Source organism: Electrona antarctica (assembly GCF_951216825.1).
Source record: "Electrona antarctica genome assembly, chromosome: 2".
NCBI lineage: Eukaryota > Metazoa > Chordata > Actinopteri > Myctophiformes > Myctophidae > Electrona > Electrona antarctica.
In genome coordinates this window covers 28,954,215-29,242,572 of record NC_136807.1, presented here as the reverse complement: position 1 = coordinate 29,242,572, position 288,358 = coordinate 28,954,215, and the positions used below count along the sequence as shown (strand labels likewise).

The 288,358-nt window shown below is 43.5% G+C and overlaps 9 protein-coding genes and 1 long non-coding RNA gene across 27 annotated transcripts in view; 5 read left to right on the top strand and 5 right to left on the bottom strand.

Annotated features, from left to right (window-relative positions):
• Positions 1-10,016: 10,016 nt before the first annotated feature.
• LOC306937221 lies at positions 10,017-71,359 on the bottom strand. Its single transcript, XR_013791587.1, has 3 exons — positions 71,231-71,359; positions 63,637-63,790; positions 10,017-11,279 (listed from the first exon to the last, which is right to left on the bottom strand). It is a non-coding gene; the product is annotated as an uncharacterized lncRNA (long non-coding RNA).
• Positions 30,469-33,504, top strand: LOC306942973 (alanine--tRNA ligase, cytoplasmic-like; the record flags this gene model as incomplete). Its single annotated transcript, XM_079529176.1, has 1 exon — positions 30,469-33,504. The coding sequence occupies one exon, from the start codon at positions 30,469-30,471 to the stop codon at positions 33,502-33,504; it is 3,036 nt and encodes a 1,011-aa protein (XP_079385302.1).
• Positions 71,360-87,794: 16,435 nt separating the features above from the next.
• kcnk15 (potassium channel, subfamily K, member 15) lies at positions 87,795-89,356 on the bottom strand (the record flags this gene model as incomplete). The annotated part of the gene is made up of 2 exons (XM_079520876.1): positions 87,795-88,786; positions 89,071-89,356. The coding sequence occupies 2 exons, from the start codon at positions 89,354-89,356 to the stop codon at positions 87,795-87,797; spliced, it is 1,278 nt and encodes a 425-aa protein (XP_079377002.1).
• Positions 89,357-103,672: 14,316 nt separating this feature from the next.
• On the top strand, positions 103,673-113,747 carry ogfr (opioid growth factor receptor). Its single transcript, XM_079520838.1, has 7 exons — positions 103,673-103,960; positions 107,270-107,335; positions 107,433-107,514; positions 107,611-107,689; positions 110,150-110,216; positions 110,678-110,826; positions 110,930-113,747. Exons 1-7 carry the CDS (start codon positions 103,817-103,819, stop codon positions 112,041-112,043), a joined length of 1,701 nt encoding a protein of 566 aa, XP_079376964.1. The 5' UTR covers positions 103,673-103,816; the 3' UTR covers positions 112,044-113,747.
• A 501-nt stretch (positions 113,748-114,248) lies between these two features.
• On the top strand, positions 114,249-145,909 carry col9a3 (collagen, type IX, alpha 3). Its single transcript, XM_079520828.1, has 32 exons — positions 114,249-114,489; positions 115,516-115,584; positions 118,562-118,597; positions 118,776-118,847; positions 119,910-119,963; positions 123,137-123,172; positions 123,688-123,711; positions 124,154-124,207; positions 125,363-125,416; positions 127,496-127,537; positions 127,649-127,705; positions 128,836-128,889; positions 129,766-129,819; positions 130,040-130,093; positions 131,389-131,442; positions 131,638-131,691; positions 131,810-131,863; positions 131,965-132,018; positions 132,576-132,629; positions 134,205-134,249; positions 134,360-134,413; positions 134,530-134,583; positions 138,783-138,836; positions 138,942-139,013; positions 140,135-140,170; positions 140,623-140,667; positions 140,867-140,899; positions 142,141-142,287; positions 144,343-144,397; positions 144,528-144,710; positions 144,806-144,883; positions 145,543-145,909. The coding sequence occupies exons 1-32, from the start codon at positions 114,424-114,426 to the stop codon at positions 145,725-145,727; spliced, it is 2,037 nt and encodes a 678-aa protein (XP_079376954.1). The 5' UTR covers positions 114,249-114,423; the 3' UTR covers positions 145,728-145,909.
• A 969-nt stretch (positions 145,910-146,878) lies between these two features.
• On the bottom strand, positions 146,879-152,030 carry LOC306937185 (uncharacterized protein). Of its 3 annotated transcripts, none has more exons than XM_079520849.1 (11): positions 151,928-152,030; positions 151,608-151,672; positions 150,502-151,010; positions 150,248-150,404; positions 150,022-150,151; positions 149,788-149,908; positions 149,536-149,692; positions 149,307-149,439; positions 148,991-149,189; positions 147,887-148,028; positions 146,879-147,374 (listed from the first exon to the last, which is right to left on the bottom strand). In XM_079520849.1, exons 2-11 carry the CDS (start codon positions 151,629-151,631, stop codon positions 147,315-147,317), a joined length of 1,632 nt encoding a protein of 543 aa, XP_079376975.1. In that variant the 5' UTR covers positions 151,632-151,672; positions 151,928-152,030; the 3' UTR covers positions 146,879-147,314. The 3 variants fall into 3 exon arrangements, with proteins under 3 accessions (XP_079376975.1, XP_079376976.1, XP_079376977.1); XM_079520850.1 differs by having other exon boundaries at positions 151,608-151,677; positions 151,928-151,974; XM_079520851.1 differs by lacking the exons at positions 149,307-149,439; positions 151,928-152,030 and having other exon boundaries at positions 149,661-149,692; positions 151,608-151,753.
• A 6,308-nt stretch (positions 152,031-158,338) lies between these two features.
• On the bottom strand, positions 158,339-200,727 carry LOC306932785 (uncharacterized protein; the record flags this gene model as incomplete). The annotated part of the gene is made up of 18 exons (XM_079514710.1): positions 200,698-200,727; positions 194,768-194,817; positions 194,598-194,671; positions 192,586-193,786; positions 191,946-192,207; positions 191,487-191,762; positions 190,301-190,475; positions 168,277-169,597; positions 167,528-167,687; positions 166,782-166,898; positions 166,224-166,331; positions 164,905-165,058; positions 164,170-164,800; positions 163,813-163,966; positions 163,593-163,682; positions 163,302-163,497; positions 158,774-162,808; positions 158,339-158,484 (listed from the first exon to the last, which is right to left on the bottom strand). The coding sequence occupies exons 3-18, from the start codon at positions 194,647-194,649 to the stop codon at positions 158,339-158,341; spliced, it is 9,078 nt and encodes a 3,025-aa protein (XP_079370836.1). The 5' UTR covers positions 194,650-194,671; positions 194,768-194,817; positions 200,698-200,727.
• Positions 200,728-201,772: 1,045 nt separating this feature from the next.
• Positions 201,773-228,394, bottom strand: LOC306914188 (MYND-type zinc finger-containing chromatin reader ZMYND8-like). Of its 16 annotated transcripts, none has more exons than XM_079491162.1 (22): positions 228,262-228,394; positions 222,346-222,593; positions 218,999-219,090; positions 216,421-216,491; positions 214,857-215,032; positions 212,445-212,666; positions 211,811-211,924; positions 211,568-211,660; positions 211,233-211,320; positions 210,860-210,915; positions 210,493-210,570; positions 209,966-210,081; positions 208,887-209,365; positions 208,563-208,691; positions 208,299-208,454; positions 207,005-207,520; positions 206,340-206,819; positions 204,943-205,091; positions 204,112-204,192; positions 203,909-203,987; positions 203,477-203,716; positions 201,773-203,029 (listed from the first exon to the last, which is right to left on the bottom strand). In XM_079491162.1, the coding sequence occupies exons 4-22, from the start codon at positions 216,443-216,445 to the stop codon at positions 202,845-202,847; spliced, it is 3,462 nt and encodes a 1,153-aa protein (XP_079347288.1). In that variant the 5' UTR covers positions 216,446-216,491; positions 218,999-219,090; positions 222,346-222,593; positions 228,262-228,394; the 3' UTR covers positions 201,773-202,844. The 16 variants fall into 16 exon arrangements, with proteins under 16 accessions (XP_079347288.1, XP_079347277.1, XP_079347282.1 ...); XM_079491151.1 differs by having other exon boundaries at positions 212,429-212,588; positions 214,863-215,032; XM_079491156.1 differs by lacking the exon at positions 218,999-219,090 and adding an exon at positions 228,078-228,154 and having other exon boundaries at positions 228,262-228,367.
• A 106-nt stretch (positions 228,395-228,500) lies between these two features.
• On the top strand, positions 228,501-241,365 carry LOC306914471 (translocating chain-associated membrane protein 1-like 1). Its single transcript, XM_079491507.1, has 11 exons — positions 228,501-228,632; positions 230,666-230,726; positions 231,053-231,174; positions 232,444-232,560; positions 233,274-233,332; positions 234,148-234,232; positions 235,358-235,428; positions 236,700-236,804; positions 237,616-237,759; positions 237,897-238,057; positions 238,488-241,365. Exons 1-11 carry the CDS (start codon positions 228,513-228,515, stop codon positions 238,559-238,561), a joined length of 1,119 nt encoding a protein of 372 aa, XP_079347633.1. The 5' UTR covers positions 228,501-228,512; the 3' UTR covers positions 238,562-241,365.
• Positions 241,366-258,084: 16,719 nt separating this feature from the next.
• Positions 258,085-288,358, top strand: part of LOC306914537 (nuclear receptor coactivator 3-like) — an 85,093-nt gene continuing 54,819 nt past the window's right edge. The window contains exon 1 of the mRNA XM_079491607.1: positions 258,085-258,121. The gene's annotated coding sequence lies outside the window, so the exon portion shown is untranslated. The remainder of the gene's footprint in view (positions 258,122-288,358) is intronic.

The window sequence follows — 288,358 nt, the reverse complement described above, 5'->3', positions numbered from 1 at the left end:
AAACACCCTAGTTTCATATGTCACATGCTACTTAAAGAATGATGAAATTTGGACTTTTTTGCCTTATATAGGATGTTATGGGTATGGTCACATATTATGCTAATAACTCAACTTTCCCACGGGAGTTGAATTTCAAACTTTTAGTACATGTTATTAGACACCTTTAGAAACACATTGGTGAAGAAATTTCTTGGTAACGATTTAGTTCCCAGATTTTCATAGATTTCTCTTACTAATGGCCAAGAGGCAGAAATAAAATTACATTTCAATACTACATCCTACATGTCACATTATAGAACAAATAAAACATCCATGACACACCTCAAATTACCTATGAAATATATACAACAAATCACCAAAGTGCTAATCTTTTAGTGGCAGGGCAAATACACAATGTACAAAATATAAACAGAAATAATAAATATATAGGCATGTACAAAGGCTAGTACATATCCAAACATGTCCAGGTGTTGGACTGTACAGTAAACATCTAAGTCTTAGATTGAAAGTTCAAAGTTCCTTTGAGAAGTTTCAATCTTAGATCATCTTAGATTCTAAGATGATCCTTTTGAAACTTCTCAAAGGAACTTTCAAAGCCAATTTTAGTCTGGACTGCAGGTCATTCCATGACCAGGGGCCAAAGAAGGCCAGACATTTTTTACCTCCCTCGGATTTGAATACTGGTACTACACACCGTAGCCAAGCATTTGATCTGAGGTTTAGACCATTTTTGACCAAATCGAATTTGGAGGAAATGTAAGACGGCAGATCACCAAGAATGGCTTTATAAATGAAAATATATCTGTTCTAGCCTGCGAGATGTCAATGAGAACCAACCGACTGCAGCATACAACGTGCAGTGATGTGTTCTGAAAGGGTTTGGCCAATGTGGAGGAGCCAGCAATTACCATTGCTACCATTTATAGCAAACCTATAAATGGTATCATCATAATCCAATTGGGACAGAAAGAGACCATGAAGTGGCCAGTTTTTGGGAGCTGAACAAGCAAAACAAAACAAGCCTTCAATCTGTAGAAGAAGCCCAAAGTGAATTTAAGCTTTTTGCACAAGGAATCTATATGAAATTTGAAATGTAGGTGTTTATCCAACCAAAAACCAAGGTCTTTTTAGTGCTCCACCCACTCGATGTGTAGGGCATGCATTTGCAACATGCATTCTCGACTTGCATAATTCACGACTTGGTTCCCAAGTAGCCTAGTACATTTATATCAATTAATTGGCAGAGATGGCATCAGGACTGTTCTGTTATCTCTGGAATCATTGATGTGATCGGAATGATTAGGATTCTGTTTAATCTTTATATTCAGTAGCCTACATTCAATTGTATTTATGTTGTTTTCAGTACCCTGGGACGTTTTAAACAAATCTATTCGTAACAGATTTTTTAATTAAACAGGGGGTTTAATAAGGATGTGCAGGCTGAATAAATATGTAATACGCTTGGGGAATTGTAAAACAATGTAAAACAACAAATTAGTCAAGTGTAAAAGCAAGATGTTGGGTTACTTATGTCAATCGGGCCATTCTCCAGACACCAGTGGATGAACTCTTATTAAAATCCAACTTACCAAAACGATTAGTAGCAGTTATGCAGACTGTACAGCAGAGGTGGGCAACTGGCGGCCCGGGGGGCGGGGGCCACATGCGGCCCCCACCTTCACTTAAGGCCCGCATGTTAATATCAGAATACTGATATTAGTATTGATTTCAGCTGTTACAATTCCAAACCCGCTTTAATTACTTCATGACTAGTACTTAATGACTAGTATTAAAATGTTATATTGTCTTTTTGTGTCCAATGTAGTTATGTTAACAGTTCATAAAGTTAACATAACTATAACTAAATGCATTTGAAATTCAATAAAAAGGTTACTTTTCAGGATTCCAATTCAAAAATAGCAAAAAATGATTCAGGTTTTCAATTCAAATATAGCAAAAATAGCTGATCTACAAGCTCAATCGATGCGTTTTGAGCTTGTAGATCAGCTATTTTTGCTATGACCGTAATATGCACTGTAGCCCTCTGGAGTGAGTGTGGAAATGTATTGGCCCTCGCCATCGTCAAAGTTGCCCACCCCTGCTGTACAGTCTTGATTTCATATGTGTACGAGATTAAAGTAAATAATAACAATTAGAAAAACTGGGATATATAAAAATAATTACACACCACATACACAAAATGCATGGCCTTCCACCCCCATTTCTCTCTCTCTCTCTCTCTCTCTCTCTCTCTGATAAAGTAGGCTCACTCGTCCTGCCCCTATCTCTCACTCACCAGCTCTGACACATTATGCGACAGAGAAGCAGGAATCCATGTGTGGTATCAAACTGAACCCACAACATGACTGCTGTATCCTTTGAAGTGCCAGTAGCCAATCCAAATTCATGCCCATGTCTAGTATCAACTGTATGAACGAGTGTCGGGAAATGCAGACATTCAAACAAGACGTGTGATATACTCTCGGAGGCATCACTCCCACATATTTCAGCACAAAATAGTGCAATAGATATGTCAGCAATAAGGTCAACCACATTAAATTACAACCTTTTTCCTTAGTTTTCCAAGCCATTTTTTTACTATTTTGAAAAACATTTTTAAAATAGCCGATCTACAAGCTCACAACATGTCGATGTAGTTCGGCTAGTTGAACTATTTTCAAATGTTTTCAAGATAGTAAAATATGGCAAATAAGTTTAGGGATAAAGGGTAAGGGCGCGCCCAAGATGGGTCCAAAGAGTCTTTTCCTTTTTGATATCAAAAGAGGAAATTGCCTTTGAGTTTCTCCTGGAGGCTTAACTTGATTTGTTTATCCGTTTCAGGCCTATGACCTCCTATCTGTAGAAAGCAGATCTTGCATCCTTGGGTGGGTCACATCTCCACTGAGAGTACGTGTGAAAGTAAGGGGGACACAAACAAGCATCTCTCAGCGCACAGTTAGAATCAAAGTGAATTCTTCAGTTCACATTAAGACGGGATTCAGTGCGTTATAAGCTGCGGTTATCAATGTAGGTATTTAGCAGACACTCTTTATCCAGAGTGACTCACAGTATAAAACTAGAACTGCACTCGAGTGCCTACTTGCGCAAGTACAGTCGACCGCTACGAACTTTCAAATCTCAGCCTCTCTGTAAAACATTGAAATTAAATACTAAACTGGCTGTCAATGGTGACGTAATTACAATATGTTTCAATATTGGTTGGGTAACAGGTAACGTATGTATGTATACATACATGTATGTAAGTTATAAGTTGAAAGTACTGTACTGTGGTCGGCTGGCTTTTTGAGTGGTGCAACCACTCCAAGGAACAGCAATGTCCCTATGGGACTATGGGACATTGCGCAAAAGTGCCGCTGTTGTGCCAGAAACAGAGAGAGAGAGATAGTGTTGCTCTGTTGCCTGCTAATTACAGAGAGAGAGAGAGAGAGAGAGAGAGAGAGAGAGAGAGAGAGAGAGAGAGAGAGAGTGAGAGACAGGGGGAGAGGGGAGTTGCACCACTCAGTTCACATGGGTGTGATTTTTTTATGTGCGTATGCTTGGTAGGTATATACTATATACTGAGTGATGTTGATGGTGACGTAATTAAGATATGTTTCAATGTCGGGTTATAACACTCAGGGTATCCTACCCCCCTGGAGCCTGGCCTTCATCCAACCCCCCCAGGGCTTCGCCCTCCATCCTTCACCTATCCCCCAGGGGCCTAGTCTTCACCTTCATCCTCCCCCCTCACTCCCTCCAGCTCTCCTCCGTTGCGCCACTTCATCCCACCTCTCATCCTCACTCCCCCCACCCCACCTACTCCTCCTCACTCATTCATCCAGGCCCCTCGGATCCTCCCACTCATCCTCACTCCCCCCACCCCACCTACCCCTCCTCACTCATTCATCTAGGCCCCTCGGATCCTCCCACTCATCCTCACTCAGTCTAATGCCATTCATATGCATCTCATTTCTATCATTCCTTCTCATGTTCCACTTCTTTTCTAAATAAATGCTAAACCATGTTAAACGATGGTCGATTGAATGCGTGGTCTGTACTAGTGAATTAGGATATGTTTCAGTGTCGGGTGAATTAAAGGTAATGTTTGTATGTATACGTACATGTATGTAATCTGAAACCTATCTTTATTACGTCACCATCAAAAGCCAGTTATAACCTGACATTGACACATATCTTAATTTCGTCACCATCAATACCTACCAAGCATACATGTGCATTCGTACCAGCACGACCACAATACTTGCGCGCTCTGCTTGCGCAAGTAACAAGGTAATCACATAAATCAAATGCAGACAGACGGTGTATGTATGGCCTCAGTAATCTAGGATCATAGGTCAACCGAAAACCTAGCATCAGTCTAAACAATATAGTATTAAATTATAGGATGCCAAGGTCAAAAAATTTACCTAGCATCTGTCTAAATAACATGTTATGTAAGTATAAGCATACTATGGCGGTCAAAGTCAAAATCACACCCGTGTGAAGTGAGGGGCGCTCTTATCATCGTACATCATCATGCATGCATCTCATACTGGCCAATCAGAATGCCTGTTTACATCATATTTGGCGGACATTTGACGTAATTTCTCCTTTCACTGTCGATGGCAAATATGAGACGTGTGGGGACAAGATGACGTAAATTTTCCCTTCATTGTCAATGGCATTTAATGTTTGTGTTGCGGACAGACACAAAAGCTGTATATAGGAAGGGCTAGCACCCCTTAAAAATACAGTTGAATGTCATTGCCATCAACAGTCAGCGAACTTTAAATAGTGCAAATGGGCCATCTAGTTTTTACAAGTAATATGTATCCTCAACAGAGCAACTTTCATCAAAGTGTCAATGCTGAGGACTTGGCTGCTGTGCTAAGCAACTAGACAGAAATAGAATTCAGTTTATGAAAACATCTGAGCTTTCAGAAGCCACATTAGACCATATCGCCCTCAGAAACGTCTCTTTTCCCATTCAAACTGTGGAATAAAATTGGAATTTTGTTTCCTTCTGGGCAGCGTAGGAGTGCATCGGTCCTGGTGGGGCCGTTGGTGTTGTTTGGGTCACCTTGGAGGTGACACTGAGGTATTAAGAGATTAGGGATGGCAGCTCCCTGCTCTGGAAGATGGGTCTTCTTGTGTGCTGCCGCATGCTTGGACCTTAATTGGCTGCGGTAACGGACAGCACCCAGCCGTCTGCTGTCCACACAGCAGTCAGGAGTCGAACCCTTTACAGCCACGTCCCGTCACGCGTCCTCTCAACCCGAAGGTCACAGCTGTAGGCCAGCATGAGAGGAAGAGCAGGTCTTCAGCACACTGTGGTGAGGTGTGCTGCCATAGCAACCCCTGGATGAGGGGTTGCTATGGTAGAAGTAGAAAGGTTTTGGGGCAGGATGAAATTTGAAAAGTTTTGGTTCAAGGTGAACAAGTTCACCGGTTGTCCCACCAAGACGTTTTGGACTCCCGTCTGAGGCAGCAGATGTTCTTGGGAAGGGTACGGGGATGGTCAATGAGCCCGCAGGGTTCTGGTGTGGTGACAGAGGCAGGCAAACTTGAGAAAGCCCTGTTGGGCGAAACGTTGTTTGGTTAAAATAAAGAAAAGACGGGGAGCAAACATATTGTGTGCAGACCTTTTTTTCTCTCTCTTCCACAGAGGCAGACAGCCCATCACTGAAACTCACAAATTAAAGCACTGGGGTAATTGTATGGTGCAAAAGGGGCTGATGGGCTGATGCCCCGATGCCTGGGGCCAGGTTAGATGAAGGAGAAGAGGAAAATTAGTACGATGCTGGTAGATTTCAGATGAGATGCTGCTGTCCTTTGTGCTGTGATGTGATAAAGAGAGGAAAATACAGTAAAGAGCTCAACAGACAGACAGAGAAATGAGAAGCAGGGTGTCCTCAGAGATACAGAAACAGAGCGAGAGAGAGGAGGCAATAAACTTTGCCAAAAGGCCTCCACCAAACAAAAATATTGCTGATTAAATTGTGCATCCAATAAATAAAGTAATTAAATGTTCCTCCCAGACAACCTTGTGTCACTGACAAAACAAAGCCAGCAAATCTAGGAACGCAATGATTGAAAATGTTCTTGCCTTAATGAAGTATAGATTTGTTATCTGTTAAGTGCATTTGACATCTTAGTTAACTTAACTTTGATACTGGTAGCCTTGAATTTATCTTCAAGTCCCCACCAAATTTACAATAATGTTTAGGCTATACAAAATTAAAGTGTATATTTATTCTACTCCCTTTTCTTGGTGTCGTAGAATACACATGCTGGTGTTTTAATTTCAATGATAATAAAATAGACTACATGTTCCAAATTCAAGAGCCAAAGAACTTTTAAATGGCATGGTTCAAACGCCAACAAAAATACTTTGTTGAGTCATGTCTTTCTGCACGCACGCACACACGCACACACGCACACACACACACACACACACACACACACACACACACACACACACACACACACACACACACTCACTCACTCACTCTCTCTCTGCGATGGGAGCAAAAATGCAAGAAGTTGCAAGAGAAGTTTTGATAACATCTGCAGGTGCATGTCAGACCATCATGACACCTGTCAGCAGCTCAGGAGATGCATCATGCATTTAGCCATGAAAAATTCACAGGCTGTCTGTTTTTCCTGTGCAGAACAACTATTAGAGGTTGTGCTCTCAGTTCCCCCCCCCCCCCCCCCCCCCCCCCCCCCACACACACACACAACACAGCCACACGTCTTAATTTACTTCAAGGTGACACGATTATCACAACTTGACGTCAATTTACATCTTGTGTGTGTGTGTGTGTGTGTGTGTGTGTGTGTGTGTGTGTGTGTGTTTGGGAACCATTTGTTCGGCTTGGGAACCATTATTGAAGAGCCATGACTCCGACCACAACCCCTCCAGTTCTTTTGTGGTATCACATTAATTCCACAGCCATTGCACGCAGTGCCACGCACCACACACCACCTGTCAACTCTTCTTGTAACGAAGACTCTCATTTCCATTCATATTATCGGATCTGGGAGAGTTGCTCACTGGATATTTAGTCTCCATACATGGGGATATCCGACTAGCACGTATTGGGATATATGACATATCCGACCAACATATTGGGCTATATGACACATGACTAGTATGACAATGCCTATATGGTCCGGGCTGACTTATAATGCTAACATCAGATCGATGTGGTAAAACCAATATACGGATAGATATGATCATCATCGTGACAAAGCCTAGTCGGATATATAACAGTGGTCTGCTCGAGTTTAGGCGTTCAAATGGTAAAAGCATCCTGGTTAAGTTCTAATCGGACACCACTGCAGCGGGTTCTAACCTAGGCAACCAGCATAGTTCCAGCTATTTTATATTTCTCCTATATAGCCAGACTATTCCAAAGGGACAAAGGCAAAGTGAAATATGCAGTCTTGAAAGAGACCATCGTGTAATAGGACTTGAAGCCGTACGATGCCATGATGAGCATGTAGTTGATGTTCAGCTGGTCTAGGTCGTAATTAAAAAAGCTCTAATAAGTGTTCTACTGTATCTATGTACTTCAAAGGGAACAAATAGTTGTCATCCTACTCACTGCAGTCATTTGGAAAACTAATTAAGTCGCGCACACACACACACACACACACACACACACACACACACACACGCACACATGCACGCACGTCACGCACACACACACACACACACACACACACACACACACACACACACACACGCGCACACGCACACAGAGAGAGCACCCTGAAGCTTACAGTGCACTGCAGAGGAGGGGGGGGGGATTACATAAACTGCTTAGGGCTTGTTTGTTACGAGAGTAGAAATTTGGTTAAACTAAATCAGCCCTCTCTCTTAGCCACAGCACATTGATGAAACAAAAGCAGCGGAAATGCGGTTGGTTTTGAATTTCTCAGTGTTCAGTGCATTATCTCCTGCAACAATCTGGATGTCTTAACAACTGTCTAAGGATGCAAGGAGGTGTGGGTATTCACAACTAAATTAGTTGCAACTTGCTCCAGCTATGGTCCCTGAAGATACGGCATCCTTTGCTTACAGCATGTTTTATCTAAATTAATCTGTTCATGAGCCTGCCGTTTGTGTGGATTTAAGCATAAACGATTACACACACGGACAGGTGGCGGCTTAAGTTTTCACTTTCTAACCTTTAATGCAGTTTTCTTCCACAGTCTAATGAGCTAATGTGGTTTATGCATAAGAAATAGCAAGGCTGCTCATATGAGATATGGAAGCTTGATTTATAATCCTCTTTCAGTGTCATGTTATATATAAAGAAAACTATTAGGGTTGCATTTTATATCACTGCTACAGTAGATAGAGCATAATGCACAGTTTTTCTAAAATAATGCGTTTTTCATTAACACCATGATCACCATTTCACATTCAGCCTTGCAGCAGCAGTTGAGGGAACGGCGTTTCACCCCACTCCCCATTTTTGTATTTTATTTCAAGATTATGCATAATTATGACACTCATTAAACCATCTATGCTGAATTGGCGTCAAAGGGGAGGGAATATCCTTGGCAGTAATCCAAGTCATTAGAATCCCTGAGGACGCTTTGTGGAATTGGCTTTTGTATTAACAGCCTCTACTTACAAATACAGCAGAGTGGAAATATTAATGCAATAACTTATAATTATGTGTGAGTCTAACTATTAATTTGAGTCAGAGAAGGAAGCTGTGACCCAGAGAGGTAGCAGTCACAGAGGTAAACAGAACCGTATACCACTCATCACTGTGATGATGTGCATCACAGAGTGAACGGAACAGAGTTGTCGTAACTCCGTCTCACTCTATGGATCTGGGCTGGTCTATAAGCAGCTGTTCTGTGCGTCTTTACACGCGGTGCCATGTTGGTGTGTGCGTTACCGTTGTGCGTGTTTTTTTGGCCGCCGTGCCAATGAATGTGCTCTTTTTGTCTGCGTGTGAATTTGGTTGTGAATGGACTAAAGATAAAGACAGAGTTTAACTATGCGCTTTGGCCTTATTTGATGATTGGCGTGTAAAGCCTTATTTATGCTCGTATGATGATGTGTGAGTTATGGTGCCTGGTTGGAGGAGCAGGCAGTTGTTTTTGGTGTTATGGTTGGTGCAACCGTGCAAATTGTATGCGTGTGTAGGCAATGATGATTTGACAAGCGCTATGATATTAAACTTAAATGGAGCTAGGCCACTAACGTGAACTATACATTCCTATCGTGTATGTTGGTGAAATATTAGTCTCGCGTAGCCAAACTATTACACAATCTCCGAATGCTATATAGAGTCTGGAACTACACCTCCTGAATGCTATATAGAGTCTGGAACTACACCTCCTGAATGCTATATAGAGTCTGGAACTACACCTCCCGAAATCTGAGTAAGGAATATTTCTGTTCACGGAAATATAATTTAAAAATATCTTTAAGCTTATTTTCCATTTCTGCTAAGCAGCAAGCTACATATGCTTAGATGATTTTGATTTATTTAGGATAAATTTGCAAGATTGTAAAGACGAAACGGATGTGAAATAGAGTGGACAAGAGCTGATCCAGTTATGAACGGAACACGGTTTAAGTTGACTTGTCATGTTTAACAGAGAGAAAAGAAAGTCTTACTTACTTACTTAGTTAACTAACTTAATCTGATTCTGACTATTATAACTCCATTGTTTCCAAACATTTCTTATGCATTTGTGCAGTTTCTTTTCTTTTCTTTTTATTTTTAGGGAATCACCCTTATTTCCCCAAGTATAATCAGATGCAAGTGATGTGACATGGAGAGGGTGGAGTCACTGGAGTGATAGACAGATAGAAAAGTCAAAAATATTAATATTTTCCACAGTGACTAAGTTATTAAACACATGTATTTACATAATAGATGATTGATTGATTGATTGATTGATTGATTAATTACTTTATTAGGCAGAAGTACAGTCAAACACTTAAACACTTAAACACCTTCTTATAAAAGGATGCCAAAAAAAACACTTGACTAAGGGAGGAGCGTTAATTTCCTGGAAAAGTTGTATTTCCAGGCCTGTTTTAAAAAGACACCAGTGATTTGCATTTTTTGAGGGAGGGATTCAGGGCATTCCACACTTGGGTGGCAGTGCTGTGGAAGGATAATTTACCCATGTTTGTTTTGTAAGTGGGTGGTACCAGATTGTTCCCTCTAGTATTATGGCTGTGGGTGTTGCTCAGTTCAAACACCTTTACTTTACACAGAATGTTGTTTTAACCAGCGCAAATAGCTGATGTGCAAGCTCACAGCGTGTCACGAGGGAGCTTGTAGATCAGCTACACCTGCTCTCTGACATGACATCTTTAGAGTAAGTATGAGTTCTCTGGTGACTTTTGAGATTACTCTTCTCCCTGAATCTAGCCCCACATTGGTCACAGTAGTAGGGCTTCTCTCCTGTATGAATTATCTGATGACTTTTGAGAGCACTGCTCTGGCTGAACCGTTTCCCACATTGGTCGCATGCATAGGGCTTCTCTCCTGTATGAATTATCTGGTGCAGTTTCAGCGTACTTTTCGAGCTGAACCTAGTCCCACACTGGTCACAGTGGTAAGGCTTCTCTCCTGTATGAGTTCTCTGGTGAAGTTTGAGATGACTGCTCTGGCTGAATCTAGTCCCACACTGGCCACAGTGGTAAGGCTTCTCTCCTGTATGAGTTATCTGGTGAAGTTTGAGATAACTACTGCTGCTGAACCTAGTCCCACATTGGTCACAGTGGTAAGGCTTCTCTCCTGTATGAGTTCTCTGGTGATTTTTGAGATTACCTTTCTGGCTGAACCATTTCCCACACTGGTCACAGTGGTAGGGCTTCTCTCCTGTATGAATTATCTGGTGAATTTTGAGATGATCGCTCCGGCTGAACCTAGTCCCACACTGATCACAGACGTAGGGCTTCTCTCCTGTATGAATTCTCTGGTGACTTTTGAGATGATCGCTCCGGCTGAACCTAGTCCCACACTGATCACAGTGGTAGGGCTTCTCTCCTGTATGAATTCTCTGGTGATGTTTGAGATGACTGCTCATGCTGAACCTAGTCCAACATTGGTCACAGTAGTATGGCTTCTCTCCTGTGTGAATTCTCTGGTGTTTTGTTAGGTCACCTCTCGTGCTGAACCTAGTCCCACACTGATCACAGTGGTAGGGCTTCAAGCCTGTATGAATTATCTGGTGTTGGTTGAGATGACAAACTCTGCTGTAGATATGTTTGAGTTGGTCAGGAAAGACTTCTGCGATGGAGAATGGGGAGAGAGGATGAATTAAATGTTATGTTATGCTAGACATACGCAATAAGGCTGCAACGATGAATCGCAATCAAATCGATTATTCAATTTGTTTTTATTTAGTAATTGATTAATCGAATCGGCACCTAATCACTGGAGTTTTTTGCAATAATCAGGTAGGTTTTTTTCCACTTAACGTCTTAACCATAGTTTTTTCATTGTTAAGTGTAACTAAACTAAAGAGGAGTGAGCCATCTCTCTTCCCTTACAATCTCCACCAACTCTCCACAAACTGCTGCAGCGCTCACAGAGTCACATACCAAAGCCAGATAGGTAATGAGTTCCATGCCACCATTGCTCTGTAATGGACTGTTCTTTGTTTAACATTGGTTCTACTATACATGAAGGGAACAGGAACCCACCCTCTGACTGCTCAGTCACTGTTTCCTCTAGCCAGAAGCTGATAGTGGGGGGGAGCTTTTCACACATGCATGCATTTTTTTTGCTGTCTGTTGCAGTCTTTTACCTGACTGCCAGATTGCAGCAGTATTAAGTTCACAAGTTCCCTCCTCCTACCTGCATCTGGTCTCTCTCAAGCAGAAACGATGAACCCGAAGCAGTGGGACAAAAATCTGATATCTCCATAATAATTTTGAGTTGTAGTCTTGTTAGGTTGTGTTTACATTTGCGCTGTGGCACAGCTTCAATACGTCATCAGTCTCGCCGCTCTTGTGTTGATCCCGCCTCTAGCGGCCGCATATCGCTACGATCAGCACTGGTTCGGAGTACATTGTCTCTGCCCGAGAGAGTGGAAGCAGGAGGAGGAACTCACTACTGCCACCATCTGGCGGAGTCAGGGTAGTCTTTGGTGGTTTTTGCCTTTTTTTGCCTATTTGTGGCCGCCTACTAAAAATCTTACTGTGCTGACCAACCACACAATAATACATATAGCCTCTAGGGGAAACACTGCGAGTAAAATCATTATGTGTATCTGAGAACAATGATAAACGAGAAAAGTCACAATTTTGGGAAAATGTCAAAGTGTAGTTCCCGCAATCACTTATATAGGCCCCCACACTCATTTTGCCAGCCAATTACAATGTCATGTCACCCCTGGTTCTGGGTTGAGTAAAAGGTTACTCTAGAAGAAGAATAAAGTGTTACAATCACTATAGTGATTATTACAAATTATCTCTGGAGTTTTAGTTGTGATGATGTTTTGACAATGAATAATACAACCTGCTTTTTACACTTAACCACTAATGTTCATTGTAATTATACTCGTTGGATAGCACTATACGAGTTGCTTTGTTGTGAGCCACCTGTAACCTGTTCACATTACTGTCTGTTGTGTTGGACCACATCACTGCACAATGAGAGAGAGAGAGAGAGAGAGAGAGAGAGAGACAGAGAGAGCAGTGAAATGCAAGAGCTGATCCAGTAATGAATAGAACACGGTTCAAGTTGACTTGTCATGTTTAACAGAGAGAGAGTGAGAGACTGTGTGTGTGTGTGTGTGTGTGTGTGTGTGTGTGTGTGTGTGTGTGTGTGGAGAAGCTGGAATAAAAGTAGGTGTCACTATAGCTGACACACCCCCAACGCTAAGTCTCGTATTTGCCGAAAATGATAAAAAAAATTATAGGGATGTCCCAATACACTTTCGTTCACGAACCGATCCCAATACCGCAATTTCTGTGTTAGCCGATACCGAATACCGATACGAGAGAATAATATTTATAATAATAATAAAAACGGACTGTACACCAGTCCAGTACGTGGCACAGCGTTAGGCAGCCGACACAACGCTTGGAACTGCATGCGGTCTGAATTTACTGATTGCACATTTTTGTCCATGGATGTCAATGGCCAAAACATGAAATACACACATGAAAATACGGTATAATTCTAGATCCAGAGGAGTACCAATGACAATTATTATTGCCAATTGTGGTTTTGAGTTGGCAAAGTACCTGTACATTCAGGCTTCTATACTGCAATGCGAATCATCCTGATTCACTATAGGGCTGGCCGATATGGACCAAATCAAATATCACTACATTTATTTGACAGAATACCATATTATCATCATCATCAGAATACCATATTGTGGTCAGAAATTGGTGCTTTTACAAATTAGATTATCTAATCTAATCTATAAATGCACCAAGACTCTGTACGTACGTGTGTACGTCTGTAATCCACGTAACTCGGGAACTGTTCGCCCCGCCGACTTCAACACACGACTTGACACACGCGTTCCACACCACCACAGGGAGTGAAGTGCCCGGTGTCAAGTCCGTCGGATACACCGTTGTCCAGAACCAGCATAAAAGCCTCTTCCCGGGCTCTGGACAGGGCCCAAATTAGCCAATTGATCACACCTGATCAGATCAGATCTCCATATATGGAGCTGGCCTGTTCTGACATCACAATGATGGTTCTGACATCTGCATAGACTCCATATTTGATCATGCCTGACAAAGAACTCCATATATGGGCAGAAAAGAGACACAGACGACAGACATAATAACTGGGTGGGGCATCCATTTCCAACATGCATGGTTCCGGGCACCGCTCTGGTTTGACAGATAATCACAAATAATGCCCATATTATAATTAGGTAACTATCACAATATTATGATATCCATATTATTCCCAGATAATATCTAGTCTCATATCACAACATTGGTATAATGTTGATACTGTATATTGCCCAGCCATAATTAACTGCAGAGGTATACACATGTTTAATAGGCCTATACTATAGGTCTATACTTTCTTTTGAATAATCATGTAAAATTGTGTTGCAGATTAATCCAAACGTTATTCCATAGAAATGTAAGTAATGATTAAACTAATTTGTTGAAACAGCAGACCATTGTAAAGTATTATATTCACCGTTCCATAAGACTGCAGAAAGCCCTCTCCTCCAAATAGATTAAGAATCTCATGCTCCTGACCTGAGTGATGCATTACCAACTTTTGAAGTGCCTCTTTAAACTGAGAGAAATTGAATGTTTCCAGTAGCCACATAAGTACCATTTAATGAATTAATCTTTAGAGACAAAAGGCAAAGTCTTGGTTTTGGTGTGTGAGCAGGTGGCTGCAGGCGCGCAAGTACTATTAGCATCTTAATTATCCATCCATGGCTGGTATGTTCTCCCTTCTTGCTAAATTCAATCCATCTCATTCCTAATTAAGAGTGTCCGTCCATGTGTGATATTGTTTCACATTTCACATACTCGCTTCTCTCTCAACGGAAACTAAAGACAACGGAGGGCGAACATGTTTTCCTGCTTTTATGCACAACTGGGTGTTTCTGTTCCAATACATGTGACACAGACATACCTTTGACTTTGTGGCTATTAAAATAATAACGGCAGTGTCTCAGATTTATATTGGTAAGAGTTAGTTAAGACCTATATGTACTTTATTTTTTGTCAAAGATTAGCATAGGAACATAATGTAACCGTTTTCACATATTGCTTTGTTTAAATCAAGTGTATGATGTATGATTTCAATATTCTACTGGTCGTTCCTGTCATGGCCAGAGGACAAAACGTATTCATAATTCATAACTTGTATGTCAATACAAGTGGTTCATTTTCTTGTGCATTTTAAAATATTGTCCTGTAAGTGTGTACATTCTGTTTCAACAATTGTGCACTGTACATTTCTTTGTCATAGACATCAAATTGAATATTCAATGTATGTTGCAGTATGGTAAAATTAAAAGAAAGAAAAAGGAAGCAAGATAGAAATTGAAGAAAACAAAGGGAAGTATTTGTTGAACCAATGTGTGTAGTTGTGGGTAACCAAGACACACATTAGCTAATTAATGAGTTTGCTTTGGCTAGACAACGAAATTGTACAGTGAACAGTACAGACTGTATTTTCACAGATGTTCACGTACGTAGAGAAACAAACACGCACACATACACAAACACAAGCTATATTTTCTTGTTGGCCATGTGTTTTTGAGCATTGGGGAGCTGTGGATTGGCAGCATCTCAAGCTGGCTGTGAGGTTTCTCTAGCTGCCATGCTTTATGGTTAGGCAGCCAGCAAATTGGGGAAGGGTTTATCTAATTAGAAAATACATTCCTTTAGTAAGCAGTCCCTCAGGCACAATCATCGTTCTTTAAGCGACTAGCCTGGGGAGAAACGGATGGGAGTATTCAGATATCATATCTAATGCCATGGAAACCCGTGATGTGAGGTGGATAATGCTCATGGTACAATTACGGAATTGTTTCTATTCTCTTCCCCCTCCTTTCCTTCTAAATACATGTCTCAGTTTTTTTGCATAACTGCATAATACCGTATGAATACATTTTCAAACGTATTAGCACATGGACATTAGCACAAAAAAGTCATGATTCCGGAAACGTAACTGCCGGGTCACAGATGGATGGAAAGAGCGTTGATAAATGTACAGCTATAAATTGGTTTTTTTTAATACTGTACAGTACATGTGCACGTGTTGTGTGTGCATGATGTGCATACAGTATGTCCTCTGCATACGAGTGCCTGTGTACTGATAGCCCACTTTGAAGCTTTTGTTTGCACATCGAACAGAACAGTCTCTCGGCATCTCAGGGTGCTGTGAGACTTCCCATCAGGACAGTTAATGAGGCCTCTGGGAATGGACACACAGGTGTGTCAACACACACACACGCGCGCACACACACACACACACACACACACACACACACACACACACACACACACACACGCAAAAGTTGCAGTAGCAACTGAAGAGAGAACACAAAGGGCTCCATTTTCGTCACCGCTAAACCCCATATCCGTAAACGTATGCCTTTTTTTACTATTTTGAAAAACATTTTTGAATAGTTCAACTAGCCAATCTACATTGACATGTTGTGAGCTTGTGGACTGGCCATTTTAACTATTCAAAAATGTTTTGCAAAATAGTAAAAAAAAGGCAAAGAAGTTTAGGGATAAGGGGTTTAGTGGTGACGAAAATGGAGCCCAAAGTGTGTGCATGTGGATGTGGAGGGTATTATGTTCGGGGTATACTTTTTTTTCATTTTATTTTTTTTCATGATTTTGTAACCCATTTTTCACCCCTGTGTCAATTATCTAATCTGATTCTGGGCTCTACACACCCTCCGCCAACCTGGGGAGAGCAACGGACTTGAACTCATGCTTCCTTCATGCATGAGTGTCCAAGTCGCTCCTTTACACCTGACAGGGGGGAGTTTCCCGGGTTGGATGTAGCGCGTGGAGGGAACACGTTATTCCAACCAGTTCCTTTCCCCTCCATCAGTTCGTGGTGTTCTGAATTTACTAATAAATAACTGCTTAAAATAAAGCTGCTTAAATAAATAAAATACAGCCTTTATTAGGCATTACATCACTTCTATTTAGTTGAAATCAAACTGCCTTTCTGCCAATTACAGGAAATTACAGTGTTAAAAGCATATTAGTGTAATCACATTACACATAAATGCATTATTACCAGGTTTGTTCCTGTTGATATTTGTTGTGATTACTTTCAGGCAAGGTAAGATTTATGGTACCGAAAGAAAAGCCGGTGTGCTTCCTCTGGAAACTGCCCTTGGTTGAGGCAGTGGGTGCTCAGCTTTGAAAATAACTTCACTCATAAACCAACTAAGTGGAAAAAGCGGCACTCAAAAATAAAAGACTGGCTCAGACACATATGACGTAAATTCTCCTTACATTGTCAATGGCAATTGTGACACAAGTTAGGACAAAAATCTGTATATAGGAGGGGTTAGCGCCTCAAAAAATTACACCCATGTGAAGTGAGGGGCGCGCCGCACTCTTATCATCATACATCTGCATCATGACGTAGCATGTCGATTTGCTCAGACACATATGACGAAAATTCTCCATTCATTGTCAATGGCGCCCCTCAAGCAAAAAATAGAAATCGAAATAAATGGTCAAGACGTGTGCAGAACATGTACAGTGCAAAACAAAGGGTAATGTTCATTTTAGTGCTGCTCTGAGTATAACTGATACTGTATATCGAGACATAAGAAAGGACATTTAGAACACAAAAAGAGTGTTATTGTCCTGCAAACAAACTATTAAATGTTTGTAATGGGTGATGTAAATGATGACATACAGTTTGTGGTCAATGTTGACAGGATGACAGAGTTAGCAGGTTAACACTTGAGTGTCTGTGAGGTCTTTCTGGACCCATTTTGAGATTTTGAAGACTTGACAGGGAAACTGAAAAGAATGAAATAAATATTTACATTGAGAAGGCAGCAGATGGGGTTTTTCTTATAGCATCACTGGGTGTGTATGGCAGACATGAGATAGATAGATGAAGTGAAGGTGTGATCATGAGTGACATTCTGTAGCTAGAAACGGTAGATGGTCCCATTATGAAGGGGGTTACAGGGGACGTTCACTCAAAATGCTAAATGATATTGATTTTAGCTTCTGTGTATTTAAATCAAGGTTCAGACATTTCTGGGGTTGAGATGTCTTGTGTCAGTCTTGTGTCGACATCCCAAAGCAATGGAGCTGTCTTGAAGAATTCATCCGTCTCTTTCCAAAACTCACAATCTGGTTAGTGGTGATAGACAGTCCACATGCAGACCTCATTATCAACACTTTTCAGTTAGAATAGAACTATTTCCTACCAAAGTGCAAAGTCTGACTACTGTATCTCCACGTGGAAGTCAACGTCCTGGCACGTTTCATTCTGTGTGCAGTAGTGCTGCCATGAAACATGCCAATTAATCAACTTCTTATTTTGCCAGCTGTTGCATCTTCATCTCACCACTACACAAGGGTTAATTAGTTGGTATGATTTCAACATTTTACTACTTCTTAATGTTGTGGTCAGAGGTCATAAATAATTCATAATTCACAATTTGCATGGCAATAACGTTTTTGTTTCTATTTCCGTTGGCTAGATTGTTTATATGGCCGATTGTCTGGGTGAGGAATCGCAGTCACTTTCCAAGTGGCAGTATTTGTAACAGTCAGTGTGGTTGGGATGGCTGCGATCTTTGATGATTCTGTGAGCTTTGATGATGACACAATGCCCATCTTACAAATATTGGACAGAGAATGATATCCACTGTTAAACTTGGCTGTTCCCACAACCCTGCTTTGCGGTTGCGTTGGCGGTTGAGGTCAGAGGGCAATAATTTCTTCCAAAGAAATGTGTGTATACAGTAATAAAGACCAGGCTACTTTAATGAGAGCAAACTGACTTGAACTTTCCAGTGCATGATGGAACATTATTTAAATATGAGCTGAGAGATATTATGAGATATTCAATTCACATTTTCTCAGGGGGATTATTAAAACCATTTCCTGTCTGTCCACAGCAGAATTAACACGCAAGAGAAATTAATTATGCACCACCGTGATTGAGTTTTTGCTTCTAATTGCTACAATTTCAGGCCTGACAAAGCTCAGATTTGCCAATTTAAGTAGAGGTTAATGGGTTCTTATTATGATGAGATTTCTCATTGCACAGTGGCTGTTGCTGAACAACAAACAGAAGGTGACTGACCACGTCCCTGAAACCAAGACAAGTGATTGACTGATCTGCATTGAGTGGACAATTCAAAGTGATCTGTTCTTCTGGCACCGTAAGGGCTGATTTATACTCCTATTTAGTGCTGAAAACAACTCTGTTCGGCTCAATATGACGTCATTCAGAGGTTCGGGGGGGGGGTCACTTTCTTTTTATTATTATTATTTTTTTTCCCCCTTTTTTAACACCTAATATTTCTCTGCGAGAATGCGATATGCATAATAAGAGTACTATGTTCATGTTGTGTTTACATGTTAAGATGTTATTAATAATCAGGGGGGCACACAACCGATGCGCCAGTGTGCATACGTCGTCAAAATGTTTTCTGCGCGTAGAGCAAAGGCATGCAGCAAAGGTCGTCATGAACGGGACTCGAACACGCGACGCGCTGTCAGGCCAGAGCCTATATGTGGCATGCACCTGGACCACTAGGCCAGCGGGCGCCACGCATCGCGTTCTTAACGAGACGCTTTTGAAATCACACACACACACACACACACACACACACACACACACACACACACACACACACACACACACACACACACACACACACACACACACACACACACACACACACACACACACACACACACACACACACACACACACACACACACACACACACACACACACACACAGGCTGGAGGAGGAGGACCTACCGCCACAGCGGGTACACAGTCATGTACCCGCTGTGCAAGGTTCATTTACTGGCCCCAAACATATTAATGTCAAGGACCTCCAATATTTACAAGTGACTTCAGCGCTAGGGCATCAGCACAATTATTATAAAATTAACAGTATCGGATCAAACACAACTGATACACAACCAGGCCTGGAATTTCATCCTTTTAGGGGCAAGGCCACTTGGCCTTTAGTGTGGTCAACTTTTTGAGGGCACAAGGCCAAGTGCCAGGGCATGAAGGCCATCAATTAAAAAATGATGTTAAGTCCCCGGTCATAATTATTTTAGCTTAAAGGTTAAGAATGATTTTTTTCAAGGCGAACATTGGTTCAGAACAGTGCTTCTTAAATAAATAATCACAGCTTTAAATAACAAAATATAAGTAGCTACTGTTGTAAAATATTGTAAACATGTTTTGGGGTCCCAGTCCAGAGATGAAAATCATAATGAAATGGCCTAGGACCCTGTCAGGCTGTCACCCTAGGCTAATTCATATAAATTTAATTTGGGGGTCCTTGAAATTGAAATGGCTGAGGATCATTGGGTTAAACTGTGAGTTAATTCACAGAAAATACAATGACAGCCTACATAACTTTTGAATAAGGGCTTGGTTTAGAAAAGCCTATATTTTGTGCTAAACTAATATATTGAATAACATGGCATTGTAGAGAGGTTAGTGACAGATAAGATTTCTCCATTGTGGGGCTGCACCGCTGCAGGACTGAGGACTCTGGAGATAAGTCAACTGTCAACACAAAGTGAAAGTGCAGCTTCAGATCAGTTTTTTGTTCTTACCTGGAGACAGTGTGTGCTGTGCACAGGGGAACAATTGTATCCATGGTATTTTTCTGTCGCCATCCATAATGCGACGCAAAAGTACATTTACGTTTGTTTTGGTGGGCTAGATAGATACGGTAGAATGGAGTAGATCATCTCTCCTCCTCCTTGTATGGACAGCCACGCTGTTTCGCATTAGACAAAAATAAATCAGCTGGACCATGTCCGACCAGCGACCAACGTTAATGAATGTGACGTAGGACCGCCACACTGTCGCAACTGTAGAAAACATTATTTTGTTTTGAGTGATAGTTGCAGTTTGACCGGATAGCTAGATTAGCTACACTAGTAGGCAGCGTGTGGGCTAAATGCTCTCTGTTTACTCTGTCAGTGCGTGTATGTGTGGCGCGGAGGAGGAGGCGTGCGGGTGTGTGTGTGTGTGTGTGTGTGTGTGTGTGTGTGTGTGAGAGTGTGTGTGTGTGTGTGTGTGTGTGTGTGCACGCGCGTCATGACGACCAGCGGCAGCGGGGGTAGTTATTAAGGCAAAGTACCGCAAAAGAATAAACCACTTTGCAAATGGCAACACAACTACAACACAGATTTGTTCTGCGGGGAACATTGGTTACCGTAATTACTGGAAAATTGCGCAGAGGAAAAACGGTAAAAAGAACTTCTGTGGGCGCCGGTCGGGGCACCACGGCCACTGTGGCCGTATGGGCATATACTTTTTCGAGGGGCACACGGCCAAAGAGAGGGGCAACGACGGCCATGGCCGCCGTGGCCGCCGTGAAATTCCTGCCCTGGTGTCGACTACATTTTTTCACGGACAAAAACTAACCTTGGGCGTGCATGCAGCGTGCGCACCAGCGTGACATCACAGTGATGTCACTGTGATGACGTGGTGCCTTTAAAGGTTGCACGCGATGTCGCTGTGAGGCAGGTCGCAGCCATGCTGCTGCCATTTTGGAAAGGGCGGTGTGCGACAGCTCAAGGCTGTATTGCTGATTACTTAGCTTAGGACCCCCGCAGTGGTGTCCGGTTAGAACTTAAACCAGGATGCTTTGACTTCTGCCTTCTCCCTGAAGCCGACCCTGTATATATTCTCCGACCAGGCTTGTCACGATGACTAAGCCAGTTAGATCTATCCATATATGGTTCTATCCATATATGGTTCTACCATATCTATCGATATCAGCACTAGGTCGGCTCGGGCCCAAATATAGGGATTGTCATACTAAACATGTCATATATCATATAGCCCAACGTCCTAGTCAGAGTCTTCGTTACAGCCACCCCAGATTTCACGTTGAAATCTATACCGCATCCAGAAGACTCAGACAATTGTCCTTTCTTTCGGCTAGGTTCTAACAGGCCAGGCCTGGTAGTTATCCAGCAAGGGAGGCTCTCAAAGATGTTAATCTCTCTCCATTAGTCTGCTGACGATCTGTGTATGCTCACAATCCAAGCTATTTGGCGATCAATGCTCCCTCAATATTATTGACTTGGTTTGGCTGTACGGCAGGAGATACCTCGGAAGATAGATGTAGCCCCAGTCGCTATGCTATCCCCAGCAGCTACACCGGTGATGTGGGCCCAAGCCATTCAATTTAGTTAGTTGAAGGCAGCAAGACTGATTACTCGAGCCACTGGTCGCAGGTAGGTCCGATCTCCAACCTTCACTTCTACCGTTCGAATCCTATCGTCCGCACCAGAAATAGTCTGGGAAATCCTTCCAATAGGCCAAAGGGCCCGAGGTAGCTGTGGATCCACGATCATCACCGGAACTCCAATCTGAATATTCGTCGTCTCCTTTTGCCACTTCTGCCGTACCTGAAGGTTAGGTAGGTAATACCTCAAGAAATGTTTCCAGAAGTGATCCGCCAGTATTTGACTATGTCTCCATCTTTTCCTTCCCAACATGTCTGACTCATCATATTGAACTTGCGGTAATGACACATCTCGCCTCCCCATGAGGAGGATGTTGGGTGTCACAGGGTCGGGATCAGCTACATCCGATGAGGTATAACCTAAAGGTTTGGAGTTCAGAATCCCTTCCACCTCAACCAGAACTGTACGCAGAACCTCTTCTGACACTGTTTGAGCACCCAATGTTACTTGCAAGGCCTGCTTGAGAGATCGGATTTCCCTCTCCCAACAACCTCCGAAATGAGGTGCGCTGGGCGGATTGAATACAAATTTAATTTGCTGCTTGGCCAACTGTGCCTTAATTTCAGGTTGAAGGGTCATAAATGTTTCCTCCAGCTCACGCACCCCTCCTTTAAAGTTCGTTCCTTGATCGGACAATATTTCGAATGGTTTTCCTCGACGCGCAATGAAACGTCTTAATGCCATCAGATAAGAATCCGTGTCCAGACTGCAGAGAAGATCAATGTGGACTGCACGAGTCGTCATGCCTTTGAAGATGATCCCCCAGCGTCGTTCCCTCCTGCGTCCTACTTTAACGAAGTATGGCCCGAAACAATCTACTCCTGTAGAGTAAAATGCTGGTTTGTGGATACGTAATCTTGCAGGAGGTAAATCAGCCATCCTGGGGATGTTTGGAGTCCCTCGCCAAGTGCGACACCCAGTACAACCTCGCTGATATCGTTTAACGGCCTCTCTTCCTCTCAGTATCCAATACTTTCGTCTGATTTCAGCAAACACTCGCTCTGGTCCTGCATGACGCAGTTTCTCGTCATAGTCCTTGATAATCAACTTGGTAATCGCATGCTTGGGGTCAAGTACGATGGGATGTATCGCGTCTGGGTCCAAAAGTTCACTATGGCGAAGTCGTCCCCCTACCCGAATGAGCTGGGTAGTACTGTCGAACTCCGGACAGAGCGTGATTAGTTTGCTATTCTTAGCTAATGCCTTTCCCGAAACCAGTTGGGTAGTCTCACTGGCGAAACAGTCATCCTGGATCTGCTTAACCAGGGCCAACTCAGCTTTCTGATACTCGTCGGCTGTAGGCTCGGGGGAGGGTGACCCAACTTGTTGCGTCACAGTATCCTTAACAAGATCCGCCAAGGTAGTATAGGATGACTTGGTTTGGCTGTACGGCAGGAGATACCTTGGAAGATACAGCCACCCCGTGCCAAACTTGAAGATCTCTCATGATTCTGATACGCCACTCTTCAGGTTGACCCCTCAATCCGACCTGCTTGACAACTGTGTGTAACAAAATGGTTCGCCCCGAACCATCATCCAGAACTGCATATACTTCCATTACTTTGCCACAATTGCAAATTAGAACTTTGCACACCTTTAACATGACATTTCTCCCTTTAGGCGGTGGATAGCCCACATGCAAGGACTCTCCTGCTATAGTCAAGATTGCTGGCTGCGGTAATTCCTCTTGTAAATCCTGTCCCGTCTCGATCTTAGGTGTCCTAGGGTTCCGCAAAGGTTCATCTGCTCTCCGGTTCAACCGGGTCCGGCTCCTATTAATACTGTGAAGAGCCAGAGGGTGCCTTCCACCACATTTCACTCCTAGTCTGTAGTTTACAGTTTCTTGCCTGCATGACGACGTCCATTGCTGATAACACAGCTTCATCTGTCATATCAAATCTCGTTTCGCCATTAAACTCAGTCGTTTGAACCTGCCGCATACCCCAAGATGGTGTGTGCCGTTATTACAGTACTGACTTACGGCTTCTTGCCGTCTTGCTGGTTACTTGGTGTACGATCGGCAGAATTGGGTGCTACTACCGTACCATGCATGATGACTGTTCGTCTCCGGTTATGCTCATGGTCATTTCTGCAAGAGTGACCGTCCAGCCTCCTTGCTGGACTACTTCGGTCCCTATGAACCTGGACTTCTGGTCTGTCAGCTTGCACTTTCATCTCGATATCCTATCAGTGAACGAAGCCTCGGCCGTCCTCCGACTGCTCCAACATCTATGGGAGGGTTGATATAGCTCCGATGCCCTTGCATCATCATGCTGTCCAGACAATGCTCTCATGATATCCACCAGAAGCTCTAGGTGAAAGCCTTCGTTACACGATGACACATGAAGCTCTAGGTGAAAGCCTTCGTTCATTGCCACCCCCAGATTTCCCATGGAAATCTGTACCATATCAAGAAGGCTTGAACAGTAGACCCCTCAGGCCACCCCAATACGAGCATACTGAGGCTTGAACAGAAAACGTCAGCCATTCAAGCCACCCCATTGAGGGCGTCCAAGCTTCGCGCTTTCTTCCTTTGATGTTACGGTGGGTCATAAAAACCTCAAGATCAAATCACATGCCACCCATGAAGGGCGTTCCCTGTCAATGGTTGCTCTCTCTCCTGTACATCACCAGTGCTCTGCACATCACCAGTGCTCTCTCTTTCCTGCACATCACCAGTGCTCTGCACATCACCAGTGCTCTCTCTTACCTGCACATCACCAGTGCTCTCTCTTTCCTGCACATCACCAGTGCTCTCTGACTCTAAGGGCCGGGGATTCGAGATTCTGGCATCCAGATTCTGGTAACTGGGTGGGTCTCACAGCTTCGAGACGCTGCTGCTCACCTATGGAGCAGCCAGGACCGACAGAGCGTTCATGCTCTGACGGCGACAACTGGGTGGGTCTCACAGCTTCGAGACGCTGCTGCTCACCTAAGGAGCAGCCAGGACCGCCAGAGCGTGGCTCTATTGGCAACAGAGTGGATCTCACAGCTTCGAGACGCTGCTGCTCACCTAAGGAGCAGCCAGGACTGCCAGAGCGTTCATGCTCTGGCGGCAACAGAGTGGATCTCACAACTTCGAGATACTGCTGCTCACCTGCGGAGCAGCCAGGACTGCCAGAGTGTTCAGACTCTGGCAGCAACTGGGTTACCATCTGGTTAGAATCTTGCCACTGAGTCAGGGGTTGGCTACTCAAGGTATATGGGTTGTAAAGCCAGATACCTTGGTTCGTATGTGTCTGGAAGACTTCAGCATCCCGTTACTGGCAGAAGTCAAAGCATCCTGGTTTAAGTTCTAACCGGACACCACTGCGGGGGTCCTAAGCTAAGTAATCAGCAATACAGCCTTGAGCTATTTTATATGGTCCTTCTTGAGTACGGATTAGGGCTTACCGCAGTAACGGGATGCTGAAGTCTTCCAGACACATACGAACCAAGGTATCTGGCTTTACAACCCATATACCTTGAGTAGCCAACCCCTGACTCAGTGGCAAGATTCTAACCAGATGGTAACCCAGTTGCTGCCAGAGTCTGAACACTCTGGCAGTCCTGGCTGCTCCGCAGGTGAGCAGCAGTATCTCGAAGTTGTGAGATCCACTCTGTTGCCGCCAGAGCATGAACGCTCTGGCAGTCCTGGCTGCTCCTTAGGTGAGCAGCAGCGTCTCGAAGCTGTGAGATCCACTCTGTTGCCAATAGAGCCACGCTCTGGCGGTCCTGGCTGCTCCTTAGGTGAGCAGCAGCGTCTCGAAGCTGTGAGACCCACCCAGTTGTCGCCGTCAGAGCATGAACGCTCTGTCGGTCCTGGCTGCTCCATAGGTGAGCAGCAGCGTCTCGAAGCTGTGAGACCCACCCAGTTACCAGAATCTGGATGCCAGAATCTCGAATCCCCGGCCCTTAGAGTCAGAGAGCACTGGTGATGTGCAGGAAAGAGAGAGCACTGGTGATGTGCAGGTAAGAGAGAGCACTGGTGATGTGCAGAGCACTGGTGATGTGCAGGAAAGAGAGAGCACTGGTGATGTGCAGAGCACTGGTGATGTACAGGAGAGAGAGCAACCATTGACAGGGAACGCCCTTCATGGGTGGCATGTGATTTGATCTTGAGGTTTTTATGACCCACCGTAACATCAAAGGAAGAAAGCGCGAAGCTTGGACGCCCTCAATGGGGTGGCTTGAATGGCTGACGTTTTCTGTTCAAGCCTCAGTATGCTCGTATTGGGGTGGCCTGAGGGGTCTACTGTTCAAGCCTTCTTGATATGGTACAGATTTCCATGGGAAATCTGGGGGTGGCAATGAACGAAGGCTTTCACCTAGAGCTTCATGTGTCATCGTGTAACGAAGGCTTTCACCTAGAGCTTCTGGTGGATATCATGAGAGCATTGTCTGGACAGCATGATGATGCAAGGGCATCGGAGCTATATCAACCCTCCCATAGATGTTGGAGCAGTCGGAGGACGGCCGAGGCTTCGTTCACTGATAGGATATCGAGATGAAAGTGCAAGCTGACAGACCAGAAGTCCAGGTTCATAGGGACCGAAGTAGTCCAGCAAGGAGGCTGGACGGTCACTCTTGCAGAAATGACCATGAGCATAACCGGAGACGAACAGTCATCATGCATGGTACGGTAGTAGCACCCAATTCTGCCGATCGTACACCAAGTAACCAGCAAGACGGCAAGAAGCCGTAAGTCAGTACTGTAATAACGGCACACACCATCTTGGGGTATGCGGCAGGTTCAAACGACTGAGTTTAATGGCGAAACGAGATTTGATATGACAGATGAAGCTGTGTTATCAGCAATGGACGTCGTCATGCAGGCAAGAAACTGTAAACTACAGACTAGGAGTGAAATGTGGTGGAAGGCACCCTCTGGCTCTTCACAGTATTAATAGGAGCCGGACCCGGTTGAACCGGAGAGCAGATGAACCTTTGCGGAACCCTAGGACACCTAAGATCGAGGCGGGACAGGATTTACAAGAGGAATTACCGCAGCCAGCAATCTTGACTATAGCAGGAGAGTCCTTGCATGTGGGCTATCCACCGCCTAAAGGGAGAAATGTCATGTTAAAGGTGTGCAAAGTTCTAATTTGCAATTGTGGCAAAGTAATGGAAGTATATGCAGTTCTGGATGATGGTTCGGGGCGAACCATTTTGTTACACACAGTTGTCAAGCAGGTCGGATTGAGGGGTCAACCTGAAGAGTGGCGTATCAGAATCATGAGAGATCTTCAAGTTTGGCACGGGGTGGCTGTATCTTCCAAGGTATCTCCTGCCGTACAGCCAAACCAAGTCATCCTATACTACCTTGGCGGATCTTGTTAAGGATACTGTGACGCAACAAGTTGGGTCACCCTCCCCCGAGCCTACAGCCGACGAGTATCAGAAAGCTGAGTTGGCCCTGGTTAAGCAGATCCAGGATGACTGTTTCGCCAGTGAGACTACCCAACTGGTTTCGGGAAAGGCATTAGCTAAGAATAGCAAACTAATCACGCTCTGTCCGGAGTTCGACAGTACTACCCAGCTCATTCGGGTAGGGGGACGACTTCGCCATAGTGAACTTTTGGACCCAGACGCGATACATCCCATCGTACTTGACCCCAAGCATGCGATTACCAAGTTGATTATCAAGGACTATGACGAGAAACTGCGTCATGCAGGACCAGAGCGAGTGTTTGCTGAAATCAGACGAAAGTATTGGATACTGAGAGGAAGAGAGGCCGTTAAACGATATCAGCGAGGTTGTACTGGGTGTCGCACTTGGCGAGGGACTCCAAACATCCCCAGGATGGCTGATTTACCTCCTGCAAGATTACGTATCCACAAACCAGCATTTTACTCTACAGGAGTAGATTGTTTCGGGCCATACTTCGTTAAAGTAGGACGCAGGAGGGAACGACGCTGGGGGATCATCTTCAAAGGCATGACGACTCGTGCAGTCCACATTGATCTTCTCTGCAGTCTGGACACGGATTCTTATCTGATGGCATTAAGACGTTTCATTGCGCGTCGAGGAAAACCATTCGAAATATTGTCCGATCAAGGAACGAACTTTAAAGGAGGGGTGCGTGAGCTGGAGGAAACATTTATGACCCTTCAACCTGAAATTAAGGCACAGTTGGCCAAGCAGCAAATTAAATTTGTATTCAATCCGCCCAGCGCACCTCATTTCGGAGGTTGTTGGGAGAGGGAAATCCGATCTCTCAAGCAGGCCTTGCAAGTAACATTGGGTGCTCAAACAGTGTCAGAAGAGGTTCTGCGTACAGTTCTGGTTGAGGTGGAAGGGATTCTGAACTCCAAACCTTTAGGTTATACCTCATCGGATGTAGCTGATCCCGACCCTGTGACACCCAACATCCTCCTCATGGGGAGGCGAGATGTGTCATTACCGCAAGTTCAATATGATGAGTCAGACATGTTGGGAAGGAAAAGATGGAGACATAGTCAAATACTGGCGGATCACTTCTGGAAACATTTCTTGAGGTATTACCTACCTAACCTTCAGGTACGGCAGAAGTGGCAAAAGGAGACGACGAATATTCAGATTGGAGTTCCGGTGATGATCGTGGATCCACAGCTACCTCGGGCCCTTTGGCCTATTGGAAGGATTTCCCAGACTATTTCTGGTGCGGACGATAGGATTCGAACGGTAGAAGTGAAGGTTGGAGATCGGACCTACCTGCGACCAGTGGCTCGAGTAATCAGTCTTGCTGCCTTCAACTAACTAAATTGAATGGCTTGGGCCCACATCACCGGTGTAGCTGCTGGGGATAGCATAGCGACTGGGGCTACATCTATCTTCCGAGGTATCTCCTGCCGTACAGCCAAACCAAGTCAATAATATTGAGGGAGCATTGATCGCCAAATAGCTTGGATTGTGAGCATACACAGATCGTCAGCAGACTAATGGAGAGAGATTAACATCTTTGAGAGCCTCCCTTGCTGGATAACTACCAGGCCTGGCCTGTTAGAACCTAGCCGAAAGAAAGGACAATTGTCTGAGTCTTCTGGATGCGGTATAGATTTCAACGTGAAATCTGGGGTGGCTGTAACGAAGACTCTGACTAGGACGTTGGGCTATATGATATATGACATGTTTAGTATGACAATCCCTATATTTGGGCCCGAGCCGACCTAGTGCTGATATCGATAGATATGGTAGAACCATATATGGATAGAACCATATATGGATAGATCTAACTGGCTTAGTCATCGTGACAAGCCTGGTCGGAGAATATATACAGGGTCGGCTTCAGGGAGAAGGCAGAAGTCAAAGCATCCTGGTTTAAGTTCTAACCGGACACCACTGCGGGGGTCCTAAGCTAAGTAATCAGCAATACAGCGGAGGCTGTAACGAAGACTCTCACTTACATTCATCTTAGCTTAACTGGGAGAGTGTTCGTTGGATATACAGTCTCCATATATGGGGATATCCGACTAGGACGCCAGGGCTATATGATATATAGCATGTCTAGTATGACAATCCCTATATTTGGGCCGCCCGAGCCGACCTAGGGCTGATCTCAGATAGATGCGGTAGAACCATATATGGATAGATCTAACTGGCTTAGTCATTATGACAAGCCTGGTCGTCGGAGCATATATAAAGGGTAGGCTTCAGGGAGAAGGCAGAAGTCAAAGCATCCTGGTTTAAGTTCTAACCGGACACCACTGCGGGGGTCCTAAGCTAAGTAATCAGCAATACAGCCTTGAGCTATTTTATATGTGTAACGAAGACTCTCACTTACATTCATCTTAGCTTAACTGGGAGAGTGTTCGTTGGATATACAGTCTCCATATATGGGGATATCCGACTAGGACGCCAGGGCTATATGATATATAGCATGTCTAGTATGACAATCCCTATATTTGGGCCGCCCGAGCCGACCTAGGGCTGATCTCAGATAGATGCGGTAGAACCATATATGGATAGATCTAACTGGCTTAGTCATTATGACAAGCCTGGTCGTCGGAGCATATATAAAGGGTAGGCTTCAGGGAGAAGGCAGAAGTCAAAGCATCCTGGTTTAAGTTCTAACCGGACACCACTGCGGGGGTCCTAAGCTAAGTAATCAGCAATACAGCCTTGAGCTATTTTATATGCTGACACTACGTGACTTCACTCTCACGCAACTGACAACTGACACTACGTGACTTCACTCTCACGCAACTGACAACTGACACTACGTGACTTCACTCTCACGCAACTGACCACTGACACTACGTGACTTCACTCTCACGCAACTGACCACTGACACTACGTGACTTCACTCTCACGCAACTGACAACTGACACTACGTGACTTCACTCTCAACCACATCCACGTTCAGCATTAGCTCGGACGGACAGCCCCCTCATTCCATCACCGCCACTAGTGGTTCGGTAGCAGCCCGGCCTTACGACCCATCGGGGATCTAGAGACACCTGGGAAGTTCTCACCACTGCGGCGGATCCTAAACTCGGACAACCGCTCACCGATCCGAGTAGTGTATTTCACGTGAGACGTATTAGCAGCTACTAACGATGGACGGTGTGCTAAGCGGCGCTGAGGTCCGCCAGAAGTTCATCGACTACTTCCGCGACCGCGACCACGACCACGTCCCCTCGTCCTCGGTGGTCCCGCTGGACGACCCCACGCTGCTGTTCGCCAACGCCGGCATGAACCAGTTCAAGCCCCTCCTCCTGGGCACGGCGGGCCCCTCCCACCCCATGGCGCGGCTGAGCCGCGCCGCCAACTCCCAGAAGTGCATCCGCGCCGGCGGCAAGCACAACGACCTGGACGACGTGGGCAAGGACGTCTACCACCACACCTTCTTCGAGATGCTGGGCTCCTGGTCCTTTGGCGACTACTTCAAGCGCCGCGCCTGCCAGATGGCCCTGGAGCTGCTGACGCGGGAGTTCGGGCTCCCCGCCGAGCGCCTCTACGTCACCTACTTCGGGGGCCACGACGAGCAGGGCCTGGAGCCCGACCTGGAGTGCCGGCAGATCTGGCTGGTGCTGGGCGTGGACGAGGCCCGCGTCCTGCCCGGAAGCATGAGGGACAACTTCTGGGAGATGGGCGACACGGGCCCGTGCGGCCCCTGCAGCGAGATCCACTACGACCGCGTGGGGAACCGGGACGCCTCCGGCCTGGTCAACGCGGACGACCCCGACGTCCTGGAGATCTGGAACCTGGTGTTCGTCCAGTTCGACAGGGAGTCTGCGACGGAGCTCCGGCCGCTTCCCAAGAAGAGCATCGACACGGGCATGGGTCTGGAGCGCCTGGTGTCCATTCTGCAGGGCAAGACGTCCAACTATGACACCGACCTCTTCCGGCCGTACTTCGAGGCCATCCAGGAGTTCTCGGGCGCCAGGCCTTACTCGGGTAAGGTGGGTGCCGAGGATGCGGACGGCATCGACATGGCGTACCGCGTGCTGGCCGACCACGCTCGGACCCTCACCGTGGCCCTCTCGGACGGAGGGCGGCCGCACAACACGGGACGGGGCTACGTGCTGAGGAGGATCCTGCGCCGTGCCGTGCTGTACTCGGCTAAGCTAAAGAGTGCTAAGGTAACGAGTAAAGCACAGGAGGAGGATGAGGAGGAAGAAACCTTCGCCTCTGTGGTGAAGATGTTGGAAGATCGGAGGGGGTCCTTCGCCTCCCTGGTGGACGTGGTGGTGGAATCCCTGGGCGACGCCTTCCCGGAGCTGAGGAAGGACCCGGCCGCCGTGAAGGACATCATCGACGACGAGGAGAAGCAGTTCCTGGAGACGCTCAACCGAGGCTGCGTCATCCTGGACAGGAAGATGGAGAGCCTGGTGGCGGGCGGCACCGGCAACTGGACCATCCCGGGCGAGGCGGCGTGGCTGCTGTACTCCACCTACGGCCTCCCGCTGGACCTGATCGTCCTCATCGGCGAGAAGCGACGCCTGGCCGTGGACATGGACGCCTTCGAGGAGGAGAGGAGAGCGGCGCAGTTGCGGTCCCACGGCGTTAAGGCCGCCGGCGACCGGGAGGAGCACGCCATGCTGGACGTTCACGCCATCGAGGAGCTGCGGAGCGCCGACGTGCCGGCCACCGACGATGGCCCCAAGCACGCGTACGACGCGGACGCCGACGGCAACTACGACTTCGAGCGGCCGTCGGCCTGCGTCGTCCTGGCGCTGCGGCGCGAGCGGGCCTTCTGCGAGCGCGTGGCCACGGGCCAGGAGTGCGGCGTGGTGCTGGACCGCACATGCTTCTATGCCGAGCAGGGAGGGCAGACCTTCGACGAGGGCTACATGTTCAGGGAGGGCGGCAGCGGCGACAACCGGGCCGAGTTCATCGTGAGGAACGTCCAGGCGAGGGGAGGTTACGTGGTCCACGTAGGGACAGTCCACGCCGGCTCGCTGAGCGTCGGGGACCGTGTCGCCCTGCGCCTGGACGAGGCTCGCCGCACACGCGTCATGAGCAACCATACCGCCACGCACGTGCTCAACTTCGCCCTGCGCGACGTCCTGGGCGCCGAGAGCGGGACGGAGCAGCGGGGCTCCCTGGTCGCCCCCGACCTCCTGCGCTTCGACTTCTCCTCCAAGGGGGGCGCGCTGAGCGACGACCAGGTCCGTCGCGTGGAAGAGGTGGCATGCGCCGAGATCCGCGCCGCCCGGCCAGTGTACGCCCTGGACGTGCACCTGGCCGAGGCCAAGGCCGTCCGGGGGCTGCGTGCCGTCTTCGACGAGGCCTACCCCGACCCGGTGCGCGTGGTGTCCGTCGGCGTGCCCGTCCGGGACCTGCTGGCGGACCCCGGCGGCGATGCCGGGTCGCGCGCCTCCGTGGAGCTCTGCGGAGGAACCCACCTGCGCAACTCCAGCCACGCCGGCTCGCTGGTCGTGGTGTCGGAGGAGGCCGTGGCGAAGGGCACGCGGCGCATCGTGGCCGTGACGGGGGCCGAGGCCCTGGAGGCCCGCGGGAGGGCCGACGCCCTGCGCCGCTCCCTGGCGGAGCTGGCCGACAGGGTGAGGGACGTGGTGAGGGATCGGACCGGAGCCGCGCCGCCCGACCTCCGGGACGTCCAGCGAGAGATCGCCAGCATGACGGAGGCCCTCGCCGTTGCGACCATCTCCCGCTGGGAGAAGGACGAGATGAGGGACGCCCTGAGGGCCTCCAAGAGGACGATGGACGACCTGGACCGCGCCAGCAAGGGCCGCGTGCTCTCCCGGGTCCTGGAGCGGACCCGGGAGGCCATCGACCGCAGCCCCAACCAGCCGCTGCTCGTCATGGAGGTGGAGGACGGGGCCTCGGCCAAGGCCCTGAACGAGTCGCTGAAGCTGCTGCGGACGCGCTCGCCGCAGACTGCCGCCTTGCTCCTGGCGGCCGACCGCGAGGCCGGCACGGTGGTCTGCCTGTGCCAGGTGCCGCGGGGCGCGGCCGACCGCGGCCTGAAGGCCAGCGAGTGGGCGCAGGAGGTCTGCCTGCTGCTGGGAGGCAAGTCGGGCGGCATGGACCTGTCGGCCCAGGGCACCGGCAGGAACACGCAGCGCCTGCAGGAGGCGCTGAAGGTGGCCGACGAGTTTGCACGGCTCAAGCTGGGAGAGAGGTAAGGAGAGCCGCTTCTCACCGTTGGGTCCCCGGGGACCGACCACGGGTCCGGTTGGCCTTTTATAGACGATACAGATGGAACCGTTTTCATGGGCTTGTGAGTAAACTATACGGGATATATCTTGCACCACCCCTTAACCCTTATCCTTAAAAGTATTTTGCCATTTTTTACTATTTAAAAAAAACCTTTTTAAAATAGTTCAAATAGCCGATCTACAAGCTCACAACGTGTAGATGTAGGTCGGCTAGTTGAACTATTTTAAAACTAGAACTGCACTCTGTCGAGTGCCTACTTGCTTGTTGCACACAAGTAGGCCATAAATGGCCTACTAGTGCGCAAGCAGAGCGCGCAAGTACTGTCGACCGCTACAAACTGTCAAATCTATGTCTATGTATCGTAGCACCATATGACGTCAGGGTATAACTGGTATAACTAGCTCTCAATGATGACGTAATAAAGATGTGGATTAAAGGACCCAATGCCAGGGTGTAATTGGTTTTCGATGGTGACGTAATGACGATGTGTTTTAGTGTCGGGAGGATTAAAGGTAATGCCCCCCTATGTATACATGTATGTAATCTGACACCACTGCCATATCAAGCACAAGTTTACGTCATACGCTGGCACGGCACGTACACATCAAACGGCGACATACGCATCGAAGCGCTGGACGAAAACTATTTTTTGAATGATTTTCAAAAAAGTTAAAAATGTCAAATAGGTTTAGGGATAAGGGATAAGGGGAGGTTCACGCACTCACATCCAGCTTAAAAAAATCACACCCCTGTGAAGTGAGGGTGCGCTCTTATCAGCATACACCATCACACACCACATCCCGTGCTCAGCCAATCAAAGCATCACAAATGTCATTCTGGCCAATCACTTTTGGCGTCTTTTCACAGACCCCAGAAGCTGGGCGTACGATAGGAGGGGCTAGCACCCCTCAACTAATAATAAATCACACCAGTGTGAAGTGAGGGGCACTCTTATCACCATACATCACCATACATCACCACATTCCGACCAATCACTTTTGGCATCTTCACTTGTCTGTCCTCGCTTTTTATCCTCAATACGTACGTTGCTCAGCCAATCAAATCATCACTATGGGGTGCTCAGCCAATCAAATCATCACTATGGGGTGCTCAGCCAATCAAATAATTGCTATGGGGTGCTCAGCCAATCAAATCATTGCTATGGGATACACACGCACACACAAAGCTGGCCATAGGAGGGGCTATAGCGCCCCTAAAAAGAGGAATGAATAAATTAATTCATAAATACTCGGCTTCCCATCATGCACCTGTGACCCAGCATGCCTTGCACTGCGCCGACGCGTGTGTCACGTGGTCGGCCGTAGCCAATCGGAGTCGACGCGCGTGTCACGTGATCGGTCGTAGCCCGTATAGATATCCTCTTTTTTTGTATCCTACATTTCAAAATATATATTTCATCAAAAAAATAATCATTAATTAAAACAAAAACAATCTAAATAATTTATAATAAATTCATGAAAAATCAAGGACATTACATTTAAAAAATATATTTTCAAAAGTTACAACATCCAAGTAAGGATAAGAAACAGTACTGTAGTATACAGAAGAAACAAGGCAGAAGGAAAAGAGAGAAACGATAATAATGATAACATAATGATAAACAGGGCAAACAAGGATAAACATATATACAGTGGATCAGTGCGTCATAATTAAGCAATATTACACGAGAGGGTGTGGCTTAGTGTGATTATTGCCACGACAGTGATGCGGTCAGGAACGAGACGTAGTCGAGTTCCGCAAGCAAGCATCACTGAAGTTGCCCTGTAACCCTTGTTTGTCCTGTTTATCATTATTTTATCATTATTATCGTTTCTTTCTTTTCCTTCTGCAGCCTTGTTTCTTCTGTATCCTACAGTTATGGAGCATAGCGGCCCATGATGACGTCATGGTTAAACAGTCAAGACAAGAGGAGATCAAGAAATAAAGATAATCACAAACGCTGACACAAACATGTGGGTCTAAAAGTGTAGATACCTGCCAACCAGCGCTGTCCGGGTAAACACAATATTAATGCATCCATTGGTCATAAATATTAATGCATTCATTGGTCATAAATATTAATGCATTCATTGGTCATAAATATTAATGCATTCATTGGTCAGTTCAAGAACGCATGAGATGTGAGAAAAACAGCAAACGATACGCTCATACAGGGGAGAGGAATTATTCAGGATGGTGTCCAGCTTAGTCACCCTGGCCACCTCCACCTCCACTCCCACCAGGCGAGACCCCACAACACGACGAAAATAATAATAATCATGACTCTGATCTCTTAAGACATTTCTGAGCGTATCGTTTGCTGTTTTTCTCACATCTCATGCGTTCTTGAACTGACCAATGAATGCATTAATATTTATGACCAATGGATGCATTAATATTGTGTTTACCCGGACAGCGCTGGTTGGCAGGTATCTACACTTTTAGACCCACATGTTTGTGTCAGCGTTCGTGATTATCTTTATTTCTTGATCTCCTCTTGTCTTGACTGTTTAACCATGACGTCATCATGGGCCGCTATGCTCCATAACAGGCTTGATAAGCCCAAAGCTTATTGATAACGGGTTCTCGATAAGCTTGTTATCTGATTTCTTGGGGTATCGGTTATCGAGCTCCATCCCTAGTGATCTACTGTTTACTGTACGTCGTCTTGGAGTTTCCACGTCAGATTGAAGAGATTTTAATAACAGCTTCCTGTCAGAATGTGTGTGAGAACTAGCTGTGACCACATCCACACACACACACACACACACACACACACACACACACTGATGAACAGATACACACGCAGAGGAAACTTGATACGTCAGCATATTCAGATATAAGAGACGATTCTTCTTGTTGCCAGTCAGTCAGTCAGTCAGTCAGTCAGTCAGTCAGTCAGTCAGTCAGTCAGTCAGTCAGTCCGTCCGTCCGTCCGTCAGTCAGTCAGTCAGTCAGTGGCCAGCCAGCCAGTTTGGTCAGCCAGCCAGTTCGTTCACCAGCTAGCCAGACAGTTAGTGGGCATCCAGCCAGTTACTTTGTATGTCAGTCATAGTCAGCTAGTCAGCTAGTTAGTTAGTTCGTCAGTCAGTCAGTCCAGTCCAGTCCAGTCCAGTCCAGACTCCTGTGAAGTCCAGTCCAGACTCCTGTGAAGTCCAGTCCGGACTCCTGTGAAGTCCAGTCCAGACTCCTGTGAAGTCCAGTCCAGACTCCTGTGAAGTCCAGTCCAATCCAGACTCCTGTGAAGTCCAGTCCAGACTCCTGTGAAGTCCAGTCCAGACTCCTGTGAAGTCCAATCCAGACTCCTGTGAAGTCCAGTCCAGACTCCTGTGAAGTCCAATCCAGACTCCTGTGAAGTCCAGTCCAGACTCCTGTGAAGTCCAGTCCAGACTCCTGTGAAGTCCAGTCCAGACTCCTGTGAATCCGGTCCAGACTCCTGTGAAGTCCAGTCCAGACTCCTGTGAATCCGGTCCAGACTCCTGTGAAGTCCAGTCCAGACTCCTGTGAATCCGGTCCAGACTCCTGTGAATCCGGTCCAGACTCCTGTGAAGTCCAGTCCAGACTCCTGTGAATCCGGTCCAGACTCCTGTGAAGTCCGGTCCAGACTCCTGTGAATCCGGTCCAGACTCTAATGGGACGGACAGAAATGGGTGGAATCCTGATGCTGTTCCTCTTGTTGTGGCGTTCAGGTAGGATTGATGCTGTTCCTCTTGTTGTGGCGTTCAGCTAGGATTGATCCTGATGCTGTTCCTCTTGTTGTGGCGTTCAGGTAGGATTGATCCTGATGCTGTTCCTCTTGTTGTGGCGTTCAGCTAGGATTGATCCTGATGCTGTTCCTCTTGTTGTGGCGTTCAGCTAGGATTGATCCTGATGCTGTTCCTCTTGTTGTGGCGTTCAGCTAGGATTGATCCTGATGCTGTTCCTCTTGTTGTGGCGTTCAGGTAGGATTGAGATGCTGTTCCTCTTGTTGTGGCGTTCAGGTAGGATTGATCCTCTTGTTGTGGCGTTCAGGTAGGATGAGATTTAATGATTGATGGTTTTAAATGGTTGACGATGCTCTTTTTATCACTCTGTGGTTTTGTGTCAAAATGTTTCTTTGACTTTGTTCCATTCTGAGCTGAGCTGTCAGGTTGTCCACAACCTGCTCACAGACCAATAATGAGCTGTCAGGTTGTCCACAACCTGCTCACAGACCAATAATGACCTGGCATTAGACACTATTATGCAATTTGGCCCTTTGGAGTGAGTGTTGAACTATAGTGGCCCTTTGGAGTGAGTGTTGAACTATAGTGGCCCTCTGGAGTGAGTGTGGAACTATAGTGGCCCTCTGGAGTGAGTGTGGTACTATAGTGGCCCTCTGGAGTGAGTGTGGAACTATAGTGGCCCTCTGGAGTGAGTGTGGAACTATAGTGGCCCTCTGGAGTGAGTGTGGTACTATAGTGGCCCTCTGGAGTGAGTGTGGAACTATATAGTGGCCCTCTGGAGTGAGTGTGGAACTATAGTGGCCCTCTGGAGTGAGTGTGGAACTATAGTGGTCATCTGGAGTGAGTGTGGTACTATAGTGGCCCTCTGGAGTGAGTGTGGAACTATATAGTGGCCCTCTGTAGTGAGTGTGGAACTATATAGTGGCCCTCTGGAGTGAGTGTGGAACTATAGTGGCCCTCTGGAGTGAGTGTGGAACTATAGTGGCTCTCTGGAGTGAGTGTGGAACTATAGTGGCCCTCTGGAGTGAGTGTGGAACTATAGCGGCCCTCTGGAATGAGTGTGGAACTATAGCGGCCCTCTGGAGTGAGTGTGGAACTATAGTGGCCCTCTGGAGTGAGTGTGGAACTATAGTGGCCCTCTGGAGTGAGTGTGGAACTATAGTGGTCCTCTGGAGTGAGTGTGTAACTATAGTGCCCCTCTGGAGTGAGTGTGTAACTATAGTGGCCCTCTGGAGTGAGTGTGGAACTATAGTGGCCCTCTGGAGTGAGTGTGGAACTATATAGTGGCCCTCTGGAGTGAGTGTGGAACTATATAGTGGCCCTCTGGAGTGAGTGTGGAACTATAGTGGCCCTCTGGAGTGAGTGTGGAACTATATAGTGGCCCTCTGGAGTGAGTGTGGAACTATAGTGGCCATCTGGAGTGAGTGTGGAACTATAGTGGCCCTCTGGAGTGAGTGTGGCACTATAGTGGCCCTCTGGAGTGAGTGTGGAACTATAGTGGCCTTCTGGAGTGAGTGTGGAACTATAGTGGCCCTCTGGAGTGAGTGTGGAACTATAGTGGCCATCTGGAGTGAGTGTGGAACTATAGTGGCCCTCTGGAGTGAGTGTGGAACTATAGTGGCCCTCTGGAGTGAGTGTGGAACTATAGTGGCCCTCTGGAGTGAGTGTGGAACTATAGCGGCCCTCTGGAGTGAGTGTGGGACTATAGTGGCCCTCTGGAGTGAGTGTGGAACTATAGTGGCCCTCTGGAGTGAGTGTGGGACTATAGTGGCCTTCTGGAGTGAGTGTGGAACTATAGTGGCCCTCTGGAGTGAGTGTGGAACTATAGTGGCCCTCTGGAGTGAGTGTGGAACTATAGTGGCCCTCTGGAGTGAGTGTGGAACTATAGTGGCCCTCTGGAGTGAGTGTGGAACTATAGTGGCCCTCTGGAGTGAGTGTGGGACTATAGTGGCCTTCTGGAGTGAGTGTGGAACTATAGTGGCCCTCTGGAGTGAGTGTGGGACTATAGTGGCCCTCTGGAGTGAGTGTGGAACTATAGTGGCCCTCTGGAGTGAGTGTGGAACTATAGTGGCCCTCTGGAGTGAGTGTGGAACTATAGTGGCCCTCTGGAGTGAGTGTGGAACTATAGTGGCCCTCTGGAGTGAGTGTGTAAATATGGCGGCGGTGGCTCAGGGGTAGAGTGGCTGGATGGCAACCGCAAGGTTGCCAGTCCGAACCCGGGCAAGACAGACCAGTTTGATAACAAATGATAATATTCACAACATTCTCTTAATTTCATTTTATTTAATTTTATTTTTCCAAAAAATATTTGTATTGATAATAAAAAATGTTATATTTGTTTTAAATGGAGGAGGGGCTGTTTTCACTGTGTTGAATTCAGGCATGTTAACTACACAGGGAGAGTTTGAAGGGTTGCTATGGTGATGAGCAGACTATACACACACACACACACACACAGTCACACACAGTCACACACACACACACACACACACACACACACACACACAGACACAGACACAGACACAGACACAGACACAGACACACAGACACACACACACACACACACACACACACACACACACACACACACACACACACACACACACACACACACACACACAGTCTGTTCCAGTCTTGTTAACCCCTTAAAGAAGTAGTTAACCCCAAAAAATAGCCTACTTATTTTCTATCAATTACACAGCAATTCAAAATCACACCCGTGTGAAGTGAGGGGCGCTCTTGTCATCGTACATCAATTGTCAATGGAATTTAATGTTTGTGTTGAGCACACATTGGCGTCATACTTGGCGGTCCATTCATGGACACTTTGTTTTTGTCACATCCTACCAGAGACTGCAGTAGGAGTTAGAATGATCAAATATAGCCGATCTATACAAGCTCAGACATGGTCACGTTGTGACACGCAGTGAGCTTGTAGATCAGATATTTCCGTGTGAGGAGATGCTATAGTGTTCCTTACAACATCCGTTGGACAGGGGAGACTATTTCCATTGATCTATTAATAAATATCTTTTTTATCTTTTATGCCTTCAGTAAGTAAAGCACTTTCTGTATTTGTGTAGGCTATACAATGTGTTACAATGTTTAAAAGTACATTTAGTAACCGATGCATTTGACTCCACTTTGTGTGTGTGTGTGTGTGTGTGTGTGTGTGTGTGTGTGTGTGTGTGTGTGTGTGTGTGATTATGTTCTTAGATTATGTTCTTCGTATGTCTATCAACAATAAGGGTTACCAACCAAACCCTAAAAGTCATCCTGCTAAATACCAAACCGACACTGACTTGACTGATAACGTCACACTTATCAGTCAATCATTGGAACACGCTCAGGCTCTCCTTCAGTCTCTCCAGCAGGCCTCCAACTGTGTTGGTCTTTATCTCAACTGGACCAAAGCTGAATACGTAGAAATATATGCAAATCCAACAATAACCACGTTATCAAAACACTTATCAACACTCCTTTGAAACAGGTTGATGACTACGAGTGTTTGGGTTCATCTTCTACCCAAAAGGACGTGTGCGTGCGATGTCAGCTCATCGCCATAGCAACCATTCTAACGCTTCCTCTGTGGCATTCTATACCGTGCTGAACGCACGCACGCACGCACGCACGCACGCACGCACGCACGCACGCACGCATGCAAGCACGCACGCACGCACGCACGCACACACGCACGCACGCACGCACGCACGCAGGCATTTGCTATCCGTGCACTCTGCCCGGTGGGTTTACACCACATGTTGTCATTAATAATATTATGTGACCAACACTGTGCAGTCAGTGGAGTTTAACGTTTGGTCACATAACGTGACGGGTAACAACACGTGGTGTAACACCACGAGAGGCCCCTTCTCATATTTGGTATTTTTTCTTCTGTCTGTCTGTGACACGCACGCACGCACGCATGCGCGCACGCACGCAGGCACGCACGCACGCACGCACGGCACACACTGGTAGACCTATGCCTTCATCAATTGACTTTAATTAAACTTTAAGCTCAACTGCATTAGATTAACGTTTCTGATCAATATGATCAGTCAAACAATCTAAAAAATGATAGATTTTCACCATGGCTTTATTTGCACATTATATCAAGATAATCACCAAATAATCTACTATCTTTTTGCATATCATTATATGTGGATAACCCAGAGCCTGCAGGAGATGATAATTATCAAATCTAATTTAGTTCAAACAACTCTTTGGAAATATCAGTTGAGTATGATTTGATATTTACTCTGAAAGCCCCCCCCCCCCCTCCCCCCTTCCGTTCCGGACAAAAAACGGGAGAAATAATGTTGCTTGCTTACCTCGCTATGATTACGATAAAGTCGCTGAATAATCCCCCGGTTCATATTGTGAACGAGAGGCGTGTTGGAAGTCAGAAATGAAGAGCTTAGTATATCCATCTGGTCTAAACCACGGAGAGCTCCTTAGATTAGGAGATACGAGCCTTTCTTTGTGAGCGGTAAACAGGGAAGTGAACGCCAACGCGCACGTTGGCAATATATTTTTATCTTGTTTGATATCAATGAAAATGCTGGTCAGTGTCCATTAATAGTTCAATCATTTATACTCAGTGTGATAAGCATTATGACAGTATTATTATAATGTAACACTTTAGCTATTATTTATGTGTTTTAGGTCCTTCTACTCCAGCTGAGTCCGACCCAGATCCACAACCTGCATCACATCCACTGGTGGATCCTCAGACTAGTGGTGAGACTGGTGAGATGTTTAATAATACTAACTTTATCCTCAATGTGTTTTATTACTAACTTTATCCTCATGACATAGTGGTGAGACTAGTGGTGACACTAGTGGTGAGACTGGTGAGATGTTTAATAATACTAACTTTATCCTCAATGTGTTTTATTACTAACTTTATCCTCATAGTGGTGAGACTAGTGGTGACACTAGTGAGAGATGTTTTAATAATACTAACTTCATCCTAAAATGGCCAGTCTACAAGCTCACAATGTGTCAATGTAGGTTGGCTAGTTGAACTATTCAAAAATGTTTTTCAAAATAGTAAAAAAAAGGCAAAGAAGTTTAGGGATAAGGGGTTTAGGGATAAGGGGTTTAGGGATAAGGGGTTTTAGCGGTGACGAAAATGGAGCCCTAAGTCAACACTACCAACACAACCCTAGTAGTCAGAGATTGATGGAACTACTGTATACAGCAGAGTTCCAGGCAGAATACTGAGTGGCTGCCTGGAGGCCAAGCACTAAGACTAAAACACGTTACCACCTTCACCTAACTTTCTTGAGTTTAGCAAGCCCTTGTGAAAACTTAACACCAATGTTCTACATAATGCGATAAACATGTATCATATATTATTGGTTATGAATGGCTTCCAATTTTGTAAGAGGGACCCGATTTACAAAAGACCTGAGTTTGAATCCCGGGTGTTACATCAGCACTGTTGCAATGCCTTCTGTAACTCTTCCCAGAGCTGAGACTGGGCTTGTAGGGCAATCTGTGTGACCTTACAGACAGTGACGCTATAGCTCGGCTTCCCGTTTCTTTTCGGGATGTATGCTGGATGTATGGATCGTCTTCCTAGACCTAGATGATGAAATTTGCACCAATCAAGTGCGGACTGCGGTGGATGGCGTGACATTGTAAGTAATCTTTCTGGTTCAATGTCCCTTCGCTCTGTATAAATCTCCCACATCATCATAGCAGCCCTACTATATACATTAATTTCCTCCAAATGCTTGACAGCAGGCATCAAGCCCACTGCCAGCATCCTTTCAATTGCACATTCACTGCAGAGCCAGGGTTCATCACTCCAATTTACTAGATTTAAGGTCACATGACACCGTTTTCTAGATAAAGGGGGTGGTTCAACTTACCCACTGCATCTCATCTCTCCATCTTTATTTTTATGATTTCCTTTTTTGTGTCATACATTGCAGTGTATGACAGGTGCTATATAAATAAAGATCATTATTATTAATAGAAGAAAATCTCTCTCTCTCTCTCTCTCTCTCTCTCTCTAAAATGGACCCTTATACTCTTGAAAGTGTTAACGCTCTCAAGAGTTAATTGTTAAACATCTGCATTACTTAATTGACAAGAAGTGAAGTCTATACAATTAGAGAATGTAGAAGAATTGTTATTTTGATCAACGCCTGTTGAGTCTTGAGTCAAGTCAAATGGTGGTACAGTACGTGGCTCAAGTGCCGAATAAATAATGGACCTTGATATGAAACGGGTTGAAAAACACTAATTGTTTTAATGCCACGATAACATTTGAGCAAATCATTCCGTGTAGCAATAGCCTACTAATGCTTGTGTCTGAGAATGAGATACATATCTCAATGTATCTAATAAAGACATGTTTCTGTGAAATCCACAAATATCCGCTCCTAAATATCTGTAATCTGATTACAGTCTTTTGTGGATTACCGTTATAATATTTAAATCAGATTCTTGCAATCTCATTGCATGTAATCTGTTAATCCCCCACCATGAAACTGCGTCAGCAAAGATTATAAGTAGTAACACATACAGTATATATCACATACTTATATCATAGAAACCCATAGCCATACACCCAGTCTTATGCATAAATTAGCAATTCTGCCTTTAGGCAGAGGTTTGAAAATGTTTTTCAGATATAATATATAATAAATGTTGGAGGGTGAATAATGTTTCCCATGGCAGATTAAAGTGAGTATCATCACAGTTGTCATATAAAAGGCCTACAGAGATGCTGTCATTAGGCCCACACATACATACCTTCAGCGCCAAATGTGCCATCCACTAAATAATTCAACTTGCCAAACACTATCTTGGCCTGTTTTTTGACAAAGTGTTTGATGAGCAGAAGACTGTGCTTCCGTTGGTATTCATCATCTGTTCTTTTATCACTCCATGTGCTTCCCTGTGTCCGCCTTTAAACACACTTGGCTAAAGGTACATCATCTCTACCTCATACTTTGTAAATCCTTTTTGGCCACAACCGTTTCATCTCAGGGTCATCATCTGTCCGTTATCATCCATCTTTTTGTTGATGTGGATGAAAGCAAACAGAGCGATCCATGAACCCCAGTCAGTGAACAGGGGAAGGAGACGAAGGTAGTCGAAAAGAAAGAAAGAAAAACAGGAGGGGAGGCGAGGGGACAGCAATAAGACTTGGAAATGTCTCTGCTCAGCCACCGTTCAGTTTTCAATCACACACCCTTCACGTCCGTTCAATCTCTGTCTCCTCCAGCCTGTGAAGCTGGAGGCATCGCAGTCATTTCCATCTCTGCCTCTCTCTCGCCTCAAATAAACAAATTCACAGGTAAATGACAAGACTGGAAGCAGAGCAGAACCGTCTGTTCCCCATTAAAGATGTTGAAAATAGACCATCTCTCCATTCTTCTGAATTTCTTTGGTTCAGGTATATCTCCTCTGTAAGTGGATTCAATGCAATCTTGAACACAGCATGTGCACATTTTATCATGCATCTATTTGTGATATCTGCATAGTTTACCGTGAATAATGTCCTAGTCTGGTGAAAGTGGTGATTGTCAATGCCTCATCCTTATACTACAATTAGGATAGTGTGGATTTTGTTCTCAGAAATTGTATACTGTAGTTACATTAATATTCCATTGTTGCCCATATTTTGGCCACAAGTACACCCAGAGCCCTTTTTGTCCCCTCAAGACAGAGATTGCTGAAATAAAACCATATCAAAGCGCAAGTGTCAGAACAGTCACACAGTGTTCCAGACATCGGTTGGACTATGACACCAAAACATTTTAGTGAAAGGAACGATCATTCCAATTACTGTCTCAAGTCTGTGTTCGTTCATGGGGAGCTCAACAGAACCTTCTTCAGGGGAAAGAGAACCGTCATCGTGGGAGATGAGGGAATAACATAGTTTATTACATACCGGTAGTTATTTTCACATATTTTGAACATATTTTATTTTGTTATGTTATTTTTAAGCACCTGTTCTGTCTATTCATTCTAAGTCATTCATTGAAGCAAATGCTTGTTATAACTTTGTTTTGATGATAAATAATATTCTCAAACAACTTCTGCTTTCCAGAAATAAAACTACATAGCTGATGCTGACTACATCTACAGTATATAGATTACAGTAAAAAATGATGGCAGTTGGAAGGAGGCCCGGATAGTGTCTGGAGATATAGGGGGGCTTTCATGTAGGAATGGACCAAACGCCCCAAAGGGCCAAATGAAAATAGCAATCTCTTTAAATACTTTGCCAATAACAACAATGATTCACCAGTAGAATGTTAGTGTAACACAATAGAATTGCTTTGTTTTGCTTTGTTTTGTTTATTTTCTTTGCCTTTTCAACTTCTACCTTGGGGAAGCTAAGACTGAAGAGGTGGGTTTTCAGGGTCTTGGGGAATGATGACAGGGTGGGTGGAGGCATCTTTAAAGTGGTTCAACAGAGATGGGGTGGTGAATAAAAAGGCCCTATAGTTTCCAGCAACGTGAGAGAGCCCCCCTCTCTTTGATCTCCGCCCCCTCGCCATGTTCTGGGGCAAGCTGAACGTCCATAGCTGAACGCTGTGAATTTGCATAATATTCGCTTGATGGAGATGCAATAAAATCACGACCTATACACCCAATTAAAATAGAAACCTCATAGATAATATAAAACTTTGAATTTAAAAAATCGTTTCAGATTAAATGACGAGTGCTGTTGCCTCCATTATATGCGCCGTCAGTGCACATTTGCTTGATAGTCTAAAGTCCTTCGTTATGGCATGGGTTCTCAACCCGTAGGGGGGGTCGCCAAATTATTTTCAAATTATTATTTTTTGCAACTGAATGGCTAGAAAATGGAAATGAAGAGTTTACATAGTACACATATAGTACATGCATACACTTTCCTTAATGATTATATCTGGTTTCAGTATTCATTTATGATATATTTTCTCTAATATTAAGGTTATTTTTGCAGTCAGTTTGTATTGGGGGTGGGGGGGGGGCACTCCTGAGGTCCTGGCCCCCATAACCCAGGTATACTACTCCTGGGGTCCTGGGAGCCCCCCATCACCCAGGTATACTACTCCTGGGGTCCTGGGAGCGCCCCCATCACCCAGGTATACTACTCCTGGGGTCCTGGGAGCCCCCCATCAGCCAGGTATACTACTCCTGGGGTCCTGGGAGCCCCCCATCACCCAGGTATACTACACCTGGGGTCCTGGGAGCCCCCCATCACCCAGGTACAGTATACTACTCCTGGGGTCCTGGGAGCCCCCCCATCACCCAGGTATACTACTCCTGGGGTCCTGGGAGCCCCCCATCACCCAGGTATACTACACCTGGGGTCCTGGGAGCCCCCCATCACCCAGGTACAGTATACTACTCCTGGGGTCCTGGGAGCCCCCCATCACCCAGGTATACTACTCCTGGGGTCCTGGGAGCCCCCCATCAGCCAGGTATACTACTCCTGGGGTCCTGGGAGCCCCCCATCACCCAGGTATACTACTCCTGGGGTCCTGGGAGCCCCCCATCAGCCAGGTACAGTATACTACTTCTGGGGTCCTGGGAGCCCCCCATCAGCCAGGTACAGTATACTACTCCTGGGGTCCTGGGAGCCCCCCATCACCCAGGTATACTACTCCTGGGGTCCTGGGAGCCCCCCATCACCCAGGTATACTACTCCTGGGGTCCTGGGAGCCCCCCATCACCCAGGTACAGTATACTACTCCTGGGGTCCTGGGAGCCCCCCATCAGCCAGGTACAGTATACTACTCCTGGGGTCCTGGGAGCCCCCCATCAGCCAGGTACAGTATACTACTCCTGGGGTCCTGGGAGCCCCCCATCACCCAGGTATACTACTCCTGGGGTCCTGGGAGCCCCCCATCACCCAGGTATACTACACCTGGGGTCCTGGGAGCCCCCCATCACCCAGGTATACTACACCTGGGGTCCTGGGAGCCCCCCATCACCCAGGTATACTACTCCTGGGGTCCTGGGAGCCCCCCATCACCCAGGTATACTACTCCTGGGGTCCTGGGAGCCCCCAATCACCCAGGTACAGTATACTACTCCTGGGGTCCTGGGAGCCCCCCATCACCCAGGTATACTACTCCTGGGGTCCTGGGAGCCCCCCATCACCCACCCAGGTACAGTATACTACTCCTGGGGTCCTGGGAGCCCCCCCATCACCCAGGTATACTACTCCTGTGGTCCTGGGAGCCCCCCATCACCCAGGTATACTACTCCTGGGGTCCTGGGAGCCCCCCATCACCCACCCAGGTACAGTATACTACTCCTGGGGTCCTGGGAGCCCCCCCATCACCCAGGTATACTACTCCTGGGGTCCTGGGAGCCCCCCATCACCCAGGTATACTACTCCTGGGGTCCTGGGAGCCCCCCATCACCCAGGTATACTACTCCTGTGGTTCTGGGGGATTTGAGGAAAGTTGGCATGGACAGACGACCTGAGGCATTGGGAAGGGTGGAGGAGGAAAGTAGGGTTTTATGGTAACAACCAGGACATGTGAAAGATTGGTGTGTAGCTATTTGTATTCACCACCCACACTAAAGGCCTCATCTCCCTCTGAAGCCAGCTGGAGATATACAGGAGAGCCTCAATCATCTCCCTCAGCACCAAGTTAAATCTATGAAAGAAATAGAGTGCCTCTCCAGAGAGCCCAGAAAGCCTTCCTTTCTGAGGTATAACCTACATGCAAGGTGGGTTATGGAGACTTTCATATCAGTCCTCAGGTTATATAAGACACACAAGGTTCCTTATCAAACCATAGACGATAGCTACATGGTTAAGATGGTCAAGGTCGAGGCCCCGAGGGCTTGGATGGCCACAGGTAACGGTCAGTGAAGTTACCTGAAGTTAACCGCTTAAATCTTACCGATGGCTCACTTGTGAGCTTGTAGATCAACTATTTGTGCCGAATGTTATAGAGACGGTATAGGGTTCCTGTTAGTGGTAAAAGACAGTGACATAAAGAATTTGAGAAACCTTAGAGAAACTGTCCTGTGCATAATGACAAGTGTGTAAATCCTCAGAGAACAGTGGAGACAGAGAGGAGGAAGATTACACAACATGATGTGGAATGTTGTGTGGTGGTGTGACTATGTGTGTGTGTGTGTGTGTGTGTGTGTGTATGAGGGAGGGAGGGGGGGGGGGGGGGGGTTGGAAAAACAAGCTTGCCTTAGACAATGTCTTGTGAAAAATATGATCAAAAGCAAACAACAGCAGGCAATCACAGCACAGCTCCTATCCAGTAACCAAGTAGGAATGAAGTCGGCTTTTTAATATCACATACCTAAATTGCACAAAGATATAAAGAATCATCATGTAACATGCTCTGGTTTACACCAAAGCATTCCTCACATCACCGGTTTTCCAATCATTTTTGGTGGGAATGTTATGCATTATGCATACAGAATTGGTTCCGAATTTGCATCATCACAGGAGCATTTCCTACTTAAAACATTATAAGACCTGAGGCCGATTCTACAAATTCCTTCTAAAGCTCTCAAGCTAGTTCTCAAGCTTTTTCTTGCCAAGGACCCCTCAAGTTGATATAGAGAATATATATTTGTAGCCAACATAAATATACATTGTATTTCGGAGTACTTTCGGTAACTTCTGTCTATCAATCTGCGTCGACCCCCCTCCACGCACCCCCCCACTCTCCTCTGCGGCCGGCCGGGTGCCTGCCTACCTCGTATTGGCTATCATCACTCATAAAGAATTCCTGGCTCCGCGCCTGGTTGACGCGGCAAACAATAATTTGTCTGGCATTATTGTCTGGCTTTCCTAATAATCACCCTTCCAATATTGTTAATAGCCATAGAAAGTCTGTGATCTTATACATTTCATGTATTCCAAATACACAGCCATAGATTGGTCCTATCGGTCCTTTGGGAACAGTCGATGTTTGGGAAGCACAAACGTATGGGGCACATAATTGACAGGTGTATTGCGATTGGTGAGGGGTAATTGATCACACTACCTATATTCTGCTAACCGTGCACGGTTAGCAGACTGACTTGTAAGATGTAAGAAAAAATGTATGTAAGATCACAAACATTCTAGGGCTATTAACTTGTAAACTGAGAATATTCATCTTACAGTTAGTTGATTTAAAATGTATTTGTGTGTGCTCATGCTCCGGACAAGTGACTTTTGTGCCCAGACAAGTGAATGGGAAATGAAGTGCCTCAAAAAGTTAATGTCAGGCCCTGCGGTTGACCTAATGTGGTGAAGAGTCTGAGTGATTTCAGAAGAAAATCCCCTGTAGCCTCACCAAAGGTATCATCCAGCCATGTGCGGTTAGACTTATAAGAATGCTGTAGCGAGTGCACACAAACTTTTTAACATTAGTGTGGCGCTTCTCCTCTCCTGTTTTTGCACTAAGCAATGAAAGATTGAGTGTGTGAAAGACAGGGAGAGAAAACATCCATAACAAGTTTCCATGAAGTGCTGTGACATCATCTTCAGGGCTTTAAGACTCCATGGTCTGCAGAGTGTCATAGTGTGTTCATTCAGACGAGACGCTGCATTCCAAATGAGAGATAATCAGAGAGCTGCAGGAAGAGGACAATGCAGAAAGAAAAAAGAAAATGGCAGCCGCTTATGTGATGTCATACTGATAACAGGTCTGGCTTGTGTAATTCACACGTGTATGTCTTCTGTCTCGGTGTGTGTGAGAGAGTGAGTGAGTGAGTGAGTGTGAGAGAGAGAGAGGGGGGGGGGGGGGTCCAGTCCCAGACGGCACGACACATGCACGTTATGAGTATAATTGTATCACCATAGATTTCACTGTGTAGGCTAGTTTATGAATGGAACACATTGATAAAGGTCCCCCCTGCTGCGTTTCCAATTGCTGCGGATGACAGTGTGAAGGCAAACCGCAGTAAATTAAATATGCAAGAAGTCCGAATTCTCCTCCCATTCGCATCGAGTCTACCGAAGTATTAGGTGAGAATGTGACCAGAGATTCACTGGGAAAGAGCTGGCCATGTCTCTAAATAAAACACAACATTGATATAGGAGTGTGAGCCGCGCACGCGCACGCACGCACGCGCGCGCGCGCGCGCGCGCGCGCGCGCACGCACGCACGCACGCACGCACGCACGCACGCACGCACGCACGCACGCACGCACGCACGCACGCACGCACGCACGCACGCACGCACGCACGCACGCACGCACGCACGCACGCACGCACGCACGCACGCACGCACGCACGCACGCACGCACGCACGCACGCACGCACGCACGCACGCACGCACGCACGCACGCACGCACGCACGCACGCACGCACGCACGCACACACACACACACACACACACACACACACACACACACACACACACACACACACACACACACACACACACACACACACACACACACACACACACACACACACACACACACACACACACACACACACACACACACACACACACACACACACACACACACACACACACACACACACACACACACACACACACACACACACACACACACACACACACACACACACACACACACACAACTGCATTGATCATGTCTCAGAAATGCAACTTCAGAACAGACTTTAGAGAAGAGATTTTCATGTATCAGTCCACAGCGACCTTGGCTTCATGTATGGTTATGGTTAACACTCTTCATCTTCACCAAGTAATACACTTCAAAGAGAGGAGAATTGATTACATTAATACAAAAAAGAAGGAAAAAAAACTGATAATCTGCCTGCTTCCATGTGAAAGTGGGCAGTAGTTGCTACAGCACATTGTGCCAAAAATGACTGATATGGTGTGACTGTGTCCCCTGCAGGCAGCAGGCTTTCAATACAGGAGTGAAGAGTGTGATTCAGTCATTAACTTCAGTCTAGCAGTCTTCAGTTAGCAAATCAGGGGGCCTAAAAACGCTAACATTTCTGTAATCGCCAGGTTAATCAAACAAACCCCCGGTTCTGGATTCCTATTCTGGAGTAAACATGCATTCAGCAAAAATAGCAGAACGTCAAGCTCACACAGCACGTCGTGTCACAACGTAACAGCTCACATGTTGCTTTGCACCACGACTCTACTGTACACTACAGGGAGGTTGCAGGGAGCTTGTTTATGTTCACGGAAGGTATTTAGAGTAGAGGTCTTCACAGGTCCAATTTGACCAACCCGTACCCAATTAGACCGAATGGACCCAGCTGTTATTAGAATTCTGAGTTCCGACCCCGAGAGATGTTGGAACTGGAGCTGAGCGGACCTGGCTATTATTAGAAATATGAGTTCCGACGCCGAGCAGTACAGAGAGGTCGCGGATCGTAACCAGAGGTTCTTTCTTGTTGCTACTTCCGTACTAAAGTCACGTAAAAAACGCATGACACACAGGCCTCGCACACATCTCGCCTCCCACTGGCCGGAGGAGACAATAAAAGGGGGGAGGTGGGGTGAGACAGCTGTGACAGGCAATCCCCGGGTCCACTCGGGTATAGTGGAACTGTCATTTCACTGTCGGAGCCCAGAGACATACGGTAGCGGTTCTGAACTGTCACTTCTTGTGGATAGAACTGTGACCGAGCCGGGTCCGGGTTGGAACCTGGGTTTACCCAAAGACCTCTAGTATAGAGTGAAAACAAGGCAGGCAAAGGCAAACTGATTGCATACCAGGCAAGCCTCTAATGCCTCTAGAGTCTACTCTAGACTGATCCCTAGAATAAAATCGCCTACGGGAGAGATCGTGACAGACCCATGCAGAAATTAGCCACATTTTCTCAAATATGCAAAAGTAGAAGAGAGCTCAATCAAATCCCTACAAAGTGGTATGTCTGACATTTTGGCTCCAATTTCAGTATAAGTGTATAACGATGCCTTTTCTAAGGGCAGTTACCCCCATCTTTGTCAGAGGCTTCAATTACGCTTCTACTGAAAAAAGATAAGGACCCACCTAAAAGGGGTCCTCGTGATAGGGAAATACTTGGACCAAATAGTGCGTGCGTGCGTGCGTGCGTGCGTGCGTGCGTGCGTGCGTGCGTGCGTGCGTGCGTGCGTGCGTGCGTGCGTGTTATAATTATTTCAAAAAATCTTTAATGTTCTTGTTAAGCAGAAAACCAGACAGGGTTCAACTAATTTGGTTTCCAGTAGTAGGACTGATTCATGCAACTGTAAAATGGAAACAGAAGTGGAGGCATCATATCAGTCAACAGCATGATGGGAACAGTATATAAAGTTCTCAATTTCAAATTGGAAGTGGAACATTGTCAGTTGTATCGTATAATACAATATATTTCCAACATGTGCATATGCAGTGCAGTCTCACCCTGCAGCAGCAAAGAATATGAAAAACCAGCTTGTCCATTAAAGTATTTTTAGCTGTGTGATGACGGCCTGTAATTTTACACCCAGCAGCGCTTTGAAGCACTCATTCTATGACCCATTAAATAAATGACTGAAAGACCTTTCAAATGGAGCAGTACGAACAGAACGCTCACAATTAATATGGTACAGCACTCGTAAAAACAGCAAAAAAATTAACTCATAGATGGTTAGACTGATAGTCCTCGCTAAAACAAACTTTGGATACATACACTCTAATGCATTCTGTATGGATATTATCCATGTTTCAATAGTATAATGCATGGGCTTCAATATGTACAGAGGCCATTAAGCGGCAGGAAAGGAGGGTTTTTGTTCTCAACTGAAGCCTTTGACAAATCATGAATTCTAAAGCGTTTATTTCAGCTGTTAAAATCCCCACTGTCAAAACAAGTTCTAAAGAATTATTGCAAAAGCGTAGACAACAGAAAGGAACCACAGCCACCAGACCTCCTCCAATCAGCTGATGATGAATTATCTATGCTAATGAGGAAGTTCTCTGGGATCATCACTTCTATTTACATTTCCGCTTCCTCCTTTATATTCCGTCCTCCATTTATATGTTCTTCCTCCCCTTTCTTCCTCATTTTTCCCGTTTTGCATAAAGGACAATGAATGCACGCATTATCCCTCAGTGTGTTTTAATGGAGTTTCATCTCTCCATTCTGGGTCACTTTTATTCAAAACTCAACTACAACTGCACTTTTTATTAAATGGCATCTATTATACACGATAGTTTAAAAAAAGATTTTTTTAAGTGTCCAACAAAAGCCTCTATTCTTCTTCTCTCTTTTCTCCAGGAGGAACGGTGTCCTGGGATTGGCTGCAGAAGACAAAGCATCCGTCCACAGAAAGGTCTGCTCAACGGCAGACACACCGTGAATAGAATGGAAGAAGTCACTGCTCCTATTATACGTTTTATTAAAGTGTGTGTGTGTGTGTGTGTGTGTGTGTGTGTGTGTGTGTGTGTGTGTGTGTGCATGCGTGCGTGCGTGCGTGCATGGCTGCGTGCATGCGTGTAGTGTTTTTTTCCTTGTCCTGAATCAGAATATATATATGTGGGGATTTTAGAACTTATGATGAAATAGTTACTATCTACTGTACTGTACACACAGTAGTCGCCGGGAGCAGACTCAGGGTCATTGGTAGCAACGGGAGCAGACTCAGGGTCATTGGTAGCCGGGAGCAGACTCAGAGTCATTGGTAGCAGGGAGCAGACTCAGGGTCATTGGTAGCCGGGAGCAGACTCGGGGTCATTGGTAGCAACGGGAGCAGACTCAGAGTCATTGGTAGCAACGGGAGCAGACTCAGGGTCATTGGTAGCCGGGAGCAGACTCAGGGTCATTGGTAGCCGGGAGCAGACTCAGGGTCATTGGTAGCCGGGAGCAGACTCAGGGTCATTGGTAGCCGGGAGCAGACTCAGGGTCATTGGTAGCAACGGGAGCAGACTCAGAGTCATTGGTAGCAACGGGAGCAGACTCAGGGTCATTGGTAGCCGGGAGCAGACTCAGAGTCGTTGGTAGCAGGGAGCAGACTCAGAGTCATTGGTAGCAGGGAGCAGACTCAGGGTCATTGGTAGCAGGGAGCAGACTCAGAGTCATTGGTAGCAACGGGAGCAGACTCAGGGTCATTGGTAGCAACGGGAGCAGACTCAGGGTCATTGGTAGCAACGGGAGCAGACTCAGGGTCATTGGTAGCCGGGAGCAGACTCAGAGTCATTGGTAGCAACGGGAGCAGACTCAGGGTCATTGGTAGCAGGGAGCAGACTCAGGGTCATTGGTAGCAACGGGAGCAGACTCAGGGTCATTGGTAGCAACGGGAGCAGACTCAGGGTCATTGGTAGCAATAATGCTGCTCTCTGTGGATTTCATTTTAATCACAGCTGGAAAAGGAAAGTTTATTCACCAATGCGTTCAGGCTGTATGGAAACGTATTGATTGATTGAAATATGTATTAACAGTTTGCAGAATTACAGTACATTTCAAGCACAAACTCAATACAAAGACTGTTAACTGTGAGTGGACGACCCAATTAAGCATTACACCTGTTTACAAGAGGGTCCACCATGTTCAATTCATCAAAGGTAGTATGCACTAATGTAACTGAATGTATTCTAGGGATGCAACGGTTTGGTTAACCCAAGGTTGGGTTCAAACCTCAACAATAAAAAAAGTAAAGAAGTTAGTGCTGTGAGGCGACAGCACTAACGACTGTGCCACCGGACCCCCTGCACTGCTGTTTTAGTTGTTGATATTATTGCACTGGGAAAGAGGTGATTTCTTTAAAAAAAAGTTGCTTTATTGCTTTACACCGACAGGCCAAAATGGAAATAAGCTCAAGCTTTTTTGTGATCATCCTTTTGACCATTTGTGTGCAACTGTCCTTTTGTGCATAGGATCTGTGTCAATACAAAGGTCAATCAATCAATCAATCAATCACTTAAATAGCTCCCTGTTGTTACCGTGGCTCTGCATAAAATATTCACACTATTTTGTTACAGCGCCGATCTGAAACTTCATTGTGTGACTTTTCAAAGCCTTTTCAAATTGAGAGAAAAAACGGCTAAATAATAAGTGATGAAGGCCAAGATGAGATTAATGAGAAATGGAGTTTGCGTCTGCATTTTAAAACCCAAAATGTTTGACTTTGGGTGGCATGATTTACTCTCTGTATTTTTTACGGACTGTAGCTCTCAAAATGTAGTTTGCTAAAACACAATATGCCTGACACTAGATCCGGCTGCTTACTGTAAGTAAGGAGACAAATGTTATTCATATAAAGCTACCATGTCATGATGAAACCAGATTCCTTACAAATACACTGGTTGAGCTGAGTGGACATAATTCATGTATAAGTGACGTGCTCTCAGTCTCACTGCACTTATACAGTATATACCTGTACTATGTAGTATGTTATAGGTACACACAGTGTATATGCTGGTCCTTTGCTATCTCTTGCAGTCATTGCCACCTCCTCTTAAATCATATGTCTGTACCCCTCCCTGTCTGCTGTGTACTTACAGTAGGGTACTTGTATATGAAGGGGTCAGGAGGAGTGTGTGGGGGGTGTTGAATGAATTTCACAGTCTGGAAGAGGGAAGCCGCTGGAGCACATTATATGCCACCACGCTGCTTGCTGTGCCATGCATGTGGAAGTGTGGCATTTGAAAGAAACAAAAATGGAGCTGGAGTGTCACTGTCAAGGAAATTAATACAGAAAAAGACACTTAAAATGGACGAGGGCAACAAACTGTGCCATGCAGCGTACCACACGCCAACAAAGCGTCTGGTGCCTGCTGCTTCAAGGGAGCTACAGTATGGTGCTAAGAGGGATTGGGGAGGTGGGGATGCGACCTGTCAGGGAGTGTGTGTGTGTGTGTGTGTGTGTGTGTGTGTGTGTGTGTGGGGGGGGGGGGGGGGGGGGGGGGTGACTTCACATCACCCTTTCGGCTCCAGCAACTTCTCATTTATATTGTAATGCAAATCCAGGGCTTGGCCCAGATGGTGCTTTTCCAGCATGGTGGGTGCATAGAAATATGATTATTTATCCCTGACACTCCTCAAGTCTTTAACTCTCCAGCCTCCTGTCTACACTGGCACTAGTTTAAGTCTGTACACTGTCATGTGTCTCTCCCTAATGATACAGGAAGCGGGGGGACCCAGAGAATAGATGACAAGACAGTGAGAGAGAAAGAGAAATTAATAATAAAGTTGAGATTAGAAGAGACTCAAGGTAAGGTGTGCAGCGACCTTGCAGCTAACAAACTGAGTCAGATGCTCTGATGCTGAAGTATAATGACTCACGTGCTCTTTATATCACCTCTGCTGCGCAAACTGAACTTAAAAGGCCTCATCTTTATTAATATAAATGTCATCTCACTGCGCACACACACACACACACACACACACACACACACACACACACACACACACACACACACACACACACACACACACACACACACACACACACACACACACACACACACACACACACACACACACACACACACACACACACACACACACACACACACACACACACACACACACACACACACACAGAATAATTTTGCCTTTCAGATGGATGCAATGTGGGACACAAGAATACCTTTTGTCTGCTGCAATCAGCCAGGTTACAGCATGTTAAACATTGTTTGCAGGGTCTGAAATTCATTAATTGTCTGTCTCTTTCTCCAAATATATCCTTTACTCTTTCTTATGGTGGCTCGCTATTGTCTCCATGCTCTATTTTTTAACTCTTGTTTTCTAAGCAGAGGAGACCCTCTGCTTCATATATTTCTAATTAACAACTTCAACAAAAATCATAAAAAAGTAGTCAGCACACTAGACAATGCTCCTTCCCATGGACATTTTATAAAAAAAATAAGATAATGATCAAAGTATCAAACTGCTCACATGACAGAAGTCTTTAGTCACATGCCATTGATATAATTCTGACCCAGTTTGGCAAAAACTTGTATTTTGGCTACTGCTTCACCTTAGTAATATATTTCCGGTTATTTTTCTTTATTTAAGTGACAGCACTAAGTCTCAGATGACTGGACCAGCTGGGAGAGGTCATGCACAGCAGCATCATGTACTGTAGCTGGGAGCTGCATTTCTGTGTGAGAGATGGGAGTTATCCTGAGGTGCTCCAGTAATCAGCTGTGTAATATAAGTCTGTCTGTTGTGTTGACATCATGCCTACTCTTTCATCGTCTACACTGGATCTGCGGTCTGCCGCAACACCATGTATTTATTAGCTCACAGCTCCACACTGCCAGCGCACAGGTATTAGATCACTGTCAAATCCATTGACAGACCAAATCCTCCAAACTATCTAGCTCAATATCATATTGTGACAAGGGCACGTCTTGCCATCTCGAGTCCCTTTGACATATTGTATAGCAGTATGTGTATTTATTTGTAATAATATTTTAAAGAAAAACGATAATTTAAATACATAAAGTACATAAAGTATATCCAACAGAGAACCAAGGTTGAAAGTGGTTAAAATATATTATTAGGGTGTAGAATTTGCCTCTGTATTGGCACAAAATACTATTAATAACTTATTTATATAAAGTAGTCGTATGCATATACACATTTCAAGCCTGTGTGGGCTTTGCCTATAGGTCCCATTCAGATATTAACATGGCCCTGGTTCCGGCTTTGTCAATAACTAAAGGATAAAAAGGGAAATCATTACACTTTTTCTTCTCTTCATATGTGTTGATGTTTTGCACCCGCCAACTTCTCTCCAGTACATCGCTCTCATCTTGAAGTGGGAAATGCATTTGGCATTGAACTCCCCAAAGGGGTCGTCCAACGAGAAAGCATAATTTTTTAAGTTTGCCAGAGTAAATGCATCAAATCACTCTAATGCCCATATTTTTTGTTTTGTCATTTCTATACAGCCGTGTTCCTATTCTATCAAGCTTTTACAGGAGAAACATTGACAGAGCTACAGTCAACGTTTTAGGTTTATAACAGTGTCGTCTGTCTGTATTCCACGTACCATGTTTATATGGATTCATTTTTCTCAAGCATCACAAATAGAACAAATTAAAGGCAATCTAACTTAGAGAAATGTAAATTGTGTAATGGAGCTCTTCCCTGTAATTGCTACTCTCCAGTCAAGCATTGACTAACTGCTACTCTGATAGTTGGCTGCTCCCTGCATAATATTGTATATCTATGACTGACTGTCTAGAAGCCCCGCTAGAAGCCCCTAGTATGTAGCCGTAGAGGCTGTGATGCTCTTTACACACAGCGGAATAAAGTGAAGTGACTGACACTGCCATCATCAGTAAGTAAAATATAAAAACATTATTATTAGCGGAGATGGGGGATGGTATATATTGTAGTCACTGAACGAGGCAGGAAAGGTTCACCCAAATCAGTTGGGTTCATCTGCCTATTATATTATAAGATATCTTGTGTTGACAAATTGTCATTTTGCTTTGGGCATTTGGGTGGGGTAAAGAGGTAAAGTACCTGCCTATCTTAAACAATGAGCATTCGGTAATCATGGTTTCATTGTGCCTTTGTTACAACTACTACAATCACAGAGCATTCCCCGCGTGGCTAGCTCAGTAGGCTATGGAATGTTAAGGGGTTTCATTATCCCTCTATGCACAAATACAAAATGTGTAATGTGAATTGCTGTGTGGACCTTTTTGTTTCTTTCATTTCAAGCATTTAGTTCAAACCCCTTTTAAAGCTTAAATAGAAATCTGCAAAACCGTTACGTATGACAGCTCTCTTGTAGCTGTTATTTTTTAAATGCCTTCTTCAGTCCTCAAGGTTGTGTTGTATACATGACTACAGTATGTGTGTGGGTCGATCTTGAGTGTGTGTGTGTGTGTGTGTGTGTGTGTGTGTGTGTGTGTGTGTGTGTGTGTGTGTGTGTGTGTGTGTGTGTGTGTGTGTGTGTGTGTGTGTGTGTGTGGATTAATGTCATGTTCCGTGTCTGCAGATTAATGTCATGTTCCGTGTGTCTGTGGGTTAATGTTGTGTTGTGTGTTTCTATGGGTTGACGTTGTGGGTGTCGGTTGATGTTGAGATGGTCTGTCTGTCTGTCTGTCTGTCTGTCTGTCTGTCTGTCTGTCTGTCTGTCTGTCTGTCTGTCTGTGTGTGGATGTTGTGATGCGTGTGTGTCTGTGTTGATGTTTTGTTTTGGCCACAGGCCTGGATGGTCCATCTGCGCTCAAAGCAAAGCCTCACTTTGACCACTACAGTGGGGTCCTGATTGGACCTGGGAGGAGAGACCAGTGAAGGAACGTTGCCAATTAGTATTAACATGACTTGTGTAAAGCAGGTCCTAGGTTTGGGGAAAAGAGGGAGATGAGATGAAATTGCAAAAGGACAGAGATGCTACAACTGGACTCTCAACACTGCAGTGTTAATTTTGACAGCAAATTCTGATTTAGTCTTAGTCTTTTGAATAACACACCATTTAGTTTTATAGTCCTAATTTGGTCATCTGAAATTGTTTAGTCTTAGTCTAGTCTTAGTCCACCTAATATCAACATCGTAGTCTTTTAGCCTTCTCATAGTCTCCACACAGTAGGACAACAAACTGGCAGCTTTTGACCACCTTTGAGTCTGTACCACTTATTTTGGTTTTACAGATTAACCCGTTTTCAGCACCATTCAGGAAGTACACTACTGCCATCTGTAGGCCGCGGTGTTAACAGCAGCCCTCAGAATGATAAGAGCTGCTCTCTCTTTCCCAGCACCTGCTCACCCTGCCAGCACAGAGCACACACGTTCTGTGCTCACAAACACTGCCTTCAGAATCAATTACTCACACACCACAGTCACATAATAGTTAATTATTGTTCAATTAGCTCTGAATGTTCAATAGCAAGCCCACTGCAGGCAGGGGGAAAGTTTCAGATTCGGGAATACACAAGAAGTTTGACTCTCTCTAAAACCTGGTGTCACCATTATGCAAAAATAGAAGCTCACAACACACCACATCGCAATGACTTAGTCCTAGTGAGCTTGTAGATCTGTTATGTTTGCTGTGCAACACCATAGTACGATGAAGTGTAAAAAATCACACCCGTGTGAACTGAGTGGTGTAAGGTATTATATAGCCTGATCAGCTGTGTTCTGACGTAATGTCTGACGTAATGAAATCAGCATCAACCAATCAGCATCAACCATGCTCATTTATTTTGCACAGACAGACAGACAGACAGACAGACAGACAGACTAACAAAGCCAGTTGTAGGAGTGGTTTACACCACTCAAAAATAGGGCTTAAGTGGTTAATTACACTATTAAAGACGGACATGAAGTGAGTTCAAACAAATGCATTGACGCAAATTAAACCAAGGGAATATGTTTTGACAACAGCAGAACTTTCAACAAAGCTGGCTTCTAAACAAAGCTTCATATTTAGAAGAAGTAGTTGACTATACATATTTAGAAGCAATATATAGATATATTATAGATATTATAGTATATAATATAGACTCTCTAGCATCTACAGTAGAATCTCATTATGATTTCTGCCGGAGAAACTGTACTAATACTCTGTATCGTCAAGCTATAATCAAAATAGAAGTAGCTTCTATTCATTTCAAATAAGTGTGTAGTAGAAAGAAAGTCTTTGCACCTAATTGGGCCACTCCAGTCCTGACTGAGTCTTGACCCCTCTAAGGCACTCTCCTCTGAAGCACTGGCTGTCAAACCGGGAGCTATTTTTAACACACTGCTGGTAAACACTAACAGTGTGTTAAAATGTTTCTGTTATATTTCAGTGGTTTCCTATCTTATTATCATGGTAGCTTTGTTTCATCAGCTACCCTATTTCCTGAGAACCCCCCTGGTTCTCTGCCTCCTGATTAGCCAGCTGAAGCACTTGCTTGAAGTTTCATCAGGTGATACCTGCTAAATCACGTCCAAACACTGAAAATGTCACCACAGAGACATCTTGCAAGTGTGCTATTTGAAACACAGCTAGGTATCATGGAATACAAAAAAAAATCACACTTATGTGAAGTGAGGGGTGCTCACTGTGGCTACCACATTCATTGCAGATTCACTGCCAATATGTTATGATGCAGTGTTATTGTATATAAAACTAAATCATTCAAGATTTATTTATATTGGCCACATGACGTTTCACGTCGTTAATGTTTGTTTTACTGCTGCCCCAAATAAACATTAAAGCCATAGACTTGACTGCCATATCACGTAATTTCAAAAGAACAATTTTTAAAAAGGCAAAATTATATTTCTATCTGCCTTTTTGAGTTATTTGCACACGCTATAAACACTACGCTATAAAATCACAAAGTACATGATGATTAGTGGCCAAATCCCTGCTCCACTCTGAGTTGTGTTGCACTATCCAAGGAGCATTGGAGTAGGTACTATCCCAGCATTGGAGTAGAGCCTGGTTAGTTCAGAGAGACACTTCAGCTCAGATTGACCATAAACCATTTATTGCAAAGCTATTGCATGTTAGTATGGCGGTGTGGCTCTGCTCATGTGATATCAGATAATCTGCGTACCGAGACATGGGTCTGATATCACAGAGACACAGCTCTGATATCAACAACCCCCAGAACAGAGCCAAAGATACAATAATCCATGAACAACAATACACAGTAATAATAATAACACATGATTCAACACAATGCATCTACACAATTGCAAACAATACAATAATATCCCATAACCCCTGGACTAAGAACTACAGGGAGGAGGCCGGGGAGGTGGGGGAAATTTTCACGGCATTGAATTAGGCTCTGTAAGAAAAGATCTAAAAGCTAACAACGCATTGCAATGAGACATTTAGCTTGTAAATCAGTCATTTGTGGAGTGCTAGTGAGGTACATTCACAGTTCACTGTGTATGAGTGGTACACATTGCGTTTTGAGTATGGCACGTGGGTGGTATGAACATATTCATACATGTTCATACCACCCCAGCTCAGGGTACAGGCACAATGTCGCGTCAACAAACGCAGAGAGCATTTAAAAACAGCTGGTGGATGGAAATGACGCTCGCGCGCGGGTTCAACTTGTAGCGTCGGCAAAAAAACAGAAACGCTTTGCCGACGCTACAAGTTGAAGCCGCATGCGAGTGTCATTTCCATCCACCAGCTGTTTAAAAAGCCGGAAGAGACCTGGGGCCCGTTTATGACATTCTACCACAACACACAAACTGCATAGTGTGCCGTGCCTATGCCTCGGCCAACGCCAAACCACAACAGAAACAAAATCTGCTCTGCTATGAAAAATCTGCTCTGCTATCTTATTATTATTTTTATTTTTTTGTAATTATGTATGCTTATGTATTATTGTGTATATGTGTATATAGATATATTTATGTATTTCTTATTCCCCCCAGACTGTTTTTCCGACTATCTTTGGGATTGTGGGTGGGGGGAGGGTGGGATAGGGGATTGAGTTCTATTTTCATATTTTATATGTCTGTTTAATACTTGCCCCTGGGCTTCTGTTACAAAAAACCTGAATAAAAAGATTTTGAAAAGAAAGAAAAAGCCGGAAGAGACGCCTGCTGTAGGCGTTTTCTTGCCGCCTCTTGACAGACCTCCCTTAAAGCCAAGCCAATTGGAGGCGTTCCCTGACATTACCTCTGGATAAATCCCAGACCTGCTGACCTGTGATTGAGACCCTCGGTTGTTGGAAGTCATGACATAAGAGACAATGACAGGCAATTTATCCAATGTCTATTATTCCTAATACGACCTAGTCATACCAGGGGCGGAGCCAGGGACTTGTTATTAATAAGTAAGGCAACGCCTATAAGAGGTAGGCACCCGGCCTACCTTTTTTTATATGTTGTGATGTGAAAACCGGTTCTGTGAATGGGGGGATGCAGCCATGCAGGCACCTGGCAGACACGTTCCACACTAGTGTGAAAAAGACTCAACACCCTCCAGACACGCAGTACACAGAGGGAATATATGTGTATTATCTGTCTGATACACTGTCTGTCGGCCTTGAATAGGCCTATAGGGGGTAAAATACATAGCAAATATACACACAAAGCCGCTCGACTGATAGGCACAAACGTAGCCGAAGCAGGCCATTGCCTTACTTGACCTACAGTGTATCCGCGCCTCAGTCATACAGCCACTAAACATCCTTTCGGGATGGCATTTAAAATCTATAGTCCAACAAGCTAGTTATTGACATTAATGGTGCTGGCTCTATCGGACCAAAGCTACGCCAAGAAATGCACTCTGGCCTGTACAGCTACACTGTTACAGGATCCTTGGCAGCTCTAGAAGAAAACAGTTATCTATGGCTCAATAGTCAAACATTTTAAATAATCAGCTACTATTGAGGCACAGCATGTATTTTGATAAAGATGCAAACAGTCATATTATAGTATATATATATATATATATATATATATATATATATATATATATATATATATATAGAGAATAATATGATACAATATATTTACATAGTAATTTATGTGATTGAAGACAAATTTACATAATTTTACAAATTTCTTTTAACCTTTATTTCAGTACTTACCTTATTCACTTGCTGCCTGAGAGATGAGGGTCTCCAGTGTGTCCCAGCCAATAAGATGTCTTCAGTATGTCCCAGCCAATCGAACGTCTCCAGGGCATCTGAGCGAATCAGATGTCTCCAGTCTGTCCCAACCAATCGAAGGGGGACAGCATCGCTGAAACACATACCGCATAATACTCGTTCTTTTGACAGTAGTAGTCCAAAGACATTATATAAAGTACAGACAGTTATTATAGAAGTGCAACAAATTGATTTTATTATGTCAATAAAGTGTCACTCCACACAAAACTAAAAGTGTTAAATCCTGAATTAGTGTAACAAACTAATCGACTACATTTTCCTGTTGTGCATTTTATCCCTAGTGTTGTCATAATGTGATAAGTCACATTTAATTATCAGGGTTTGTTAGGGAAAGCTAAGGTTCTGAATAGAGTAGCTGAATTCTGCATTTGCCAGGACATTGTATTCCTCTGAAGCCATTAGAGGCTATTGTGGCAGTGAAGAGAAGAGTGACGGATCAAGCTCACGATAAAGCTGTTATCCCCGCTATTAACGTATTTAAAATGTATAATGGCTTTCATATTTCATAGAAGACATATTTCAAAAGCGGCATGCAGCGTTTGAAAAGTGTTTTAGTGCACTGAATGAAATGCACATGAATATAATAGCTTGAAAGCCACAAATCAAGCCAATACAAATTATGATACATTCAATGTTGAATTATGGTATTTCTGAGAACACTACATGTTTGATCGCTCCTTTGTGTGATCCATGAAAGAGCCCTTTCTCCCTTAAACACTTAAGCACAGGCCTGCAGAACTCAAGAGAGGAAAATAAAAGCAAATAAGTGACTACAGAAAGTTGTCTGGCAAGCATTCTTGACTCCCTGTGTATTTTCCAATACACAGCCAAGATGGCCATATTGTGTCTGAACAAATCGAATGGCTGGCACTGTGACGAGGCAGTCTCTCTCTGTGTGGTGCAGAGACACAGAGTCAGCAGAAGTGTGCTCCTTCATTCCCAGGTCACCACATGCTGCAGGCTGCAGGGAGCCTCAGTCATGTTAACTCTACTGTTGGATTGATGAACTGTCATTAAGCCTTTTTGGCTGGAAGGCAGGAATATAATGTATGTCGCTGTCGGGCAGAAACCTTGTATGTCCAAAACTTGTACACATTATCCCTCTATACCTTTCTTCTGTGTTTCTCCATCGCAGAGACATAATCACACAAACAAGCTCTGTTCTCTGAGGCTGATAATTCAGGCCTCAGAGAACAGAGATTGTCTGCTATTTCTGGTGCACTGTATAGCAGTGTAGTACTACAGACAATAGGCATGAGGCTGATTATACCAACTGCTGTCATATCACCAGAAGGGTCCAGAAACCCTTTTGCCATGAGAACAGAGATGGTTCCTCTCTCTTGGGTGATTAATATCTGTTTTTATGACCATGCTGTAAAGAAAATACTTTCTCTCTCACACACACATCCAGGTACTGCACACACACACACACACACACACACTTGACACCCCCAGATACACAAATCCATTATCGACTTCCCTACAAGAGACATTTACAAGCACATAACGGGTGTTCGTGTAAGGGCTTTGAAACCTGTCACACCTCCAGTTATGTGTATGAGACGCTCAAAGCTCTGAACAAGAACTGTCCAGAGAGAGCTAAAACAATCAATGAAGTTAAGAGGGAGGGAGTGAAAAAGGAGTGAGATTAGTGGTGTCTTGCTGTGCGCTCACTGGAACGCTAGCAGGCTAATTGCTTGGAGACCAAAGCGAGGAGTTGGACAGAAGAGGGTAGCAGAAGGAATCAATGGTTAGAAGTTGCGGGAGCGCGTCTAACAGAGTAGCCCTGCCCGAGGTCCAACATCCTTGCAGGCTATGCTTGCCAACTAAAAAAATATTTGCTGCTTTGCGAAGGAAGCAATTGAGAGACATTTGTATGCAGTAACCATTTGTATTTGTACCCAAGCAAGCAGAGTATTGTATTGTGTTTGATCTATTCTATTGTGTGTATAAACAAAATGTTACAGTACTTACACGCCCTTATGCCTGGCCACTAGATAGGGTAATAATAATAATATTCTTATTGACTTAAAGTGTTCTATGGTTGTAATGTTCTACAGCTTGCTTGGTATACGCAACAGTCGTAGTTACTTATTATTTGGAACAGTATGCTTTTGTTTCTTAAAAAAATGGGGGAAAACGTTAAATAATATTGAAAAGACACTAATCCATGCAGTAATCCTGGTCTCTAAACTGCCTTCCCCTGGCCAGCCGGGGCGCCTGATGGAGGGGAAAAGAACTGGTCGGAATAACGCTACGTCCGGCGAGGGAAATTCCCCCCTGTCAGGTGAAAAGAAGCAGCTTGGACTCCTCATGCATAGAGGGAAGCATGAGGTCAGCCCCCCCCCCCCAGGTTGGCAGAGGAAGTGTAGCGCCCAGGATTACATTAGATCATTATCATAGATCAGTCACAGCACAAAATCCACCGTAGACATGTTGGTTATGAGCTACTTTCTGTCAAGACATTCTGTGCCGTGATAAGTGTTGGAGTTTGGAAGTACTCGTTTTTATTAACGGGTCCTGCTGCTGCCTCCTGCATTATGTGCAAATTCGAAACAGTTGGTACGCAGGACCGTCCAGTGACTTTGACGAGCGCTTCCAAACTCCAACACTTCAAGCTACAGCTGCAAGGTTGGTGAGTTTAACGTCGTTTAATCCATTGAGACCTGGAACGCATCCATGTCACGTTAGCGTTTAACCACATTAACCATTAACCCATTTTGGGGCGGGAACCCCTTTTGGTGTTTTAAACATTGTTATAATTTAGCTATTGAAAAATAGCAGATCTACAAGCTCATAGCGCGCCACCGAGTGGCGCGCTATGAACTTGTAGGTCTGCTATTTTGGAAAAATCGTTAAAATGTGCCTCAAATCTTTCCGAAAATTGTCATGATTTAGAAAACTTTTTTTTTTTTTAAATTTCGACGTCAGGCCTGAATGGGTTAATACAAGCAGGTCGGAAATGCAATTTGGATCAATGGGATGTCAATGGAGGGTATTGCAAGTTTGCAACTCTAGATTCTTCCCATTAAAAAAAATCTAGTGTTGCAAATTGTGGCTAACTGACTGGGCTGATGTGTCTCAGTGTGCTATTGGGGACAAAGGCTGCATATGATACGGTATATTACTGCCACCAAGTGGTCAAGAAGAATTTTTGAAGAAATGGTAAGTGAATATTCATCATTGAGCCTATAATTATTTATTCAACCATTCTGTGATAAATGGTCTGTGCCGGTGGTATCGTTGATTAGCCGCTACAGCAGTGGTTCTCAAAGTGGAGAGGGGTCCTTGAGGGAGTTCCAGGGAGTCCCCAATTAAATGAAAGATAGTTAGGAACCAAATGGACCCTTATATATGTAACTCAGAGAGTGTACAAATGTAGGTCTATGGTTCCATTTGTAGTTAAATTAACATTGATTTTCTAATATAAATTAGGGTCCCAGAGTAGCTCTACTCCATAGCCGTTTTATAAGGACTTCATGTCCTTAAAGGTATATCTTCAGTGATTTCACTTAATTCAAATATCACTTTTCTTTTTCTTATTTGTGATAATCCTCCCTACTTAGAGTGTGCTGACCATATAAGGAGTTCCTCCCTGCCCCCAAAAAGCTTAGGTTTCGTTTTTGGCTAGAGGGCCCATCCTTCATCCAATCAGGATGGAGAGGGGCCTTCCTCCAATCATAATCGAGCAGCGCCTTGGTGTGCGTGTAGTATATTGGCCCCAACCTACACATGCAGATGCCCCACAAGAGACCCACCGTCCAAGCCACCCTTCCCCCCCTCAGAGGGAGAACAGAATTTAGTACTATGTTTCTTAAGATGTTTCTGTTTCCAACAAGTCATAAATACACATATAGAAACACTTGTATTTACATCCACATCACAATGTTATGCTATGTCATGTATTTCACATTGCAATGTAATTGTTGTTTAGATGTAGGTTTACATATTTCATGTTTAAAAGTAAGGCCATGGTCTTAAGACGTGGCTTTAGCTTTGAGTGGCCAATAGTGCGAGGCCAGAGTTAACAGGTCAAAGAGGTCATACGGTTCCCAGACAAGTTCGAACACCTATCAATGGCCATCTCACTGCCATTGTCTGTCAGTGCCAATGTGCTGTTGGCCTGTTGCGTGTCCCCCCACTGTAGAGCGAGTGCATGTGCACATCTTGTTACCGGGCGGACCGGGTGTTTTTCCAAATCACCCAAATCACTGAATGCTCCTTTAATGCCAGAGCTAGGTCCCAGAGATAGAAATGGCATTCTAAAACGGGTAGTCCCAATACTTCATTCTGATTGGCTGGTTTCCGTTGTAAATCACACGATAATCCACGCCTTCCATCACTTTATATCATTCCCAGCTGAGTTACATTGATCCCGCAGCTCTGTAGCTGAACTGGGGATGAGGAGCACTTGATTGTCTTCATGTCTGAGAGGGTTGGAGACACTCACTGTCCTCGTGTCTCACACACCTCTCATTGTGATGCATCGTCATGCTGGACCTCCAAAAGGGTTTTGGTTTACTGGTTAACAAGCTAAAAGCAAGTGGTTTTGATAGCACATCAGTGAGCTCTGGATGCAATCCTACCTGGAGTGGAGAGAACAGATGGTGGAGGTGAACGGAACACTGCCCCGCTCCCAGTGAGCTGTGGCGTTCCACAAGGAAGCATACTAGGGTTTTACTGTTCCTAATATATGTAAACGACATGACTTCAGCTTGTGACTGCAACTTGTTCCTGTTCGCAGATGACTCCGCACTGCTGGTCTCGGACAGGAACAAAGTGCAGGTTGAAAATTAAAATGGCCACCAACGTAATCAAAAAAAGTCAACCAAAGAACAAGATTCCTATACAGGATCTCCTCACTGGTCAACAAAAACACCTTGAAGACCCTAACAGGAGCCCTCGTACAAGGTTTCTTCGACTATGCATGCACCTCTTGGTACCACAGCACCTCAAAGGCCCTTAAAACAAGGCTCCAGACTTCCCAAAACAAACTGGTCAGGCTAGAGTACAGCATCTTGCAATAGGTCTGGTCCACAAGATTCGATACACCACCAAGATACCCATATACCTGTCTAAATACTTCCTCAATGTCAGCGAAGTCCACACCCACAACACCAGAGGGAGTTCAACAAACCATATGTGCAACCCAGATTCAGCACAAACAAGGGACTAAATTAATTTCGCTCCTATGCCACCAAAATGTGGAATGCCCTACCAACAGTCATTAAAACATGCGAATCCCTTTGAGTGGAGTATGCATGGGTCTGCTCTTATTGTAATGATTTGGTGCCTATGATAACTGTATTGTCTGCCTTTTTGAGTGGTGTAAACCACTCCTACAACTGGCTTTTGTGTGCAGAAAAAAATGAGCATGGTTGCTATGTTCAAAATAATTTCTGACGTGGATGGATGTATTTCCTGAATGGGAGTCTATCAAAATTCAAAAGCCACTTATTGTCATTATGGTTCATTGTTCTTGCCATGTCTTTGTATATTCAATCTTTTAGTGTTGTGCCCTAGATACCATATTCTCAATATCAACTCTCAATTAATACCAATCAATCAACTCCAGATCAACTCCAAAAGCAAGGCTAGCGAAATGAACGCTATCTTTGGTTTTCATAGACCAGGTCTATGAAAACAAATCCAAAAGAGCCAACCAGTTTCACTACTTGAGCCCTATTACATCAGCAATTTTTTTAAAGAATCATGAAAGCAAGCCAAAATAAGCAACTAGACTTCAGAAATAAGTCCAAACTAAAGCAACGGGCAACTATGAATATTAAGCTATGTTACAGGAAAACTAGCCCAAAGTCGCTTATAATAAGCAGAACTGGCATCACTGCAAACCAGCGCTGCAGGCTACTTTCTGCAATTTGCATAGGGAAAAATAATGTTTCGTCTGCAGACTGGTTTTGTGCTGATAAAAAATGCTAGTCTGTTGCAATCTGGCAGTTTTCAACCTATCTTCATATAATAGGTCCTCACTAATAATCATGATATGGCACAATGTTTTTTCTACCCAGTCTGTGTCTCATGGCCTGTGGGCAGTTCAGAAACCCGTCCACCAGTGACCAACAAGAATGTTTTATTATCGTGAGAACGATGGCTTCCATTTTCACATTGCATCTTTTCAGAAAGCCTGCAGTTTCTATAGATTCCCCATTGATGATGTCAGTGGTGGACGGGTTTCTGAACTTCCCACAGCCCTCCTATCCCTGTAACTACACCTAAGATTCCATGCGCGGACAAAAGAAGCTTTTGCGTTATTTCCGGGTTTTTAGACAGCTGGTGGATGGAAATGAAGCTCCACCCATGCGGCAGATTGCCGCGTCGGCCAGATTCCTGGAAAAGCTTGCCCCAGCGGCATTCTGCCGCAAGGGTGGAGCTTCATTTCCATCCACCAGCTGTCTAAAAACCCGGAAATTACGCAAAAGACAGCTTCCTTTTAACCGCATGGAAGTTCAAATGTGCCCAGGCCAAAGAGATTCTATATAAAGAGGCGACACTCCTCAAATACTTGGAATCACCACTAGATGGCGCAGCGGTAGTGCTTTGGTCATCACACCAAGATGGCGGCACCTAGTGGTAATTCCAAAGACTGTTAGTCAGAACGCTACTTATCCAGTGATAACTGGATCATATAGTTATATATGGCTCTGCTCATATAACTATATGCTCTGCTGTCTGCTCTAAATTAATCAAACATAATTGAGCAAAGTGAGCAAAGTCTTCGAGCACATGATCACTTATAGCTGTTTAGGCTGGCCTGGCTTGATCACCCAAATAATGCTACACAGTGAAAATCACCATTGCTGTTACATATTATCATAGACTGCAAAAAAATATATATACAGTATAATTTTGGTCATGACCCATTGGAAAGCACTTTGGGTTTATAAATGTGCCACATGAATAAAGATGACTTGATGTTCTGACTGTCTGGGGAGAAAGGTTTCAAGTAAGCTATACACTGCATATTTATAATACCATTTCGCTGTTCAACACAGACCAGTCCTGTAGAAGGATAATATTAGAAGTAGAATAGAATGAAAATGACTTTGTTTTTTAGAGCAACCGGAAGTTGCGTCATCACACCAATATGGCGGAGCCGGAGGCACTGGTTGTTACTATGGGACTTAATGGGAGTGTTGCCTCTTTATATAGAATCTCTTTGCCCAGGCTGTCTGAGACACAGACTGAGTAGAAAAGAATTGTGCCATTTTATCATGATTATTATTGAAGATAGGTTGAAGAGTGGTGAAGTGGTCCTTTAAGTAGTCTTTGACTAGTCTGAGCAAGTTTGTTTGGTCTGAAGTCACAATGTTCTAATATTATTCACAGAAAGCACCAAACCAACCCTGCATGCCAAACAGAGCCATAAGTAAGTAAGTAGGCTACTGCAGGCTCTGGTGCCAAACAACTATAAGTAGCATATTTCGTTTATAGCACAGCAGACAGCACTGTAGTGTAAAGCAGATGTCAAACTAAACAAGATAAATTAGCTTACCTTAATTAATGCTTATTCAATGCATTTTGCGCCATTGATTCAGGGACACGTATTTGAATGTTTAGACAAGGTAGCTTCACTATAGCTTGTTGAGGATGCCGTGTCATTAGGAGCAACGCATGTTCGCCAAACTTAATGCATGTTCGGAATCGTTCTAACCGTTGTGGAGAGAGAGAGAGAGAGAGAGAGAGAGGGGGGGGGGGGGGGGGGGGTGGGTTCAGTGTCAATGATTGCACACCAATGAAGTTTGGACCAGAGAGAGATGTTTCATTAGATCTTTTCAGCATAATTTAGCAGCAAGCAGCTGTAGCCGGTTAAAAAAATAGGCTAAACAAATTGATTTCGGACGGATTAAGTTAAATGGGCTCAAGTGTTTTAGTTTCCGCCTCGATCCATATGCCATAGGCATTATTTTTAAATAAACTTTTATAAAGCTGGTAAATTGGATTTAAAAAATACATAGGCCTATAGGGCAGGCCTATACATTTCTTTCTTTCTTTCTTTCTTTCCTGCAGTTCAATACATGAGGTCTACTTAAACCCAAGAAAGCATGACAAATGTTTATGCCCCTTTTGGGATATTTTGCTGGGCCCATTGGGGGCCATGTTTCCATTGGGGTCCTATACTGAATTAATTGAAACATTTAAGGACATATGCAAAAACATTCTCCAAGGAGTAGGGTCGACATTTAGTCAAATGTAAAATTCAAGATGGTGTGCCTTACTTTAGTTTTGTTCTTTTTCTGTTTTGTCTCTATGGAGTTAACATACTCTAAAGATCACCAGGTGTGGTTATAATATCTCTGTTGGAGAGAAACCACGTAACTCCAAAATGTTCATTTTTCAGGATTTATTTTTGCCCCCAGGTTTACTGTCTGCTTTTGCCCAAAGCGCTTTTTAATACTTTTAATTGGTTCAATTTTTTTTAACCAACACACAGATGTAAAGGGTGTTCAATAGCATTGATTTATGAAAAAAATTATCTCAAACTGGAATTACCGGTGGTTTCATCTTCACTGTGTATTTTTGCTTTAAAGCTGAATGCATTTGAGTCAAAAGGCCCAATCGAAATACAGTGCTTTAGTGACACAGTAGAATCAGCCCCTCCCCTTATTACAGCAACAGCTGTGGGCACGGCTTAAATTCAGTTGGGTTTGATGCTATGGTGAAAACCAGGTAGGCTATACTTAATGAACTGTTGGTGTGGCCACATAAAAACATAATTTTAACACTTTCTGTAGGCATATACACTTTTTGGGGGGGAAATAAATATTCATCCTAGTACTATAAATCACTGACTGTATTCTCTTGAGGTCATAATTTTGATTTTCACTTTCTCTTTAAATGAAAAAAAATAAAGAAAAAAAAACATGTGCAGGTACATTTGCTTGACCACTCTTTGTGAAAAGGATGTAGATTTGAGAGGAGAGGAAGTTCATTTTTACACAGAGTGCTTTTAAAGTATTGCTTGCCTTGCCTACTCAATCGTTTGCAATCTAATCTTTATGGATTTTTGGATTATAACCTGAGGGAAGACACGGAGACATATGAGACCTTGATGTGCTCTTTAATCCTCATCTCAGGACTTCCATGTTTAGTTACCTGAACTAGAGTCTATAGGAGGCGCCAGAAGCCACAGTCACAGCTTTTGATCCCCTATAAAAACTTGGTTAACACAGCTTTCCACCCTCTAAATAAGTAGTAGTAATAATAATAATAATAATAATAATAAATACATTAATAAATAGACTGAATGCCTACAGTATGAATGGATCACTTGATTGCTATTTTAATTTCCCCAAAGGTTGTTACTAATTATGTTAAGTATGCTCTAGTAATAGTGAATGCTTCGTTTTGGTAAATCACTTGTGGTTGTAACACTGTCCTCTAGTGGCCATGGTTCACATAATATTGTGATAAATATTCCATAAAACATATGTTCACCTACAGAGGGCCCCCTTGTCAAAGCTATCAATCATACCCTTCATTCTCCTATTCATGTATGAATACAATTTCCCATGAGTAAAGAGTCACATCATTGTTCAGTGTCAATGATTGCACACCAATGAAGTTTGGAGCAAAGTGAGAGCATTTTTGAGAGAGGGAATGTGAGGAAGTGATTAATGTCCCCATGTATTCCCCCTATTCATAACCAATCACCATTCCAGATTCTAGTAGTAACCAATCCGTTTTATTTATCTGTCAAATTGTATTCATGCAGATCAACATAATATGGCAATGGAATGTTTGCTTGGAGTGCATTTATGTAATACTTTATTAGGGGCCCAAAGGACGTAGACCCCCTTTGTTTCCGTGAAAATTCTGCCATTTTAGCAGTTTTAGGGTCCACTTGGGTGTTGCATAAAATTACCTATAGTTGGGGCACACCTAATGCACAGGAAGAACCAATTTAAATCCCACATGAGTAACCGAAGTGTGAAGCATCTGGTGCCAGCTGACATTATCATATAGGTTCCATATCGTTAGCCCACCTGGGTCTATTATAGTTAACCTATTATAGTTAATCTCGAAGCCATATGGGACCCACATGGGCGTGCTGGTTGGGGTATCATTCCATGTCAGGGACAAATCATGAACCCAAGGACAGGTTTAAAGTAACCCCATATAGTTTGTTATAGAAAGTCTCAAGCCCAAACCAGAGTCCAGACTCCACTCGCATGAATGGAAATGCAATTTCAAGGGGAGTGGTTACCAAGGCCTATTCTTTGAAGTCGCTTTTTTGACGTCTGAAAAAGTGGATCGAGCAAATCAAGGTCTTATATAGTCTGATCAGCTATGTCAGTGACGTCACACACTAACCATAGCAACCATGCTCACCTGTACAGGCACAAACACACACACACAGGTACTAACAAAGCCAGTTGTTGGAGTGGTTTGCACCATTCAAAACAAATAAAAGAAAAGGCATAAAACAACATTAAAATAATAGCAGTGAATAAGGCAATAGTGTCAGTGAGGACATGAATAACAACAAGGATTGTAAAAGCTCAACTAAAAGCAAGAGTGAAGAAGTAGGTCTTGAGCTGTGCTTTAAAAATGTCTAGAGGCTGCCTGTCGAGTGGGAGTTTGTTCCAGACTCGGCTCCAGGCTCTTTATTCCCATATATGGAGTTCTTTGTCAGGCATGCCCAGTCTATGCAGATGTCGGGTCGGGTTCGGGCAGAATTAGAGAACTGTAGGCTGAAAAAGAACACGTCTGTACGCAAGTACAGTTTAACTCGGGTCTGTTTGACTAATAGACTATAGAGGGTCTAAGTCAGGGGTGTCCAAAGTGCGGCCCACGGGCCAAATGCGGCCCTGGGACGAAATGCATACGGCCCACAGCTGAATACGAGACGGCTCGCCCCTTTTCCAACTCGCCCAAAGCGGCGAAGATCGGTCGCCCCAACGGGAAGAGCGGTCGCCCCAACGGACCGAGAATTTAAAACCTTAGAAGTTAGACTTATTACCCCCTTTTAGACTTATAGTATAATGTACAGATAATAGCCTACTACTATACTAGCCCAAACATTTAGACTCTCGTAGAGGTTTTTTTCGATTCTGACGAATCTCTCTAGTCTAAAAGACTAGTCCCTCAAAAAAAGTCTCGTGTTTACGTTTGTGCCTCTAAATCACTCTTACCTTGTACAAATCTAAAATCGGAATAGTTTTTCCCCACATGTCCGGCGGGTGTCCGGAAAACAATTACACCCGTAGGGACCGTAGTTTTCAATAAAAAAAATATCTTAATCCACTCCGTCCATACTCTGTCTCGGAATCTGGCGGCCATCTTGGTTTTCTCTCCATTGTAAATGCGCAACAGAACCCTGGCCACTAGGGGCGCGGCCAATGTTCTGTTGCGCATTTACAATGGAGGAGTATGGACGGAGTGGATTAAAATATTGTTTTTATTGAAAACTACGGTCCCTACGGGTGTAATTGTTTTCCGGACACCCGCCGGACATGTGGGGAAAAACTATTTCGATTTTAGATTTTGCATTTGTACAAGGTAAGAGTGATTTTGAGGCACAAACGTAAACACGAGACTTTTTTTGAGGGACTAGTCTTTTAGACTCTAGTAGAGAGATTCGTCAGAATCTAAAAAAACCTCTACGAGAGTCTAAATGTTTGGGCTACTACTATACTATACTATACATACTATACTATATTATATATTATACATGTGTACTATAAAGTGCTATGACTATTCGAAATTCTGTGGCGAGCCGTCTTCACTTTTCGAAATTATGTGGCGAGCCGTCTTCACTTTTCGCGGGGGCGAGTTGGAAAAGGGGCGAGATGACCCGGTACCCCACAGCTTCGGCCCATCCAACAGTATGGGACATTTTTACATTAAAGTTTTTTAACCTGGGCATTTCCCATAGTATAATTTGTCATTGTTCCTTGCTCGTCTGGTTACATTTGGTAATGTGACATATGGCTGAGAAAAGGCTGGGTTGCTGCGGGTTTCTGTTCACAGCACACAGCTGACAAAAGACCATTGATAATAAAATGATATTGATGATGATAGTAAAATAGAATAGTTTAAATGCAATGCATATGTATGTGACTTTGTTATAGTCCGAAGGTACATTATTGGGTGTTTTCATATATTTTTGAGTGGTGTAAACCACTCCTACAACTGGCTTTTTTGTGCAGAAAAAATGAGCATGGTTGCTATGTTCACCCTGTTGTAATGACGTAATGAAATCACACCCGGGTGAACAGGGTGAACATAGCAACCATGCTCATTTTTTCTGCACAAACAAAGCCAGGTAATGAAATCACACCCGGGTGTGTCAGACATGATTTCATTACGTCAGACAGACCTTACACCACTCAGTTCACATGGGTGTGATTTTTTTAAATTATATGGGTTTAGGGCCATGTATGTGATCTACCTGCACAGCCTGTGTGATCTACTGGTAGATCACGATCTACCTTTTGGGCACCCCACTTTGGATAGTCTAAAGAACCACCAGCGTATTCACACTGGAGAAAAACCATAGCACTGCAAACAGTGTGAGAAGAGTTTCTGTGTGTCCATTGGCCTGAAGAGACACCAGTGTATCCAGACAAAGAGATGTCAACGGCCCTGAACATTAAGGCCCGGCCCTAACTGGGCCCTGCAGGACCAGCCCGAGGCCCGGCCCGAAAAAATGTCCATACTTTTAGGCCCGAAAACCCGTACAACACGAAAAAGGTGTCATTATGGACCTTCCATTCCAGAGAAAATGTACAAAACATCTTGGAAACGGCCACTTTCAACAATTTTCAGTCGCCAATTTTCGATTGAGTTTTGGCCACTGTTTTTTGAGGGGCATATATACAGTCCCCACACATCTCAATATTTGCCATTGACGATGAAAGGAGAAATTGGGTCAAATGTCCGCCAAATATGACGTAAATTTAACCAATCACATCAATTCAGTTGTTCATGAGATGATGTATGATGATGTATAATTATCAGAGCGCCCCTCACTTAACACGGGTGTGATTTTTTTGAGTGGTGCAAACCACTCCAACAACTGGCTTTGTACCTGTGTACCTGTGTACCCGTGTACCCGTGTTTGTTCGTACCAAAAAAACGAGCATGGTTACTATGGTCACTGACATTACGTCAGACCACAGCTGATCAGGCTATATAAGACCTTGCACCACTCAGTTCACACGGGTGTGATTCTTTTTTAAATAAAAGATATATATTGACATAGGCACACTCAGAGATGCCTCCACCCTCCAAACTTTCAAAACCGCCCTCAAAATCCACCTCTTCAATATTATTTTTTTATTAGCTCCTTTGTCCTAATAAAGTTATTTTTATTGCTTCCTCTTGCCCAACATGTAAAGTGTCTTTGGGTACTCAGAAAAGCGCTATATAAGTTTGAGATATTATTATTATTATTATCATCATTATTATTCGACTTAGAGATTGGCCTAATTTGTTATATTAATTAACAAATAGTTTTTAAAAATAGGATATACTGTGCAAACAGAACACTAGGGGGCGGCCCAACACGTTTGCACAGCTTTTTGAAAACCTTATACCCATACCTAACACCACGCCAAAATTAAAAAACTAGTCACAAAAAAACAAATCTTTACAAGTCCGCCCCCTGCTATAGGCTTGCACTGCCGATTTGTATGTGACGTCAGACCTCAGCTCCTCGTCAGCCTAGATAAGGATAGATTTGCCCTCGGCCTGGCGCATGGCCCATCCAGATATTATGTATGTGTCCCTTTTATGCCCATATATGTAGTTCTTTGTCAGGCATGCCCAAATATGGAGTCTACGCAGACGTCAGAATGATGTCAGAACAGGCCAGCTCCATACTGTATATGGACCCTGGGCAGGGGCCCTGTCCAGAGCCCGGGCATAGGACTTTTTGGGGCGGTTCTGGACAACCGTGGGTCCGACCGACTCGACACCGGACACTGCACACCATGTGGTGGGGTGGAACGCGTGAGTCGAATTTACTCGAGTTACGTGGATTACACACAGACAGAGACTTGGTTAATTTATAGATAGATATCACGTTGCTATGGCTACCTTGTGTTACTGATCCGATTGGCACTTGAAGGCCAGTCTGACGTCACAAACCTCCATATTTGGGTGAGACTGCATTGGAACTCCATATTTGGAAATATACTGACACAGAACTTTATATTGGCAAGCATCGATGGAGCTCAGCTTAAAACACGGACCACACTGAGTTCAAAGGCAGTAACAATTGGTATTTGGCATCTCATTACAGCGTGTAGATTTCACTTCGTCTCATTACAGTGTGTAGATTTTGTACTAAAGGATTTGCCTAATAGACAAAATAGAGAGAGAGAAGGACAGCAATTAGGGGTTCTGAGTCTCAAGGACACTTCGACACTAACTCTTTGGGGAACCTGGGGCGGGTTCGAACCGAGAACTCTGTGGTTCCCATCCGGTCCCTCTACCCCTGAGCCACTGCCGCCCCGCCCCCAAATAAAGGACATATCTACCCAACCCCCACAGAGGAACCTGAAACTCTCCTCCCATCACAGTCCATTTATTGTATAGCATCAGATGTGATGATGGAACGGAGGAGCGAGTCCCAACATGTCCAGACTCAGGTCTCCTGTTCTGACAGTCCATATGCCCGTGCCTCCACCTTCCTCCGTCAACACATGAAGAGGAGCCACAAGGACCTCTACTGCCAATCGCTGAGCAACGAACAGATGCCCTCGGCAGCCTGTCAGCCAATCAACAGCCCCGTAGCCAGCCAGAGACAAGGAGACACGGATGGACCGAAACATGACAGTCGTCAACAGTTTACCAAGAATGTAGCTCAGGCGGGAGACGTAAAGACGTGTCGGATTAGTTACATAGGAAAGAAAATCCACATCTGCAAACAGTGTGACAAGAGTTTCAGTCGGTTAGGTCATCTGCAGTCTCATCTGCGTATCCACACTGGAGAAAAACCATACCACTGCAAACAGTGTGACAAGAGTTTCAGTCAGTTAGGTCATCTGCAGTCTCACCTGCATATCCACACTGGAGAAAAACCTTACCACTGCAAAGAGTGTGACAAGAGTTTCAGTCAGTTAGGTCATCTGCAGTCTCACCTGCATATCCACACTGGAGAAAAACTATACCGCTGCAAACAGTGTGACAAGAGTTTCAACGATTTAGGTGCTCTAAAGAAACACCAGCGTATTCATACTGGAGAAAAACCATACAGCTGCAAACAGTGTGACAAGAGTTTCAACGATGTAGGTGCTCTAAAGAAACACCAGCGTATTCATACTGGAGAAAAACCATACAGCTGCAAACAGTGTGACAAGAGTTTCAACGATTTAGGTGCTCTAAAGAAACACCAGCGTATTCATACTGGAGAAAAACCATACTGCTGCAAACAGTGTGAGAATAGTTTCACAGAGTTGGGTGATCTAAAGAAACACCAGCGTATTCATACTGGAGAAAAACCATACCGCTGCAAACAGTGTGAAAAGAGTTTCCGTCAGATAGGTCATCTGAAGTCTCACCTGCGTATCCACACTGGAGAAAAACCATACCGCTGCAAACAGTGTGAGAATAGTTTCACAGAGTTAGGTAATCTAAAGAAACACCAGCGTATTCATACTGGAGAAAAACCATACCGCTGCAAACAGTGTGAAAAGAGTTTCAGTCAGATAGGTCATCTGAAGTCTCACCTGCGTATCCACACTGGAGAAAAACCATACCGCTGCAAACAGTGTGAGAATAGTTTCACAGAGTTAGGTAATCTAAAGAAACACCTGCGTATCCACACTGGAGAAAAACCATACCGCTGCAAACAGTGTGACAAGAGTTTCAGTCAGTTAGGTCATCTGCAGTCTCACCTGCGTATCCACACTGGAGAAAAACCATACCGCTGCAAACAGTGTGAGAATAGTTTCACAGAGTTAGGTAATCTAAAGAAACACCAGCGTATTCATACTGGAGAAAAACTATACCGCTGCAAACAGTGTGAGAATAGTTTCACAGAATTAGGTACTCTAAAGACACACCTGCGTATTCACAGTGGAGAAAAACCATACCGCTGCAAACAGTGTGACAAGAGTTTCAGTCGTTTAGATAATCTAAAGAACCACCAGCGTATCCACACAGAGAAAAACCATACCACTGCAAACAGTGTGACAAGAGTTTCATTCGGTTAGATCATCTGCAGTCTCACCTGCATATCCACACTGGAGAAAAACTATACCGCTGCAAACAGTGTGACAAGAGTTTCAGCCCACACTTTTTGAGTGGTGTAAACCACTCCTACAACTGGCCTTGTTAGTTTACGTGTCTGTTCGTACCAAAAAATGAGCATGGTTGCTATGGTCACCCAGTTCACACGGGTGACCACAACTGGCTTTGTTAGTTTACGTGTCTGTTCGTACCAAAAAATTAGCATGGTTGCTATGGTCACCCAGTTCACACGGGTGACCAAAGCAAAGCAAAGCAAAGCAAAAAAAGCAAAGTTACTATATTTACCCAGGGTATCTGGGCTAAGCTCAAGAACTTGTTTCCAGCCAGGCCCTGCTCATAGAACATTTCATGGTAGTGGTTCAATGCCTTGCTCAAGGGCACTTCAGCTGTGGTAATTTTAACGTGTCGGACCGCTGATTCGAACTGGCGACCTTCCGGTATCAAGACCGCTCTGCAATCCGTTCGGCCACCGCTGCCGCTTTGTTAGTTTACGTGTCTGTTCGTACCAAAAAATGAGCATGGTTGCTATGGTCACCCAGTTCACACGGGTGTGATTTCATTACGTCAGACATTACGTCAGACTACAGTTAATCAGTCTATATAAGACCTTACACCACTCAGTTCACACAGGTGTGATTTTTCTAATATGCCTGTCTTTGAAAAAAGTTTGAACACCCCTGGTCTAAGTGGTTAAACTGAAGTGATATTGATGAACTGCATGTCAAAGTGTTCTGGCACCCACTGTGAGAAACCCTGCAGTCAGTCACCCCCTGGGCACACCTTAGCGGACAGCCACGGACAGAAGAAGCTGTCTTTTACGTAATTTCCGAGTTTTTAGACAGCCGCGACGGACAGATTCCCGGAAACGCTCTCCTCCGCAGAGGTGGAGCTTCTTTTCCATCTGTCCGCGGCTGTCCGCTAAGGTGTACCCAGGGGGTCTGTCTGCCTTCCTGCCTGCCTGTCTGTCTGCATGTCTGTCTGTCGGTTTCCTTAAGGGTAGGCCTGAAATCGTGCCCAAATATGAAGCCATATGATATGACATCATAGATGAATGACATCATCATAGTTTTTAATCACTAGTACTGGAGGCCAGTCTGCAGCCATGATGTCACCTCTATGACCACAGCCATCTCCATATTTGGGCAAACCGTGCAAGACAAATACACACACACAGAACCAGGCGGATTCACAGACAGACTTATATAGAATTATACCCATCGAAGAGAGACAGACAAGACTTACTAGACTGGCTCAACCACATTGAACGGTCCAAATGGAATAAGTTAGTGCACTAAAATATCGACCGCCCGGAAGCCTATAGGACACATCCCTGACGTTGAACTCCCAGCCGATTTGGGTGGAACTCCTCTGAGATACTGAATAAGATACTGATCCGGTAAGACCCTGACATAGAACTGGACTGCTCTAAGACCCTGGCAGACTCCTGTAGGACACTGAACAACATACTGATCATATAAGACAGAAAAACCTATTTGGCCGTGCCACCCCCTGCTACCTCCTGGCCTAGTTGACGCACCCCCCCCGACGCCTGGTGTCGTTGTATTTGGCCCGAATATTATACATTTTCCCAGAGCTATGGTGCGAGTGGCCCTGGTCACGGCCACCAGCCTGGCACTGACGGGCGCAGTGGTGGCCCACGCCTACATCCTCAAGCAGCAGTTCTACCCCGCCGTGGTGTACCTGGGTCGCAGCAGCCCCAGCATGGCCGTGCTCTACCTGCAGGGGGCGGTGCTGCTCTACCTGCTGGGCCGCCTCCTCCGCAGCGTGTTCTTCGGCGCGCTGCGAGCCGCCGAGACGGAGCGCCTGGTGGAGCGCTGCGGCTACGCCGTCACCGAGACATGCGTGGCGTTCACGGTGTTCCGCGACGACGCGTCGCCGCGCTTCGTGGCGCTCTTCGCGCTGCTGCTCTTCCTCAAGTGCTTCCACTGGCTGGCTGAGGACCGCGTGGACACGATGGAGCGCAGCCCGCACGACGCGTCGCCGCTGTTCCACCTGCGTGTGCGCTCCCTGCTGTCCCTGCTGGCCGCACTGGACGTGCTGTTCGTGCGGCACGCCTGGCGCAGCGTGGTGAGCCGCGGGCCGTCGGTACAGCTGGTGTTCGGCCTGGAGTACGCCGTGCTGCTGACCATGGTGCTGACAACGCTGGTCAAGTACCTGCTGCACAGTGCCGAGCTGCGCGGTGGCGACCACCAGGGGGCGTCCGCGTCCTCCTGGGACGACAAGGCGGTCTACATGCTCTACACGGAGCTGGTGACGGGCGGCATGACGGCGCTGCTGCACCTCGCCTTCATCGTTGTCATGCTCCAGGTGCACAGCTTCCCGCTGTTTGCCACGCGGCCGCTCTACCTGGCGCTGCGGACTCTGCGGAGGGCCGCCACGGACGTGGTCATGTCGCGCCGCGCCGTGCGCCACATGAACGCCGCGTACCCCGACGCCACGGCCGCCGACCTGCGGGCCGCCGACGGCGCGTGCGTGGTGTGTCGGGAGGAGATGGCGCCGGCGGTGGGAGGGGCCAAGAAGCTGCCCTGCGGCCACATCTTCCATGGCGGCTGTCTACGCTCCTGGTTCCAGAGGCAGCGCACCTGTCCCATCTGCCGCGCCGACGTGCTCCGCGCAGCACCATTCGCTCAAGGAACGCCCTTGGCCGATACACCCCCTGCTAGCGCGGTGGCTCCAGGAATGCCGTTGCCGCCGCCTGGCTTTCCTCCCGTCGCCTTGTTCCCTGTCTGGGCTCTCTTCTCTTCTGGAGCGCCCCCTGGTGGTGGTGGTGGTCCTGCTGATGCAGAGGAGGCCGCGGGGGAAACCCCATCTGCTGCTGCTGCTGTTGCGGGGGAGACACTCGCTTCCAGCTCCTCTGCTTTCTCCTTCCCGCCAGCTCCGTCGTGGCTGCTCCATGTGCCGCCGGCTGCTCCTCCCTCCGCGTTGTCCATGCCTCCTCCTCCTCCTCTGACGGGGCTGTCTGAGGAGGAGCGGCTCCAGACTCTCCAGGACATTTACTCTCTGCTGGACGCAGCCATGCTCCACATCCACCACTACCTCAGCAGCCTGGCTGCTGCTGCTCCTCCCCCCACCAGCCAGGAGATCCAGTCACAGAGCCTCTGAGCTGCTGCTGCTCCTCCCCCCCCCAGCCAGGAGAACCAGTCACAGAGCCTCTGAGCTGCTGCTGCTCCTCCCCCCCCAGCTTGGAGAACCAGTCACAGAGCCTCTGAGCCGGAGAGAGCCGGTCAGACCCCCGGCCTGGAAGACGACCTATACCTTCAGGTCATGGTCCAACCCCAGTAGACATTCAGGACATTCAGGTACCTGAATATCCTGAATGTCTACTGGGGATGTGTACAGAAGGTACCTTGAAACCCCATGTTGTTTGTTATAGAAAGTCTTTATGTTTAATTATTAGGGGTCAAGCCCAAACCAGAGTCCAGACTCAGGAGAACCTGAAGTTCATGCGAGTTAACTTCCATTCACTCGCATGAATGGAAATTTGAATGGAATGGAAATTTCAGTGGTTCAGTGGTTACCAAGGCCACAAACGTCGCTTTTTGACATCCGAAAAAGTGGATCGAGCAAATCATAAAATGTATTCATCGGGAGATCTAAAGGTCAGAGGTCTTTTGACGAATGACTGTGAGCTTCAGAGGATTCTCACGTCCCTCTACCATATTGCCGAAGATTGTGCAAAACTACAGCACAGAACTGTCAAAACTGCTAAAAATGGTAGAATCCGTACAGAAACTTCGGGCTTCGGGCTTGACCCCTAATAATATAAAACTTTGTTTGTATAGAACATGACATGAAATGCAGCTCAAAGTGCTTTACAGAGCAATAAAGAAAAATGAAAAGCAAAGACATAAAACAACATTACAATAATAGCAGTGAATAAGGCAATACAGTGAGGACAAACACTCAACTAAAAGCAAGAAAGACTGAAGAAGTAGGTCTTGAGCCTGTCGAAGGTATAGTGGGAGTTTGTTCCAGGCTCAGCTCCAGGATAAAATGACTGGGGGGGCAGTTGAAAATGACGAGGGGGCACACATCATTAGCAAAACAATAAATTATAAAACTTAAACTTGAAAATTTGTTCAAAGGGCAGACCTTTTTTGTTTCTGTGAAAATTCCGCCATTTTAGCAGTATTGGCAGTTCTGTGATTTTCATGAAATTCAGCAATATGGTAGAGGGCCGTGAGGATCCTTCAGGAACTGAAACTCGCACTCACTCGTCAAAAGACCTTTGACCTTTAGATCCCTCGATGAGTAAATTGTTATGATTTTCTTGATCCACTTTTCAGCCTTTTTTTGGCCACGTCACAGAAATTGCATTTCCATACATGCAAATGGAATCTAACTCTGGTTACGGGACTATAGCGTTGACAAACAACCCCTTCAGCCAATCAGCGTAACCAAAGAACTGACGTCATCTCCAGTCTACCAACACCATGTCAACCACACAGAAATGAGCAGGTTCAGGCTGACCTAGGGCCTGGGTATTTGTCATATAGGTTTCATAAAGTTAGCCCACCTGGTCTCATATAGTTAACCCATACGGCCATAGCCATATGGGACCCACATCATGGGCGTGCTGGTTGGGGTATCATTCCATGTCAGGGACACATCATGAACCCATGGACAGGTTTAAACCCCATATCGCTTATTATAGAAAGTCTTTATGTTTAGTTATTCTATATTCTTTCGTGTTGTGGAGAAATAACCATTCAAATGCAGAAACGCTTAATTTGGAAAACGATAGCATGACATCTTAAGATGATGTCACACCTATTATTAGGGGTATAGATTGTTCCCATAAGAATTCCGCATTTTAGCAGTTTTGACATTTCTGTACCACGAAATTCAGCAATATGGTAGAGGCCCTTGAGAATCCCACAAGAACTGAAGCTCACACTCATTCGTCAAAAGACCTCCGACCTTTAGATTTCCCCCAGATTTATTTGGCCACGTCAAAGAAATCACATTTCCACGATACATCCTTACATACAAAGCTGGTTGTCCAGCTTTGTGTGTCTGTGTACCGCATGTGATGATTTGATTGGCTGCGGAATGTGATGATGTATGACGATAAGAGCACCCCTTATTTCACAAGTGTGATTTGTATCTATTTTACTTACTAATTTCAGTCATCAATGTTTATATAGCTCATTGTGTATATTGCATATAGCTGCTTGCAGCTATATTAATTATTGTTTCTGATTCCAAGAGTAGGCTCAACAGAAATAAATAGGAGATGGTAAAGTGAAAGTAAGTTAAGTGTGTAAGGTGAGATTTGACTTGAAATACATCTATCTAGGCTAACTGAAGACTGAGCTAGTTCATTATATCCATGTGTGGATAATGAACTGATTTGCGATAGCACCAATCACTCACAATGTCAACTAGAACTGCACTCTGTTGAGTGCCTACTATCGCTACGAACTTTCAAATCTCAGCCTCTCTGTAAAACATTGAAATTAAATACTAAAGTCGGGTTATAACTGGTGACGTAATTACGATATGTTTCAATATTGGTTGGGTAACAGCTTACCCAACAGGTAACAGGTACGTATGTATACATGTATGTAAGTTGAAAGTACTATACTGTGGTCGGCTGGCTTTTTTATGTGCGTATGCTTGGTAGGTATATATACTGATGTTGATGGTGACGTAATTAAGATATATTTCAATGTCGGGTTATAACTGGCTGTCGATGGTGACGTAATTAGGATATGTTTCAGTGTCGGGTGAATTAAAGGTAATGGCCCGGTTTCCCAAAGGACACATGGTGTAAGAGGTATGGTGTTGCACATGCTCAGGTGCCCTCTAGGCCGCACACAGAAGCCTGTGTGTGTGTGTGTGTGTGTGTGTGTGTGTGTGTGTGTGTGTGTGTGTGTGTGTGTGTGTGTGTGTGTGTGTGTGTGTGTGTGTGTGTGTGTGTGTGTGTGTGTGTGTGTGTGTGTGTGTGTGTAAAAATAAATATATATATATATATATATATATATATATATATATATTATTATTTTTAAGCGTAAAGAGAGCCTACTGTCAGATGTCCAGCAGTCCAAATATTATTAAATTAAATTTCAGAATGGTAGACCTGAGTTTGTAACATGGAGTCATATCAACAACACCAAATCAAAATGTCAAATACACAAATGAGACAAATATTCCAATACCTGTTAAAGTTTTGATCTTTATGTCTTGTGCAGTAACATTTATGAAAACAAGATTTTCAGTCGTTTGTGCTTCTTTAAGTTTAATAGACCAAGATTGGCGAGACCAAATAAAGCTAAACTGCCAACTGAATTTCACAAATTACATGGAAGACAGTGTAAAACAGTTTCATATATATATATATATATATATATATATATATATATGCACTATAGCTATATTTACATAGGAGAGTGACAGGAAACCTAGAGCAGAGAGAAAGGAAAGAACTTGGATTTTCAAGACTCACAGGGAGAGTATGGCCAGTGCACTAACTGGGCACTCATGCATATATGTTTTCCAGGACCATATGGGAAATATACAACAAAGTCTTGCTACATATCAAGCATGGGCTACATCCATTAAATGTGATTCAATCACCATCATTTCTCTGTACATGATCTGTATACATTAGTGCCGGAAAATGCACTCCAAGTTTATTTTGTCCCTGTTATAAATTATAATGATTAATTAACTCAGTAATTCAAGTAACTCAAGTAAAGGCCCATTATGTTTGTTGTCATATGTCCAGCTTTGAGGGTTTGTGTAAACACAAACATTGTTTTGCTACCACCAGTCCACCACCTATGACTAGTTTTGAGTGTTTGTGTAAACATTGTGTAAACACAAACATTGAAGACAAAAGTAAGGACGCAAATTGTGATTGGCCAGAAAGAAATTATGTATGATGATAAGAGCGCCCCTCACTTCACACAGGGATGATTTTTCAAAGTCTTTTAACTTAAGGCTCTCCCTGTAAAGAATAATTTGTCTTGCTATGGTCTGTAGCATGAAGTCATGTCATTAATGCAGGAATGCACCATTTACCATTTAGAAAGCGGGTCCATCATAGTGCAAAGTCGCATTGTTTTGTTACCTTAAGCAAGGATCCTTTAAACACTGAATCACATAAGTTGAAGAAATACATTTCTAAATCTATACATTTCAAAATACTTTTGCATTAAGTGCATGAGTGCAAGAGCACTCATTGATTACACTGTGGGCCCTTTTCCACCGGTTGGTTCCCAATGGGAACCGGTTCAGTTCTTTTTGGTTTTTAGTCCATGAGCCAGAGTTCAACAATTGGAACGTTAATTATGAATTGAGTGTGCAAAACCATACCTATATTAGATTGTTATCACCATGAAACTTCCAAAGTTGAGTACTTACACGAAGACAATGATTTATTGTATTACAAATTTTACATTTTGAAATATGCAAATGAGGCATTATGTGGGAAAATATGCAAAATAATCGAAAATATGAAAAAGCTACTACTGTGGAAGGGTTATCATGTATTCATTTACTTGTATTGATCCTATAAACAATTTAATATAGGTCTAGTTTTTCCCACCAATTTTGGAGCTCTGGCTCATGGACTAAGAACCAAAAAGAACTGAACCGGTTCCCATTGGGAACCAACCGGTGGAAAGGGGGTCAGAGTGCTCTACCTGCCCCTTTTCATGCATTACAATTTGGAGCTTTCTGAGCAGGGGAAAAGGTTATGCTTGCTTTACAAACAAGCAAAATCATTTCAATAAACAAAACATTTGCACATACAGTATGAGGTCTATCAGAAAATATTGTTGTTTAAAATACTATACAGCCAATTCAAACCCTGTCCATCACTACGGCAGTCACTACACTGACCTCCGCCGAGAGCGAGGGAAACCCCTGAAGCTGTGCCCAGGTGTGCTACCTGGTGAAGAGAGTCCAGTGTTGTCCCTAAAGCTTGGAGAGTGACCGTGGATTCTATAAGAGATAGATTTGTAATAGACAGAATTGACATGACAGCCAGGGTGGTCACTGTGTGACATGAGGAGACTGTCACACATGTAACACATACAGGAACAGAGGGAACCCAGACTTGAGTCCGGCCTGCATCTGTCTGTCTTGAAGTGAAATTGCAGCTTCTGTATGCGAGGGGCACTCGTGCTCTCCTGTTCCTCTCCTGGGGAAGCGATTAGATTGGTGCGACTGGTTCCCTCCTCCATGGGAAGATAGAGGGTACTGTGGCTACGACTGTGCACCATGTTCGTCCTGCCCCTCTGCCCTGCATCTCTGCTCCGTACTCCTATGGCAGAGAGTCCGAAGGTCCTGTCCACAAGATCTTTCTCCCTCTTCAGTGAGGCCCTCTCCTTGGCATCTCTCCTTTCATCTTCGGTGTTCATGGTGAGGAAACGAAGCACCACCAGGTTGAGGAACGCCCCGATGACAGTGAGCCCCACCAGGATGTACAGGAAGCTGAACGCCACGTAAGGCGTCTTCTCCTGGAGGTCCTCCTTCTTCTGCAGGGCCACAAAGTCCCCGAATCCAATGGTGGTCAGTGTGATGAAGGAGTAGTAGTATGCATGGAAGAATGTCCAGCCCTCAAAGTGAGAGAAGGCTGCGGCGCCTACACACAGCGTTCCGATGCAGGACAGGAAGCCCACCAGTACCATGTTCTCCATGGAGACCTCTGTTTGCCGTAAGCCCAGGCACTGCTTTATCTTGCAGAGGAGATAGCGGACAAATGTATTCATCCTCTCGCCCAGGCTCTGGAACATGACCAGAGTAAGAGGAATGCCCAGTACAGCATACAGCATGCAGAAGACCTTCCCTGCGTCTGTACCAGGTGCTGCATGGCCATAACCTTAATGGAGAGAGAATTAAATTAATTCAGGAAAAGTTCTATGTTAAAATATCAAACTGTATATGGAACGTCCATAATAAGACAATTTGTACAATGTCTGTGTGTGTGTGTGTGTGTGTGTGTGTGTGTGTGTGTGTGTGTGTGTGTGTGTGTGTGTGTGTGTGTGTGTGTGTGTGTGTGTGTGTGTGTGTGTGTGTGTGTGTGTGTGTGTGTGTGTGCGACTGTGCGTGCGTGCGTGCATAATATCTAATGGGTATAGCGACAGTACAAAAAATCAAACTCACCAATGGTGGTGATGACCGTTATGGCAAAGTAAAAAGAACCCGCAAATTTCCACTGCCTCCCGGCGCGATGAGGCTCAGCCTGCAGTACAACTCGCTCAATTTCCCGGTAGTCGTCCTCCGAGAAGCGGTACTTCTTTTTCATGTCGCTGCGTTTCTGCTCCAAGATGCGCCTGCGAGAGCTCTCCGTCTCGGACTCCAACGCGTCGAACACCGCGGCGCCCACCAGCAAGTAGGAGAACATGCACAGGATGAGTGAGAGAGTCCGGACGTTCTGCTTCTTCATCATCTTTTCAGTCCGTGAAACTCAGCGTGGTGCTGAGAGAGAGAGCTCTAACAGTGAAGGCACAGTTACAGGTGGTATAGGCTACAACGCTGTTCACATAGATCTCAAAGAGGGGGTGAGGAGAAGAGTCGACCTCCTGTTGCGTGAAGATCGGCCTCGTGGAGCCAGTTTCGGAAAGCCAGCACAGACCCAACTCCAAGGAAAACGACTATATAGGTTAGAATAGGTGGATTAGGATATTATTCGACTGTGTGCAACGAGAGTATTGCGCACTAGAGTTCCCGCACGGTCATCTGTTTCTGTCATCATAACAAGTGGCAGTGGCTTCAGCACTTCGCATGCGCAAAGCAGTGGCCAATAAAACATCCACGGCGTAAATTATTTATTTCTATTAAAATAATTCATACTTTAGCCTATACTCTACACAATCCTTGCAATCGGCAATGCTAAAAGTTGAAGTTTTATGTTCCAACTTCAAATAGCCAAAAATAAGAGGATGTGGTGTGGCTGTGGATGGGGGCGTTTTTCCATAATGGAAACAAGCGAGTAATCACGTGGCTGCTGAATTTACTCCACATGTTGCACTGACAAGAGATGATTTTCAAGCCACTAACTCGTCTTAATATCTCATTTTCTAGCTTTGCCTAAGAGAAACCCTAATTTGTAGCTTTCTAATTTTAATATTGTATATTCAAGTAGTTATGGAATATGCTTATATGATTCATAATACACCACACTAGCTAATTAAATTCAAATCAGTTATGAATGTGCTTGTCGAGCGTTCACACAGCGCTGCCTCCCCATTGAATCAATCAGCACCACGGACAGCGTCACAGCGACACGGACAGCACCATGGACAACGACAACGGACAGCGAGATGTGCATTTTCTAGTTTTAATCCAGTGCCTCATAATAATCAAGGGAAAAAAGCATACCCTATTTACGCTCTTTAATTCAATAATATTAACACAATATTAAAAATAGTTAGGTCTCCTTGAGCCTTTAACTGCAGGGGCAACAATAAATGGTGTAATGGTGCAGCCTTAAATAAAAGGGTCGGTGTGTGTCTGATTAGCGCTACACTGTCTATAGTGCACACTGCACACTGCCAATGCCATGCAGTATAAGCCACCATTTAGTTGTTCACATAGGCAGGGGCCTATGTGAACAACCCCCTATTCATGTCAGTGGAAGTTGCTCAGTGGCGTTTTGAAGCACCCGGAAGAACCGTCTCAGAACGTCTACTTCCACATTTCACCACCACATTTTGGTGGTGCGGAACATAGACATATATACATAGACGCCTCATTTGCCGCTGCAGTTCATTGGAGCGACGTGTATCCCAATGAAGGCGGAAGTGCAGTGCTGAAGGCTTTTTTTTTTTTAACAAATCTTTATAACAGTCATGACAATATACATTACAAAACAAGACAAACAAACAAACACAAACAACAAAGTTATTAACAATACAACATCAGAGCCAGGGGGGATTAGATTACTAACAGAAAACATTAAAGAGTGAACACAAAGCAACAGTTCTCCGCAGCTTTCTTATTTAGAAGTGCTGAAGGCGATGCCCTGAAGGCGACTGCGTCGCTGCCCGAGTGACGTTACTCATGTGACTCCTCCATGTCTCTCGCTGTCACTCAAGTGACTACTGGCCAATCACAGCACGTATTTTCCGGGACTTATGTTACGCACGCGGAAGCTTGACAAGCTTCCGCCTTGCTTCCGCTATTCTTCGCAAGGAATGTCGGGAAAATAGTGCCTTCAATTTTGACACACGCCTCAGAGCCGGAAGGGGCGTCTATGTATATATGTCTATGGTGCGGAAGTGCAACCGAGCGCTCAATGTTAAAGCCCAGCTGCACAGGGTTTCCCGGTCATGAATCCACGGGTCCGCCTGTAGTTCCTCCTCTTACCACTAGGGCCCAGTGCTTAAAACGTTGGAGCGTTACTTTATCCTCTAGTACAGTGGTTGCCAAACTTTTTCGTGTCAAGGACCCCCAAATGGACACTTATTAGCCCGCGGACCCCCACCATTTGAAGAGATATGCCAGGGACCCCCATAAGAGAAGATGTATACAGCTCTAGCAGTGATTCTCAACCCGTTTAATTTCAAGGACCCCCAGTTTGACAAGCATTAATGCCATTAGGCTACGGAGTCGGACCCTCTTTTAATGCCATTTCTACCTGTGGGACTCCAATTGATAATGTAAAATCAATGTTAATTTAACTCTGAGAGTGTCCACATGACATGCCATAACTCCAAACTATCATGTAGCTGGGTACCCCCTGGAACTCGCTCAAGGACCCCTGGGGGTCCCTGGACCCCACTTTGGGAATTATAGTTTTACACTATTTTTGGATTTATGGGGAAAGGAGGAGATCGACGCGTTGCTAATGAAAGCTCCACAACTGTCAACACCGGTAAGCTGCAGGGTTTTTTTCTTCCTTTTTTTCCTCTGAGTTGCATGGGTTCTGCAGCCCAACACTAACTACATGTTTAAAACATGCAAACCCTCTCCTCTCCTGAAACTGCCCAGGAGGTGATGGTGTTGTACATTTTATATAGAATAGGCTACTTACAGATGGTCAGTGAGTTTTGACCATGTTCGAGGCGCTGCTGATAATGTGGTTAAACATTTACGTTTTGAGACACATGGGAGGAGGAGGAATCACAGCCAGGTAATTCATAATAATAATAACTGCCAAAATGCAGTTTTGTATGTGCATTGAGGCACTGGAACAACCTCTCTGTAGTCCGACCCCAAACCCTAACCATAACCCCACCTTTTGGTGGTTTGACCCCCCCACCCCCCTCCCCTAGGGGGATGGGGGGGGGACGGATTTTTCAGTGGCGCCGCGAGCACATAGGCACCTTTTGAAATATTGGCAGATGAAACGATACAGTCTACCATTCATTGTCAATGAAATGAAAGCCAGCGACATGACGTTGCAAAGACGGAATGATGCATGTAGGCTGTAGCTGCTCCAAAGCAACTCACAACGCGTATTTGCATCGTCTCATCTGCCAGTGTGAACGCACCATGAGTTCCACACCGTTATGTAGATCCCGAGATGAGCGCCACATCAACTAAGATTATAATGGAATCATGTGGCCCACATGATTCCATTATAATCTTAGTTGATTCTTAAAATAGTTACAGCATAGACTGTTTATAGAGAACGTTTAGGTTATATAAGACCTATTTGTTGATGTTGATGCCATATACAGTATGTTTTATCATTCTCTCTTACTTTCTTCTTAATACAACTTTTTCAACCCATCTAATGCATTGTATTAATGCATGTATACATTTCAGTTATAGACTATATGCCTACCTATACAATCTGCTGCTTTTCAAGGATGTGTTGAAATTTGGATAGTGTATAGGGATTGAACATAAATCTGTGCTGTTCCTGTGTCAGTGTCAATTTTCGTGTCAATCAATCATTCAATCAATCAGCCAGTAAATAAGTACATTTACTGAAGTACAATTTTGAGGTACTTTTTACTTTACCTTTACTCCACTGCATCTCAGAGTCAAATTTTATACATTTTACCCCACTACAATTATTTGAAAATATAAGTTCAGTCAGATAACTCACGAATAGATTGAACAAATATTTATTATAGAATGAGAATACAAGTGTGCATATAACATTTTATCTTGGCGTTTGGCTCTGCTACATTTTTCTCCCTGCCCGGCACAATTATACAACCATCAGTAACCATTAAGAGCAGGGAGATAGATATACAATAACAACCCCCCAAAGGGGAACAGAATAGCAGAGTGCATATGCAGAGGAAGGAACGCAGGAAAATAATCAAGACCTAAGTGAGCTTAAATACCCTGCCCAATGGTCAGCTGATTGATTGCCACGTCAGCGAATTACATGTGGGTCTTGCATAACACTGAATGAGCCCCTCGAGTATATCTGACTGAACTACTGTAACTCTGCAAGCTACGTATCATTTACTAGTTACTTATTTGGATTATTATCACAAAACACCAAGTATATTTTTATGCCAATACCTTTGTACTTTTAGTACAAGTTTGAATTCTGAACTTTTACTTGTAACACAGTAATTCTACTTTGCATACTCTCCACACAAAAATGGTGGTGGACAAAGTACCCGTATACTCGTCAAAGTATAGATACTCCTGGTCAAATATAACTCTACTAACAAGTGACAGTTGTACGAGCCATTGAGAGAGGGGGAAAATTGAATTATTAACTTGAGCTCTCAAGTGAAGACGCAAATTGTGATTGTGATCACCAAACGTACCTTAGTTACGTCATCAAGAATGGTGGTCCCTTATTGGCCGGTGGACAACACCGACATACATACCCAGCCGATCACAGTACTTGCTCGCTCTGCGTGCGCAAGTAATTAGTACTTGTAGATCTATTTCCATATATGTAATTGGAATAGGGCTTAAGAGAAGTGGTTCAATCATAATAATCTTTTCCCATATTTGAAATGTAGTCAAGTAAAAAGTACAGTATTTGTGTTTAAAATGTATGGAGTGAAACCAAAAGGTACATACTTACATACTCAAAACATTTACAGTACAGTGCAGTACTCAGGTAAATGTGCTTCATGTTAGGCTGCCACCACTGCAACTAGAAACTGGCCTTATTTTTTAGAACTATTTCAGCTGCTTTATAGACTACTATATACTCTACCATGTCCGTGTATGTTTTAAATGCATTCATGATAGTGGCATCTCTTACTTACAATATAGTGGACTGGAAACCAATACACTATAATGTGATAGCTACAGTACTTGTTGCCATGGTTACTCTAACCAGCAGCAGAGGCCGGGAGCTGTCATTGAAGGTTGATGCTATGTTGGTGTTCATAATCCAGAGTCAACACCTACAGGGAGTAAATGTATCGCATTTCTGCATATAAACGATCAAAGATAATTGTCTCTCTCTTTTGTTCATTGCCTAGATTTGGATCATAAAATATAGGCTATACAGTATGGTACACTTGACAGTGACCACAAATTATATTAGTAAAATATGAACCCTCCTTTATAGAGTCACAGTAAAATTCATAATGAATTGAAGAGTGAAAGGGGAGTGTACTTTTTTAAATGTGTTGAAATAAAACACATAAAACATTTGTTAAAATAACTATTAAATAGCTACATATTCCCATAGCAACCATTGCTATAGAAGGTTGCTTAGTAACTCTCCAGCTCTTTAGTAAACAGAAAATACATTTGACCAATATCATCTAATCAAGACAGAGAGATAACTCATAAAAGGATTAACAAAACAAGCACACAAAATTGGAACTGGAACAATATAACATTGAAGTGACCTTTGATGAAATACACCTGAAAATGTATTTTCTGTTCACTAAAAAGCTGGAAGACAGGGAGAATCTGTCACTAAATAAGACATGAGACATGGGCACATGGCCAAAGCATTTCCAGGGGTCCACTACCAAAAACGTTGAGAACCCCTGCTTTAAACAGTTCTGTGATCTTACTGTGATGTCAGAAGGTGGTGGACAGCTGTCTGATCTTTTGTTCCTCTCAACCACAGCAGGATCTGCTCACCATGGCTCTGCTTTTGTGTTAAGTACCTAAAATAGGCCATGTTTGGGCCCTGTTGTGTTGTAATTCAACTCAGCCAGCTATTGATAAATGAATTAAACCTCAGTCTATAATCGGGGAACCAGCAGCACTTAAAGCCACACCATGCCTGCCTGTTAGTCATGTCCTTTTCAAAGCTGAGGGAGCTGGGGGTGGGACGGGGGCGGGATGGGACGGGGGGATTGGGTTAAAGACACGCTTCATCAAAATGCTGAAAATATTAACATGACATTTAATGTTTATTGGCATGAAAATGTGATTCATGCTCCAAACTAAAAACCCATCCAGGAATATTCATTTTCTTTTGGAAATGTCTCTATCTTTAACAAATATTTAGCCATTTGTAACACTAAGCCTTAAGGCATAAGTAAAGTACTTTACATGTTGAACAACAGAAGTAAACAGTTTAATGAAAGCAGTATCTTATTTGGTCAAAACATTTCTCAGAACATTCAAATTTGATCTGTGTGGAAAGTACTCAGTGGGACATGATTATTGTGAATGATGACAGTGTTATATTAATTCATCAAAAACAATGCTTAGAAAAGGCTTAGGATCAAGTGAGTTAAATTAAACCATCAAACTCTATCTTGTCTACTTCCATCTAATAAGCCTGCATGAGCGTATAAGCAGATGTGATGTTTTTTGTCTTGCATAACGTTTTTTTTTTTTGTATTCTCTCCTGGCTGAAGCAAAAACACTGCTTTGACATCGTTGGTGATGCTGTGAATGAGCACCAGTGGTGGACAGTAACTAAGTATGTTTATTGTTTACTTGAGTACTACTACATAAGTACATGTTTTAAGTAACTGTACTTGAGTATGTTTTTTTGGGGGGGAAGATTATGACTTTCACGCCATTACATTTCAAAGACAAATATTGTACTTTTGACACCACTGGGACTCAAACATGTAAAATAACATTACGACCCTATATGACTATCCTAAGACTTGGAAAATATCCAATCTCCAAGCTCACATTGCACATTGTGTATACTTTTAGTAGAGTGCTATTTGACCAGAAGTATCCATACTTTGACTCAAGTACTGGGTTTGAATACTTTGTCCACCACTGATAAGGCACATGGCATCACGTGGAGAAAAGAAGAACATGTGCCTGAAGGCAGCTTCCCCCGTTGATCGAACGGCTCTGCAGGAAAACCATTAAGTACTGGAGCTGAACACAAATCAAGCACCTCATTATAAGACAAAGATTCAGAATGAGAGCAAGGTGGTCAAGCAGGGATCAGGAGCTCAGAGTTTATGCTTCTAAGAATCTATAGAGGATGGGAGGAAAACGAAAGAGCTGGGGCAAAGGATACATGAGGGACAGAAACAGGACAACATTCAACATCATCTATCAGCATCTAGTCCGGGGCCCACCAAGGTTACAAAATTGACCCTTGTTGTCCAATTCGGTTCCATTTATACACTCTCAGAGTTAGAGACCATAAAGGTCCATGTCAACGAAGAAAAGGAAATTAACCAAACCAATTGAAAAGCCCTAAATGTTCCAAATTTTATGAAAAGGGTGTGATTTTGTTTTAAAAGATATGCACTGACAGTACATATGTTGCGATCAATAACATGCCAATACCTGAATACCTATACGGTATACCCAATGTATGTATCGTGTGCAAAAAAAAGACCAATTTATTTTTACATCTTAATGGGATATTTTACTTTCAAAACAACTTTTGTTAATTTTATCATCTACTCAGGCTTATGTGAACACCCCGGACAGTTTTTAAGTTGCTAGATTCAGTATTTAGATATTTGATATTCATTTTAGTTGCCCCGCCCAAACCCATTGTAACTTCAAACTCCATTTACCATTATAGATGCCTAATAAGCAATCTAATTTAAAATAATTAGAATTGTTTTCTGTCTATTATTTCTTCACAGGGTTATTATTAATTACTAATTATCAATTACTAATTACTAATTATTATTATCTTTTATTATTATTATAATTATTATTATTCTGACCTTTTTGTTGTTTATAGTTTAGGTATACATTTTCAATTTTATCATTTATATCTGCACATATCAGTACTTTTCATATCTCATGTATATCTCATATATCTTTAATATATCTCTTCTCCTCTATTTGTCTTTTTTATGACAAATAGAGCAGGTGTATGATGGCAAGTGGTCTCAATTCAATGCAAAAACATTTGGAAACTCACTTTGACTTGATTATTTTGGCTGGTGGTTATAAATGAAGAGGGAAAACAACTGAAAGCCTTTGGAATGGAGATATTTGCTGGGCAATATTTCCAGCCACAACAGTCGCAATCCTGTCCAGGACTGTTGGGTTTGATGACAGGCAAACAAGGCTTCATCAACATGGTTGTGACAAACTTGCATCCATATGGGATTCATTATTGGATTGGTGGGTCAAACAATAGCCACTTCATTATAACCTAGGTGTGATTGTGGACGAATGCCTAGATCCTTTTCCATGGGAGATGCCACTAGGATAGCATAAATCTGGACACTTACAATGTGCATTACATTCAACCGTTCACACACCGACGGTGGAGGATACCATGCAAGGCATGCCCATCAGGAGCAGTTAGGGGTTCAGTGTCTTGCTCAATGACACTTTGACACTAATGCAGGAGGAGCCGGGGAACCTTCAGTATCACAAGTGGACGCACTATACCTCCTGAGTCACTACCGCCCCTATATACTGTATGTACTCCAATGTACCACAAGACCACAGAGCATCCTTATTCTCAGGTGAACATTCTCCAAAAATAGCAGAACTATAAGCTCACAATGAATCACTTCATGACACATTGTGAGCTTGTCGTCTGGTTATTTTCTGTGAAGAGATTTAGTGTAGAGGGGAAAAGGGAGGGGGTCTAGTTATATTTTCCCTAGTGGACTCAGGTCAACAAAGTACTGTATAAGGTTTAAGTGTCAAATTATACCACTTTGTTTGTTGTTAGGGAATTTGCCAAGTACGTTTGCACATTCCTGGAATGCATCCTTTGTATATTTACCCATCCTAATAGGGCATAGCAGTGGCGGCCATTTTGTGGTTCCACTCAAGTTGTGAAACAGCTGCTTAAATCAGGTTTAAATTGCTTATTTAGTCAGCCTGTGGCCAGTCAACCCTCGTTCACATGCGCAGTACTGCTTCCTTAAGATTGCATTGGGAAAACACGGTACTGGCTGACTTCATAAGCTTTGTAAGGTTGTTTCACTGTCTAAAAATGTTACGTGCCTGTCTGAAGGTCATCATCTGTAGCTAGCCAGAAATACCTTTACTTTTTGGAAACGATACTGCAAAAAGGCTTTTCGCCACTGTTTTTGGATGGCTCAACCCCCTAAGAGCGTAGAGTGAGGTTCCAAACGGGGCCATTGATTTTTAAGCCTAGAATCAAGCCATCCAGGCTCATGGTGAATCATGACTCAACAAATGAACCCTAGTGTCACTATTATGGGGCGAACAAAAATAGCAGATCCACAAGCTTCACAGCTTACTGCGTGTGCGTGTGTGTGTGTGTGTGTGTGTGTGTGTGTGTGTGTGTGTGTGTGTGTGTGTGTGTGTGTGTGTGTGTGTGTGTGTGTGTGTGTGTGGCGAGGTGGGGGGCTGTGAGAGAGAGAGAGAGAGAGAGAGAGCATACATTGCTAAATGCCTAAATTGTAAATTGTAAATTGTACTCCAAAATCCAAATCTCTTTGCCATTTGTTGGTTGTTGTTTTTTTGCGAATGTTCGCCCCAGAATCATCATGCTGTGGATGAAGTAAGAGTTAAATTCCTTTCAAAATATCTGTGGATACACATATCAAACTAACTTGAGATTATGGTTCCCCAATAACCAATATTAAAATCTTTAGCTGAATTCAAAGCTGTTGAATTAGGTTTGAATCCGTTTAATGTCGCCGCAGCAGTGAAAAGCAACAGCCAACGCTGGATGCCTGCAGAACCCTGCAGTTTCCACAGTAACTAAGACCAAAAATAGAAACCCAAACCAGGGACCATTCAACATTCAATTCCCAGCAATAACGCAATGATTCTATTTATAGCTTCTAATGGTGTGATACACATGTGTGAAAATGTGGCTCTCCAATTACTGTCAAAATATCAAATCATATGATCCACTTAGATACCACTAATTAAATAACATACGGTCATTTTCTCTGCAGTAACTATGCACCCGTCGTGAAATGAACCTTGAAAGAATTCAAGGATTTATACATACTCATTGTATGAGGGTGTCACATACCGATTACTGAAAATAGTCAGTCTCTTTTCTCCATCTTTAAAGGAACTTGCATTGCCAAAAAATAAACTGACAAATTATATGTCAATCTACTGTCTACTTGTATCATCTCGTTTGGCTCTCTCCTCCAGCCGGTTGTCTCCATCACTGTTGCCAGGTCTGACCCAGTCTGACCTATATGTAAAATATGATCCTCCTGGCCCAGACACAATAAAGATTTAGAAGCACCAATTATAGTGTTGAGGTTGCATCAGTTACACACTGTATGTGCACCCATAGCCTACAGTGCGGCTGTTTAACGGTGGTAAGTAAAGGGGTTAAGGGTCTTGCTCAGGGACACTTCAACTCATATCACTGTGAATGTGGAGGAGTTCAAAAACAGAACCTTGGAAAGAAGAACTTATTATTAAGAACTTATTGTTTATTTAAATATGTTATGTTTAACCTAGAACACTGTGGTCACTGTGTGCACAGATACGTTGTAACATTTTGCCACTGCACATTGAAACAGGAAGATATAGGGGTGTTGTTGAGGAGGACAGGATATGTGAATACTGTGATCTGAATGAGGTGGAGAACGAAATCCATTTTATTTTATTTTGTCCTCTGTATCATGATCTGAGAGAAGTATTGTTTGATAAAGTCCACACTCCTGATCTGAACTTGGTGGAGTGTGAGAGTGATGCAGTGGTTGAGTTTCTTTTTGTCTCCACCAGGCCGAAGGCATGGGGAGAGAGTATGTTTTGCACTCCGTCCGTCCGTCCGTCCGTGTGTCCGTCCGTGTGTCCGTCTGTGAACAGCTAATCTCTGGCACCGTTGGCTTGATCGCAGCCATACTCTGCACACACACTCCCTGAATGCCAGAGCTGAACCTCTGCCCCAAAGTTTTCACATTGGCCTGTTATAGCGCCACCAGGAGGCCGCTTTGTGCAAAACAAATGTTTTGACAGTACACCTACAGATTTTGTCCAAACATTACGCAAATTGGTACACAGTCTCTCTAGAGCCATTCAACGAAACGGGTCTTTCAGATTTTTCAGACTCCATCCTGATTGGCTAAGATTGGCTTCCAAAGTTCGCAGGAGTGCTCCGTTTCAAACAAAATGCTGCAAATCATGAACACATGGTGTGATTTCCGTGAAATTTTGCACGCACATTCCCACTAGGTCGAGGAAGAAATGCCACTTGAATATTTTCAACTCAGCCTCATGGTGGCGCTATAACTGGCCGATTTGTGTTTTACCTATAACTGCACCGATCTGTGTAAAACCATGTATGCACACTCCCTAGAGGCCAAGGAAAAACCTTTGCCTGGAATTTTTCACATCTGCTCTTTATAGCGCCACCAGGAGGCCGACATATGTAAAACACATTTTCTAATATTACTCTTTATTTTATCCAAATTTCACGCAAATCGGTGCACATGCTCTCCATAGTCATGTGATCATGTGATTTGTTTGATTTCTCATAATTATCCATCCTGATTGCCTACGATTGGCTTCTAAAGTTTTCAGGAGTAGCCCGTTTTGTACCCGTTTTGTACACATTGCCACAACTCCACAACGCAGCGTCCGATTGCGGTGAAACTGTGCATGCCTATTCCCACTACTAGGCTGAGGAAGAAATGCCACTTGACAGTTTTCAAATCAGCCTCATGGTGGCGCTACAACAGGCCAAGTCGCGTCACACACACACACACACACACACACACACACACACACACACACACACACACACACACACACACACACACACACACACACACAAACATGTTTATATTACTCCTAAACATTTTGCCAAATGAAAAAGTGCCCTCCACCAGGAGGGCACTTTTTCTAGTTCACCATGTTTTCGCTTTCTCAGAGTATCTATAGGGCATGGGACAGGAGACGAAGGGTGACGTATAACTAAAGTGTATTATGAACTGTTTTACAGATTGGTTATATATTTCATGTACAGGTCTGTGTGGGTTCACTACTACTGTCTGTAATCTGAATGAGTTGCTGGCTGGCTACACACCTGTATGTTCTTTTGTTTTTGTTTTGTTATTGTTTTAAATTGCTGTGTCTGATAATCCCATGTGGGATGGGCCAAGAAATTGTCCGGACACGGAAATAAAATATTCATTCATTCATTCATAGGCAGGAGCCGTGAACCAATGACCAATGAAAAATAACAATTCCAGGGGAAGTTCAAATGATAGAAGCCACACTTCCGGCTAGACACATTCTGCCTTAGGTCTAGTGACCAGGCTTTGTTCTTTGCAGATGAGTAAGGCTGGGACTGAGGCTACAGTTACCATGCAGACGGCCTCTCACTAAGCTATATCCACCCAATGACATCTCTCTCTGGTCAGTCATTTTTGCTCATTGTCTCCAGTCCACCAGGCCGAAGGCATGGGGAGAGCGTTTGTTTTGCACTCCGTCCGTGTGTGTGTGTGTGTGTGTGTGCGTGCGTGCGTGCGTGCGTGCGTGCGTGCGTGCGTGCGTGCGTGCGTCCGTCCGTCCGTCCGTCCGTCCGTCCGTCCGTCCGTTACCAGCTAATCTCCAGCACTGTTAACCTGGTCGATGCCAAATTTTGCACTCACACTCCCTGGATGCCAACGATGAACCTCTGCCCCAATTTTTTCAGAACGGCCTGTTATACCACCACCAGGAGGCCGACTTTTGATATTACTCCTCCAGATTCTGTCCAAAAATCCCGCAAACCATTACACAGTATAGTCATGTGTTCAAGACGGATCTGTCCGATTTTTCATATTCCATCCTAATTGGCTAACATTGGCTTTCAAAGTTTGCAGGATTGGCCCGTTTTGAACAAAAAGCCTCAAATCATGAACCCAGAGTTCAATTTACGTGAAATCTTTCACAGACTTTCCTACTAGGCTGAGGAATATATCCCACCCTTTTCACATTGGCCTGTTATAGCGCTACCAACAGGTGGATTTTTGCAAAACACATTTTTGGAACAAAGGGCATCAGCAGCTACAGAACAATGTAATAGTGGCTCAGGGTGACAGGTTTGAACTGCATGGCCAAATTGTGTCTCTTTATAGACGGAGCTTGAAACAGAACCTGTATTCTCAGTTGAGATTCTGGTTGGTTTACATTACTGGTCAGTAGTCAGGCTGCATTCAGGTGTTAATGGCAATACCAAAATAAGTCGGAAGTCCATAAACCAGAGCTCCAAATTTGGGCTCCTAATCTGAGCATTATATGAAAATATGCCAGAATTTGCATAACTTTCCAGAATCAAAATATATATATATATATGGATATAAGAGGCAACCTTCTTATTTAATTTTGTTTACATGTTAGAATCAAAGGTTTTAAGTAATAAGTTGCTACCCCGCCCCGTCCCGTCCCACACAAGTGATACTTCTGTCCCTCAAATGAACACTTTTAGTCTAGTCTGCCAGCCCATAGAGCCCCATTGTGAACCCGGACATGTTGAGTACACCAAGGTTTTATGTTAGAAATGTTTAGTATGGGTCCCCAGCATGTAGAAACTGCCGGATGCTAACTTGCATATGTTGAGCAATTTTCATAATTGGCATAATATGTGACCATACCAATTACAACCTATAGAAGGAAAAATATTCAAAATTTCATCATGCTTTATGTAGCATGTGACATGTCAAACTAGGGGGTTTTCATGATGCTGAATCCATTCCAAGCATTAGTTTTGCAAAAAAAACACTAATTGGGCTAAAAACGGCCAATGCCGTCATCACAAATTGATGATGTCAGCACATTTGGGCACAAGTGGGCATGGCCGTTTTAAGCCCAATTAGTATTTTTTTGCAAAACTAATGCTTGGAATGGATTCAGCATCATGAAAACCCCCTAGTTTGACACATCACATGCTAGATAAAGCATGATGAAATTTTGAATATTTTGCCTTCTATAGGTTGTTAATGGTATCACATATTATGCCAATTATGAAAATTGCTCAACATATGCAAGTTAGCATCCGGCAGTTTCTACATGCTGGGGACCCATGACATTTCTAACATAAAACGTTTGTGTACTCAACATGTCCGGGTTCACTTTTTGGCTACTAGGCTATTTGGATCTAGTCACCCTAATCTTGCTCTGGGCTCTGACTGACAGCTGCATCAAATCATTTAAAAACAAACAGTTCAAATGTTATAGAATATATAGACCATTCCACCGGAAATGGATGGATTCTGTTCTCAGAATAAAAGCTTAATTCTATAAAGGGATTTGTGAAATATAGCCCTACACCTATAGCCTACGTAATATATATATTTTTTCTTTGGCTCGTTTTACATCTTGTATTATTATATGTTGTGTGTAAAAACACTTTGAGTTGCATGTTATGCATGAAAGGTACTAGATAGATATGAGATAGATATAGATATACAGTAATACTTTTACTTTGAAGTCCACTAGCCGGAAGTCCGATTTTAATTTAACACGTCTATCTTGACGTCGGCTGGAAGGTAAGGGCAGATAATGCATGTCTGCTTACGCTTGGCTTTTACTGGAACATAAAAAGTTGAACTCATGCCAGATTCGACCAGTGAGACAGATTTCACCCATATTTATGTTTTCTCGAGTCGGTAGTCTGTTTTAATAAACAACCATGGAGGACGACTGCGTGTGTGAATATGATTCGACCTGGGACACGGAGGAGAGTGATGGAGACGACCCGGCTGGAGGAGGAGAGAGCCAGACGAGAAGCAACAGAACCAGTCAAGACAAGAACAAAACATCTTGGAGCGCGCTAGTACGTGCACTTAAATGTAGTGTTTTGTCCGGGACTGGGGCTATTTTTTTAAAATTGTAATAAGTTTCACAACTTTTAGCTTTTTCAGTTAAAACACGCTTGTGTGAATAGATAGTTCTACTATTAAACCTGGCGTCACCAGACTTTCCGCAGTACCTATCTATGAAAAGCCTGGTTTCTATTTGCTGCTCGGTGCTCATATCCGATCTACAGCCCGCCTACCGTATCCGGTGATCCGCGCGCACACATGCATGCTCTCATAGTTTCCCTATCCGCCTTTTAGGCTCTGACCGGATCTGCAACCTGCAAAGCGAATGGATCACCGTCTAGTTCACTAGGATACTAGGCCAGACCCTTAATAATAATAATTATTCCTTCGTCACCTGGGTGGCTTATAATCTACACACACACCATAAACACTACGACAGTGTCGCTCGCCAAAATGTGACGCGTTGTTAGCTTGTAGATCTGTTCTTTTTTTGGCGAGCGACACCCGATCGCGTGATGGAGAAGGATAAATGACGCTTCATCACACCGTCGGGTCTTTTGCGCAACACAATGACATATTTTTTAACTGAAAGTGTCGACGTCGGGTGTCGCTTCGGTACCTCTTTCAGAAAATATGTATTTTTTGTTACTGGGAAAGAAAGGGTCGTCACGACCTATTTATTATTTATTTTTAGCCTTGCATTGCATTCAGTCTCGGGTCTCCGTTGCGCGTCGGTTGGTGGTGTAGCTTGCTGAAAATAATAGATCTGCGAGTACACATAACATCACGACGTGACGTTTTGTGAGTTTGTACATCTGCATTTTCAGGCAGCGTACTGCTTCATTGCTGCTGGTGGTTGGTTTGCTAACCAGTGCCACCAAGCTAGCCAGTAGCCACATAGTTGGCAAGGTTCCAAAACTTCCAACTCATGGCAATGCATGAGATTGTAATCATCTCTTTTGCTACGTTATTCTACGACATTTAATAGATAGATAGATATTTATTGTCATTGCTTGCATGAAACAACGACATTCAGTTTAGATCTTCATCACTGGCATAGAAATAAATAACCCACAGTGCAATAGTGTTGGTGCAGTGTAATAGTGCAAAGTCCAAAGTTCAGTGCAAGACCAAGTCCATTTTCAGTATCCTTTTAATACTATAGAGGGGGGTGGGGGTGTGGGGGGCAGGTTGTTCATTCAGCAGCCTGAGGGTAAAGGCTGTTGGTCAGTCTGTTACCCTAATCAACATTAACCTGTTCAAAAAGATGACAGGGCCTTATGTCAGCTAAACTGGTTTATATGAGACTGATTAAAATGAATGATTGATTGCTATGTCAGTAGAAATTTATATACAGATTTGATATATTATAATTCAGTTCTGTTCATTTTATTGACCACAATGAGGTGGTGGGTGGGATTTGCTTTTTGGTACAGACAGACATTAATTGACAATAGACAGTTATAAAATGTAACAAATGAATATACTGATGTGTCTTGTTAAATAATGCCTCTTTTTATTCATGAAAATTGAAAATCTAGCAGTGGTTTGACGTAGCCCTATAGACTAATTCGGAAACATCTCTTCCGTCTCATGGTCGCAGCTTACGTATTTCCTGTAGGCGGACTCGACATAGCTGCGGGGTTTAAACCCTCACCAGGCGCACCTCTTCTTCTACAGTGAACGGTAGAGTGACTGATGTTAGTCTGCCTCAAGTCAAACGTTACTCTTTTACCTGCTTTTTACTAACACTAACATTACAAAGATGCCCAGAACATCGAGAAACTGTGGAATGCACTCCCCGTTGCAGTCAGAACTGCAGCATCACTCCCAATCTTCCGCCGCAGTCTGAAAACCCACCTTTTCAGACTCCACCATGGCCCATAGCACATACCCTACCCCCTTAGACAGCACTTTTTAGACTTAGATAGCATTTGATACAGACTTATAGCATGTTATGTAGACTGCACAATAATTGCATTGTATGTAGTCATAGCACTTCATAGTATATATGTACAGCATAGTATAGTATATATGTATAGTTTATATGTACAGTGTCATTATATAGATCTAGCTACGTTCTTAGCTTACGCATGTTTCTTGATAAATGCTTTTTATATATGTGATGTATTCCCATGCTTTTGTTCTTGCGAAATGTAAGTCGCTCTGGATTAAGAGCGTCTGCTAAATGCCTAAATTGTAAATTGAGATGAACCTGTTTAGTTTATGGCTGCTCCAACAGTAGTGGCAACATTCCCAAAAAAAAAAAAAAAAAACGGAATGTCAAAATATCCACCGCGGGGTCTGAGACCAGAGCCATTGAGTAATGGTTGAGACGAAGCAGTGAAAGGTCCTGAAAGATACATAACGTCAGTCTTACCCAATACCCAATCTTTCTGTTTTATGAACACATGGTTGCTGTACTTTATACCTCATACTAAGCATTTAAAGTTGGAGCAGCCATAAACTAAACGGGTTCATCTCGATTTTCTGGCCATCTTTGTAATGTTGGTGTTAGTAAAAAGCAGGTAAAAGAGTAACATTTGAGGCAGACTAACATCAGTCACTCTACCGTTCACTGTAGTAGAAGAGGTGTGCCTGGTGAGGGTTTAAACCCCGCAGCTATGTCGAGTCCGCCTACAGGAAATACGTAAGCTGCGACCATGAGATCCGTTTCTGAATTCGTCTATAGAATGACTGATATTCCATACATTGCATGTATTCCATCTACATATTATACACAACACATCATATAGAAATCTCACTGCATTTCCGTGGAGGGATTACTCTGGCAGCATAGCACTCCGTCCATGCCATCCATTTGAAAGTGCATAAAATATCTCTACTTACTTTTTTCCACAAGATTCACATGAAAAACATTCTCTGTAGGTGATGGGGTGACATTTACAGCAGCACACACTAAATGACACAAGGAGCACACATGTATGGGACACAAATTGACAGGTGTCACTAATTACCCCACACCAGCCACAACTCACCTGTCAACTTGTGTGCAATTTTATGGAATATCAACCATTCTAGGGATAGGCTTGATATTATACTACCGTAATAGATGTCTGGGTATTTTGGTCGGTAGAGCACTCAGCTTTAGTCTACAATGTTGTGGGTCACAAACCATTTCCCAGCTGGTCTATCCAGGGCATTGAAACAGGGATGGACCTCGTTCTAAAATGATACTGATAAAATAAGCTCTACTTATGAAGATGCACAATTTGTAGCATAAGTTTATTTCACTGGTGAATGTTAAACAGTCACCCTGTTTGGAAGCCCATAATTTGCTCATAATCATATCTTTGCAGTGGCATCATGCGCCCAGAAACATGCGGGCAGCAAAGGACATGCAGAACTACAGGCGAGGTTATCCGGTGAGTAAAATGTCTGAACAGCATATTATGATAGATTAAATCAGCTTATTCATCAAACTGTGGAGCAAGCTGAGCTTTTTGCTTATTATTTTTGCAGAACCTTACAGATGATGAATGTGCAGAGGAAAAGATGAACAATTTGAAGTTCTATCTCAACCAATTTCCCTCTGCACCTGATGGTAACTCAATGGACTGTCTTGTGTGTTCTCAGTGTTTTAATTTGTGTAAAAAGTATGTCCATAATGACACTTTGCATGTCTGTTTCATTTTCATAGAAATCTATGTTGAAACATTCCATAAGGAGTGGAAAACGGACTACAAGAGACTGGAGAGAGTTCACTCTTACATTCAATGGTATGTATTGTTCAAGAAATTGAACAATAAATTGTAATATAAAACATTGAAGAGACTGCCTTTATGTGTATTCAATGTATTATTTAGGTGCATAACATTGAGTCATCATAATTTTGTAAAACACCAGTGCAGAGTGCTGCAGAGATTTTGAACAGGCAAGCTTGATGACAAGATTTTCACAGCTCCTAAACATTTCCCAAATTGGATAAGTAATTGATTGTAAGTGTAAAGTTACATTCTAGCAGGGAAGAGGTTAGAAGATAATGAACTAAAGATGTTGTCAAACACCACTAATGGACAAGACCAGCTCAGTGGATTTGTGTCCACCCTTACTCAACTAAAATGTATTTATTTAGCACATTTAACATGACCAGGTCAACCAAAGTGCTGTACAGATTAAAATAAGACAAATGGCAAACAATAAAATATAAACAAACATTAGAGAACATAATAAAAATCAGATCAGTCGGAAGCGAGTGGTGCAACAGCACCCCCTATTGGTACTCTAAACATAGTAACAGTAACATAGTCACATAGGGACAAAGCTGTTCCTTGGAGTGGTTGCACCACTCAAAAAGGACATTAAGAAAATAGCAAAAACAGTGCAATATAAAAGACACAATCAATAAATTAGACATTGCCCCAGTGGGGAAAAAATAAAGAGACAGGGGTATTTCTGTTGGCACTAAAGGCCAAGGAGAACAAATGAGTTTTAAGCAGGGATTTAAAAGTAACTACAAACTGAGTGGCTATTATTCCACCCTTAGACTGTTCATTGTTCAATTCAGTCCCTGGCCAAGTCATAACAAAGACTATATAAATTGTACCCAATGCCTCCTTGCTTGGCACTTGGCATCAAGGGTTGGATTGGGGGTAAGTCTCTGTAGGTGTGGTTCCATTAAGCCTTTGCGAAAAAAGGAAGCGTATGTTCATTAAGTCGAAAAAAGAAATGCGGATTGTCTCTTGTTTCCATTCCACTGATTATTCGACTCGCGGTCCCGGGAGATACAAAATAAGTTCATGAAATAAGCAGTAGGTGGCACTATTTTGCCAGTAAAGTGAGCCTTACCTATATTTTTTTCTTTTTGACGTTCTTTTAGGCTATACAAAAATATTATACACGGACTGCCTGGTTGGCAATTGGGCTACAAGTCCTTTGTGCTGTGCAGAGGCTGTCCGGGGACAGGTTTTTGTCCATCGGCTCCTCGGAATTTAATGAACTATTAAACTATATAGCTGGTAAGACTAGAATCACTAGATTGTAGCCGGCCCTAAATATTAAAGTAGGCCTAATTTCCTGACTTTCCATTTAAGGGACATTTAACTATAAGCCGAACACATTAATAAATAATAGCCTAAAGATGTTTTTCTCCCCGACAGCCTGCTGCATGCTCCTCGCAAACACAACACAACACACAGAAACAGATACACATACATGTATAGCCGCCCATAGCTTACTGTTGCCTGATTTGTGCGTCTTATACCACGGTACAGAACTGATTCAACGCATCTCATCTACTGTGATATTGTAGGCTACATAAATGTTATCTGCGCCACATGCAATGTGCGACAAAAGCAATCCAAGTTTATGAGTTGAACTTCTAGGCTATAATATATTCGGGGCGCATGACTCGATGGGACTCGATTGGAGCATATAGCGTTTAGATTGATTGATTGCAGCTGTAAAACAGTTGTGTAACTGTAACTTGTGTTTCATCAATGAATATAAGAATAGATGAGGCATGCATGGATCGAATAGCCCATGCAGGGCCAGGCACGTTATATAAAAGTTTTAAAACACACACACACACACGTAGGCTACAGACTGTTGCTTGATATGCGCTTCTTAATATTTACCACGGTACATTGTGTCAGAAGTTCAGAACTGATCTATAAGCTGACAACGCGTCTCATCAGGCACTTGGTCTTGTACGACGAAAGGTAATCCTTATACAGAATTATATTCATCTAACTTCCATGATCAAACCATCATTTTTTCTTCTTTTCCAACTGTTCAAAAGCGATATAATGCGAGTTCAATGCTTTCTAATTAGAAATCTTTCCCGCAAGTGTTTCCATACCCCATTAGCGCATTTCACTTTTTCGATATAGCCCCAAAATCCGCCACCTTCAAGCGAAAACGTGTTTTTGCGAAAAATGGAGACTTATTCGTATTTTGAGGTGTTTCCATCCAGGAGATTTTGCGAAAGAACCTTAATGCGCAAAAAAAAAGGCTTTATGGAAACGCACCTTGTGACAGGCTAGCGTTATGTCCAGGTAGTGTACATCAAGCTGCCTCACGCTATGGAAACAGGAGATGGGTTCCTCTTCCTCCTGGGCGCATGAGTCGGGAACCAATTGTTTCCCAAGGCTACTTACTAGCAGATGATTTGGGTGTTTTGTTATTCTCCCTTTAGCTGACTTTGTGTCTTTTTTTTTCTCAACTCCTCTCCATCTCAGGTTGTTTCCACTACGGGAACCTGGGGTTAACTACATGGCTTCAGAACTCACCAGGAAGGAGATTGAGGTGAGTGGAGACAGCTAGCTTCTCTCACAACAAAGGTTGTGAGAGAAGTGACATTTCAACTGATTTAAAACAAAACTCAATGGCTTGTGCAAAATTGCTGCAGATAAGAGATGTGACATTAAGAGCATAAGAATTCCAGGCACATTAAACATTTTTACCTCTAAAAATGCATATAAAGTTTGGAGCATTTGCCTCTATGAAACAACCTTTGCCTCTATGAAGCAACCTTTTTATTCTAGTTTGAGGCACATAACTGTGCCAACAACAAGCAAATATGTAATATAAACACAAGAAATTAAATGTTATTTAATTCTGAAACGGTGACAGAAGCATTACTCAGCTCTGGCTGAATAGAGCCAGTTCTGGTGGAGAGAGAGTCTGCTGTCTTCCATAAAAGGCTGTGGAGATGTTTCTGTTTGATCTCAACTATATTTTCATTCCTACATGTTTGTTACCCATAGGCGTTCAAGAAGAACGATGAGGCCAAGAAGAGACTAGTGGAGTCCTATGAACTGATGTTAGGCTTTTACGGTATCCAGTTGATTGACAAAAAGACTGGTGAAGTGAAACGTGCAGAGAATTGGAAGGAACGCTTTGGAAACCTTGAACGGTTAGTCACAATTATTTTCACCATAGCTACCTCAGAAATACACAAGTCTTTGTGTAAGTTTATTTCAGCCTCTACATCTCTGTCTTATGTCCTCCTCCTCCAGGAATATGCACAACAACTTGCGCATCACTCGCATCCTGAAGAGCCTTGGAGAGCTTGGCTTTGAGCACTATCAGGCCCCGCTTATACGCTTCTTTCTAGAAGAGACTCTGGTGAAGAAGAACCTCAGCAGCGTTAAACGAAGCGTACTTGACTACTTTGTGTTTGCCGTACTGGACAAGCAAAAGCGCAAGGAGCTTCTGCGATTTGCTTATCTCCATTTTGAACCAAAGGACAAGTTTGTTTGGTGCCCCAGAAAGACTCAGAAACGGTTCAAGAAAGCAGAAAAGAGGTCTGAGGGGAATGGAGATGGAAGAGACGACGTTTCTGCACGGGCTAAAAGCAAAGACGAAGAGGCAGTGGGAGCGCAGAAAGAAGAGTTTGCTGGAATGGATAATGCAGCAGAGGTTCAGAAGGGACCTGATAAAACGGTGAGTGGAGACAAAGGCACATTTTCCAAGGGTGCCACAGAGTCTAAACTTGATACTGGAAATGGAAATGCAGAGGTTGAGTCTGATGAAGAATTTCTGGGGAATGGTTGTGAGGATGAGGAGGAAGATGATGATGAAGATGAAATGGATCAGTCAACCAGTCCTGACAATGAGCAGGAAAAAGAGGAGAGCAATTTGACTGAAGAAAACAAAGATGCCAGCAAATTCAAGGACTCCACCCAGCAGCCAGTCAAAGTCATGCAAACTGATGGGGAGGCAGAGTTAGAAAAACCACCGAAGAAGAAAAGGGAGGATGACATGGTACTGTCCAATAACAGCCCCTCAGGGGACTTTGCAAATGGCCAGACAGAGGAGAAAGTTTCCTCAAATAACAATCCCTCTGGTCAGACAAGTCCGACAGTGTCTACACCCACCAAGACCAAGCCTGAAGGTCCTGCTAAACACTCGCCGTCTTCTTCCTCTGGGCGGGAGGAGAAAATTCCAAGGACTGACTTTAATCAAGTGACAGATAAAAAGGAAGAGAGAGAAACAGTGCAGATGACCGTGACACAGAGGAGCTCTGACAAATGTGGTAATGAACAGACAAATGGGAAAGACTCTGAGGAAATGGATGTAGAGTCAACACCCCTCGGATCAGACCAAGACATGGGGAATTCATGTAAATAGGGCTAGAGGTTAAAAGGACTATTTGAGCAGTAATTAAATGTAACCGAAGGACAGAGTATGAATTGAAAGTTTCCAGGCCTTATTATGTTTTACTCTTCAATATTTATGTATTGATTCTTTTCCGTCAAGAAGTAAAAAATAATAAGTAGAAATGAGAATTCAGCTTGCAGGATGTGTAGCTGGGGTTAAGATCCTTCTATATGGGTAATCTTACAATAATTAAGGCTGACTTCACTTCACATTTTTAACCTGACTCCTATCATTCCTTGGTGAAGACATTCTGACATGCTGGAAATGCCTTTGAGAGCAAGTGTTATGTCACATTTGCATAGGTCGCCACAATAGAAGGATACAATTCAGGTTATTAATATTGGCGGAGTTGCCAATTAATGTTCAACACATTAATTGGCAAATTCACCACATGAACCCTAGCATCCCCATTCAGGGGAAAACATTCTGAGAAAATTACTATTTTTGACAAAGGAAGAAGAAGGAAATACTAGAGGACCTAGTATAGAGCTTTTGGGAACCCTGGTCAACTAATTATATAGTGTGGTAAATATATAAGTGGTTAAAGATCCATACAGGATACATTTATTGATCATTTAATTTGGATAAGAATCAGTTGTAAATTAAATACGTAACATAATTTAAATTTTGGTTCACAACCCAATGGAGTTTTTTTTATTTCTATTTTCTTTTTTTCATGGGTCCACAGTCAAATGGGGATATGATTGAATGTCATTGCCCCCCACGGATGTTGCACAATTTGTATGTTTCCGTGCAGAAACGTTAAGTAGAAGGCTGAACAATAGACGACATAGCCAAAAATATAACAAGACTGGTTGATTGTATGTCTTCTTGGCAATATTGAGATATGATTTGGTTTAAAAGATAGGTGGCCTGTTAACACATTAAGGGGATGTAGGAGCATTATGTGGCCATTTACAAGCCAGGGTGATTTATTTGGTCTCGTTATTTATTGATGCATTTTATTTTTTTATGTTTGCACTTAATCTTCGGTACTAACTATACAAGTTATTTATCTGACATGCTTATCTTCATGATACTGTATAGGAACATGGTGATTACATTACAAGGCTGAGTTCTATGAAGTACTTTTTACCGTGTAGTAAATACAAGGATATTGGTACCGGCAGAATCAAGTGCTGCTATTTTCTGATATTATTTTTATGAAATTTGTCTGTTTAGCCAAAGCCCAAATCATTCCTAGGATATTGAATTGCAATTCTCAGGAAAACCCTGTGGTAGATAGCAGCTTTTTGCTCCTTATTCTTGTGGCTGTTTTACACCCCCTGCAGCAAGCAAACACTAATGTTGGGTCTATTTTTCAGTAAACAGTCAAGTGTGACTCAGTGATGTGACAACACTCAATGATGTCTAATTTATATAGTACAGTATACAACTATACATTAAGGTTGGAGCAACACTCACCATGGAACAAAGATCTTGAACTTACAGTATTTTCTGAAGGAATATACACTTAATAGTTCACATCTCAGGACCAGCATGCAATTCTGGGTGTAGTTTTAATCACTGAGTACTGTACCTTTTTTAAATTGAGATTGTGAACATTGCTGTTATTGAGGAGTTTCAGCTTGGTGTTCTCATTGCAGTGACACAAGAAACGTCTATCTACCCATTTCCTGTTGAATTATAAATAAAATGCTGAACAACTTGCAATTTGCTCATTTGTACTGTAACATGAATACACTGTAGCTGTACTGAAATAACTCTCCCACAGTCTTCAAATGCAAGAACAAGGTTTAATGGGAATAGTAATAAATAAAAATTGGCTATGCCCAAAAATGGTTGGCTATGCCTTCATGGGATCTAAGGCCCTTATTTATCAAAGCGGTGTACACCCAAAATTGGGTGTACACCGCTTTGATAAATAAGGGCCATATATCCCTATCCAACCTACAGGTGTGCAGATGAGTAAGGCTGGGAACGAGGCTAACTGGTATGAAGTATACTTCTTTCTGCTCATGGATGTGTTCCCTTGAGCTCATTGGTTAGAATTCTACCTCACATGTCATCACTATACACTACAATGTTTAGCTCTGCCTACTTTCGTGAGCTCCGAGATGGTTCCTCGCTCTCCCATCACTTCTCCCAGTCCTTTGACCACCAGTTCCATCCCTCGCCCCCCTCACCCCTCTGCAGGCTACGCGAGCTTGAGTTCAGCCCCTTCGGCTGGAGACTCGGGTTTATCTGGAATCAACGTGAATGCCATTCAGGAGCCGAGCACTGTAAGGTGAAGGATCGCTTCGTAGCGATTTCGGGGGGAGCGAACAAGGACAGGGAACGGGGGTTGACTTTTTCCGCATAAAATCGGATTTTAGGGGCGAGCGGAGCCATGGCGATGTTCTCTGCTCTTGGGGTGCTCTTCCTTTGCCAGCTTTTGGCATCATCTTCAGGCCAGGTAAGACTTTCTGCTTGCCTTATCCAACAATAAGTGTCATCTGCTATCCAATACATGCAGTAAACTGCTATATGTGTGTTGATGCTTTTGTTTCTAAACGTTTGTTGTACATGTGGCTTATCACTTATCAGCCACCCAAAGCATTATTGTCTAATATATAGGGACAGGCCTATCAATTATGGCAGCTGCTTTTGTGATGATGATGAGACACTTTTATATCTCCAGAGGCCCGACTGGCATGTTTGTTATCCTAAATATCATATTAGACACTGCATGTGCGCCTAAGCAATTGATTCTTTTTAATTAGCCTACATGGTGCATGAATATATAGGCCTATGACTGGATAATGTGTCCCCATCTTATAGGTGGCACCTATGGTCTATGTCTATGATCACCCTACGAACCTTATATGGGCCAAATTGCCTGCAGGTGGCTAGGACTTTCACAGTAGTTTATGAAGTTGAGGTTATGTTTTCCCTGAACCTGTGGAATGTAGGGTAGGCTACTGGAGATCAGTGGCTTGCGCACAATGGCATCCTTGTTCATGCTGCAGAAACCTGGTAGAGCCGTATAGTTGATTCAATCGAGAACTGTTTATTATTGTTAAAGTTAGCTATATGCAATCAACTATTTTTGTTTGTTATGTTCTGTGAACTGTTGACCCACACATGTCTCTATTTTATTGTATTCTGTGCGTCATGGACAGATGGAATTGTTCAGATAGGCCTACTTTACGCAGCGTCCTGGAGTTGCATCATTCTAATTAGATAAATACCCATCGTGAAACTTTATATTGTTAGGTTTCCTGCTTCATAATTACACTGCTTGAATTCAATGAAATACAATGTGGCATGTTGTGTTTTATAATCCACCATCTTATTCAAAGACATATACCAAATCCAAGACTCCCCCCAGTCAAATTAATTAATTTATCTGTCTATTTCAACCAAGCCAAAATTGGGAAAACGAATTAATGACTGATTATGGCTGACAAATATAATGACATGGATGGACTTTTTTTGGCAGAGGCCCGGACCACGAGGACCCGGCGGGGCCCCAGGATCCCCAGGAGCCGATGGAAATCATGGCACAGATGTGAGTTTGTTCTGCCTGATTTTGAATGAAGCTTTACGTTTTGACTCAGTTTTCAATGTAGGCTAATTACATGTAGGCCTACCCCAAATTAGTGGTAGCAAAGTATACTTTTCTTCATTGTTCATTATCTTCTTGTACTGAGGATACATTTCTTGATTTCTATTTGTCAAAATAAAAAAAGTTACGCCTGTTGAAGTTCCATATGGAACTTCAACAGGCGTAACTTTTTTATGACCAATGTTAAAATATTTTAAATACATATACTGTACCAAATCAATGGTCTGTTCACAGGCAGGCTCTGTGGCCAAACACGTCTTTCCTATCCCAACATGGCAAAGTCGACCTCAAGAGTGGTATAAAATGTTCAGTAGCGATACACTTGTGGCTATAAAGTTTTATTACTCTGACTCCTCCCATTTGGAACCATAGCCCCTCCTTACGGGTATTTGATTACAGGTGAAAACGAACACTACCTGCCTCCCCCTGGTAGGCAGGGCAACTAACTTATAGGCCTTTAAATTCATACATAGGACATAGGGCCGCAATTGAAACTCCTCCATCCCCTTCGGTCTTGTGCCCTCTGCTCCAGGGCAAGGATTAGTCAAATTCTTATGAATTCTACAAAACAGTGAAAGAGACTTTGCATATGCCTGACATCCCTACTCTGGTATTAGGCCATCGACAAGGACCTCCAGAGTTAGGGTTGTATCCAGTGATGTCTGCTTTCTGCATGCAGGCTGGCCTCTGTTTGAAAGAGAGTAACATAATATGTAATATAAGTAAAAGACATTTAAATTTACAACATTTTCCTAATTGGTTTGATATTATCAAACCAATTAGGAAAATGTTTTAAATGTCTATTATTTTTTATTTATTTTTAATATATTTTTTTTTGTAAAATGTATGAGCAATAAAGCTGTTGCTGGTATTTATACACTTTACTTTATACTTGGGGAATTTGAAAGGGGAAATCGGATTATACACAAACCTATGCTAATCTGTTGTTTTTTTTAGGTTTGTAATTTCTGTGTGTGAGTATAATTTTGTTTTATCGGGAGTAGGAGATCCGAGATCCTTTTAGTTCTGAATATTTCTGTTGCTTGAGCAATGTAAGCAACAGAGTCAGACAGAGGCTCCATTCATGCATTCCCTGACCCTACGAGAGCATCTAGAATTTCACCTCACCCCCCCCCCCCCCCCACTGCCCCCCAGTCTAAACCAACTTGAGGCTTTCATCATGTGACCAGTTGGCACTGGCTTCATTTTAGGACTGTTTACTTTCCCCGCCCATAGCCTCTTACATGCTGAAGCAGACCCCAGACTCATTCACTGCCCCCTTTATTTCCATTCATCATTTACAATTTAGATATTCCACTCAATGGATATGATTAATGTGATTTTTTTAAAGTATCTTTATGTAAACCAGGGGTGCCCACACTTTTTTTTAACTTGAGAGCTACTTTCAAAAAAATGATTATACCATTGCTGAAAATAGTTTAATATGTACCTGAGGGGGCTTTGGAATAGCAGAGCTGGCATTACATACAAGACAAATGCACTTGGAATAGTTAATAGAGGGGGATAAATGGAATATGTCGAGTTTTTTGTATTTAATTTGTAATGCTACCAACATTTTGTGCACAGCAACACTCTTGAAAACAAAATATTGCATTGTGGGTTTGAGCTTTTGATGTCAATCAATCTTTTACATTTAAATTAAATATTCTTCAGGGGCATGTCATGTGATCTACCTGCACAGCCTTTGTGATCTACTGGTAGATCGCAATCTACCTTTTGGGCACCCCTGATGTAAACGCTTAATGTATTCATAGTACGGCTGTCAAAATAACCGAGTTGACTGAGCTAATTAGTTTGTGAAATTAGATTAAAAATGTTAACAATTTGGGTTCTCAACACTTTTGGCTAGGGACCCCCGTTTTTGGCTGGGCTGCAGTTCGCTGGTGACACTAGTGACACGTGATTTGCGGGGAGATGTGTTTCAGACGGACGGACGGACGGACTGACTGAAAGACAGCGAATAGACAGGGAGCGAGCGTCCGCTAAATTATTAGATAATAATAATAATAATAATAAAAACGTTATTTATTTAGCACTTTTTTAAACAAAGTTACAAAGTGCTTGAACAATCAAACAGCAATAACAATGGAATACATCAATAATGCAATAATAAAATAACTGTAGAAAATGCAAAATAAATAAAAGGCCATTCTATAAAAATGGGTCTTCAGGAGGGTTTTAAAATGTGTTAGAAACGGAGTTAGCCTCAGTTCCTCTGGTAGGCTATTCCAGAGCATTGGGGCCTTAACCACAAAGGCCCGATCCCCTTTAGTGATACAGGTAGCGGCTCAAATCACATATAGCACGACAACGGGGTGAGAGACAGAGAGACATGGAGAGAGAGCTAGAGAGTTCCCACAAGAAAAGGTGATAAATCATGATTCATTTTAAAGCTGTGATTAATCTGATAAAAAAAAAAGTTTGACAGCCCTAATTTATAGTGTGCATTCAAAGGCAACAGACCAATAAGGCACTCGTATCCAAGGACGTTTTCCTTGAGTAAAGCCAGTTTAAAGTATACTGATATAGTTTTACAGAAAATATACAGTGATTTAAATTAACATTAACATTGATGTGGCTCAGAAGGTAGAGCAGGTCGTCCAATGATCCCTGGGTCGGTGGTTCGAATCCCGGCTCCTCCTGTCCAAGTGTCCTTGGGCAAGACACTGAACCCTACATTGCCTCCAATGAATTGGTCGGTGAGAGCTTGCCACCATTGGTGTGTGAACGTGGGAAGTGAGGATGCTGGCATCGACTGTTCGCTGCTTCACCTCCCAATGTATGAATGAATGAACCATTGTAAAGTGCTTTGAGCACTTGGAAAAGCACTATAAAATGCAATTAATTATTATTATTATTATTATTATAATTTTGTTTTATGTCTCATTGTTTTTGACAGGGAAAAGATGGCCCTGCTGGACTTGCTGGGAAGGCTGTGAGTTACCAAACATCTTCTCTCAACTGCATTACACAGTGACTTTACAATCGTAGAAATTGGCCCATGAAAATCCTCAGTATACTGTTCATTTGTCTCTTTGTAATTCTGAAATGTGTACAATTTCTCAGAGTTAAATTAACACTCAGGATTTGTGTATAAATCTTTGTCCTTGTAGGGACCCAAAGGAAAAGCCGGGATACCAGGGGTAGCAGGAATACCAGGCCTGCCAGGATTGCCAGGGGTGGACGTAAGTGACTAGTAGACATACAGACTTGTCACACAAACAAAACAAAACACTGCCTGCCACCCCCACCTGCCAAGGACAAACACTCATGCACATTCACATGTTCAAACCAAATGCATATTATGTTTCAGTATTCAACTCTAAAAAACAAGAAATGATCACATAGTGATATTTGTCAGGTGAAATAAGCGCAGTCTCCGTTGTGCCCCCCCCCCCCCCCCCGCCATATTAGTATGATTATTGCGTGTATGTTTGTGTGTCACAACCTCACGCCTCGCGGTCATTGTTTGTGTGCACCGTTGTGTTCCCCCAACACCCCATATTAGTATGATTATGATTTTAGTGTATTTTTGTGTGTCACAACCTCGCACCTCGCGGCCTCGCGTGCGCTGTCTCTGTTGTGTTCTCCCCCCAACCCTGTGTTGGGGTGAGCTCTTAGTTCCTTCCCGTCACTCTGTGAGTGTGAGCATGCTTCTCTGCTGCGTTGCTCTGTGTCTGCAGCCTGCGTGGCTGCCAGGGATATTTGCCTCTCCCCTTCCCATTGGCCAGAGGGCAGCTTTGCCGTTGCTTGGTGTCCCATTGGCCAGAGGAGCCAATCAGATCAGTATAACTAGGTCGCGAATTGGTCGCTTACATTTCATGAGCGTTCATAAGTCAGGTTTCACCTGACAAAAAAACAATATTCCAGCACACTTGGATAGAACAGCCGTATTTGGAAGAGATTCGTCAGACAGAAACTATAGTGTATAGTATACCGTAGGAACGAATGCGGACAACATTTCAATCTACCAGAACCTATTTCAGTTCTGAGGAAGATTCTGGGTGGATTGATCAGATCAATTTGAATATAAACTTCTAGAGACACATAAGATAACTATAATTACACCATGACCTTTTACATTTTGATTTTAAAGGGATCCACTTCCTTGCTTCAGTATTCAAACAATCAGTAATATTTCTTGGATAAAGTGCCATTAGGATGGAGGAATATGTTATTATTACAGACTGGAGATCACATTGCTGAATGCAAACAAATTATGCATAATTGTCTTGATTTCTCATCAGGGATTGACCGGTCCTGATGGTCCCGCTGGGAAGGATGGCCCTGCGGGGGAGACGGTAAGTCTTTTAGTCCAGTGATCGTTTTGGAATTTACTGTCCAGTACTAGGAAAGATGCTACACTTTTGTGGTTAATAAACCACAAAAAAAGCACAGAAGACTATACTTGTACATGCATGGTCACACACGTGGTCTCTAATTTTGAGGTCTATATGATTCTGTTTTGAATGAAAGCACGTGGGTTGTGCTGCTGTTGTGCTGTGCTACAAATAAAGGTGACTTGACTTGACACATGCAATCGTTATTGGGCGGAAACATATCCAAAACCTTTACTTTTATTTTCAGGAAAGGGTAAAAAGAAACTGTGTTCCAATTAATCCAATGATTTAGTCACAAGCTCTTGTTAATACTATTCATTGGTAAATATTTATAAAACCCACAGACACACTTGATTTTGGGCATGTTATTGGCGAAACTGAACATTATCTAGTAAGCTCACAACACAACTCACAGCTCAGTTATTGATTATTGTCATCAATGGATAAAATAGGGCATTCATTTATGAAAAAACACAAGATGAAACATGGAGACAAGGTTTCTGCCTGACAGCGATGATGTACATGTCTATTATTACCATATACTTTGATATATATTTGAGTGTCTGTAATGCAAAGATGGTCGGGTGTTGTGGTAGAGAGAGGTCTCAAAGGTCACGCAGGGCCACGGTCTGCGTTAGCCCTGTCGGCCTGGATTTGTTAAGGCGGCTCGGCCGCCTGGTGGGAACGTTTTTAATGAGGCGTCAGGTGACTTGAAACGGATTTATCTGCTGCTGGCCGCTGCTTCCTTAATCCTACCTGGAATGCACACTTCTTCCCAGCAGCCTGTGAGACTGTTGCTCTGTATGCTGAAGGAAATGTGTGTTATCCTCAAAGGGAGACAGACTGTTGCTCTGTATGCTGAAGGAAATGTGTGTTATCCTCAAAGGGAGACAGTAAACAGACCCGAGGATTATGCCACAGGCGTGATTAAAGTACCTCTGCATCTCATGAAGAGATAGGGCCTCATCACAGGACTGGAAATGAAGAGTTATGACTCACTTCAGTAAATAGAAGTTATTACAATATCTGGAACTTTGGATTGTCACGTGTGCGTGCGTGCGTGCGTGCGTGCGTGCGTGCGTGCGTGCGTGCGTGCGTGCGTGCGTGCGTGCGTGCATGTGAGGCTGTAGTACACATAAGTATGTGCGTGTGATGGCTATGTGTGACTGTCAAGGCTCATTTGTGCAGCAGATTTACTAGCCTGAGCAGTGAGGAATGTGAAGGATAGCTGTGACACCAGCATGTTGTGATTGACTGACAGGACTCACACTCTGTCACCACACAGACACACAAATACAGCCGAGGAGATAAACAAAGACACAGGGCGTGGGGGACGGGGGTGGTTTAGAGGAACACAGGAACAGGCAGGCAAATTGAAAACCACTGCCTTACAATTTTAATTGAATTGTAAACACACCTTTTCATATCATGGACCCCAAAGTAATGTGTTTTCAGATGGGGGTTCACAGGCGAACCCCCATCTGAAAACATGTAGTACACATAAGTATGTGTGTGCGATGGATATGGGTGAGTGTCATTGTGTCAAAACTCATTTGTGCAGCAGATTTACTAGCCTGAGCAGTGAGGAATGTGAAGGATAGCTGTGACACCAGCATGTTGTGATTGACTGACAGGACTCACACTCTGTCACCACACAGACACATCAAATACAGCCAAGGAGATAAACACACAGGGTGGGGGGGGTGTAGAGGAAGACAGGAACAGGCAAGCAAATTGACTAAACAAACATTGATTTGTCGGGGGGAATACACACAAATTCCTGATGAAGATTGAATGTTCGAATGCTGTGAAATTTCTTGTGTGGGCATACTGTATACGTACAAGGGTGTAATTGCATGCAATTTGATCAGGTGTGTGTAATTAATGTTCCTTCCTGTTTTAGATCAAGACATACAGTATGTAACACATGTGTCATAAAGGTATAGTGTAAGACAGTTACCTAAATACAATAAAGGGTTAGAAGTTGGACTAGTTAGGTTCGTCTACTGGAGCCAGAGGGGTAAATAATGAGACCAGATGCAAGTCACTGAGTTGTCCGTCTCAAATTTTATATATAATAATATAAAATAAATCACAACCGTGTGAAGTGAGTGGCGCTCTTATCATTATACATCATCTCATGAACAACTGAATTTATATAATTGGTTAGTCGATTTGCTCATCTACATATGATGTAAATATTCCCTTCATTGTCAATGGCATTTAATGTTTGTGTTGCCACAAATCATATTTGGCGGACATTTGACCTAATTTCTCCTTTCATTGTCAATGGCAAATATTGAGAGGACAAAAGCTGTAGGAGGGGCTAGCGCCCCTCAAAAACAAAAATACAATTATTATTGTATCTATTGATACCTTGGTATCAATAGATCTCTGAATCTTAGCTATTTAAACCTCATGGTTTTTGAGGGTTGCTAGCCCCTCCTATGTCCAGCTTTGAGGGTCTGTGTAAACACAAACATTGAAGACAAAGGTTTGTAAACACAACGCAAGTGAGGATGCAAATTGTGATTGGCCAGAATGAGATGATGTATGATGACGTATGATGGTAAGAGCATGCCTCACTTCACACAGGTGTGATTTTTACTTGCGCAAGCAGAGCGTGCAAGTACTGCGTTCGGCTGGGTATGTATGTATGTCGGTGTTGTCCACCGGCCAATAAGGGATCGTCTGGGTATGTGGGTGTTGTCCACCGGCCAATAAGGGCCCACCATTCTTGATTACGTAACTAAGGTACGTTTGGTGATCGGCTGGGTATGTATGTCGGGGTAAGAATAGTGGTCCCTTATTGGCTGTTTGTTGGTGTACGTGTCAAGGTTGGTATAAGGTCAATAACGGGTCTAAAGGATTTAGAACAGCAGTTGTAATAGACATTAGTTAGTAGCAGTACTTGCACGATCTGCTTGCGCACAAGTAGGCCATAAAATGTTCTTTTTTTGGGCTTGAAACGTCACTTAAAATACTTTGTACTTCATCTCATCTCAGTTCACTTTAGCACCTGCCTTCAAGAGGTTGAATGTGCGCTGCTACAGTACTTTTGGTCCCACAATGTCTAGTAACACAGATGTTTATTTACTTTGATGAACTGTCTGTCTCTCTCGCTCTCTCTCTAGGGTGATGCTGGACCTTCTGGGCCAGCTGGACCTCCTGTAAGTACGTCCACATCCTGCCAAGTGTCACACACTTACACAACAATTACTTTCTCTAATCGCTCCACCAAAGTGTAATCACTCATTGTTTTACTATCCAGCACATTTACAGTTTAATTACTCTGCTTACTACAAAATGTATGTTAGCTCTTCTCATACTGTACAGTAGCTCCTTACAGTAGATCAGGGTTATCCTTAGCTGTGGGGTTAAATAATTTCCATCGTGCTCAGAGCAACTTGGGCTAATAATGGGTAAGAATTCTGTTCAAATTTTAACATAGCTCCTGAGCAGACCTAGCTATTCTTCACAAAAAGGTGTTTGAAAAGCACCAATTTGAGATGTTTTGTTAACTCAGGGCTATGAGCTTAATTACAACGTGACTATGTGGTGTTAAGGTTAATTTCAGGGAAAGTGTATTATTAGTTCACGCACTGGACGTACAGTGGACATCATGAAGTTGTGTCATTTGTCATTGGTGTTTGTGACTTAATTTCCCTTCCCCTGTCTTCCGTAGGGCAGAGGGAGATCAGGCGCTTCAGTGAGTACACACAGTCTTAGGAGTGTGTGTGTGTGTGTGTGTGTGTGTGTGTGTGTGTGTGTGTGTGTGTGTGTGTGTGTGTGTGTGTGTGTGTGTGTGTGTGTGTGTGTGTGTGTGTGTGTGTGTGTGTGTGTGTGTGTGTGTGTGTGTGTGTGTGTGTGTGTGTGTGTGTGCGTGCGTGCGTGCGTGCGTGCGTGCGTGCGTGCGTGCGTGCGCGCGCGCGCGGGTGCGTGCACGTGGGTGGGTGGGTGTGTGCGTGCGGGTGGGTGGGTGAAAGTGAGACAGATATACAATTCAATATTCATTGTATTCCTTCTGTCAGTAGTAGTGTTGTGTTTCTGCATGCATTGCATGTTGGTCTCAGGTTAGTGGCTTCTGTCTTCATACCACATACATTACACTGATTTCTTGCACACGTGTAATTTCTCTTTTCATTATCCAGGGATTACCCGGAACTAATGGGTTACCAGGCGGAGAAGGGCCAAAGGGTCCTCTAGTGAGTATCTGACCATCCTCATGGCTCCTGTTTTTAACCCATAACCACATGAACCCTAGCGTCACTATTCTGGGGCAAACTTATCTGATCTACCAGCTCACAACGTGTCACATTGTGACACGTTGAGATTTGGTGCAGAGGGAAATACTAGCCCTGGGGGAGTCAGGGGGACCCAGTTCAACTATATATAAACTATATACACTGTAGGGTTTAAGTGGTTGTTAAGTGGGTGTGTGGAAGGCACTTTATTTTAGACATCAAAATGTGTTCTTGAATGTGATGTTAACGTGTGGACTAGAACATAGCAAATCATAATCAAATATATCAAAAAAGCTTTCAAAGCTTTCTGTCTTTGAAAGGTATGAAAAATTACCTTACCTGAGGGATGTCACTCGGGTAATGTGATTTGCTCACCCGAGAGACACATCTTTAAACGTATTTTCATATTCCGTTATACTAAGCAGATTTTGATTTAAAATATGCAAAGTCCCCCTTTGAGCGAGTCACTCAGATGTAATCCCTGATGACGATGGAAATGGTTTCATCCTTCATTGAGCACTAGTGAAAACCGATATAGCGAGATGTAATGCAGCAAAGTGTTCCTTTAGCTCAGGGGCTCCCACACCTTTTTAAAATGACGAGCTCAACAAGATTTACCCAAAAAAAAGGAGAAAATATAAGAAACAGATAAGAAAAATCAGACCAGTCTGAAGTGAGTGGTGCAACTGTTAGTACTCTAAACAGGGATGGACATAGGGACATTGCTGTTCCTTGGAGTGGTTGCACCACTCAAAAATATTAGAAACATAAGAAAAACACACTTATAATGGGAAAGGATATGGGAAAAAATAGTCTTCCTCCCATTCTGTATGGAAGTGTTCCTTTGTCTCGCACATTTTTATACTAACTAAAGCTGTAAAGGGAGCTGACAGGCTCTCAATCAAGTCACCTCAATTCAAGTGACAGATGCCAAAAAGAGGAGGAGCTTTGTGATTTTTGTTTTAGGGCCATGTCATGTGTTCTACCTGCACAGCCTTTGTGATGTACTGGTAGATCACAATCTACCTTTTGGGTAGTTTAGCTATTGTGACTGTGAGATGCTGAAATGCAGCTGAATACACTACTAACCATTGTACTCCTCTGTGTCTTTACCAGGGTGTTGAAGGTCTTCCTGGTCTTTCTGGTCCTGCTGGTGTTGATGGACCTCCTGTAAGTAACACATCATCTAAATGTTATACTTCTCATCTGATAAAATAGAGCTCTAGACTTACCAAAGATGGAACCAGTTGCAAGAGGCCATCATCACAGTCTATACAAACTAAAAAGAAAATAAATAAATACAAATTATCATCTTCACTGATTTCATGTTGCTCATATTGGCTTTTAATGGGCAATTAAATAGTTAAGGTTGTGCTCTAAACTCAAGGCTGGCTAAAGCCAGCTTCCATCATTAAAAGTCCAAGAACAACAGAAAAGACTCTGACACTGACAGACGAACGTTGAGGCTCTTTGGATACAAAATATAGAATCTTTTAAGTGCAAAAAGTGACACAGAGAGTGGATGTTTCGGTCCTCAGACCATCATCTACACTGAATGCAAGTTTCCCATGCTGGCTATACAGTAAGTACGCAGTCAGCCTATTAGAGGTAACCAGTGGTAATGGAGCTGATGGCACAGAGTTCCATCAATCAGCCCATTACCGCTGTTGAAGCCCAAGGATTATAAACAACCCACACATCAAACAAACGTGGAATCAATCCAATATTGTCACATCACTCTTAATCCATTGAGACCTGGAACGCATCCATGTCACGTTAGCGTTTAACCACATTAACCATTAACCCATTTTGGGCGGGAACCCGTTTTGGTGTTTTAAACATTGTTATAATTTAGCTATTGAAAAATAGCAGATCTACAAGCTCATAGCGCGCCACCGAGTGGCGCGCTATGAACTTGTAGGTCTGCTATTTTTGAAAAATCGTTAAAATGTGCCTCAAATCTTTCCGAAAATTGTCATGATTTAGATTTTTTTTTTATTTTATTTCGACGTCAGGCCTGAATGGGTTAAAGAAGAGATAACAATCTTAGGGCCTTATCTTTCGCCACCCCTTATCCCTAAACTTCTTTTCCTTTTTTACTATTTTTTTAAATAGTTTAACAGCCCTTTAACACTGTTATTACCAAGAGGACTACAAGGATATTATGGGCTCCATTTTCGTTCGATCATTCTAAATACACTGTTTGGGGATTTAGCAGTGGGGAAGGGGTGTTCCTCCACTAATGTTGGTATTTTGGTTACCTGTCTAAATCCCCAAAACACCTCTGTTACCCGTTATATTATGCATAGGTGTGGTTTGGGCGTTACAATAATCAAACCAATCACCGGCCCACGTCCCATTGCCTTTAAGAGATCCCATATCCGTTGCCCGTCATGCCCGTTATGCTCAGTTGCTGCCTTGACGTCTCACTTGTGCTGCACAACGACGCGGGCCGCGTCGTGGGTAAAGGCGGTGACAGAAATGGAGCCCTATATTCTTTGAGACACATACCGCTATTTGGGGGCGTGGCCGAATCTGCGTTTGTCTTGGAGACAACACTGGTATCAGCAAACGGATAATTTACAGTAAATCGATCACTGCCCTAATATTATGGCTAAGTATAGTAGTGCAGGGACCTGTAACATGAAAAATGTAGACAGGACGTCCAAATATTCTTTTTTTAAAGCTCCCAAACCACAAAAAGAACTAAATCCAAGCAAGAAGTACCATTGTTTGCAACTTCAAAACACTCACGTGATGACTTCCTTATTATTTACACATACAGAACTAATATACAAACATACAGAAATATACAGTTAATTATCAATTTGGAATGAATCCAACATTGTCATCACTCTTTGGGGAAAAAATAACTATTATGCACAGCAGTATCTACACAGTAAGACTTACTATAATGCAATGCACAAGCATCTCCAAATATAGAACACAGCTTCTGATGAATGTATAAGCACTGGGGGCACCGTTATAGAATAAGGACCTGAGAAGAGAAAGGGATAATTATGAAGTTACCAAAAAAAGAAAACACTTCATATCTGCAAAGTGTTGAACACTCATTATATCCATTGATGCTGCTGTTATACACTGCTGCTACTGTTTTACTGCCACCCAGTGGACAGTAACTAAACTATCATCCAAAACAATTTGTTCAAATAAATCCCACGCACCACAAGAATGAATCGTGTTGATCTAAACACTGCATGCAACCGTTGCCCTCTTTCTGTCTGCCAGGGTCTTCCTGGTGCTCTCCCTGATGGCAGCGGAGACCTTCTGGTAAGACTTATCTCTCTTTTGTGAGCTACTTTATGTACTCTATTGGTACATGTAACAATAATAGTGTTTGGCGTTGAGTGAACCTCAGTGTTTTGTCTCTGTCCCTCATAGTGTCCTGCCATCTGTCCCGCTGGTCCAGCTGGTCCTCCAGGGATGCCAGGATTCAAGGTGTGCACAGTGGCTGTTTGTTTGTTGTTTGTTTGTTTGTTTGTTTGTTTGTTTGTTTGTTGTCTCCACCAGGCCGAAGGCATGGGGAGAGAGTATGTTTTGCACTCCGTCCGTGTGTGTGTGTGTGAGTGTGTCCGTGTGTCCAGGGGAGAGAGTATGTTTAGCACTCCATCCGTGTGTGTGTGAGTGTGTGTCCGTGTGTCTGTTGCCAGCTAATCTCCGGCACCGTTAACCCGGTCGATGCCAAATTCTGCACACACACTCCCTGGATGCCAACGATGAACCTCTACCCCAAAATTTCCAGAATGACCTGGTCTACCGCCACCAGTAGGCCGACTTTTGAAAAACACATTTTTTGATACTCCTCCAGATTCTGTCCAAAAATCCCGCAAATTGTTACACACTATCTCTATAGTCATGTGTTCAAGACGGATCTGTCCGATTTTTCATATTCCATCCTAATTGGCTAACATTGGCTTTCAAAGTTTGCAGGATTGGCCCGTTTTGAACAAAAAGCCTCAAATCATGAATGCAGCGTGCAATTTACATGGAATCTCTAACAGACTTTCCTACTAGGCTGAGGAATATATCCCACCCTTTCACATTGGCCTGTTATAGCGCCACCAACAGGTGGATTTTTGTAAAACACATTTCTTGAACAAAATGCCTCAAATCATCCAATTGCCATCCAAGGCGTAAGAAGAAATGTCACCCTTTTCACATTGGCCTATTATAGCGTCACCAGGAGGCCACAACCTGACCTGCCCTGGTCACAACCTGTGCCCCGAGGGGCACTTTATCTAGTTTGTTTTTGTTTTCATTTAAATGTGTGTTGTTTACATGGTAACATGCAAAACCAAAGTATATGGCCCTACACTACTACAGTACACACAGTGCAGTTTTATGTACTGTATCAGTGGCGGAGCAACTCGGTACCGGGCCGGGGGGATGACCGCACGGCCCGCTGCCTGGCTTGCAAAGTGCGACCAAGTAAAGGTCTCTGTCGTGACTGTGTAACGCTGTGTGATTGTGATCATCTGACAGGCTATTGTATAGTTTGATTAACTGTTTGACCCCTACATTCCTTTCTTTCCCCAATATTTACCTCCTTTATGGTTTTGTTCATGTAGGGCCACACTGGTCATAAAGGAGACAAGGGAGAACTTGGGAAAGCTGGAGAGAAGGTGAGTTTGTCATTAGTCTTACAGTAGAATCAGAATCAGAAGCCTTTATTGCCATGACATGTAAACATGTTAGGAATTTGGTTTGGTGGACAGCAGAGTGCAGTTACAACATTAGGACAAGTGTAAAACAGGACAAGACAGTCCAATGAAGAGTGAATAAATATAAAGTGCAGAGAGTTCAAGTGTTCAGGTCAGACTCAGACAGCACAAGTCAGTCCATATTCACTCTGAGTGGGGATGGAGGGAGGATAGAAGGGGGTCAGGGGGGGACACCAGCAGCATTGTAGAGCCGTGCACTTTATCACAGTTAGACAAATACAGTTCTGTCGTTATATTATGAGCAGATCAGATTTGATTTGAGGGGTATATATTAGTTTCATTTGACACTGGTAGTTGCTCCATCCATATTTCATTGATCTATCACCCTGCTGACTGTTGTTTGTGAGCTTAAGGGTTCATGATGCTGTTTAATGCTACATCTTGTGTACAGGTGATTTAGTTCTCTAGTCCTCAGACATTGTAGCAGCCTTAATAATAATAATCATAATCATAATAATCATAGTAAACAAATATACAACAATGAGGAAACATATTGTTCTATTGTTCTAGCGCTAAAGGTGCTTGAAGATGGTGTGTGCACGGTTCCTAGTCCTACTACTATAAACATCTGTATGCATGTATGTTGTAGAGGGACCTGTGCCAGTGTTCTTGCCACCCAATTCCAAACATTAAATCAAATAATTGAAGGAAGTGGAATCTCGTGGATCCCACTTATTTATGGCCTGTTAAGTAAATGTATGGCTCTAGTGATGTGTTTGGTCGGTGAACAAATGCATTATATTGTACTGATATTTAGCATCAATTTCTTCCTCTTAGGGTGACCAGGGTCTATCTGGTCCGCCAGGTATTCCAGGAACTGTGGGATTGCAGGTGAGTCAGAAATATTCCAAACACATTTCTATCTTCAAACTTGATACTTTTAAATTAATGATTGGCTGCAATTATTAACCACTTTCAATGCGATGCATTGTGAGCTTGTAGATTGGTAATTTGTGCTGTGTACACCATCATATGATGAAGTATACTGTAAGTGGTTTTAATAATGTTGATCAATTTTGTTATTTTCTAACAATGGCCATTCTCTTTCAAGGGTCCTCGTGGTCTAAGAGGCCTCCAAGGACCTATGGGAGGTGTAGGAGACAGAGTAAGCATCATCTATCTGATTATCTCCACCAGGCCGAAAGGCATGGCCGAGACTATATTTTGCACCTTGTCAATCCGTCCGTGTGTAAACGGGTACAGGCTTTAGTTCCGACACCATTATTGGTCCGACAGTCATTAGACCGACAACCTACCTCAAACCCTAAGCTAACCATAACCGCAAGTACGGGAGCAGCGTATGTTTAGGCGCTAGTCCGACCGTTGTTTCCGCATGTCGGACTAATGCTCCGGCGGAATTACCATCGGATCCCTGTGTAAACAGCTAATCTCTGGCACCATTGGCTTCATGGTAGTCCTAAGGATGTTGTCCAAACTTCACACAAATCGGTACACAGTATCTCTGTCTATACCGTAGTCATAAAACTGGTCTTTCAGATTTTTCATATTCCATCCTGATTGGCGTGGCGGGGTCAGACCAATCAGCGTCATCTACGGGCGGGATCTTGGCGAGACCGTGTGACGCCATCAAGAAGTGCCTATTGCAATTATATTTCCGACCGCCTTAAAATTGGAAAATCGTCCTCTATTCTTGTAAGCAAGTGAAGACCTACACATCCAACACGATAGGGAGGGGTTTCTAAGAAGTGTTGAATCTAATGCTATCAGGCGTCCGTTAACACTTTACACACACGTTTCACACTGCTTAATGTTTTAACTATAGCACCAATCTGTGTAAAACGTTGTATGCACTCCCTAGAGGCTAAGGAAAAACCTTTAACCTGCATTTTTCATATCTGCCTTTTATAGCACCACCAGGAGGCCGACTTATGTAAAATCTATTTATTTTATATTACTCCTTCAAAATGTAACCAAATTTCATGCAAATCTGTACACATTTCTATAGTCATGTGATCAAGACGGATCTGTTAGAGTTTTCATATTCCATCCTGATTGGCTAAGATTGACATCTAAAGTTAGCAGGAGTGGCCCCCTTTGAACAAAATGCAGCAAATCATGAACATTCCGATTGTTTAAACTTTGCATGCACATTCGCACCATAATGGGGGAAAAATGCCACCCTTTTAAGATTGCCCTATTCTAGCACTACCAGGAGGCTGATTTTTGCAACAAAAGAAAAATTATATTACTCCTACAAATTTATTCCAAACATCACGCACATTATTTCAGTTATTTAGTCAAGTGATCAGTTTTCATGTTACATCCTGATTGGCCCACAATAATCTACCTAACCTGGTAGTTAATATTTCTCATTTGAGAGGTAGATAGTTGTCCACTGTACTACTGTACTGATTTTATGTTCCGAATCTTTCTTTCCAGGGTTATCCAGGTTTCAGGGGCAAGCCTGGTATCACTGGCCTCATTGGAAAAACAGTGAGTCTCTCCTCTTTTGTGATTTGAAAGTAGAATCCACACAACACGGTTTAGCCTAATTTAGACATCTTCATTGATCAATCATGACGTTTCGATGTTTGATTTCTGTCTCTCCTTGTTTGTGATACTTAACATTAGTGCTATGTTGGTCCCATCAATGAATAGCTGTGCATGTGTGTCATCTGATACTTCTAGGGTGATGCAGGCGAGAAAGGACCAGAGGGTTTCAGAGGGCCCAAAGGAGAAATTGTGAGTGAATGACATGATTCAACGTGTTGATTCATATTTCTTGTTGTATCCATCAGTGTCTTAGTTTGAGCAATACAACTGTTGTCTTGTCATTCACTCACCTGTCCTTTTTCAACAGGGCAAAATTGGTGCCAAGGGAGCTGTTGGTGGCTTAGGGCCGAAAGGGGAGCCTGTAAGTGCCTGTCATGAAACGTAAAGCTCAACAGATATACTAATATGTAGATATACCACCGACCACCGTCCTCTAATGTTCATCACATATGATTTCCACAGGGCATTCCTGGCAGAGATGGCAAGGATGGCACACAGGGATTAGACGGCGAGAAGGTGAGTGGCATTCTGTTTCCCAGCATGCAATTTGCATGTGATAAGCATGAGTCCACGTTGAGCGTGTGATGGCAGAGGTATGGACACGTGACTTGACTTGAGCCCTCTCCTGACTAGAAACTTCAAGTCTTTTCAAATGACCTGATACCTTCCAACAAGCTTAGCACTTGTTGACTGTTGCCTACCACAACCTTTCAAATGCTTCCGTAATACAGTCTGGAGTACGGAAGCTTTGAAACGACGATGCCTCCCCCGCTTTCATTTAATATTTATAGAAATGGAAATTCTAAAATAAAATGAAAATATATTCTAAAATATATTTAGACGTAAATGACGAACAGATGTTCGTTTCGTGATGTATAGTTCCAGACTATATAGCATTTGGAGATTTTGGAATAGTTGTCTGACTACGCAAGACTAGGACTTGCCTGTCTTGAGTCGGGACTTGACTCAGGACTCGAGAGCAAATACTTGAGACTTACTTGTAATTGCAAAACAGTGACTTTGTCCTACCTCTGCATGATGCCACGGTAACTGTGTTTTCTGTAATCCTACAGGGTGATGCTGGACGTTTTGGGGTCCCCGGAGAGAAAGGGCCCAATGGCCTTCCTGTGAGTATTCCATACATAGTCAAATCCTCAGTGTTCATTTTGTCTTGTATGGACGGTCATCATCAATAATGTCCTGAACTAGAGCTGGATAATATACAGTAGAAAAAATGAAATATGATACTGTATTCATGACCAACTAACAATATCAATATTGTGATAATATTTTGGGGATGACTATTGGTACTTTCACAAAATATTTACATAATTATATTTTTTGTAAAGACAAATAATAGAACAGCTACAGCAGCACAGTTAGGCAAGTTCAGAACATTACATCATTTTGCTATTAATGAAGCCCTTAAAACAAGGGAAAGACAACACTTATCGACACGATGTTACGGTATCTAAAATTCCAGACGATATCTAGTCTCAGATCACGATATCACCATATTTCCCAGCCCTCTCCTGATGTTCCAACCTTTGTGAACTTCCTGTTTGTTATGTTTCTCTGGGAAACGTAGTTTTTACTTTTTGTGTTTTGTATGTGTCTATGGAGTTAACATCTATCTATAAATGCACCAAGTATTTTCTGTACGTGTGTATGTACACACGTACGTCTGTAATCCACGTAACTCGAAAACCGAACGGTTTTCGAGTTACGTGGACCACCGACTTCAGTGCCGGGTTTCGAGTCTATATAGTCCAGAATAGTCCAGAACCAGCACAAAAGCGTCTGCCCATGCAGGATCCGGACAATTGATCACACCTGATAACCCCTAGATCTCCATCACAATGTTGTTCTGACATCTGCATAGACTCTATATTTGGGCATGCCTGACACATAACTCCATATAATTATGGGCATAAAAGGGACACAGACATAACAAGTAATAACTGTGTGGGTCATGCATTTCCAACTTGCATCGTTCCAAGTAGGCCAGTGCCCAACGGGCACTGCTCTAGTTACTCTAGACCACCAGGTGTGGTTAGAATATTGAAATATGTCTTCCCTGTGTATTTTTGGTTTCTTCCTAAAAACTGAAAAATCAAAATACACCAGATATAGTGACATCACAATATCATCCCCTCCCCCTTTATCATACAACAACAGCTGTGGGTGCGGCTTCAGTTCAGGTGGATCACCACTAGGCATGTCCCGATATCAATACCAGTATCGGAACACTGCCAGATATGCCCTTATTTGGTCATATCGGGTGATATCGGGATCGGCGAATATGCCAGTCTAACCACCGATTTGACACAGGGTTAAGGGGTTGACACTATGGGTTCCATTTTCGTTCGATCTTTCTAAATACACTGTTTGGGGATTTAGCAGTGGGGAAGGGGTGTTCCCCTACTAAAGTTGGTATTTATTTATTTTTATTATAAATATTATTCTCTGGTATCGGTATTCAGTATCGGTATCGGTTAACACAGAAATGATGGTATCAGGATCGGATCGGGAACGGAAAAAGTGTATCGGGAAAGTCTCCTAGTATAGTCATAGTACCTGATGATCATGTTTTATGGGGGGAAATCACGATATTCCCTCTTTAACAGTCCTGTAATCTGAGTTTCATATTCACAATGTGTTGAACTAGCTATCACTCATGGTTGTATATGTGTTTATTCCAGGGTTTACAAGGAAAGGCTGGAACCAAGGGGTCTAAAGGAGGACCTGTAAGTACAGTATTTCAACACAATGCAAAGCCAAATCTATATGACCCACAGTGCCAAGAAAAGGTCCATGGAAGACAACCATTTTGTTTCCTTCTGTTCTCTTACAACAGGGAGATCAAGGAAAGACAGGAGAGACAGGTCCCTCCGGAGAGCCAGGTATTCCTGTATGTATCTGATTGGTCTCAGGGGGAACCACTGGGTTGCTGTGTCTCTGTGCATCAACAAACTGACCAATGACGTGTCCTCACCTGTGTCCTCTGTGCTGTGACTCCTCCCACAGGGTGACATCGGTATCCCGGGAGAGAGGGGGATTGCAGGACCCAGAGGAGTAACTGTAAGTTGTGACGTTTAAGCCAGAGCCATACTTAGTCGCACAACAGCTTTGTGCACCGGAAAAAGCAAAATCTGCGGCAAACAGAGCTACAGTTATACGCAATGAGGGGTGGACCACAAATCCAGGTGGCAGGCAGGGGTAAAGCTTGTGCCCACCAACTCTGGATTAGGTGGGAAGCCAGCAGGGGAGGTCGATGTCTTGCACTGCACTAGCGATTCCTACAGGTTGATCTACAGGTCGATCTGCCTGTTCAGCAGGGAACTGGGAGGGTGTGTGGATCATGATACACAATACACATGATACTTTTACGCTACTTTGGTGCGTGGCTGACGAACCACGGGCGACGTTACCATCTGCACGCTTATGACTGAACGCCTCTAATTCAGAATTTCAGCTCGACGGAACGATATCGGCCGGCCCCGTATGACTGTGCCCCCACCCCACCCCCTCCGGACGCACACTTCAAGTTTGTGAATAACTTGCTGCCAATTTGTGCCAAATGACCCGTAAAACTACCTGATCTTGGGGGAGACATTTGGTTGTCTACAACACCCTCTGTATGATCAACCAGTGGGGGTTGGCAGTGAAAGGGACTACTGTATATACATGGAAGTGGTATGACTAAATTGGGGAGAGAGAAAAAAGCAAGGGGCGCACCGATACAGATGCTGGTATCACCTCCATACCAGGATAACAATTTAAATAAAACATGAACTTGGTCATCATGAAAAAGTGGTATCATGCACCCCTAGAAAGAGAGAGAGAGAGAGATTTCTAGTTATTACAGAACTTTTAAAAGATTAATCTTGGCATAGGTTTTGAGCCTAATTTTAAGCCTTTATGTTGCAGCTGAGCATATAAAAATATGACCACATTTAGATCTGGCAGTGTCACTGAGAAGAAGTGAGTAAAGCGAGTATTTCCAATTTCCAATACTTTTACTTATACTCCACTACATTTACTGTATAAGAAGCAAATATTGTACTTTTACACCACTATATTTGTTTGAAAACTTTAGTTACTTGTTACTTTGTGGATTTGGATTATTATTACAAAACATTAAAGGAGCATTCAGTGATTTGGGTGATTTGGAAAACCACCCAGTCCCCCCCAGTAACAAAATGTGCACATGCACGCTCTACAGTGGGGGGAAGTGCAACAGGCCAACAGCATGTGCACCAAGGCCCGCCCCCACTCGATCATGATTGGAGGAAGGCCCCTCTCATCCTGATTGGATGAAGGTTTTGCCACCCGCCACCAAAACTGAAACTAGGGTTTTTTGACCCCAGGGGCTCACTGGGGACAGGGAGGATTTCCTTATATGGTCAGCACACTCTATAGTAGGGAGGATTATCCAGAAAAAAAGGAAAAATAAGTGATATTTGAATTAAGTCAAATCACTGAATATACCTTTAAACATTAAGCACTTCAGTGCTATATACATTTCGGTCATTTGAAAATAGCCGCCTGTATATCTGCTATTTTCTAACAATTTTTATACATTTGAAAACTTGAAAACATATACATTCTGTATATGTAATACTTTTTACTTTTGGTACTTTGTACTTTTACTCAAGTACATTTTGAATTCCGGACTTTTACTTGAACAGAATATTTCTACTGCAGTATTAATCCTTTAATTTAAGTAAGACATGCGAGTAGTTTTTCCACCACTGTAGCTTTGTGACTACTTTACCTTATGGATACAACTTAAAGTCCTATGAACCGCCCAACGTTGCCCATGTCTACAATGCTTAGAATCTGCTTATAAAACTGTTTAAATTATAAGTACTCAAAATGCTTTCTAGAAATGATCACAACACATTATAAAGTATTAGTTACTGACTTATAAGGTCAGTTGTCATAATGCTGGTCACTCCAAGACTGGTCAGGATCATAGTGCATTATTACTATAATAAATATGCACTGTTAGAAGCGGATTCTAATGTTTATAATATGATTATATATTATAAACATGAGTTTCATGGGAAATGTTACCAGTTTGGGATTTAATAATGATTAGATGAAATGTGAAGTGAATGCTCAGTTTCGATAGTTGGTTGTCAAATCAGCAACGGTTGAAAGGGTTTAATCTCAGTTTGCACCCACCGTTGATAAACGAGGCAGGGCATTTGGTACATGTTAAACTGCTAATACCCAGTCAAGTTTGGTTACCGGTATACTTCATTGTTTACCCTCAATCCATTCTAACTATTAAGCCTAGTTCAGACGAAAGATTTACGATGAGGCAAAATCGTTTTAAGCCTGTTTTATACTTTCGCATGTAAATAGCCCACCTCCAACGCATCCAATCCATGATATGTTGTGAGCTTGTAAATCTGCTATTTTTGGTGTGGCGCGCCCTACGCCGGAGCATACATGTAAGCATTAATTTAGAACGTTGCAGAGAACAGTCCAGCAGTCTGAATGACCCTTTAGAAGTAGTAACAGCAGCACCAAGGGACCAGCTTCAGCTCTAAATTCTAATGGCGTGCCTCCAATAGTCCAGTAGCAGCTATTGATGAATGATGACTGACGTACAGCAGATGAACAGACAAAGTACATTCCAAGTATGAGTGTGGCTTTCTAAAGCTTTATATGCATATACCATCGCACAATGGTAATTTTCTTTGGTTAAAATAAGTGTTAAATAGCTCTATTTTATCTAGTACTAGACAGTTTGTTCAGTAACAATAAAAAATCACACCCGTATGAAGTGAGGGGCGCTAATATATTAAAGTCTAACTCATGTTGATATGGTGATGTAATGGTGATGTAAAACAAACGGTGCCAACACAAACATTACATTCTCTTTATTGTTAAAGACATTTAATGTTTGTGTTAGGGACAAGATGATGTACATTTTCCCTTCATTGTCAATGGCGTTTTTAAAACAAACATTGAACTAAAAACAAACATTAAACTTGTATGAGGGGCTAGCGTCCCTCAAAAATACATTACTGACTCCAAGAGTCGCTATATCTCTCCAGCTCTTTACAGAAAATGAATTTTCAGGTTGGGACACCAATTTTATCCAATCAGGATAGAGAACTCAGGATACAGGATAAACAAGTGAAATTGGAAGTGATGACAAAGACATGAGCAGACAAAATTTGAACTTTTCAGCAAGCAATACTATCATACTACGGAATATGATGCTTAAGGTTGAGTCGGTAGGCTGGAGGCCTTCAGACACGGGGCTGTTTGTTGTTCAGATCTTCAGAACGAATTATATCGGGGATGGGTATTAACCATATGAACCCTAACATCCCTATTCTGGGCCGAACAGTCTGTGAAAAGAGAAGATCTACAAACTAAAAAACAGGAAAATGCAACACTTATGCCATATCACGATAATAAGATATCCAAAAATCGATATCTAGTCTCATATCACAACAATATTGATATTGCCAACCCCTAGATCACACACTGTAAGCGATATTACAGTATACAATACAATATTATTGCGAGCAGTTTATTATGAAACCCTGCATTTCCCGTCAGTTGTGTCACGTGTCGTGTCACACCTCATGTCACGCCTCGTGTTATGCTTTCATATACAGTATGGTCACGCCTTGTACATCACGCCTCGTGACACGTCACGCCACCATATATAGCCGTCTCCATATATGAAGATCACGACACTGACCTCATCAAACCCTGGATAGCCATACATGGAGAAGGCTGGATCATCCATTAGATCTCCATATATGGAGCTGACCTGTTCTGACATTCCATATGTTGATCCTACCCCGTCCGTCCTTCCTCTTCGATGCCTCCCTTTTGACTGATACTGTACCTGTCCATTCAAACTCTAGACGGGCCCGCCCCAAAGTTATTAGTAGAGTTCTCAACAGGCCCGAAGATTAAGACCCAGCCCTACCTAGGCCCTCATCAAACCCTGTACTCAAGACACTGCCCCCGCTGCCACCCGTAGATCTCTATATGGAGCTGACCTGTTCTGACATTCCATATGTTGATCTGACCTCATCAAACCCTGTACACTCAAGACACGCTCCATATATGGCCAGTACAGAATTCACACCCAGGCGGACGCATGCGTGCGGAAATATTATGCAGTCAGTTATTTAGAGCTAATATCAGATTGTAATATTTGTAGAAAGAAAAATGAAATAAAGATATGCTGTTGTGTTCTGTGTTTTGTGTTCTAAATGTACGGCATGCTTTGTTTCCTGCAGGGTGGAATTGGACTAGTGGGCCACGCTGGGCCTCAGGGCGTCAAGGGCTATCAGGTCAGTTGGGTGACGTCATTCATTCAATGCGTGTCTCTTTTCTTAATATCAGCAATAATATTTCAACAAACCGATCCATTCTACAATGTTCTATTTCTCTAACAGGGAGGGAAGGGGTCCATGGGAGACCCTGGCCTTCCAGGCCCGACTGGAATCCGTGGAGGATTCGGTGAGAGGGTGAGTTTAAATGTACAAAAATAGAATAGTGTGCTAAGGGCCTGAGGCTGACGGCATCAGAGTGTCCACCAGTGACAAGCAGTGTCCACCAGTGACAAAGACATCTTCACAGTGTCCATCAGTGAGAAGCAGTGTCCACCAGCTACAAGGACATCTTCAGAGTGTCCACCACTGTCGAGGACATCTTCAGAGTGTCCACCAGTGACATCCATTAACCTTAACCCTAACCATGGCTGGGTTTTGGCAATGTGACACCAAGCATACAAGCATACAGACAGGGGTCAAGTGAATTCTATTCAATGGACAGATCAGAGCACTTCAACACACATTAGTGACACGTAGGCCTACTGGCTGGACACAGCATATCTATTATATAGGAAACTTTCAGAATAACGTTGCTGTTGGGCAGAAAACTTGTACCTCCATATTTCAGCTTATATTTTTACATGAATGAATGCTTTATTCTATACAGTGTCATATAAAAAATACAAGCTCACAAATCATTGCGTTAAGACACGTTGTGATCTTATAGATCGGCTATTTTAGCTACTTTTACACTGACATGGGCAATATGAAATTAATTTATGATAAAAACCTAAATTAAATATAGAGATACAAGGTTTCTATCCAAATGATCATTTAACTCTTGAGAGAGACATAATGGACCTGTAGTGTAACCAAAGGGCACACAGGATTTGACTGATTGTCGCCCTTCCAGCACTAACCATGTTGTACAATGTACAGTATGTTAACCAGGATATTCCTGCCCATGTTGTACAATGTACAGTATGTTAACCAGGATATTCCTGCCCATGTTGTACAGTATGTAAACCAGAGTATTCCTGCCCAATCTGAGTGTGCATTCAAACTGTACGCCAGGGAGCGGCTGACAAAGTGGCCTCCTGTTCATAACCTGAGAAGAGAACAAAGCCTGTCTTTATACAGCCTCCCTTCATCCCCTCCTTCCATTCCCCACATCCTGCTTTCCATGAAGCCATGAGCATTCGCTACCCCTGCTGCTACGCCATTAACCAATACACACTCTCTCTCTCTCTCTCTCTCTCTCTCTCTCTCTCTCTCTCTCTCTCTCTCTCCCTGTGTCTTATTGTTCACTCTCACAGGGTCCAGTTGGAGCTTCTGGCCCTAAAGGAGACATGGTAAGGACTTGTCTGCCACTTTCTCAGTGAAGTTCAAAGGTCAAGTGGTCCAATTATAAATCTGCATAGAAGGGGGAAAAAAACGAGCACTCTCAGTACAAAAAAGCAGATTACCAGGTGCAAGAATCACTGTTAAAGAGAGAGATAGCCAGCACTCCAAAGTCCATTCAAGGTACATTTATTGCATTGTGTAGCACGGACAATCAAAACACGGGCGCGTTTCGGCATCAAGCCTTCCTCAGCGTGTATCTTACCAATTATAAATCTGACCTCAGTAGAAAGTCTCAGTTGAGTCAAACTGAAGCTATGAAGACAGAATGGAAGTCAAGTGATTGGTGCATGGTACATAATGACTGCATCCTTAAGGATGTGTTCTGATTTCATGATTAAAGTGACTACTGTATGTACAGTATGAGTCTGGTAATAAGTCAGACCTGTTGTATCATTTTTAGGGCGTGGCAGGAGCTGATGGTTTACCAGGAGAAAACGGAGAACCTGTAAGTCTTCTCCTAATTTTATGTTCTCAAATATATGATGTACTGTATGTCTTTACCAGTGTTTGGTACATGTACTGTGTGGACTATAAAATTTAATGTTTTGTCCATATGCTAATAAGTGTGTCGCGTATTCTCAGTAGTTATCACTTCACTATCACAGATTGTTTTAATAATTTGTTTTTATTTGTCTCATCTTCAGGGTCCATTTGGTCCAGTTGGCCAAAAAGGAGAGGTAAGTCATACCATCGGGCAAACTTCAAGGGAAGTCTTTTAACTTATGTTCCGTCACTTCCGTGTATGAATTTCAAATATTTTATATATGCCTGATGCCTTCCAACATTTGCTGCCCCTGACACAAAGAGTCCAAATCACACACCCCAGGGTTGTCACCCTGACAACCAACTAACGAAACATCCAATAAAACATGGCTGTCCACCCAGGCTATGGGACCGTGCCTGCAAATACAGAGTGGGAAAACTGCTTGCTCACTCCAATGAACATGCCAATGGTCTAGGTCTACGCTACCAGACGGCATGCCCGCCCACCACCACCACCGTGTGTGTGTGTGTGTGTGTGTGTGTGTGTGTGCGTGCGTGCGTGTGTGTGCGCGCGTGCACCATTCTTGAGCTCCCAAATGGTATTAATAAACACACAAACACAGGCAGACACAGATAATTACATTATTAGAAACAAGTCAGATTGAACTGCGGTACTATGTAGTATGTACTACTAATGTATTTACAAATATCTCTCAATAATAATAATAATAATACAATTGTTGTATTCATTAGAGTAACTAGACCAGTGCTCTTTGGGCACCAGCATGCTCGGGGAGCATGCAAGTCGGTATTAAAAAGGCATTAAATTGTCCTTAAATTGTCAACTTACTGTCTGGGAGACTCCTCAAAATCATGTGGGGACCCCCCTGAGGGTCCCAACTCACAGGTTGAGAACCACTGGATTATGCAATACCCAATGTACTTGTAGCCGGAGTACCCAGTGCAGTACCCACTACCATTTGACTAAATATGGACAGGGGTCCCTGATGTTATCAAAAACTGTTAATGTCTTGTTGATGTACAGACAGACCCCTATCCCCCCCAAACACACACACACACACACACACACACACACACACACACACACACACACACACACACACACACCGATTCGGTGCACAGATCCACGGACAAACGGATACAGACAATTGTTGTTTTTTGGGCACTACACATCCTTGGGTCATCGCCGACATGATTTAAGCCAGTCGTTTGAATGGTGCATGTCACATGTCACGTGTTATCCGGGAGAGGCACACACACACACACACACACACACACACAGACAACAGTGGATTATAAAATCACAATTTGTTCTGTTTTTATTTATTTTTAATTAACTTTTTTAACGTTTAACAATTGTGACTGATAATTCTGCCATTCAATAATATGTTGATGTTTCTGCTGGTTTCCATAGGCAGGAAAAACAGGCGAGTTGGGACCTAAGGGTGTAGGTGGACCGCAAGGAGAGCTTGGAGCCAGAGGAGTTCCTGGCAAAACAGGACTAATGGGCTTCCAGGGTGAACAGGGTCTGTCCGGAATTGCAGGAAAGAATGGCGTACCTGTGAGTACATCTTGCTGTCTATACACAGGAAAAAATAGTTCAATGCTTCCGATTCATATGGTCCATCTTAGTCGTGTTTCAGGTGGTGTTCTGGCATTGTGTAATAATGTAGAGCCTGTCTACTTTATTGGACATTGCCAGAACACTTACATTGTAGGCCATGCCCATGCACTGTGGTTGGTGATATCGTGTTTATCAATACAAGACTGACATATAGCAGCTACCAACATGTTAAAAAATCACACCCGTGTGAAGTGAGGGGCACTCTTATCATCGTACATCATCATGATGTCGATTTGCTCGTCCACATATGACGTAAATTATCCATTCATTGTCAATGGGAATTTAATGTTTGTGTAATACGAAAATCTACATTAATAGCTGAATATAGAAGGGCCTAGCGCCCCTCAAAAATAAAGATAACATGATTTGTTGTGCCATCATACACTTCTTTACTGGGTGGAAAAGAAAAGAAAACTGTGTTTCATGTGATAACTTACAGGGAATCAGTTACAATCTGCAGTTTAGTTAAAGATGGAGTGATGTGATTTTTGTACTTTGTCTATGGAGTTAACACTACTCTAATAGACCCCCAGGTATGGTTAGAATATTCAAATATGTCTTCCCAGTGTATTTTTGGTTTCTTCCTGAAAGATGAAAGCCTTTGAGTCAAAAGGCCCAGTTGAAATACACCACTTTATTGACCTAACCCCTCCCCCATTATCATACAAAAACAGCTGTGTGCGAGGCTTCAGTTCAGGTGGGTGGTGCTAATAAAACCAGGTATACTTAATGAACTGGTGGGTGTGGCCACATAAAAACATAATTTGAACACTTTCTGTACACCTTTTTGAAAATCAACAATCTTTTGCTCTTATTGAAAATCTTTTGAAAGTGTAAAATACCACAGAGATAACACTTACAGGTGATATAATATAGGTATATAGCCCAGCCCTACTCTGCTGGACATTTTACAATAGGGCCATTATGATTGCAGTCTCATGATGTTCCAGTCACTCCATTTTATTTCTGTATTACTTTTCATAAAAACAATAAAGAATCATGCAAAAACTGCCTAAGTAATAGACAGTTTTCACAGACAGTCCCTGGAGGTGCCAGCGGTCAATGTGCAATTTCAGATCCATTGACCAACCCACTAAGGAAAAGAAAATGCCTGAGAACAGCCATATATTTATAAATGTCCCCATCCTAGTCTTGCTGGGTCTGCTGTTTGCTATGGATTTTAATCAAATCCCTTTATAACTCTGCAGTGCACCTTTGAGACAGTCCTCTCTCTCTCTCTACTGCTGTTCTCCCTGGCATTGTGTTTGTGTTTAGCCTCAGGTCCAGTGCCTACTGTATATAAAGGAGAGCACGATGATTCAGGGCTCTGCTGATCAGCAGAGCCCTAAATCATACACCCCTACCACAGTTACCCTGACAACCATCCAACAATCAATGAAGTGTGACCATCTGTCTGGGCAATGGGACCATATCTACAGATCCTGTATGTAGGCCCTAGTAAAAATGCTAAAAACTTTGGGAAAGGTGAGAAAACAAAGAACAAACCCCCCAAAAAACTAAAAATTAATAAATAAAACTACCTTCCTCACTATAACAACGGTTAATGCACATGTGAAACTTTCTATCGATTGTTTAAAAAAAGCCCACTGGGTTGGAAAATGGTTTCAGGACATTTATAGTAGGAAGGATTTGATACTAGGATTATAGTATGATGTTTGTCAATGCTTGCTACTTGAATCAACTACAGTAAATAAATTTGCCATGGGTGGCAGTAGGTATCAAATTCAATATTTATTCGATAAAATTTTCAGCACTTTGGATTAAATGAAAGCGAAATCAAGACCAACAGTCTGAAACAAGTTGCATAAAATAAATGTCACGTTTTCCCCAGGTCACAATATGACAATGGCCAATTAACATCATAGACTGCAAGAACCCTAAAGCATCAACACATTTGTAAACAGTTGGTTTTCTAAATGAGTCTCGAATGAAACATGTACGTCAATGACTCCTTCTGCTCTGCTGTTTCAGGGTAAACTGGTGAGCGAACAGCACATCAGAGAACTGTGTAGCTCAATGATCGATGGTAAGTTTCTTAATGTTTACTAGTCAATGGGTCATTCAATTCATTTTTCATTTTGTTTCATTCAAATGATCTAAAGGGCTAAACGAGTGGTCCAAGAATAAGTCTTATTCTTTTATTTTTTATCCCTCAGATCAGATTGCACAGCTGGCTGCCAACCTTAGAAGGCCCCTGGCCCCTGGTATGGTGGGCCGCCCAGGCCCCTCTGGGCCTCCAGGAAAGACAGGCGCAGGTGGCTCTATCGGACATCCTGGCCCCCGTGGACAACCAGGTTACAGAGGACTGCCAGGAGACCTTGGAGACCCCGGTCCCAGAGGTGAGAGAAGATGAATCATGTACAAGGATTACTACGGATGATGTGACAGGATCTTATTGTGGAATAAAACATCTGGTTGTCTGTTTACCCAACAGGTGATTTCGGTGAGCAGGGTGATAAGGGACCCATAGGCAAAGCCATTGAAGGGCCTGCTGGAGACCAAGGACACCAAGGTATTTCACCTACACATAAAATACCCTGATCAGATTTATTTGGGACTAGAATTGTACAGATTGATATCAAACATTGTTTGCTTGTGTTGTGTTTTAAAGTCAGTGTCTGGGTGTTAGTGTTACGTACTAGTCAATAGCAGTCATTTAAGCAGGCCACAATATGTGCCCAGAAAAGTACAATCAAATGAACATGACTAACATAGATTAAACGCATTCTGATCCAGGGAAACCAGGTGAAGTCTACATTTATAGGCCCAAACATAAAGTTGTTATGGGTTGTTATAGCACCACCATGAGGGCAGTTGGTAGGTTTTTTTCCCATTGAGTTGTGGCTGATACTTTTAACCTATTTGCTAAGTATGGTAACTGTTACTCAGAGACTTTTATGGCAGAATAGTTGGAAGCAGAGCAATACGCTAAACATAACCAATTTGATCCCAGCACCTGTAGTGCTTGGACACTAAAAGATCAATATTAATATTTCCTCATAATACATTTCTGACCTCCATCATGCAACTAGGCTCAGACCTTGTCCTGAGATAGATCAGACAGCACTGTGATTTTACAATTTAAGCAGACTAAGAATTGTAAGTACATACAAGTGAACACATTGTACAGCGTGGTCTTTGACTCATTCTCTGCATGTTGTGCCCCCATAGGTCTTCTAGGAGTTCATGGAATTGTCAAAGACGGTCGTGACGGATCCTCAGGAGACCCAGGAGAGCCTGGAGAGTCAGGCAGAGCAGGAAGGACTGGACACCAGGGATCCCCTGGAATCTGTGACACTTCACCCTGCCAGGGGGCACAGGCCGCTGGGAAATCCACCAACCCTAAAAACCATTAAATATGATCTTCCTGCAACCCAAAGGCATCTAGCCCTGGTGAGGGGAAACCTGGGAATGGAGGAAGTATAAGAGGAAAGAAGAAAGAAAAATCACATGACATTTCCTCTTTATATACATATTCCATCTATGACAGGACGGGAAGAGTAACATCAGAAAGATGTGATTTTTTTTTTTTTTTAAAGAAATAGAGGAATAATGCAATAATGCAAGTGACATAAACATCCGTTTGGAGAATCAGAACAACCTAAGAGACTAAAAACTAGATCCCAGCCAAAAACGACGCTGACAGAAGATGACACAGGAGAACTCCAAATACCATCAGAGATGAGACTTGACTCAAGGCAATGTAATGGGCAAAGTGCTTGTAGACCATTAAGTTTGTTTCTGAATCCTTTTGTGTGTAAAAAAACTTTGTACATGTTGTTTCCGTCCCCCCTTTATTTTGGTGACATCCCTCCGGCAGATAGCTCTCAACACAACTGTGATTGTCCAGATGTGCAATGTGCATGTTGGTCCTTTTTATGTACGCCACGGGTGTTACCTCACAAGACATGCATTACAAAATGTAAGATACAAAGATATGCACCAGAGGCCCCAAATAAGCCTCTGTCAAGGACATGTGTACTGTACTGTAACAGGAATAAAAGAAAGCAATACCCAAGTGCCCAGAAATTCTGTATATTGATGCAAAACGTTTCGCTCTCGCTGTTTTCTTTTTTTTTTAACTTCTTTATTAGTTTTGTTTTTGATTGCAGTTTGTAAAGTTGTTTTTTGTCAGGAATTTATTTTTTTCATAGTTTTGATTACATTTGATGAACATGATAAAGGTCTCCCTTACAAATACATTTTGGGAATTTCAAACATCAAGAATAATCAGAGTAGGAATTTCAGAGTAGGAATTTGTGTGCTGTTTTTCCAGTCCTGCAGTGAACACATCCACTATGTACTACCGGTGTTGTAACTATTAAATATACATGATTTTAAATACTATTTATTATTTGTGGGTGACTGTTGTATGTACAGTAAGATGCTACAGCGACATGTTGTAAGAAATAAAAAATAAAGCCACTTTTCAGTAAAACATCACTCTTCTCTACATATCAAATTAGCAAACTGCTAATTTTCCAACAACAATAAAATGAACACTATGTGAGTCATGTAGTCACCTTTATTTTTCAATTGCTGGGAATATGTTTCAATATACAAAGCAATGCATTCCCATAGACAAATCTCAAATTCTTAGGGTAACAGATTTATATTACGTATATTAACAGACAGCTTTATTCTGTATAGACTTTGAACAGCATAGAGTAAATAAATATACTGTTTAGTAACATACACAAAGTGAGCTAAATATGACATCTCCATACTATAGTTAGTATACCAACTAAGTGGAATGCAAAATCTTTCAAAAAGAAACAGTGCCACCAGTATGTTCAACTTATAAGTTCAACAAATTGTTGAAGAGGGAAGAAAATACGGTTAAACAAATGTCAACAGATGAGTTCAAATAAATAGGCAATAAATATCCAGATGCTTAAATGGGAGAGGTAAGTGTTGTCACTGTTCAATATTGCCTGAAGTGCCTATGTTCTCATGGTGGAGAAAGACTTGGTCTGATGCAAAAGGACTTTGTTCTTGAAATCCTGCAAGTCACATAAAAGCAGAGTTAAGTGGTGAAACGATTATTCAAATAATAAATTAATAAGCTGAAGAAATCTATTATGTAAGTACATTTTAATTTAATCAAATCATGGGTTAAGTGGTGTATCATGTAAATATTGTTAATTTGTGCTATTTATTAATCAATTGAATTAAACATGAAGGTTTTTCTTGGTTCAACTTGTGATGAGTATTTACCATAATTTGTACTGAACATCAATTCATGAAGAATTCATTGTACAGATGAATCAAAAACATTTACAGCAAATTCACTGATATGACCATTATACAATAATCGCTGTTGCAACCCTGTTGCAGTCCCAGGGGGTGGAAGCGGATGAGCATTATGTAGTAAAATCCCTTATTTCCATGGCAGAGGAAGTCAGACAGGCAACAAACAATGCTCAGCTGACATTAGGTCGAAGTACTGTATAAGGTGTCAAATAATGCAGGTGAAAATTGGTTCAGCTAAAATACTTCTATGACAGAAGCGCACCTGTTTGATGGAGTCTCCATGCGTTTCATCGATGTACCTCAGAAAGGCAGTGGTCCAAAGGAGGGTATTGGCTTTGTCTGTGGATTCGTCACAGAACGGCACCAGTGAGTTCAGCTGATCACAGCACTGACTGATCTTCTTCCTGTACACAGTATAAGCAACACAAACGTGGCTACGTTATTTGCTTCATTATGAATAGGAATGTTGATCAAACTGTACACACACACATGCATACACACACACACAATTTATATAGCACTTTTCTACTCAAAGTGACTTTAAAGAAACAAATTAAAAACAACTTTATTAGGAGGAAAATTGAAAAGCTTCAAAACTAAAGGGGAGTTATGATTAGGTAGAGAATGCGAGTCTGAAAAGGTGGGTTTTAAGTGTGGTTTTAAACATGGAATGGGTGGGAGCAGCTTTAATGTGAGCTGAGAGTGATTCCATAGGGAGGCCAAAGAAGGCCCTGTCACCCCAGGTGTGTTACTTTGTCTTAGGGGTGTCCAGGAGGTTGGCATTACCCAACCTGAGGGAGTGGGAGGGGACGGCATAGCGTTGGAGTTCAGAAAGGTAGCGGGGAGTCTGAGTTAGCGGAGTAGTGTTTAAGGTGCACATCTGACTATGTGTACACAAGTATGAGGTAAAGGTCATCTACTGGCCGTTCACAATGCTCAATTTACTTTGTCAAAAACCTCTGAAGTGGGCTCTGAAGAGGAGATTATTTTTATCTGAGTGATAATGTGTTTACGTAAACCTTACCGTCTTTCTATATATTTTATTCGGTGGTCATTGTTGACATTTTTGAGGTGTACAAGCACCTGATTGTCTAACTCATATTCAAATGCAATTATGTTATAAGTAATACACTGTTTTATTGTTTGCTCCATTAAGCCCCTACATTCTTTTATATAATTTTCATGTTTTTAAACATTTTCCTATGCCAACCAGTAGTGCTATATTCATTGATTCCAGAGGCACTATTATGCACTCCCACTTTCTATCCATTGTGAGAATACCGCAGGAAGTAAAATCAGCAGGAGAGTACTTTAAATGCAGGTACTGTAGGTACAGGCTCTCTGGAAGGACGCACTGAATGCTTACCTGCGGACTCTCTCCAGCATGTTGTGCCTCTCCCGGGCTCCCAGGCTCTTTTCCGTGGGAGATATACAGACCTTCTTGGTGCTCAGCAGCCCAGCCATCCAATTCTCTGAGTCCTGGGTGGCATTACCATCCTTGCTGCTCAGAGGGCTACGCTTCTTAGCAATTTTAACAAACGTTGCAGGTTTAGCCACAGCAACACCTAAACAGATGAGAGAGGATATAAGATGGAGATGAAGTAACTACATCCCCAGTGTAGTATGACACTAAGCCATGTGGAAATAATAAATACTTGAGAGAAAGGGATGAGTAAACTGACTTTTACATTCTGTTTTCATCTGCTGCTGCTGCTCCCATGCTGGAATGAGGCGGATATTGCACTGAGCTTTAGTGACTGGGCCTTGATGTTTGTTCGGTTCAACCATGTGGGGAAGGTTCCAGTTCCCTAGCACCTAGGATAAAAACAGACAAATCAAAACCTAGGTGTAATCAACCAGTGCCTTTGGAGCTATGTGAGAATACAGTTATTACATTTCTCTTTATTATACTTGTCTGTGCATGCCAGCAAATGTGTTAAGCATGCTCCCTCCATATGGGACTGACAACTCCATAGGATTTTCTAAATCCGATCTGATCCACTTCTGCATTTGTGGATTGATGAATGCATCCTGACCTTCGGAGGACTGCTCAATCATTGACCGAAATCTGAGACATAACAGAAAATATTGAATTACATATTATATTCCAGCATTACAATGCATTGTTAATGAAGTACGCAACATTACATTATTCAAGCATACTTGGTAAGAGCTGCTGACTGAGCATCTTGTTGTGTGGGTATGGTATTACGATCCTTGCTGCTCAGAGGGCTACGCTTCTTAGCAATTTTAACGAACGTTGCAGGTTTAGCCACAGCAACACCTAAACAGATGAGAGAGGATATAAGATGGAGATGAATGACATCTCCAGTGTAGTATGACACTAAGCCATGTGGAAATAATAAATACTTAAGAGAAAGGGATGAGTGAACTGACTTTTACATTCTGTTTTCATCTGCTGCTGCTCCACTGCTGGAATGAGGCGGATATTGCACTGAGCTTTTGTGACTGGGCCTTGATGTTTGTTCTGTTCAACCATGTGGGGAAGGTTCCAGTTCCCTAGCACCTAGGATAAAAACAGACAAATCAAAACCTAGGTGTAATCAACCAGTGTCTTTGGAGCTATGAGAGAATACAGTTAATACATTTCTCTTTATTATACTTGTCTGTGCATGCCAGCAAATGTGTTAAGCATGCTCCCTCCATTTGGGACTGACAACTCCATAGGATTTTCTAAATCCGATCTGATCCACTTCTGCATTAGTGGATTGATGAATGCATCCTGACTTTCGGAGGACTGCTCAATCATTGACCGAAATCTGAGACAACAGAAAATATTGTAAATTGCATATATCATTTGCCAGCATTACAATGCATTGTTAATGAAGTACACAACATTACATTATTCAAGCATACTTGGTAAGAGCTGCTGACTGAGCATCTTGTTGTGTGGGTATGTCAGCAGCAGCAGGCATGCCGTTAAACCTCTTCTCCAAGCAAGCTCTAACAGCAGAGCATGGTCGGGTCAATATGGATGAAGCATCGGCAGGTGATTCTACATCAGCTCTGATCTTGTCCAGGACTGACCACAGTACATCCCCACACATGGATGGGGACCTGACCGTTGTCAGGTCAATAGCTTCGGTGCTCAAGGAGGGAGACGCCATCAGTGTGGACTCAACATACCATGGAGTCGTTAAAGTTTGGGCGGCAGACCAATCCGGGCCAGGTGAAGTGTCTACGATAAAATCTGGAAACTCTAGGATGACATTCTGAAGGTGTGTGTAATTCAGCCCCTGAGTATGTGTCCCAGGCTCATTCTGATTCATAATCACACCAAGAGAGTCACAGTTGTATTCTCTAGCAGCATTAGTCACCACAAGGGCGGTTCTACTTGCTTGTGAAGATGCCATCGTTTGTTGACACTATAGAGACAGGAGAGACCAGAACATAACATTATTATGTTGAACTCAACTCAGCATTGGATTTTGTTTGGCATAATGCAGCTTTGGCAAATTATTAATTTGCCATGTTCACCTCAACATCTTTGCTAATTGCCCAACAGTTTTTGAGGGGCGCTACCTCCAATGCCTGGCTTTCTGAAATTACGTCAAAAACAGGACCGCCAAAAAACAGAACCCAACACCCAAGTCTATGGACTTTTAATGTTTGCTTTATCACGGCAGCAACAGTTCAAGGTTAAATTAATGCCGAGTATGACAGTGCAGATTGGGTCAGACTCAGAGATACACGCATTCTGTTGTAGAAAATGGGGGTCTGTCCATGTGTGCAGTTGTGCACTAAACTGGGGGTCCTTGAAATGAGAACGTTTGCGAACATATTTTAACTGAATTCAATAAAATAATTCAGATTCTTCTGAAGCTAACGCAACATGCTTACTTTATCTGACTGATCTCCAGTCTTAATTGTCCCATATACTCTATATTAAAAACGACCACAAAGCCATAATAAATAATAGTCAGAAAAATGCTTCCTTAAAAAAACTAAACAACAAAACAAACCCGTTCATCCATGAGTCCATCCATGATACATCTAGAACTGTAGTGTCGTATCTCGTATGACGGTGCTGCGCTGGGAAAATAGCAGATGTAGCCTACTTAAGATCACACCACTTCATATGTGCACACATTGTGAGCTTTAATTTGCGTTGTGGCTGGTGGCCGTTTTAAACGATAAAAGCAGACTCTAACGTTAACCTAGCATCACATTAGCATAACATGACAGATTAGCTATAAAACGTTCAAGTTAATTTCTATTGCAACATCTTCTTTTAACATAAACATACATATAAAACTAAACAAAGGTTTATTATTAACCATACCCGAATAATGCTTGTTATTGACAATTAATCTGGACGTATCATAATAGCTAGTCTCATGTTTTCATAACAATCTAGGACTAGGTCCTGACTCCTGTCACTGTCAAGTTGTGTCAACTGCTTATATGGTGTCTTCTTGATTGTGATTATTTTCTTGTTGCCCTCTATAGTTACCCCCCAAGGTGTTCATTCTTAACTTTTTCTAAACTCTTTTCTAAATAATTAATTAAAGTGGTTACCATTAATATTCAAGGACATCTTGACTCTATTTCAGGACACAACATAAACAGCAAATAACTAGCAGAAACTGATAAAATCACAATGATCACACTCTTTTTTCCAAATATCACCACCAAGATGTTGAGCTTGTAGATCTGCTATTTTCTAAATGTATAGCTGAGAACAATTCTCCTTTTAGATAGAGCACTGAGCAGTCAGTTCCTATTTCATTCTCAAAACACATTAAATAAATACATTACTTAAGAGCAAACACAAAGCGAAAAAGCCAAAAGAATACATATAGGCCTACATATGATGATTATACAATAGTTATATGGTGCTCCTGTACCGACTGTATGACACCACAATAGAGGGTAGGCTATGGTATGCATGAAGTGAAAGTAAAGTAACATCATTTAACTAGAAAAAGTGCCCTTCTGGGCACAGGTCTCCACCAGGAGGATAGGACTGTGTGAGATGTTTGGCAAAATGTTTAGGATTAATATAAACATGTTTTTGAGGCATTTTGTTCCAAAAATGTGTTTTGCAAAAATCAACCTGTTGGTGGTGCTATAACAGGCCAATGTGAAAAGGGTGGGATATATTCCTCAGCCTAGTAAGAAAATGTGTGAAAGATTTCACGTAAATTGCATGCTGCGTTCATGATTTGAGGCTTTTGTTCAAAACGGGGCAATCTTGCAAACTGTGAAAGCTAATTATAGCCAATTAGGATGGAATATGAAATATCGGACAGATCCGACTTGAGCACATGACCATAGAGATAGTGTGTAACGATTTTTGGACAGAATCTGGAGGAGTAATATCAAAAAAATTGTTTTACAAAAGTCGGCCTCCTGGTGGCGCTATAAAAGGCAGATGTGGAAAATGCAGGTCAACGGTTTGTCCTTGGCCTCTAGGGAGTGTGCATGCAACGTTTCACGCAGATCGGTGCAGTTTTAGGTAAAACATGTGAAAAGCTGCCTCATGGTGGCGCTATAACAGGCCGTTCTGGAAAATGTGGGGCAGAGGTTCATCGTTGGCATCCAGGGAGTGTGTGTGCAAAGTTTGGCATCGACCGGGTTAACGGTGCCGGAGATTAGCTGGTAACAGACGGACGGAAGGAAGGACGCACACACACACACACGGACGGAGTGCAAAACATACTCTCTCCCCACGCCTTCGGCCTGGTGGAGACAATTAAATCAGATATGACTTTTCTGTTTGGATGTATGGGATATCAATCAAGGCCAGAAAGTAGCTTTTGCCACTCAGTAGGCGTTCCGCATGACTTGCATACCCTCTATTGTTCATTGGGCTTACTTGTCTACAATTCACCAAAACATCATTAATCCATGCAATTGGATCGTAGTTGACCCCGAAATCAATAAACGTTCTAATGTAACAGATAAATCAGGCTGCTAATGTTATTACAATGATTCTGGCATAATTTGGCTGAAATTAAAAGCTAGAGTAGACGTTAACTTAACGTCTACTCTAGCTTTTGTGAGGAGTGAGTTCAGTCGTTAACTGAAACCAGACATGTTTGAAAGTGAAAAATCCCTTTAAGCTAAGTAGTTTTAATTGTGTGTAGAAGTATTCAACAAAGTAGTTCTACTACCCACATTGATTGACAGTTTACATTAAAAGTGAGTTACATATCTAAATAAAATCACCCTGGCCTGGATGCGGTATTATATTGGCCCCTCAATCACATCACTGGAACAGCTCTAGAATTTCTCTTGACATGATCAAGAATAAAAATATTAAATGATGACCAAGACATTTAATTGAATATCTTTGTTTTATTGAACAAACATTGTGACTTGAGAAAAAGTGCTGACTTCAAATTTTAACAGAACTAGAAAAAAAGAAATAGCCATTATCGTCTGTGGACTGTGGATCACTGATCATATGACACAGATCAAGACTACTGCACTGAGAATGTTATGGCTGTTAAGCAAAATATAAAAGATCTATAAACATTTGCTACACCAAAGTTGGACGTAAAATGTATGATGTGAATTTACAAGGAAGTAGTAAACAATGACACTAAAAGAAAGCATAATTAAATTATTCAGACAAAATAAAAACACCAATCAAGTATGATTCAACTAAGCAATACACAACTGAAGTATCTTCATGAAAAATTATCCTCTTCACATCATCAAATCGTATCTTTTCCTTTTTTTCTGTAGCTCATAACGAGATTTTAATGAAGGATTTGTACACCTATATTTACACAAATGACATTCAATGTCTACAGTGCTGTGGCATCCTAAAGAGCCAACTCATTTTTGCTTGATTACGTTCTCAGTCAGGTAGACCCTGTATTATCATAGGAGACACCCAGGGTCATTTGTTTTTTCCATCACTTGCCATTGTTTTGATTGTGTTCATTGTTCACACTAAGGCCCATGGGTTTATCAACTTCACTTTCCTCCTAACTCTTTTCTTCTTCTATGCTTGCAGCACCAGGTGTGCTCAGGTTTTCTCCACTACTGTCCTGCTCCGTTGTCCCCAGACCTCTATCCAACTGTCCTTCCTGGCTCACAGGTCTACCTGTCAATCGGTTCCACTTGAAGGGACTAGGACTGTTAATTGTACGGTTTGGTAAGCGGCGAGTGGGAGTAGGAAGTAATGCTCCTCTGTATCTTATTGGCTTTGCTGCTGGCTGACTATGTGGACTGTCAGAACGCAAGTTTGGTTGACCCTTGTTTAAAGTTTGATCTATGGATTTGTTCATTGAGGGTGGAGGAGGATCACTAGATGTCACCATATCTGGTTGAATTATATCTGGTTCCTTCTTATCTTGGCCACTACTATCTTTAATGTCTGGATCTCTCATGTCAGGACCAGGTCCTTTCATGTCAAGGCCAGGTTGTCTCATGTCTGGACCAGGTCTTCTCATGTCCTGACTACTTTCATCCCCTATATTCTGACCCCTCATCCCTGGTTCTTTGCCCCTTGTGTCTAGCCCACTGTTTTCAGGCCTTGGGCTCATCACATCAGAATCAGACCCACTTCTCTTGTCAGGTCCAGTCTCAGTGTTTGAACGTATTTGTCTTTCAATAACTGACCTATGAAAGTTAGAAAAAAGGTCATCCTCCATTTCGGGACCTTTTCTATCAGACCCTGGTCTTCCCATACCTCGACCTCTTCTTCCCCTTCTAAAGTCAGGTTCAGGCTCTCTTCTAGCTGGTTCTAGGCCTTCCATGTCTAGACCTTGCATTTCAGCTCCTGGACCTCTAAATGGTCTCCTATTTGGTCTAGGTCCTCTAACACCCTGCCCACTCCACTCATCTCCTATGTCTGACCCTGGACTCCTCATGTCTGGACCAGGTCCTCTTATGTCTGGCCCTGAACTATCACACCAATCACTCCCCATGCCTGGATTTATCCTATTTAGTCCTGGTCCTTCCATGTTCGGATCTCTCCAGTCGGGATCTGGATGTCTCCATTCATCATCCATACTTGGACCACCCATATCTGTACCAGGTCCTCTCCTGTCTGGATCTCTCATATCTGGCCCTGGACCTCTCATATCTGGACACGGTCCTCTCATGTCTGCATCAGGTCCTCTCATGTCTGGTCCAGGCCCTCTCCTGTCTGGCCCTGGACCCCTCATATCTGGTCCAGGTCCTCTCATGTCTGGATCAAGTCCTCTCCTTTCTGACCCCGGACCCCACCTGTGTGGACCAGGCCCTCTCCTGTCTGGCCCTGAACCCCTCCTGTCTGGCCCTGGACCCCTCATGTCTGGCCCTGGACCCCTCATGTCTGGATCTGGTCCTCTCATGTCTGGATCAGGTCCTCTCATGTCTGGACCAGGTCCTCTCATGTCTGGACCAGGTCCTCTCATGTCTGGACCATGTCCTCTCATGTCTGGACCATGTCCTCTCCTGGCTGGACCACGTCCTCTCCTGTCGGGACCAGAACCTCTCCTGTCTGGCCCCGGTCCCCACCTGTCTGGACCAGGTCCTCTCATGTCTGGACCAGGTCCCCTCATGTCTGGACTAGGTCCTTCAATGTCTGGACCAGGTCCTCTCCTGTCTGGACCAGGTCCTCTCCTGTCTGGACCAGAACCTCTCCTGTCTGGCCCCGGTCCCCATCTGTCTGGATCAGGTCCTCTCATGTCTGGACCAGGTCCCCTCATGTCTGGACTAGGTCCTTCAATGTCTGGACCAGGTCCTCTCCTGTCTGGACCAGGTCCTCTCCTGTCTGGACTATGTCCTTCAATGTCTGGACTAGGTCCTTCAATGTCTGGACCAGGTCCTCTCCTGCTGTCTGGACCAGGTCCTCTCATGTCTGGACCAGGTCCTCTCCTGTCTGGACCAGGTCCTTCAATGTCTGGACCAGGTCCTCTCCTGTCTGGACCAGGTCCTCTCATGTCTGGACCAGGTCCTCTCATGTCTGGACCAGGTCCTCTCCTGTCTGGACCAGGTCCTCTCCTGTCTGGACCAGGTCCTCCTAAGTCTGGACCAGGTCCTCCAAAGTCTGGACCAGGTCCTCTAATGCCTGGGCCAGGTCCCTTCATGTCTGGACTAGGTCCTATCATGTCTGGATCAGGTCCTCTCATGTCTGGACCAGGTCCTCTAATGTCTGGACCAGGTCCTCTCATGTCTGGACCAGGTCCTCCCATGTCTGGACTAGGTCCTCTCCTGTCTGGACCAGGTCTTCTCATGTCTGGACCAGGTCTTCTCATGTCTGGACCAGGTCCTCTCCTGTCTGGACCAGGTCCCCTCATGTCTGGACCAGGTCCCCTCATGTCTGGACCTGGTCCTCTCATGTCTGGACCAGGTCCTCTCCTGTCTGGACCAGGTCTTCTCCTGTCTGGACCTGGTCCTCTCCTGTCTGGACCTGGTCCTCGCATGTCTGGACCAGGTCCTCTCATGTCTGGACCAGGTCCTCTCATGTCTGGACTAGGCCCTCTCCTGTCTGGACCAGGTCCTCTAATGTCTGGATCTCTCATGTCAGGGCTAGGTCTTCTCATGTCTGGACCTGGTCCTCTAATGTCTGGATCTCTCATGTCAGGGCTAGGTCCTCTCATGTCTGGACCAGACCCTCTCATGTCAGGGCTAGGTCCGCTAATGTCAGGACCAGGTCCTCTCATGTGAGGGCCAGTTCGTCTCATATCTGGACCAAGCTCTCTCATGTCTGGATCAGGTCCTCTCCTGTCTGGTCCTCTACTGTCTGCACCATATCCTCTCATGTCTGGATCTCTCATGTCAGGACCAGGTCCTTTCATATCTGGGCCAGGTCGTCTCATATCTGGACCAGGTCCTCTCATGTCCCGACGTCTCATATCTGGACCAGGTCCTCTCATGTCTGGATCTCTCATGTTAGGACCAGGTCCTCTCATGTCAGGGCCAGGCCGTCTCATATCTGGGTCAGGTCCTCTCATGTCAGGGCCAAGTTCTCTCATGTCCCGACGTCTCATATCTGGACCAGGTCCTCTCATGTCTGGAACAGGTCCACTCATGTCTGCGCCTATCATGTCTGGACCAGGTACACTCATGTCTGGATCTCTCATGTCTGGTCCAGGTCCTCTCATGTCAGGACCAGGTCCTCTCATGTCAGGGCCAGGTCCTCTGATGTCCCGACGTCTCATATCTGGACCAGGTCCTCTCATGTCTGGATCTCTCATGTCAGGACCAGGTCCTCTCATGTCAGGGCCAGGTCGTCTCATATCTGGGCCAAGTCCTCTCATGTCCCGACGTCTCATATCTGGACCAGGTCGTCTCATGTCGGGACCTATCATGTCTGGACCAGGTGCACTCATGTCTGGGCCTATCATGTCTGGACCAGGTACACTCATGTCTGGATGTCGACCATGTCCTCTCATGTCTGGATGTCTCATATCTGGACCAGGTCCTCTCATGTCTGGGCCTATCATGTCGGGATCAGGTCCTCTCATGTCTGGGCCTATCATGTCGGGATCAGGTCCTCTCATGTCTGGATGTCTCATATCTGGACCAGGTCCTCTCATGTCTGGATTAGGTCCGCTTCTGTCTGGCACTCGTAAATCAGGCCTTGATTCTCTCCAGTCTAAACGTCTGCCCCTTTTAGCTGGGCCTGGACCCCTCATATCTGGACTTGGATCCCTAAAATCTGAATGTCCTACATCTGGAAAAGCAGGACTTGATTCTGTCTGTAAAGGTTTATCTGGACTCTGACCTTTTAAACACCTCATACTTGGCCTTATGCCTGGCCCTCTCCTATCCGGATCAGGACTATGACCTCTCCTATCTGGACCTGGTCGTCTAAACTCAGGACTATGACCTCTCCTTTCTGTTCCTGGCCATCTAAAATCAGGGCTGTGGCCTCTTTTATCTGGACCTGGATGCCTAAAATCAGGACTATGACTTCTCCTTTCTGTCACTGGCCGTCTAACATCAGGACTATGACCCCTCTTATTTGGACCTGGCCATCTCAAATCGGGACTTTGACCTCTCCTGTCTGAACCTCGACCCCTCACAGATGGTCCAGGACCCCTAATATCTGGATGTTCACCACTATTACCTGCATCTGGATGTCCAATAGGTGGTCCTAATGCCATATCTGGGCTTTGACATCCAATGCCCTCACCTCGCCCTCTACCCCACCCTCTACCCCGCCCTCTACCCCGCCCTCTACCCCGCCCTCTAAAATCTGATTCTGGATTTGGATGCCACATATCTGATCCTTGACCTCTCATGTCTGGACCTGTCCTGTTTGACCCCTCATTACCCATCCACGTGTCTCTGGCAGTTTGGCCTTGCATGTCTAGATTTTGTATGGCTGGCCCTCTCCTCTCGTTCTCCATGTTTGCTTGTGGTGCTGGAACTTGTCCTCTCATCTCTTGACTAATACCTGGGCCTAGAATTCTTCTTTCTGATCCTTCCATGTTTGGCTCTGGATTACTTATGCCGGGACTGCTCCTTTCTGTTCCTGGCCATCTAAAATCAGGGCTATGGCCTCTTTTATCTGGACCTGGCCGCCTAAAATCAGGACTATGACCTCTCCTTTCAGTCACTGGCCGTCTAAAGTCAGGGCTATGACCTATACCATCTGGACCTGGCCATCTCAAATCGGGACTTTGACCTCTCCTGTCTGAACCTCGACCCCTCATAGATGATCCAGGACCCCTAGTATCTGGATGTTCACCTCTATAATCTGGATGTCCGATTGGTGGTCCTAATCCCCTATCTGGACTTTGATATCCAATGCCCTCACCTCGCCCTCTACCTCGCCCTCTGCCCCGGCCTCTACCTCGACCTATATGATCAGATTCTGGATTTGGATGCCACATATCTGATCCTTGACCTCTCATGTCTGGACCTATCCTGTTTGACCCCTCATTACCCATCCACAGGTCTTTCATGAGTACACTGGAATCTTTGACATTTTGGCCTTGCATGTCTAGATTTTGTATGGCTGGCCCTCTCCTCTCGTTCTCCATGTTTGCTTGTATAACAAGTGATGCTGTAACTTGTCCTCTCATCTCTTGACCAAAACCTAAGCCTGGAATACTTATTTCTGACCCTTCCATGTTTGGCTCTGGATTTCTTATCCCTGGGCCTCTCATGTCTAGTCCTGGACCCATTATCCCTGGGCCTCTCATGTCTAGTCCTGGACCCATTATCGCTAGTCCTGAATTCACTCCATCTCTATATTGACCTTGATCTGGTCTGTAGATCCTTGTTTCTTGGCCTCTCAGATCTGGACCTGACATAGGAGAGTTTATACCTTGCAGACCTGGACCAATCAAACCCTGTCCTAATACTGCCATAGCAGTCATTGACATTGTCATAAAGTTGCTCATAAAGTTGACATCTTGCATATCTGGCCCTCTACGTTCCGGACCTCTAACACCAGGACCTCTCAAATCTGGTCCTGGATAACTCATGTGAGGTCCTGAACTCATAATGCCATGTCTGGTTAAGTGGGCTGAGGGACCCAACATGCTTGGGCTTCTCATCTCAGGTCCTAGTCCCTGCATGCCTAGGGTTGTCATGTCTGATCTTGGAAGCCTCATGCATGGGCCACTCATTTCTGGTTCTTTGTCACAGATCTTTGGTTCTGCGTCTGTTATAACTTGACTATAAATTTGCATCCCTGTAACGTCAACATCTGGGCCCCTTATCCCATGATCTTGTCCTAGATTTAGATGTCTTACATCTTGGCCCTGCATCTCTGGATGTCCTGAAACAAGATCTTTAATTTCCATCTGTTCATCAGCACCTATCATATCTCCAGAACCTGGGCCTGTTAAATCTGAAATATTAACATTTGACGTTGTCATACTTTGGTTTAGATGTTCAATGTCAGGCAAGTTAACATCGGTCTTTGCAGCTTGACCACTATCTGAATCATCTAGTTCACCAATCACAAGAGGGACTGAGCTACCAATGTCTGACCCATTATCTTTGTCTTCTTCTATGTTATCAGAGTCACTCTTCTCTGTGGCAACATGCTGCACATACCTTGGGTCAGGATCAGGGCTTTGAGGAGAATCTCGCGTGGGTGGTTCAAGTTCTCTCAAAGGAATTTTACTTTCAATTTTGTTCATAAGAAATATTTCCTGTTGAGAGAGTCCATCCAACTTCTGGGAAGGGTCATTTTCTATGCTTTGATTGTCATTAATTGAATCCTTTGGAAGCTCCAGGGATTGTTCGTGCTTCTCATTGTAAATTGTAAATTGAAAATTCTCAGCCTTGATGAGAGAAGGAATATCCTGTGTTACTGAGTCATTGTCAAGACTCTTCTGTTGTGGATTTGCAGACTCAACATGACTATATTGTGGTCCATCAGATTCAGTATCAATAGTAACACAGGTCTGTGATGAGGTGTTACTCTCTACAAAATGTCCAACAGGTTTTAATGGCATATTACTAAGAACACTTGGAGACTTTGATTCTTCACGCACAAGAGGAGGACCTTTTTGCTGTCTTGAGGAGGCAGATTCTCTTCTTCTGGGAGGTGATGGGGATCTTTTACTTCCATGAGACTGCTGTCGTGAGGAACGATCTCTGCGTTGTCGGCCTTGTTGTTCAGATTGATCCCGAACTCTATGCCTTGACCTGTCAGTTTCATTTCGTCTATGTCGGTCTCTTTCCCTTCGTTTCCGAGAATGTGAAGGGGAACGCCTCTGAGACTTTCTTGGAGGACTTCCATGGCGTTCTCTTTCTCTGTGACGTCTCTTTGGTGACCGTGTTTTACGATGATGTGAACTTGGAGAGCCCTTATGGGAGGCACTCTTCCCTGTGCTACCCAAGGAGGATTCCCGGGCCTTACTACTGTCTCCTTGAAATACATCATATTGCATTTCATTAAAAAGAGATTCATCCTCTGGGTCATAAGCTACATCAGAATCTCCAATCTCTCCAGTTTCAGATTCTTTGTCATTTTCCAGAAGATTGTCTTGTGTCTCATCTTGTGTCTCACCTTCTGTTTTCAGTTCAGGGATAGCACTTGTCCCTTCTGTCTCAACAGTTAGTGAATCCGGATGTTGACTGTTCGATGTCTGTGCTAGGTCTGTCTCTTTGTCAACTGTCTCTGAAGTTTTTGACTCTGATTGTGCTACATCACTTAGCTGAGGTGCAAGCTGACTGAGGGGCAAACATTTAGATGTATCAGAGGCAGAGAACTGAGCCATAAACATGCCAACGGCCTCTCTCTGCTGACGCAGTGCCTCCTCCTGTTCCTTCAGCTGTCGTTTTTGCTCTTCAATCTGCTTATTAAGCTCCTCAAGCATCCGCTGTTGTTCTGTTAAAGTTGCAGCTGAGACAACAATAGAGCCTGTAGGAAGGTTCTGAAGAGCTGGGGCTGAGGTAGACGCTTGAGATGAGGCAGAATTGGAAACTGTTAGTTGGACTTCAGAGGGAGTTGGGACTGGGCATGATGTTTGAGCTGCGCTTTTGGATGGAGCAGGTTTTTTAGCTGGACTGTAATCGTTTTGCATATCCTCAAAGATAGTCTCATCTTCAGGATCATACTCCACATCATCTTCCCCAAAGCTTGATGGTTCAACATCAGTCTGATGTTTTAGTGGAGCAACCATCCCATATCCCATTGTTGGATTGTACTCCTCTTCTGGATCATATGGTCGATCATATTCATTTTCTTCCTCCTCTAGTTTCATTACTTTGGCTTTCTGTCCATACTGCTGGACTATAGGATCCACCATTGGACGTGGTGCTTTACGGGGCTTTACTGCTGGGGTAATTGCAGAACTGCTTTGACTGGGGGCCGCAGAGTCAGTTGATTTATTGCCAAACAAAGTCTTAAGTATAGTCTGAAGGGGAGTCTTTTCTGATGATGTGGTGATGTGTGCGTTAATCGACGTTGACGGTGTGGCAGGAACAGGGGCTGAGATAGAAACGGGCGTAGAAGGTCGAATGGAAGTAAAAAGAGCTCCTTTGGTAGGTGGAGCAGATGAGGAGGAGTCTCTTGGTGATGCGGCAGCAGCAGGAGAGCCAGGAGGGGTGGTGCTCATAGGGGTTGCTGGGTCATAGGGTTGGAATATCTCCAGTTTATCAGAACCATAGAGTTTGGGAATCCACATGGGGTCTTTAGACATGTTGACTTTGGGTCTCTTCTCTTCAGTTTCTTGTTGCAAACTTCCAACACGTTTTGTTTTCTGGATAATTGCCAGCCCCAGAAGAAGATTGGGGCGATTCTTCTCAAGCCCTGTTAAAGGGGACAGCACGCACAAAAAACAACAACCAAAAAAACCATTTTAGTTGTTATATAAATCACTTGCCTATGCACTTGCCTTCCCATACCTGGTTAAAGAAATGTTAATATAAATAAATAAAACCAACGTTATGCTGAAGAGGGGTGGTAAACCTCCTGAACCCTATATCCTTATTGACCGGGTCCCCCAGCGTATACAGTATACTGGTCCCCTCATTTTATCTGCTCAACACCAAATCTCTTCACCGAAATAGACAATCTACAACGCGATGTATTAGCTTGTAGATCTGCTATTTCCGGCAAATGTTTGCCTATTTTTGCCAAATGCTTGCACAATATGACATGCCCAGACGCTAGGTTCCATGTGGTTAAAATAAAGAATACAACACAGAAAATATGAACATGTAATTGATGGTAATCGAGCACAATGGATAGTTACAGTACAACCTGTGTATTCAGGAATATAAGTCAAAGTATAATTTCCCACCTGGTCCTTCAAAAGGTTGCAATATGGATGGGATGGCCTGGTTTGCACTGAGAGGGACTAGGTAGATGTCCTTGATACCGCGGCTGTTACTGGCCACCACACCAAAGCGGCCTCTGCTACTGAAGTAGGAAAATAAGGAGACATAGGCCACCTCTTCTTCTTCTGTTGCCGGGTGGAAGCGGATCACACACAGTTCCTGTGGTGAAAAAAGGTGAAAGAAATTGATAATTGTTTTTGTTTTGTTGTTGTTGTTATTTTTGCAAGAGACATGAAAACAAATATACTACTTGCCTTTGTAATAGACGTTTTCAGTTTTGAAACATACTCCCACACGGTTTGAGGCAGAATTCGTCCACCAATCTGTATAGTATCGGGTAGGTCCTAAGTAAAAAAGTGTAAAAGAGTAAAAGACTAGTAAAAGACTAGTAAAAGACCTAATTCAGGTGTTCACCAGATGAATACCTGATATAATAACAAATAATGTGTGAATGAGTAAATCACTGTGCATTACCGCTTTGAGGCATTCCGCAGGTCCTGAAACCAGGTATCCCTTGGTGACAAATTTGGCTACACTGAGCATGCTTAGGAATCCTTTCCACAGTACATCCTGCTTGGCTAGAAACTGAGCAGTCTCTCCATCAGCTGGCAAATGGGCATTCATGGACCTAAATATAGATCACATCACCATAGCACAATAAAACATCTCATTATCAATCAATAGACCGGTAATTGGCAAAATATTTGTACATTACACAGACAAAAAAAGAAAAAGAAAAAGAGACTCAAAAAGTAATGTCCATTACAAAGAGATACCGAAATATTGATCCTATTTACCCTACTATGGATAATCTAAATATGGTTTTAATACCTTGAGGAAGCACCATAGAGTCGTTGGTCGGCTGAATAGGATGGCTTCGTTAAGATCGATTTTTGTAGCATTGGGTGTGGTTGCAGTGAGGGAGGTGGAGCCAAGGGCAAGGTGGAACTAGTCACTATGGCAGGGGCGTAGGGGACTGGTTGGCTCTGGGCCCTGTTTCTGGGACCACCAGTGTTGACATTGGACAGAGCAGAGGGCCTGCATGCCGCTGTACGGGGGTCACGCCTTGTAATGGATAATGTGGCAGTGGCCGGTATCACAACTGGTGTGTACGCTCTAACAGGCATCTTGGCTTTATGGGTGTCTGGAGTGGGGGAGGCCGGGGACTCCAGCACGGGAGATGCAGGGGACTCTAAGTTAGGGGACGCTGGAGAATCCTTTACTGGGGATGCGGGAGATTCCACAATGGACAAGGCAGGAGCATCGATGATGAGGCAAGGAGAATCCATCTCAGGTGAGTCCGGGGGAGCACGAAGAGGAGAGTCATCTTCAGCGGTGCCTCTCCTGGGCCATGAGTGTTCTGCAGGGCTGCTGTAGTCAGAGTATCCACACTTTTCTCTTGATTCAGCCACCTTGGACTTCTTCTTTACTGGTTCTTCCTCCTCGTCAGCTGGCATCTGACCTAATGGCAGAAGAAAATAAATAGATTTAGCAAGTTTGACCAAAAACAAAATAAGCAATGATTACAGTATGTGCGCTAGATATAATTTAACACATTTCATTTACCTGTGCAGATCTTGCATTTTAGGTCAAAGAGGTGAGATTTGTGCTCCGATGTGGTGTCTTTTAGCATACAGCTCAGAATGTCTGGTACAGAGCTGCTCTGGCTTGGCTGAACCAACTTGGTCTTAAGCATAGAAGGAAGGCTTTTTTTCTGTTCCTGAGGAAGAACAGACACGTCTAAAATCAATGTTGTTGTCTTGTGCACTTGAAGAGCTAGCTATAAGGCTTGATGCACTGATTTACTGGTGGAATTCATCAGTGTAATGTTCTCCACACATACCCTACTGCCATTTTTACTGATACAATTTATTAAGATGTTTGTCATAGTTAGTGACAATTACAACATGTACAGCATGTACATTTTAACCACAGGTGGTGTACCTATTCTGGGACGAACATTTGGAAAAAATAGCAGATACAAACTTGATCGGAGCGTGCTCAAGGTCGGTGATAGCAAAGTCAAAGTCGTACGATTAGTCACACACGTTACCGCAGTGAAATTTGTTCTCCGCATTGGACCTATCTCTTGGAGCGGTGAGCCGCAGCGTGCGGCGCGCTCGGGAATCATTCGTTGATTTGACCCCCAATCCAACCCATTGATGCGGAGTACCAAGCAGGGAGGCATTGGGTCCCATTTTTACATTCTTTGGTAAGCCCCGGCCGGGGATCAAACCCCCGACCTCCCAGTTTCAGGACGGACACCTTAACCACAAGGCCACTGTCTGGTGGCCTTGTGGGATGTAAAACCTGCTTAGTTGTTCTGAGAATAAGTTTAACCAGCGACAAGCCTAGTAGTAGGCTAGTACAGAACAATAATGTTACATTGATGTCCAGATCAGGGGTGGGCAACTGGCGGCCCGGGGGCCACATGCGGCCCCCACCTTCACTTAATGTGGCCCTCAGGTTGATGTCAGAATACTGATATAATATTGGTTTCAGCTGTTACTATTCCACAACATGCAAAACATGACCCGCATTTATTACTTCAGTCTAAATTAGTAGCTCATTGCTTCAACCCAAGTATAATTAAAGGCATTTGAAATTACTTAAAAATGTTAATTTTCAGGATTCCAATTCAAAAATAGCAAAAATTCAAGATTTAAATTCGAATATAGCAAAAATAGCCGATCTACAAGCTCAAAACGCGTCGCGCTGCGACGCGTTTTGAGCTTGTAGATCGGCTATTTTTGCTACGACTAATATATGGCCCTCTGGAGTGAGTGTGGAAATATAGTGGCCCTCTCCATCGTCAAAGTTGCCCACCCCTGGTCCAGATAATGAGTGTAACTGTGTTCAATTCAGTTGAGGGGGCTACTACTCACAGTGTTTCTATCTGACCTGGAGGGATTCAGATTCAAACTGGGCAGATCAACCTTCACTGCATCAGGCTTCTGCATTAAGCATGGATCCTTGGCAGCCGAGTCCTTAACCTACACATGACACACGTTCACACAAATGATATGAGAAAAGAACAGACTGAGAATGTATTAGCCTGGCTAATAAGCCAGACCGAATCAGCCGTTGGCAAAAAAAAATTGCCTGCCGGCGGATTACGGTCTGGAGAGGCTCAATTGTACGCCCATTTCCTACACCAGAGAACTGGTGTGGCCAATCGGGACACGGTGTGCAATATGGGCGGGCTTTGATACAGTGACGTTCAATGCTTGAGACCTTTGACTGACAGTAGCTCTGACCAATTGCGTCAAAGAGAAAATGTTTGAACCCGCCCCCCGGGAAACAAGATCCATACACAGCATCTCCAGACTCAAATACCACACGACAGTGTGATTTGAGTCTGGTTTATTAGCCAGGCTAAGAATGTATGACATTAACTATTATATCTGCTTTCGTATTCGCTGTGATTCGTCCAAATAACATACCTCGGTAGTTTCTGTCTTGCTTGGTTCAGGTGCTTTAGTGGCCTGCATATCCTTCTGACTCATCCTGGCCAGCCTGAAGGGACCGATCTCTCCACTTACAACCTTATACAATAAGCCCTGGAGAGAAGCCACAATGTCAACCATTAGATTGAAATAGAACAATCTTGTTTAAAATGGATGCAGCAATCTATTGTGAGTGATGTGTTTTGGTTGAAACAAAAGGATAAAGCTCTATATTCTGATAGTAATCATTGTTTGCTCAGTAACGGGTCTCCCCGTCTCTCCAGGTCTTTAGTAAACCCGAAAATTCCTTTCTAGGTGGGAGGCAATTTAATCCAATCAGGAGAATTCCAATTACACTCATCCTAGATCCTATAGACGAATTCACAGAGGGGTGCCCTGGGCGCGGCCATTACTGAGGTGTAATCCATGGAGCAGGTGCTCCGTAGGACAGGTGTAGCTAATCAGTGCTGCTGCGCTTAATGGTACACCTCAGTAATGGCCGCACCCAGGCAACCCTCTGTGAATTTGTCTATACAAGTTCTCTCTTCTGATTGGATGCAATTGTTGTGCCAACCTGAAAATGAATTTTCTGTTTATTAAGCAGCTGGAGAGACTGGGAGACCCCTGTTGCTGAGCGCACACAAGGGGAATTTTAATACTAATGGTAAAATACTCAAAGTAGAGTTGCACATTAAAGAAAAGCATGACTGGCGTTTGGCTTTTTTTATCAAGTGTGAACGAACCTTGTTTTTGGGGTCTTTCAGGTTGAACATTATAGTTCTGTACTTGTTCATGTATTTGCTGTCTGTGTTGCGAAATATGTCGAACATCTCCATCTCAATGTTTGTGACAAGCTTTCCAACTTCACTCTCAGACATCTCCAAATCATCACAGTCACACACCCTTGACAAATAAAAATATGATTAGTCAGCTATTACTGTTCTGCTTGAAATTCAAGTAAAAACATAATTAATTTAAGCCCTACTTCCTTGTCACAAATAATGACAAATAGCAGAAATAGCCGATACTCGAAATACGAAATGTCCACACTGGCACACAGTGACACACCCACAATTTGTGAGTTTCAACACCTGCCATGTTGGTTGTTTCAATTTGTCTGAACAGTCTGATTGGCGTAGAACAAATTAATTTGTTTGCAACACCTGTTGGTGTGGTGCAGGACTACGTTTGAAACTCATGAATATTAAGCGGCTTTGACCTGTCAGAATGTCTGCTGTTAAAGTGGTTACTGCTGTCACAACATGGAATTCTCTTTGCAAATTATGTTCAACTGTGTAAATAAATATCTGTCTCCAGTTCAGTGAGCATGCATTTGCACAATAAAATAATAATAATTTACTTTCCAAGTCAAACTCATGTCAATGTCTGTGTAAAAAGAGAACATTTTTACCAGGTAAAATCTTTTCTATGGACTGGTTAAATCTCTCACATCAGAGAGCTAATGCAAACCTGTAACCCACTCAGTTCTCACCTTTTGAACAGGATGCTGCTGAGCGAGCGCTGGATGCTCTGTCTGACCTGAGTGTTGGGCTGAGAGGGTCTGGAAGACGGGGCGATGGGTGCGGGTGCCACCGGTAGGTTCCTGGTTTCATTCACAGAGGGCGGCGGGCCTGATGATGAGGCTTGCACGTGGCCAGCTGGAGGCTGAGGAACAGACTGCTTCTTGGGTATTATGAATGCAGTCTTGGTGACCATAAGGGCACCTGTTCCATGATGTTTGGAAGCTGATGCACGTTGGACCCCTGGGGAAAGAGGCGCTGTTTCATGTTGTTTGGAAGCTGGTGCACGTTGTGCCCTTGGGTCAGGAGACCCTGGCTCATGACGTTTGGAATCGAATGCACGTTGGGCCCTTGGGTCAGGAGGCCCTGGTTCATGACGTTTGGAATCGAATGCACGTTGGGCCCTTGGGTCAGGAGGCCCTGCTTCATGACGTTTGGAATCGAATGCACGTTGGGCCTTTGGGTCAGGAGGCCCTGCTTCATGATGTTTGGAATCGAATGCACGTTGGGCCCTTGGGTCAGGAGGCCCCAGGTCATGACGTTTGGAATCTAATGCACGTTGGGCCCTTGGGTCGGGAGGCCCCGGTTCATGACGTTTGGAATCTAATGCACGTGGGGACTCTGGGGAAGGAGGCCCGGTTAAATGATGTTTGGAAGATGATGCACGAGGGACCCCTGATCTAGGAGGCCCTGGTTCATGACGTTTGGAAGCTGACGCACGTGCATCCTCTGGGGCAGGAAGTTGACCAGACTCTGGAGGGGTGAGTGGTGCAGAAGAGGATGCCGCATCCACGGACTGCTTCTTTGAGACGCCGCCGTTGTTCAATGGCGTCTTCGTTGTCCTCCGAGCACCGTCCTGTGGTGCGGGCGGCTCAGCAACACACTCTGGAGGTTTGTTTAGAGTCACAGGCAGCTTCTCTGGAGGTTGGTTTGGATCAGTCACAGTCAGCTGTTCTGGTGGCCCTTTTGTCACCAGCTTCTCTACATGTTGGTTTAGAGGAGTCACATGCAGCTTTTCTGGTGGTTGTGTTAGAGGAGTCTCAGTAAGCTTCTCAGGAGGTTTAGTCACAGTCAGCTTCTCTGGAGTTTGAGTCACAGGCATCTTCTCTGGAGATTGTGTTGGAGGAGTCACAGTCAGCTTTTCTGGAGGTTGTGTTGCCTCTACAAGTTGGTTTAGAGGAGTCACAGGCAGCTTCTCTACAGGTTGGTTTAGAGGAGTCACAAGCAGCTTCTCTGGAGGTTGCGTCACAGGCAGCTCACCCTCAGGCTCCTTCTGGTCACTGTCCTTAATGGCTGTTGGAAAACATAAAGGTATTTCGTCAGGATGGAGATAATAAGAGTATCAACTAGCTTTGCAGGAAACCCACCCACATATTGCTATAGTGTGTTTGTTCAGTAAGAGGGGGTTCAGCATCTCTCCAACTCTTTAGCAAATCAGGAGAGAACCCCACAAAGACCATATACCAGATCAAATTGTGTGTTGTTCCAGTTCACATGATTACTTCTCATGTTTGTTTGTTTCATCACATCCAACTTCACATTGGAGACACATGAAAGTAGCCTCAGGAACAAAAGGTTCCTGAAGCTGAACCATGTGGAGCCAATCAACCGTTTCCTTTATCGTGAGGCAGCTTGATGTACAACTACACCTCCCTGGATGATGCTAGTATGTCACATGGTGTGCAATTACACCCCCTGGACATGATGCTAGCATGTCACAGGGAACTACCCACAATCTAACCCTTGATGCCGAGTATGAGTCCGTATCAGAGAGCCATTTGGTAGTTGGTACCATACCATTTTTACAGCCTTTGATAGGACATTTGCCCCGGATTTTAAACCGCCGACCTCTCAGTCTCAGGGTGGACAGTATAACCACCCTTATTTTTTTTACTTAAGTAAAAGTATCAATACCCTATTTTAGGAATCTGTACTTACAAGTACAAGTTCGGTATTCAAAATGTACCTGAGTAAAAGGAGCAAAGTAAAATAATAACATATACAGCTCTTATAAGTGACTGTGAATCACTGGCTTGTATCAGGATGCATCATAAAGATGCACAGTCCATCATTGGACTTTATCTCACAGCCATACAGGACTTTCACACTAAACCAGTGGTTCTCAACCTGTGGGCCAGGACCCCCCACACATGATTATTTTTAAATAACTACACTATAAACTATACTATAGAAACTGGTCAAACATTGGCCAAACTCTCAAATAATATGAAAAAGAGTAAAAAATATATTTTCACAATAGTTATCTGTGGAACCAAGTCAAACTAAATTTAATGCCACAACTCTTACATTCTAAATGTGGGGGGGGGGGGGGGGGGGGGGGGGGTCACTGACTGAAAAGGTTGAGAACCACTGCACTAAACTTTAGTGCAGTGGTTCTCAGCCTTTTCAGTAAAGGCTCCCTGTGGACGACCCATGGAATCATAGGCAACACCATATACCTCTGCCATGCATCGACTGGTCAAGCCCCCTATGCATTGTGGCCACCACTACTTGCCTTATGTACATTGAAAGACAGACTGCAACATCAATGAAGTGTAAAACACAAGTTACGGTATGTGACAACAAGAAAAGGTCTAATAACATTAATTCATAACAGTGTGGCTTCATGTGAGCCTCAGACTTTATGTGACTAGTTTATACACACTATGATGTCTATGATGAACTCCGTACCATACTGCCCTACAAAGCCAATGTGCAGTAACTACGTTTTTGGAAACACTGACTTACAGTATTTGTGTATCCCAAAGGTCAAATTAGCCTTTGTGATTTTGGGAGATAAACTATTACCTCAAGATCATATTTAAAACTAGTGTAAAATAATCACTATTTGCCGATATCTCATTTGGCTCACCAGTTGAAACACTTTTAAACCCAATATAAGTTATTTTCCGTAGTTACTGCACTTTGGCTTTGTATAGGGCAGCATATTTGGGCAAGGTTTCAGCTTGCTTTGATTGCCACTGACTTCCATTATAAAATGTATAAAGTGTTTAAAAAAAAAGATAATGTGAAAAATGTGGGGATGTACACTCACAGACAGACTCATTCATTGATGACTGGCCTACAGAAACACCATAATAAAAAGAGACAAGAGTGTGAGAGAAAGTGTGAAAGAGAGATTCATGAACTGTAAATTACTGAGCGTTCATTTAACTCAAAACAGAACTAAAAACGTACGTACATCATGACATAAAATATCTATTTGCTCAGACACATATGACGTAAATTTCTCCATTCATTATCAATGGGAATTTTATGTTCATGTAAGACGAAAATCTACACTAATAGCTGAATATAGGAGGGGCTAGCGCTCCTCAAAAAGTAAATGTTGTTATAAATACAACATGTAAGCCTTAAACCAAATGAATATTTGGTTGCACATAAGTGTTGCTCGTCTTGTCAATACCCAACCACATGTCCCTAATCTAGGATGAACAACACTATCCTTTTAGTATAGACGGCAATGAGGAGAGGTAGTCACCACAGTCCACAATTTTGAGGTCATTCCAATATATCAAATGTAAGCCTACTTAACTTCTGAGATGAAAACTACCTCTTGCTGTCATGTTTCCATACATAAGGGACCACCATTCTTGATGACGTAACTAAGGTATGTTTGGTGATCGGCTGGGTATGTATGTATGTATGTATGTATGTATGTATGTATGTATGTATGTATGTATGTATGTACATGTCAGGGTAAGAATGGTGGCTATTATTGGCTGTTGATGGTGACATAACTAGCATTAGTTAGTGGCACCTCGACTAGACTAAACTAGAGTGCATTTCTAGTTTATATTGTGTGTGTGTGTGTGTGTGTGTGTGTGTGTGTGTGTGTGTGTGTGTGTGTGTGTGTGTGTGTGTGTGTGTGTGTGTGTGTGTGCGCGCGTGCGTGCGTCAGTGCGTGCGTCAGTGTGTGTGTTGGAGCTGAGCCTAATTGATTGGAAATGGTTGATCCTGGACCTGGAAATCAACATTTCACAGCAATTGCGAAAATGACAAATGCGCAATATGCGAAGTTGCAAAATATGCAGAAAGTTGTGAAATATGCAAACTATGTGAAAAGATGCGAAATATGCAGGGTTTTATGGGATGAAATATGCGGGAAATTGCAAAATATGCAGGAAGTTTGAACGATTATGCACCCTTTTTAATAAATAAATAAATAAATAAATAATAAATGATGAGCCCTGCATAATCTCCACCATTTGACTGATTATGCGGTAAATTATTATTACAAATAAATCTAAAAGCTCACAACGCATCACAATGCAACATGTTGTGAGCTTGTAGATCTGCAATTTATTTATTTATTTTTTACTAAATGTAAATTTCCTTAAACATGTTTTACCTTGTCTTTTAGCTTAGCCATGTTGGGTCCCATGATATTATTTATTATCGTTATGCTTATGATGTTGATTATGCTTCTTTTATTGTATTTTATTTTTTGCCATGCTTTTTTTCTTTGTAGCACTTTGAGATTCGTCAGAATGTAAAGCGCTTTATAAATAAAATGCATTATTATCATTACTCCAGAATACGGAATCTAGCATGCTTGAGGTTGATAATGAACAGCCTGTTGTTGAGCAGGTCAGAAGGATCAGTCAATATGCAGTGTCTGAACTACTCACAGGCCATTTCAAGTGATGACAGGGGTAGCAAGTAATTCAAGTGTCGCTGTTTAATTAACCTGCTGTTGTTAAGACTGATAGTGAAGCCGGAAAGGGTGGGTCACGGTAATTGCAAAACAAGACTGGTCGTGAACGGCGCAAGTCAAAACAGCCGCCTCCTGTTGTACTGTACAGCACTGTTTCCCAAACAGTGGATCGGGACCCATTTGTGGGTCGTGGACACATTTTTATGGGCCCCTTTACTTTTTGTTTCCTACATTTAGTTTTGAATTATTCTTTCAGAACATTTTCAAAAAACATTCCCAAAAAAAGCAAACATTTTCATGAATGGTATCGCGATATATCGTCCACTTCTAAAGCCAAATAAACCACCACTCCGTTTCTCCCTCTTTCTTGCTCCTGTTGGTGTGTGTGTGTGTGTGTGTGTGTGTGGGGGGGGGAAGGGGGTGCTGTTGTTGCGTTGTTGTTAGCGCTGGTCCAGTGCGTTAGAGAACTCATGAACACACTTTTTTGAATAGTGTTCAGTTTTCAATGTTGCAACACTTACAATATAGAATATGAAATTTTAACGGTAATATCGTATCGATATCGCAATATTTGGCATAAATACCGAGATATGACATTTTGTCCATATCGTGCAGCCCTACCAGGGACCTCCAGAAGCAAAGATTTGAGTTTAAAAAAAGTTCGCTTTAAAAATGATATATTTAAAGATTTGCAAAAATGTTGTGATGAACTAATTCCTGGTTTGAATGGGTTAATGGTGCATCCAGGGAACCTGTGGGCCAACCTTAAGACTAGCTGTCGAGGCATAGACTTATTAGACTGATCATTGAAATAGAGTCTACAGTCTATCTAGAGCAGTGGTTCCCAAAGTGGGGTCCGGGGACCCCCAGGGGTACTTGAGGGAGTTCCAGGGGGTCCCCAGCTAAATGATAGAGTGGAACCAAACGGTCCCGCACAAATTTACTTTGATTTTACAATATAAATTAAGTCTCAGAGATAGTAATGCCATTAAATGGGGGTCCGTACTGTAGCCTAATGCATGTCAAACTGGGGGTCCTTGAAATTTAACAGGTTGAGAATCACTCCTAGAGCTGTAAAAGTCTTCTCTTATGGGGGGTCCCTGGCATATCTTTTCAAATGGGAGTCTGCGGGCTCATTATTGTCAATTTGGGGGTCCTTGACATGAAAAGGTTTTTAACCACCGATCTAGTCACACAATCCTGCTATTATTGGTGTTTTCTCAATGGTGTTCTGCCGGCAGCATGCAGTGCAGTGCAGTGCAGTGCAGTGCAGTGCACCCCGTTTGTTCTATGGCGCCACTTCACGCGTGTCACTGCGCTAGTGTGCTTTGCACTCAGTCAGTGTCAATGTAGTCATACCAATACCTTACCTGAAGTCCTTACTAATAACAAGAAAGTGGATCAGATCACATCCGTTCTTAGATCATTACACTGGCTAGGCTGTCAGGTAAAGAAATTATTTCAAAATAGTACTGTTCGTTTATAAAACATTGAATGGACTTTAGGGCCACAATACATTTCTGAACTTGTGCTATATCATCATTGGACCATCCAGACCTCTCATGTCGTCTAGGTCTAGGACAGGTAATGTGGTGTTAACTTCAGTGACAAAGCTGGTCTATACAGGCTAGCTGCTTTTTCATTTTCTTGTGTCCACCTCTCCTTTGGACCTGTATACATGAATACTTATACAGATCAAACTCTGAGTTTTACATGGATTTTCACTCCACCAGACATGTCTTCCTTGTTGTGTGCAGACTGTGCCTCAATGCCTTTCTTTCGAAGTCATTAGATGGTGGGCCAGAATATAACCAATGTCTAATTTAATAACTGGACCATTATATATACCATAATAACCACATGAATTGATATAAACATGTATAAAGCTGTGTATGGTATAACTGCATACTGACAACTGTGTTACAGGTGCAGATAGAACTGCTGTGTAATCATTTTTTGCTGAATGTGGCACTTTGGTTCATTAAAAGGTTAAAGTACATTTTATCTGGACACAGACAGTCATACATCTCTTTGAACAGAGATAAGAAAGAAATCCATAGAACAGGAGCTCAGGAGTCTCCTCTGGGATAGAAACATCTTAGATCTTATAGAGAAACAGTGTATTGCCAAGCCTTAAGGCATCTGTGCCTGTCACACACTCTCATCATAAATAATAATACTACTAAAAACATTGTTCAAGTGAGGGTAGACTGTATTTGGAATTATAGCCTATGGTATATGTGACAGATGTGAGATATTGTACATTATTAGCAAAAATGTGTGACAGGTGAGGTTACCTATCATATGCTGTGTTCATTTATGGCCAGAAGTGGTTCTGTTTTGTGATGTGACATACACGTATAGCGTGGTCCACTTTTGAAGGGACATACAGTGTGTGTGTGTGGGCCGTGGGGGGGGGGGGCATGCTTAACATAATTATGTTAAGCGTGGCATGTCTGCTTTCTGTGCATTTGACTGTGACTCTCTTATTTTATTGTGTGCACATGTGCAGTTAAGTCTCTATTATACACTAAACTACCACACACACACACACACACACACACACACACACACACACACGCACACGCACACGCACACACGCGCCAGAGCGGTAAAAACAAAAAAAACATGACAATTGTTTTCTCTGTGTGTGTGTGCGTGCGTGCGTGCGTGCGTGCGTGCGTGCGTGCGTGCGTGCGTGCGTGCGTGCGTGCGTGCGTGCGTGCGGAGAAAGTCCACAGGAAAGCTGAGAACACACTCCACAGGTGTGGTGCTGGTCGGACCTCAGTGACCTGTGTAACCAAACTGGAGTGAAAGAAACAGAACTTCCAGTAAGCCAGAAACTTCTGACACATTGGCTACAGATCCCAGTGTGACTGTCAAAGCCACAGAAAGACACATTACATTAACACAACACACACCATCACAACACTGGACTGGACTGAACTACAGGGGAGATTAACTTTGTGTCACATGGCTTTACTGTCAAAGCCATCACAATACAAAATATATTCATGCACCATGACGAACAAGCTAACATGGAATTTCATGGTCTTCCAAATCATCCCACAACACCACTGAGTGAGCAAAGCATGCAGGTTTTATGTGTCACAGCCCTTAAATGGCTGTGAACATAATTACTGTGTTGTTGTTTATCCACACAGACTCACAGCACTGAGGGTTCAAGGAAGCCTTTATATGGCTGAGTGAGGAGTGTGATGAAATGACTGGGAGGGTACTCTGTCCTGTTACCACTGCAGACTGATACACTAATAACTTGTATCAACTCAAGGGCTGATACACCAGGAACTGACCAATCAGTGCAAGCTTAAGGGCCACCATGCATTGAACTGTCAACATGAGTGACCTCGCTGTGGAAGGAACTCTGATTGTCAACTATGTGTGGAGTTTGCATGTTCTCTCCGTGTCCCCTAGGGTAGGTAGTGGTACCTTGACAAAGAAATAACAAAAAAAACCAAAACATGCAGTAATCCTGGTCTCTATAATACCGTCCCCTGGTCAGCCGGGGCACCTGATGGAGGGGAAAGGAACTGGTTGGAATAAAGTGTTCCTTCCACATGCTACGTCCTACTGGGGAAACTCCCCCCTGTCAGGTGATAAGAAGCGGTCTGCTCACTACTCATTCATTGAAGGAAGCATGAGCTCAGTTCGGGGCTCTCCCGAAGGAGAGTAGCGCCCAGGATTACAGTTTAGGCAATTGGCACCAGGTGAAAATTGGGTTACAAAATCGTGGGATACATTTTTTAGAAAGAAAAAAAAAGTCAACTATGGTCGTTGGACTAAATAAGGATATGGGTTATGAATATGTGGTAACCGCAATGATATATTATTTTATCACACGCATTAAAGGACCACTTCACCACTTCTCAACCTATCTTCATATAATTGGTCCTCACTAATGTTCATGATAAAATGCCACCTTTTTTTATCCTACTCCGTCTGTGTCTCAGGAGGGCTGTGGGCAGTTCAGAAACCCGTCCACCAGTGACATCATCGATGGAGAATCCAAGCTAATAGAAACTGCAGTCTTTCTATTCCTGAAAAGTTGCAATGCGAAAATGGAAGCCATCGTTCTCACGTAAAGTGCCTTGGATAAAGGCGCTATATAAATGCACCATTTACGATAACAATCTAAATATATATTTTTAAATCTTGTTTAAAAAAGGTCTGCCTAACGATGATGTCACTGGTGGACGGGTTTCTGAACTGCCCACAGCCATCTTATGCTTATGCTGAAACGGTTAAACCTAACCTTATTCCTAACCGTAACCTCAGTAAAACGATGCCAAAACCTAAACCTGTTCCTAAACTTAACCCTAAAACTATGCCTAACCCTAAACTTATTTCTAAATTCTAACCTTATTCTCAGTAAAACACAATAAAGAATACAAGAACCGCCGCACAGTGATCGGTGTGAGGTCGGCAGAAGAGAAAGAGGGCGAGATGGATTATGGGCGACGGTACCCGTTACCTGAGACACAGTACAGTAGAGTAGATTTTTTTCTTTTTTTTGGTATTTTATCATGAACATTAGTGAGAGCCAATTATATTAAAGGACCACTTCACCACTTTTCAACATCTCTTCATATAATTGGTCCTCACTAATGTTCATGATAAAACACCACCATTTTTTCCTACTCAGTCTGTGTCTCATAGGAGGGCTTTGGGCAGTTCGGACACCCGTCCACCAGTGACATCATCATTAGGCAGATTGTTTTTAAACAAGATTTGTTTTAAAATATATTTAGATTGTTATTATCGTGAGAACGATGGCTTCAACTTTTGCATTGCAACTTTTCAGGAAAAGAAAGCCTGCCGTTTCTATTAGCTTGGATTCACCATCGATGATGTCACTGGTGGACGGGTTTCTGAACTGCCCACAGCCTTCCTATGAGACACAGACTGAGTAGGAAAAAAATGTGGTATTTTATCATGAACATTAGTTAGGACCAATTAAAGGAAGATAAGTTGAAAAGTGGTGAAGTGGTCCTTTAAGATAGGTTGAAAAGTGGTGAAGTGGTCCTTTAAAGGACCACTTCACCACTTTTCAACATCTCTTCATATAATTGGTCCTCACTAATGTTCATGATAAAACACCACCATTTTTTCCTACTCAGTCTGTGTCTCATAGGAGGGCTTTGGGCAGTTCGGACACACGTCCACCAGTGACATCATCATTAGGCAGATTTTTTTTAAACAAGATTTGTTTTAAAATATATTTAGATTTATATTATCGTGAGAACGATGGCTTCAACTTTTGCATTGCAACTTTTCAGGAAAAGAAAGCCTGCCGTTTCTATTAGCTTGGATTCACCATTGATGATGTCACTGGTGGACGGGTTTCTGAACTGCCCACAGCCTTCCTATGAGACACAGACTGAGTAGAAAAAAAGGGTGGTATTTTATCATGAACATTAGTTAGGACCAATTATAGGAAGAGAAGTTGAAAAGTGGTGAAGTGGTCCTTTAAGTGTTTAAATACAAAGTAGTGTCATGACAACTTTATTTTTATGTTTAATTTAAAATGAGGCAATGAATAATCTAAAGCCATTTTCAACCAGACTGGTCACCCACTTAAAGGGATATTTAACTTTCAAATAAAACAAACATTAAAAATCACACCCGTGTGAAGTGAGGGGCGCTTTACCAACCCTTATCTTACATCATCATATCATAACATATCATAGCTGATTTGCTCAGTGACAGACAAAACATTAAACTCTGTTCATTGTTAATGGCATTTAATGTTTGTGTTAGTGACAAAACAAACATTAAACTGTCCATTGTCAATCGCGTTTTTAATGTTTGTCTAGACAAGACAAACATTAAACTTGTATATAGGAGGGGCTAGCGCCCCCTCAAAAAACATAAATGATAAAAGTAATAGAAAAATCACAGCCGCCTCACGCATTAGAAAGAAATTCTAATGCGTGAGTTTGAAGTTACAATAGGAGTTTGAAGTTACAATGGGTTTAAATAGGAAGGGGGTGTGACTGATACATTTAATATCAAATATCTAAATACTGAATCAAGCAACTTAAAAACTGTCTGGGGTACACACAGAGTACAACGTGAAATATCCCTGAACGCACTACAATTGTGGCCATAATAATAATCAATAATTGATCTGGTCTCGCGATAACAACCCAGTTACGGCAGTGCAGTCTGAAACTTACTCTGGTCTTCACTCTTCAGATACCTCGATAAAATTAAGCATTATAGTATGCACATACAAAACCAAGAGAGCAGGAAACACTGGCCCCATTTACATGCAGAAATTCATTCGGAATGAATGGATTCATTCCAGTCATCAGAATAAAAATGCTCATGTAAACACCTCAATTGGAATAGAATATCCCATTCCGAATGAATTTTCATTCTGGTCTGGAGGGGTGGTATATACCGTTTGAATCGGTATAGATCACCATATAAACACTTTATTCCGAATGCTACTGGGAGTTTGGAATACATGTATTATTTTAGTCTTATTTTTGTCTGCCCTTAGTAGACTATAGTGCTTTATGCCCATGCCTAAGCAGGGATGGCCATTTGGAGACATTTTATGTGCGCAGAAATGCGCTATTTTACCCACTAGAAAAATACAAATACACCAAGTTTATAAAATGCGCTTGTTTTGGGTGGAGGTCGCGTGTGGTTGCAGGGACTGCGCTTCAAAATATTTTTTTATTTTATTTTATCAGATCATAGCTGTTGGTGTTTGTCGGTTATTCATTTCTTATGGGATAACGGTTATGGGTTGGCCATCTCTATAGTCCAAAGTTATATTCCGAATGAATGCTTTGGTCATGTAAACAATTGAGGAATAGGAATACTTGTTTTCAGGTTCCATGTAAACAGTTGGGTATGAATCTCTGTTCGGAATGAATTCATTCATTCTGAATACATTTTGTGCATGTAACTGAGGCCAATGTGTGAGATGTCTCATTTCATTTTCCAGGGTCACAATCTTTCATAAATAGTGTGTGAAATCATAATATTGTCCATCTATCATTAATAGTCCGGCAACCGACAGGCTTCTTTTGTTTAAAGTGGGAAATCTGGTATATAGTCTTTTTAGAGGCCTAAAATACTGTCTATATACAAACATTCATGAATCCACTTGCTGACCGGGCTGTCAGTATTGAGCAAATCTTTATAGGGGTTTATTGTGACCCTACCATTAACATCCTATGGCAGGCAAAATTGTCAAACTAGAGGGTTTTCATGATTCTGAATCCATTCCAAGCATTAGTTTTGCACAAAAAACACTCCACTCTATGGCCGTCATGACAAATGTGATGAGGTCAGCAAAAAAAATGAGGTCAGCACATTTTGGGCACGTTTGGGCAAGTGACTATGGCTGTTTTTAGCCCGAACGAATGCTTGAAAATGCATTCAGAATCATGAAAACCCCCAATTTTGCCTGCCATCCTACTATAAATGCGGCAAGTCTCTGTGTGCGTGTGTAAAATTGTAATGCACGTAACTCGAGAACCGTTTGACCCACCGACTTCACATTCGACACACGCGTTCCACACCCCCACAGGGAGTGCAGTGCCCGGTATCGAGTCGGTCAGACCCACGGTTCTCCAGAACCACCACAAAAGGCTCTGGTCAGGCTCTGCCAGTGGGCCTAATGAGGCCAACTCCTTTCACCTGGGCCAGGCTCTGCCAGTGGGCCTAATGAGGCCAACTCCTTTCACCTGTGCAATTTCCAGCCTCTGCCTCAGCCAATTGAGGCTCTGCCAGTGATTGCCAAGTACACTTTTCAGTTTGCAGTCTTCACACACACAGGCACATACACAAATCTCCATGTGGGACACCGGCTGACAGTTAAAACGGGTGCTATGGCAATCTATATCATTAAGTTCCCAAGTTGCATCGTTCCCAAGTAGGCCGGTGGCCGACTGCGACGGGCACGTAACAAGTCTAGTAGGATGTAATTGTAGGGTCACAAGAAACCCCTATAAAAAAATGCTCAATACTGCCAGCCAGTCAGCAAGTAGATTCATGAATGTATGTATATAGACAATATTTTAGGCCAATAAAAAAAAAGACTATAATAGTCTTTTTATTTTAATTTGGTAAATTTCCCACCCGTCCACCTCGGCTGCCGGACTATAAAAGGGATATTTCACTTTAAAAAAAACTGTCATTTTATCGTCTACTCAGGTTTATGTGAACACAGTTTTTAAGTTGCTTGATTCAGTATTCAGATATTTGATATTAATTTAGCCCCCTTCCTATGCAAACCCATTGCAACTTCAAACTGTGTTGTGCTGCAGCACGCCGTCTGTGTCACTGTCTTATCACTGTCTGCAATGACTTATGACTCACTTACATGATCTCTATGTCTCTCACATACTGGTGCAATTAGGAGGTCGAGGAACAAGTTTGGCAATGAGCCATACTTCTCAGCTATGCACATCACACCACTACTTTGCCCATGTAGTTGTCAGAGTCAAATAAAAGCCAGGACAGACAGGTGACTTCTTATGTGCATTCAGCATGGTAGAGAACAGTAGCCTCGCGTAGCAATACTAATATCACTGCGTGGATAATAGTCTTGTCAAGATTTGAATGTATACAAAAGAAATTGACACACCCCACCCACCACATCACTTCTGACCATCACAGCCAGACCACGGAGGAGGAATATATGTTTCTGGGCACAATAATATTGACACTAGGTTCACTTTTAAGAGCAATGCTGAGTGGTGAACTGAAATGTTCTCCTCTTCTTGAGAAAACTGAGGTGCCTGCAACAGCCACAGGCTTTTTAAAGCCAAATTAAGCCTTGTTTGGATCTTCGTCACCGAGTGAGGAGTGAATAGGATTGTGTGAGTTAGTGGAGGAAATCATAGGCCAAGTACATCAGCACATTCTCACAGCCACTGACAGAGACTCAGGTCGGAAGGAAGCAAGATCAAATAGCTATGGAGATGGACCCTACAAAAATACTCAACTCACATATACATTCCGGACAAATATTCTTGTCCATGTCCTAAGAGAGCGATGTCCACCTTTGTCCCAGCATCACCATCCCTTGGAAGTCACCCCCTGGTGTGTCTAGCTAGGCCACCCCTGGAATCTGACTGGCCACCCCAGCTGCCACCCATGATCGTAAACTATGATTGGCTCTCTCTGCCCAGTCAGAAACAAGTAAACCAAACATTAGTTTATAGGTGTAATTAAACCTGAGAGTAGGGAATCTTTATATTGTATTTGGATGTCGCCGCTGGCTTTTGTGTTGCGATTAGTACATTTATTTAAATCTTTATACACAGTAGAGTATAATACACTTCATCTTAGTAACATAAAGTAGGTATGGGCAGTGGGGACAAAAATGTAAAATGAATTGTGCGCACGCGTGCGTGCGTGCTTGTGAGTGCATGGATGTGTGCGCAATGCTCGTACTTCATGCCACCCTAGCATAGGCAAGGAAGTCTAGGCACGCCACTGACTATCTCAGCACCATTCCCTCCATAAATGACACCAAAGCCCACCTTCCTACCCCAACCCCCAGACAAAAATATACTGCATACACACACACACACACACACACACACAACGCACAGCACAGCACAGCACACACATAGTACAACGCTTAGATTGTACAGCCACCATCACCTCATGAATGAACTGATGGCATATCATTTGTTCATGAATAATTTTGCTATGTCACCTCACAAGAGACCCCCCCCCCCCTCTTTAAGGAAAAATAGTTATGATTAATTTGAGCTTAAGACAGTATTCGTGAATACATGGAACCCATTATGTAAGAGTCTCCAAGGCTCTACATTGTGAAGTCATTCAATTATAAACCCGTTTTGCCGATAGTGAACTGAAAGTAATCGTGATCCAAATGTGACAGGAGTGAGCGATCACGTTTAAATGAGCTTTATTTCTCTGTATTGTGAACCGTAAACCGTTCCTGAGAAACCATGGACTGGTCTCCACTCCCGATACTCGCAGTAGTCTCCCTATTTTAACCCTTCTCCTGCAGTGCTCCCGATTGGTAATGTCATGATTTCATGTGCAATGTATGTGCAACCATCCCTGCCTGATGTGCGTTGCTGGTCGCTGCGCTCGCTCAAACCCGCTCTGTGCAGTTTGCTGCTGAAAAGTGAAAAGGGGATGAAACAGTTCCCAAGAAGAAATAAACTTCTACCTGGTGTGAGCCATTCCCCTTTCTAACCCCCAATACATTCATATCCGGTAGCCACACACACATGCTCAAAATGTTTGCAAAACCCATTTTTTTGTTTATTAATTTATTTTATAGCGAGTAATGAATTTAAGACTAATTAAGTATTTAAATTTTGTATTTATTCTATTAATCTTTAGTGTAGTACATAGTCCGGTATGTGGCGGGGGTGTTGAGGGAAGGCCACTTGCAGATACAGTAGGCCTACTCCAGAATATCTCCCTTTTCCCAATTAAGTTGTTCATTTTCTAGAATGAACTTTCGAGAGATCAAAGAAATAACAGAAGGTTTGTGTTTTTGAGCGTTCACCCAAAAAATATTAATTCACACCCCATGAAGCCTTGAATTCATGGAGATATTTTAGTCTGTTGTTCCTAACTGCCAAGCTACACCAGGCTTTTCTCTTCGGGTAAACGCGCGAAAAAAGCCTGGTGTAGCTTGGCCGTGAGGCAATAATTTGATAACCGGCGGTCTCTCCTACTGAGCAGCCATCCAGTCATCGAATTATCGGCTTAGGAATGTGACAAAAAACAAAAGAATCTCCATGAATTTGGCTTCATGGCGTTTGTTATTAGTACTAGAATTTTTTTTTGGGTGAACTACTCTTTAAACATGAAATTAAATGGACTATACCAGTGTCACTACACATTGTCTATTCAGAAATTCTGCCACATAGTGTACATAATCATTGACCATTTTGTCTATAAATCGCTTTTGTTTGTCACTCATCTGTTTACATGGTCTTTTTTTACCCACCCCATTCATGTTGAAACCTTGTGGGAAAACGTTCTAGGCATGGTTAATTTAACCACAGAGCCATTTATAGTCATTCAAATGACTGTATTACTATACTGCAATCCAAGCCATTGAGGATTTAAATTTTAATATGCCTGGGACAAAATGTTTCTTTCAAGTGCTGCATTTTAAAGTCAAAATCTATCTTGAAGAGGAATCTAATGGCACAGTGAGGGTAAGCTGAAGTTGACCGAATTAGTCATTACAAATCATTACATTTCAATGACTAAAAATGTGGACAATCTAAAACAGAAAATCTTTTACAGAAGAACAAAATGCATGCAAAATTGTTGATACTGGTATGATTCTCTACATGATTCAGGCACCATTACTCACTCATAGCACTTTGCTGGGGTATAGAGATGCGAGCTGTGTTCTCTCCCCAGATGGAGAGTAAACACATTTACTTATTTATTTTTGGGATACATTTGTTGTGAGTGACACAGCGAGTGTCTCTTTCCCCTTTCAAGAGGATATCTGGCTTGGATTTGAAAATATTAGATTTATAGAGATTAACCCAGACATATTTTTGAAAGGAAATTCTTGGCAGTAGCATTGTCTTTAGGTGTAGGTTATTAATTTGGCCAGTAGAGGGTGCTTGTGCTTTACATCTCTACGTTAGAATAAGAGATACTGTATTGGAATAATGAATGAAACAGGCAGACATAACCAGATGAGTTGACCTCATGGCCGTGTTCAAGTTAGAAAATAATACTGCGCTAAAACAACCAGTTGCCTATAGCTCATGATTGGATCACAACAATTTGATAATTCGCCAGATATTAGATATTAGGTCATTGTAATGTGTCAATAAAAATACCAGAAACTCTGAAAGGGTTCGATAAAACACCAAATCTGTCTCGTGTCACTCTGTTCAGTGGTTTTCAACCACCAGCATGGTCCAAAACATGGCTTGTGAGACATTATCACAGGGTCATAGGAAAAGAGGTCTTACGATAGGAACTTAAGGTTGTGCTAAACATTGTATACCTGGTTGTGGCTTCATGGAGAACGGGCCTGAACAAAATCACTTGAGAACTATTTTGAGAATGAGGTCAACCATACTATTCCTTGGTAGGACGTTCTAGGAGCAGTACGTTAACTCTAGCCGGGTGGGGGAGGTGATATTTGTCACTGCATGTACTCCTACAGACTGGGACGATTATCAGCAGGGAATGATGAGATGGGAGGAGTAGGCCAAAGGCTCTATGTCCACCTGGTGCAGGGTACAGCAGTGGCAAGCAGTGAATTGGCATGAGTAAATTAGGGGGAAGGGGTAAAATAAAAAAACTGGCTACCTATACATTTACAGAAGAAAGAAAAAACGTAATTGTAGTTTAGTTGTCTTTGTGAAATCATACAGGGCTTTTGCTCGAAGAATGACTACAACTACACATTTGGCTCATGACTTCTGTACACCCATAGTATATTCCACTCAAAACATGCTGGTTGGTGCTGGTGCACTTCAAGAGATATTTCACTTTCAAACATGTTTGGGGTCATTTCACGTCTACTCTTGACTTTTGTGTGCACCCCAGACCCCAGTTTTTAAGTTGCTTGATTCAGTATTTAGACATTTGATATTATTCTTCACCAGCCCCATGCCTACAATATATAAACTGATAAACTGTAGGAAGTTATGTTAGATTCATTCATTTGGTTCTGGTCACTGATATTGTCCTTCTAGTGCAGTGGTTTCCAACCCTTTTCATATCAAGGTCCATTATTTATTCAGCATTTGAGCCACGGACCACCATTTGATTTAGCCTCTCAGACTCAAAACTTTGAATATTTTGTCGTTGGATAAAATGTCCACAATGAGAATTCTTATAAATTAAGTAATTCAGTTGATTAACAATAATTTAACTCAAGAGTATAAAATGAAACCAAATGGACCCATACAAGTCCATTTGGTTTTATTTTCCGCTCTGAAGAGTTAAAGATCTACAGTATAAGGGTCCATTTGGTTACCAACTCTCCATTTAGCTGGGGAGTACTGGGGACCACCTGGAATCCCTTCCAAGGACCACTGGTTCACTGGTTGAGAACCACTGTTATAGTGTGCGTATAGATAGATAGATTAGATAGATAGATAGATAGAAAGATAATGAAGTTTGAAGTTACATTTATATAGGAAAGGTTTGATGAAAGTAATATCAAATATCTAAATACTGAAACAAGCAACTTGAAAACTGGCAAACAAAAGCCAGAGTAGATGTTAAAATGCCGCCAAATATGTTTGAAAGTGAAAGACACCTTAAACTCTATATACTTGTTGACCGGTGTCCCCCAGGGGTCTAAACTTGGTACCCTCCTTTTTCCCTCTACACGAAATATATTTGCCAAAAACAGCCCATCTACAAGCTCACAACGCATCAGACTGTGACATGAGCTTGTATCTGCTATCGTGACAAAGAATGGTAATGCTAGGTTTAATGTATAGTGGTGATGATAGCACACAATACCCAGACAAAGCTACCGAATTGAAAGTATATCAAAAGAATGTTGCCTGTTGTATGAAGTCCAGAGGTGGTATGTTGTGCTTGTTCACAGTGTACTTGTAGAGGGAAACTGTTTGGGATGGTGATCGGCAATCAGGTTTGCCGTTTCCACAGCAGTGATTTGGGACGGGAAACAGGAACCAGGTGGGAAAGCTGTTCATTGATCAGCACTTCTAGTCTAATGCAACCTCAGAGCTTGTTTGCTTCTGGTGACAGAAATGGGAAATGTTGCATGTTGGTCTATAAAACGTAAGGAGAAAAAGTATCCAGCAGAGGTTCCATGAGGTGTACTCAATACTCATGCAGTTGAGTCACAAAGCCAAACGCAGGAATACTCAAAAACGCCCCCAAATTAAAACCCACCTAAAAAACGACTGAATTCTTGAGGATTTCAACGCCCTAAGCAAGTCCCAAAAACTAAATCTGTGGAGTTTATGTATGTATGTAGGCACAATGAATCCTTTGTGCGCAGTGTAGTAGTTTGCTTTTCCAGAAGTACTGAGGAACAGAACACATTACTGAGACAGCTGACACTTGGCTCTTCGTGGAAGCACAACACCAACTGTCCCATTCATGGTTGGCCGGCCTGCAGGTGGGACCTCTTGAATCCTCCACTTCTCTTTGGGTCTCTGCAGGTTCTTCTCATATGTTCTCAACACCGATTCCTCGACCCCTCAAGGTTCTGTTCCCCACTAAACTGGGTATCTCTGTACGATACTTGTATGCGCATTCTGCGCATGAGTGCAAGAATGTGCATGTGTGTGTGTGCATGTGTAATGTGAATAAAGAACCGTTTGCCGTGGTATCCAGAGGCTTGAGCAAGTAAGTGTGCAGGTGCAACACCTTGCTATAATTAAAATAAGTTGACTACCATATGAGAGCAATTAAAGGGGGGGAACTGACTGACTTAATAAATGACATATGCATGTGTATTGGGAGGCAGTGGCTCAGGAGGTAGAGCGGCTGTCTGGAAGCCGGAAGGTTCCCGGTTCGATCCTCGTTCCTCCTGGCTGTGTCTCGAAGGGTCCTTGAGCAAGACACGGAACCGCTAACTGCTCCTGATGAACAGGTGGGTGCATGCCTGGCATGGTTGCGTCCGCCGTAGGTGGGTGAATGCGTGTGTGATTGTGTACTGCATTAGCAGGTAATGTGTAACAGTGCATCTGTGAAATTGATGTGTGTGGGTATGTGGGCATGTGTGCAACTGTGCATGCGTGTGTGAATGGATGAATGTGAAATACATTGTAGAGTATTTTGAATGGGCAGAAAGACTAGAAAGGCACTACAAATAACGACCATTTAGCTGCTAAATTTTAGCATATCGGGGTGTATTCCATGAAGGTGATTTGTCTGATGTACTGTACATACTGAAGAATTTTGTTTTAAAAAAATTACCAAAAGAAAAACAAAAAAAGCATCATAGGTTCCCTGAATATGATGGTGCTTGTTGTGCTGAAGAGGACAGAAGTATGGGCGGTCTATTTGTTGAACACTTGACCCGTCCGTCTTTCTCGGAGAGGCTAAAGAAACTGCATTGACTAGTGAGATTACATCCATGGCCTGCCGGCTCTGAGGAACTTGCTGCATGTTACAGAAACCTTCAGAGCACAAATGTATTCAATTTGACTGGACAGATGTGAAAGATGTGGTGTGGGAGTCACAGTAACGTTTGGAACAATGAGGTTTGAGAGAGCCTGGCCGAACGCACCCTCAACTCATCCAGGAGGCTGCAACATGCCTGGTCTTTAACCTCCCAAAACCTCTCCCCATTTCTGCGCTCCGTCCAATTCAACACTGGCAATGATCCACAGGTTGACCGAGGGCATGTCTGCCAATACGCCCGATACTTGCAGGAGTCTACCTATTTTTTACCCTTTCTCCTGCACCCGACTGGTAACACCTCCCGTTAATCTCCCAATTACATGTGAAATGCATGTGCAAACGAAAAGCCCCTGCCGCACTCGTAACTGTGCTCGATTAAACCCGCTCTTGCCCGGTTTGTTTCTGAAAAGTGGATGAAACTAAATGATAGTCCAAATGGTGCGAGACCTAATTCCTTATACATCTATATTCTAGCCACTAGCCACACGTGCACACACGCACACCCACACACATTCACACTTTCACAATGTTCGCACTTGATATTTTTGTGATGTACATTTTAGTGTTTATGTTTGATCACTTTTTGTACAAGTATATGGTCCGCAGGTCATTGAGGGAAGACCACTTGCCTATTTGCAAAGCCTAATGTTGGCAGGTATGCAAGGGGAGGGCGCCTGCAGGATTTGCAGCCCTATACTCCTTCCCGCACACTATGATGAGCAAACACAGGTTGTCTACCCCTCCCTTCCCTACGACACCATAACCAACGGTCCAGGCGACCTAGACTCTCCCTCCCAAGCTCTGGAATGACCTCCCTCCGTCGTCGGTCAGGACTGCAGCCACTCTCCATCTTCTGTCGTAGTCTGAAATCCCACCTCGTCTGACTCATCTACATTTCCTAGCACCTATTATCTTTGCATCTGCACTAGAGGTCTTCGGGTAAACCTGAGACCCAAAAATACCCGGGATCCAACCCGGACTGGTCACGGTTCCATCCACAAGAATCCACTCTGGGACTGGGTCGGAACCGCTACCATATGTCTCGGGTCTTTGATAATGAAATGACAGTTCCACTAATACCCGAGTGGACCCGACGATTGGCTGTCACAGCTGTCAATCACGCGCTTCCCCTTTTTTTTCTCCTCCGGTGAACTGCATGCGTTCCTTGCGTCACTTGACTTTAGTAAAGAAGTAGTAGCGCTACTGTGTAGACTGTAGACGGACAATAAGAAAGAAAGTACGATGGATAAATTCTGGCATTCGGTCATTTCGGGGCCTCTGGTTTTGTACGGGTATGGTCCGACATCCCTCTACTGCTCGGGGTCGGAACTCAAGATTTCAATTAATAGCCGTCCATTCGGCTCTGGTACAATTTTTATGGGTTGGTCAAATTGGACCCGTGAAGACCTCTAATCTGCACGTCCTGGGTGTCTATTTAGATAGTTGCTAGTGATAGATAAATAGATGCTAGGTAGGTATGTTGTTTAATGTAGACAGATGCCAAGTTAATGTTTTGGCACTCTTCAACCACTTGCACTTCATAAATTGCTCCGAATTAGTGTCTGCTAAATGCCAAAATTGTAAATTGCAAAGGCTCGTAACCTCGTACAAACAGGTCTTGAATAAGGGAGTAATTATCGATGGTTTTGAAAAATGGTAGAGAAATAAATCGTAATGCTTTGCATGAGGCTGGATAACTTGCATTTTAGAGAGTATAAAGAGTCGATTGGTTGAACATGTCTTGAGGTTTCTGATGTGTGTATCTTTCAGAAAGGGAACCGTGGATATACCACCCCCCCCCCCCCCCCCCCCCCCCCCACACACACACACATTTTGGAGGTTATTTTGTGTTGCATCAGTGTTTCCCATTAATTTGAAGTGTGAAACGAGTGTGTTCAACAGCATACCCTGACCAGTCAAGCTCGAGTTTCATCTCATCACGTTCCAACATTTTGTATCCGAAAATAGACGCTATAACAATATGAACATACTTACCCATTGCTGACCCCTGGAATGTATCAGTCCTCCCATCTTATCGTATGTACTGTATCGTATGGGTGTGTGTGTGTGTGTGTGTGTGTGTGTGTGTGTGTGTGTGTGTGTGTGTGTGTGTGTGTGTGAACTGCTCTAACCGTGACAGAGAACACATGTGCGTGTGGTGGTGGAATGAACGTGAGGTGAATGGTACGTACACGCTGTGATAAACTGAGCTGGTGCTGTGGAAGTAGACTGAGCTGCAGTGAGACTGGGGTCGCTGGCCACGGGCTGTGCCTGCGACGTTTCCTCCTGCTCTCCATCAGCTTCCTTCTCCTCTTCCTCTTCTTCCTCCTGTCGTTCTGCCAACCTCCGAGACGTCCTAACCGGCCTCTGTGGGGCAAAAATATTGGCACAGATCAACAGATGTACTGCATTTTTTTTAATTGTTTGTTTTATTTGGAAAAAGCATTGAACAGTATGAATTAGTTTACACAATTCTTATACAGAAAGTTCTTTAGTGCAGTTCCCAAGGTTTTTTTCCCCTCACCCCACCCCATGTCATCTCTGTCATACTTTCTCCATGTGTACCCATACTTGTGTATAAAAAAAAAGGATTTATTTCATTGCACTCCAAAAACGTATCAACTGATCAATGATGAAAATAACTGGTAGCAGCTTCAACTAGGGCAATCATTAAAAAAATAGATGCATTGATTTCATTAACACAAGTCGATTCAAATTAGGAGAAGTCGAAAGTCGAAGAAAGAAAAAAAAGAAAATTAAAAATATATATATTTTCAATTGTTTTCCCCATATCATATTTTTTGCTCTATGTGTGCGTGTGTACAGAATTCAAACTGTAGGATTGGTTATTGTCACGGACAGAAGTCATTCTTTATTTCTTTCCCTTTGCATAGCGCACCGGAGCGCACTCGCCTATTAGTTTGCATTGCATTAAGAACATGCCCTTAATTAAGAACCTAACTGCAGCTGTGTGTGGCTCTCAGCGGTGACCCACTAATTGACTAGCCTCGGAAACCCCGACGTTTTTATTTCCAGGGATTTGAAGTTGAAGTTGAACTGCGCTGTGTCAGAGAAGTAACAGATAGAAGGGCGCAAACTTTATTCCCAAACTATATCCCCCCCACCTCCGTGCTGACGCAATGACTGTCCTGTTTCTGGTTTAGCTATACGGGCGGGACGCATGAATCTCTCCGTCTATTTACTATTAAATGTTTTGTTATCTGGAGAGAAAACACTATACGGCTATAGCAATGATTACTATGGGAATATAGAGCTACACACATATTTTAAATTAAAGGAAATATAACTTACACCCCTTTTAAGTCAATGGAAGGTTTAACAATGCAATAGCTAAAACAGCTACAATGTCTACAGTACCTTTGAAGCTGGTTTTGCGGCAGCGGCCTTTCTCTGAGACCGTCCTCTGGCCTTAGGCTCCTTGGTTGTATCAGAAAGTGACTTCATAGTGAGGGCTGCGTGCTGAAGGATGCAGTCTGTACCGCAGTAAACAGAGTCTGGTAAGGCATGCCTGGAGCACCCGATGCCGATGCACAGCGCCTGGGAGTCGTCCGTCTCAATAGCAGTATCTGGTGCTGTATTAAGTTTACATTCTTGCTCCGTCTGTGGCTCCATCTCCTCTACCGGCACGGCCTCCTAAAACCATTCACGTTATGTTAAGGCCTAATCACACATAACCGCGATGTCCCTGGTACAATTCTAGCTAAATTAAACACCCCCCCTTCCTAGCCTGGTACAATTTTGGCACACACACGCTCCCATGGAACTGATGGAAGGGACATGCAGGTATAATTGGTGATCAAAATAACATTCTCTCACCTTGCCGGCCTGCAGATTTGAGGGCTCTTCCAGCAGGTCACCAAACAGGGGCATTGTTACATGTTCCGGCAGGTTTGGCTCAGGCTCGGGCTGACGGAGCTGCTGGGGCTGGCTGAGCACAGCGAGCAGCTCCGTCCCCTTCCTGATGGTACACGGGGGACAGATGTACTCGTGACCCCTCATCGTATGACCCTGTGTCTCACTGATGCCTACACAGTCGCCATGGAACCACTCCTGACAACCGTCACAGCAGATCATGAACCTAGAAGTGAATAATGCACAGAGCGGGACAAACGGCGGTGAACCAACATGAAGAAGAAGTGAAACTCGCAGATGGTTTAAGTATGCAAATTGTTAAAGGAGCGATTCGGTCTCAGAGAGCTCATTGCAATTGCAATGAGCTATATGTACCTGTACATAGACGATATAAGGCCGTTTATGTATTCCGCACCATATTAGGCAAAATCTTTACGATTTCATTGATTTATCTTAATGTTTCTCCGTCTACTGAATTTACATGTGTTTCTTTGTGCTGCTGCCTGTCTTGGCCAGGTTTACATTGGGGGGGGGGAAAGAATCTTCGATCCAAAATTTCAATTATGCTTTTGCACTGCTCAAATAGTTAAAAAGAAGTGCATACCTCTTATTATGCTTCTGTCTACAGATGCAGTACAGAGCGTTGGGGTCGTACCCTTCACTGTCCGATATGCTGGTGTACCCCTCTGCGCTCCTACCGCCCCCTTCATCTGCCAATGCTGCATCATCGAACTGGCCATCCGTCGCGTCATTACTATGCTCCGAGTCTGTGTCTATGACGATGCAGTCCGAGCTCGACAGCTGAGCAGTCCGCTCGGGCAAGTCCGTTAGCTCAGTCCTCTCAGAACTCCTCTCCGTTTCCTCCTCCTTCGACGGCTGGTCCACTTGACCGACGAGCATCACTGCTTCCTCGTCTTCATCAGCTTCGTCGTCGGCTGTGCTCGACTCGAGCTCGGCCGCCTTACCCTTCCCACGTCCCCGTCCTCTTCCCCGTCCCCTGCCTCTTCCTCTCCCTCTACCTCTTCCTTTGGCCTTGCCTCTAGCGCCTTTGCCCTGCTTGCCCCTGCCGCTTGCCAGCTTGCCTGGCAGCGCCAGCTCCTGCTTTAACCTCATCAAAGTCATTTCATCGCTGTCGTCCTCTCTGCTGGAGACCAACACGGTGTCCTCGCTGTCTCCTCCTGCACTCAGAGACTCGTTGGCCTCCGTGTCATCAGCAGCTCCCACGTTTTCGGGAAGTTCGACGCAATCAGAGGCGTCCGCATTGGCAGATTCCCTGCTGTTGGTGGCTTCTGGGCTGTCAGGCGGCCCCATTACATCTGACACGTCGTCATTCCCACCAAGCAGCGAAAAGGCAGTGTGAAAGGCAGACCCAAAGTCCTGCCATGAACTGGGGTCAACATTCCCTCCGGCCACTGGCTCTGTGTCCTCTGGCGGTGGGTCTGTGTCCTGCGACACCCACTCTGTGTCCTGTGACACCTGCTCTGTGTCCACCGATGCTGGTGAAGAGGGAGCGGACCATTCTAACTCATCTATAACTTCCCTAGTCGCACGAGAAGCTCTTTGTGGAGTAGAGGGTTCTGGGGTGCTCTGAGGGGTCCGCTTAGGTTGGCGACCTCTGCCCCGGCGTGGGGGAGGAGGACTAGGGTCTAGATCTATAACCTCGTCGATGAATTCTCTCTTAGCAATGGTTGTCCGCCTGAAGCCCCAGGACTTTTTGACATCGGAAAGGGTTGGCCTAACACTCTTCTCTGCCGCTTCCAACTCTCTCTGCTGCTGTTGCTGATCTGGATCACATTGCTGCTGTGCTATAGTTATGGAAAAGTAAATTAAACTGGATTAAGAAAAGGCAACTGAAAACTGCTATACGTTACTATACTGTACCTTTCAATCGGAGAACCCCTTTGGGGTAGTTGTTGCTATGTATAGTACATAGCAACATTCTTTTTTCTTTTTGTACTTTTTGAATACAAATTAGACGTTTTTCAGAAAGCTTAGATCAGAATTTAGAAGAAGTTTTAGAATCGCCCTCTAAGTCTCATCAGGTGCACATAAGACACATTCAGAAACAGCGTGTTATCTAGGGCTATAGAGCGTCGCAGTCACGCCCTCTACCATGGACCAGGAAATGATTCTCCGTTCATTTTTCTCATAGACATTTCAGAAAGTATTTATTTTAAGACGTTTACGCCGCGGACAAAGCCAACTCGAGTCGTGACAAATCATGACAACAAACAACATTTTTGGGGCCGAAAAAATAATTAGAAAGAAGAAAAAAAACGGCAGTTTACAACACTTTTTTTGTTGTTTTTCTTCTTTGTAATTATTTGTTTGGTCCAAAATATTATTTGTGTTGTCATGAGTTGTCACGACTTGAGTTGGCTTTGTCCGCGGCATAACCGTCTTTAAATAAATACTTTTTGAAATGTCTATGGGAAAAATGCATTGGGATTCATTTCTTGGTCCATGGTAGGGGGCGGGACTGCGACGCTCTATTACCAGGCTCATCTATTGCCACCCAGCTTATTTCATTGCACTTTACAATAATAGATTGAATAATGAAATTATAGCTACAGTCAATCTAACTTCATATTTTGTAAACCAGATATTGTACTTTACCTGAATTTCCATCGCCTTCACCTGTAAAACTGTAGAATTGTTCTGTGTCCATACTGCCAAACGTTGCAAACACGCTGCTCAAACAAAAGACAATAAAACAATATAATAAAAAGGCTTACTGTTAAAACTTTTCGATTTATTTCATCCTCAGTGTTTGGGAAAATGCTTACCTCTCCCGGCAAGCGTCTGCCAAACTCTGCTTCCAGTTCAATTCGTCTTACTCTGTGTACAAGAAAACAATAAGACATTAGATCATGTGTAACAAACTGGCATCAACATCCTTACATTTTTATTTCTCTACAGAATAATTTCCCTTTAAAAAAAGAAAATACAAGAAAAAAGGATTTTATGCCTTTATCCGATAGGAACTCCTTTTGGAGGTTTTACCCTTCAAGACGGGAATCCATTTTATACCGTATAGCAACATAACATTTTTTGAATTTTTGAATAAATATTTTAGGTTTTTCAGAAAAAGGTCAGGATTTAGAAGGAGTTTTTAGAATCGGCCTCAGTCCTAAATGGGTTATTCTTATTGATAGAACAGTAGGTTGACAGTTAATAGGGAGAGTTGGGGATTACAATGCAACATGCTGTCAGGCTATATTGAGTCTAGGTTAGCACACCACCTATGATTTCTCTGATTACACCAGATATTGATTCTATGGTTATTGGCAATGGTAACTTCCACAGAAAATTAAAGTACATTAAATAGATAGATTTTCAGCAATTATCAGCAAAAAAAACAAATATAATGGTAAACGGTGCATTTATATAGCACCTGGCAGCAGCCTGCTCATTGGGAGCAATTAGGGGTTCAGCGTCTCACTCAAAGACACTTCGAAACCAACTCTGGGGGAGCCTGGGATTGAACTGGGGGCCACTCTACCCCTGAGACACTGCCACGCCAATGGCTTAGAAGCAGGGCCGGATCTACCATATGGGCACTTTGGGCACGTGCCCAGGGGCCCTTGGGCACCAGGGGGCCCTTTGTTTTTTTTGCTCCACAGAACATTTTCCTGCTAATCCGAATTAAATAAATGGTGTCTAAAAATATTAGTGTTTTATTGTTGGTGAGAAGGGCAGCTGAAAAGTGCAATTGTGTGTAAAGCAGCAACAATGCGCTAGATTGGCTGTCACTCTGGGGGGGGTAGGCGACCGGAAATAGGCCAATATAACGGCATAAAACTGCCCCAAAACGGCTCCGAAACAGCAAAAATGTTGCACGCGCGTGAAGGGGGGCCCTTCGAGCTTCAGTGCCCAGGGGCCCTCAGAGGTGTTAATCCGGCCCTGCTTAGAAGGTGTGGTGAGGTAAAAACAAAATTACACCCGTGTGAACTGAGTGGTGCAACTCCGTGTGGGGGTCCCTGGGGGTATCCGAAAGTTCCACACACACAGGAACGCACCCACGGTGTTCCGGCGAGCCGCCCCGCGTGCGAGAAATTACTGTGTGGGGGAATTAGCAGACAGCACTCTCTCTCTCTCATGCACGCTCCACATTGTAATTAGCAGGCAGTGCAACACTATCTCTCTCTCTGTTTCTAGCCCAACAGCGCCACTTTTGCCCCTATTGGTGCCCTAAACATAGGGACGGACATATGGACATAGGGGGGGACAGACATTGCTGTTCAACAATCACACCTGTGCTGTGTGAACTGAACTGGTGCAGGCTGCTCAACAACACCGCTGGCTGGCTTCAGTTATACTGCTCAGTGTGAATGGCCCTTTATGCTGCTCAACAGTGTGACCCGAATGCGACCCCAATGAGCTGCAGGGGTCAATGGGTCGTACGCCAAACAGACAAGACAGACAGACATACATGTCAGACATACACACACCGCCAATCATTGGAGCGGTTAGGCATGCAAATGTATGCATGTCATATGCTAGATTACAAAGGCTGAATGCCATTATTTCTTAAATTGCTACATTTGTACTGTGGATGAAGGCAATGTGGTTAACTTAAAACAGACCCTAAACATGGATCTAAAATCTAGTCCTATATTAAACATTAAGATAGTGAAGATAAAAAAAAAAAAAAGGCTTAACATTGATTTAGAACAGTTGTGTAACCCCTAGAGTCGCATCAATTCAATGTGATTTGATTGAAATCATAAAACCAAAATACAAGCGTAGAAGACAGATGGTGGAACCAGCCTGACAGTGACAGGCCACTACTGACTACATAACATCTGATGTTTTTATTTCTGTGATACACATGTACAGGGATCAAGTTCTAAACATTCACTCAAAATCTCTTGAATTCAAACTTGCCGTCTGTCTGACTGCCTGCAATAGAGTCCAATTCGGTAAACTGATTTCTATTTGGTGGATCAGGATTGGTCAAACTTGGATAGACGTCATGAACTCAAACCAAGCGTGTTCCTCAACTTCTAAAGGCATCTTCAATCAAAAATCAAAATGCAATAAAGAAATATTCTGTGATATGACAAAATATCCATGTGGTCTGATGTTAGTTGGAAAAACAAAAATCATCCATTTAAAACAAATAAGTGAACACGAACGTCCTGAGGAGGAATGTTTGAGAGACTATCTGGTAGAGGTCCTTTAAATATTTTAGACATATTTACTCATTTATGGTTTTATATTCAAATCCCAGAATGAGCTTGTGGGAGATAGTGAACACTTTTGTTTTTAGCACTTTGCAGTATCCAAATGTATTGCATGGAATATATGATCTGAGCGATGTTTGATTGGCTTCAAGCGTATTCCATCATTATACTTTAGCATTACTAGTATTAGTATATTTTGCTTTGTTTATTTCTGTTTGTGAAGTCAAATGACACACATTGATAATGTATGTACATTATATATACGTGTATTCCATCTTGAGGTTTTATGTTGATTATGCATGAGGAAGGTCCGGAGGGACCGAAACGTTGCTTCAATAAATAAGAAAATACATAAAATATGTACCGAGCAAATACACAGTGTGCGGGTGTATTCTATTGCTTTCAATAGAAAAAACATAATACATTTAAACACTGACATTGTGTCAGCATTTAATTGTAAATCTGAATATGTAATATTCTTGTGAATATGTGGTGGTTAAGTGTGTCCGCCCTGAGACTGGGTGGTTGGGGGTTCAATTCCCTGGCCGGATCATGCCTCTCTTGCTTGGCATTCATCATCAAGTGTTGGATTGGGGCATGTGTTTAGTCCCAAGACCCCAGAGCAGCTGGCCAACGTTGAAGCCACCCCACTATACTGGCCAAAGCTGGAAATGCAAAGCGGGCGGTTTTGCCCATGCATGTAGCACGAGTAAACCCTGCGCAGGGGGGGGCGCAGCTGGGGTTTAACACAGAACGCTCATTCAGGCGAGTAAGCACTTCCGCATTTTGGACACCAAATGTTGGTGTCCAAATCTGGAAAACCGAGAAAATGAAGAAGTAGTGTTCTTCCGGGTCCTTCAAACGTCACTGAGCAACTTCCATTGAAATGTTTATATATAACTCTATGGTTTGTGCCTGCAAAATACTAGTGTTATGTCCAGGGGATACGTACTTGTACATCAAGCTGCCTCACACTACAGAAACTCCTGCCCCAGCAAGGCTTTTTGAGCCTGTTTGAGTGACAAATATCCTTTGGTTTCTCCAAGAAGGTCACACAAGAGTAACTGAAGTACTGCATCCTCCTTTATACTACAGTATAGGGCTTGGCAAACTGTAGATATTGATGGTAGTATGAAATGGCTTGAATGCCTGAAAGTGTCCTGGTTTTAATAACTAAACACCTATTTTCTACAATTTTCCAACATGTTTACGTCACAATATCCGAGGTATTTGGAAAAAAAAGGACTGGAATATTTGATGTTGTCCATATTACCCTGCCCTACTAAAGTATGATTTAGAAATTTTAGATTTAGATAAAGTTAACCTGCCCGGGGCGACCCAATAGCCTAATTTTAGGGTTGGCCAGAGACCATCCTGCTCTCATCTCTCTTTCCTGTCCGTCTCTCTCAGAAATGACAAAAGAAAAGTGAACCCGTCCAGTAGAAGTTTTTCTGTTCAGGTCATTCAGATATTGTGTGTTTCTGGAACAGAAAATACATGATATACCATTTTCCCTGAATTTCAACTGTAGCCGACTGCACTGTGCACTCACTAATCCCACTTTCTGAATGACCACAATAGTCACTTCCAAAGTTCCAAACCAAAGCTACAGTTAGGGGTGCGTTCAACACTCTTATCGCCCAGCATCATTTGGAACCATTAAATCAGTACGCCCAACGATTTGCAGCTTCAGAGCCCATTTCAAGGTGACACACCTTGGTTGCGCTAGATATCATAGCATGTAGCCAAAAGACCCCTGAGAGGATCGACAACAACCAGATGTATGATTACTTCTAAGCGACGGGACCGTGATGGGCCGTCAAAAACACAATCTTTTGTTAGAATTGATTTAGATTAAGCGTTATTCCCGTTTTAAGATTTTAATCCCATCCATTAAAATGGAGCTGGACCACTTTGGATGATGGACTAGCCGGAAATGACATTGAATGTTGCCCAATAGACTGTAGACTGGTGCACTCCGTTATGAAACGAGTAATGTTCCGTCTTTTGATTAATCTCCATCCTGGGCTTTGGGCGTAATTATTTAATAGAACAGAGACCTCCGTCTGGGGCGATAAGTGTTAATTGAGATGGCAATGAATAATCATATCATATTCCGTTCCGATAACCGTATTGACACAGAAGCTACGCCATATCGATATGGCAGGAAATGCTTTGTGTGATGTGATGAAAATGTTTATGCCTGACGGTGTTTATTTTCATTTGTATTTATTTCCTTTGTTTAGACTACACCGCCACCGGTGCTCGGCTGTAGAGCACCGAGTCAGTAACGATGAAGTTGGAGATCCATGCCCCACCCAGCTATGCAATACCTGTTGTAACCGTGTCAGAGTACCCATCTGTCGGTCTATTTTATGCCATATATATATATATATATATATATATATATATATATATATAGTTCTGTGTCATGCCCAAATATGGAGTGTTATGATGCCAGAACAGGCCAGCTCCATATATGGACCCTGGGCAAGGGTCTAGGCCTCTGCCCTGTCCAGAGCCCAGGCAGAGGCCTTTTGTGGCGGTTCTGGATAACCGTGGGTCCGACCGACTTGACACCGGGCACTGCACTCCCTGTGGGGGTGTGGAACGCGTGTGTCGAATTTGAAGTCAGTGGGGCAGTTCTCGAGTTACGTGCATCACACGTACGTACAGACAGACATGGTGCATTTATAGATGTTTCAACTATGTTTTTCAAATTGATTTGGAAACTTTAAAATGTCTGACAATATATTGGTCAAAATTATTATTATTATGGCTCAAATATTATGGTATCTGCCGTTTTGTCCTGTAGTGTTATGCTAAAGAAAGTTATTAAACACCGTTTCAGTCATTTAGATGTATCAATAGTTCCCACCAACCACCAAAAAGGGTTGGAAGGAACATAACATAAAGTCAAACCATTGTTGTTGATGTTAGCTGGGTAGTCTCGGAGAATTAGTTAGCTGGGTAGAAAAAAAAAACAATTGGCCTGCAAGGCCTACTCCCTTGGCAAGTAATTCGCCTAGGCTAAAGTGCATTTAAATTTATTTACACTTTGGCTATCGGTTTACAAGATTAGGACCCCAAATATTGATAACCAATCGCTGATGTACATGTTAAAATCTGTTAACATTAGATAAACTATGTGTGGTGTGTCGTACGTATCGACTGTTAGCTCTAAATAGCTGTTGTGTTTTGTACTCCTGCTGTGCCCATTTGGACTCAAGGTCCACAGTCCACACCAAGCGCTTATTGAGCTTTTTGTCAGATATGTACGAATATGTTCATGCATTATTTTTGTCAATAAAAAACACAAATGCCCTAGTCAACTCTGTCCATGCATGGAGAACTTGGAGAAGGAAGGAGCCATGTCCAGTGCGGCGACATTGTTCCCAGCTGCTACGCACGTTAGCCATTGACCTGAAACTTGTTGTGCTGTTTTGCAATGACACTGCCCCGTGTTGAAAATCAACAACAACCTCAAGATATTTCTACAACATATTTGGTGAATAAAAGCGATATCATACCTTCGATACTAACGTTAATTTTCCCTTGTACGGAACGTTTTCGCCCAGCTAGCTAGCTTAGCGTTACCCTCGCCTTCCATTTTAACATTACTATTGCACTCATCCGGGGGAGGAGCTATTGGATGAGAGACAGGGTAGTAGTTTCCTCCACGGTAGAAGCGGATGCGAACACGACTTGTGCGTGTGGCGCGTCGCGTGTGTGGACCATGCATATGTGTGTATGTAAGTATGTATGTGCGTGTGAAACTTGCCGGATCATACAGTAGGCGGGTTCTAGACCGGACCGGAGCACTGAGCAATAAGTAGAAACCAGGCTTTACACAATAGAAGTGTCTATTTGTACGTCTCTAAATGTTTTGATGATTTGAACATGGTGGACCCTGTTGGAAACAAGTGTAATGCTTAATTGGGTCGTCCACTCAGTTAACAGCCTTTGTATTGAGTTTGTGCTTGAAATGTACTGTAATTCTGCAAACTGTTAATAAATTCTTCAATCAATCAATCAATCAATCAAACTGTGAAAAAGCCTTCTCGTATTTTGGCAACTATGATTTTGGCCCAAACAATATAAAAAAAATATACATAATTTTTTTTCAACAAGTCTCAAGACACTAAATGTAATATGTAAACTTTAAGCACACACATACAGCCTATATCCCTACCCACATATAATATATATATATATATATATATATATACACAACACACACGTCTTGTTTTGTTGAATTGAACAAGGTGGACCCTCTTGTAAACAAGTGTAATGCTTAATTGGGTCGTCCACTCACAGTTAAGTCTTTGTATTGAGTTTGTGCTTGAAATGTACTGTTTTTCTGCAAACTGTTAATAAATATTTAAATCAATCAAACGTGACACTGTATATCCCCTTCCTATAGTAATAAACTCTTCTGCATTCTCTCCGCTGTGTCCTCCTCGATCTTCTTCATACACTGATCTCAGGTCTGGCCAAGAGAACGCCACTGATGGATGTAGAATGAATTGAGGTTGGCGGGAGAGGGGCTTCTATCAAATGTGTTTTAAGAAGCTATACGGAGTACGGACACAGTATAAGCACCAGTTCATAAGTCAGACCAGTTTAATCTGTTTTCACCAATCCATTTGCTGTATGTACAATATGTAAACAAGTACGTGACACAAAATTAAAACACACATGCGCACACTTAATATACAGTCGTTTGCAGATTCCATTTACCCCAGTTTACAATAGTCCGAGTACTGTTTTCTTTAATAACCAAACCAGTTGAATAGACTTTCCTCAGAAATGACATTCATTTTAAGGTAATAATTCATTTTTCAAATAAAATGATTCATCAAAAACAAACATTCAGACATACAGAAATGCGATTTACACGAAACACTATAAAAAATCATATAACACTATAAATATTGTTCATGTATCTTCTTACAAAATGTTTTGTACAGTTTTAGTTTTTTTCTTTTCTTTTTTATAAATCATGGATAATTAAATGTATGTATACACTGTGGAACTACAATATAAAACATGTATATGAGCCAATTTTATGAAGTTGACATGGCTGAAGACAGAAAGATGAAACATACATACATTACAAAATATTGCCTTTGATGGCAACGCTCAAACAGTATGCACTCTTGACTGCTGGGCTGTTTAAAAACTCGTTTTACACAGAAAACAATAACAAAACAGCATGAAAGAACTCAAGATCAGCAAAGAAGATGTTATGTAGCAAATATATTTGATGATTTCATACAATCTTCCTCAGAGATCAGAAACGAGTTGGAAAGAAACAGCTATAAAATGAGGATAGGCGTCAGTCTGGTATCAGGCTGAAGACAGTAGCGATCCACTCAGTGGAGTGGGCGGAGTCTATGGTCTGGAGATAGGCGAGGCGTGTAAATATACACTCACATTTTTTTGATCAAGACGTACTTACAGTCACAGGGTGAATCCACCTGAACGTGGGCGTGTGAAACTTGGGGATTAGGCATGATTGCAAATGTTCAATTACAGATTAAAGAAAGACGGATGGGAAATCAATGTGATTTGTCACAGAGACACGTGCTTTCAAGCACGACGTGTGCCTTTGCGTTTTACGCCGTAAGCACACGCAGCAGCCTTGCAACAGGTTGGACTGCTTGTAGTGTAGTGGTTAGGTCACAGTAACACCGGCACTGTCCTTTGTCTTGTCCATGTATGTGGGGGAGGAGCTTTTGTCTGGCATGGATGCTGCTCCAGAAACGAGGGCTTGTGGAGGGGGAGAGATGCCCGATGGTTTGGCCGAAGAGTCTGAGCCAGCCTCTGCTTCCGGCTCTTGCTGTGAGGCTGTGGCTGTGGCTGTGGCAGAAGGAAAGAAAAGTTGTGAAATGGCAACAGAGAAAATGGCTGTGCTGTACTGTGTGTGCAGTTGTGCACGTGTTTGTATTTGTATTACTATACAGGTAAGTGGCAAATGTAGCCACAAGTATAGTAGAGTTTGAGAAGTAGATATTGCAAATATTTTCGTGGTCCGACCCAAGAGAAATTGTTGTTTTATGGTTAATTGTTTTTGTAAAGTCAGGCTTACAAATAGGAAATGATGTTCAGGGGTCAGAGTTAGAGTTATGCCTGATTTTTATACTTAGTCACGTTCATCTAAAGTGTAACTCAGCTTTAGGGTTAGGCACACACACAAGAAAAGGTAAAAAATGCATTCATAGAATTGTCGTCCAAAGATGTTGATGTCCTCACAAATAATAATAATGGAAGTGTGTGTGTGTGTGTGTGTGTGTGTGTGTACTTTACCTGACTGCGTGCATGACTTCATGTGTTCTGGCCAGTGGGCTTGCTGGCAGGGGTAATCACAGTAGCTGGTGTTCCAGCAGCAGTAGAAGATGGCCTCTTTCCTGCAGTTGGCGCACCACTGTTTCTTTTTGGTCTCATCCACCGCCTGCTGCTTCTCTGTCTCCATCTGCTTCTTCACCTCAGCCACCAAGCGCTCCTTCTCCTGCTCCAGACTCTGCCTCATCTCTGCCATCGTCAGCTCTTGAAATAGAAAATGGAACAAATAATTATGTTGATCAACCCGCAAATTAAAGGGATAGTTCAACCAAAAATCATATATAATCTGTATAATATACATTACGACAGGAGCGGTGGTATACATATCAGCTCTTTGAGAGGCAGTGACATGCGACAAAGTATAAATTAGATCTATATGGAAACAATGAAACATACCCAGGTTGTGTTTCATCTCTGATAGCTCTTGTTGATGTAACCACTGGAGCTTCTCAATCTCTATCCTTAGCCGTCGAATCTGGAACAAAAACATCAGTGGTGGTGATGATGATGATGATGATGATGATGATGATGATGATGATGATATGCCTTGTGAAGGCATTTCTACAATATACACTGCAACGGTAGCCAAAAATATTTACCTCTGCGATTGTGTTTCCAGAAGTGCTCTTGGAAAGGTCATTGTAGATTTCTGTCATTGTCCCTTTTATTGTGTCCATAATCTGAAAGTTGTATCCAAGACCATATGATATCAGATGAATGACTCAACAACAGTGACAAAACAATAACAAATAAACGTTTGCTCCATTCTGATATGTAATAAAATCTATATCTCTGATTTATACTTTTTTGATTTACATCTTTATTTACAAAATGCATTATGCATAAACATACTGTATATTTGTACACATTATGTCCAAATGCATCACACTGCAACACATTGTGAGCTTGTACTGTACATCCACCTATTTTCGGTGCAAGACAGCTTTTTACATTCAAGGCTAGTATAGGTCCGGCCTTGCTCGTCCTACATTTCGGACCCACTTGACCCTTATGAGCCAGCCCGTGATCTGAGATCTTCAGGCAAGGCTCTACTCACAATAAAAACAGGCTGCAAAAAAAAACTATAGGCGACCAGGCCTTTGCAATCAGAGCAGTCAGTGTGGAATGCCCTGCCCCTGGAGATCAGGCTTGCCGATTCGGTAGCTTATTTTAAATCGCTCCTGAAGACCCACTTTTATAAAGCTGCTTTTAATCCTTTACCATTGTGACTGATGTATTTTCTGATGTATTTTTTCATATTTTTTATCCACCATTTGTGTTTTTTGCCTATTGATGCATGCTATGTCTTACGCTCTTTTCTGTTAAGCACTTTGTGACCGTGTTCTTGAAAGGTGCTATACAATAGCACCTTTCAATTATTATTATTATTATTATTATTATTATAAGGCTTCACTGTCTCTTGGACTTACTTTGCTTGTGTATTTGGCGATGTCTGCAGCCACGTCAGCTGAAGCTGTGGGGATCTGCAGGTCTCCTGTCGTGTAGGAGGAAGAAGAGGAAGTGTTGACAGTGGTACCTGACGAAGATGTTGACTGGGGCGAGTCTTTCTGCTGCACTGCTGGAGACCACAGAGAAAACAAAATCATTCAATCTATAAAGTTTAACCATTTAAACCCTATTCAAAAATACGTCAAAAATAGCCAGAGTAGACCAATACTACAAAATATAGTCCAAACTTGCTACACATGCTCCTGTAATTTAAGATTCCTGCTTTACCGGACTAAACCAGAGATGAACTAGAAAAAGTGCCCTTCTGGGCACAGGTCTCCACCTAGCCGCAATTTGCAACTCTAGATTTTTTTATAATGGGATGAGATGAATCTAGAGTTGCAATACCCTCCATTGACTCCCCACTCATCATTTTGCGTTTGCGATCTGCTTGTCTTAAACGACGTTAAACTCACCAACATTGCAGCTGTAGTCCAAGCTTGAATTATTCTCTTTCAATCTGCCGAGCTTGTTTTTCATAAAAATCCCCCGTAGACATGTTATGAGCTACTTTCTGTCAAGAAATTCTGTGCAAGTGATTCTTTTTCTAAGTGCTGGAGTTTGGAAGCGCTCGTCGTAAATCACTGAACGTCCCTGCATGCATCTGTTTCGCATTTGCACATAATGCAGGAGGCAGCAGCGCGACCCCTTAATACAAACGAGCGCTTCCAAACTCCAACATTTCTTCTTCTTGACAGAAAGTAGCTCATAACATGTCTACGGGGGATTTTTATGAAAAACAAGCTCGGCAGATTGAAAGAGAATAATTCAAGCTTGGACTACAGCTGCAATGTTGGTGAGTTTAACGTCGTTTAAGACAAGCAGATCGCAAACGCAAAATGATGAGTGGGGAGTCAATGGAGGGTATTGCAACTCTAGATTCATCCCATTATAAAAAAATCTAGAGTTGCAAATTGCGGCTAGTCTCCACCAGGAGGATGTTCCTTCTCAGAGGAGATCCCTTGTTGTGTGCTTCAAAAGCTTTCATCCTCATCCTCATCCTCATCCATAGTTCCATACCTCATTACATTACAAAATAGACAGGAAAATGGTCTTCAAATTTCTAAGCAAACATTTATATCATCAGGAGATTAATAAAGTCTGCCTCTATCTGTTTAATGATCAAGTTGATTTGTTGCTAAAATAGTTAATGGAAATTGAGTGAGAGTAGAGGTATGCATCATTGATGTTTTCCTCTATCATATTAATACTGTTGCTGACATAATTTCTGTACCACACTGGGAGACTTAACCAGTTATATCTTGAGTTGGTAAATATTTTTTGTAGTGTTGTTTTAAACATTTCTAAGGCTTGGTACCTTTGGCTGCTTGTCTTGTCTGGTATCGTGTACTGGAGGAGGAATTGTGCTGTGGTGACTGCAGCTGCTGTGGGCTGCGTGTCTGGGCGGGGGTCTGGGCGGGGGTCTGGGCGGGGGTCGACCCCGGCTGCTGGTCTCCATTCTGTTGCCGCTGCACCTTCTGCATCTGCCACTTTTCAGAGGACGTTTGGAACTTGCTGCTGGTGGGGCTCCAAACAACCGCTCGTTGCACTGCGGCCGCTGTCTCTTTGGGCAGCAGAGGGCGCTGTTTCTTCACAGCTGCAGGAGTAGGGGTCGTTGAGGAGACGGGGGCAGCGGCAGCGCTGGTCGCTGGGGCTGCGCTGGGCGTTGGGCCAGAGGTCAGAGTTGAACCCTGGTTTAGAGCAGCCGTGACAGGTGATTGAGAGGGGTCTTTCTGGTTGGAGGTGGAGGAGGCTTCCCGTGCCGGTGAAGCTGCTACGGTGGATGAAGGGAATTTACCTAGAAACAAAACAATGTGAAACCTCACATTAATTTCTATGGCACCAGTGTCTCACATCTTACTCTATCTGCTCACTGCACTGGAATGTGCAGCCAAAAGTTTCAAAAAGCTTGAACTCATTGGCGAAGGGTAAAAACTGACTCACATGAGACGTGCAGATCAAAGTGAATATTTGCAAACTCACCTTCCAGCTTGGCAGAGGGAGACTCTTTCAAGGTTTTGGGGGCAGAAGCCCCCGGCTCCTTTCTGGCCCTCTTGCGATCGCGACCCCCATGCTCATCCCCCAGGTCAATCACCAACTCTCTCTCAGAGTCAGAGTCCTGTTCAGCCAGGGATGAGGGGGCAGCTGCCTTCCCCTCCTCTGTGGCCTTGGGTTTGTCCGTAGGGGCCTGGGACTGGGTCTGCCTGTGCTTATCCTGGCTCTCCCTTTCAGGGCCGTTGCTGCCCTGCTTGTCTCTGAGCAGGGGTTCAGGGGTGGCTTTGTCCCCTGTCCCTGACCCTCCCTCCTTAGTGTCTCCTTGCGCAGCTGCTTTGGGCCTCTTCCTCTCGGCTTTGTCCTTGTCGTCGTGGGCGGAGCTGCTCTTAGGTCTGTGCTCCTCATCGCTGAGATACTCGCTGTCGCTGGAGTCCGACTTCTCAGAATCTTCAGAGTCACTGTGTTCCACACCTTTATAGACATCTTCAGAAATCTCATCAATTCCTGTATGTGGAAGGATAAATATACTGATTGTAGTTTATTTTAATGTATTAGTCTAAACAAATCACTCAGCAACAATCACCCATGACACAGGCAAAGTTAATCATTCAATTCATGAATAGTTTTTTACCTGATAATAATTTAATGGATTACAAATATTTTTTGAAGTTACTAATGTATGCTTTATTTAAAGGCTAGCTATTTGAAGATAACAAGGTATGAGATGAACACTACACCAGGGACTACGGGTGAAAATGAGCATTAGCTAACCAATGTACATTTACATCTATGATCACACTAGCAGCAACAAAACAACAGGCTACAAACCAATTCGATGTAAGCCAGGACATAAAGAAGATATAAACTGACCCTGACACGTCACGATGCGATGAGCTACAAAAGCTACCAAAAGAAGTTGAGCTAGCTTAAACCTTTTTCAGCGCAGGGTGCTGCCAAGTGTCAATCAATGTTTATGTTTCACCATTTCGACTCCCCTTCTCTCTTCACTCAAGTGCTGCTTGTAACGTAGGAAAATGAATTCTTGCCATCGGTTCCCTGTTCTTTTTAACCGAATCCTCTACATTTTCCTTCATATTTTTCCTTGCTCAACGCTCCCACAGACCGACGCTAGATGATGTCGACAAGCGTGATGAGCCTCTAGCCGACAGTGTAGCTGTACCTGACCACGGCTTAGCTGTTTTGCAGCTTTTGTCACTGCTAGTCTGAAGCATAAGAGAGAAATGTGGCAGCAGAGAAAGGTTGTTTTTTTATGTGTATGTACCAAGCTGGGCCTTGCAACTTTCAATGGTCTTGTCCAGGCTCCTGATGGGCCTCTTTGGGGTAGGAAGGTGGACCGGCGCACCCTGTTGTTGCTGCTGCTGCTGCTGTTGCACGCTCTCGCTCAGTTCCTTCAAATCCATCTCTGCTTTCACTCGATCTGAGAGGAAAAGGGACAACATTCAAATTCAACACGATGAAGAATTAAACTTGACCACATGAATCATTTGTGCAACATCATTTGTGCAGCGGTGAAATGATAACTGACCCAGATTGAGATTAAGGATGCTTCCTGTGCCTGGAGTCCTCTCCTGCTTGGGAGTCAGTCCAGGGTTGAAGGGTTTGGGGCTTCCTGTTATGTTGCTTGCAGGACCCGTCTTCACTGAGGCAGGGGATGCTGTATACAAGCAAAGAAGCTTAGTTACCTTTACCCATATGGATCTGAAACGTAGCGGGTCCTCTATTGGAAATAGAGGACCCGCAAATAAAAGTGAGGGGTACATGTATAGAACCCTGGGTGACCTCGGTCACCAGTGTACAGGTATATGGGGCTTAATTGGTCAATATGAGTGGATTCTAAGCAGTTAATTACCAGTGAAGTCCATTGATTCCTCTCCAGTACTGTAGAGGAAGGATGGGTTCCGTGGGCCCCTTTCTAGTCCATCTGGCTCTACATCGGAACCGGTGTGAACAGAAGAGTTGTTGCTCATTGGAGAGCGCGGCATGTCCGTCATGGAGACCCTCCTGCTCATCCCGCTGGGCATGGTACTCTTGCCCATGAGCATCTTGGGCGACGCGGTCATGTCGAAGTTGAAGCGCAACTTTTCAGGCTTTTCCGTTTTGACCTTGGCAGCGTCGGGGTTGGACGGGTCAGCCAGCATCTGCAGCTGGTTGCTGGCAGTGAACGCGGTGCGGAAGGGCGCATAGTTGAAGATCCCAAACTTCTTGCGGATGTTCTCCACGTAGACCTCCATCTCCTGCATGGCGCTGTTGAAGATGCTCTTGGTCTTCTTCACGGAGAACGGGATCTCCTTGGACATGAGGTAACAGTTGTTAATGGGAACCCAAGCCCTGGTGGGAGAAAATGCAAAAGGTGTCAAACATATACAGATTTAAAAGAAGCAATTAATGTCATACTGTGCGACATCCATTTTAGTAGTCATTTTGGTGACACCTCTGGTAGCTCCGTAGTCTGTGATTCGCAGAATTCAGTTAGAAACAAAACCATGGCAGTACCATTCCAAAACGAATTCTGAAGGGTCCTAGCGCCGATGTAAAGTTGTTGTAACTTCAAAATAAATAAATTTGACAGGGCTAGACAAAGAAGATGCAAAAAAGCAAATCTATGTGGAATGGTTACTTATTAAAATAACATACCAGTGAAAAACATAGATTTTGTTTAATTGAAAACGTTACACAGTTATGACTTAAGTTATTAGTGAAGGTAAAAAATTGTGAATTTAGATTAGTTTTGATGAACTATCAAAACACAATTTAAAATGTCCTGGGGCACCCCGGTAGCTGAGTGGATAGTGTGTGGATCACATACAGTAGTCACAACATCCCCTCTATATCTGCACATCATTTCCTCTGTAAATAGCAATAACCCAACAAGTATATAAAAATAAGTAACCAAAATAACCATACTTTCTACTCATTCAAAGGTCTCACCTATCATGTTGTCCAAAAAAGCGTGCATCCACCTGGCCGTCCTTATCGCGTAGTGCTTTGGCTGGCCAGAAGGGAAAACCCTTTAGCTTCGCCCAAATCAAGGGGTGGGGTTGACTCTATGATGGGGAACACAAAGACACAACTAAATGTACATTTTGTGCATGTTATATAATAAGAGTTTTAAATAAAATCTAATGGCTGCAGGACTGTTGACTGTTGGCTTTGTGTCACTGTGTTTGTACAGTTATTGTACATTATCATTATACTAGTCATGTTGTTTAGTTTGTATGTTCAGGCAATGCAACTATCGATTATCTTCTTGGCGATATTTTTATCATTTAATTGAATATCTGAGGTGTGAGAAAGCAACAACCAGAAAATAGCACATCTCAACATGGTGCATTGACACATTGTCAATATCAATATCTAAAAATGATTACTGCCAAATATCCATATCAGGCCCTCTAACCCTTTACTTCATAATCTCCAAGTCAATATGTGTAAAACATGATTATGTAAAAACTTACACATGGCTCACAAAACCAGTTGTCCCTTTTTTGGCACGAAGACAGGTAGCACTCCGGACACACCTCGATCTCATTCATCTGAAACATACACAGACATCAACATCATCATAAACATTTTACCATTAACTAAGTAATCTATTTGCTGTTATTCAATGTTATAATATAGGATATTTTAACATCTAGGTAAATTACCCACTTAAATTACCCACTTATTTTCAAAAATAGGTGGGTAAACAAAACGATCTACAAGCTCCCAAAGTGCTGCATTGGCAATACATCATGAGCTTGTACATTTGATATTTCTGCCTATATTGGCATGCCTAAAATCAGGACGCCGGGTTGAAAATGGTTAAATTAGTAACAGTACCTCATGTTCACAAATCTTGACGATGACCTTGGCTGTGGCCGTCAGTTTGTGATTACCTAGAGTGGAGTCAACAGAAATACAGTAAAACTGCAGGGTATCATAACAGAGTGACAGGATGACTGATGAAGGTTGTGTAGTTTGTAATCTGAACTGAAAATGCCTTTAATGACACCTATCACAAAAGCTCATTTGTATAACCTTTACAATCTGCTCTGACCACTGTGTGTTATCATGTATTAAATATTTATAATTTATGTTACCCAATACAAAAAGGCTGTAGCTACATTTTACTTTTTGGCTGGGAAAAAAGGTTTTGTGCGTAAAACACTGGTGAGGTAAAAAGTTAATTTCACCGCAGGCATGGGTCTCCTACCTCCGTTATAGATGATGCAGTTGTGCAAGATCCATTTCATATCAGCCAGGAAGGCCTCGGTGCAGCCGTACATTTTCTTCTTGATATTCTATAAAAACAATCGTGAGAAAACATTAAAATGATATATGCTACGATAGTAGGATATATATGATATATTTAGAATCTGAAATAATGTATCAGCCATTCACTAGTACCGATGCTACTGTAACCCCACACAAAAGCACACAATGGAATAAGAACCCTGATGAGTATTTACAGAATCCAAACAGGATATGGACAGAATATTGCACTGTAGCGTATCAAGACATCATTATAAATGGAGTTGAGCATATTACCTTTTCCAGAGTGGAGAGGTCCATAGAGTGGAAGATGTACTCTGTATAATCTGGGTGCTGTTCCAGAGCCACAGGCTTTTGAAAAGGCTCTGTCTGTTAAGAAAGGATTTTAGACAGTTATTAACATGCCAATAGCATGCTTTTCAACATTCAGTCCTTTGAACTTTATGACTAATATAGGACTATTATACTATTGTTAGTATAGTAGGCTATAGTATAGTTTGAAGAGAATACCTGACTTACCCCGGGTTGTTTCATCTTTTGGAGGGCAAACTTTAACAGGTATGAGAGTTGGTCTATTGTTAGCATTGTCATGGCCTTGCTCTGCGTTTCTATGCATTCTGCAACAGTGATTTTCTGCAAGAAAAACAATGCAAACAATTAAAAATGCCAAATTGGTATAGAAACTGAAAACATCATTAAGCTAAACTACGGGGGCAACACTTTACTCTTCTTGCCATTCAAGTTGCAAAAACAGTATCATATACTGTACTGTATGTTTTGCACTGACAAAGGCCAGTGTTGGTCAAAATCTTTGTTCTTTTTTTAATTGTCTCACTAATGAATGAGCCATGAAATAACGCCTTAAAAAAAAATCAGATGCAAAGATAATAAACAATGTTCTGTAAACTATTTGCATTATTATCTTCTGATTAAGCTCACACAAAATGCACTATGTTCACATTCATGTCAGTTGAGACAACTGCACAGAGAGCCTACATGCCTACAGTACTAATAAGCCCCACTATCTGTCAAGCTCACGAGACAAACGATCACACACGTATTGCAAAACGGGAAAGCATGTGCCTTAAACACCAACAGCGTGCGCATCACCAATTTAGACACCCCACACGCACGCACGTCTTTAGTGAGATACCTCACATTCTGGACAGAACCAGTCACCCTCTGGCTCAGCGGGTAGTTTGAGGCACTTGGCGTGGTACACCCTCGGGCAGAGCTCACAGCAGAGCACCTGGCCCTCGCGGTGGCACAGCCAGCAGTAGAAGTCGTTCCGGCCATCCTGCGGTACAACATCAACAGGGTCACTGGTGAGTGCTGGCTGCTTCACATAGTAAAAGGGACCATGTCTTAGCTCTGACTGAAATGCAGGCAAGAGAAACAGGGGGGCAGGTTTCAAAAACACGCAGAAACAAACACAAAAAGGTGCAGTGCAACAGAAACACGCTGGTAGTAAGGCAGGGTAAAGAAGCACAAAGGGAAATACAGCTAGCACCGCACAAGGCTGGGTGTTGATTTGGCTTTGATTTGGTTTCTCTCTCATGTCATGTTTGGTGAAACATAACAAGTTTACTTTTCCTATGTGAACCAACAACCAGCATTGTGATGTGCATCACTCGACTAAATCCCTCAACAAATCGGTGACAAGAAATCACAATGCTGGTCAGAACATTTGACTGGTAAGAGTCGGGGTCTGGAGGATAATTCCTGTTTATTTTCATATGATAACATTTACGTTTCATTTTTACTTTTTCCAATCTGAAAGTAGTCGGCATAAAAGAGCTGGGCCACATGCCATAACTGGCATGAAGAACATATTGCGTAACTTTGGTTGCATATTGCATAACCACATACAGTAGGCATGCAGTATCAGTACAGTGTCATTGCACACAGTTAAAAAACGTTAAATAGACACTTTCAATTATGTTACGTGAAGGTTTTGCACAAAAAACTTTCCAGTTTCACTTCTATTAATTTGGAATTAGCCACGGGTGAATTTGGTATAGTGATTGCAAACAGCAAACGCCCGGGTGTGTGTGATACATTAGTCACAACAACAGGTTCAACACACCCTCTCTCACATGAAGCTAAACTGGAATTACCCTCCTCATGCATATCGTCTCTGTCGGTGGAAACCTCATATGTCCAAAACGATTACTTTTCAGGATCCAAATAAAATAAATAGCAAAAGTAGCAGGTCGCCAACTTCAAATTGCGTTTTGAGCTTGTCGATCTTCTGCTTTTGAGGGACGCTGTAGGATGATCAAGAATGGGCATTGGTTTAGGAAAAAACACAAAAAATGGAGATAAGAGGTTTCTTCCCGACAGCAACGATATGAAGCAATGTTGACACAACCGGGAGTCACTCCACCAATGGCTCTTTTCGACTGCAATGGGTAACCCGGACCTTCCATAACCTGAAACTTACCAGAACACATGAAGTTCTGGGATACTTTTTCTGTTGAAGTATAAACTATTCATCATTAGTTTTTCAGTTTGATTCTGTTGTTGACTTTTTTTTAAATGTTGCAAAAACATGCATTGAGCTATTTTTATAATATATCTTATTTAAGTATAAAATAAGAAATGGCGGTGTTGCTCTAGCATCTGGTTCCAATGTCTTGACCAATCCAGAGCAAAAGCACCACTAGCTCCTCCCATGGGTTCCTAGAACTCAGGGTTAGTAAAGCTCCTAAGCTAATAGGCCTGTCACAATAATTACATTTTGGTTGATTTTATTGTGTTTTTCGCATTGAATATTGGAACATATAAATCAAACACATTACATATGTGCTTGTCTTTTAGGCTTTGTAAATCAAACATTGCACAGAGTAGATATGACAATAACTTGAATATACACAGAAATGACTGACAATACCAATACTCAAAATAAACAATGTACTATGGCCAAAGTAGGCCATGCATTTAATTAATTGTATACTTTCAAACATTCTCATAAAGAGAAAATAGACCATTTACAAGCTCACAACGTGCTACATCACAATTCACAACGCTGTTTTGAGCTTATTCTGAGGCTATTCTGCTTTTCTTTTTCAACAGATTAGCGCTCAATTATCTCAAATAACTGATCAGGCGATTATGTAATAATTGTGACATGCCTACTGAGCAGCAGGGCCAAAATTAGGGTCTGAGAACCTCTGAAACCCATCCGTAGCGTATGGAAACAAATGTAGCTTCATGGCACGGTTTGCTTTGTTCTTGTAGTCGAAAAGAGCCACACTTTGGCAAGCACAAAGTAGCCTGTGCTCCCATGTTTAATGCCCCTAAAATTTACATCTAATGCATTTACATTCAAAAAAAAGAATGGAGAAAATAGCATAAGTCATGATAAGTCATTGATTTCACATAACATTATCTTCAACAAAACATATACAAAACAAAATATGAGGTGAACATACATTGGTGTCACTGGTTCAAACATGGGGGCACTATGCTGTGTGTGTGTGTGTGTGTGTGTGTGTGTGTGTGTGTGTGTGTGTGTGTGTGTGTGTGTGTGTGTGTGTGTGTGTGTGTGTGTATATGTCCTCACCCTCACCTGGTCCTTGTTGTTACAGTTGACGGCCCCGGGTTTCTTCTTCTTCTTGTGCGGGCTGGGGGTGGAGTCTGTAGGCGAGTGTCCATTGGAGGAGTGGGTGGGACTGCTAGGCACCTTCCTCTTCTGGGGGGCCGGTGGCCGCTCTGCTGCCCCCGGAGGCGGCTCGGGGACTAGGGGACCAGAGACAAAACCGGGTCACCGCAACAGGACAGACTCACTCCATCCACACCACTGGTTCTTAAACTTGAATAATTACAAGGTTTGGTATAGAGGATATGCGCGTGACATCATCATCATACCTGGAAGTTATGCAGGAACGCCTACTGAGTGGCAAAAAACTACTTTATGGCCTTGACAGCCCGTACATCCAAACAGAAAAGTAATTGACTTTATGCATGCGCATACCCTCTATAGATTATTGCCATGGACCCCCATAACTTGAGTGTAAAATGGAATGATAGTGACTTAGGGTCTCTTACATGCTTCAAAAGAATCCATCCAACATAAGAACTTTATTATGTGATGGCTTGTCACAAATTGTGTCACAACTTGTGAAAAGTGTCCATTCATACTGCAAACCAAGCTGTCTTTTGTTTTGTTCTGAGAGCTAGACCCCTCCCACTCAATCTGATCAAATGTATCACAGCTGTGAAGCTCAGTGTCTGGAGCGGACCGAATCCATCCAATCAGTTCGGACAGTGAAGACCTCTAGGTGTGCAGGAACGACCAGACGAAGGTTCTGAGGCCACCCGCAAGTTCTTATTGACGTCATTGTGTAGTTATAACCTAGCCCCCTTTAAGGTCCTTAAACACCGCTAGTGTTGATTCAGTGCGACTAATTTGCATTCATTTAAACTGTAGTGTCATGACTCATGAGTACAACCACACAGAATACAAACATTGTGTGGAACATTTTCTTCTTTTTTAGGTTGATTTTTCACCACGAATAAAAGCATCAACATGTACGAATGAGGGCCGCATCACCAAATGAATAATTTGATATGAAATATTAATATGGAATATTCGCTGACGCATTTGCAGGTTGTTTACTGGTCACGCCCCCAGTTGTAAGGACCTTTAGACAGACGGGATGAGGAGACTTTTCAGACCAATCAGATCCAGTAATCTCTCCCTCAATCTTACAGTATGTTTCTCTGCTTAATGGAAAAGCAAGGAGACAAATGTAAAAAAAATAATAATAACTTTTCAAATGAGCATGCTGAGGAGTACAGTGTCTTGACTTTTAGCATTTCTATAATCACAATACGTACATACATAATACAGTATAATGTAATGACACTGTAACATCAATGCCACGTTAAGGATAATGATGTGGTAACAGCTGCTGTTAGACTGTGTGTTGACACATGACAAACACTGAACGAGTAGTCAGTTAAGCATAACAGCATCTTTGTTTATACCTAAGAGCACCCAACGCTTTAGATGACATTTGCAACTTAAGATCAATATAAAACTAGCCAAGTAAGATCTAAATATTCAGAAAGCTTAAATAGCAAAACAATCTCTTCATTTGGTCTAGTTGGGCTTTGGAGCCTACCTTTGGAGCGCATGGCTGCATCCATGCCCTCTACCACATCGGACTCGGTCTTAATCTCGTCCTCAGCCAGACTGCAGAACAAGGAGCAACACAAGACAAGAAGGAGAGAGAGAACAAGACAATGTCACAAACAGTGCTGCAAACACTGTAACACACAAACCAACTCACAAACCACAGTAAACAAGTGGAACAGCACCTAAGGCACCCAGGTCCCAAGGCTGCACCACTAGAGACTGTCTTTTGCTATTTGACGTCAATGCATTAACTGACACTGTGCAGTAAAGGTGAACTCCTCTCCTATAGTATCAAAGCATCCTCTATTCACTTCCACTTTACTGATAACCAGTGAGAGACAATATAGCAAGAATCACCATGGCAACACTCCTCTCTCTCTGTGAGGCGCGCGCATATATTCACACAACACGTCGAGGCTGTTTAAACACAGATGAACCTGCATTTGTGTCCTCCATTAAACCACAGATGTAACGTTTCAGTTCAACTACAGTAGGTCCTGATTTCTGCATCCAAATTGACTCATATTACTCCTACTGAAGCAATTAACCACATGCACTCTTGCGTCCCTGTTCTGGGAAAGTCATTAGGTAAACAGTCAAAATAGCACAAATAGCAGATGTACAAGAAATGTTGAATAACTAAATGGGGAGAACATTTTATAAATATACCATATGCAAACATTCAGCGCAAATAGTAGATCTCCATGACATAATAGATGGGTGAACGATAATGGGCTATCAATTGGCGTAAATAGCAGACCTGCACACAACACGTCGCTTTGAGTGGTGAGCTTGTAGATCGGCCTGAAGTATATAGGCCGTTTAAGATGGCAGTATTGGCCATTACTACATAACTAGAGGAACGATTGTAGTGTGATTAATGCCATGTGCCTCTGGCACCCCAGAAGACCCTCCTCTAACAACAAGTGTCCCTGTGGCACTGATGACTATTCTTAAAGATCAACAGCAACAGTCGGCCCTTTAATATGCTCAGAGGATTCAAACCTGGCTCGGGTGACATGTTCAGGCCCACAACTGTGACACAGGCCTCATTGAAGAAGCCCTTAGTCTTAAGTGATATAATTATCCTTTTGATATTACAGTACATATAACAAACATTACATTACCATAAAATATTATTTGATATTATTAACCATATAAACCCTATACTTAGCTGACCCAAGTCCCCCAGACAGGGCTCTATAATAGGCCCTGTCCTACGCACTAAATATCTTCGCCAGAAATAGCCAATCGGCTATTTTCGCAGGAGCTTCGTCCCAGAATAGTTCTTATAATATCACTTGTAATCTTAAAAAGGTAATGAGTATAGGGCCTCTAACACAAACAAATGCACACTGATTAAAAACGTCTGATTTTCTGAGCCTCTACCGTTAGTTCCGCTCTCGTCTCATTTCCTCGGAGGAGCAAAGGACGATAATAAAAGGGGAGGGGGTCCTTAGTGATGAATGGGGCTCTTTGAGAGTTAGCTCCGCCTTTGTGCCGAGGATGTAGTCTTATTCACGTTCCCCTTGGACAAAACCTCCCAAGGATCCCTGTCAGGTCACACACTTGACCAGTTCATCGCCCTGAGTTCCCAGTCAGGAGAATGGCTCTACATCAAATGCCACAAAGGTCAACCACATTAGCGAGTTGAGCAGGTTTTCTTCCTAAAAAGTAAAAAAAAAAGGGGTTCCCCCCCCCCCCCCCCCCCCTTAAAGAAATTGTACACAGACTTATGTGAGCCATTCTGTACACAGCAATTCACCTCAGCAATGCTAAGTGATCAAAATGCAAGCAAGGATAATAAAAACAAAGGCAACACCACCCGACCTTAATGGCCTTGTGCTAGCCTAGCACGCATAAATACAACTATTACAGAGATCATTAGGCATGAACACATCAGCCAACCAATAAACATACAACCGTTAAAAACGTTGATGTCTGTCTTGTCAACCACCAGTGTAATAATGATTAGGCCTATTCATTACTCCCAAACATAATCCCCAACAACAGTGTTACCAAGCCAACAAGGGAAGGCAGGGTTTCCACTTCCTAGTCATCAAGCTAATCTAGTTGCATTCTTCTGTCCTTCAGATACAGCACTGTACTACTAGCACTACAATAAAACAGATACCTGGAGAAATCACCCACAATAACTTGTGTCATCTGGGAAAAGAATAGAGGGTCAACAAGATAAAAAATAGAATCCGGTGTAAGGGTGTCTTGTTTCAATGTGCTTACAGTCTCACACACACACCCATACACCCCAACCCCTCCAGGGCCTTCCTGTTCCGGACAGAGTGAACAAACGAGGCCCACATGAAAAAGAGAAAACGTTAGCCAACTCCCTCTGCTACGTGCACTAAAGCACAGAAGAGAGGGAGGACAGGCAGCCTATGGCTGCCGAAACCAAATGCCACAACCCTGTATTCACTGCTATCACACAGCCACATACAACTGTCTGACAACAGCCGTCTCAAATCAAACCAAGATGACCAGATGCGGGGAAAAAGTATGCCGTTCCAAAAGGCCATTATCAAACCCAAGAGTTGTATTCCATTAACCTGCAAGGATTGTGTAGCCAAATAGATCCTCTGCAGGCTCTGGGGTTATTCCAGAAGGACCAGGTACATATCCCCCTCTGCGAGAAGTACACCTGATGGACAGAAAAACAACACTGACTATGTCTGTCTCTCTGTGCCTTGAGATTCCTTGTCTCCTGTGAGAGACGAACAGGGTTTTTCTCGTCACTGAAAATGGAGGCCACAGCTCGCTCCCCTCCTCCCCTCCCCTCCCCTCCCCTCTCCTCTCCTCTCCTCTCCTCGCATCGCCTCCCCTCCCCCCCCATCCCGCTCCCCCATCCCCCACTCGGAGGCTTCAGACTCAGGCACTGGCACATCCATGCAGGAAAGACCTGAGATCTGTGAAGATTACAGATCCAAAACGTTAAAACGCACACCGGCTCTTGTCTGTGACAAACCGACACACAGTGAGTGCACGGACGGAGATAAAGAGAGAGGAGACAACAGGAACCGTGACGAAACGAGGGAACATATGTTCTCATGTTGTCTTACCTTTCTCGCCTTCGCTTTTGAACACCGCTGTCAAAACCTAATTGGGTTTCAGCGCAGAGAAAGAACGCCACGGCATGTGAGAATTAACACCACAACATGGCGAACCGTTGTTCTACCCTCAACCACACGGCATCCCTATTCTGGGCATGTCATAATAAACTAACATTCTGCGAAAATAGCACATCTACAAGCTCACATTGCAAGCTTGTAGATCGGTGTTACGGTTTAAGTAGGAGAAGTGTGTGCATCAGAGTTCGAGGGACACCTAAATAATGTCATCAAGGTCATCTCGTGTTCATATTTAAAATGTCCTTGAAAACCATTTGGATTTAATCATGTTGACTGGGAAAACACCAAACCAAACCAGTCGCCTGCCCGTGATGACCTCTAATGAGATTATATGGTTTATAACAAACAAAAAAAGGCATTATTATTATTAAAGTTATCTGGGATTTGGAGGAAATTAAAGCAGACACATTCAACCTCATATGTGAGACACGTGTTACTATATGCAGACATGCAGAGAAAAACACAATCAGCACTTTTCCTGGAAGGATCATCGACAAAATCATTCTCAGCAAAAAGTAAGTCAAAGGTCAGCACAATTACCCATATGATATTTCTGTATATTGTTATTATAACATATCACAAATTGGTTGTAACGTAACTTCATATAACCCTTTTATAACCCTAAAATAGGTGTTCAAATACAATGTCCCCAATGCATCACATCAAGTCTACTGGTGCTATAAATAAAATAATCTTTCAACCTGGATTTTTCATAAGGCTGTAAAGAGTGGATCAAAGATGGCTGTGGAATTTTCCAGAAGGCCCTCGCTCACCCTCCTGCTCTCCCTTCGATTGTCAATCTTTAACCTCAGCTGCAGCTGCAATTGGCTGGAAGGCCAACCGGGTGGAACGTTATTGGTCGGCTGTGCAGTGCCGTGCCACACAGATCAGTGTGCACAGCTTTCCTTCTTCCTCTTAAAAAGCATGTTTGCTGCATTGCAGAGATTTCCCCTGCTGCCTGCATTAGATATTTTATTTTATTTCCAGTTTGGCTGGCATGCCCGTCCCAGGGAGGACAGCATGAATCAGAGGGGATTTGAAAAAAAGTCTTTTGGAGATTATCTTTGTGGTTGTGAGGAGCGAGTCAATGGTCTGCTATTCAATCCCTGGTGTCCTGTTTACTGCCTCATGCCTACATTGTCTCAGCTAACACAGACATTCCCGGTCTATTCGTTTCCTCACCATGGTGTTATTACACAACACATTACTGATCACAAATCAGATTACTGTTGCGTAGTGTGCATACTACTCTTTCACCTTCTTAGTGGTTTACTCTTGGTTTTAGGCTTGCCATGCACATTTGTATCTTGGTGAAAGAAAACATTGTGGTGTTGGTCTGCAGCTCGCATAATTAAAGAAAGCTTTTGTACAAAGCTATAAAAAAAGACTTCCTTTTTCACAGCACTTATTATGACTACTAAAAATAATTTCCTTCATGTTTGATTCTGAGCATGTTTTGGTTCTTTTCAAACTAAGCACCAAATAACTTGTTTTTGGGTTGTTTTTTTCATTCAGTCATTTTATTAATACATCAGAACGGATGAAAGTCAAATTTGCCTTGAAAAAGCAATAAACCCGATCTGTAAATGAACTGGAGCTCAGTCGTGTCTTTTGTTTGTATGTAAGAAATAGGAGAGATAGCCTACAGTGTCACACAAGTGGGGAGAAAACAGATAAGAAGCTAAACACAGCACCGTCTAATCATATTTAACTTCAAACATTAGAAAACCTTGTAAAAATAAAGAGCCAGCTATTGCTTTGCTCCTCGACCGCCTGTCAGATCTGAGCAAGGAGGATCTGAGTTCTCCCTAGAGGGACGGTCCTGAAACACAAAATGGCCACTGTTTTTAGGATCTGAAACTAGAGGAAGCACTTTTACGATGAACGGTGCTGTGGACTCAGTGCAGCACAGGCCTGTAAACAGAGGGCCCAGGGCTGTAAATGGAGATCCCACGTACCTGAAAATCTAGGGGTTTTATCAACTGAGTTTACTGAACTACAAGGAGGGGGATGGGGGCCGGGGCTATGAATTTACAGTAACTGCACCATCACCGCTTTCTTCAATCTAAGTTCATTTGCCAGGGGGAAAAAATCCAGAAACTGAAATCTGAAAATGTAAAATAAAAGACAATAAAATAAATGCAGATACTTCCTCATGTCTTCAGTGTATCATGCCCCTCCATTAAACCCAAGAGAACTAGTGTTCAATTATGGCCATTATTGTTGCCCCCTCCCAACCCCCCATGCCTCAACAGACACATCTGTTGCCCCCGTGTCCATTCTCTTGGCCTGGCATGGCACACATAAAACAACAGAGCCAATCTACTTACAAAGCGTACACTGCACTCCTCTGCCACCCATCCCCCAACACACATCTCTCTGGCAAAACCAGACTGCCACAGGGAGTAGATGTGTGCCCATTTTAAATCTGACTCTTATTTTGCATTATTATTTATTTTCTATAATATTAAAGAAAAAGTATTTGCCATGGTCCCCTCTGCCGTGACTGTATGGGTCACCCATGTGACCCTGGTATAGAGAGGGAGAGCAATGCTTGAGTCCTCACCCAACCCCCACCACAGCAGTGTGTGGAGCAGAGGCCTTGCAAGGCCTCCAAATCCACCCCTCACCCCTCCCCCTCCTCCTGTGGGGGACACCAAAACTCTGATTTTAAAGGTGTTCACGTCTGTCACCAGAAATCAGCAGTCACTAGAACGACAGGAATGAAGACATGATGTTATTAAGAGTGATAAAGAGACAGGGCTTACCTCTGTGGATGCATGGCTGCCTGACTCACACACTGTTATGTCAACACTTATAAAACATGGAGGATACTCTCAGTTCTCAGCCGGGGGAAAAGGCTCCGCTCTTCAGGCAAGGCGATCAGGCCCGAGTAATGTTAGCTGGCTCCTGACTGGTCCCTTTCCTCACAGGCAGGATGCAAGGCGGCGTCTGATTGGCCGAAATGTTTCCTGAGTAATTATCTTTGTTCAGCGCAGGCAGGGCAGCTCTGTGGCTGTGAGAGAGACAGAGGAAGGAAAAATAAGCAGAGAGCTAGGCCTAAATCATGAAATAACATACTTAACAGCCCATCCTTAACATACAGACCCCATAGAACAATGTTTTGAAGCTGTCCAATCTCGCATCTGTTGGTAGTTCTCTTATTTAGAGGCTTAAGATGTAGGAATGGCAGCATGTAGAGAGTAGAGCAGGACACCATGGCTTCTCTGCAGAAGCCACCATTTTTTTATGGAGTGGGCCTTTGTCTAAACTCCTCCTTCCCTCTAAACCGTCTTCAGAGGCAAGAAAGAGTATAGCGCTATACTAAAAACACAAGTGCTACATACATGTCTGAAATAAATGCAATTTTGTTTCTTGAAATGTAATAAGACCCCTTGATAAGTGTTTAACAGTACGGTAGACCTATATTCAAAAATGTTACAGGAAGAACTGTCCTTTCTGAAGCAAAACAAAATGGCCCTCGCCCCTGAAGGACTTGAACAAGGCCCAATGATTTTGTATTTATCAGAATGGTTTGATTGATTGATTGATTGATTGAAGTATTTATTACCAGATTGGAGAATTACAGTACATTTCAAGCACAACTCAATACAAAACTGTTAACTGTGGATGACACCATAAAGCATTACACTTGTTTACAATAGGGTCCACCATGTTCAATTCATCATAACATTTAGAGACGTACAAAAATACTCTTCTATATAGCCAAAAACACATGGTAAATTTGTGTATACTACCAGATAAGTGACCAAATGCAAAATGCATAAGCTCATATAAGTCATATTGTACAGTATGGTAAAATGTAATCAAGGTACACTAAGCCAAATTACCCCACCCACACACACAAAATATGCAATTATGCAGTATATTAGAATTTTGCTTTTCTGTAACTGTGACCATCATTAATATTTCAACATAATTAGATAAGGAACTTTGTTTTATTGCCAGCCGGGTATGCTTACATATATACGAAAATGTGTTGGTTAGGTTGGTGCATTACACAGTATAAAAATACCTCTTCAAATTACAAAATAGCTGCTTGAATATTAACTATTTACTCAAAATATCAAGATAAGTAAAAAGCCTATAGGCCTAAACCATTATAAATGCAATATAATGTACCGGTATATTAGATGCTGGTATAATAAAATACTAAAAATAGGTAGACAAATAGACATAGCAAGGTTATCCTATCATTTTGAGCCTTTTGGATAAGGGTGATTGTATTGTAATTAGCTAATGTAGGCCTATATGTGAAACTAAAAGAAGCTATAAACCATATAAATGCAATCCTACTACAATGGCTGGTAAAATAACATAGGTAGACACATTTTCATAGAAAGGTTGTCCTATACTTATTTAAGGGTTAATTTGTAAAAACGTATATGTAAAATTAATGACCTAAAAATCCTAATGAACTGGATATCCCTACGGTTGTGTTGTCTGTGAACTGATACCCGGTAGATGTTTAGCCGATCCGGTCCTGGTCACATTCTGACCTCTAGTGGTAAAACAATGTAAAAACCGAAACCGAAACCAAGCCAGAAATACATACCGGATTTACAGTAAGTGTAAATTGGGTTGCAGTCAGAGCTACAATAGATAAGATAATAGTTTAATTTATCCAGTTGTATAAACGGTTAAAAAAACTATCTCTGAAAGTTGAGTAAAATACTAGAATAGTTTGCTTTGCTAATGTGCAAAGAACTTACATGTCGCTCGCTGCACAGTGAAGGACGTCGAGTTTTTGTATGAAATCATGAAATAAAATGTTACTGATCACTATCCTTCCTCAAATGAGCGCGGAAATATTAATAAAAAAAAACAAAGAGGCAATGTTTAAAGTAAATTATAGTTTTTCTCGCGCTAAACATTTATATATAGTTAGATATGTTACGTACCAAAGCAGGCAGACAGACTTTTGTCTTGCCAAGATGAAACTATTAACGTATGATGGTCACGGACTCACGGACTCATTCTACCGTGGGCTGTGGCTTTCACTGGACAACACGACGGTTTTGTCCAAGTGTCTCTGAACCACATTGTGTTAATCTCGTGTAGTTCGTTTTGTAAAATGAACTAAACTGAATGCCTGCTGCTGTCCTTTCGAAATGGAAACACATGATACTACACTACACAACCATGGATCATTGGCTCACCCCATAGAGTATATAAAAGGATAGAGACTGATCTGGCGCGAAGCTCCGCCCCCTCCGCTATTCATGTCAGTGGAAGTTGCTCAGTGGCGTTTTTAAGCACCCGGAAGACTGCCGGAAGTCCCTCCTCCGGACCTCAATTTTGAGGTCCGGAGGACGTATGCAACCGAGCGCTCAATGTTAAAGCCCAGCTGCACGGGGTTTCCCGGTCATGAATCCACGGGTCCGCCTGTAGTCCCTCCTCCTACCACTAGGACCCAGACCTTCAACGTTGAATAGCCTCACTGGCCCCTTGGCTCACCCTGCATACATTTCACCATAGATATATATAAATCTATGCATTTCACAGCCTGGGAGTTAAGATCCCATCGCTTAGAGGGAGTGTGGCGGCGGCGTTTAAACGATTGGCTGTTGGTTGCCAGACAACGGTTTATGACACAAGTGGAGGGACTGTGTGTGTGTGTGTGTGTGTGTGTGTGTGTGTGTGTGTGTGTGTGTGTGTGTGTGTGTGTGTGTGTATAAAGTCAGTCTGATTGATTTATCAATGTTACAGTGTCTGTAAATATTCTTCACAATCGCATCACCGCCACCAGAAACAGTGATCTATCCATCTATCTATCTATCTATCTATCTATCTATCTATCTATCTATCTATCTATCTATCTATCCATCCATCTATCTATCTATCTTATTATAAATAAATAGTTCAATGTTCATGCTAAAAAATATGTGGCATTAGAATATTTATAAAATACTATGTTATACACGTGTGTTATACAAGTTTAGTATGCAACTGTCCCTTTCATCAAATATGAATACAAAAATAAAAATCACACCCGTGTGAAGTGAGGGGCACTCCTATTTGCTCTAATTGTCTATTGCTTCATTGTTAATGGGAATTTGTGTAGGACCGAAATAGCCAATTTTCTTGCTACATATGATGTAAATTCTCCATTCATTCATTGTCAATGTGTAGGACGAAAATAGCCGATTTGCTCAGACACATATGACATAAATTTTCCATTCATTGTCAATGGCATTAGATGTTTGTTAGCAGGACAATAATCTACACTATAGCTAAATATAGGAGGGGCTAGCACCCCTCAAAAACTAACCAATGACAATGCCACCATACCTCAAGACTATGGGATTTACTACCAACTGGGCTCTCTGTTTACGTCACCGACAATGGGCGGTTCATGAATGGGTCTTGGAGTGGGAGGGAGCTTCGTCAATAAGCCCACGTCATGTAAAACTGTCGTAAGCATTTGACTTCCAGTTAGCGCATTTCAAAATAAAACCTTTGATAAAGATTCATGTTTTGGGGTGGCGAGGTCAAGGAAACAAGCAATTATAGAAGAAAAAGTAGTAGAATCGGTAGCCGCAATTTGCAACTCTAGATTTTTTTATAATGGGATGAATCTAGAGTTGCAATACCCTCCATTGACTCCCCACTCATCATTTTGCGTTTGCGATCTGCTTGTCTTAAACGACGTTAAACTCACCAACATTGCAGCTGTAGTCCAAGCTTGAATTATTCTCTTTCAATCTGCAAAGCTTGTTTTTCATGAAAATCCCCCGTAGACATGTTATGAGCTACTTTCTGTCAAGAAATTCTGTGCAAGTGATTCTTTTTCTAAGTGCTGGAGTTTGGAAGCGCTCGTCGTAAGTCACTGAACGTCCCTGCATGCATCTGTTTCGCATTTGCACATAATGCAGGAGGCAGCAGCGCGACCCCTTAATACAAACGAGCGCTTCCAAACTCCAACATTTCTTCTTCTTGACAGAAAGTAGCTCATAACATGTCTACGGGGGATTTTCATGAAAAACAAGCTTTGCAGATTGAAAGAGAATAATTCAAGCTTGGACTACAGCTGCAATGTTGGTGAGTTTAACGTCGTTTAAGACAAGCAGATCGCAAACGCAAAATGATGAGTGGGGAGTCAATGGAGGGTATTGCAACTCTAGATTCATCCCATTATAAAGAAATCTAGAGTTGCAAATTGCGGCTATAGAATCGGTACCAGGTCAGGTCGCCCCAATTCCATCTCGCCCCAGATTTTTTCCGCCGACCTCACGCCGACAGCTCGGTGCGGCGGTTCTTGTATTCTTTATTTTGTTTTACTGAGAATAAGGTTAGAAATAAGTTTAGGGTTAGGCATAGTTTTACTGGGGTTAAGTTTAGGAATAGGGTTAGGTTTAGGCATCGTTTTACTGAGGTTGAGGTTAGGAATAAGGTTAGGTTTAACCGTTTAAGCATCATTTACTTAGATTACTTTAGGAATACCAGGCCGCGCTGTTCCGCCGGCTGTACGCCCGGGGCGAGTTGGTAAAGGGGCGAGCAGTCTCGTATTCGTAGAATCTAGTATGCCAGTCACAAGGACTTCATTCAACTCTCTTCTAGGTTTCCTGTCTCTGCAAATCTAATGTCTAATGAAAAATAATAATAATAATACATTTTTAAAATAGTAAGGCAATGCAGTAGGTCCATGTGAAGTGAGGAGCGCTCTTATCATCATACATCATCATACATCACATTCCGTGCTCAGCCAATCAGCTGAACACATTCCATGCTCATACACATTCCGTGCTCAGCCAATCAGCCATCCCTGCAGGCTGCCGTCCACGGAACTAACTTCCATTGATAATCCATGCCTGAGCTTTGTATGATTATTTTTGATAGGGCATATTTACTACATTGAAATCCAATTATAAAAAACTCAAAGTTGTACTCAACTGTTACCTGACAAGAAATGCCGTGCCGTGATATTTAGTATATATAGTGTTGGAGTTTGGAAGCACTCATTTTTATCAAAGAGTCGTGCAGTGCTGCTGCCTCCTGCAACAAATTCAAAACAGGTGGTACGCAGGGCCATTCAGTGACTTCAACGAGCGCTTCCAAACTTCCAAACTAAAACACTTAGAAAAAGAATCACCTGCACAGAACCTCTTGACAGAAAGTAGCTCATAACATGTCTACGGATTTTTATGAAACAAACGCTACGCAAATGCAATTTGGATGAATGGGCAGTCACTGGATGGTATTGCAACCCTAGATAGGTCTACATCCCATTATAAAAAAATCTAGTGTTGCAAATTGCGGCTACACACACGTGTACACACACACACACACACACACACACACACACACAGTCACACACACACACACACACGATTTGTAGATGGGAACTCAAAATGTTTCGGTTGCACACATTTTCCTGCCTTTACAGGCATTATATATTATTATTCAGCAAAAAACCTTGTAATATTTATAACCTAGACTTTTATTGTATTGTATCACCGACCGGAAGTCAAATGCTTACGTTGGTGCAACTTGACGCAGATTTCGCTCCATATTTGACAGGTCGATAGAGGGCACGTCGTCATCTGACTCTGATAGCTTTAGCAGAGGGGGGTGAAAAAGTGGGTGTTGTGTTTTAGTGGGATGTAGTGGGGCTGTTTTTAAACACGCACGCACACGATACACACGAGAAACAGTTTACTGACCCCAGCCAGCAGCCGCGGTTCGGTTCGGAGCAGGGAGTCAGACTCAGAGACAGCAGCAGCATCCATCCGGGGGGGGAAGTGGACGTGGTGGTGCGAGCCGAGGCGGGCCAAGCAGAACCGAACCAAGCCGAACGGAGCAAGAGGCAAACCGTGCTGAGACAGCAGCACTGCAGGGAAAAGACACTAGGAAGAGAGAGGGTGTGCGTGTGTGTCTGTCTGTCGGTGACGCTGAGAGACCATCTCAGACCACCATGGGTTTCCGTAAGAAGAACAAGAGCCCCCCGGTGCTGAGCCACGAGTTTGTGATCCAGAATCACGCGGATATGGTGTCGTGTTTGGCCATGATCATCCTCCTGGGTCTGATGTTTGAGGTAACTGTTGAGAGAACCTGCATGAGAAACACTGCTAAGAGGGAGAGAGAGCAGGGTCTGCGTTAGCTGGAGGTTTAGCTGCAGCTAGCTAGTGGTCGTGGATATGGCCAGCGTCAAGTCAGCTGAAATAAGAACCGGACTTCCGCTTAGTGGGCTTCAGAGTAAGACGTGCATCGATGAATGGGTTCCTCAATGTAGTGTTTAAATGTATAATACTGTACAGTGTACTGTAGATCTTATTAATAATATGTTGTAAATATTGCAAATTTAACTATGCATTACACTACAACTATTTATTGTACAGTATATATAAGTATTGAGATACATGGATAGAGGGAGAGAATCAAACTTTTATTCTGATAACAGAATCAACCCATTTCTGGTTGAAGTGTGTCTTAAAGTGGCTGGGGCAACAGCTGACAAACACACACACACACCTTTATCATACCTTCTCATGTGTCTGTCTCCCTTCATTGCCAAGGGAAGAAGACGAGGCCCACTTTACAGCTATAACATCATCATGTAATTTAAACCAGTTATTGCGTTATATAATACAGTGTAAGATCAGGTGCATGAATCTGCAGTCTGTTCCCAAATGTCCTGCTTATACACATCTACATGCAGTCATGCACCAGCCCAGGTCCCTCTCAGCTGAGAGCATTAGGTGCTATTGACTGAACCCGCTCATGTGTGGTGCTGCTGCTAGCTGTACATATTCTATGTATATATTCTACTGTAGGCAGCACTTCTAAATGAAACTAGATAGCTCTCCCTCTCTAGTGCTGTCACCATCACAGCATTTTACCAATAATTGCGATTAACGATTGAATTGTTTTTTGGCATTGAACATTGGACCATATAAATAAAAACTTAATTTATGTTTGGCTTTTAGGCTTTGTAAACAAACGTTGGGCACAGGGCAGATATGACAAATAACTTCAATCCTATACAATTACAAATACATGACTATCATATTTAATACGGTTACTTTATACTTAAAGAAACAGCACTAAAATAGCACTGCCAGCCCAGCAGGCCCCAAGCTCAGGCTGCCCACCCAAGCCACACTAGAATCAAGATAAAAAATAAATAAAATCAAGGGGATGTGTATTTGCCAGTCACTCACTCATACAGATACAACAAGAACTGAAATGTTGGTGTGACGTAATCCACAAGACTGCAACATTCCATCAATACAATATACACACCATAATAAGAATATTAATGTACACTTTGTACAGTATGACATAAAATAAATAAGAAAACAAGATAGCAGCAGGGAATATGCAGAATGGGAGGGGGGTATAATAGAATAAACATCTAAGTAATCATATTATGCCCTTTGTCAGGGGTTTTCAACTGATTGTGAACGAGGGACCACTTGACTTAGAATCAACCTGGGGACCACTGTTGTGTTGGGTGGAGATATGGGCTAACACTTGCAATGCATCCCATGTGTATACAATGGTCCATTGACTAATAATAATTTCGTAATAATAATGACTCAACCAGACAATCCGGTGCACTTCCCCCTCTTGAGATTCTAACTCTTTTTCTGTTGAATTTCTTGACCTCCAACTTGTAGTAACCTCCTACATTACTATGACTGGTCAGGGACCACATGCAATACCTCCACGGACCACCAGTGGTCCACGGACCACTGGTCAAGTGTACACATTATGTACATCAAGTATACATCAAGTATACTTGATGTGCATAATGTGCATAATAAGACACAACCGGTGGTTATTATAGATGAGTGGTACACGACATCTATAATAACCATATGAGGTCAAAACATGCAGTTATTCACAGATGAATGCAGCTTACTGATTTATTTGATCAGAATCAGTTCCTCTACCGTTTTAACATCATACTCTTATGGAAAGGTCTTTTATGTTAAGTTGTTTACTTGTTTATCAAGAGCACAGTTTTATTTAAATCAACAATAAGTGTGGCCACAAACAATGCATGCAACACACTGTGATAATTTTCCTCTGAGTCATATTATTGATGCTTTTCTTTTGTTGCAGGTAACGGCAAAGTTTGCCATAATGTTTATCACAGTCCAGTACAATGTAACACAAGTTCTCGGTGAGTGGCAACTTCTGGTAACGTCACAGATTGAGCAATAATCATTTCTTCTCTGTCGGTTGGAAACATCATATGTCCAAAACTGTTACTTTTCAGGATTAAAATTCGAAAATAGCAAAAGTAGCAGATCTACAAGCTCAAAGTGTATCGCTTTGCGGCGCGTTTCGTGCTTGTGGATCTACTCATTTACAGGGGGGAAAAACACAGGTTTCTGCCTGACAGCGACGATTAAAAAAAGAAATCTAGTCTTTTGTACATCCTGTGACTCAATGTTGTCTCCTTGTGAGTAACTGTTTAATATTTGTATTTTCTATTGTGGTGTGCAGATGAGAAGACCGAGCCAGTAGCAAACCTTTACCAATATGGACCTAAAGATCTGGCCACTGTGTTTTTCTACCTGCTCATCGCCGTCATCCTCCATGCTTTGATACAAGAATATATTCTGGACGTGAGTATGCTGATATTGAACCACAACCCATTATTTTAGTGTTGGCTAAAATACATCCGCGAGCTTATACATCTGCTATTGTGTTTAATGTGTTGTTAAAAATAAAGCTTTAACACAAACTTTCTCTTCTGGCGGCCCCTTGCACAAAACATTTTCAGATGGGGTCAGTGGTCAAATACACATTAATTTGGGGGTCCTTAGCACGAAAAAGTTTGAGAACTACTAGTTTAGAAGGCATTTGTCCATCCATCCATCCATCTTCAACCGCTTATCCGTAGTCGGGTCGGGGGGGCAACAGCTCCAGAGCAACATTAGTGACTTCCTCCTGGGGGATCTGCACCTTGGTCTGCCCCGGGGTCTCCTCCCAGTGGGACGTGCATCGAGGACCTCCCTAGGGAGACGCTCGAGAGGCATCCTAACCAGATGCCCGAACCACCTAAGCTGGCTCCTTTCCAGGCGAAGGAGCAGCGGCTCTACTCCGAGTCTCTCCCGCGTGACTGAACTTCTCACCCTATCTCTAAGGGAGATGCCAGCCACCCGTCGGAGAAAACTCATTTCGGCCGCTTGTATTCGCAACCTTATTCTTTCGGTCATGACCCACACTTCATGACCATAGGTGAGAGTAGGAACGAAGATTGCTCGGGAGACAGAGAGCTTTGTATTTGTAAGGCATTTGTATAAGGTCTTAATAGGTTTAAAAACGTACACGCGTCTTTGTGAAACAGACCTGAATTGCAACTGCACTTGGACTGCTTTTCTCTGTGCAAATAAATGCTTGTAAATGCAAATTTACAAGCTCACTACTTGTGAGATTTGTAGATGTGCTATTTGTGGCAAATGTTCCTGCACCTTAAAGAGTCTGGCCCCTATGTTGTCTTTTTTGTTATTATTTTTTTGTTTTTAAATATCAATAAATTGTAGAACTATTGTGACCAACCAATATTTCTACTAAATTGCATTGGCTTTCCAAATGTGACAGGGAGATGAATATAATTGTTAATGAATCTATTATCAGTTTCAAGCTTTTAAATCAAGTTCCCAGTACAATATAAAAATGAAAGCACTGGAAAAGAGTGTAAATGGATAACAGAAGCACATATGAATATTAATTTACAATTACGTGTCGCTTTTCAACATCATTCTGAATGCAGAAGTGAATCTTGGCAGAATGACAGTCTGCATCATTCACATTTTATAGAAATCAAAAACTTTTGGAAATATTTATTAATTTATCATATTTAATTAGACGTCTGAAAATTGAAATTTCAGAAAATGAACAGGAGGTTGCACCTGTCAAAAACCAAACACAGCAAGTTCAATGAGTCTGGACAGCTGGCTGTGTTCTACCTGGCCTCCTTCATCTGGGGCTGCAGCATTCTAACAGCGGTAAGATAACCCCAAGGTCATTATACTTTAGATTTTCCTTTAGTTTTTATTTCAGTTTAGTTTTAAAAGGTATTGTAAGTTATATTTCTTGTTTAAAGGTTAAAGCACTATATACAGTGTGTGTGTGTGTATATATATATATATATATATATATATAATTATTATTCATTATTTTATTTTTTGGGGGGGGCACGGTGGCACAGTCTGTAGTGCTATAACTAAAACATGCAGTAATCCTGGTCTCTAAACTGCCTCCGCCTGGCCAGATGGGGCGCCTGATGGATGGTAAAGGAACTGGTCGGAATAACGTGTTCCTTCCACACGCTACGTCCGGCCAGAGAAACCCCCCCTCCCCCCCTGTCTGGTGAAAAGAAGCAGCTTGGACTCCTCATGCATAGTAGGAAGCATGAGGTCAGTCCGCTGCCCCTCGAGGTTGGTGTAGCGCCCAGGATTACATTAGATAATTGACACTGGGTGAGTACCCAGTTATCAGCTTCATTTTTATTAGTGTTCCAGTTCTAATTGTGTCTGCTCATTTCTTTGTGTCATCACTTCCAATTTCACTTTACTTTGTATCCTGATTCCTGCCTGAGTTCTCTATCCTAATTGGATTAAATTGGTATCCCGACCTGAAAATGCATTTTCTGTTTAATAAAGTGCTGTGCTTCACTGGCATGTGCTCCAACTTATGTAATGTCTTCTTCCTTTGGCAGGAGGAATTTGCGAGTAATCCCACGTTCTTATGGGAAGGTTACCCACACACACGAATGGTGTACGTAAGATTGTATACATTTATTACAAGAGCTCATCCTAATGTACTTGATCTTGACTTAATATTATAAAGAAATTTAAATCGGTTTTACACTTTAACCACCTTAGCCGTATGAAAAATAGAGAAAATAGGCGATCTACTAGCTCACATGGTAAAGGGAACTGTAGTGTGTATCTCTGTGCACACTGCATGTCTCTCGTCAGCGTGTTATTCATAACTCGGCATGGAGTTATTATGGATCCGACCGCAACCCCACTGTGATTGGCCAGTAAGTGGTGAGCTGCGTGCACATAGTGTGCGCAACGTTGACGGCCTAGATGATTCCAGAAGCAGGAAGTAAACAACCACCACTTGGTCTGCTCCATAGACATATAAAGCTAGATGCTTCTTCCTGCTCTGGGGCATGTGTTCTCAAGAGGTGGCAAAGCTTTCCAGAGATTCCTTGCGAAGCATGAGCTTCCACGTGCGTCACAGACGGGTCTGACACGTCCCGGAAAAGTTGCGCTGTGATTGGCCAGTAGTCGAGAGACGGCGAGATCCGGTGGCGACAGTCACTTGAGTGGCAGCGTGGCGACGGCGTAGCGTACCTTCCACACTTCCGGCGCACTTCCGCCCCAGAGTGTAAATTGTTCCGCCCTCCCGTCGACACACATGGTTCCAATGAACTGCAGCGGCCAATGAGGCATCTATTTATTTTAATATCTATGGAATTTTAACTCCCATACCCAACATGCATACAAAAGGATGTATTGGATCGATTGACTTTACTTTATTTACCAATTATTTTTCTCTTGTCTTTGTACTCTTATTTGTAGTTTTCAGGTTAAGTTCTTCTATATTTGCCAAATTGCCTATTGGCTCCACGCACTTCCTGAGCTGTATTTTCAAAAAGTGAGAAAGGTAAGTCTAATTTAAGACTATGTATTTTAAGGTTCTTTGCAGTCTATGTTTTGCTATGTGTTTTGAGCTTGTAGATCAGCTGTTTTTGCAGAATTTTCGGTTTCCGAATATGGGCTAAATGTGTAATAAAGCTACAATCTGGAACTTATTTGAATGATTAAAATGTTACCGGTATCTTATCCAATCTGGTGTCGTTGGAGGTGGATCCATTTTCTTCCACTTAGAAATCCAGACCCTGGTGTCGTATAGACTGGTTGACCATGATAGCTGAAGCAGACGGCACACTGTACTGGGCGCTACAGTGTAGTTGCCCCACCAATGCCATTATTATTGTAGTTTGGACATTGTTGCAATTACCTCTCTCCGTCAGAAGAGGGAGACAATAGACATAAAACGTTGACATTGTCACTCAACCATCACTGCACTGTGTGCTGCTCTTTGAACTGCTACAACTGTGAGATTCACGCAGTACTAGTTGCCAACCAGTAGGTGTCCTACCCCACATCAGGGTCTAAATGTCTCAGTGGAAGAGTAGAGACGATCTGATATACTTTATTAATCCCGAAGGGAGATTGAGGCGTTACAGCAGCACAAAACGAACAAAAACACATCAGACACGCATGGAAATAATTACACAAGAACTGGGGCAACACAGAGCCATATGCAGGGAGAGAGTTCTGATGCATTATGCAGTCTGATGGCAGTTTGCATAAAAGAAAGTCTACCTCCAACCACATTGTATTAACATACTCTACAATGCAGATTGGATAAAGTAACACCTTAGTCATTAAAATAAGATCTGAATTGTAGCTTTTAAAGTGCTTTTAGCAGTGGTTATAATACAGCGTGTAAAGAGAGCTTCAGAAATGACGGATAAAAATGTAAAAACAGAAAGCATAAAAACAGCTCTTCCATCTTGCTGCTCAGCAGTGGAAGTATGAGGAGTAGGATGATTTCAGGCTTGATAACTACTACTAAAAATCAACACTTAATGTAACACTAAAACTTAATTTATGCTTCGGTGAAACAGTGACGAGCGATCTGTCGCACAACACATTCTTGCCAAACCATAAATTATACTTACTGTAACTCATCCACTGTTTTTTTTTCCCTGTTTTTTTGCAGGAGGACATTCCCCGTCAACTCTATTACATTTGCCTTTATGTTGTCCACATCTCTGGTGCCTACATCTTAAAGTGAGTCAAATAATGATTGTCTTTGCAAAGTTTGCGTCTCTTCAATAGCTGGAATAGCAAAGGGGTTTGTTTGTTTGTTTGTTTGTTAGTGACCAAACTGTGCAATAAATGCTTATCGTTGCCCACCTCTATATTCTGAAGGACAATGACCTCATTGATTGTGGTTCTGAAAAAAACACAAGTTTCAAACCACACCAGGTCAAAATGCGATTTACATTTATGATGGTTTGTTTTATCACACTTAGGTGCCAGATTGGTGAGTTTTACCACAGAGAACAAAACGGCAGGATAACAAGTTGCGCAATTTATTCCTCCTATAATTCTACAAACCTCTGCCTGTCCTGTCTGAATCCCTTTTTCTCCTCTGTGGGTTCAGCAATTGATCTGATCTGTTGCACATGGCATTACATCATTACCATGTGTAGACACTTTTCCCAAATTCAAGCTGTTTATTAGCATTTTTTGGAAGCTCTGTCGTCTCTGTGTGAGTCTACGGCTGCGGTTTTCGCCTTTACTTCCGCGTACGTCATAGAAGGGGAATATTAATTGTGTGTGATATTCAGGAGGAAAAGTCTGTTCGAATCGCCCCCTCTTATTGAAAATGAATTACTGAAGCGCATCACTCGCTCCCCGCATAACCCAAAGTGCAAATACATATATATATTTTTAATTTTAGAGTAATGGATTGTAATGTTGTGCAAATGTTCTGTGACAACCTTGGTGACATTCCTAATATTGTCCTGATATGACCTCATAAAAGCAAAGGTCAAGCAACCTAATCCCTCCTAACATGGATATGAAAGCCAAGCCTTCTGAACCCCTCTAACCCAGTGGTTTTTAATTTCTTAAAGATGCAGTGCCAAGATTTCTACACTTTTTCATATGTCTAAGGACGCAACACTATGGGCTATATCTTGCGCCACCCCTTAACCGTAAACATATTTTCAATTTTTTACTATTTTGAAAAACCTTTTAAAAGGTTTTTCAAAATAGTTAAAATAGCCGATCTACAAGCTCACAACGTGTCGATGTGGATCGGCTAGTTGAACTATTTTAAAACCACACACAGAATGGTGGAAACGAACGCTATGGTAGTATGATGATTAGGGCATGTATTTACAAGAGGAAAAAAAGAGTTAGAATATGGAGATAGGAGGTTTCTGCCTGACATCGATGATATACTATAACATTGGATTCCAATTTGGCACAAAGATCAGGATCTCTTGGGTTCTAGGGATGTGGTTAATGTGTGTTGTCTGTTGTGTGCTCAGCCTCCACCGACTGGGCCTGGTCCTGCTGGTTCCTCATTACCTGGTGGAGCTTCTCTTCCACGCCTCACGCCTCTTTTACTTCAGCGATGAGAACAAGCAGAAGGGGTAAGACTAAGAGCCAACAACCAGCCAGCCATAGCCATAGTTGTAGGGATGTGAATTATCGATTAATGCATTAATAATTAATTGATACGTTTGATAAGCTTATCAATCGATTAACTGGTTAGTTGATAAGTGGCGTTTTTTTCAAAAATGCCACTTATCTAAGAATCTTGATTTCCCTCAATGTCTAACATACAAATCTACATTTTGCTGATATACAGAAATAATACAAAAGGCATATTATATTCCTTAATCAAATATTTAATATTTGACGATACAGGGCCAGGCAATGGCATCTTTGTATGCACGTTCCTTGGCCACACATGCGTGTAGACAGCATTACATTCACAGAAAACCACCCAATGATAGAACCGCATAATCTTCGATTAATTACGATTAGTTATTAAATGTTAACGACTACCGACTTCTTATCGGCGAATAATCGATTAACGATGAACTATTAACATCCCTAGTTCGTTGTCTTTCTCGCCATTTCTGAAATATGTCTTCTTAAGATATATGCTTTTACAGTTGCGATCTGACTACACAGGGCAATTCTTTCATGCGGTCATGGTAATCTACTGTATACAGTATAAATGCACGAAATCCCCCCCATCCCCTTCTAGCATATCTAGAAGCTCACAACATGTTGCATCATGAGACATATACACTGTAAGCTTGTTAATCAGGTGTTTACCAAAAAAACATGAGTAAAACGTTTAAACCGGGTTCATCACCATAATTATCCATATACTATGCATGTTGACACTTCAATCAAAGTAATACTATGTGGTTTATCTTTCTACCGCGCTAGATTCACTCTGTGGGCGTTACTTTTTGTCATCGCCCGTCTCCTCACACTCACACTCTCTGTTCTGACGTTTGGATTCGGACTGCCCCGTACAGAGAACCAGGGCTTTTCTCTGGCAGAAGGCAACTTCAACGTACTCACAGTCAGGTAAATCCACCACTAGTTACACCGATCCCACCCTGATCTGGGGGCTTTCTGGACATTCCAAGGATTGTAAATTGAAGTGACAAATGTTCAAACCTTGTGTGAGCTGTCCCCATCTTGTCTTCCTCTCCGCCTATTAGGATGACCTGTCTGGCAGCTATCTGCTTGACACAGGCCTGGATGATGTGGAAATTCATTAACTTCCAGCTGAAAAAGTGGAGGGAACACAGCCAGAACCAGGCCAACAAAAAGAAGGCAGTCAGCCCAAAGAGCAAGCCCTACAAGAGGGAGCCTGTCCGGGGTGAGTTATGCTAAAACCATAGAACTAAATGAACCGAACAGACTCATCCAATTTAAAATCTATGCACTGAGCATATGCTTTTATCCAGAGTGAGTAAATGGCATGAACCCTAGTGACAGTCAAAAAAGGATAGGGTAATGGTCAGTAGGCTACTGGTAAGTAGAGTGCAAAGAAATACAATTATCTGTACCTTTTTCCCCTGTATACTGAATCTCTTCACTGAAAATAGCAGATCTACAAGATCACAAACGCATATTAATAACATGTGACAGCACATTGTGTAGATCTGATATTTGCACCGTACGTTCACCCCCAGAATAGGAACGCTAGTGTTTAAGTGGTTTAAGGTACGCATGTGTACCTTTCAGATGTAATGTGTGCACTGCATAACGTAATCTTTATTTTTATATGTTCATGTGTATCTCACTAGGAGGTGCGGTCAACGGTGTTGTTAAGTCTGAAGACAAGATCTCACCACGGGCCAGAAAAACCAAAGCTTCATAGTCGCAAGGCGGAAGGAAAAACTGAGTGAGGATTTATCTGTCAATGTGACATTCTAGATTTTCACCATCTTTAGAATTCTCTATGTTTTCCCCAAAACAACCACTGAAGCGCACTAAGAAACCTTAAATGACTGCCCCTTTGGGGTTTCGAGACTCTGTTTTAATAGTTCTCTGCAGCATTACTGTCCTTTAGAAATGATTATAATTCACTTGGCTTCTGCGGTTGAGACTTCGGCAGGGCATGGTTGACTGGTTTTTATGCTTTAACGGGATATATGTAGTTATTCAAAGTGTCCTTTTGTGTAAAATAATGATCACTCATGTGGTACTTTAAATTGAGTTGCTCCTCTGTGATCTGACATAACTCGATTTCTATTAGCATACCATGAGGTGTGAGTAAAATATTGTAACTATAAAGTGATGACACAATTTTGTATTCAGGGCAACTTAACGTAACATGTCGGTGTGCAGATTAACTGTACTGTATTTCTGTCTAAATAGGGCCTTATTCAGTCAAACTTAAACAGGTTTGTGTCTGAACAAGACCCTGTCTAACTGCGCCATGGCTTCACTATGAATCTTTGACATCATGTTGATGACGCCGGTCTAACCCAAATATGGAGGGACGTTGGATCTGATTATTCTGATATATATTTTGCTGTTGTCAGCAAAATTTTAGGAAAATATACTTACTCAATGGCTCCGGAAGAATACTTTATTATATTTAGGTATTTGGAAAAGATGTCACAAGTTAACTGAATGAGGCCCTTTTTGATCATTTACTGCCATTATTTGACTTACCTCTGCCCTATGAAATCTATCATGTTACAAGATTGAGGGCACTAGTACTCATATTTGTTTTTTAGTTTGCGTTGAATTACCAGCCTGGCCATCAGCTTCACTCTAATCTTGGGATGATCGACTTTAGCAGACAGACCAAGTGGAAGCTGTACTGTATCCTGAGATGCTAAACTGTTTGCATACAGATAAATCTTTGTTATGGCATGATGGGGAATTTGAGCCAGAAAACGGAATGACGTTGCATTTCAGTCTTGTGATAATGTCAATGCATGATGGTACGACAAAGCTTAAAAAGGTTTTATAGATAACTTTTAACTGTGCTGTTGAGCTTGACTCTCTCTAGCGATCTCTCTCACACACTCTCTCTCTCTCTCACACACACACACACACACACACACAGACACACACACACACACACACACACACACACACACACACACACACACACACACACACAGACACACACAGACACACACACACACACACACACACACACATACACATACACATACACATACACACACACACGAGCATTCAGTGGCCTTTTTTTTTTTTTTTTTTCTTTACAACTGCTGCAAGAGGTTTGAGTTATTTATTTTTGTCATATATTCTAGGTATTATTTTATATGCTTTCAATAGCTACTGTATTAGCAGACCAGACTGGCATGCAGTACATAGAAACTGCTTTCAGTTCATCCAAACAATACAATCCTCCTCCAAGTGTCCTTATAATGTCAGTGGTCCATGTCACCAGTTCTGCTTTGGGTTTATTGGTTCCATTTTTGCCTTCTTCTGTCTTTTGTTATTCTGGGATATCAGGGGACAAGCTGCTCACCACTTGAACTCAAAGTTTCTTCCCATTCTGAGATATAATTGTTCCTGGATGGCGTCTGTATGTGTGTGAGCATCCGTCCATGCGTCCGTCCGTGCCTGTGCGCTCATTGCACTAGTTGATTATGTAATGTTTGCTGCCATGATTGCTGAATGGCATTATACATTTCCCTAATATATATTTTTGGTTGATATTTTGCTGTTGCCTGTGTGCATAGCATGACATATGACAATCTGTGTACGAACTCTTGCCCTGTTTGTTTGCTGTATGGCATTTTACTTTTATTTGGGTTAATCTAATTCCCCAAGATACGTTTGTAACAGTGGGTTGTGCACCAGCAAACATTCTCTGGGGCATTGGTTACTAAATGCTTCTTCTGTGTGTTTAGTGTCTGTGTGAGAGAGACTACAACTTCTTTTTGCCAAATGTGGGGTGATGTGTGTGGGGGTCCCCACTTCACCTTTCCAGTGATTCTGACATTGCTAAGGGACACTAGGGTTGTCACCATCAAGACATTTTCGTGGAGTTAATTAATTGTCATACAAATAATTTCAATGTGTTATTTAATTGAACATTGTAAACAAAAACTTGAGTTTGGCTTTTAGGCTTTATAAACAAATCTTGCACTGGGAATATAAAATACTTAAATATTCAAAGCCTATTTTCTGAAATACACAAAAGAGTTACTGACAATGACTGGCACCAATAATCAAAATAAATAATGTACATGGCCAAAACAGTCCAGAAATAATTGTATACTTAAAAATAGCAAGAATAGCAGATCTACAACTCGCCACTCAGATCAGCTATTTTAACTATTTTTGAAAAAGTTTTCCCCAAAATGGGGACACCAGGTTGAAAGTGGTTAAAAGATAATACTATGACATTTCTGTTAATGTCATCAAGCTGTTTGTATACAGATGAATGGAAACGATTGTAACGATTAATCAAAAATAATTGCAATCAAGCGATTATGTAGTAATTGTGACTATAGGGTTGTGATCCGGAACCGGATAAAACATAATGGATGGAACCAGAATCGGTTCCATCACATTAGGAACTGTTTTCTGGAACCGGTTGGATCACACTGTCAGAGCTGGTATGTGGACTTCATGTCTGCTATACAATTACAATACCTGGTATGTGGACTTCATGTCTGCTATACAATTACAATACCTGGTATGTGGACTTCATGTCTGCTATACAATTACAATACCTGGTATGTGGACTTCATGTCTGCTATACAATTACAATACCTGGTATGTGGACTTCATGTCTGCTATACAATTACAACACCTGGTATGTGGACTTCATGTCTGCTATACAATTACAACACCTGGTATGTGGACTTCATGTCTGCTATACAATTACAATACCTGGTATGTGGACTTCATGTCTGTCGGACTATTAATAGGGAATCATTAAGGCACCAGAATCTTTAAAAAATCTAAAGGACCCCAACCCTACTCTGCAGGCAGTTGGAGTTTGGAGCCAAGTGGTTCTTGAGCTTAATTTATAGTTTGTACAATACTTTTTCACTTGAAAATCTGTTCTTTTTGGCGAGAGACAACTATAAATGAGACTGGTACAGGGAGGATCATGGATATTTTTTAACCACTTTCAAACCTGCTTTGGCCATGCCATTATAGCTGGAAATGTTCTCAATGTTTCCAAAGTAGCAAAATAGCCGATCTACAAGCTCGGCTATTTTCGCGCAACGATGTCATACGATAAGATAGAGAATAAGTGGTTAGTTTGATGTTATTTGTTTTGACTCCAATAACCTGTTCCTCATCGTGTTTGAAGCCCTGTGTTTGTGGCTGTGTCACAGGAGGAAAGTAGGAGCAGAGGACATCTGAACCAGCCTCTTAACTGAACTGTCTCATAAAAGAAAAGATTCTATGACTTAACCCTACACTGTACTAAAAAGAAACATATGTCAGATTTTTAAGCTATTTTTATAGAGTTGAGAAAACTGTTGAGATTCACTGTTGTACACGCGTGAATATTTGTTTTGCACCCATATTGATATGACTTGTTTTATATAAGAATGGCGCTTGCTGACCTGTTGGTGTGTGCGTATAAAAAAAAGAATATTTAGCATTATGATTTATTTCATGGCCTTATTAGAGCAATGTAAACTCGGTCGAACGACACTGCTCGGCCAACACTGCGAGTGTAATTACAACACAATCACTTGTTCGTAATATACTATAGAACACTAGTCATGCACTTGTTTGCACTTGTTTGCTAAAAGTATCAGCAAAAGAGTTTCATACAATGGTGGCTCGCACAGGAATGTTTCGGTGGCTTTGATCGCCTGCTCACCACACCTGAGGTGAAAGACGGACAGCTCTCAGTGATTGGCTCTGTACACTCCCCTCTTTCATCAGGCGTCACCATCCCAAACACGAGCCACAGTGCAGTACATGCCCCCCCATGCACCCACCCATCCTCGCTGTGAGATGCAGATCCCACAGGAATGCACTTTTTTATATTATATGCATTACATCAGAGCAACCTAACACTTGTTACACTGGGTGGCACTGGTTCCTGCATCGCTTTCATTACATCAGAGTAACCTAACACTTGTTACACTGGGTGGCACTGGTTCCTGCATCGCTTTCTCTTGTCCTTCTCAGCTGACGTCACCGGATACAAACCTGTGAAGTTTGGAAGATTTTCCATAGTGGAAACAAAATGCAAAGACTGCAATGACTTACGTCTCAAATACATCATCTATAAACGGCCTCTAGATAGCGCAGTCAAAAAAGAGCTACCCAGCAGGTACACATACTATTGTCGTGTTCTTATATTTCTTTATGCACTGTCCTTGTTCAGTTATTTTTGCTGCTTGTTCATAGGTGTTGCGATATTCCTTTTCAAAGATGTTGATGTCTTGAAATGCTCTGGTATATATTTATGCAATTCTTTGTGAGTTATCCTGTTTTTTTCCTTTTGTCACTTTTTTTATTTCATGTTTAAATAAAGCTTTTATTGATTATACAAACTGAAACTTCTCTGGTCCAGTAGATTGATGTCTGCAGGGCAATGTGATGTGAAGAACTCACATGCATGAAAAGTTGTCATTTCAAAGTTGTCAGACGATCCTAAAGCTTTTATGGAAACAAGTTATCAGTAGGAGAGAAGTTTTCAAAGCGCTTAATTTAATTTTGTACATCTCCCCAACTTGTGCATAAGTTCCATTATTGCTCCAATTTCACATCATTGATTTGACTGGTACCCAAACTGACCTTTAACAACTTTAATCCTGTATACCTCTTTGTTGACCATGGTCCCCCAGGGGCCAGGACTCTTCCCTCCTTTCTCCCCTCTACACAAAATATCTTTGGCAAAAATAGCCAAATGAACAGAACAGGGTCGTTTGCTCCAAGTGTCTTATAAGGCCTCGTTTTCGGAACAGTTTTTAACCCCATTCAGTCAAATGGAGACAAAAGAGAAATGATGGAGATGATTGGGGATGCGAGTCCTCTTATTTGGTGTTTATATATTTCCACCAGGGGGCAGTGAAGAGCTTTTTTTTTGCCTGAGGGACAGAAGCAGTCTGCAGGGGCATAGCTGCATACAGACCCTGCATTAATAAATCACTACTCTCAGAGGCAGGAAGACAGACGTTGTCTTATCACCCAGTGAAACACTGAATGGCTGCAGCACTCGGGGTACAGTCAGTCCGTGGACGGCGTGTAAATGAACAGGGTTAAATTAAAGTTGGAATGATTCATCAGACATCTTGATTGACCCCCCCCCCCCCCCCCCCTCAAAAAAACGGCAATTCATTTGCAGCTTGTTCTCCTGAGGGACATATTATGACTGCGGCCTTGGGGGTATATTACTGTGAATTCACTGGATAGAACATGGTCCGATGGAATGATTCATTTCCCTTTGCATTCTGGGCCACCTCATTCTGAAAGTTGAGAGCAATCTGACGGTGAAATAGTGTAAATTCATACGTTTGTAAGTCCAAGAGTGCACATAATATGAAATGGACCTTTCACGGCAGGGGTCATCAATATGTCTGTACACGGACAAATGTGTCCGTGGCAATGACTTGGTCTTGTCTGTGGCAATTTTTTGATTTTCTTTTTTACACAATTATAATGTTCTTATTTTGATCATATAAGACCCAATTAATGAATGCCAAGTCTCCAGGTTTTCAACAACTAGTTCTAGACGTTTTATTTGCAAGGACCCACTTAACTGTACAAATGGAACAAAATGGACCCGTGAGAGTTACAGACCTAATCTATTTTCAAAAAAGATCTTGAAGTATTTTTGGATATTTTTAAAATATTCCAACACAAATCCTGTATGGCGGTCCCTGACACAAAATCTTTTGAAATGGGCATCCGCAGACCGCAGCCAAATTCACATTAATTTGGGGCTCCTTGACACCTTAGACGCCAGGGGGCGGTAGGTGCGGTAGGTGGTGAGTGCCGGCTAAATTTGCAACATGAGCAGAGAAGAGCTCTTGTTGTTTTGGCTGAAAGTGATGAAACTACTCAAGCCCCTGACTCTGCTGAGGCCCAGTCGCCCATAGAGGCCTATATGGGCGGATGTGATCAGTGTTTTGATTAGCGGGAGTTTGAATTTATGTTTTAATAGGGGCCGATCATTATGAGCCATAATGTCAAAGATGGCGTGCAGGCGTGTACGTGGGGATTTAGGCTGTTTCTTACATGGACGCTAGCGGTGGCTAGCAACGGAGCTAAAATAAGGTAATTCATATTTTTTTAAACTCTAGATTAACGCTAATTTATCAAAACTCGTTATCTCGGACATGGCTACCTGTGCAAAGGTACATAAATCTCATCTCGGGCATGGCTACAGGAGAGTTAAAGAATGAGTGCCACAATTTGTGTATTTTTCCAGTTTTTCATGTGTCTGAGGTGACAGTACTTCATTAGACACCCTGGAGTCGTTTTTATGTGCAATGGTGTATTAACTTTGTATTTAGGGTTTCTTCCTGGAGGCTGAACCCTTGACAGTCAAACGTGCCAATGAAATGAACTGTAATATAGTGACACCACACTATCAGCCCCTCCCCTAAGCCCTCCCCCTTTATCATACAACTACAGCTGTGGGTGAAATGGTAAATGGTGCATTTATATAGCGCCTTTATCCAAGGCGCTTTACATAGATTGTGCATTACATTCACCCATACCAACCAGCACATCGGGAGCAATTTGGGGTTCAGTGTCTTGCCCAAGGACACTTCGACATGTAGACAGGAGGAGCCGGGATTCGAACCGCCGACCCATGGATCATTGGACGACCTGCTCTACCTCCTGAGCCACAGTCACGGGTGCGGCTTCAGTTCAGGTGGATCACCACCCATCACCACCCACCATGCAGGCAAACCAGGCATACTTAATGAACTGGTGGGCGTGCCCACATAAAAACAACATTTTAACAAATACTGTACACTTTTTTGAAAAAATTATACCTCCTTATATAACAATAAGACGATGATCATGTTTTAGGGTGGAAAAAAATCACGGCACTCCATCTTTAAGTTTGAGAACCCACCGACTTTTTAATTTATACATTTGTATCGTGCACATATGTAACCAAACATGTGTGTGCAGCACACTCTGCGTTAAATGAAACCAGGACCGCAGTGTGGGACTGTAAGGCATGACACATACATGTGTGCACGGTGAGGAATGAGAGTGACGTAGGAAAGAGACACCTGCAGCTCACTGTTAATGCGTCCCGTTGTTCCAGAGTAATGGCTCCTCTCCGGCCAATCAGACAGCATGATGGATGCATGGGAACCAGAGAGGCAGACTAGAGCTGTGCAGGGTCGGCACAAGGACAGGAGTTCACACACATGCACTCCATCACACACGCACGCCAAATGCACGCACGCGCACACATGCATGCACGTGCATAACAAAAAAAAACATGGCCCAAACAAACTGTGTGTGTGTGTGTGTGTAACTCATAAGAAAAGTTAAACTGGCTAAAAAGAACCTGACACCATGGGGCCCAATTGGGGAAGAGAATATCTCCTTCCTGCCGTTTTTCTCTTTTTCCCCTCTTTTCTTCATTCCTCTCCCTTTATCCAATGAGGATAAATCTCTCTGAATCGTCAGTATCGTGTAATTTCCATATAAATTAGCTTCATTAAAAAAGGAGTACTTCCTTATTTAACGAACCTCATTTGGAATTCAGTATTTAATAAGACGTGTAATCCCAGACTCACAGACAAATAGCCAACAATTAGCAAGGTGTGTGTGTGTGTGTGTGTGTGTGTGTGTGTGTGTGTGTGTGTGTGTGTGTGTGTGTGTGTGTGTGTGTGTGTGTGTGTGTGTGTGTGTGTGTGTGTGTGTGTGTGTGTGTGTGTGTGTGTGTGTGTGTGTGTGTGTGTGTGTGTGTGTGCAAATCCTCTGGAATTACTTTAATTTGAATATTTCAGTGTTCTCTTCATCAGCTGTCTGTCATAGGTCAGGAGGTCTGTAGCAGTGATGGAGGAAGTACTCACATGCTTTACTTTAGTAAAAGTATCAATATCCTATTGTAGAAATATAGTCTGTTTAATACAAGTATAAGTCCAGTATTCAAAATTGACTTGAGTAAAAGTACTAAAGTATTGGCATCAAAATACACTTAAAATGCCCAAAGTACAGTGAATGAATAGATTCAAGATGTTTATTGTAACGAGAATGTACAAGCACATGCACTGTGAAAAACAGTGCAACCATAATACACAGAAATAAAAACCGTTCATAAATAACTAGACCACACCACACCAGCCTGGGACCAATCACCTGGTCACCACCTCCTCTCTCAATCATTGACAAGCGTCTGGATGCAGACAATCATTCACTCACTCACACACACACCTCTGCCACTCCCTCCGCTCACACACATCTGTCTGTCACACATCACTCTCAGCAGATCACCTCACACCAGGGAAAAGAAGGTTACACAGAGTCCTATTCTCAATATGCCAATGCCATATACAACCCCAGGGTCGTAACACAATACTAAACGTATCTAAAGGGTTAAAAGAATAGAGAAGATAACAAAAAGGTAGCAGAACTCACACACACACATGCCACCGTCTCTCCCTCACTCACTCTGTGTGTTTGCATGTGTAATGTTATAGTAGGCCTGTACATATAAAGGTTACTGTTTGTACGTGTGGCATAGCCCTTTGGTGTGCGTATGCATGCCATGGACAGAGGTGCTGAACTGGTGGGTCAGGTATGTCGAGTATGAACGCTGAGTCGAGGATGAGGGGATAAACCGGGCGTTCCAGCCAGATGATGGGATGAACTGGGAGTCAAATGGGTTGAGCGAGGGTCGGCGAGTGGTTGGAGCTGGGTGGTGGGCTTGAGGAGCACAGGAAGCTGAAACTCCGGCCAGAGGTACCGTCTCCATTATATCCCCCTGTGGTTCCAGTGACAAGAAACAGTGACGGAAGTATTTGGTGGTTGTAGAGAGACATGTACTGAGACAGAGAGACATGTACTGAGACAGAGAGACATGTACTGAGACAGAGAGACATGTACTGAGACAGAGTGGGAGAAAGGTGTAGAGAGACATGTTCTGAGACAGAGTGGGAGAAAGGGGTTACATAGTGGTGGTTGTAGAGAGACATGTTCTGAGACAGAGTGGGAGAAAGGGGTTACATAGTGGTGGTTGTAGAGAGACATGTTCTGAGACAGAGTGGGAGAAAGGGGTTACATAGGCACGCTTAATCACATGAACCCTAGCATTCCTATACTTGGGAGAACATTCACAGAAAAAAGTCGATCAACAAGCTCTCAAAGCATTGGCTTGTGGCGTGTTGTGAGCTTGTGGATCGTCTATTTTCCACGAAGAGATTTGCTGTAGGGAAAAAGGATTAGACAAATTAGAGCCCTATAGGGGACCCCAGTCAACTTCGGTAGAAAAATAAATTGAAGATGTGTTTGAGGCGTGGTCTTTATTTCCAAATTGTACGTATAGTAACATTATAACTTTGTTGTTTGATGTGGTGATAAAGCTGAGCTTGTGAGGTATAGATAAAACAATAGGATGGTATATATAATTGATGTTGCATGGAGACAGAGTGACAAGGAAGAAGAGAAATAATTAGAATGTATCTTGTCAGCCACATCCTCTCTAACTTCTGCTTCGTCCAAACACATTTACTTTGTAATTAGACTTCCATTGTAAATTACAATTTTATGATTTAGCCGATACTTCGCTTGACAGGCATGGTGGCTCAGTGGTTAGTTGCCTCACACAGCATCCTGGGTTCAAACCTGACTGGTGTTGACTGTGGACAAAACTATGGTCACACTTGTATCTGTACCCTTGAGCACAATCGAAGGTATACAGTTCGTTGGTGAACTATTAGAAGAGACCGAGTTTCAGAACCTTGTGTGCCAGATAAAGGCATTTTGTGCCAAAACGTTGGTCATCTTAAAATAAAAGTTTTTTGCATCGTGACTATGAGCTGTGCAACCTCTTTTTCAGGCCGGTGTTGTTGACTTGTAGATGTGATGGAAGGATTAGTGAAGTAATTGGGGAAGGAGTCTTGGATAACAGCAAGCTTCTTTTCAAAGCAGGTGACATGCAGTGTTTGCAGGGAGGGATGAGGGATTCACTCCTGGAGCAGGGTTGAGAAGAGACAAGAAGGTGAAGAACAACCTCCCCGGGTTGGAGGCAGAAGGTTATTAGGACTGTGGGAGGAGGTAGCTTTAGCTGCAGAGATGGAGGGGGGAAGGAAGAAGGAAGGGGAGACTGAAAGTGAGATGTCGACAGCTCATCCCTCACGTCTAATCTAAGCCCTGTTCGCTCAACTCGCAGGATTTTCTCAGAACGTGTCGATTCACACAGGCACTGCTATTTTTAATGAAAGATCACATTGATATTATCGGCACAATATTGATATCGAAGCATGTGGTCATTTGATTTGGGCCGTATCGTCCAGCCATAGTATAAGGTCACATTCGAGAGTCATAGAACTAAAAGATCTTGGTTTAAGCAGGGTTTGCATTGGTTTTATGTTTTATAATGAAGTTCAGTGTTCCTTTGTGTTTGAGGGCAGTTATGACCCTATGTTTCCCTATGAGGGGGGGGGGGGGGGGGCAGTCCCATAACATGTTCTTCTGGTCTGCAGTCAGAGCGCCGTCAGTGGGTCGGCTTGGTGTCAGCGGTGAAGTGTCTGGAATCAATTTGCTTCAACCATTCACGTTGCAACAGTGCTATGCACCAGAAGATATCAACGTGAATGTAGAGGGAACTTAAATATGATTTATGCATTTGTTCCCCACTGTGCCGAATTCTTGGTGTGTGTGTGTGTGTGTGTGTGTGTGTGTGTGTGTGTGTGTGTGTGTGTGTGTGTGTGTGTGTGTGTGTGTGTGTGCGTGCGTGCGCGCGTGCGTGCGTGCGTGCGTGCGTGCGTGCTTGCGTGCGAAAGAGAGCAATACACAGCTGGAGTTCAACAAATTGCATCAGGCATAATGCACACACACACACACACACACACACACACACACACACAGGGGGGCTATATCTAACTCCACAGGCTTCTGACAGCACTAATAACATCATATATATGATTGCTGAGACGATATACTATACTTTGTTTTTTATATGCTCAACTATGCCTTTATTATTTTTTCTGTAGTTAATGGCGGAGGGGGGAGGGGTTCTGATCTGATCCTTTATTGACAGGTACAGTGAAGAGAGACAGAGGTAGTCTGTCTCTCCACTGGCAAAAATCCAGATGGTAAATCCACAATGAAAGTAGTCCACATATAGGGGAACAAATCCACACAAAGGAAGGTAATTCAGCGTAAGGAAAAACTGTCCGTCAAAGGACTATAAAACACACGCGCGCGCTCTCATATATTCCTTCACCTTTGCAGGCGTCGTTTATCTCGTCAGCAAGTTCCTCCTCCCTAGAGAATGACTCTATAATGATTCTATATACAGCTCTGCATTTGTACTATATGTCTATAAGCATGTTGTATTGATTTGGTGAGGGGTGATTGTGGTGGGGGTTGTGATTGTGGGATGATTGGGCACAAGACAGCAGTGTTAGCAGAGGGTGCTAATTAACTTGGAACTGGAAGGGCAATAATCTGGGCTCATATAAATGCACCACAGATGAACTGACATTTTCCACTGCCTCCATCCTTCCTTGATTTGTCGCTGTCTCTTCAAGTCCCGTGCCTTCTCCCTGCACTCTCTTGTCTGCCATTGAACTACCCTAGCAGAGAAACGACCGGTACGGGACTGTTGGGTCTGATATACAATGAAATTAAAAATCTATACAGTATATATTACAGTATGTTAATAGGATATTCCTCATTCTAATTCTAATAACAACAACAACACTAATGTATCTTGCTTCATTGTACCTATCCAAAGACACAGAACCCCCCCCAACCCATCCCTAAAATGTTATTGTAAAAAAAAAGCTGTCCAATGGCAAGTTGGATATGAGCATAATGACATTAACACTACACACACACACACACACACACACACACACACACGCACGCACGCACGCACGCACGCACGCACGCACACACACACACACACACACACACACACACACACACACACACACACACGTACTGTGAGTGTTTCACCTTGTGCACGTGAGCTTCCTCTCTCATTTGCAATTGGACCGTGTGGGTCACACAAGTCACAACTGTGTGTGTGTGTGTGTGTGTGTGTGTGTGTGTGTGTGTGTGTGTGTGTGTGTGTGTGTGTGTGTGTGTGTGTGTGTGTGTGTGTGTGTGTGTGTGTGTGTGCATGCACTGTTAGCTGCTCTTCTACTCTCCTCTTCCTATACCTGTTTGGAATATTAAATAGTTTGTTCCTCTCTCCCTCTCTCCCATTTCCTTCTACAGTTCTCCAGACATAAATGTTCCACGTCAACACTGTACAATAAGGTAAGTCACGCATCCTCTGTGACTGTTCTCTATGTTCAGTGTTCATTTAAATGGACTGAATGTGGTCAGTGAGCCTATTAACCACTTAAAACCTATAATACTCAGTGGACCGGGGTCCCCCAGGGCTCCATAATAGGCCCACTAGTATTTCCCTTCACACCAGTGGTTCTCAAACTTTTTTGTGCCAAGGAAGGACCCCCAAGGACACTATATTACTGCTATATGTATTTGACTGCAGACTGACATCTGAAAAGGTATTGTGCCAGGGACCCCCAGAAGAGAAGATTTATGTAAAAGAAACAGATCTAAATTATTCAACATTTGAGATCTTTCAAAAATCGTACAAAATGTACAAACTCGCAGCGTGGCAGGACTTGACGCACTGTTCGCTTGTAGGATCTGCTGTTCTCACCCCTCAGAATAGTGACGCTATAGTAGGTTTCATGTGGTTAATTTAGCCTAGTGCAAAATGGGGAAGTCAAATATGTAAATCATAGATACTGTACAAATATGTAAATCATAGATACTGTACAAAATCACATATCTGCTCCTCCCACATGTGCTGTACAGCATGTGTGTTTGTGTGGCTTTTGCCTGTCTCACTATCTCTCTTCTTCTTTTCTTTCTCTTTCTCTTTCCATGCTCTCTCTCTCTCTCTCACTCTCTCTCTTGATAGAAACTGCTCACTTTCACCCGAAGGCTGTAAAAATCCCCAAATGTTGTCCCTTGAGGTCAATAAATATTGTGATTTACACCATTGTGGTACTGCAACAGTGTGACACGAGCAGAATGAGATTCCAACCATTTTCTCCAGTTACGAATAATGTATTACGTGTATGTATGGGCCAAATGAACCATTCCGTTTCACAGTATCAAATATAGTGTAAGTTTCCTTCAGACTCTTCAACACAGTATCCCATACAGTCTATAATGTGTGTATATACATACTGTATACATGCAGTCTATAATATACATAGTAATAAATAGCAGAGTCACAGTTATTGCAGTGGTGGCAGTAAAGTGAACATTGTAAAATAGTGTACAGTTCTGAAAAATAGCAGTAAAAATCCTAAACGGCAATATACAAAATAATAAACTCTGACCGATCGACTGCGCCGATCGACCACTGAGCCGTGGCTCAGTGGTCCAGGCACCTTGGCTGGTAATCCAGTCTGGCAGTGTGCCGCGGGTTTGACTCCCGATCCCGACGGCCTTTACTGCATGTCTTCCCCCCCATCTCTCTCCCCATTTCCTGTCAGCCTACTGTCTGTCCCTCCATAAAATATATAAAATAAAGGCGAAAGCCACAAAAAAAAAACATTTAAGTAGCCTTGCTGAGCCATGAGGCCCATAGGGCAGGAGCCTATCTCCTGCGTGAGGCAGCTTGATGTACAAGTACACCACCTGGACATGACGCTAGTATGTCACAGGGACTTACCCCCAATCCAACCCTTGATGCTGAGTGTCTCGCAGGGAGGCACTGGGTCCCATTTTAAGAGTCTTTGGTATGACCCGGCCAGGGATCGAACCCCGACCTCCCAGTCTCAGGGCGGACACTCTAACCACAAGGCCACTGGGCTGGTACAACGGGTATACACTGACAATGGGTACAACAGGTTGCACACGATTGCATTCTCAATTTGTCCCAACTTGGGTATAGTTAAAAAACAAAAACAAACAGCATTGGGATCACTTTGATATCTGATCTGTGATCATCACAATTATAAAGTCTGTCGGTTGGAAACCTCATATGTCCAAAGCCTTAACTTTTCAGGATTCAAATTCCAAAACATAAAAGGTAGCAGATCTACAAGCTTGAAGATTATCCTGCTGGAATTCTTCCTTTTCATTTCCTGTCAAGTTTCTTGACCTGATTGATTGAGAGTCAAAGGCCAGGCAGGGCGAGGGTAATTTAAAAAAAAACATAGGGGGTTGGGGTTGGAATTATGTCCAATGTGATTTGTCTGATTTGTCTTTGGCAATTGAATTCAGCAGGATCAATAAGGGTCCAATCTTATCTTATCAGTGTGACTCATTGGCTATGATTGTACAGTAGATCTGCTCATTTCGGTGTGCGGCACCAAAAAGCAACTTGCTGCAGGGTTTATAGGGATAAAAATGCTTTATGTCATATGTCCTATATGTCCTCACAAGTACAGTAATACAGCATGTGTGTGTGTGTGTGTGTGTGTGTGTGTGTGTGTGTGTGTGTGTGTGTGTGTGTGTGTGTGTGTGTGTGTGTGTGTGTGTGTGTGTGTGTGTGTGTGTGTGTTGTGTGTGTGTGTGTGTGTTCGTGCGTGCGTGCGCGCGCGCGCGCGCGCGCGCGTGTGTGTGTGTGTGTGTGTGTGTGTGTGTGTGTGTGTGTGTGTGTGTACGTGCGTGCATTTTTGTGTCTGTTGTATCTGTCTCCGTGTTGCCTGCCTGGTATCACCATGGTGATGGATTTGGTGCCATCTCTCTCTCTGTCTAGTATACAGTACGTATGTTGGCAGGAGTGCGGGTTCTGCGTTGACGTGCCCCAGTCCATATAGGCCACCATGCCACACCCAGCCTGCCAGCTCGCATATGGAGCCCACATATGGGCTTCATCTATTAGAGATAGGTGGTCTCTGTGTGCCAGGGTCCCCCGCCAGTTCCTTACGCCTGCATCGCAGAATCCTCTTCTGCACTTATACATTTTGCTGAATAGATTCTTCTAGGGCTTTCATTGAAATAATATATTTAATCGTTTATAAAACATAATTGATAATAATAATAATAGATAATCTAATATAATAATACAAAATACAAAAGTCTACAAGCTCACAGCTTCGTTTGGGGCTTAAGTGGTTAATGAGATTAATTGATTGAAATAAATTCACGTTGATTCGTAGATATATATATAAAGATTTTTTTGATTAGCCCAAAAACCACCCTTCTGAATTATTAGATTAATGTAAAAAGTAATCAATAGAAGATAATCGATAGTTGCAAAATGGTAAATGGTGTATTTGGTGTATACACTTTTATCCAAAGCGCTTTACATAGCATTACATAGCATTACATTCACACATTCATACACACATTCATACACCATTGGCAGAGGAAAGGCTTCAGAGTCTTGCACAAGGACACTTTGACACTTAAGGCCTATTCATAGTCCAGTTTTTGGTAAAGAGGTGACCACAGATAACTACAACATGCCGCGGTGGTCACTGCTCTGGGGAAGCCTGGGATCGAACTGGGAACCTTGCAATTCCCTTCCGGTCACTCTACCCCTGAGCCACTGACACCCCATAGTTGCAGTCCTATCTTCCCTCAAAAAGGCTGCAATAGGAAAATAAATGCTTGACAGATGGTCTGTTTGCCATTATCTTTTATTCCACGGCATGGACCTGGGTCAACTTGACTCAACTCAACACTACTAGCTTGCAGTGCAGACAGGACCCCCACCCCCTCAATGTACAGTAGCTGCTCATCATAGCGACCTTAACAACCACCTGTGTCTGAGAGTACTAAACAATTCTAAAGTTAAAGCTAATGCTGTCTGCAAATGATCGCTATTTATGCTGTAGGCCAGTCTAAAAAATACGTCTGATAACATTTGGCTGAGAAATAGGCTGTGAATGGTAGAATGGTCTCTGAACGTAACCTCAGTAAACTATGCCTAAACGTTTAAACCTAGCCTTATTCCTATCTTAACTCTTAGTAAAACTGTGCCTAAAGGTGCACACTGCTGTGTTTTCAGACCCAAATATCGGAGCGTATTTCAGAGCTGCCGTTTTTTCCACCGCTTTTCCGAAAAACGCACCAGTCTGCAAGGACGCAGCACTGTCCTCATGGTACCACAGCACCTCAAATGCCCTAAAGGCTCCAGACATCCCTAAACAAACTGGCCCCTATAAAAGAGTAAAAGTCCCTCCCCCCCTATTTCTGAGGGGCTTAACTCGTGTCACATTTGCCATTGACAATGAAAGGAGAATTTACGTCATACAGTATGTGTCTGAGCAAATCGGCTAATCGGCTTTGTACAGTATATAATTCTGGTTAATATTATTTGCGTCGGTATAACATGACCGAGAAGTGGTATAGTGTGGGGCATTGTAATGCCTTATCTCAGTGACGTGAGACAAATGAATTCATGAGGAATATATTCATTTTTTTATTGGATGATGTACGATGATAAGAGCGTCCCTCATTTCACACGGGTGTGATTTTTATTCTATACTGTACAGTACACGTTTTCCCTTTTTTTTGAGTGGTGCAAACCACTCCAACAACCAGCTTTGTCTGTATCTATGTTTGTGTATACCTGTGTAAACCACTCCAACAACCAGCTTTGTCTGTATCTATGTTTGTGTACCTGTGTACGTGTGCGTGCACAGGTGAGCATGGTTACCATGGTCACTGACATTACGTCAGACCACAGCTGATCAGGCTATATAAGACCTTGCACCACTCAGTTCACACGGGTGTGATTTTTCTAATAGTCAGGGGATATTAATAAAATCTAGGAATATATTTCTTACCAAGAATTTTCTTCACCAATGTGTTTGTAAAGGTGTCTGTCTACTAACATATCCCACATTGGTTTATATTCAACCACCCTAGGGGGATTTTTGACAGCTGCTGAAAGTTGGGGTACGATACAACCATTATAAGGCAAAATGTTCTAAATTTCATTATGCTTTAAGTAGCATGTGACGTGTCAAACTAGGGGGTTTTATCATTCTGAATCCATTCCAAGCATTAGTTTTGCACGAAAAACACTCCTTGGGCTAAAAATGGCCATAGCCGTCATCACAAATGTGATGAAGTCAGCACATTTGGGCATATTTGGGCAAGTGGCTATGGCCAAATTAGGGGGTCTATGGCCAAACTAGGGGTCAAACTAGGGGGTTCTCATGATTCTGAATCCATTCCAAGCATTAGTTTTGCATGAAAAACACTCCTTGGGCTTAAAAAGGCCATAGCCGTCATCACAAATGTGATGAGGACAGAACATTTGGGCACATTTGGGCAAGTGTCTATGGCCGTTTTTAGCCCAAGGAGTGTTTTTCGTGCAAAACGAATGCTTGGAATGGATTCAGAATGATGAAAACCCCCTAGTTTGACACGTCACATGCTATTTAAAGCATAATGAAATTTAGAACATTTTGCCATAATATATTGGCTATTGATGGTACCCCAACTTTCAGCAGCTGTCAAAAATTCCCATAGGGTGGTTTAATATAAACCAATTACAAACACATTGGTGAAGAAAATTCTTGGTAAGAAATGTATTCCCAGATTTGACATTATACTGATAATATAACCGTGTATTTGATTATTTTTCATATATATTTTTTGCATAGATGTGAATATTTGTATATCTTTCGATGAATTGAAAATGGAGGACCCTGATGTAAACAAGTCTTTTTTTCTGGTTTTATCCTCTTAGGAGTTTTTGTATTGACCTGTACCTTCCTTGTACCCATTCTGCAATCTGTTAATAAAATGTTCAATCAATCAATCAATCAAACTGTTTAATGTCAAGGACCGCCAGATTTTTGCAGATTTGTGCTGCTGCTGAATAAAAAGACTTGGAGCATTCTAAAGTGAGTTGCGAGCCACCTTGACTTTTGATGATTTTGCTGTTTGCATTTTGGCTCAGCACCAAAGATCCAGAATTTGCATTACTTTTGACTTTGAAGGACCGCCAGATATACACATGTATTTATCTGTGGATCCTGATCTCACAAGATTTGTGTAATTCTTTTATTTTTATTTTTTATTTTATTTTTTTAGCTGGGGGTGTTACATCTCCAAACTGGCCTTGGAACACCCCGGGATCCCCCAGGAGGAAGTTACTAATGTTGCTCTGGAGAGGGAAGTCTGGAGCTCTCTGCTGGAACTATTGCCCCACGCCCCGACTCCGGATAAGCGGTGGAAGATGGATGGAGATCTACAAGCTCACACGTGTCACATCCCAATGCTTTTGTGAGCTTGTAGATAACCAGATAACCAGCTTGTAGGCTAACCAGTGTAACCACTAGGCTACTGTACAGAGCTGGAATCACTTACATCAAAGCTTGGTTCGACAATCAACATAATGATGACGATTGCATCATTGCAAGATTATTCAAGTTATACTATTGTAATCTACAAGAAACTACTTTATACCCTCACATCATGCCAAAACCAAATCTATTTTATTAGATAAAATACCCATCAGTTCAGGCTACTAAAGTATTCCAGAAAGAAATGATAAATTGTAAATGTTAGCAGAGGGAAATTATAGGCTTCTTTGTTCTTGTTTGAATAAACTGAACATAAATTGCCTACTGTAGGGGCCCTACAGTAGGGCATCATTGAATATTGATGCCCTACTGTAGTTACATAACAAGGAATAGATTCATGCATATATTTGAAGATACAATAGGCCTACAGGACAGATAATACAAGCCTTGTCGTCATCTTGGATCAACACATGATTCATTATCACATGAGAAAATACTATCTACCTGAGACAGCTGATGCTTATTAATAGTCTACAAGTTAAAACTTAAATGCGTCATCTCTACACACAATTGCTTGCAGTGACGTGAGAGACAGAGACACTCTCTAAACAGCCTGCAGGATCCTGCAAACAAGGCGGTGTTTGCGTTTTCAAATCTCCCCCAGGTTAACTAAAAATAAACACCGCGGTGGCATCTCTCTGCTTTAATGTCATCGCATGACAGCCGTCTGCAGGCTGGCTGCTAGACAGTGGAGTGCACACACGAGCCCCTCCCTCTGGTGGCGGCACGGCGTAGTCTTTAATTGTAGTCCATGTCCGGGTAGATAGGCGGTGGCCGTGGAGGCGGCGCTCGGCGCGCGTTCACTACATTACCCGGCAACCCCCCCACCGCCGCTACAACTACAAGCTTGGCTTCTTGCGCTTCGGGAGTCTATCCCATTTAAACAAACAGTGCTGAAGATGGCGGAGAGTTAATAGTGAAAAGAATAAATTACTGATCCCCGGCAGAGAGGTACGCCTGTTCGGTAGGTAAGTTCATACCGCTGTTGTTTCGCTCTTTTTTTTGGTTTATTAACCTGCTCTATTTCGTTAATGCTCGCATTTAGTTTGCATTTTGTGGTTCTGCAATTTAAACCCTCGGGTCGCCGCTAGCGAGTAGTAGTAGTACGTACGGGCAAACGCGCAGACTTCGTCTCTTAACGACAGTGCGTGCAAACATACTACATGCAATGTTGGCATCGGGTAGGGGGCAGTGGCAGTGGCACCGTGTGCATGCCATGCTCATTGGCATGATCTGACAGCGAAGAGTTGGCTGCTGTAGTGATGTCCATGATGTCGGAGAAGTACATGACGGAACGTAGTCTGTAATGTACATGGTTTGGTTTCTATCGTGGTTGGTTGTTGTTACCGATGAAATGAATACACGTTGGGCTCGTTTTGAACTTTATTTGCAAGGCAAGCTAATATGAACACGGGCATGAGCTTGTTAAGATCATAGAAAGGAAAGTGTTTCGAATGGACAGTGGACACACACACACACACACACACACAGTCACACACACACGTCACACACACTACACGACATCGGGAACTTTGGGGGGAACAGACACACGCACAGTCGCACATGGACATACCCTAACACAGATGCTCATGATGGGGACATGACAGATGCATGTAACCACTCAAATTGTGTCTGCTTCGTTCGTCTCTGCAGAAGAAGTGCTACACATGATAAGTGTCACAGTGGGTGACTCCGTACTAGCACACGCACGCACACACGCACACACACGCGCGCAGCTGAGCCTGGCGCACTGGATACATTGTCGCAAAACTGGACGGGGAGAAATGTTTAGTAGATTTGTTGGGTGCAAAGAACACGTTCAGTCGCGGTCGGACAGTGAGTGTGTGTTGTGCTGCCACGTTTTAAATTACCCTTTGAAATGTTTAAAAGTTGCCGTTTTTTGTTTACAAATATAGCCCCGGCTGCCCCGCTGCATTTAGGAAAAAGCATAAGCTATTATCATGTTGTGCTCTGTGCTATCGCCGATACAGAGACTCTCTGTCTGTCAAGCTGCGGTCCCGAATGCTGATAGATAAGCCACGACCTCTGCAACTACAATGGAGTGTAGTAGTGCAGGCAATGCTGGTTGGTTGGTTGTACAGTACTCAAGTCAGTGAGTGCATTAAAGAGACATCATGCCTAGGAAACGTGTGTGTGTGTGTGTGTGTGTGTGTGTGTGTGTGTGTGTGTGTGTGTGTGTGTGTGTGTATGTGTAATGTAGAGGTAATAAACCACTAATTTCTTTAAATGTCCCCACACCTTTTAATAATCCCTTCATACATAGTGATGCTGCTATCCAGGGTTTTATTAATGTGTCTCAGTACTGTGTAGGCTATCTACACTTAGTGAAACCAAATGGGAAAAACAGTAGGGAATTGTTGCAAACAGACATGTCTGTTTTAAAGAGCTGACTGTAGAGGTGGTGTGTGTGGTGGTATGATGGCCTGGTCAGAGGCTGAGATGATTATAAAAGAGGTGTTTAAATTTAGCACCGTGTTGGCGGCTTTGTTCCCGGATGACCCGGCCGTCTGTTGCCCGAGTGGAGGGGTGTGGCGGAGAGGAGCCTGCGTCTTGTTCCATAGCACCCTCCTGACAGATTTACAGTCAACTCTGTGTCCCAAACCCTCAATTAAACACACAACTCACACAGGCACACGCGTAAATCCACCCCCTCTCCCCCAGTCCCCTCCACCGCCTCCTCCCTTCTCCCACCATGCCTGTTGACGGAGAGAGGGCTGCTAAATCGAAGGGGGCCATGGGAGGCGATACGTGGACAGGCTGCTGCCGGCCCAGGCCTGAAAGCAGCACCCCGGCCGCGATGGGTGGCGGGATGAATGGCTGGACGAGGGCGACGGTGACAGTGATGCATGGTGTTTGTTGAACGGAGAAGGCAAATAGAGGGGAGGAGGAGGGGGTGGCTGGGTGGTGACTGGGTCAGCCACTGGGGGTACGTATGTAAGGGGACGGGTGGTGGGGGTTGTGTTTGGGATTCTGTCGAGGGGAGGAGCTCAGGTGGAGCCCAGGAATTCTACCTGCATGGGCGCTTTTGTCTTTGTCTCCTTCCTGCTCTTTTGTTGTTTTTCATTGTTGTCGTCTTCGCCACAGCTCATTCAGTTCAGACGGTTTTTCTTCTTCTCCCCCTCTTGCTTTTCCTGTTAGTTTTGTCCCAACAGGAAGTTTTGGACTCTTAATAGGCCACATCCTTTGGCTCCCTCTCTCTCTCTCTCTCTCTCTGCCTCTTTCTCTCTATCTCTCTCTGTATCTTTTTCTTTCTGTGGTGTTACCGTGTTTGTGTATCCCCCGCCCCCCCCCCCCCCCCCCCCCCCACACACACACACACACACACACACACACACACACACACACAGCTGCACTATGAGCTGAACTGTTGTGCTGTTGTTGTTGAGGCTCCACTCCCGTGTGTCAGTACATGTTAAATAGGAATTAATCTTCTGCAGCTCTCATTGATTTGGCTCTGAGACAGAGAGAGAGAGAGAGAGAGAGGCCTAGAGCGAGGGATAGAGGGAGAGTGAACGAGAGAGAGAGAGAGAGAGTAAGTATTTTTTTATTCCGTTATACTACACTTGTCCCTCACAGAGGCTGAGGCATCTCCAAAGCAGAGGTGTCTGCAGGTGTTTATTTCTTCTTCTTTTTTGTCACTGTTGGATCATGCACAGTTTGCAAACATAATGTGTGACCTTTTGGGTATTCAGTCATTCAGTCTAGATTCTAGAGGAGCCCGCTGTTATAACGTACTGATACACATTCTAGAATTTGTATCAGTAGGTTATAACAGTGGGCAATAGCCAGTAGGTTATAACAGTGGACGACAGCCAGACGAATTTTCCGGAAGTGCATTATTTGTCTATGGGACCCGGCGACTACCGGCGATAGCAGGCGAACAGGCGATGGTCAAAGTGGGCGGAGCAACGCCGCCCGACTAGACTCAAATTTTCGGGCGATACTGGGCGATTAGGCGATGTGTCGGCCGATGCTCGCCCGCTGTTAAAACGTACAGTATGTCGCTATACACCAATCTATTTGTGAAAAATTGCTGATCTACAAGCTCAAGCAGAACTTGTAGATCAGCTTGTAGATCTAACTGAAGGTTCGCCCCTAGAATAGGGTCACTAGATTTTAAGTGGTTAAAACTTTAAAAAAATATCAGCATTGGTAATGAATTTTATATGGATGGATTTAGGTTACTTCATTTGTTAGGCTTGACTTCCAAATGAGCTTCATTTAATAGTTTTGCTGGCAGTTCTGAACCACAAATCTGACCCATATACGAGGAAAAGCTCCTTGCGTACTATCAGGGTGTTAAAGGCTGATCTCATGTTCAATGCCAACGTGTAGCACCTTCAACGATTGTATTTCTGATGATCACAGATTGGAGTAGCTTCCTTCATTTTCCATCATATAAAACTGTCAGTTTGACATTACTTGATATATATGTCAATATATGATATTTCAGTTTTACAGTAGGGGTGTGTGTGTGTGTGTGTGTGTGTGTGTGTGTGTGTGTGTGTGTGTGTGTGTGTGTGTGTGTGTGTGTGACTGTGTGTGTGACTGTGTGTGTGTGTGTGTGTGTGTGTGTGACAGGACCATGTGTTGCTCTCAATGCTTTTGTGTGTGTGTGTGTGTGTGTGTGTGTGTGTGTGTGTGTGCATGCAGCCAGGAAGTTGACTCAGTTTCATAAGTCAGGACTGCGCAGCAGCAACAGAATTCAAGAAGAACGAAGCGCTGAATGTTGTCACCCTGCCAGCAGTTTGTCATTAGCATAAATACCCAATGCCCTTGTGCTGCAGCTCCTACAGAAAAGCAATCTAACGGCCAAATATGTCAGGCACTGTAGCGGAGCAAACACATCACTGGGTGAGTATTCTTATTAACCAGTGAGTGAACATTTCCAAAATCGCCTGGACTGTTTCCTGTCCTGTTGACTTTTCAATGCACTGGTGCACAAACCCAGTTGGCCAAGCGGTCATTGAACATGCACAGTGCATTCAGAGGATTTCATTTTTTATTATGTATATTCTGATATATTTGGAAATCTGCCATCAGGGAACTCGGCAGCATGTAACATTTCTCATAGGAGGTCATTTATTGTTTTTGGAAATAGAAGCCCATTAAACAGAGTTCAAGTAGACACGAATGGTAAACTTCTTCTAATTATAACTTATCAATAATAATTTATCCATTTTGTAACTCTTGTAACCAAATGGACTCTCAGAGTTAAATGAAGACTGACCGTTTTGGGGTGAGTGGTGGGGATCGAACGACTGGCTGGACAGTCTGTTCTGGAACTCTCTCGTCTTTTTATTCACAGAACGCCTCGGTGAAGCTACTGTCCTTTGCTTCCTGATTTTTTTTTTTTTTCAGAGAGCTTTACTCTGTGAGCGGAATGTCAAGTGCCTGTCTCACTTTCTCTCTCTCTCTCTCTCTCTCTCTCTCTCTCTCTCTCTCTCTCTCTCTCTCTCTCTTTGTTGTTTTGTTACTTGTTGTTCTCTCTCACTCGTCCATCCTTTTTATCATCCTCTTGTTTAGTCTGCCTCAGCCTCCATCGCCTCCCGTGTCTCTCCTTTTCATTACTCATAATTAATTTGAGACTTAATCCTCACTAAGTCAAAATCTTAGCACTCCGGCTAAATAAGTTAAGTCTGCACTTAAATAACAGAGGTGAGCGGATTTGGACATACTTAGAGTTACGCTCGCTCGCATGCATGCGTGTGACTGTGTCTGTGCCCATGCCCGTCTGTATTTGCATGGACGCAGTGTCTTTTCAGGTCACCTAGTACGGTGGTATTTGTTTAGTTTTTTGTTCTTTTTGCAAGTGAGTTATTTAATTTAGTTACTCATCCCTTTTATTTAATTAAAGGATTATTAAATCATAAAGGCTGGACGAGCCTGATACCAAAAAAAAACAAATGGTCTCTGTCACCAGTTTTTCTTTTGTTGCGACTTGCGAATACAGATTCATGCGTAAGTGAGAGAGATGGACAGACAGATACTGTAGACAGACGGGAAGAGGGGGGGGGGGGGGGTGGATAGATAGATCAGTAGTAGGAGGAGGAGGCAGAGGAGGAGAAGAGAGTCATTTTATTAACGTGGCGTCTCCCGCTAAAATTCAGGGAGTGCTGTTGCATCCAGCTGTTACTGGTTGCACGAGGCTTGGTTGCCATGGCAACACAGCCCTGCGCGCCTGCTCAAGGTCGTTCATCCAGCTCTGAACTGAGCAGTGCACTACACGCACACACGCTCACACTCTCACAGTGCATACGGATGGAGAGAGGGAGGGAGGGAGGGAGAGAGAGGGGGGAGGTAGAGGGGGAGAGAGAGAGAGAGACTTCAAAGTGAACAATCAAAGGCACTTCGGTGAGGTTGGTTTTGGTGAACAAACGCCAGCCCCCCTCCCTCCCCTCCTCAGCAAAGAAACAAACAAAATAGAACCCCTGGCCTTGGGGGTTGTAGGTTCTTCTGCCAGCTGATAAAATATTTAGCTGGTCAGTGGGAGAGAGAGGGGGAGAGAGAGAGAGAAGAGGAGGATCGTCCATCGGCGAGAGGAGGAGAGATCTTTTGTGTTTCTCTCTCCTCTCTGATGCATGGTGCATTGCTGTGAGGCTACCTGGGGCTTCTCCCACCTCATACCCTTATCTTCCTTCCCTCCTCTGCTCTTCTCTCCCTTCCTCTCTTTACTTCCAGCTCCCTGGAGAGCAGTGGGCTGCAGCATCCCTCGGGGGGAGTGGGGGGGGGGGGGTGCACGCTGCATGATGCACGCATTGACTCAACACACACACACACACACACACACACACACACACACACACACACACACACACACACACACACACACACACACACACACACACACACACATCGTCCGGCACTCCATCTCTGGTGTGTGGGTCATAGGTGTGGAGATGCATGCTTTAGGACACCCACTCACAAATGAACATGTGAATGAGTCATTGTGAAACACACAGAGGTGAGTAGAACGGACCACACAGAGCAGTGATGGTCAGGTACCACTAGAGCCTGACGCCCCGACCAGTGGCAGATCTCTGGGTCGGATTGCTGATCCCGATTTTTGGAGAGTACTGGACCAGTGGTTACCGATGTTTTGAGAGAGAGAGAGAGAGAGAGACGTCCTTTCTCATCATGCTGTGAATGTGATGCTGATGGGTTCTGGTAAGTGCTTGCACACTGCTCTGGTTCCGTTGGGTTGTCAGTGCGTGCATGTAGCTCTGGTTCCGTTGGGTTGTCAGTGCGTGCACGTAGCTCTGGTTCCATTGTGTCTCTGTGCGTGCATGTGGCTTGCAGCAGGGTGCACAGTCTGCACACAGAGTTCAGCAGGCTGGACTGGGTCCACACGAACCGTCGTATAGAGTCACCATTTATTGGTAGAACATTAAGGAAACATGTCACATTTGTAGCGAATGACGTTACCGCGTGTGTTCCCGTGTGTGTGTGTGTGTTAGAATAACACGGGCTGTCACTTGCTGTTGAGCCTCGCGGGGGAAGGGGGCGGGGTTCTGAGGGGGAGCCGCAGTTTCATATTTCCCCTCGCTCTCCTGACTGTAAGGTAATATATGCTTGTTAAAGGGGTCCCTAAGAGTGTGTGTGTGTGTGTGTGTGTGTGTGTGTGTGTGTGTGTGTTAAAAAGGGGTTCTGTGTTTTTACTTAGTTTCCATTGTAAAAAAAATCCCCTCCCCAAGACGGGCCTAGTTTATGTGTTTTAGGAGCTCCCTTTCCACACGCACAGGTTACACACACACACACACTCTGAGGTAAATGTTAGCAGCTGGAGCACAGCTAGTGACTGCAGGCTTCAACTTTGCCTGAACCCGGACGTTATTGTGACCCCCCACTACCACTATGTCCAGTGTCACGAGCATACCTCCACGCTGGTCGGCATGGCGTTTCCAATGTCTGCACCACCCCACCAACCCACACCAGACACCACCCGCTGCACCACCCCACCAACCCACACCAGTACCACCCCACCAACCCACACCACCCCACCAACCCACACCAGTACCAACCCACACCAGACACCAACCCACACCAGACACCAACCCACACCAGACACCACCCCACCAACCCACACCACCAACCCACCAACCCACACCAGACACCACCCGCTTCAATGTCTGCACCACACCACCAACCCACCACCCCACCAACCCACACCAGTACCACCCCACCAACCCACACCAGACACCACCACACCAGACACCACCCCACCAACCCACACCAGACACCAACCCACACCAGACACCACCCCACCAACCCACACCAGTACCACCCCACCAACCCACACCAGACACCACCCGCTTCAAATGGTAATATCAACCCAGAATCACCAGTAGGTTACTCATCAAGACCATGCAATGAAGCAAGTAGGCTCTACTGGCTGCAATTAGGAAACGCGGAAGTAAAATGACTGCTGCCAAAGTGAAAACATTGTGAAACTACGCTATACAAAAAGTTTGCTTTATGTTTACTTACTGAGGTTAGAGTTCGATTTAGGATTAGTAATAGTCGGGCAACGTGACCAACGTCTCCTCTCCAGTAGAGCCAGTTGGCTCCAATGCATTACTAGTTGATATGGATTATGGGTCAATAACATTACTAGTTGATATGGGTCAATAACATTCGAATCTGCTAACCCAACAACCAATCTCCCCCCACCTGGTCTGATTGGTCGGGTCTTCTTTGCCTCCGTCTCCGAGGTCATGCTGTCGATTATACGGTCTTACAGGGGCTTGTTTGTCTGTCTCTCACAGCTTACCACTAGGGCTGGGTAGCAACATTTCAGTACCCGTTGGCATCAGCATCGCCTCCTGACTTCGCTTCAAGCTTATACTAAAGCCCCGTGCACACAGTCTGTTTTATTCGCACGACACTGTCACACCTTCTCCAGGAACTGCTGTCCGGCGAGTGGATGTAACGGTGCCTCATTGTTTCCAATCAACATTCCTGACGGACTATGCTGTATGTATCTCTCTCCTCGTATCCTGTCTGTCTCATCTTACTCTATCAACAAATATCTTAAAATGTAAAACTTCTATCAGACTAACCTTTTAAACACTAACCTTTATATATATATATATACTTAAATGACCGGAGTCCTTCAAGTGTATATACTAGGCCCCTTAATTGTTTCCCTTGATACTAAATATTTGCCCAAAAGAGGGAGCTCAATCTTGTAGATCTGCAAATTTGCTATGTGAATGAATAAGGATGCTAGAGTTGTGGTTAAGTATCCATCCGTTGTAGACTGTAGTTACAAGTGTGTATAACAGGCACACAGTATTTTTGGACTTGCATGTTTCCAATCCGATTGTTGTACACAAACATTTTGGACTGGACTGGACTGGACCAAATGAAAAATGCGAGGATGCAATTTCAGGCCGCTGACTGGAGCCAAACTGCTGAATTTCACATTTGACTGTCGTTGGAGAGATGACTGCCTTTGCCCACCTGTCTGTGACTGAGTGAGAACATGAACCTTCGTTTCAGCTGAGTTACACTTGGCTGTGCATTGTGCCGTGCGTGCTGAAAATAGCCGATCTGTAAGCACTGAGCGATGCGCGGTGAGCTTGTAAGTCGGCCAGACTCGGTGCGCAGCACCAGCGCACAGCTAAGTATAAATGCAGGCTTTAGCTGCGGCACGGGGAATGTCTTTGGTTGAATCAGCTTTTCCTCTCTTGCATTCTTTTCTTTCTATCTCTCTCTCTCTCCCTATTCCTCTCATTCTCTCTCACCATGGGTTTGTTTGTCTCGAGAGATCTGAGTCGTAGTAAACAGTCAGTGACTTCAGAATGTTCTCTTTTAGTGGTAAAGAGTGCCAGAATTTAAATATTGATCTGAGGCAACACAAGACAACAATTGTGTGTTTTCTCTTTTGTGTATGTTCAGCGGCTGTCCAGTAAGTGTGTGTGGGAGGGGGGTGGGGGTGTCACCTGTGTTAATGTTTCTCATTGGAGTCGGTGTGTTTTCTGGTGCTCGCTCTCTGAGTTCCTGTGAATCGAGACTCACTGTGGACTTGATGCCCATGGATGTAATATCATCTTCCGCTGTGATCGGCTGGCCTGCTCGGGTGACCCATCAGGTGACGAAAAATGTCTGTCGACTACCTTTATTCACTGATAAAAAACAAAATAAAAACTAGGCTATGATGACTAAAACTATGATTAAATATACTGACAATTTCGTCGACAAATTATAAAACTAGATGAAAATGTTAGGGACTAGTGGAGAAGAGATCCAGTAGAACTAAGGCAAGTCATTTTGTTTGGCCACGTGTAGTTCTCGAACTCCGAAAATAGACGATCTACATTACAAGCACACGACGCGTCTGTGGCTGTTTTTGGCACACAGGTAGTATAATTCAGGGATTACGATGCCATTAAGGCCTGCCAAAATATAGTTTTGTCCACTAAATCAACTGTAGATTTAGTTGAATCTTAGCCCACCACCACGGAGGTTATGGTTTTGAGTCCAGCGTGGGTCGTTGGGCGTCTATGCGAACACAATTAAATGGGCTTGTGTTCAGGGGAGGGAAGCTGGATGGGAAGGGTGATACTGGTTGTTGCATGTACTCCTACAGGCTGCCACTGTTGATTCTGTAGGAGGCGCGGCTTGTGATTGGCTGAGGCGGACCGCCACGTGGGTAGGGAGCGCTTCGTTGTGTTCACTTGGACCGCACGCGCGAAGTGTCGTAGACATGGCGAAGGTACAGAATCTGGGGGAGGGGGGGGGGGGGGGATTTACGATTCTGTCCCTATCGGAACATAACTCGGACGGCAAAAAATAGCGACTAAGACTAAATCAAAATGTGCTGTTAAACAACTAACTAACTGCTGTGCGGAGGAGCAAGCCTAATCGGCTCCCTGGAATCTAGTCGGCTGTCACTGTTTGACAGCTGTCTTTTAGACTCATTTATGGTTCGGCCCCAAAAGTATTACTGGTGATGGTTGTAAATAACGTACTATTTCCGAATTTTCAATTCAAAAGTGTGTAGATGAATTGAATCCTTTTTTAAGTGAAAATTACGCTTTCCTTTGTCTAATGACACCTTGCACGACACTTTGTTGCCGAACCATAAATGATGACTTCACCTGGTCATACTGGCGTATGACTGCTGCTGACGGGTTGACTGGAACAGGCAGTCAGTCAGAGATGGAGTTGTTCCGATTGATCGGTGGACGGTCAAAATCGGCCGATTAATCGGATCGGCCGTCGCCAAATTCACCGATACGCAAATCCGATCAAAAAAGCCTTGGTGGCTCCTCCCCTGCCGCCGTCCCAGAAAAATATAAGCTGCATAAAATAGCATTAGCATGCGTTCTCTCCTCCTGTTACACACAGAACGACTATATTTTCGCCGACTTCATACTTGAAAATGTCCATAATATGCTCCACAGTCCACACAGATGACATTCCAACTTGCATCTTTCCATTGACTTTTGCTGTTTCAGTTTCACCTCGCTAAAAGCATACATCCACGTTGTTTTTGTTTAACAACTCCAGCAGCAGCAGCAGTGCAGCGTGTTGCTCGAACTAAACGGCCACTCGGCCAGGTTGCCAGTTAAGCGTTTTCCAAGCAACTGGGTATATGAAAAAGTAAAAAATATTAAAGTCCGTATTGGCCGGTCATGAAAAAAAAATCAGTGACCGGGATCGCCCCCCAAAAAACGTGATTGGTATCTTATGGAAACAGTCCATAAGAAACGGTTAGAGATAGCTACGCCACTTATTCTGCAACTAGTGCAGACTGTACGCATATACAGTATGTTGGAACTGTACATCCAGTTACAACTGACACTCTTCTTTGCTCATCGCAGCATCCCAGTAATATTCGCACTGTACTCCAATAGCCTATAAACACACATACCGTAAACACACTGGTAATACGTAAGTGTGGTACGTGTTAACTGCTGGCCATTTTTCACTTGCACGTCTGTGACAGGTCCCCAGAAAGCCCTTGTGGAGTGTATGTGCTAGCCCAGCACGATCTCTTTCCCTATCTCACAGGGCTAAAAATAACACCATCTCCACACACTAGACGTAGAGAGAGAGAGACACACACACACACACACACACACACACACACACTCACACTCACACTCACACTCACACACAAACAAACACGGGCACACAGAGACAGCAAGAGAGAGGGTCAAAAGACAACCAAAAAGAAAGCAGGGGGAGGAAAGAGAGAGAGAATGAAGAAGTAGAGAGAGAGACGAAGATTTAGAGGTGCAAAGAAAATGGGGGTGTCATTAATAATTTACCTGCAAGCCATGTTTACTGTGACCTTTTAACTGTGGTCACTAGTGTTCTTCCACAGGTATCTAGCTAGCAAGCTAGCAGGCGGACTGGACTGACTGAATTAAATGCTATAAATGACAATCGATATTGTGATATTTGTACTCTCTTCTCTTATCGTATCATATCGTGATGGAACATATCGATATTTTAGTATATTTTATTATTAAGAAAGCACTTTCCAGGTTTCCATATTTTTTATGCTTATCCCTTTAATGGAGATTTTAGTCAATTAAATCTTGTAAGGTTTTTTGGGGGGAAAAGCATATTTCCAGATTTTTGCCTTTCGTTTCTTTGGTATTTTTCATCTTCTGTAATTACATATTATCATCATGTGTGCGTGTGTGCTTACGCCCATTGTAATAATGTAACATGAATACAGTTGAACACTTGTTTTGATGGGTAGAATAATCCACTTTATTTGTGCTACAAGTGTGGTTTTTGAGACCTATTTCAGTTTCAGTTTCTGTACAATGTGAGCGAATGGAATCACTACTTCTGGCTCCTCGCTCACAGAGCACAGTAGGGACAACTAAAGATGACAGTATTACTATTTGGACTTACATCATGCCCAGATATAGCTTTTTACAACCCAAAGTTCTACCAAAGTTCATCATCGGCTCTTGCCCTGGCTGGCCTGCCCTGGCCTGTACTAGTCCCACCTTAAGAAGTTGTGTTCCTCTCCAACGCTGTCACCCTCTCAGCTTTCCTAATGTTTGTTTACAAAAAAGGAAAGAAAACTTAAACTATATTTGTCCTTTTGACATCACATATAAACAACTTTGAGTAAACCCATGTGTACACGTGCACACACACACACACACACACACACACACACACACACACACACACACACACACACACACACACACACACACACACACACACACACACACACACACACACACACACACACACACACACACGCGTCCTGCATTTGACTGACTAATCAACCCTAATTTGTGACTGCTGCATTTAACCTTTGTCACGCGTCTCATGACATACAAGTCGCAGAGAGAACTATAGCCGTAAAGTTTAAATAAGAGGGAGGGCACTTGTTGCTCTGTGATTACCCCTCAATGATAGACATGGCACAAGCTTCCATGCGTGTGTGCGTGCGTGCCGTGCGTGTCCGTGTGTATACATACACGTGCACATGCGTGTGTGCTCAAGAGTGTTCAGAGTTTAGACTCACTGACAAAACAAAGCCACGGCACCGGTCAAGGGTTAGAGACATGTCGTTTCTGATTTTCCACAAATGTTCCACTACTCTACACTCTCTTTGAATCTCTTTTTCCGGAGCGGTAAAATGGAATAAAGGACAAGAGGGAAGAAATAAAGAGAGGGGAAAGACTGAGAGAGGCGAGAGTTTAGGGAGGGGCCTCTGGTTTTCATGCCAGAGGGGTTTGAGGACTGGGATTTGGAGGGACAGAAGAATAGGCAATGCAGTAGACATTGTTAACATTCAAGTGTTTTTCAAACAGGCCATTTAGTTTGTAACGTTAGCCTATAAGGTAACATTACCCCTCTCTCCCTCAGGCAAGGTGTTAAAGACCACTTTAGTTTGGCAGCTAAATGTAGGGCTGCGTTGCTCAATGAAGCGCTCAGATTTGAGAGAGGGAGAGGGAGGGGGGGAGAAGGAGAGAGAGACATTAAATGACACTAGTTTACTTACTTACTTTATTTTTTAAGTAAGATAGTTTTTATGGCATGAGGCACATATCTCCTTTGACTTTCTTTATAATATTTACCACGTAGATTTGTATACAGTCAAATGTTATCTACAGCCTTTACACATGGCAAGACAAATATACCGCTAAAATAAAATAATATCCGCTGTGTTGTCAATACATTTTTGGGAGCTTTTAAAATGGTGTGCGGATCTCCTCCGCAAGACAAATAAACGACACGAAAATGCACAAAGATTTGCCACCAAGTATTTAGCATCATAAGTATTTCATATAGTTGATGCCTCATTCATATACTGTAGGTTGGTGCCATTATTTGCAGTGCAGGAAAAACATGCCCTGTTGTGTAAGGAGGGACCTCCTTCAACATGGATGCAGGTAGACTCCAGAAGAAGAAGAAAAGCACAATCACGTTTGCAAGTCTGGAAATGAACTTCCATGCTTTGAAACAAACTCTACTTTGAGGAAAAGACTTGCATACACACAATGGGGATTGGATACACAATGATAGCATCTTGTTAGACCAACAGTGACTGTGTTTCAACACCTTTTAGCTCCGTTAACTTCCTCCTCAAGCTGTCACTGGCTCAGAACAACCCTCGGCTCTTCTCTCTCGCTCTCTCTCTTCTGCACATTGTGCACAACACAAGCATTGGACCAGAAGGCTGTATCATGTAACATAAAAGAGTTAATAAATAAATTAAGCAGTGAGTGAGAGAATGAGGGGGCGGGGGGAGTCACCACCACTTAAACTTAGGAACTAGAGGTTCAGGCAGGTGCTGGCCTCACATCGCAGCCCGATACGTCCGGCTGATATGGCCATATATGGAGATCCTTGTCCCTTTTTATGGGAATATATGGAGATCTCTGTATCTGACCCGATGCCACGATGGCACATTGAGGTGGAACAACACAGTCCATATTTGGCCGTAGTTGCATTGGGAAGTCCTTATATGGGCATGGCGGATCATGATGACATGAGCGTGACGATGTGGTTCGTCCACCTGCCACGTTGGTTCATCCACCTGCCACATCGGTAGTTCGCGCCGATCAACACGTTGCCGCGGGAACACGCACGCACGCACACAGACAGACAGCGACAAAAGTAATTCCCATTGGCACAGTGTGACAGTGTCCAGTCCTAACAAAGCAGCATACTGTGTGTGTGTGTGTGTGTGTGTGTGTGTGTGTGTGTGTGTGTGTGTGTGTGTGTGTGTGTTGCATTTCACAGCGGGGAGACAGTGGTTAATGGGTATTAGGCTCCCTAATTGCTCCCGATGTGCAGGTTGGTGCTTTGCATGGTTTCCTCCGGCATAGGTGTGTGAATGGGTGAATGTAATGCACAATGTAAAGCGCCTTGAATAAAGGCGCTAGCCTATATAAAAGTATTGTGTAATAATGAAGTTTCATGTACTGTACGTCGTGCAAGTACATTAACGGTGGGTAAAAGCAGCCTATGTCATAGGCAGAGCAGAGCAGAGATGTGTGCAAAAAGTGGAGTTGGATGGAGGAGTGGTGTGGTGTGACTACCTCCACAAGCATACGGACGCATTCATATGGGACCGGTGTGAATTAGGGATTCATGTAATGAGGTGATCTGTTTGAAGCCGTCTGTCAGCAGCTACTGGGACTTTTAATGGGCGAATGTGCATTACATTCACCCATTCACACACACATTCCTACACCGATGGCGGAGGAAACCATGCAAGGCACCAACCGGCACATCGGGAGCAATTAGGGGTTCAGAGTCTTTCTCAAGGACACTTCGGCACTAACTTCTGGGGGAGCCCGCGGGATCGAACTGGGAACCATGCGGTTCCCATCCGGCCGCTCTAATGGCCACTTTACCGCTGACCCACTGCCGCCCCAATATACAACCTCACAATACATTTATTATAGTGTGACAAAGTGTATTGTGCGTAAGCGTAAGTATACAGTTTGGGAGTTTTTTTCCAACTGGCTGAGCGTGTGTGAATGCTTGCGTGAACTGGGATTTGGGTACTGCTGGCCTCCTGTGCCTGCCTGCACTTAGGTGCGTGTGTGCATGCGTGCAACGCGCGCGCGCGTGCCAGAGTTTGTGCATGTAGCGTACCCCCCAATACCGCAGCAGTCAGGTGGAGGGGGTTGGGCGGGCGAGTGGGGAGCGATGGTGCTGTGGAGGAGAGAATAGAACAACAGGGAGCTTCTTTAGCAACCATGTCTGTTAATTAATCACACACATGCACGCATGTAACAAGAGGCTATACTGTACATACACAGACAATGATGAAGAGTCTACAGATGTGTGTGTGTGTGTGTGTGTGTGCACGCGGTCTACGCACGCACAAACACACCACCTCATTTGAAGAGGCTGGAAGCCATTCTACCCGCCGTTCCGTTCCCGACCATTCTCATCCTCACTCTCCTCCTCTCCACTCTGCTCGCTCTATTTGCAGAGTGGCCCCTCCCCTCAGTGATGCTATGATCTAACTGCAGCAACACCCCCCCCCCCCTCCCCCCCAGCACCACCATAGACCCCTGTTTCATACACACACACAAACACACACATTAAAAAAAGACAGTACTTAAACGCCCACCATTCAGCATACTGTGAGTGACTGGGGTGTGCCTCTGCAGTTGTGTGTGTGTGTGTGTGTGTGTGTGTGTGTGTGTGTGTGTGTGTGTGTGTGTGTGTGTGTGTGTGTGTGTGTGTGTGTGTGTGTGTGTGTGTGTGTGTGTGTGTGTGTGTGTGTGTGTGTGTGTGTGTGTGTGTGTGTGTGTGTGTGTGTGTGTGTGTGTGTGTGTGTGTGTGTGTGTTTTGATTAACTGCCATAACATGTAGTGTAGACTCTGGCTATGTCAATACTATGGCATGCATTGTTTTTTCTTTTTTTTCCGTCAAGGAGAGTTGTTGATCTTGCGGTTTTGACCCTCTCGCTGTCTCAGTGGGAACGCTGCCGCTGAGAGGGTAGAGATGAAGCATGCTAGTGAAAAACAAGACAATGAAGGCTCCTCTCTCTCTCTCTCTCTCTCTCTGTAGATCAACCACTGTTTTTTCCCCCCCTTTCTCGTCCTCTGTGATCAAGGACTTTCAAATAAACAAGCAGGAGGAGGGGAGGGGAGGGGAAAGAGGGGTGTGTGTGTGTGTGTGGGTACTGGGAAAAAGGTGGAGAGAGGGGGAAAAAAGAATTGAGTGGAAAAACAAGAGAAAAGGTGTAGGGGAGAGAAGAAGAAGAGGCCACTCGCCTCAGATCTTTACAGTCAAATTCTTTGAGTGGGTCAAAGTTCCCCTCAGCAGCCGGAGACGCGCTCTGATTGGCTGCGGAAAGGTGAAATTAAAACCACGGTAAACTTTTGACCCCGCAGGAACCGGGGAGGAACGCCCATTGCTGGAGTGAGATCGTGCTTCTCTCTCTCTCTCCCCTCCCTCTGTCCTTCCCTCTCTGGCTCCTTCTCTCTCTCTCTCTCCCCTCCCTCTGTCCTTCCCTCTCTGGCTCCTTCTCTCTCTTTTTTTTCTCGATCTCACTCGACCCTCCCCTCCCTTATTCATTCCCCACCAGGCTGTCTTTCACTCTTCACTTTGCTCCCTTTCAGCTCTCTACCCATCTCTCTATTCCCTCTCTGCCCTCCTCCTCCTCTCTCCCTATCACTCTCTCCCCCATGAATTTGTGCCTTGCTGCATATAGCCTGTCGAGAGTGAGAGAGGGGGAGAGAGAGTGAGAGAGAGAGAGAGAGAGATAGAGGGAGGCATGGAGCAGGAAAGAGCTGGGGGAGGGGTGGAGAGGGAGGAGACAGACGGAGCGGGGGATGGGAAAGAGGGTGAAGCAGTAGAGAGACAGAGAGACAGAGAGAGAGAGAGGCAGGAGGAATGCAGCCTTCTTGACTGTGTGCCATGATTGCACAAACTGCTCCCTGTTAAAGTGGAGGAAAATGCGAAGAGAAGAGCGGTGTATGTATAAATAGAAGTGGAACGATGGGGTCGGACTGAGCGACAGGAGGGGGTGGGGGCGTGTGTGTGTGTGTGTGTGTGTGTGTGTGTGTGTGTGGGGGGGGGGGGGCGTTTTCACTGCTAATGTTTTCTCTCATTACACATCAAACGGTTGATGGGGGGGGGGGGACTGGAGTCGGCTGATTTAACACGATTCCATGAGCATCCCTCTCTCTGCCGCTGCTTTCGTTTCCACGTGCGAGCGCACACGCCACACACATGCATACACGCTCGCTGGCTTTCCCGTCTGCCTGCATCCCCAGTCGTTAGGAGTTTCTGTGATTGGTTACTGTCTGTAGCTAATTGTTTTCACCTCTCTCTCTCTCTCTCTCTCTCTCTCTCTCTCTCTACTGCATCTCTCTCTCAGAGCCGACACGTGGCTTACAAGTTATTTTAACCTCTTCCCCCTGTTGCGGTGCATGTTGCACATGGGCAGCCACACTGTCAGTGTTTTCAGATTTGAACGAGATAGATGTCTTTATTTTTTTCTCGGCGTGCCCCATCGTTGGATCAGTGCAGAGCAGGCGAGGTGTGATCTGGATATGAAAAGAGACCCCGAGACCAGGACAGAAAGCCACTTCCAGATAGAGGAAGAAGAAGCAGCGGTACTTATTGAGTTAAAAAGAGAGAGTGAAGCAGGGAGGAAAGAGAGAGAACGAGAGGAGGGGGAGAGGGAGAGAGCATGCAGCGGACAGCTTTAGTGAAGCTGTGTTCTGGTCCTATGCCTGCTCCCACTGCACAATGGGCACCATATGGTCTCATAACGTATGGAGCTCACATCAGCTCCTTCCAAAAATCTCTCCTCCCCGCCTCTCCTCTCCTCTGCTCTCCTATCCTCTATTCCTTTCCTTTCGTTCTCTTCTTGTCCTCCTAGTACTCCTCCTCTTCCCACCTGTTCTTCACCTCCTCTGATTCAAACCCCCTTCAGATAACCCCCCCATGCAAGACCAAACCCCCTTCAGATAACCCCCCCATGCAACCCCAAACCCCCTTCAGATAACCCCCCCATGCAACCCCAAACCCCCTTCAGATAACCCCCCCATGCAACCCCAAACCCCCTTCAGATAACCCCCCCCATGCAACCCCAAACCCCCTTCAGATAACCCCCCCATGCAACCCCAAACCCCCTTCAGATAACCCCCCCATGAAACCCCCTTCAGATAACCCCCCCATGCAACCCCAAACCCCCTTCAGATAACCCCCCCATGCAACCCCAAGTATCTCACCCGAAAGACAACCCATTAGAACAGATGAAGAACACACATGCACACATGTGACATGCACCCGTAGCGCCTTCAACATGCATAGTATCCTTAACAAACATTTTGGTACACACACACGTGCGCACACACACACGCACGCATGCACACACACGCACGCATGCACGCACTCACACACGCACACGTGCATGCACACACGTGCACGCACGCACACACACACACACGTTCATGCACGCACACATGCACGCACGCACACACACACACACACACACACACACGTGCATGCACGCACAAACACACACACACACACGTGCATGCACGCACACACACATGCACACACACACACGTGCATGCACGCACGCGCACACACACACACACACACACACACACACACACACACACACACACACAGATAAGAGCCCCATCCCCCTCTAATGGGAAAGGAGATGGATACTGACACAAGAGAAGATTTCTCAAGATGTCGCTCTCTACCGTTTAACTCTCTCCGTTTTAAATATTTAAAGCAACCGTGATATACACCCACCCCACCACACCCCACCCCGTTGTGCCGTCAGAAAGTTGGCGGTTTCCTTTGACGCTAATGCAAGTTGGCATCGGAGAGCAGAGCACGTGTGTGCACGCGTGGCACCTTGCCAGTCCATGTAGACAGACACTGCTTGTTGCCTGTGTGAGCGAACGAAAGTTGATCTTTGATTGGGGAATTGTTGTGCGAGTGTTTTTAGATGAGACAGGGTTTTCACTCGCATTGTAATCATCATGTATACTATGTCTGCTTTGGCTTCTGTGTGAGCGAGGGACTTGGTCTGTGTGAGCGAGGGACTTGGTCTGTGTGAGCGAGGGACTTGGTCTGTGTGAGCGAGGGACTTGGTCTTCTGTGTGAGCGAGGGACTTGGTCTGTGTGAGCGAGGGACTTGGTCTGTGTGAGCGAGGGACTTGGTCTTCTGTGTGAGCGAGGGACTTGGTCTGTGTGAGCGAGGGACTTGGTCTTCTGTGTGAGCGAGGGACTTGGTCTGTGTGAGCGAGGGACTTGGTCTGTGTGAGCGAGGGACTTGGTCTTCTGTGTGAGCGAGGGACTTGGTCTTCTGTGTGAGCGAGGGACTTGGTCTGTGTGAGCGAGGGACTTGGTCTGTGTGAGCGAGGGACTTGGTCTGTGTGAGCGAGGGACTTGGTCTTCTGTGTGAGCGAGGGACTTGGTCTGTGTGAGCGAGGGACTTGGTCTGTGTGAGCGAGGGACTTGGTCTTCTGTGTGAGCGAGGGACTTGGTCTGTGTGAGCGAGGGACTTGGTCTGTGTGAGCGAGGGACTTGGTCTGTGTGAGCGAGGGACTTGGTCTTCTGTGTGAGCGAGGGACTTGGTCTGTGTGAGCGAGGGACTTGGTCTGTGTGAGCGAGGGACTTGGTCTTCTGTGTGAGCGAGGGACTTGGTCTGTGTGAGCGAGGGACTTGGTCTGTGTGAGCGAGGGACTTGGTCTGTGTGAGCGAGGGACTTGGTCTTCTGTGTGAGCGAGGGACTTGGTCTTCTGTGTGAGCGAGGGACTTGGTCTTCTGTGTGAGCGAGGGACTTGGTCTTCTGTGTGAGCGAGGGACTTGGTCTGTGTGAGCGAGGGACTTGGTCTGTGTGAGCGAGGGACTTGGTCTTCTGTGTGAGAGAGGGACTTGGTCTGTGTGAGCGAGGGACTTGGTCTTCTGTGTGAGCGAGGGACTTGGTCTGTGTGAGCGAGGGACTTGGTCTGTGTGAGCGAGGGACTTGGTCTTCTGTGTGAGCGAGGGACTTGGTCTGTGTGAGCGAGGGACTTGGTCTGTGTGAGCGAGGGACTTGGTCTTCTGTGTGAGCGAGGGACTTGGTCTTCTGTGTGAGCGAGGGACTTGGTCTTCTGTGTGAGCGAGGGACTTGGTCTTCTGTGTGAGCGAGGGACTTGGTCTTCTGTGTGAGCGAGGGACTTGGTCTTCTGTGTGAGCGAGGGACTTGGTCTGTGTGAGCGAGGGACTTGGTCTGTGTGAGCGAGGGACTTGGTCTTCTGTGTGAGAGAGGGACTTGGTCTTCTGTGTGAGCGAGGGACTTGGTCTGTGTGAGCGAGGGACTTGGTCTGTGTGAGCGAGGGACTTGGTCTGTGTGAGCGAGGGACTTGGTCGGCGAGCGTTTGTTTGTTTGCGGGTGGCTCTGCATGTTGCCATGCAGTTTCCCCCCCACCCCGTGTCTATGGCGTGAGCTTTTGTCTGCACAAAGTGATGGATGACTGGGAGCTAATGTGATTTAGATGCTACACCAGGGGAGTGTGTGTGTGTGTGTGTGTGTGTGTGTGTGTGTGTGTGTGTGTGTGTGTGTGTGTGTGTGTGTGTGTGTGTGTGTGTGTGCCTGTGTTAGTGCGTCCACTTCCCTCTCTTGATTTGCTCCTCTTTTCCTCACGTCCCTCTCTCTTGTTCCTTCCATCTCACACTCTCCCCCTCCCCATTATTTTCCTGCGCTGTGCAATTTTTGGACTCTGAGCAAATACAGAAAGGGAGGTGTGTGTGTGTGTGTGTGTGTGTGTGTGTGTGTGTGTGTGTGTGTGTGTGTGTGTGTGTGTGTGTGTGTGTGTCTGCTTTCTTATTGTCACCGCAGAGAGGGGATGTGTGAAGATGGGGAGACGGGAAGGGAGGGAGAAGGGGATGGGGGGGGGGGGGCGAGATAGAGGTGGACGGGTGGAGTAGAAGATGTGTTCCTTCTCTAAGACCTCATTGATGGGTTATTGTGAGCCAATTATGTTCCATTTCCACAGAGAAAGTCTCGCGGAGGGATGTGTGCGTGTGCTCCGTACGCACACGTGTGTGTGTGTGTGTGTGTGTGTGTGTGTGTGTGTGTGTGTGTGTGTGTGTGTGCTTGTGTGCACTCGTGTACTCTGGTGGCAACTTGAAGAGCGAGGAGCTTGAGTTTTATCTGCATGCAATTATCTTGAGAGAAAAACACCTTTGGTGTTGCGTACCATTCTGTGTGTGTCCTACATACACAGAGCGGCCCTTTTCTCTCGCAGTTAGACTGAACGCATTCGTTCGACCCTTTTCTTGTCGACTTCACAGCCTACATGGTCAGAGAGAGTAAAATGGAACCAAATCGATTCGGGTCCATTGGGTTTCCATTTAAATGTAGTACACTCTTCTGAGCTAAATGGACACTCAGGATTTTACTGCGTACAGCTGGACCAATGACCTGTTGACAATGCTACGATATTTGATATTTGTGTCATTTGATATTGGGTGGATATTTGATGCGTGTGCCCAAAGCGTCGCCTTACAGTCACCATGAGCACATACATACATTTTTCAGACTCGATGTCTCTTGGTTGGGATGGCAACCTTTTATCTTCTTTGGTCTTCAGTAAAAGTTCATCGCTCAGTGGTTTGCCAAACATACCAATTCCACACATACTATACTCAATACTTTATTAATAAGATTAACAGTACAAGTAGTACAGTCGGGTTATACTAAAGGCCCCGCCCCCCCCTTTTTTCCCCTCACTGTATATATCTCTTTTCCCTTTTTACCTCCTTTATGATGAATTCCTGTTATGTCTATAGAAGTGTCTATTTGTACGTCTCTAAATGTTTTGATGATTTGAACATGGTGGACCCTATTGGAAACAAGTGTAATGCTTAATTGGGTCGTCCACTCACAGTTAACAGCCTTTGTATTGAGTTTGTGCTTGAAATGTACTGTAATTCTGCAAACTGTTAATAAATTCTTCAATCAATCAATCAATCCATTGAGGATTTGTGGTACAGTGTACTCAATTCATATGTAAGCTAGACAATACAATTATGTATTGGTAAAATCTCAGTAGCAGCAAATGGTATATTTACAGAAAATGGAGGGTTGGGGGCAGAGGATGATACTACCAAGTACCAATGTGGTCAAAGGTGATATGCTAAGCACAATTGTATTTTAAGGTCATCCTTTCTTTTAGGTTAGTTTTGAGTTTGGTTATAGGGAGTCGATATATTTAATATATCTTGTCGCTTATGTTGCTCGCGTGCCTGAGTTTTACAGCGCCCCCCCGCCCGAATTCACCACTCCCCCCCCCCCCCCCAGGGCTGTGGACTGAGGTATCTCTGCGCTCTGCCTAGATGCGGCCTGGCACAAGGACTGTCTGTGACTGTCGACCTGGACGGACTGCCTGCCAGTGCGTCCTGACCACGTCGGGGGCCGGCTGTCGTACATCGGGCGCTAGGGGTCACCGGCAGTGTCGGCTAACGCGCGCACAAGTCGGAGAGCTTGCACGAAACTCAATGACAGTGACGCACCGGTCCAAGTGGGATCCCCGGTCACGACGCACCGCCGTGGAGAAAGTGCGGTGCGGGCCCCTGTCAACCCGTGCCGCGGTCCACCGAAGGGGATCGCGTGCGTACGCATGCTTGCATGCGCTTGTTCACACGTGAAAAAAAACCAACAACACATACACTTCCGGTCTTCTTCACATAGCAGTGCTCACATATCAGCTCTCACACACCACGTCTCGTCTGCGAGACCACAGCTGGGAGATTCCTCCTGAAGGAGGTGGTAGCCTGTCGCCATCACCCACTCCCCGATCTATGCACTGTGAGCTTGTAGATTGGCTATTTCCGCTAGTGTTATAAGGAGGTGTTCTGCGACTGCGGTACTGTAACCTTTGCTGGCAACAATTAGTAACAGCGCTTTGGCAATTAGAACTACTGTGCCTTGGAAGGAAACAGTCGATGCAAATTAGTACAGAAAACAGACTTTGCTCCGTTTAATGTTTAGATGTAATGTTTTAAAGGTCGCTTTTGTTATTCATTAACACCTCGGTATCTACCCTAGTGTAAAGTGTGTATACATGTTTATCGCATTAAAATGTGTGTTCCTGTTAATTATGTATGTAACTAAGCACACTTATTAGTTGTGTTGTTGTTAAGGACAGTCATAATTATTGTGTTGCCTGTCTATGTTAGTTTTTTTTATTTAGTTTGATAGTTTCCCCCATAGCCTTTTGTAAGTTCATAATCCATCCAGCCTTCCCTGCGTTGTGGTTACCATGCTGCCACGTCACTCAATACGTTAATGTTGTCCTAGCAGTGATGATGTCCATGCTCCCGGCAAGGGAAAAGTACACATTGAGAATTTAACTTTAAAAAAAAAAAAAGTTACTTATTAAAAAAAATCAAAGATGGGTGGAAACGTGCCTGAGTCAGACATGGATGTTTTTATCTGTTGCCATGGCAGCGGATTGACCATCAGGGCGGGGTTAGGGGCAATGGGGGAGGAGCTTATTGATTGACCTACTACGCTAATGACTTTTGAATAGCCTCCTGTGTCTGTCCTCTCCTCGCCCAGGGAGAATCCATCTCTCCTGTCTATGGGGTCACTTATATCTCTGCTAATTCCTGATGACAATATGAATGTAATCCCACTCAGCGTTTGGTGAAATGGTGCTTATTTTTCGACTTCAATCTTTCGATATTGGTGAACATGCAGGAAAAAATTGCAGATCTACTGGCTTTTAACGCAACTTGTTATGAGCTTGTAGATCAAGTGTAGAGGGGGAAAAGGAACCTACGAGTATACTGTAGTCCCCTGGGGATCTCCAGTTATTGAAGTATAGGGTTATATGTTAAATATTTTACCAGCGTTTACACTGAGACATCTATCGGTCTTTAAATAAATATGACAGTCATGCTACTACACTCATTTGGTCTTGTATCATGGATGTGAGCCTCTATTGTGGATAATGCATAGTAGAGCCATACATAATTTATCAGCTCAAATGAGGTGTTCTAAATAGCCTAGTTCTTTTCTTATTGATATAGAGTAGGCGAGACTGCACGTACATTGCTTTAACCATATGAACCCTATACTTGATTGACTGGAGTTCCCCAGGGGTCTATCCTAGGCGCCCTACTTTTTTGCCACTACACCACCAAATCTCTCTGCTGAAAATAGCCTGTCTACAAGCATCGCATCGCAACGTTACCAGGAGGCTAACAGTCCCCAGTAGTCCCTATTCTAGGGCAAACTTTCTTTGTGAAAATAAGCAGAACGGCTGTTTATGGTGAAGACGTTCGGTGTAGAGGGAAAAAAGAAGGGGGCCCAGTATGAAGCCCTGGGGTACTCTGGTCAATGAAGTGGTTAAGGTTCTAGGACTAGGTGCTTCTTATCATACCCAGTGATTCCCAACCTGTGGTCCGCGAGGGCATTTGCAAGTGAGACCCCAAATAATTGGCAAAACACTTAAGATTGTATTGATAATATAACATTAAGACAAAATAATTGATGTAAAAAGAAATGCCTTGTAAATGAGCCTTGTGATACCGGTAAATATGAACATTTATCTATGCCGGAGCATAATCGATTAACATGCTCTGAAAATTCACGCGGCCCACCCATTAGGGCCGCTTAAGGCATCATGTGGTCAAAGATGGGTGGGCCACGAACACTTTTGAGATTTCCAAGTGAGCCCTGATCCAGAAAAGGTCCAGAACCACTGCTAGGTGGATCCAGAACCACTAGGTGGTCCAGAACCACTGCTAGGTGGATCCAGAACCACTAGGTGGTCCAGAACCACTGCTTTAGTAGGATCTCTTGATGAGGCGTGACACATAATTCACACAAGCTGTCAAACAACCATCACGCATTTCCGCCACACGTGGCTCTTGTTGTTTCTTCTGGGTTCAATGGAAGGTAAGGTGACAGATGACACGAGTGTTTGTGTCACCATGCTTTATCTTATCGGGACTTTGTTTGTAGCTTCTGCGCAACTTTACAGCCAACGCTGAGAGACAGGAATGTGATTCTGTGTGTGTGTGTGTGTGTGTGTGTGTGTGTGTGTGTGTGTGTGTGTGTGTGTGTGTGTGTGTGTGTGTGTGTGTGTGTGTGTGTGTGTGTGTGTGTGTGTGTGTGTGTGTGTGTGGAAATGAGCATGTGTCATCGTATATGCACACACGACACGATCAGCGCGGGTCAAGGTTCACTCATGATAAAGTAGGAACAAAACAAACAGTACTGACGCCTGCATACAGTAACAGTCGTGATTGCATAGGCTGCGTCTGATATGGCCCGCAGTGGTTGGGCTTACAGACTTCTGAGCCTTTATTTGATAGTCACAGTGGAGAGAGACATTGAGTGAGTAGAGGAGAGTGACATGCCGGGAATCGAACCAGGGACTCGCTGTCATGCACTAGAGCCCATGTGAAACACGCCCTGACCACTCACCTATTTGGTTGTTTTAAGCCAAGGGATTTAATGTCTCACTAATGTTCTTTGTCACAGTGTCACTATAGTGTCACGAAACAAGTAGCGAGATTTTTGAACTACAAGCTAAAAAAACAGCTCGTTTTGTAGATCGGCTATTTTGGGAATTTGAATCCTGAAAAGTAACACTAACATGAGTTTATCTAAGCTCATCTCACTCAAGAATCGACTAAGGGTGGTGCCATTTCCATGGCGTAAACACAGAAAAATCACACCTGTGTGAACTGAGTGGTGCAACTCCATGTGGGGGTCCCCGGAACTTCCAGACCCACAGGAACATGCCCAGGGTGGCGGCCCGGTTCCGGCAAGCCACCCCGCATCCGAAACGGTTGAGAAATGACAGAGTTAATATGTGGTGGTCCCCGGGGGGTCCCCGGAACACCCAGACCCCCAGGAATGCGGCCAGGGGGCCGGGCCGGTTCTGGCAAGCCGCCCCACGTCCGAAATGGTTGAGAAATGACAATAATCGTGAAGCTATTTCCGTGCTCGGACAGACCCAGGGACCCAGGGACACACATTGCTGGACAATGGAGTGGTGGCACCACTCAAAAAGATTCACCCTTAGGCGATTCTCTCGCTCGATTCGCTTGATAAACTGAGGTTACTGTCACTGAAGTAACCCAGAGGTTTCTACACCAAACAACGACGACATGCTATATCGTCGCTGTCGTGTGGAAAGCTTGTTAGTCCAAAACCATTAATCTTCATGAAATGAGAAAATAAAAACCTGTTCCAATGGATATAACGGAGTTATGAGATTTAGTCACATGCTATAATACTATTAATTTGTTAACCACTATCAACCTGGAGTCCCTATTTTGGTTATGTTCATTATAATCGCATTATGAGCTTGAAACTTTGAAAATTTGTGAAAGTAGATGGGGCTTAAATGGTTCAAAATGCACAAAGAGACAAAGTGTGACCGTCGACCGATATTGATCTATTTACAAACAAAAGAATACATAGAAGGTTTCCACCCGACAGTGACAATATATTTTCTCGAAGAAGATTCATGAATTTAGAAACCGGCTGTATCAATAGTCAATAATCAAATCAATGATGTCACAGCCCCACATGTTTCAGCACAATGGCACAACATCCATGCCCAGGCCAGTGCCAGTGACCTCCCCTTTATATTGACCGTATGCACATACAGTAGAACATAATGGGACACATCTAGGCTTCCATGAGACATTAGAATGACTTGAATGCACTGGCTTCATGTTGCTTCCTTTGCTGTCAAGGGTTATATTTAGCAAGAAACTATTCTCATAGCCATCCAAAAACAAATGGATGTAAGGTGAGTGTACTGTCCAGGCTGTAGAATTGAGCATGATCTTTAAACCAAGTCTCTCACTCTGTCACCGTGTTGTGGAGAAGCTGAACCACTATGACTAAAGGCCTCTGAAACGTCTAAACACACCACTACTGTTCATGTGGTTAAAGGTGCTGTAGTGATATTATTGGCTAAAAATAACCCCTTTTTTGTCAAAAGGTTAATCATTACTACTGTATAAAGTGTTTGTTGAGTAACAGGGGCCTCATCTCCAGCACTTTTTTCGTAAACAGAAAATACATTTTCAGCTGGGTCACAGGAGAGAGAACACATTTATCAGCTTCAGTTTTATAGTGTTCCAATTTTGTGTGCTCTTTTATTTCCACTTCCATGTTCACTTATATCCTGTACGAGTCCTGTATGAGGCTTAATGGTGAAGTGTAGCCAATCCATTTGGCATAAAATATCACTTTACTTTAGCACTTTTAAATAGCAATTTACTTCATAGCCTTGAATCAATTCAATAGCATGTGATCTGAGTATTAACACAATGAGTGGAGGGATTTTCTTCAAAACCAGTAGGCATAATGTTGCATCATTACTCACGATGATCACGCTAAAGTCTCTCTCATTGTTTCTGAGCTGTAAACAAGGAAGTGAACGGCAGTGCGCATGCGCGAAACAGCAAGGAGTATGGTGCAGAAGGAGAGGCCAACCCCCCTAAAAAAAGAAAATCTGAATTTTAATTTTTTGTTTGATATCAATAAAAAAACTATGACGTGCGTACACGTCCACTGGAACCAACGGTTGGATTAGATATGACGAATGTGTTAATGTCCTGGAAGAGACACTACTGGAGATTTTGATGTGAGCTCTAGGGGATTATCTTTTGCCTAGTTTTTTGTTTTTCTTTTCTGTTTTTTTGGGCAGAGTTTAATTAAAACAATAGGAATATAATGATTAAGAAGAGCAGAGCTGCATGCATGCAGTCAAGTGTACCAGGTTTTCAAACATTGCTTTGTTTATACGAGATAAAGTGGAAGAGAAGATAATTCGCCTGTTTTATTGTTGTGAGAGTCAGCTTGCCGGGTGCTCTGCAAGTTAATTTGAAAGCAGTCTGAAGTAGCTTATGCTGCTATTATAAAGGCCGGCACGGCAGGCAGTAGTTCATTTATTAATTTATTATGTTTTTTTATGGGCACGTGACCTCCCTGAGATCCATCCACTATGTACCCACTTTTGGGCCATGACTTGACCCATCAGTTGAGAACCACTATGAATTGGCTATGACTGATTTGAGAACCACAGTGTGAGTGTAGGGCTAAATGAATGTTAGTATAGCATAGTGTCAGGACAGTGTTGTGTGTTTGGTTTCCTCTGCGTTCTTGGAAAGGATGACTCACGCAAAGGCTTATTTCCTTTTTTGAATATGTAAATGGTGTGTTATGGGCACGCTAGGCTAGAGTAGACACACCCTGGATGGCTGGTCGGATGAGTCCTAGACCTGCTTGGCCTATTTGTGCTTTTACCCCCCCCCCCCCCCCCCCCCCCCCGCCGCCCCTACACACACACACACACACACACACACACACACACACACACACACGTATACCTCCCACCCCCACCTTCATCCCAGTTTAGAGTGTGAAGTTCATAGTAGAGCCAGACCGATATATATTTATAGTTTGTTTTCTTCTGTATTTGGAATTATCCGATGTGTCTGACTGACCTTTTCAACACTTGCACTTTCAACATGGTGTCCCTAAGTCAATAGTCACGTTGTGAGCTTGTAGATCGGCTTTATTTTCGAAAAACGTTTGTGCCACCATTAAATCCGGCGCCGTGGTCGCCATTGCCAACAAAATGCACGGGAAACGCCGCGAAGAAGACACCATGATTTCCCCACGGAGAACCGGAAGTAGTAATCGGCCATTTTCGTGCCACCGTGGGTCCCGTTTGAAGCGTCAGAAGAAGCACTAATGTGTTAACCGCAAGGTTGCGGGGATTTTTCATTGAGCTCCTAACATCGTCCCTCAACCTCATATCGCCTCAATCTGAGCCTCAATTCAGAGAAAAACGCAGCTAAAGATTGCACACAGAGTATTAATTCTGGATTAATAGAAATCAAAGAATGACGAGATTCTCGTCATCTGGCACAGGCGGGTTTAGTACCTATTGCCGAGAATCTCGTCATTTAGCATAGATCGAGTTCATTTTTTTTTTTTTTTTTTTTACAAACTGTCGATCAAAAATAACTAGGTCTAATACTCTCCAAAATCATGATCAGCATCAGGCTCTAGTTGCCATAGCCAACGCAAGCAGAGACTTAACTGTCAATTTCCCCATGTTGTCTTGCGTGTGGCAGCAGCAGTGACGGTTTTCTTGTGTGTAGTTCGTTTGACTTTACGTGGGCGTCGTTACTTCACTGAAAGAGAACTACAACCGAAATGTGCTGACAAACGGTGTCAAATGACGGCGCTTCTCATTTCCTATAGAGAGTATGTACATGCTTAAAGTGAATGGCACATCGAGTGGCAAATCGAGTGGCAAAGCCACATGCAAAGTGAGTTTAACATTGTTTAACGTTGTTTAATGCAATCAGATAGGACTTTTCTGTGTGGATGTATGGGCTGTCAAGGCCAGAAAGTAGTTTTTGCCACTCAGTAGGCGTTCCTGCATAACTTCCTGGTTTGATGATGATGTCACGCGCATACCCTCTATTGGTTGGCGTCTGGTCAAAGTTCACCAAGGTTGAACGACGCTTCATGTGCGCCGGACACGCGCTTCAAAGCTGTCAAAGCGCCGCAATGCTTCTGAAGCACATGTTGGACCGTGCAGCAGTGGCTCAGAGCCTCTAACCCAAAGCCTAATATCTCCCTTGCCAAAGGGGGAATTCCCCTTTTAGGGTAGTGGTTAAGATGTTTGCTTTCCACATGGAACTCCGGGAGACCCGGGTTCGAATTCTGGGCCTTTACTTGGTCATAGCAGCACAATATTACAGAAAGCAGTTTAACTGCAAACAGCCATAGTGGCTATTATTTGTGTGTGATTTGAAAGGCAGTGTTGTGTCTTGTATGGGTCCATTTTAAAAGGAGCATGGTAGCATGGAGCAGCGGCTCCCCTCTCGGGTGCCCCCTCTTCTGTGGAGACTCACTGTGGATTCAGTTTTTTATTAGCCTCTGCGGTCTGATTTGTTTAAGGGGAGGCAACTTGCCAACATGTGGCTTGGCTCCCATTCTGCTCCAGTGTGAGTGCTGGTTTTGTTTTGAGGGGGGGAGGGGGGGGGGGACTGAGCTAAAAACACTGAAGCGGAGTCACCCAGAGTGCACACACAGCACACACACACACGGATGCACACGTGCGTGCGCACCCACATACAACACACTCAACATTGCAGCATTATGTATGCTTTTACTGTCTTTGTATTTTTGCACGCTGGATAACATTCTCCATTGACCGTTT

Excerpts from the sequence above, each read along its gene's own strand:
- ogfr (XM_079520838.1), top strand. The coding sequence starts at position 103,817 with ATGGAGGACGACTGCGTGTGTGAATATGATTCGACCTGGGACACGGAG. Across the intron at positions 103,961-107,269 it reads AAACATCTTGGAGCGCGCTA|TGGCATCATGCGCCCAGAAA; the intron begins GTACGTGCACTT and ends ATATCTTTGCAG. Across the intron at positions 110,827-110,929 it reads CGCTTTGGAAACCTTGAACG|GAATATGCACAACAACTTGC; the intron begins GTTAGTCACAAT and ends CTCCTCCTCCAG.
- col9a3 (XM_079520828.1), top strand. The coding sequence starts at position 114,424 with ATGGCGATGTTCTCTGCTCTTGGGGTGCTCTTCCTTTGCCAGCTTTTG. Across the intron at positions 140,171-140,622 it reads CTGGCCCTAAAGGAGACATG|GGCGTGGCAGGAGCTGATGG; the intron begins GTAAGGACTTGT and ends TATCATTTTTAG. Across the intron at positions 142,288-144,342 it reads CAGGAAAGAATGGCGTACCT|GGTAAACTGGTGAGCGAACA; the intron begins GTGAGTACATCT and ends CTGCTGTTTCAG.
- LOC306937185 (XM_079520849.1), bottom strand. The coding sequence starts at position 151,631 with ATGGATGGACTCATGGATGAACGG. Across the intron at positions 150,405-150,501 it reads CAGTCAGCAGCTCTTACCAA|ATTTCGGTCAATGATTGAGC; the intron begins GTATGCTTGAAT and ends CTGTTGTCTCAG. Across the intron at positions 148,029-148,990 it reads ATGCTGGAGAGAGTCCGCAG|GAAGAAGATCAGTCAGTGCT; the intron begins GTAAGCATTCAG and ends TACTGTGTACAG.
- LOC306914188 (XM_079491147.1), bottom strand. Across the intron at positions 211,321-211,567 it reads ACCTCTCCACTCTGGAAAAG|AATATCAAGAAGAAAATGTA; the intron begins GTAATATGCTCA and ends TTGTTTTTATAG. Across the intron at positions 203,717-203,908 it reads AGAGATGAAACACAACCTGG|AGCTGACGATGGCAGAGATG; the intron begins GTATGTTTCATT and ends TTCTATTTCAAG.
- LOC306914471 (XM_079491507.1), top strand. The coding sequence starts at position 228,513 with ATGGGTTTCCGTAAGAAGAACAAGAGCCCCCCGGTGCTGAGCCACGAG. Across the intron at positions 228,633-230,665 it reads TCCTGGGTCTGATGTTTGAG|GTAACGGCAAAGTTTGCCAT; the intron begins GTAACTGTTGAG and ends CTTTTGTTGCAG. Across the intron at positions 232,561-233,273 it reads GCTGCAGCATTCTAACAGCG|GAGGAATTTGCGAGTAATCC; the intron begins GTAAGATAACCC and ends TTCCTTTGGCAG.